Source organism: Mustela putorius, unplaced genomic scaffold (genome assembly GCF_011764305.1).
Source record: "Mustela putorius furo isolate JIRA1106 unplaced genomic scaffold, ASM1176430v1.1 tig00000242_pilon_pilon_pilon, whole genome shotgun sequence".
Lineage (NCBI taxonomy): Eukaryota > Metazoa > Chordata > Mammalia > Carnivora > Mustelidae > Mustela > Mustela putorius.
This window is the reverse complement of record NW_025421325.1, coordinates 5,205,681-5,494,038: the sequence shown is the minus strand read 5'-3', so window position 1 is coordinate 5,494,038 and position 288,358 is coordinate 5,205,681. Positions and strand designations below refer to the sequence as shown.

At 37.5% G+C, this 288,358-nt stretch overlaps 2 protein-coding genes, 1 long non-coding RNA gene and 2 pseudogenes across 6 annotated transcripts; 1 reads left to right on the top strand and 4 right to left on the bottom strand.

The window, feature by feature from the left end:
* Window positions 1–36,301: 36,301 nt before the first annotated feature.
* On the bottom strand, window positions 36,302–38,452 carry LOC101688385 (annotated as a pseudogene).
* Window positions 38,453–81,022: 42,570 nt separating this feature from the next.
* On the bottom strand, window positions 81,023–83,827 carry LOC101688670 (annotated as a pseudogene).
* Window positions 83,828–138,302: 54,475 nt separating this feature from the next.
* On the bottom strand, window positions 138,303–150,299 carry LOC101680179. The gene is made up of 3 exons (XR_199862.3): window positions 150,072–150,299; window positions 148,150–148,223; window positions 138,303–138,619 (listed from the first exon to the last, which is right to left on the bottom strand). It is a non-coding gene; the product is annotated as an uncharacterized LOC101680179 (long non-coding RNA).
* Window positions 150,300–150,309: 10 nt separating this feature from the next.
* On the top strand, window positions 150,310–177,680 carry LOC101679878 (histone PARylation factor 1). The gene is made up of 8 exons (XM_004758100.3): window positions 150,310–150,458; window positions 153,879–154,038; window positions 156,071–156,260; window positions 157,812–157,910; window positions 166,435–166,585; window positions 170,628–170,715; window positions 174,797–174,969; window positions 177,438–177,680. The coding sequence occupies exons 1-8, from the start codon at window positions 150,411–150,413 to the stop codon at window positions 177,567–177,569; spliced, it is 1,041 nt and encodes a 346-aa protein (XP_004758157.1). The 5' UTR covers window positions 150,310–150,410; the 3' UTR covers window positions 177,570–177,680.
* Window positions 177,681–183,585: 5,905 nt separating this feature from the next.
* On the bottom strand, window positions 183,586–284,650 carry CLCN3 (chloride voltage-gated channel 3). 4 transcript variants are annotated; one of them, XM_004758101.3, is made up of 14 exons: window positions 284,109–284,650; window positions 271,841–272,016; window positions 228,009–228,166; window positions 220,553–220,652; window positions 218,996–219,183; window positions 217,922–218,044; window positions 216,515–216,721; window positions 213,006–213,086; window positions 211,556–212,101; window positions 208,883–209,069; window positions 204,949–205,347; window positions 199,603–199,819; window positions 188,275–188,350; window positions 183,586–186,562 (listed from the first exon to the last, which is right to left on the bottom strand). In XM_004758101.3, the coding sequence occupies exons 2-14, from the start codon at window positions 271,998–272,000 to the stop codon at window positions 186,404–186,406; spliced, it is 2,601 nt and encodes an 866-aa protein (XP_004758158.1). In that variant the 5' UTR covers window positions 272,001–272,016; window positions 284,109–284,650; the 3' UTR covers window positions 183,586–186,403. The 4 variants fall into 4 exon arrangements, with proteins under 4 accessions (XP_004758158.1, XP_004758161.1, XP_004758160.1 ...); XM_004758104.3 differs by lacking the exon at window positions 188,275–188,350 and having other exon boundaries at window positions 284,109–284,649; XM_004758103.3 differs by lacking the exons at window positions 271,841–272,016; window positions 284,109–284,650 and adding an exon at window positions 244,672–244,923.
* Window positions 284,651–288,358: the final 3,708 nt, after the last annotated feature.

Sequence of the window (288,358 nt, the reverse complement as noted above, 5' to 3'; positions counted from 1 at the left end):
TCTGCTTAGCTCAAGAAAATTTTAAAAGGTAGGTAGTTTTGGGGAAGATATTGGAATAGCCCATGGAGTTGAAGGATGAGTTAAAGTCCATGGCCTCCTCTTTAGAAAGCCGTCATCAATGTGACTCAGCTCTGTATCTATCCCAGATCCAAATTTTAAATTTCCAGGTAAAAAAATTAAAACAATTTTTTGGTATCACACACGCACCTTGTACCGACCAGCTTGTGGCAGGGGAGAGTGTCACATGGAATGTTCCAGGACACATGGAAGGTCCTCAGCATGAGCTAGACAATGACCCCAAGGAATCTATTACTCTCAGTCTCAGGGAAAGAGCTCCATCACATCTTAAGCAATACATTTTATTTTGGGTTCTTCTTACTAGACCTTTCTTGCAGGCTAATTATGAATATGATGGGGGCAGGAGGTCCTGCTTTAAAGAATAGGAAGCCAATACTGGGTGCAAATTCTTCTTAGAAAAAGATTAGTATAAGCACACCAGAGTTCCAGAGGGAGAAACTTCTCTAGTCACTCAAATTCTAATGCCAGCTAAAGTCACATTTGGCCAGTAGAACAGTCATCTTTTTCCCAAGCGCCACTATAAAGAAGTGACAGCTTCTATGTCCTGCTCAGCAATCTGACAATATGACATCTTCAGCTACATTCTCATGGCAAAAAGTTTAGAAACACTAAGAAGTGGCAGCACAATGTTCAAAAGCAGCCTCACCAATGAAACCTTCCCTAGGCACCCAACTAATGCACTCTCTACCTCAAAACCTTGCAGTGTTCACCCCTGGAGCCTGACATTACTGTAAAGTGGTCTGTGGATCTGCATGCTCCCCAATCTGTCATTAAGCCAAGTCAATAATATGTCTCACCCATATATTCTCTACTACTTTCTTTTTTTTCTACTACTTTCAAATGTATGTTATTATTGTGATCAAGGAAAGCATTCTGATTTCACAATGGCTTTATATAAATATAAATATATATTTCTTCTGTCAACAAATAATTCAATCAAGTATTACATGATTCCCCCAAATGTTTAATGTTAAAAAGGAGCCACTCAAGATATCATGTGACAGGGAATAATACAGATCAGCAAATGTCATGGTACCAGCTGGACACAAAGAATAGAGGACCCAAAGAGGGCCATGACAGATGTGATTTTCTTAGCAGCGCCTGGCTATGGCTTTAGTAAGGGGATTAATTTGAAGCTAAATCCAGAACCATTTTTCATAATAACTGCACTTTGTGATATATTAAATGATATCGCATAAAGGCTAGTTCAAATTAATGGCTTGTTTAAAAATACATATATATATAATTTAACTGTTAATTAAAACCAATTAACTTAATAAAGTTACATTCAATAGAAATAAAAAAGAGTGGCTTTAGCCCCATTTCTTTCACAAACATGGCCTTCTAAGTGGTCACTCTCATTTTGTACATATTTTCTTCTTATTTTTATTGCCTCTGTCTCTCTATTTTACACACTGGAAGTGCTCAATAAATATTTGTTTCTGAAAGTTTGTATCTTCCTGAGGCAAAACGGAATTATTAGGTGGAACCATTGGGGAAATTCAAAGTCTGGCTGGGTTCTTCCTACCCACGCCTCTGTTTTGGGGTTTAGGCAATCTGGTTGCTCCTATCTGAGCCACATCCTCCTCACCGCTCATCCCTCCTGCTCTCCCCACCCCACCCACTGTGAGGCTGGTTTCCTCCTCCTCCTCACAAGAACTTACTTTTTCCAGTCGAGGACTAATAAAACAGTGGTTTTCTGAATCTAGCTGTGGAAAACATTTAAACCAGTAACTCACCTCTATTTACAAGAATTTAATCTGCAAGGAAAGAAAAATCTAACAAGACAAGATCTTTTGCTTCAGATTTAATGAGACATAAAGGAGATTATTAAACTTCTAATGAATTAGAGGTTACAATTGGCCTAAGGTACAATATTTAGCTTTGATAGTGAATTTCAGTTTTGCTTTTCCTTTTGCTGAATTTGTGGTCTTCTTTATCGTGAATGATGCTGACTTGAAATTTGATTTTGTTAAGTAATTTTTTTTCCTTAGTATATCCCTTGATGGCTAGACAATTGCTGAACCATAAAGCAGGTACAGTTCTAAAGCTGGTTTTTTTTCCAGACAAATGACCAGGCAGAGCAATATTTAGTCATCACTGTCTAGAGTCTGGGTGGCAAGAGAAAGAGTCTAAGGCAGAGGCGGGAGCTTTACCAACTGAAATACCAGCACCTGCATTATTCTGTAGCACACCATGTCCTCAGGAGATGTCACAATTACATTTTAGGAACAACTTGAGGCCCCAACAGCAGCAGGAGCATCTTATTTCTCGTTTCCTATCTCACAGCCTCACAGTGCTATTAAAGCCTTCATTTCTTTTTGTGCTTTAAAACAGAAATTACAGCATATGTAATTGTTCACAAGAAGAAGAAGGAGCTCACAAGAAGAAGGGCATGGTGACCACCTGGCCAAAGTGGAATCATGCTATATACTGGGAAAACTGTACATTCTGATTCCAGACAATGATTTCAATTCCTTCTCTACTTTCCTTCCATCACCCTACACTCTCCAATCCCTCCCTCCCTCCCTTCTATCCCCTTCTTCATCTCTCTCCACTCTCTGTCTCCATCTCTAGCTCTTCTCTCTTCCTAATACAATTCACAACATGACTGCAGGCCTGCTGCACCTCAAAAAATCCAAGGAAATGGTTAAAGAGTCTCAAAGCACCCCACTAAGAGTCAACCAGAGTTATTTGTATGCAGCACCATTTCCCACCAAAGACAAAGAATGAATTCAGGAACATTCAGAAGGGAAATTAAAGGATTTTGGTTTTGTTTTTATCCTAGGATTCTGAATAGTACCTAAGTCATAATCTTCTTAAGTGTTTGAATTTTAGGTTGAAGATGTCCTGCCTGTCCCATTGAAATATTAAGTCACCAGATTAATGACAATATAGTTAGGACACATTATAATCAATGTTTTTTGAGCTTGGGAAGAGGGCAGAGTAGGAGGACCCTGAGCTCATCCTGTCCCACATTTTCAACTGGATATTATCCACATGCAAGTCAATAAACCAGAGGACAACCCAAAGACTGGCAGAACAAATTCCACAACTGAATATAGAGAAGAAGCTGCAGCTAGAGGGTTAGGAAAGTCAGAAATGCTGAGGGAGGCTGCCCACAGGAGGGAGGAAGATCGTGGGAAGAGAGGGCAGAGAAATGGGTCCTCCTACCAGGGAGCTCACAAGAAGACAAATCCCCATAACATTTGGCTTTAAAACCCAGAAGGGCTAAATTCCCTGAGTTTGTAAAACCAGTGGGACTTGGGCCTAGAGCTTTAAAGGTCAGCTGACTCAGCACTGGTTGAGCCTGGAGGGTGAGTTAGAGCTGGGTTTCTGCCATTAAAGAGACAGCAGCCTGCAGAGAGGCAATGTAAAAATGGCAGTTTGCATGTGTGGGGACAGCAGATGGGAGACAAATCTGTTCAGACTGGGGGAGACCTCTTTGAAAATGAGGGAGTAGGCAGTCTCTGTTTTCTTCTCCTACCCCCCTGCATAAACACAGAGCCACCTGTGGGAAGTGGGGCTGCACAGACATTTACAGTCTCAGCCCAGGTTTCAGGGCAAATTTTGTTAAAGCTGCATGCAAGCCCTTCCCAGCCGCAGTGCAGAGCCCAGCCACATGCTCCCAGCCACCATAATGCATGGCATCTAAACACCAGGTGCATAGCTTCCAGCCTCTGCAATATGCCCAGCCACAGCTGTGCTTCAGGGGATCTGGCATAAGCTAGTGGCTCAATGCAAATTTTGCTAACACTGCTGTTCTACTCCTGAGTTTCTGGAGGGCATGCCCCCTCAGAGCTGCCCTGCCTGGGTCGATTAACCAGACAGAGAGCAAGCACAGCCCACAACAGGCTGAGAGTCAGTGCAGAAGACTGTACTGAAAGGAAAAGTGCCTCAGACACAACAGCAGGACACAAGCAACACACCTAGTTTACTCTCCTGAAGTGCAAGGTTCTGGTGAACAAGGGACACCACACTATAGGGCACTACAGGACCTCGTCTTCATAAAGTCACTACATTCAAGAGCAGAAGACATAGCCAACTTTCTCAGCATAGAGAAACAAACACAGAGAGGCAGTCAATTTGTCCCAAATGAAAAACAGGACGAGGCCATAACCAGAGGTCTAAGTGAAATAGATAAAAGTAACATGAATGATAGAGAATTTAAAGGAATGATCATAAGGATACTCCCTGGACTTGAGAAAAGAGTGGAAGACATGAGTGAGACCCTTAACATAGAAATAAGGAATAACATAGCATAGATAAAAGGCTAAATAAATGAAATAAGAAACACATTTGATGGAATAAATGAGGGTGGAAGAAGTAGAGGAGTGAATTAATGACCAAGAAGATACAATAGTGGAAAGTGATCAAGCTGAACAAAAAAGAGAAAAGGGGATTGCACAAAATGAGAATAGACTTAGGGAACTCAATGACTCCATAAAACACAATAACATTCATAATATAGAAGTCCAGAAGAAGAAAGAGGATATAGGTGGCAGAGAAAATATTTGAAGAAATAATAGCAGAAAACATCCCTAATCTGGGGAATGAAACAGATATCCAGATCTAGGAGACACAGAGAACTCCCACCAAAATACAAAAGCAGACCTGAACCAAAACATATTATAATTGAATTTGCAAAATATGGTGACAAAGAAAAATCTTAAAAGCAGCAAGACAAATGAAGTCAGTAACTTAAAAGGAAAAACTCATAAGGCTAGCAGATTTTTCAACAGAAACTTTGCAAACCTAAAGAGAGTGGTATGATATATTCAAAGTACTGAATGGGAAAAATCTGTAACTAAGAAGACTCTATCCAGCAAAGCTAACATTCAAAATAGGAGAGATAAAGAGTTTCCCTGACAAACAAAACTAAAGGAGTCTGTGACCACCAAACCAGCCCTGGAAGAAATATTAAAGGGGATTCTTTGAGGGGAATGGAAAGACCAAAAATCACAGTATAAAAGTAGGAAACACAAAATCAGTCAAGAATCTAACCCAAAAAAAGGATATGAAATATTTAAAAATGCCTAAAACATGGGGATTTGAGGAGAAAAGAAATGGGTTCAAATTTAAACAACAATCAGTATAGACTGCTATATGCAGAAGAGATTATATACAAACCTAATGGCAATCACAAAGCAAAAACCACTAATAAACGTGCAAAAATAAAGAGAAAGAAATGCAAATCTATCACTAAAGGATTTCAACAAACCATGAAAGAGAGAAAGACAAGAAAGGATCAGAGAAAATCTTCAGAAACAACCACAAAACAAGCAATAAAGTGGCAATAAATACATATCTATCAGTAATTATTTTGAAGGTCAATGGACTAAATGTTCCAATCAAAAGCTACAGTGTAACAGAATGGATAAAAAAAAAGATCCATCTATATGCTGTCTACAAGAGACTCATTCTAGACTTAAAGACACCTGCTGATTGAAAGTGAGGGGATGAAGAAATATCTATCATGCAAATGGCTGTCAAAAGACAGCCAGAGTAGCAATCAGACAAATTAACTTTAAAGTAAGTGTAGCAATAAAGTAGCAATCAGGCAAATTAACTTTAAAGCAAAAGAAGCAATAAAGTAGCAATCAGACAAATTAACTTTAAAGCAAAGACTGCAACAAGAGCAAAGAAGTCTATTTAATAATAAAGGGGGACAACACAGCAAGAAGATCAAACAATTCTAAATATTTATGCACCCAACGTGGGACCACCCAAATATATAAAATGGTTGATAACAAACAATAAAGGAAGCCATCAATAATAATACAATAATAGTAGGAGACATTAATACCCTACTTATATCAATGGATCACATAAACAGAAAAATGACAAGGAAACAATGGTTTTGAATGACACACTGGACCAGATGGACTTAACAGACATATTCAGAACATTCCAACCTAAAATAGCAGAATATACATCCTCTTCAAGTACACATGGAACATTCTCCAGAATAAATCACATTTTAGGTCACAAAACCAGACTCAACAAATTCAAGATCGAAGTCTTATCATTCATCTTTTCTGACCATAACACTATGAAAGTAGAAATAAACCACAAGAAAGAATCTGGAGTGACCACAAATACATGGCAATTAAATAATATGCTACTAAACAATGATTAGGTCAATTAGGAAATAAAAGATTAAATTTAAAAAGTACATAGAAGCAAATAAAAATGACAACACAATAGTCCAAAATCTTTAGGATGCAACAAAAGTAGTTTTAAGAGGGAAGATTATAGCAATACAGACTTACCTCAAGAAGCAAAAAAAAAAAAAAAAAATCTGAAACAACCTAACCTTACACCTAAAGGAGCTAGAAAAAGTACAGCAAACAAAACCTAAAAGCAAAAAAAGGAAGGAAACAATAAAGATTAGAGTAAAAATACATGACATAGAAACTAAAAAAACAACAGATCTATGAAACCAGGAGCTGTTTTTTTTTAATAAATAAAATTGATAAACCTCTATCCAGACTTGCTAAAAAAAAAAAAAAAAGACTCAAATAAATAAAATCATAAATGAGAAAGGAAAATAACAAGAACCACAGAAACACGAACAATCATAAAAGAATATTACAAAAAACCATGTGCCAAAATTGGACAACCTATAAGAAAGAAATTCCTAGAAATATATAAACTACCAAATTTAAAAGAAGAAGAGGTAGAAAATTTCATACCTAGGATAAACTAATAACCTGCAAAGAAATAGAATCAGTAATTTTAAAACTCCCAACAAATAAAAGTTTAGGACCAGATGGCTTCACACTCAATTCTACCAAACATTTAAAGATGAGTTATACCTACTTTTCTCAAAATATTCCAAAAAACAGAACAGGAAGGAAAACTTCCAAATTCATTCTATGAGGCCAGCATTATCCTGATACCAAAATCAGATAAAGACACAACTACAAAAGAAGAGAGCACAGGCCAATATTCCTGAAAGACACAGATGTGAAAATTCTCAATAAAATATTAGGAAATTGAATCCAATGATACATTAAAAAAAATCATTCACTATGATCAAGTGGGATTTATTGATGGGTTCCAACTCTGCTTCAGTATTCACAAATTGATCAGTGTGATATATCATATCAGTAAGAGAAAGGATAAGAACCATATGATCATTTCAATAGACAAAGAGCATTTGACAAAGAACAGCATCCATTCGCAATAAAAATCCTTAACAAAGTACGTTTAGAGGGAACGTACCTCAACATAATAAAAGCCGTATATGAAAACCCACAACTAACATCATCCTTAATGGGGGGAAAACTGCAGTTTTTCCCTTAAGATCAGGAAAAAGACAAGAATGTCTACTCTCAGCATTTTTATTGAACACAGTATTAGAAGTCCAGGCTAGAAAAATTAGAAATAAAATGAAACTGAAGGCATTCAAATGGTAAGGAAAAAGCAAAACTTCCAGTACTTGCAGATAACACAATACTACATATAGAAAACCTGAAAGACTCCACCAAAAATAAGTAAATCTTTAAAAAACAAAAAGAAGTTTTAAAAAAAGAGTAAACCTTTAAAAAAAACTTCTAAAAATAGAAGTAAAAAAGAAAGAAAGAAAAAAAAACAACAGGTGCTGTGGGGGTGCAGAGAAGGGGAACAACCTTGCACTGTTAGTGGGAATGCAAACTGGTGCAGCACTCTGAAGAACAGTATGGAAGTTCCTCAAGAAGTTAAAAATAGACTTACTCCATAACCCAGCAATTGTCCTACTAGGTGTTTACCCAAAGAATATACAAATACAGATCTGACGTTGATAGCAGCATTATCAACAATTGCCAAACTATGGAGAGAGCCCAAATGTCCATTGACTGTTGAATGGATAAAGATGTGGTACATATATACAATGGAATATTACTCAACTATCAAAAATAATGAACTCTTGCCATTTGCAATGACATGGATAGAGCTAGAGCCTATTGTCCTAAGCGAAATCACTCAGTCAGAGAACAGATAAATACCATATGATTTCACTCATATGTAGACTTTAAGAAATAAAACAGATGAACATAGAGGAAGGGGGGGGGAAGGAGAGAGGGAAAAAAACCATAAGAGACTCTTTAAAAAAAAAAAAAGATTTTATTTATTTGAGAGAGAGTGAGCAAGAGAGAGGGCATGAGCAGGGTGGAGGAGCAGGAGGAGAGAGCAAAGCAGACTCCCCGTGGGGCAGGGAGACTGATGCACGACTCGATTTCAGGACCAGGACCTGAGCTGAGGTAAACATTTAACCAACTTAGCCACCCAGGTGCCCCAAAAGACTCTTTTTCTTTTTCTTTTTTTTTTTTAAGATTTTTAAAATTTATTTATTTGAGAGAAAGAGAGAAAGTGAGAGAGAGAGCATGAGAGGGGAGAAGGTCAGATGGAGAATTCAACTCCCCACAGAGCTGGGAGCCTGATGTGGGACTTGATCCCAGGACTCTGGGATCATGACCTGAGCTGAAGGCAGTCAATTAACCAACTGAGCTACCCAAACATCTCCCCAAGAGACTCTTAACAGTAGAGACTAACTGAGGGTTGCTTGAGGGCAGTGGAGGGGGAAGGGCTAGATGGGTGATGGGTATTAAAGAGGGTCCTTGGGGTGTCTGGGTGGTTCAGTGGGTTAAAACCTCTGCCTTTCGCTCAGGTCATGATCCCAGGTTCCTGGGATCGAGTCCCACCTCAGGCTCTCTGCTCAGCTTCCTCCTCTCTCTGCCTGTCTCTCTGCTTACTTGTGATCTCTGCCTGTCAAATAAATAAAATCTTTGGGAAAAAAAGTCTTTAAAAAAGAAAATAAAGAGGGTCCTTGTTGTGATGAGTACTGAGTATTGTATGTAAGTAATGAATCACTGAATTCTACTACAGAAACCAATATTGCACTGTATGTTAACCAAAATTTTAATTAAAAAAAAAAAAGAAATATAAACTCTGAAACCCAGGTTTCTGTCAGAGAAAGAATAAACCCTGTAGTATTGGATTGAGTTGGGATGGAGCTATGAACTCCTAATTTTAGTGTGTGTGTGCATACACTATATAGTATTATATATATATATATACATAGTTTTTAGATTATATATACACTATACATAGTTATTACTGTGTGTGTGTGTATATATATATATATATATATATATATATATATATATATACATACTACATATGTACCAATAAAGATGTAGAAATAAATACAAAAAAGAAGTGAAACTTTTTTAAAAAAGTAGATCTTTAGGGCACCTGGGTGGCTCAGTGGGTTAAGCCTCTGCCTTTAGCTCAGGTCATGATCCCAGGGTCCTGGGATCGAGTCCCACATCGGGTTCTCTGCTAATCAGGGAGCCTGCTTCCCCTCTCTCTCTGCCTGCCTCTCTGCCTACTTGTGATCTCTGTCTGTCAAATAAATAAATAATTTTTTTTAAAAGGTAGATCTTTAAAAAAAACTTAAAAAATGTAACTTTAAAAAAATCTTTAAAATAAATAAATCTTTATAAAAAAGAAATATTTAAAAGAATCTTTAAAAAAAATCTTTAAAACAAAAAAGGAAGTAAATCTTTTTTTTAAAAAAAAGAATATTATTCAGCCATAAAAATGAATGAAATCTTGTCATTTGCCATAACATGAATGGAGCTATATACTAAGCAAAAATAAGTCAGTCAAAAAAAGACAAATACCACATGATTTCGCTCATGTGTGGAATTTAAGAAACAAAACAAATGAGCAGAGGGAAAGAGAAAAAGAGAGAAAGACAAACCAAGATACAGACTCTTAACTAGGAAACAAACTGATGGTTACCTGAGGGGAGTGGGGTTAGGGGATGGGTTAAGCAGGTGATAGGGATTAAGGAGGGCACTTGTTATGATGAGCATAGGATGATGTACAGAATTGCTGAATCACTATATTGTACACCTGAAACTAATGTAACACTGTGTGTTAAATAACTGGAATTAAAATAAAAATTTAGGGGCGCCTGGGTGGCTCAGTGGGTTAGAGCCTCTGCCTTCGGCTCAGGTCATGATCTCAGGGTCCTGGGATCGAGTTCTGCATTGAGCTCTCTGCTCGGCGGGGAACCTGCTTCTTCCTCTCGCTCCCTCTGCTTGCCTTTCTGCCTACTTGTGATCTCCCTCTGTCAAATAAATAAATAAAATCTTTAATAATAAAAAATAAAATAAAAACTTAATAATGATAGTTAAATTTCCCTGTTTATTCTTAGTACAGTGCAGTGTGCACTATAGCTCTCTCTTCCCTGATCCTGAAGCACATCTGCTGTTGCCCATACTGCCTTGAAGAGCAAACACAAATTCTCTCCATCCTGCAACATGGTTATTGGGTATTGGAGAAGGAGACAAAAGAGAGGGAGAAATATATACAGAAAGATAGAAAGGAGCAGAGAAGCAGAGAAATGTGCGTTTACTGATAGGACCTGGACTTCAGGAAGAAGACATCTGCCTAACCAGGCTCTCGCTAGCAGTCTCTAAAGTGCCCAGGCACACAAGCATCTTCATCTTATGTCACTTCAAGTGGCTCCCAAATTTGTTCCTATTCAAAGATAATCCCACCAAAGAATGAGAGACATCAAGGAGTGTACTTCCAAAGAACATGTCAGAATACACTTTCACCCAGGCCCTCTTCACACTGTCTTTCTGAGCCCTGGAACAGAATGTATTCCAGGACTTTAATAGCCAACACAAGTTCCATTCAAAGCCATGGCGGGAGGAGAGCGGGCAGCACAGGACACAGAGGGTCCCACCAGACAGATAGCCTGTTAACTAGGGCACCCTGCAAATGCATTTACATTACAATAAATGTGAGCTTCAGGATCCTAACTCATTATTTTGATTAGTAAGGCCACTGTTTAGGAACCTGAGGCATATGTGATGGACCAGTAACATAATAAAGGCAATGGGGAAGCGTTTCTGTCCCAGTTGGTTAATTTCTATTCTACTCAGGTAACAGACTGACCAAATGGGTCATCATGACTGTCTACTTCATTATCATACCATTTACCTTCAATATGCCCCAGCAGGAATAAGTGTGCCTTTGTATTCGCTGCTAAATATAATGAGAGACTATCTTTATGACTGTTCTGGATCATTATCATCAGTATAATGATTACTTTAGAGAACTATAATCGTATATACTTGTAGTACAGATATGCAGGGAGTCAAATGCAGAAATGTAGAAGATCAAGAAGAGACCATAAGGATTTTACAGAAGCTGTAATAAATGTTGAAAATTAACTAATTTACATAAAGGAACAATTCTATATAGAATATCATTAGCTCAGTAGACTCTGCAAAGGAGAAAAATTGATAACAAAAATTTAAAACTACCTAGTACATTAATGCTTGAAATTCCATACTTATAAGCAATCTATACTATGGAGGTTTAAGAATTATCTTCAGTTAAAATACAAATATCTTTAGATGAAGTTGCACATTGAATCCTTGAGTCAAAAACTATCTAAGTAACTATGTGTATACATTTATAGTATGAAAGAGACATGACACATTGTTTTTATTCCTTTTTCTTCCTCACTTTCTTGCATAGGACATTTCATCTCTTCAACCAGAAGATTCCATCTGCCTTGGGGAGATGGAATTTTTTCTATACAAATACAAAGAGAAAGAAAGTTTGAGTCTGAGAACAGGATTTTGAAACCCACAGAAACATAATAGTCTTGAAAGACTAGAAATAGGAGAGAGAAAAAATTTTTCCAAAGCCTGAAGTACCTCCTTTATAGCTCACAAATGTAAAACCTGCAGGACTGATCATAAATTTACACTAAGCCATCAGCGGGAAGAACTTAAGATGTGCCATAAAGAAGGTTCCAGCCAGAGAGAAACGTTTGCACTTAAAGTGATGTTTTATGATTATAAGTTTATGCACCAGTTGTGAGAATGAATGAGTTGAACTGCCTGCAGCATTTAGCACAATTCCTGACATGTGATATACCCACATGTTTATAATAAATATGACTGCACTTGCCACACCACCTAGTAAATATTACTTCTCTCCTTGTCTGTCCTCCTCCCAGCAGGCTGCGCAAGGTTTAAGGGCAGTGATCCCATTTTTCTCACTGTTGCATCCTTGGCTCCTGGCAGAGCTTCATCCTTAATAAATATCTGTTGAAGGAATAAAATTCAATGCTTTTTCTAGACAAAGAACATGCATAATAAGAGAAGAAAAGTTGAGCCTGCTTTTTGTCATCCACCTACATGACACCATTATGAAAAGAATCAGTCTGTGGTTGCTTGTGGAAAAGAAAATACAAATACAAATTAAGCCATCTGAATTTTAAGTTGGGTATGGATGAGATTTTTTTTTTTTTTTTTTTTTTTTTTTTTACTCTCAGGGTGAGGAATTAATCATATGGGTTACCAAAAAAAAATGGAGGCCTCTCTATCCTTTGTGAGCAATTTGAGGTGTGAATGAGCTCTGTCCTGGATAATTTAGATATTCTTTGCTTGAAGATAGAGCCTGGGCCAGATCATCTCCGGGAGTGCCTTTAGCTCTATTATCCTATGATTCTATTAACCAGTTAATATTTTCCTGTAATTTTCTCTTAGCAACTGCTTAATAGCATTATAGTTTCTTTCATACATTGCACTGATGACATTAATCTAATTCCATGTAACCCCTCTGCCTGCTCCACCAAAGTCACTTACTCTACATTTCTGAAGAATTATTCAAAGACACTTTCTTTCCTTTTCTTCAGCTAAACAAAGACCATCTTTAGGACTTTAAAACAATTTCTAGAATCTCCTTAGTACTTATTAAAAATCCACCTGTAGGGACACCAGGGTGGCTCAGTAGTTAAGCCTCTGCCTTCAGCTCAGGTCATGATCTCAGGGTCCTGGGATAGAGCCCCACATTGGGCTCTCTGCTCAGCGGGGAGCCTGCTTCCCTCCCCACCCCCTGCCTCTCTGACCTCTTGTGATCTCTGTAAAATAAATAAATAAATAAATAAATGAGATTAAGTGACTCTTAATCTCACAAAACAAACTGAGGGTTGCTGGGGGGAGGGGGTTTGGGAGAAGGGAGTGGGATTATGGACATTGGGGAGGGTATGTGCTTTGGTGAGTGCTGTGAAGTGTGTAAACCTGGTGATTCACAGACCTGTACCCCTGGGGATAAAAATATATGTTTATAAAAAATAAAAAAATTAAAAAAAAGAAACTAATAACAAAAAGCTATAATAAAAATTCTATGTATTTGAAAAAAAATTGTCAATTAATCTATGGCAAAGGATGCAGTAATAAACAGTGGGGGAAAGATAGTCTCTTCAATAAATGGACTTGGGGATATTGGACAGCCACATACAAAAGAATGACACTGAATCACTCTTATACCATACACAAAAAGAAACTCAAAATGGATGAAACACTTGTATGTAAGAAAAAAAAAATTTTAAAAATAAAAACCCACCTGTAGTAAATTTCCGATATTTCATTCACTAGGTCTTAAATCCCATCCAAACTATATTCTCTTTGCTGTGATGAACTAAACCAACTGCTAACCATATAAACTGATCAAGAATCGGAATGTCATCACATTCCAAATGTCTGAAAATGCCCAGACCTCACTGTAAGCCTTTGCCTATCTTTTCTCAGTGGCACAGGCGGATATCACCAAACCTATAAGGACAGACTAGAGAAGAGATCATGGTCAGAGGGTCAGGGTCTCAATAGTTCCTTTCTCCTCCATCTCTCAACCTCATATAATAGGAAAGAGAGATAGAATTGATTATTTACAGGGAACTTACTGAGACAATAAGTAGTGCAGCTTCACAAAGCAGCTGATTCATCCCTAAGCAGAATTAAAACCTATATGGAGATTTGAAGCCTGAGCCAAAGGTAGCTCTTTCACTGCCAACTTACACACTGTTCAACTTTGCCTCTGCTGGGCGTGTCTTCTCTATAGTTTAAAAATCAAGTGAATGGTGGGACACTGGGTGGCTCAGTGGGTTAAGTCTGCCTTTGGCTCAGGTCCTAACCTCAGGGGGGAGTCTGTTTCCTTTCTCCCTCTGCCCCTCCTCCCAGCACATGTGCACTCTCTCTCTCTCTCTCTCTCAAATAAGTAAGTAAAATCTAAAACAAAAACAAAAACAAACCCACAGAAAAAAACAGGTGAAAGGGATTTAGTGATAGCAGTAATAACTGGAATGTATTGGGTGTCTAATATGTATTAGGCAGTGCCATGCACATCACAGTCTACATGGACGGCAGCCCTGGAGCATACAATTCAGTCCAATTAATAACGACACAAGGTGGTATTATCGTTGCTGTTTACAGATGACAAAACTGGCTCATCAAGGTAATAGGATTAACCAGAGTCACACAAGTAATAAAAGAAGAGCTGTGTTTAAAGCTCAGTTGAGGTCAGATACCAAATGGTATGCTACTGTTAGGTTTTCTGCTCCACACTGTGGGGTTCAAAAATAAGCAAGTGGATCTGGTCTTTAAGGACTCTGAAATGCAATTAGAGAAAATAAGACAAAGTCATGTAAAATTAAGTAGCAATAAAATAATAGTTTAAGTTAAAAGGGAAAATTTGTCACAAGCAGTACATGATTCATTGGTAAATGGACCATCAGGCAATAATTGGTAAAACCATTTAGAGGAAAGAGGGATCTATAAATATTTACAAGCTTTGGTAAACATAATACATGCACTGAGAGTTCCTAAAGAAGTCTTGAAAACTAGAGGTAGAAAAACAGTTTTTTAAGAGAAAATTATGTCCTTTTATCTAACGCAAAAAGATGTTGAGGAAGAAAAGCCAGAAGACACTTAGCTGGAGAAACAAAAAGATAAAAAGTCCACGGCAAAATTTCAGAACTCTGTGAGAATGATTGGATGTGGGTTTTTATTTCAGATTTAGTTTATGGCCATGGGAGTTCAGTATTTTTTTTTTAAGATTTTTTTTAAAATTTATTTATTTGTCAGAGAGAGCGAGCAAGCGAGAGCGAGCACAGGCAGACAGAGTCAGAGGGAGAAGCAGGCCCCCTGCAGAGAAAGGAGCCTGATATGGGACTCGATCCCAGGACACTGGGATCATGACCGGAGCCGAAGGCAGCTGCTTAACCAACTGAGCCACCCAGGCGTCCCAGGAGTTCAGTATTTAAAAAGCGTGAAAGACTTTATTTGAAGTGAAAATGTGGTATATTCTTTGGGTTTTATTTTATAATTTATTATAAAAATTACCTGAAAGAGCTGTGGTTTTTACAAAGGAGTCTTAAAGAATTTTAAGTTTAAAACTGAAAAAAAGTTTCACACTGGAAAAAATCTAAATTAAACGATAACTTCCAATGTAATTCTAATGTTAATCAATGAGACAATTAAAACATAATGTTCTTCCAAGTTCCAATATGTGGGCAAAGGAGATGCTGATAAATAATACTACAGTTTTCTCTCTTAAATCTGCACCACAGATAGTAGCCATGTGCATTTTCAACTAAGATCAAATAAATTTGGGTTTATAAAAAGCCTAGAAATACAGTGCCAAATTTAGACCTGTGCTCTTATTCTTTCTTGTGCCAGAATGGTGCTTCTCCTTCAAATAGTTACCTTGGTGGTTTGTTAAGCAAACCATTTTACAGCCAAAACTATGACATCAAAAAAGTGTGCTACTACAGTTATAGAAGGCTAAAGAAGAAGGACTAATTATTTTATGGACCTTAGTATGCAATCACTTTCACATGCATTTAATTCTCAAAACTACCTCTGGTAAATGTTATTATTAGCTCCAATTTATAGATGAGAAATTAGCTCATAAAAGTTAAATGATTTATCTAGTAAACTGTAGAATCATAATTAAATTCGTGTATGTGAATTCTAACTTAAAGAGCTTATAACAAACCATTGCGGGTGACCTCTTCTATTAGAAATATGCATGTCTCTTCTTACCTACTGACTGCTGTGGAAAACTTGGTTAATTCTTCTAAGCCAATATTCAAGGCATAAAGGGTTCAAAAATATGACTGCATTCTGATGCAAAGAATCCAAAGGAATGAAATTAGAGAAAACCACTGGCTTTAGTTTCGGACAGGCAGCTAAACTTGACTTCCACCTTTTATTAGCAACTAAGACCTTCAGGAAGTTGTTTGATCTCTCTGGGCTTCAATTTCCTCTTTTGTAAAATATGGGTAACAAGATCTAGGTCATAGCATAGTTGTGATCATTAAAGAAGATATTGTATACGGATAGCTTAGTTAATGTCTAAATTTAGTATATGCTCAATAAATAATAAGTCTGCTGCTATCATTCTTTCAAAAAATAAATTGTAGTGGTGCATGGGTGGCTCAGTGGATTAAGCCTCTGCCTTCAGCTTAGATCATGATCTCAGGATCCTGGGATCAAGCCCCACATCTGGCTCTCTGTTCAGCAGGGAGCCCGCTTCCCCCTCTCTTTCTGCCTGCCTCTCTGCCTACTTAGGATCTCTGTCTGTCAAATAAATAAAATCTTTTAAAAAAAATGTATATTAGGTGATGAGAATACAGAAGGAGAGAATGTGATTTTGTCCTCATAAACAACACATTTTAGTATTAGCTGCCTTTATAATTTTTATCAAAAGCTCATTATGAAAAAATTTCTGAGCAATTACCCCAATACATAAAGATATATATTAATTTATAAATTATATGCATGTACTACAATATATAAATTATGTACTTTATAAAATATACAAAATAAAAACTTCAAAAGAACAAAAGAATAAATAGTTAAGGTCCTACTAGATTGGGATGCCTGGGTGGCTCAGACAGTTAAGCATCCAACTATTGGTTTTGACTCAGGTCAGGATTTCAGGGTCCTTAGATTGAGCCCCATTTTGGGCTCTGTGCTCCTTGAGGATTCTCTCTTTCCCTCTTCCTCTACGTACCTCCTCCGCCCCCTGCCCCAAGCTCATGTGCTCTCCCTCTTTTTCTCTCTCTCTCCCTCTCTCAAATAAATAAATCTTTAAAAAAAAAAAAAGAGAGAAAAGATCCCACTAGTATATCTTGTACATCCTTCGGACTGTACACAGTGCCTTTTGGAAACCATTGTTTTAGACCAAGAATCCACAAAATTTTCTGCAGAAGGCCAGATAGTAAATAAGATTTAAGTTTTTCACATGATGCAACATCTCCATTGCATTAAAAAAAAATAGACAATGCTTTAAAAATGTAAAGCACTTCTTAGCTCCAGGGCCATATAAAAATAGGACTTGGACTGTAGTTTGCCCAATCTGTTTCAGACCATAGACTATTCTAGAATACATGATTCCAGACAATTAACTAGTAAAAAAACCCAAAGTACATGGTAATTATTAGGAATGAAGTCAACTGTCAAATGCAAAGGAGAGTAAAGGAGAAGAGGTGAATTTGGGCTAAGATGGCCAGAGAAAGCCATGTTTAAGCTGAGATCTGAAGAACAGGAAGGTGTCAGTCCCAGAGGGGCGGAAGAAAACCTTTCCTGCCAAAGGAAGAGCCTGTAAGCACAGGGTACTGAGGTGGTAAGAGCTGCTTGTTCAAGGACTGAAAGGAAGTCTGTGCCTCAAACTTGTGAGTGAGAAAACAGCAAGGTATGAGATGTGCTTTGGGAGTCTGGCAGGAGCCAGCTTTTGAAAATGATTTTGAGAGCAAAGCATCTGAAGCAGAAATGTTGTTAGAAAGGATAAAATCAGCAGATTATATGTCTCAGGAATAGGACAAAGTGAAATAATAACCAGAAGGTCATGGGTCAAGGATTGGCTCCTGGGGCAAAGCTAAAAGTTAAAGAGAAGTAGACTGCTTTGATTATGTCCTCAAACTATTTAAGACAATTATTAAACTTGTAAATTCTTTATTCCTATTCAACCTTGAAATAAAGTCATCACTGAGGCATATGTTGTTCTTTCATTAACTAAACCAAGTTTAGGACAAAATCCTTATATTCCCATGTACTCATTTTTAAGTTTATTCTTTTCAAATTAAAATGCCTTCCTTGGAAGGCTACATAAGAAATACATAACACTGTTGCCTCCAGGGAGGGAAATTAGTAGTCTATAGCACAGAGGTAGGAGGGAGACAATATACTACCTATCTTAGTGTACCTCCAGACTTTTGAACCATGGGGCTCTAGTACTGATTCAAAAAGCAAGTAAATAAAATTAAATTCAAATTGAAAATTTTTAAACTGAATTAATTATGGGCAGAGAAATGAAACAGTTCTCTAAAAACTTGTTTGGCTGGAAAAAACATGGCAATTTGCCATTCCAGTATTTTCAAAACATGATTGAGGTGACAACTTTGCAAAGTATGTTTATACATGTAACAACAATATGATACCTAGAAAATATATAAATTAATGAGAAAACTGTAAGCCTGCTTCTTCTGATCTCTCTCTTTCTCTGCCTACTTGTGATCTCTCTCTCTCTGTCAAATAAATAAATAAAATCTTTTTTAAAAATTAATGAATAAACTTAGTGTAACAGAGAATGGAAGTATGGGCAGCATTTTTTTTTAATTAATTTATTTTTTTGGCATACAGAGAGCACTAGTAGGCAGAGAGGCAGGCAAAGAGAGAGAGGGGGAAGCAGGCTCCCCGCTGAAGCAGAGAGCCAGATGAGGGACTCAATCCCAGGACCCCAGGATCATGACCTGAGCCGAAGGCAGCGGATTAACCCACTGAACCACCCAGGCGCTATGGGCAGCATTTTTAACGTCAAGTTATACTTTGGAAAATGATTTGGCATTATCTCAAAAATTCTAAGTGGCCATATGACCCAGTAATTCTACTGATAGGTATACAAACAAGAGAAATGAAGCTACACATCCACATGAAGCTTGTACACAAATGTTAAAGTAACATTACTCATAGTAGCCAAAAACTGAGAACAACCCAATTATCCCTCAACTGATGAAGAGATTAATAAAATGTGGTATATTCATGTAATGGACTATATTTTTAGGCCATACAAAGAAATAAAGTACTGAGAAATGCTACAGCATGGATGAAACTTGAAAACACTATGGTAAGTGGAAAAAGCTAGTGACAACAGATCACATATTGTAGGGTTTCATTTTTATAAACCATCCATATAGACAAATTCATAGAAACAGAGAAAGGAGACTAGTAGTGGCCTAGGGGCTGATTGGAGAAGGCAGATGGGTACTGACTACTAGTGGGTATTGAGTTTCCTTTAGGAGGGATAAAAATATTCTAAAATTAAATTGTGGTGATAGTTGCATAACCCTAGGAATATGGAATTTTATACCTTAACCATTGAATTTTTTAAACTGTGGACTTTTAGGGCTACCTAAACATAGTATTATAATTTAAGGTAGATTAACTACCACTTAAAATCAAAGACTAAAATGTCAATTTATAAAAATGGAAACTAACAAGACATCTTTTGTTACAAAAAATTTAGTTTGGATTTTTACTTCTTAAGTTGAGAAAGTATGACCTCCATGGAGTTTGTTATTTTGGAACACAACAAGTTGCCTGCGGTGATCTTCTCCCCTTAACTGCCCTTGATCGTGCAAGTTGGTGGACTAGAGGTGAAAACATTACAAAACTATAAATCAGTAAGAATGGCCTCTAGGAAGCACTGATACACACAGATATTAGACATTTATGTGCCATGACTATAATTCCCTTTTACCCGTATGGAACTGATGAAAATCTGCAAATAGATAATCTACTTGGGGGTAGTGGAGAGTTTGGGCAGCATACGTATTTTTCTTTTTGTTTTTTTTAAAGATTTTATTTATTTGACAGAGAGATCATAATTAGGCAGAGATGCAGACAGAGAGAGGGGGAAGCAGGCTCCCCGCTAAGCAGAGAGCCTGATGCGGGGCTCGACCCTAGGACCCTGAGATCATTACCTGAGCCGAAGGCAGAAGCTTAATCCACTGAGCCACCCAGGTGCCCCTGGCAGCATACATATTTATACCTGATTCCTATAAACTGCCCTCCACTCTTCACAATTGTTTTACTGACACAGATGAGCAATTTCTTTTGTGTTGTAAAATATTCCTACTTTTTTACCTAATATAATCTTGTTTTGCAAATTTTATAAGCTCCTAAAATCAGGATAACTGCTAATAATAGCATATACTGACCACAATGACTTTTACTCTTGCCACATAAAATAATTTCCAAATGAGTTGTCATATTAGGTCAAATTCAAATTTTCTGTAAGAAAATTCAGTGGCTAGATATTCTCTAAAGCTAAATTTTTAAAAACCTGACTCAGTCTTAATTTCATATAAAAGCAGATACTTCTAATAATAATTTGCTCAAAGTATTTTGTAAGCTTTTCAGAGACAGAATTGCAAACTAAAACAAACGTATTTATTCAGTTCATATTAAAAGGTAGAGAAGTGTGAAATGGGGGGCAGCCTGTTACAAATGTTAGGTAGAAGTTATATACTTACTAACATCATAAACCATTAAAAGGCAAATGATTGCAGACATTTGGGTAAGACTTAATCACCATCAATGAATGAATTAGCAAGGTGACAGTAGATGTGGTGAAAATTGTGTAGTCAAATTCTGTAAATACTTTGAAAGAGCAAAGGATTCATTGCAGATTGAATGTAGGGTGTGAAGGAAGAAGTAGAGTTAAGATTGCTACCAGGGTTTATGACCTAAGCCACTGGAAGAATTAAGTTGTCCTTAACTGAGGTGGGGAAGACTTCAGGAGGAGCTGGTTTGTGTGCAAAGACCAGCAGCTGTGCTTTGGACATATGAAGGTTGGGATATCTGTTAGACATCATGTGGAATGTCACATAGACATTTGAATACTTGGGTACAAGATGGGGCTGGAGTAAAAAAAAGAGGCCCAAACAGAAGATACAAATTATAAATTGTGTTTTTATGAGTTACTGTGAATCATTAGTTTATGAGAGTTTTATGAGAGTTACTGTGAATCATTACTGTGATTAAGTCTTACCCAAATGTCTGCAATAGCCTCCTAACGTACTCACTCTTACTGATAGGGCTACCACTAGCCCATATGGTATCTTTGTGTAAATTAGAAAAAAATGTCCTTCGCCAAGACACATTTTCCATTTGCCAGAACACTGTAGAAAGAAATATATAAACCAGGATGGGTACAATGTCATGGCCCTCCATGCACTCAATCTATATAATTGTACAAGATTCCTTTGTTCTTGGCATATCATACTTTCACTCATTTATCTCGTTCATTGTGTGTTCCCCCACTAAAATTCAATATTTATAAGGAGAGGGATTTTTGTGTCTTATTCATTATTGAATCCCCATCATTTAAACAATACCTGTTTAAATGAGGTACATAATAAGTAATCAATGAATGTTGATAAAAAATGTCCAAAGAACAAAACAACCACATCCCCACAACCTTTGGGAATGAATTACTGGCAAGATAGCCTAAAATTCCTCTGAAATCACTTGTTTAGATGCATATCTTCAAGTACTCTTTATGTGGAAAGGCTATTTGAAAATAGAATTTGAGTCATTAGTTCCATTATAATGAGCACAGCATCTTTCTTTACACTTTTAGTAATCTGTAAGCCCCAACTACTGGAAGAAAGGTATAATGGAAGGAGAACTGGATTGGGAGGTAGATGCAAGGGCCTCTGTACTAGTCAGTGTTCTCCAAAGGGACTGAACCAGGAGAATGCATGTATATAAAGAGATTTATTTTAAGATACTGCCTCATGTTATTGTAGGAGTTGACAGGTCAGAAATTTGCAGAGAAGCCTGGCAGGTTGGAAACCCAAGGAAGAGTTGGTATTGCAGCCCCAGTTTGAAGGCAGTCTGAAGGCAGAATTCCCATTTCAAAAAAAAAAAAAAAAATCCCATTTCCTCATGGAACCTTAGTTTTTTCTCTTATGGGCTTCAACTGATTAGATGAGGCCCACCTGCTTTACTCAAGTTATGAATGTAATTGGCTTTATTCAAAGTATACTTATTTAAATGTTAAAATAATTTTTTTAAAAGATTTTATTTATTTATTGGACAGAGAGAGATCACAAGTAAGCAGAGAGGCAGGCAGAGAGAGAAGAGGAAGCAGGCTCCCTGCTGAGCAGAGAGCCTGATGTGGGGCTCGATCCCAGCACCCTGGGATCATGACCTGAGCTGAAGGCAGAGGCTTAACCCACTGGGCCACCCAGGTGCCCCATAAATGTTAACATAATTTTTAAAAATACCATCACAGCAACATATAAACTGGTGTTTGACCAAATATCTGGGTACTGTGACTTAGCCAGGTTGACACACAGAATTTACCATTACAGCCTCCAAGTCAAGCATGAAGGCCTGAAAGAATGTGTGGTGTTGGGTGAAACTTCAATTGTTCTATATGGAGAACAGGAAAAGAGTAAAATGGACAGATGGGGCCTTTGCCACCTCTTCCCCTGCCCTTGAAAAGAGTTACCATACTTAAATATGACCCTTACCAAAACTTCAATGAAAATTTGGAAGTTAAGGGGAAAAAAATGATAACAAATAGGTTTATTTGCAAATGCTAATCTCAGAGCCCAGAGGTCCAACCCAATCCTTAAATCCCTACCAAGTTCTCAGGCTAGTTCAATCTCCACCTGAGGAATACCCATACAAACTCCCACATATTGGGGGTGCCTGGGTGGTGCAGTGAGTTGTATCAAATTCATGCATATCAGTCTAGGCCCAATTCTGTGATAACTTCTAAAAATAAAAATATTCTCAACTGCCTACCTTTGGTTTATCTTCTCCAGAACAACTGACAGTAGGAACATTCCACCTTTCCAAATGAAATACCATCTTTTACTCTCAAAAGTGTAAAATAAGAAGGATCAAGTAAGATAAAAACAAGTATTCACAGGATAATTCTCAATATCTGAATGATTCATTCTTAAGTAACACCAACAGTGGATATTGACAACTTGGTTTGGCTGTACTGTACCTTTCTAGTCCTTCCTCCAAAGTGGCTTGAAGAGATTAAAGCAGCATATTTCTCTAGCCATGATCTTACTTAGATCTTACATGAGCTGTAGATCGTACTTCCCTTATACAAATGTTTGGAAAAATAATTCACCAGATCCAGATTGTTGGATAGGAAGAATATCTTGAACTGTACAGGAGCCTAGCCCTGCTGACATAATGGAAGCTATAGAGCACAGCGCTTTAGACTGTGGGCTTTGGAATTAGACTACTTGAATTGAAATCCCAATTTTACCATTTACTTATCTAGGTGTCCTTGGGCATGTTATTGGACCTTTCTGTGTCTCTATTTTGTGCATAGTGAGGGACCATAAAAGAGTTATTATGAGTATTAAATCAATTAATATAGAGAAAAAGCATAGAAGAGTATCTGGCACATAGGATCTGGTTCAATAAACTTTCATTATATGTATTATATTATTACATAGGGTATATAATATATCATATATATATATATGACTATATACCCTATTACATAGGATATATAATATTATTACATAGGGTATATATCATATATACATGATTATATGCCCTATTACATAGGATATATAGTATTATATTATTACATAGAGTATATAATATCTTACTCTGTAATACTTTCACTTGGAATATCTCACCAATTTCAGCCATTGAACAATAATATCTAAGTCCTTATTACTTCTATTATTCTACACAATTAAAAGTGATTATTAAAAAAAAAAGTGATTATTGGAATGGTCTCTCTGAAAAAAGGGGATCTCCCTAAGATAAATTCTAATCTCTATCCCCAGAAGACAAAAATACACACACACACACACACACATGCTCAAACTGCTGGCAACCCTTCCAATAACATTTTCCAAATTGAAACAAATTTTTAAAAACCAGATATCACTGAACACCTTGTTAAAGAATTTCAGACATCAGTCTAATAGCGATGAGGAGCCAGTGCAGAATTTTAAATGAAGTGTGATTTGATGGAGCTTGTGTTTTGAGAAGCTCACCCTGGCAGCAGTGCAGAGGACAGATGAGAGTGGCTGTTGAGAAAGAGGCCCAAGTGCAAGGCTAATTCAATTAGCCAGACAAGAAATAAAAACGACAAAACCAAAGGCAACAACTGCAGAAATTGTGTCAAATCATCTTCAATGGTCATCACACCTCCAAAATACTACAGTCAGCAATTATATGCTTTTTAGTTTATTCTATTAACATGTGACTTATATAGTATCAAAAAGTGATGTTTGTTGCATGGGCACAAACAAATGGTTTCCTTTTTTTTTTTTTTTAAACAATTGGTTTCTACATCAGAAACATATGAGCAAATGTCATCTATTAATTTATCTTGTTTTATGATCATGAATTGCTTTGACTTTCCACAATAATGATTATCCTAGAATGAAGTTCAGCATTGAAAACTGAAAATTATTACATCATGGCACCTTCCTCTATTCCAAAACTCCCTGGACCCGGACCCAGGTTCTGAAAATCAGGTATACCTCCATAGGGCCAGCAGGGTGAGGGACTAAAGGGGCCAAAGACATTGTTGATTCATTTTTATCTTCTGAGGTCACCAGGGATTAGCCTGATAGCTGCCATTATATTACAGAACACAGTTCAATTGCCAAGTCTTTTTTTTTGTCTTCCTTTCCCTAAAGCAAGTACAGAACCAAGGAGTCACCTCTTCAGAAATATGCTACATAAACACTATTTCTTTCTTGGACTATTTAAATGCTTTTTAATGAATAATTTTGTTAGCTAAAATCTTATTTCTATTGAATAAATAAGGGACGCATGGAGCAGAACAGAAGCCTACCCAAAGTCACTCAGTTAATCAGCATCGCAGTTGACCTTATACCCAACATTATAGCTAGTACAATTAATTAGTATATGTTCAGTGAGACCTTAAATTTCAGTCCAGGATGCCACCAGATATTGTTTTTATAAACAAAAGATAAGTCGATGCTATTTTTGGGAGTTAGGAAAGTAGAATAAAAAAGAAAATCAATCTTAAAATTAAATAATCTGAGAAGTGAAAAATAAGTAAAATAAAATTTTTAACCATCAAAGCCAGAAACATTACAGTTTTATGCTCATTTTTAGCAAATAATATTCTCACTGATGTTTCATAAAACATGAAATTACATACACAATACTTTTCTAGTTTCAAGAAAATTTGTATATCAGTTATTTATAGAGCAATGTCTTCTACAGTAAGACCACACCTTTTTACCTTATTTTTCCTAGGACCATGTCTCCAAGATTTTCTTTTTATTTTTTATGCTAAAAGAAAGTAGTAACTCTTGTGATTAATGTCCCAAGATATAAACTCTCAAATAAACACAAACTGTGTAACACTACATGATATAAAACATTTTTCTGGGAACAAATATTAATCTTATCTGGCACATCCTAATATATTTGGGGCCATAAATTCTGCTTTACTCATCCATTAGATTTTCTTCATGAGCCTCTTTTTTTAAAATAGACATGTAGTAGTTAAATAAATAAACCAGGTCTCCACAACAACAATTTCAAATATCATCTGTCTCTTTAGAAACAGTGTGCTGACAGAGACTGATCTAGTCCTATTGTTAGATTTCTTTTTTTTTTAAATATTTCCCAGCTGTCACCATCCTTCAACACAACCAAGAATCAAACAAAACAAATAAATACATATTCCAAGGGCATTTGGGAAGGGTTTTATTCTCAGAAGGACGAAGTGTTTCATAGATCCAGCATTTCCCAGGGGCTGATTGGAAATAGATCCAGCATTTCCCAGGGGCTGATTGGAAATGAGCTTACAAGACATGCACAAGCAGACTCACTCACATGTTCTTCCCATAAACTAAAACAATAAGGAAGAAGGTCAAAACAAATCTCCTGCCCTGGGAAAAGATGGTATGTTATTTTTAAGAAAAACTAAGATTTGTGATTTTTTTCCTTTGAGCATCTCACTAAAACTGGCATTTCCAGACAAAAACATTTCCATTACACTTATAAATAGGAGATTTACACTTGCACTCCTAGTTCAAGAACAGTCACAGAACAGGATTTAGGCTAGAAGACACTTCTGAGCTGTAGAAAGGAAAGTGCAGATTATTTAAAATCATAAACCAAGCTGACAATCATATTCATCATTTATTGGGCATTTGCTATATGCCAGGCACTGTACTAGGGGATTGTCTGTAAGGGCTTATCACAATCTAGTAAAATAGGTGTAATCCACATGGCTTACAGATAAGGAAATTCAGATTAAAGGAGCAATTTTCCCAAGATAACACAACCACTGAATAGCCAGACCTGGACTCAAAGTCATATCCTCTTCAGTCATTTATTCCAGAAACATTTGATAAGCACCTGCAATGAGCCAGGCACTGCTCTCGGACCTGGTAAATTAGCAGGGATTTTACATTCAGGTAGGGGAAAAGACAATAGACAAATAAGTATGTATGTATATATAAGTAGATATAGATACTCCGTGTAGTCAGGGAATAAGGATTATCACAAAGGAAAATGAAGCAGACTGAGAGGACAGTGACAGAACAAGGGGTGCCATTTTTGGATGAGGTGTGAAGAGAAGACTTCTCAGGAAAGGTAATGACTGAGTAGGCCAGAATGCCCTAAGTTTAAAAAAAGGCCTTCCAGGGAAGGAACTTTCTAAGCAAATGGAAAAGTGAGAGCAAAAGCTGTGGGGTGGGGGTGATGAGTGCAAGGTGTTGGAGCAACAATAGTAGAGATGTGGGGTGAAACAGCGAGAAAGAGAGAGCAGGAGAAGAGATGAAGCTGGAGGTGCAGCCAATGGAAAGAACTCTGGATCCTACTGTAAAGAAACAAGAAGCTTGGGAGTTTTAAGCAGTGGATGAGATCCTCTGTTTCACTCCAAAGCCAGTGTCCCTTCTGCTTCACTTCCATCCCCCAAGGAGACAATTTCCCCTCTCACTTACCCAGAACCTGCTTCTGTCCTCAGACCCAAAGTGCCCTAGCCTGTTTCCCTGACAACAATCTTATAGTTACATGGCCACTAATGGCTTGTTACTGTTATTCTTCCTTCTATGGAAATGTATGAACCTTTTATCTCCTCTGCTAAGAGCAGCTTTCTGACTTCCTCCCTGGAAGTCACCACCCTGAGTTGACTAAAGAAGACTAAACAGACATTCCAAGATACTTCTTTGTGAATACATCCCCATCGATATTGTACCTTGATCTTTGTCATTATGGAGCATGATTAATTCAGTTTCATAGTCCCAGCCACATCTTCCAGGACAGAGGACGAATAGAACCCCTGTTGTGTTCTGGATACTTCTAGGAGCTGAAGAAAGAACAGCAAATATAAAGTCCATCTCCACAGAGTTTACAGTCTATATGCATCTATATAGTGATTATCAACCAGGAAAGGGTGAGAGGACATTTATAGTTTGAAGAAGTAATTAAATTAAATATTTGGTTTGTTTTAATCACAATATTTTGCTAATTTTAAAATATGAAATAAGTTTAAAGGAGGTCATGCTTTGTGTATACAGAGAGAAAATAGGCTTTAAAGAGCTAAAAATAGTAGAACAGAGGACTTCAGTAGTAAGACCCTTATTTTTGTTATGTAAACTGAAATAGTAACTCTAAAGCAGGAATTTCTAATGATTAAACAGGGGAACTGCCATAAAACCCCCTAGGGGAGATGACTTGAGGGAAGCAGAATCTCCTCAGATCACTAACTACTTCCCATATGCAAGGGCCGGCACCATTCAAACATAGGATTCTGTGCACTCCCAACTCAGTGGTTTACATTTCCATTCTTACTGGTGTTGCTTTGAGGTACTTCCCTACCCAAGACTGTTAGACATTCTTATGAAGCTATATTTTGCCTCTTCTCTTTATTAAAAACGAATTCTAAGGGTAGGGCAATCTAGACACCCAGATCTTCTTCAAAGCGCACAGCACAGTGCAGGTCACACATCAGAGCCTCAAATTTATTGACCAATTCATTTTCTCATCTCCTATTCGTCAACTGCCTATAGGCCTATGTGTGATACATCATATAACGTACATATATAACATATAAATTATACATGTATATATAATGTGTATATATTATATATGTATGTCCACATCTATATAAATATATCTTATATTTCATAACTGCTTATTTTTATCACAAGACTTTTTTTTCATCAGAACTAAAATTCCCCTTTAGCTTCTCATGGTTATAGCTTTTGCTCATGGTCATTATCCCAAGATTTTGTGCCTTGATATTTTTTTTTCATCATGAAGCAAGATCAGTTCTGAATCACAGTCATAGCTACACCTTCCAGGGCAAAGGACAATGCTCAGACCATCGTTTCTCTAGAGTGACAGGATGTTTTCTGGACATTGACCCGCAATGTTTCTTTCTTTCATCCTTTCAGAAATAAAACATTGTCAAGGAAAACCTCACAGTCACTAAAATCCCTGGAAGGAGTTGAGGTGGAGGTGGTGAAGTAGGGACCTTCTGACCCACCTTCAGATGGGTAGTTGTGGAGAATCACTTTTTCCATGCTGACATTAACACTGTCTTCTCAGTGCTTCTCCCACTGGGGTTCCCTGGGCTCAAGAGCACAAGTGTCTCCCAGCCTACTCCCTGGAGAACTAAGCCCAAGAGGAAAGCAATCCAAAAATACTGATTTGACTGGATTGATGCCTGAGAAAGAGATTTAAACTGGGAATTTTTATCTTTCAGCTGTTGGATATGGAAAACAAATATACATTCCACTCTCTCCAAGAACAGGTGAAGGCATTTCATAAGCAAATGGTCAGCTGGGCGACTTTAGGTTGAGTTTTCCACTCCTTCTATCCCTTCTTATTTCTCCCCATTTTTCTGGCAGTAAACTCCTAGCCCTAATTGTTCTCTACAACTCACGCTTTCTATCAGTATTTATTAAGGAATCCAAAATGTCCTCTGTCTTTACTGCTGTGTGACTATAAAAGACATTTACCAATGACTGCTTACATTCTAGATGGAAGACAAAAACATGAAATACATACGGAATCTGTATAATAATGATTCAAAAGAGCCCAGGAGTGTTGGTTGGAGGCATTGTGGATGATAGAGACCTAAGCTGAACTTGGAAGGGTCAACAGCATTTGCGTACGGGAATGGCTCAAAGGCCATTCCCAGTGAGGTAAGAGGTGGGCACAAGCAAGATGAGTGGGGAGGGTCAAGAAAAGATTTGTCTGATTCCATCAGAAGTCACAGCATCAAGGTTCATGTGTGTGTGTACCCAATTTTTATTGCCTACATATTATTCTTCTTTACTCCTCTCTTTCAAGGGTAGGTGAATGGAAGCACACAAGACAGAATGATTCATAACTTGTCAAGGACTTGGCATAATTCAATATAGGGAGATATCCCAAACCAGTACTATCACTGCCCCAGTGAAAAATCACAGATACTCCTCAAAGTGAGAGATAAATGGAACCAGAAGTGGATGTCACTCTACCCACAAAGGAGTAAGAGGAAAATCTCAAGATAATATTATTTCTTCTTCTCTCCTCTCCCCAACCTTAACTGGAGATGTTTGCTCCTTCAGATCTTGGTTTCTGCTTTTGTATACCATCTATTCCTATAGCTTTTAAATGAATATGCATAAACTCTGAATCATAAGACTAAAATGAGCACCATTCCAAGAACCCTGAATGTGGCATGGAGATTCACAGCCAGGATATGTAGGCTGGCTGAAAGTGAGGACAGGGGTTCTTTGTGATCCTGTTTAACACCTACACCTTCTCACCCTAATAATGGACTATTGTGCTCCTCTGGGCTCCATGACTCACCAGTACTTGGATTCAGATAGGTGGAGTTTTTTTCATTTGTAAAGGATTTTTTAACGAGGGGGGTGGTGATGGATCTGGAAACTAGACAATAAGGAACCTCTAAAGCAATATAGTTTTCTGAAGGAGAAAAGAGTTGCCCCTTAAATATATTATTCTAAAATTTGGCTGATGGCAGCAACACATTGATTTTAACCACTTTGTTTTGCTAGTAAATGATGGCAGGATCAGCTGTGGCTTATGCCTCTCTCACTATAATCAGTTCTAGGCTGAGAGAGGAGGAATTATGCTTGACAGGTAATTAAGAAAACTGACAAGAAATAGCATTTGGTCTCTTTGAAGGTGAACTACAGTTTGTAAAAGATAATCTAAATCTAATTTACCAAAACCCCAGATGGCAAAGCTATGAGCAGTATCGCCTCTGTTTGGTTTATATTAAATTAATCTTTCCTTACTTTCCATTTACTGTTTTTTAAAATTTTAACTTCAACATGGAAAGGAAGGACTAAAACTTTGCACAGGCTGAGTTTGGAATACAGCAGTTTCTGGGTCACTGCTGAATATAAGATGTAGAAACACTGGGAATACAGACTGCCTGGGGTTGGAACTGAGGCTGGACTGACCAATGTCAAAAGAATGAGTGTTCAGTCATGATGCTGAAGAATGAAGGATAAAAGCAACATATACTAAGATTTCAGCAGTAAGAAATAAAATTGTTGTAGAAACTTACCTTCTTATCAAGTAATGGGAAAAGAAAAAAACTATTGATCCTATCTACAAACCCCTATGGGAAGTTGTTTATGCCTTAACCACTGTTGGGTGAAAGAAAAAAAACCTCATTCTCCTAGGTGTGAAAAGAGATACTTCTCAAAAGTTTGGTCTTCATATAAGTGCTGAGACAATATGGCTCAGATCTTCTGGAAGGTATCGATTTCAAATCTTGTGATTGGGTCCAGGCTAGGAGTAGAAGGAGTTGTCCAGTAAGTGTGCTCATTGATAATCAGTCTTCCCCACTCTTCTCAGACACAACCTAGATCACCCTTTTGTTATGACCTGCTTTCCTTCCATAGAAATGGCTATTTCCCTCATGCAATGTCCAGGAGCAACTCACAGTTTAAGGTTCTTAGATGGTAGGGACACAGATAATCTCCTCACTGCCTTTGTTTGCGTGGGTCTGCAAAGACAGGAGAGAATTTCCATCATTATTCCTAAGACCTGTGGCTGCTATTCCTAACAAATAAGGAAGAACAGAAAACCTAATATCTCGTATTCTTTTCTCTGTCCATTCCGTGAATAAATCAATGACTAAACCTAATGACTTAACATTATGCTACTAACCTAGGAGAAATTACCTGTTGTAACCAAGAGGACAACTACATATTATAAAACACATGCTTTACAAAACCCAAATCTATCTTCCTTATGACAGTTTTGTGGGAGAGCCAGATCCCAGCAGTATTTTGGAGGTGGCTTTCCAGGTTTTCACTTATATATCACTCTTTAGAAACAGTAAGTAGAGTAATGGTTCTCTTCTTTTATGTTCTAATGATGGGAGCCATCCATTTGTCAACTTTCCCGTTGTTCTGTTAAGAAGATAAAGCCATGGAGCACCTGGGTGGCTCAGTGGGTTGGGCCTCTGCCTTCAGCTTGGGTCATGATCCCAGAGTCCTGGGATGGAGCCCCACACTGGGGCTCTCTGCTCAGCAGGGGGGGGGGGCTGCTACCCCCCCACCCCCGCCTGCCTCTCTGCCTACTTGTGATCTCTGTCTGTCAAATAAATAAATAAATTCTTAAAAAAAAAATCTCTCTTCCTTTTAAAAAAAAAAAAGAAGATAAAGGTGTATAGGATGCTAAGACCAAGACTATCACACAACTGCCTCAAGAGACCACCTCTCCAAATCCCTTACATCCTCACAAAAAGCAAACAGGCCTGCAGGAAAAAAGAAAGAAGCAAACCCAAAGCATTTCCTCTTCATCTTCTTTACCTCATGAAAGGTCTATGCCATATTCTCTGTATTTCTGATGGCCATGCCCAGGCTTTCCTTATAAATAGGTGGCATATAAGATTTTCTTAGTCCAGAATGTGAGACCAAATTATCAAATGTGATTGCACCATTTAAGCTGCCTTTCTTTGAATAGAAAACTCTGAACGTAGAGCTCCCCCACCCAGGACAGGTGACTTCTTAAATTACTATCAGCTATTACCTTAAATTATCAGTTAACACATCAGAAAGGAAAAAGACCCAAATTAAAAGACTATAACAAAGTGAAAGGTGTTAGAAAGAGAAGAAAGTACCCTGGAGGACAGTGAAGGAGCCTAGAGAAACAAAAGGACCTAACAAAGAGCATGGGAGACAGATTCTGATCTCTTGATGTGGAGGAATAACTCAGAGCTGGACAACTGTAAATTAGTGACAATGTTTGGTATTTTTATTTTATTTTATTTATTTGTCAGAGAGAGAGAGAGAGTGCAAGCACAAGCAGGGGGAGCAGCAGAGGGAGAGGGAGAAACAGATTCCCCGCCAAACGAGGAGCTGGATGTTGGACTCTATCCCCAGGACCCTGACATCATGAATGAGCTGAAGGCAGATGCTCAACTAACTAAACCACTCAGGCATCCCTAAATGGTAACAAGGTTAACAGCACTCATCTTACAGTGAAGAAGGAATGGGATAATGCATATTTTAAGCACCTTGAATTGCAAAATGCAATATCTATATTGATTTATTTATGTTTAATTCTAAGACTGGCACTTGCTCTGCCACTTAGAATTATTTTACCTGTTTTTGATTACTAGCTCTGCCACTTAGAATTATTTTATCTGTCTTTGATTACTAGCTTCTAACTCTTTGGAAGAAAGATGCCATGTAAATCTAAATACTTAAGGTTTATACAGTCAAATGAATAATTATAGGACATAATACTTTGGACTAAATTTTAATTTAATTGTTATCAACTTGGGATATATGAAGCTAAAACATTTAACTATTTCTCATCTAAACATTTCCTTTTTCTAATTAAATGTTTGGGAAAATGGTAGATTGTTCTATTAGGAATATTTGCATCAACCAGCAGAAAACAGAATTCAACTCAAATCTTAAAAAATGAAGAATCTTCTTCTACCTCTAAAAGGACTACTTTTAGAGGTACAGGAAGTTAAGAGAATCAACAAGGCATGTTGAAGCACCTACAGATTAGTACCAGCAGGAAGCCACTACCACTACTGGGCTGAGAGGGCAAGAGGAGCTGGAGGAGAGCAGGAGTTGTGGTCATGGACGGGTGTAAGCTACTGCCAAAGATATGCAGCTATAGCAAAGCAGTGAAGGTTCTAGGGTAATAAATTCCTTGACCCCATACTTTGATCTCCTGTTGACATTCCCCATTAGTTGAATCTGTTCAGAACCAGAAGCAGAGGAGCCCAGGAGATGCAGTCCCCAGGAATTAGTTTCCAGGGTATGGGGCAGAGCAATAAAGGAGAAAGAATGGATGTAGGATAGAGACAACTAGACAATAACTAGTACAGGACCATCTTCAACTTGTGAGTCCAAGGGTCTCAGAAGTTATTTTGCCTCACATCACAGAATAAAAGATAGGATTTCAAAAGACTAGTCAATATTAGAACAACCCAACATCATGTGCCTCCTGACGTGCTGCACAAAGGAAGCACAGCATTACATCACATCTCTGATATCCCCACCAAAAATCATAACCTAAATATGATCACAAAAATCCAACTTGACGAGCATTCTGTAAAATGTTCTTCAAAAAATTTAGAATCGTGAAAGATGAAGAATGACAAAAAAAGAGTTCTGCATTGAAGGAGATAAATGAGACATGAAAACTACATGTAATATGCCTTCCAAATTGGATCCTAGGTCAGAAAACTCTAAAGGACATTAGTCAGAAAACTGACAAAATTTAAGTAAGATTCGTAGATTAGGTAAGTATAATTCATTGTTAATTTTTCTGATTTTGATAATTGTACTGATTACAGAAAAGAACATCCTTTTCTTACTTAAAGGAAACACAACACTAAAGTATTTCACGTTAAAGGGAATGATTTCTCAAACTTACTCTCATATCATTTCCCAAAAGGTGTATGTGTGTGTGTCTGTGTGTGTGAGAGAGACAGAGACAGGGAGACAGAGGGAGAGAGAATGATCTAGCAAGGAAGTAGGGGAGCATATAAACAATTTGATAGATTTGGGTAAAAGGTACATAGGAGTTCTTATTCTACTCTGTGAAATTTTCTGTAAGTGCAAAGTTAAATTTTAAAAGAAAGAGAGAGGGATAGCCAGTGATTGAGGATGATGTTGACAAAACTGCTCGTTTACACTGAGGGAATGGCTACTTCCCCACAGTTTCACCAGAGCCTCATTAAATGCGTAATACTCGGACTCTTTCTGGGCACCAGTGACTTCTTTCATTATAGAACTCCAACAGGGAATTTCTATACCTTTCATTAGGATTTGTACTGTTTTTATTTCTAATGGTCTGGCCTCAATGCTTTAATATTGGGAAGCTGCTGGTAATTCTTTTTGGGAGAATACATTTTCACATTAAAATAGGAAGAACCTAAGCAAAGCAAAAAGCCATGCTGTGTCTTTGTTGAAGGGCTTGGCATGAAATTGCAGAATTTTCTGCCACCCATGTAAGGAACTGAGTGACTGATGAGCCTAATACCTATGCCAGCCTTGAAATTGGATTATTTTCCTCCTCCAAAATAGAACTGCTAATATAACGTTGGCTTTCTGGAAGAATGGTAGCAATTTGCTTATTTCCCCACTGCCTCATCCTATCCCCTGAGTAGTTGTTTGAAAGGACTATGATTACATATACAGTACACACATGCATCTTTCTGGATGTCTTAGAGAAAATCAATAACTGCACCAGTTTTTAGGGTGGGAAAGGCACAACTAAACCTACACAACTTCAAGGAAAGTTAGAATATGATTCCAGCTTTTACAAAACTCTAAATTAATTAGGGTATTTCGTTTGTTTTGGTGGTGATTGTTTTTTATTTGGGAAGTCTGAAGATGGGGAAATGTCCATATTTTTCAGCATGTTATCTATTTGAGCCCAAATAATGTTACCATAAGACTAAAAAAAGGGAAGAAATTCTATGATGTCACAACATAGGATTGGAAAAAAGGGAAACAGTGGCACCAAGTATCAGTATGATTGCTTTTAAGATTTAGACTGCCAGGTAAGTATCATTAGCTTAAGTGTCATTTTCTATGGTACCAGAATTTCAATGTGTCATTAAGTCAACGGCATGTATTAAAGACCTACTATGTGCCAGATACCATATGTAAACAGTCAAGTAAGACTTGATTCTGCTCTAAAGTTGCTTTAATAATCCATGATTTCCTTTTGCCAACAAAACTGATGGCTAACATAAATACAATATTATACTTTGGCAGATGTAAATTCATATAAATATAAATACTATAAATATAGCACTTATTCTAAGAACTACACTTAAGGAAAAAAAATGTTCAGGGTACTTACTGGGCAAATGGCTGTACAGGAAGGTTAAGGTCAGGGGGTAGGGCACATACAGAGCCCACATAGCTGAAATCTTTGAATCAACAATATTTTTCCCATATATAATTCATTCATACAGTGACTTATTTTGCAAAGAAGTATCATCTTGTTAAACTGCAGTTAAGTGTCAAAAACACATTTTTTAACTAATACATCTGGTTCAGTATTGCAACTGAACAGCAGAAGAACAAGAATAAATTCAACATATGTTCTACTTGTTAACATAACCGCCTCATATCACCATTAAGCTTATTAAAAGTAATATGCTGCAAGATTCCAATTGTAATTTCAAAAGAATCCCAAGCATGTTTGTGACAACGGCTCAACACCACTGAAATAAATTCAAAGGTACCCAAGTGAGCATTTCAAAGGACAGCACTGATGTGGATAGATGAATAAATTCTGGTGTAATTTTTTTTAAAAAAATAAGCTCTTAACTTTATAATGTTCCTTTATACATGAGTTTGAAGGTCCACAGCAACATGACACAACTATTATTATTATTATTATTATTATTTTTAATATTTTATTTATTTATTTGCAAAGAGAGACACAGTGAAAGAGGGAAATAAGCAGGGGGAGTGGGAGAGGGAGAAGCAGGCTTCCCATGGAGCAAGAAGCCCAATGCGGGGCTTGATCCCAGGACCTTGGGACCTGAGCCAAAGGCAAATACCTAATGACCGAGCCACTCAGGCGCCCATTAAGTGTTATTATTATTATTCTTTTTGAATGCAGAACATATCTTTATTATAGCAATACATAAAGCAAATAACTTCAAATGTTCATAACCACAACTGTACATTATTAATGAATGCTGGTGTTATTCAGCTTGCTCAGATTTGGGGGAAGAGCTGATGTGTAAATTCCTGAAATTCATGGACCTTCATAAAAATGGGGGGTTGAAATGCATGTACATGTTTTAAGAGTATTCCAGTTTTTATTCTCCTCTTAGTCCCCATCTCGGCATTTTCACATGTCCTCAGTGAGTTAACCAAATTCAAGGCATTTTGTTGCTAAGAGATCTGGCAAGGTTATGTTTGTCAGTGGCAATATTCTTACAAGTTAATAACTGCTGGTCACCAAGAGATTTTTGACCTAGTTCCCTCTTCCTCCAGGGCAAATGAGCTTTCACCTGGGTACTCAGTTCAAACCCTACAGACTGAATAGCCTTCAAATACCTCCTTTAAAAGCACTTTAAACAGCCATTTCCATTTCAATAGTCAGTTGAGGACTGTACCCCTCAATCTGAAAGTCTTCAGCCTTGAAGTCATCCATTGTCTCAACTTTTCGAAGGATTTTGAGCTTCGGGAAAGGCCTTGGTTCTTGCTGAAGCTGCATTTTCAGCAGCTCAATGTGATTCAGGTAAATATGTGCATCTCCCAAAGTATGTACGAAGTCACCTGGCTTTAGTCCTGTGATGTGTGCAATCATGTAGGTGAGCAGGGCATAGCTGGCGATGTTGAAGGGCACGCCCAGGCCCATGTCCCCTGACCTCTGGTACAGCTGGCAGGACAGTTCACCATTCACCACGCAAAACTGGCAGAGGGCATGGCACGGAGGGAGGGCTGTCAGAGGAATATCTTTTGGATTCCAGCCACTCAGGATGATTCTTCTGTCGTTGGGGTTGGTTTGATTGTGTCAATGACCTTTTGCAGTTGGTCTACTCCTTGACCTGAATAATCTGAATCCTTATCTATGTATTCTGCCCCAAAATGCTTCCACTGAAAGACATAAACTGGGCCTAAATCCCCTTCTTTTCTGTTGGAGAACCCCAAGCTGTCCTAGAAGTCTCGAGACCCATTGGCATCCCAGATTTTCTAAATATTATTTTCCATTAGAAGATTTACTAAATATTATTTTCCATTAGAAGAATACCATAGGAAATATTCTATAATGTGGAAACATGCCTGTGATAGAATGTTGTATGGTACAAGTCTCCAAGATAGCCCATCACTGTTTCCTACCTTCTGGTATTCACACCCTTGCACAGTTGTATCCCACAGTGTACTAGGTTTAGTCTGTATGACCAGAGAATACAACAGAAATGATGTCAGTCTCCAGATTAGGTTATAGAAGACTACAGCTTCTGTCTTGCTCTCTATCTATCTCTTTCTCAGAACTCACTGTGGGAGGCCAGCTTCCATGCCTGTCAGCAGCTCTATGGAGAGGCCTACCTGGCGAGAAACTAAAGCCTCTTTGCCAATAACCACATGAATGTGGTTGGGAGCCAGTGGGTTCTCCAGCCTGTAAATGACTACAACCCCAGCTGACACAGACTATACAATCTCATAAGAGACTTTGACCCAAAACCATTCAGCTAAGATGCTTGTGAGATAGTGTTTATTGTTTTAAGCAGCTAAGTTTCAGGGTAATTTGCTACACACAACAAATAGTTAATACAGCAACATGTAACCAAAAATATACAATAGGAAATTTGCCAAAATTTAATACTAATTATCAGTGACCAATTAGTCACTCTAATTGGTCTGGTATATTTTCTGGTTTTCTGTATTTAGTATATATATATCACTTTTTTTTTAAAGGAAAGATTTTGTTTTAAGAGAAAGTACAATTTAGAATGGATTTTCTTTTATTTTATTGCCATGTGTTTGCTACAGGGTTTTTCAGGGACAATGATTAGCACAGATACAGAAAGAGGGACTGTAATTCTAAATAGTATAATTTGGTCAAGCATTTGAATCAAATACTAATCTGAGATTACCAACCCAGATGACTGTGGCCACAAAAGTACATCCTACCACTCCAGTTAGTGCCCTGAAAAAGCCTTTTTAATTTTAACAGAATTTCATATTTATAGAAAAGTTGTAGAAATAGTACAAAATTTTCTGTATACCATCATCCCTATATAATGACATGATCTGGGGCGCCTGGGTGGCTCAGTCATTAAGTGTCTGCCTTCAGCTCAGGTCATGATCCCAGGGTCCGGGATCAAGCCCCGCATCAGGCTGCCTACTCACCGAGGCGCCTGCTTCTCCCTTTCCCACTCTCCCTGCTTGTGTTTCCTCTCTCTCTCTGTCAAATAAATAAATAAATTCTTTTAAAAAAATAATAATAATGACATGATCTATTTATGAACATTTTACCTCATTTGCTTTCACCATTATCAATAGACAGATGATCGATAATGAGTATATCTTTTCTTCACAGCACTTATCATTGTTGTAACTTTACATTTATTTGTATAGTTATTTGATTAATTTTTATCATTCCAAATAGAATATAATTACTACAACTTTTTTGTTCGCCATTTATCCTGGTGGTTAAAACTGGCTCATAGCAAATGCTCAATATTTTGTTTTATGAGTGAAGAAATGATAGGAATGGAAGATGAAGAGAGTACATGCCTCAATTACTAAAGTTGTAAGGAAGTTATATGTGTTTTATTTATGCCCATCAGCTATTTGTTGGAGGGCCAACAGAGCAGAGAACTGGGAGCAAAAGAGTCGGGCTCAGAAATAGAATTTAAAGGAAGAGATTAAGTAAAGTTTCCCATTAGAGAGGTTATTTGAGTTCTGTGTATTGGTCAGATGGGCCAGAATATGCTGCACTAACAAACTACCCCAGTGCACAGGGTTTTAAAAAAGAAAGATTTATTTCTATTTCACAATACATGGTTAATACATAATCAATGATTCGTGCTACTCAGCTGAGAACTCTATCACTCCAGGACCCAGGCTAATAGAATAGCAACTATCAGGACCCCTGCTAGTAATGATGCCAGAAGAAAAGGAAATTCCCGAAGGTCTCACTTCACTAATGAAATGCTCTGACTTAACCATGACATTTGTCATTGTCATTTCTGCTTTGAACTCAGTGTCCACAAGTAGTCTCAAAGTTCACACAATCACAAGGGCACCAGGAAATTTGATTCTACCACATGCCTGGCAGACAGAGAACTGGTAACACTGGTGAAGAGCACTCACAATTACTAGCTTTGATGTAGCTATTACATTTCCTCCTCAGCAATCTCTACCACAAACTGGTTTTACAGAGTAACAACAAATCATGAGCATTTTACAGAAATTCAACATCGAGTCATTGTTCATATTTATCCAAGCACAAGCATTTTCCCCCCTTCCCATCCTTCTCACCTTTCTTCCTTCTACTTCTTCAGTGGGATCCCTAAACATCCCAGAAAGATTTAATGACAAAACGGAAGAATAACTAATCATTTGTTTGAAACCTTTTTAGTATTTATTTATACTTATACATTCAACATATTTAGAGCACACATACTATTTACCAATAGAAATTTTTCATTGTAAAACATTACTTAAAACAACTTATAATTTCAACTCAATTTCTTTTTATTTATTTATTTATTATTTGATGGAGAGATCCCCAGTAGGCAGAGAGGCAGGCAGAGAGAGAGGGATGCAGGCTCCCTGCTAAGCAGAGAGCCCGATGCAGGGCTCGATCCCAGAACCCCAAGATCATGACCCAAGATGAAGGCAGAGGTCCCCCTCAACTCAATTTCAATTTAAACAAGATAATGATGTGGTAAACCAAAAACACTAGTGAGAGGAATCCAAATTTCTAATCATAACCACTTGTTCCAGAAATAATAGTTGAAAAAAATGGCTTTAATATTAATATTAGATTTTTTTAAAGATTTTATTTATTTTTTTGACAGAGAGAAATCACAAGTCGGCAGAGAGGCAAGCAGAGAGAGAGAGAGAGGAGGAAGCAGGCTCCCTGCCGAGCAGAGAGCCCGACGCGGGCCTCGATCCCAGGACCCTGAGATCATGACCTGAGCTGAAGGCAGAGGCTTAACCCACTGAGCCAACTAGGCACCCCTAATATTAGATTTCTGAGAGTAACTTCCATTGCCAAAGTCTAATTATGTTGGTCAAACCAAATCATATTAAACTAAATCCCTAACAAACAGATTAGCTCACAATATAGTCTAGTATCTGTTGAATCATAATTGTAAGACACAACAAAAGTATCATTCAATACTCTTTGGCTGTTATTAGGCAGTAAACAGAAATAAGAACTGGGTCATATCTCAGATAATTTAAATAATGTGAAACAGAGGACAGGAATTCTACTATATACTCCAGAGATTTTGTGAACTTTATGAACAACTGAATAATTCAGTTCTCCCCTATACTAAAATTTCTTTAACTTCATTCTGTGTGCACATATTTGCCCTCTTGCAAATAAGTGAGTGAGTGTGCGTGCGTGCGTGTGTGTGTGTATATGGATGCACATTCACACTTTACTTCTCACCAAAAGCCTTGAAGTAGACAAGAACAATGATGGCAGCTTTAGGAGGTTGGAAAATTAAACCAAAGAAAGAGGATTGATTTCATGGAAAATCTTTTGGAAAATCCTAGAAAAAGGAAAATCAGTTTCTGCTATTTCAAATTTTTCTGTCATTCATCCAGTACCTCCTGTGTGAAGTACTATTATGGAAACAACCAAAGATACACAGTAAATAAAATAAGAAAGGTCTCTGCTTTCATGGAGTTTATATTCTGGTTGGTGGAGGCAGGGGCAATTAGCCCATATAAATAAATACAGGAATATCAGACCATGACAAACACTATGAAGAAAATAAAACAGAACAATAAACATGACCAAGAATGACTATGATTAGGAGATATTTTCGATATGGTCAGCAGTGAAGGATTTGAGGGGTTTGAACTGAAGCCTAATTGATGGGAGGGAGGCAGCTTTGCTGAAGATTACTCCAACAGGAAGGAAAAGCTAGTGTAAAGCCTCTAAAGCAGGGATGAGCTTGGCATATTAAAGGAAATTCTGATGGAAGAAAATACATACCTACTTATAATCTGGTGAAAAATGTGAATTCAAAGGATAAACAGAAAATCTTATAAGTTTCAGAACAGACAGGTATCTCATAGGAAAGATACTGGGGCTGACACAAAAGTTCTCCTTTCCTACATAAATGTTAAGAGATAGTGGGGTGACACTGACAGCCTTCTGAGGTAAAAGGATCACTCCTCTGTGACAAAGGAAAGTCAGTTTCAGCACAGGAAGACCCAGAAAGCTTCTCTTTAATACCGCCTTTACTAAAAAAAAGTTACTCAAAGAAGTAGTCTGGTGAAATAATAGTGACTCAGAATAAAAACCTCAATATATAGAAAAATGTGGTATAAAAGAAAAAGCAGTGAGCCATGAACCCAGTAAAACTTATTGTTGAAATAAGTGATAAAGTACTTGTAATATTTAAAGCAAATGTTAAGGAAAGATTCTTAACTACAAAAGACCATGTTTAAACATTTTAATTTCAAACTGGAATGAAAAATACAGATTATTTCAACTAAACCTAGGCATTAGAAAAAAAAAAGAAAAAGAAGAAATAAATAAGGAATGTTTGCCTTTTCATCTTTACAGTTATGGGGGAGGTTTCAGAGATAGTTTAAATTTTTATTTTGCTTGAGAAACATAGTTACAAGATGATTACTAAAATGTTGAGATATCCACTAGTAGAACAGATTCAGGATATATAATTTCCAGACATCTAGAGAGGGGGAAGAGGAATAAACAAAGTATAATAAAAAGGGAAGGCTATACATGTGTGGGAGCAGGGTATATATGGAAAATCTCTGTACTCCCCTTCAATTTCACTGTAAACCTGAAATTATTCTAAAGATACATAGCCTTAACTTTTTAGTGGAGGAAAAAATAAATCTTTAAAAATGAAAGCATAATATATGATTCTAATTATATGAAAATGTGGAAAAGGCAAATATAGAGACAATAAAAAGATGAGTGGTTGTGGGGGCTTGAGGTTGTGGGGTGAGGGCGTGAAGGGGAAGGAAGGAACAGATGGAGCATAGCAGATTTTTAGGTCAACAAAACCATTCTGTAGGGTACTATAATGAAAAATATATGACATCATGCATCGGCCAAAACCTATAGAACTATACAGCAGAGTGAACTCTAATGTAAACTATGGGCTTTAATTAATAATAATGTATTAATATTCACTCATGAATTATAACAAATGTACTAGACTTGTATAAGATATTAAAATTGGGGAAACTTTGGGGAGTGGAGAGGTAGAGGAAAAAGGGTAGATAGGAGCTCTCTGTGCTTTCTGCTTAATTTTCCTTTCAACCTAAGAATGCTCTAAAAACATAAAGTCTACTAATACAGAAAGAAAGTATGATAAATCCAGGAAGAGTCGAGGGAAAAAATCAAGAAAGCATTAAAAACACAAAACAAAAAGCCTAAAATATGATGGCAGAAACAAGACCAATCATATCAGCAGTCAAAACAAATGAGTTAAAGGCCTATATAATAGAAGCTACAAAGTCTAGCTAAATGTCTATAAGAGACACCTACGTCAAATGAGATAAATCCATTAACATAAGGGAATGTTAGAATCTAACCAAACTAATGCAAGGAGAAAGAAAACAGAAGTGATTTCAAGAAAAAAAATTAACTGGATTGAAAGAACAGTTATTAATAAGAATTACAATCCACCAAAGTAGCATAACAATCACAAACGTTTTTGTACCAAGTGACATTGCTTTAAATTGAAAAGCTAGAAGAATGATGAAATGTGATATATCTGCTACAATATTTGGAGATTTTAACATACCTCTCTCAAGAATTTGAATGAGTTTTCAGGAAAAAAAAAAAAGATACAAATAAGAATACAGAAGAGAGGAATAATCCAATTATCATTTTTTTTAAAGATTTTATTTATTTATTTGACACAGGGAGAGAGAGATCACAAGTAGCCAGAGAGGCAGGCAGAGAGAAGGGGGCGCGGGGGAAGCAGGCTCCCTGCTGAGCAGAGACCTGGACACTGAAATCATGACCTGAGCCGAAGGCAGAGGCTTAACCCACTGAGCCACCCAGGCGCCCCTCCAATTATCATTTTTGACCTCAAAGTTATATATGAAAATTGTCATCAGCAAACGTGCTTTTTTCCAACTACTTATAGAATATTTATAAAAATGTACTATGTTTTAAGCCACAAAGATAATCACAGTAATTATGGAAGAAAAATAGTTTATAAAATCATAATGAAATGAAGTAGAAATAAACACAATAATAAAGTCAGGATCATAAGTGAGTAGAAAATATATTCAAATATATTATAAATCTAGAGAAATTAAAAGTGTTTGATACTGGCAATGACGAGATGGATCAATAGAACAGAGCAGAAAGTCAATATATAGATCAAAATAAAAATGGGAGTAAAAAGCAGTATTTCAAATCAGTTGAGATAAAAGATCCATTAAATCCTGTTTTACAATTTATTATAGCCATCTCAGGGAAATAATTGGATTATTTCCTCACCCTTTACTTCAAAATAAGTTATAATCAGACCTTCAGTTTAAACATTAAAAAATGAAATGACAAAAGAGAAAAATACAGCAATTAAAAAAATAATCTTAGGGTAGGGAGGGAGTTAAGATGGTGGAGTAGTACGGACCCTATACTTTCCTACCCTTGAACACAGCTAGATAAATATCAAATCAATCTGAACACCCAAGAAATTAATCTGAGGACTGAGAGAACAAACTGCACAACTAGAGGTAAAAAAAAATGGCCACACTGTGGAAGGTAGACGGTACCTTCCTTCCTCCAAAGGTAGAAATCAGAGACATGATTTGAGGGAGAAAAGAATCCTTGGGTGCTCACAGGGGAAGGAGCCCTGATCATGGAGAGAGGAGAGAGAAAGAGAAAGTAGTGCATAAGGGATTGCATGAGAAAAACACTACCCCAAAACCACTGATTAGGAAAATGAGCGGGCTGATTATCTTTTTTTTTTTTTTTTTTTTTATTTATCTGACAGAGAGATCACAAGCAGGCAGAGAGGCAGGCAGAGAGAGAGGGGGGAAAGCAGGCTCCCTGCTGAGCAGAAAGCCCAATGCGGGGCTCGATTCCAGGACCCCAGCATCATGACCTGAGCCAAAGGCAGAGGCTTTAACTCACTGAGCCACCCAGGCGCCCCTGGGGTTGATTATCTTGAGCTTTTTCAAGCAACAGAGCTCAAAGACCAAAGTTTTAGAATTCCATCCTATAGCCAATGTGGAGCCCCACAGGTGTGAAGATGCTCCTGTGGAGGAGGAAGGGGTCTGGGAGTGGAAAGTGTGCTCTGAGAATGCCCTGGGCCATGTTGGGAGAGACAGTTCCCCCTCTTGGAGTGCACTTGGGAGAGCTAGTGGGCACCGTTGCACTGCCCAGTTTCTTAGCATAGATACATATGCTGAGGGTCGTTAACCTAGACACTGGCTTTTTGCTATGCTTTACTATAAATTCCAACAGCACACGTTTGTATGAAGACCCTCTGTGACAAAACAGAACCGCCCCCAGCATAGGGAGACCCTCCTCCAGAGGATCAACCAGGATCAACCAGGATCAACCTGTGCCAGGTCCCCAAAATCTGGAGTCTCAAAAACCAGCTACATGCCTGAAATAAAACACAGGTGTGTTGCACTGCTGGTTGGGCAGATGGTCCAGACACAGGCAGGGTGAAGGCAGGGATCTGAAGGATACCTGGTACACATGAAGGGAGGTTGTTCACTCTTCTGTGAGAGCTTCCTGGACAGTGGCAGGCATGAACTCCCCTATCTGGGGGAAAGAGCTGGCTGATGCTATTCTTACTGCCACCCATCAGCATGGTCAGACTTCAGTGAACAACAAGGCATCCCACACAGGAGGCTTGAGCACCAAGTCATACCCCTCTGTGCCCTGCAAGTGCTTCTGTACTAGGGTGAGTATGCCTGAGAGTCAGAGCAGGAGTGGGCCTCTCCCCCAGGAGACCAGCACAAACTCCCTTGCTCATACCAAGTCTAATGAAGATGGAGTGCTGCAATGCTTCAGCTCTAGTGGAAATAGGATTAGGCCTATTTTAACAAGCAAACCAGAGTGCAACTATTTAAAATTCCCCCACACACTGGACAAGGTCCAAACACTCCCCATGGTAGGCAAGAAGAAACTCTGCAAAGAAAGGACTGACCTGAGGGAAAAAAGCAACCAAAACACAGTAGCAGAGTGCACACAGCATATACCAGAAATACTTCCTGAAGCACCAGGCTCTGGGCAGTATATGATATCTTCTTAATAAAACCATTACTCTCAGGAGCAGGAAACATAACAGGCTTTTCTAACACAAAGAAGACAGAGACCTACCAAAATGTCAAGACAGAGGAATTCATCCCAAAAGAAAGAACAAGAAAAGATCATGGCCAGGGATCTACCTGAAACAGATATCTAAGTAAATGCCTGATCCAGAATTTAAAAAAATAATCATTAGGTACTAGCAGTGCTTTAGAAAAGCATAGAAAGCACCAGGGAGCCCCTTAGCACAGAGATAAAAGACCTAAAAACTAGTCAGATCAAAATAAAAAATGCTGGGCGCCTGGGTGGCTCAGTGGGTTAAGCTGCTGCCTTCGGCTCGGGTCATGATCTCAGGGTCCTGGGATCGAGTCCCGCATCGGGCTCTCTGCTCAGCAGGGAGCCTGCTTCCTTCTCTCTCTCTCTCTCTCTGCCTGCCTCTCAGTGTACTTGTAATTTCTCTCCATCAAATAAATAAATAAAATCTTTTAAAAAAATTAAAAAATTTTAAAAAAATGCTATAATGAAGGTGTGAAACCAACTGGATGTAATGGCCACAAGGATAGAAGAATCAGGGGAATGAATAAGTGATATAGAAGATAAAATCATGGAAAATAATAATGCTGAAGAGAAGAAAGAAAGAAAATTATTAGATAGCAGATGTGGACTTAGGGAAATCAACAACTCCATAAAGCACAATAGCATTCATATCGTAGGAGTCCCAGAAGAAAAAGAGAGGGATATGGGGCAGAAGGTTTATTTAAGAAAAGTATACCCAAAGACTTCCCTAATCTGGGGAAGGAAACAGACATCCAAGTCCAGGAGGCACAGAGAACTTCCATCAAAAGCACCAAAAGCAGGCCAACACCAAGATATATCTATAGTCAAATCTGCAAAATATAGAGATAAGGGGGAAATCCTGAAATCAGGAAAATAAATACCTAATTTACAAAGAAAAGAAAATACCTAACTTATAAAGAAGACCAATGAAGTTAACAACAGACTTCTCCAAAGAAGCTTGACAGATCAGAAGGGAGTGTCCTGATATATTCAACATGCTGAATGGGGAAAATATGCATCCAAGAATATTGTATCCAGCAAGGCTGTTGTTCAGAATAGGAGAGATAGTGTTTCCCAGACAAACAAAATATTATGGAGTTCATGAACACTAAACCAACCCTGCAAGAAATACCAAAGTGAACTGTTTAAATGGAAAAGAAAGACCAAAAGTGACAAAGACTAGAAAGGAACAGAGAAAATCTTCAGAAACAATGACTTAACAGGTAATAAGATGGCATTATATTCATATCTATCAATAATTATTCTGAAAGTAAATAGACTCAATTCTCCAATCAAAAGACATAGGTTACAGAAAGGATTAAAAAAAAAAAGAGCAATCTACATGTTGCTTACAAGAGACTCATTTTAGACCTAAAGACACTTCCAGATTGAAAGTGAGGGCATGTAGAACCATTCATCATGCTAACAGACATCAAAAGATAGCTGCAGTAGCCATACTTACATGACATATTAGATTTTAAACCAAAGACTGTAACAGGAGATGAAGAAGGGCAGTATATCATAATAAAGGCATCTATCCAATAAGATCTAACAATTATAAATATTTATGTCCTCAACTTGGGAGCACATAAATATATAAACCAATTTATAACAAATATAAAGAAACTCATTGATAATAGCACAATAATAGTAGGGGACTTCGACATCCCATTTATAGCAATGGATAGATCATGTAAGCAGAAGATCAACATGGATGGACCAGATGGACTTAACAGATATATTCAGAACATTTCATCCTAAAACAGCAAAATACACATCCTTTCCAAGTGCACATGGAACATTCACCAGAATAAATCACATACTGGTCACAAATCAGGCATCAACAAGTACAAAAAGACAGATCACACTGTATTTTCAGGCCACAACACTAGGAAACTTGAAGTCAACCACAAGAAAAAATTTGGGAAGACTACAAATACATGGAGGTTAAAGAATGTCCTACTCAAGAATGAATGGGTTAACCAGGAACTTAAAGAAGAAATTAAAAATATATATATATGGAAGGCAATGAAAGTGAGAACACAATGATCCAAAACCTTTGGGATGTAGCAAAAGTAGTCATAAGAGGGAAGCATATAACAATACAGGCTTATCCCAAGAAGCAAGAAAAATCTAAAATACACGACCTAACTTTACACCTAAAGGAACTAGTGAAGGATCAGCAACTAAAGCCTAAAGCCAGCAGAAGAAGGGAAATAATAAAAATTAGAGGAGAAATAAATGATATAGAAACAAACAAACAAAAAAATCCCAGTAGAATAGATCAATGAAACTAGGAACTAGTTTTTTTTTAATTAATAAAACTGATAAACTCCTAGCCAGATTTATTGAAAAGAAAAGCAATAGGATCCAAATAAATAAAATCATGAATGAGAAAGAAGAGATCACAGCCAACACCCCAGAATAAAAAAAAATTATAAGAGAATATTATAAAAAATTACATGCCAACAAATTGGGCGATCTGGAAGAAATGGATAAATTCCTAGAAACATATAAAATACCAAAATTGAAACAGGAAAAATTGAAAATTTGAACAGACCCATAACCAGCAAAGAAATTGAATCAGTAATAAAAAAATCTCCCAACAAAAGTCCAGGCCCAGGGGCGCCTGGGTGGCTCAGTGGGTTAAAGCCTCTGCTTTCGGCTCAGGTCATGATCCCAGGGTCCTGGGATCAAGCCCCACATCGGGCTTTCCTGCTCGGCAGGGAGCCTGCTTCCTCCTCTCTCTTCTCTCTCTGCCTGCTTCTCTGCCTACTTGTGATCTCTGTCTGTCAAATAAATAAATAAATAAATCTTTAAAAAAAAAAAAAAAAAGTCCAGGCCCAGATGGCTTCATAGGCGAATTCTACCAAACATTTAAAGGAAAGTTAATACCTATTCTTCTCAAACTATTCCAAAGCTTAGAAGAGGAAGGAAAACTTCCAAACTCATTCTATGAGACCAGCATTACCTTGATTCCAAAACCAGACAAAGAGCCCACTAAAAAGAAAAATTATAGGCCAATATCCCTGATTAATATAGATGCAAAAATTCTCAACAAAATACTAGCAAATCAAATCCAACACTATATTAAAAGAAGGAGGGCATGTATTGCGTGGAGCACAGGGTATAGTGCATAAACAGTCAATCTTGGAACACTGAAAAAAAAAAAAAGAAATGAAATAAAGAATTATTCACCACAATCAAATGGAATTTATTCCTGGGCAGCAGGAGTGGTTCAATATCAATCAACATGATATACCACATTAACAAAAGAAAGGATAAGAACTATATGATCCTCTTAATAGATGCAGAAAAAGTATTTGAAAAAGTACAGCATCCATTCTTGATAAAAACCCTCAACAAAGTAGGGATAGCGGGAACATACCTCAGCATCATAAAGGCCATAGAGGAAGACCCACAGAGAAAATCATCCTAAATGAAAAACTGAGAGTTCTTCCCTGAGGTTAGGAGCAAGACAGGGGAACCAATGTTGTTTAATGTACTACTAGAAGTCCTGGCCTCAGCAATCAGACAATAAAAAGAAATAAAAGACATCCAAATCAGCAAGAGAGAAGTGAAACTTTCACGATTTGCAGAATACATGATACTCTTTGTAGAAAACCTGAAAGACTCCACCAATTACTAGAACTGATACATGAATTTAGTAAAAAAAAAATCAAGGTACAGAAATCTGTTGCATTTCTATACACCAATAACGAAGCAGCAAAAAAGAGAAATCAAGGACTCAATCCCATTTAAAATTGCACCAAAAACCATAAGATACCTAGGAATAAACTTAACCAAAGAGGGAAAGATCTGTACTCTGAAAACTATAAGAACACTTATGAAAGAAATTGAGGAAGACACAAAGAAATGGAAAAACATTCCATGCTCATAGATTGGAAGAACAAATATTAAAATGGATATGCTGGGATGCCTGGGTGGCTTAGTTGGTAAAGCAGCTGCCTTTGGCTCAGGTCATGATCCCAGTGTCCTGGGATCGAGTCCCACATCGGGCTCCTTGCTCAGCGGGGAGCCTGCTTCTCCCTCTGCCTCTGCCTGCCTGTGCTGGCTTTCTCGCTCTCCCTCTCTCTGACAAATAAATAAATGAAATCTTAAAAATAAATAAAATAAAATAAAATGGCTATGCTACCCAAGGCAAACTACATATTCAATGTACCATCGCATTTTTAATAGAACTGGAACAAACAATCTTAAAATTTGTATGGAACCAGAAAAGACCCCAAATAGCCAAAGTAGTGTTGAAAAAGAAAACCAAAGATGGAAAAATCACAATTCCAGACTTCAAGCTGTATTACAAAGCTGTAATCATCAAGATAGTATGGTACTGGCACAAAAACAGACACATAGATCAGTGGAATAGAATAGAGAACTTAGAAATGGACCCTCAACTCTACAGTCAACCAATCTTTAACAACGCAGGAAAGAATATCCAATAGAAATAAAAACAGTCTCTGGGGTGCTCGGGTGGCTCAGTGGGTTGAGTCTCTGCCTTTGGCTTAGGTCATGGTCTCAGGGTCCTGGGATTGGGCTCTCTGCTTGGCAGGCCGTCTGCTTCCCCTCCACCCTCTACCTGCCTCTCTGCCTACTTTTGATCTCTGTCAAATAAATAAATAAAATCTTAAAAAAAGAAAAAAGAAAAAAGACGGTCTCTTCAACAAATGGTGTTGGGAAAACTGGACAGCAACATGCAGAAGAATGAAACTGGACCACTTTCTTGCACCATACACAAAGATAAATTCAAATGGATGAAGGACCTAAATGTGAGACAGGAAACCATCAAAATCCTCTAGGACAACCTAGAAGATGTCCTAGGACAAACCAAGGACTTTGTCCTTGGCCAGAGCAACTTCTTACTGGACATGTCTCCAAAGGCAAGGGAAACAAAAGCAAAAATGAATTATTGAGATTTCATCAAGACAAAAAGTTACTGCACAGTGAAGGAAACAGTCAACAAAACTAAAAGGCAACCTATGGAATGGGAGAAGATATTTGCAAACGACATATCTGATAAAGGGTTAGCATCCAAAATCTATAAAGAACTTATCAAACTCATCACCCCCCCCCAAAAAAGAACTTATCAAACTCATCCAATTAAGAAATGGGCAGAAGACATGAATAGACACTTTTCCAAAGGAGACATCCCCTAGGTGGCAAATAGGTACATGAAAAGATGCTCAACATCACTCAACAACAGGGAAATACAAATCAAAACTACAGTGAGATACCACCTCAGAGTTGTCAGAATGGCTAAAATTAATAACACAGTAAACAACAGATGTTGGTGAGGATGCAGAGAAAGGGTAACCCTCTTACGCTGTTGGTGGGAATGTAAACTGGTGCAGCCACTCTGGAAAACAGGCTCCTCAAAAATCAAAAATAGAATAACCTATAACCCAGCAATTTCAGTACTAGGTATTGACCAAAAGGGTACAAAATATGATTCAAAGGAGCAATGTATATAGCAACATTATCAACAATAGCCAAAATATGGAAAAATCTCAAAAGTCCGTCAATTTATGAATGGATAAAGTAGTTGTGGGGTGTATATATAAACATTGTATAATGTATAATGTAATGTGGTCTGTATATATATATACACTTATACAATTTAATATAATACATGTAATATACATAATATAATGTAATATTACTCAGCCATTAAAAAAGAATAAAATCGGGGCGCCTGGGTGGCTCAGTGGGTTAAAGCCTCTGCCTTCGGCTCGGGTCATGATCCCAGGGTCCTGGGATCGAGCCCCATGTGGGGCTCTCTGCTCAGCGGGGAGCCTGCTTCCCTTCCTCTCTGTCTGCCTCTCTGTCTACTTGTGGTCTCTGTCTGTCAAATAAATAAATAAATTCTTTAAAAAAAAAAAAAGAATAAAATCTTGCCATTTGGAACAACCTGGATGGAGCTAGAGTATATTAGGCTAAGCAAAGTAAGTCAGTCAGAGAAAGACAAATACTATATGATTTCACTCATTTGGAACTTAAGAAATGAAACAGATAAACATGCCGGGAAAAGAGAGAGGCAAAACATAAAAGAGAGTCTTAACTATTAGAGAACAAATTGAGGGCTTCTGGAGAGGAGGTTGGTGGGAGGAATGGTAATGGGTGATGGATATTGAGGAGGGATCTTGTGATGAGCACTGAGTTTGAATCACTAAATTCCACTCCTAAAACCAATATGATACTATATGTTAACTAGAATTTAAGTAAAAACTTGAAATATGAAAAAGAAATAATCTTAGAATGAGAGCTTCCTAAGCAAAACATAAAATACAGAAGAGATAGAATTCATTGAAAAAATTGATTTAAAACTATAAATTTCTATAGAAAAAAATGCAATAAATCAAACTAAAATTTTAAAATTGTAGGAAATATTTGTAATACTTATAATGGGAAGGTGTTAGTATCCTTAGTATATAGAATACTCCAAAAATTTATGAGTATTATCAATAGACTAACCAAAAATATTAAGAATGTAATCAATTTATAACAAAATAAATACTATTGCAAAGATGTTCAAAATTACCTACAGTTATAAACCAAAAAGAACAGAATCTAAAATTAAAAAGATAATAAAATAGATAATCCTTAATAATTATGACCATCCAAACCACAAATGCACACCATAAAAATATTTTGGAAAGTTTTTCAATTTCTTTTATGATCTCTACCAAAATGTGACAGATAGCTAAAAAAAATTTTTTTAAAGGCACATACCAGGGATGCCTGGGTGGCTCAGTTGGTCAAGGATCTGCCTTTGGCTCAGGTCATGATCCCAGGTTCCTGGGAGTAAGCTCTGCATCTGGCTCCCTGCTCCATGGGGAGTATGCTTCTCCTTCTCCCTCTGCCTTCTGCTCCCCCTGCTTGTGTTCTCTCTGTCAAATAAATAAATAAAATCATGAATGAATGAATGAATGAATGGCAGGTACAAGTCTCACTTACAAATATAAATATAAGAATATTAACAAATAAAATCAGAAGAATGTATTTTAAAGCACATTAACATCAATTAGGATTTATTTTAGAAATGTAATAATGGTTTAATGATAGAAAATCCACAAATTTTTTGACAAAAGTCAAACCATGTATACTGGAAAAAGATTTTATGATTTAATATATATTACTGATTTTCTAGAATCTCAATAAATTAAGGAGAGGAATTAGTCTATCTTTGTGAGTGGCATTTATAGGAAACCAGGAAGAAATGCTATAATTAATAGAGAGACACAAAATTAATATTCTTTCAAAGCATGAAAAAAACAAGGAGTTTATCACCCCATGCTGGATAATTGCATTATCTGGCATCTTTGTAAATTTGTTTCTGTGTTGGTTATTACCTCTTGCTCATAGACTCTTATCACTTGTGGGTCTCCTCCTAGTTGTTTTACTTTAAAAAGTATTGATATGAATAATTTGAGACTAAAATAACGTACACTTCCTCCAAAGAGAATTTTTAAAGCATTGCTTGTTCCAAGTACCTGGATTACAACCTTATCCCCTGAAAACACAGCTGTCTCTTTCTGATCAGGAAACACCCTCTGGGCAAAAGTAGACCCAAACACTTGGCTCAAATTCTGGGTTCTCTTCCTCTTAATACCTTACCATCTTCTTAGCTGTTTGAAGGTTTTTAGATGTTCTTTATATTTTACACAAATTTTATTATTTGGCTTCCAAAAAAGGATTGATCTAAATGACATAGTCTGAGACTCCTAGAAGCAGAAGTCTTTTTTTTTTTCCTTCATTATTCTATGGTCAGAGCTTTTGGTTGACCTTAAGGATTCAAATACAATTAATAATACTGTCTTTTGGTTCATTCTATTAGGAACAGCAGTCACTAGTCATTTTTCTTCTTTTCCCCCAGTATTACTGATGTATACAGACCTTTCTCAGCTTATGATGGGGTTACATCCCAACAAACCCTTTGTAAATTGAAAACAACCGTAAATCAAAATGCATGTAATATACCTCTAACCTACTGAACATCATAGCTTAACCTAGCCTATCTTTGTAGCTCAGAACACATACATCAGCCTACAGTTAGACAAAATCATCTGACATGAAGCCTATTTTATAATAAAGTGTTGAACATCTCATGTAATATATTAGATTCTGCACTTAAAGTGAAAACAGAATGGTTGTGAGTATAGTAGGTATTTACCCTTGTGACCCCAGCTGACTGGGAGCTGTGGCTCGCTGCCACTGTCCAGCATCATTATATCATACTACACATTGCTAGCCCAGGGAAAAGATCAAAGTTCTAAACTTGAAGTACAGTTTCTACTAAACATATATTGCTTTTGCACCATGGCAAAGCAGAAAAATCATAGATCAGAGCCTTGTAAGTCAAGAACATGTGCTTAAGTTTAGGTGAACATCATAATGGCTTGACTTACACATATTATGAAATTATTCCAAGAAGTTTAGTTAACATCCATCATCTCATATATATACAAAAAACAAACAAAAGAAAGAAAGAAGTATTCTTTTCCTTGTGCTGAGAACTCTCAGATCTGCTTTCAATTATACCATATGGCAATGTTAAGTATAGTCATCATGTTGTACATTGCATCACCAAAACTTATAACTGGAAGTTTGTACCTTTGACTACCTTCATCCAGTTCCCCCAGCCCACAGCCCCCACCTCTGATAATCACAAATCTGATCTCTTGATACAGAGTTTGGCTCTGTTTGTCTTTTAGACTCTACATATAAGTGAGATCATACAGTTATTTGTCTTTCTCTGCCTGATTATTCCACTTAGTATAATACCTTCAAGGTCCATAGAAGCAGAAGTCTTTTTATTTTTTTTTTATTTTTTTTTTTAAAGATTTATTTATTTGACAGAGAGAAATCACAAGTAGACAGAGAGGCAGCCAGAGAGAGAGAGAGAGGGAAGCAGGCTCCCTGCTGAGCAGAGAGCCCGATGCGGGACTCGATCCCAGGATCCTGAGATCATGACCTGAGCCGAAGGCAGCGGCTTAATCCACTGAGCCACCCAGGCGCCCCAGAAGTCTTTTTATTTTATTCTTCAAGCTTTTTCTCAAAATTCTGACCAATAAAATAAAGCAAGAAAAGATTGTAAAAACAAAAATATTGCAAGTGAAAATATTATTTTTGTTCAAAAGCAAAAAATAAATTTAAAACAAAATAATATAGGTACAAGGTACAAGAAAAATATTTTTAAATCACTTATTTTCTGTTGAAAATGAACAGAAAATATAAGGAAAAACCCAAAATAAGAAAACACAAAATATAAACATCATGGTGTTTTTTTATGTGTCAACTAGACTACATTAATATTCCTAGTATTGAATCAAACACTAACCTAGGTATTACTTTGGAGTCATTTGTAAGCATGACTAAAAGTCCATATTCAGTTGATTTTTAAGTAAAGGAGATTATTTTATATAACCTGAGTGGGCCTCTTTCTATCCATTTAAGGCCTTAAAAGCAGAACTGAGTCTTCCCAGAAGAAGACACTCCAACTGTGGATAGCCATTTCAGCCTAGACTCCAGAGTTCCAGCCTGCCCTTCTTGATGGCCTGACAGATTTGGACTGGACTAGCTAGGCTTCACAGTTGTATAAACCCAATTTTTGCGACACATCTTTCAATATATATCCCCTACTGGTTCTACTACTCTGGTTGAACCCTGATTGATAAAATAGGTAATAAATGTTAACAAGAATTTGTGTGGGGCTTTTATAAAGAGAAATGTTAAATATTGCTAAAGAACATAAAAGTAGATAATGTAGATAAGAGACTTAACAAACTTCACTGAAATTCAAAATATTCCCCCAAAATGCAATTAAAAATAAAATTCTAACAAGACATTTTTTGGAGAATTTGACATGTTTCCTCTAAATAAAAAAGAATAATCACAGTGGTGGGAGAGAAATGAGTCTACCAAATAACAAAACATGCGATATAACTACAATAATTTTTAAAGTATGAAGTTACCAGAGAAAGAGAGATCAAGGAAACAGAATAGGAGCCCAGAAATAAACATATATGCAAATAGGAATTTAGTGAACAAAAAGTGTGATACTCAAATCAGCATGGAAAAGATGGTTGTACCAATTATCGTTTACCTTTTACTGAGAAACAAGCCACCCAAAAATGGAATAGATTAAAATAAGAACCATTTACTTAATTCACAATTTGGTGGTTTGGCAGTTTGTGCTGGAGTAAACTGGGTGGTTCTTTAGGTCTAGCCAGGCTTGGCTGATGTTGACTGAGTGGGCTCTTGGGTCTATGGTTAGCTGATGGGCCAGCTGGAGATGAATGGTTTTGGATGGTCTCATTTATATATCTTCTGTTTTACTGAGAGTAACAGTGGAGACCAGGCCACATGTCTCTTACCATCCAGTAAGCTAAACTCGGCTGTTTTATATAAGATCAGAGTTCTGAGAACAACAAACATTTAAACCTCAATACACAAGCATTTTTCAAGTCTCTGCCTGCATTATGTTTACCATTGTCTCATTGGCCAAAACAAGTCATATGTCTAAGCACAAAGTCAGCAGAGGAGGGCACTACCAAAGGGCTTAGATACAGGGAGGAGTGAGCCAATTGCAATTAATCTGCTATAATAAAATATTCAATAAATGGTGCTGGGAAATTCAATCACTTGGGGAGAAAATAAGATTAGATTTTGGTATTGCAAACAAATAAGTTACAAATACATTAAAATTTAAATGTAAAAATTGCCATATTTTAATAACAATGGTTGGAAAATGACAATATAGAGAAAATACTTGCAATAAAAATGGCAATAATTTAAAAAGTTGTATTAGAAATAAATAAGAAAAAGATCAACACCTCTGTTAAACCAGTGGGGGGAAATGCAGATATATAATTCATAAAAGAAATATAAATGGGGGCGCCTGGGTGGCTCAGTGGGTTAAGCCGCTGCCTTCGGCTCAGGTCATGATCTCAGGGTCCTGGGATCGAGTCCCGCATCGGGCTCTCTGCTCAGTGGGGAGCCTGCTTCCTCCTCTCTCTCTCTCTCTGCCTGCCTCTCTGCCTACTTGTGATCTCTCTCTGTCAAATAAATAAATAAAATCTTTAAAAAATATATATATATAAATGGACTTCAGTTGAAAGAAATATGCCTGACATCAGTAGTAGTCAAATATAAATGAAAATAAAAACCCGAGATATCAATTTTTGCCAATGATTTTGACAAAATTTGATGTCAAAATTTAATGTCAAGTGCTAAAGATTGTTTGGAAATAGATACACTCACAAAATGTTTGTTAGAATATAAATTGGCAGGAAATTCCTAGAGAGCAAGTTAGCACTACCAAAATGTTAATTTGCATACATTTTAATCCATAACTTCAATTTCTGGGAATTTATCCAAAGGATAAGGATAAAGAGATAGATGAAATATATGAATACAAAATAATATTTATGACATCTTTTTTTAAAAAAATGAAAACTTAGAAACAACCAACTTTTCTGTCAATAGGATTAAATCACAACACATACAATGAAATATTATGCTGCATTCAAATGCATAAAATAAATCATTATGTATTGCTACAGAAACATGTCCATGATGGCTTACTGAGAGGTGCATGCAAATTAAAGAAAATGTGTACATTTTTGTTATTTGTATGTGGAGATTCTTTAGAAATTAAAAACAGAGTTACCTTTGACCCTGCAATTGCACTACTGGGTATTTACCCCAAAGATACAGATGTAGTGAAAAGAAGGGCCATTGTACCCCATGTTCATAGCAGCAATGGCCACAGTCACCAAACTGTGGGAAAAGCCAAGATGCCCTTCAACAGATGAATGGATAAAGAAGATATGGCCCAAATATACAATGGAATATTATGCCTCCACCAGAAAGGATGAATACCCAACTTTTATATCAACATGGAAGGGACTGGAGGAGATTACACTGAGTGAAATAAGTCAAGCAGAGAGAGTCAATTATCTTGTGATTTCATTTACTTGTGGAGCATAAGGAATAACATGGAGGACACTGGGAGAAGAAGAGGAGAAGTGAGTTGCAGGAAATCGGAGGGGGAGAGGAACCATGAGAGACTATGGACTCTGAGAAACAAACTAAAGGTTTGCGGGGAGGGGCGCTGGAGGGTTGGGTAAGCCTGGTGGTGGGTATTAAGGAGGGCACATATTACATGTAGCACTGGGTGTGGTGCATAAACAATGAATCTTGGAACACTGAAAAAGTAAATTTAAATTTAAAAAAATTATGAAAGAATATTCACCTGATTGCAGGGTCATTTTTTGCTTTTTCTATTCAATCCACAATTTTTTTAAGTAATAAACTGTCAACAACAACAAAATTTGCAATAAAATCAATTATTTTTATTGTTCTTTAAAAATGTCCTTTCAAATAATTCTTTGAAAACAAAGATTTTTATGCCACAGCATTATAGTGATTTTTAAAAATGTAGCTAGAAGTTTATGAACTCTGAAGGCAAACAAATAATCATGGACTAATGCAGAATGCTGCTCCTAGTAACAATGAAGATGAAATTTTGAAGGTCTCAAAGAGAGGTCATTAAGGGAAAAGAAATTTAGAGCAGAGTATAACCTGAAGTCCCATTAGAGGCCTTTGGTTCCCACAAAAGGAGTCACTAAGTAAGCTTGAAACAAAACAAAAAGGGTTAAGATTAAGACAGTAAAGAAGGGACATGAGGAAATCTAGTCTCTCAGTGAAGTCTGCCTATATTCTGTAAATTTCTGTGGCATCCATCTCTATATACTAGAGCTAATTAAGAGTTACATATGTGAGGTAAATAAAAATTTATGGTCCTAACTAATTACTTAAAGCTATTCTGTACTTTCATTAATGCCATAGCTGATTTGAGCAATGGTGAAATCCCTCTTTTCAGGAAGAGGGAATATGCCAAGTCATAGGAAGGTAAGGGTTTCCAGCAGAGGTCAAAAACCACAGTTTTGTAATTACTTAGGCACACGTCCACATTGACCAGATTGTTCATTCATAAATTTGGAAATAATTGCCATGAGGAAACCAAGACTTCATAAGTCAAGTTAACAAAGGGCCAAACTCAATGACATTTATTAAATATGAAAACAATTTATATAGATGAAAATAGCAAATTAGCAAATAGGATGAACTGACAATGACCCAAATGGCTATTTCATTTTGAAGATATATTTGAATTCCTTGTACTTTATCTTATCATTTTTCAAGTAAGGACATGGTTAATGTGAGAGTGCTGTCTCACCTTCAAGGGTTTTACAGAGGCAATGTGCTGTGGAAAAGCACAGACATTAGAATTGGAATCTGCACCCCAGTATCCTCTTTTAAAAAAAATGGGCAAAACATTATCCACTTCGTAGACTGCTATGAGGATTAAATGAGACAATAAACAGAGTCCAGAATATTGCAAATATTTAATGACTCTTTCTTTCTTTTCCTTTCTTCTGGACATTCTCACTTCCTTGTTAGGACTTCCAGAATCTTCTCTAGCTGTTGCTACCCTCTCCATTCTTCAAAGCTGTGCTCAAAACTTATCTCCTACACAAACCTTCTTTTCCTTCTCATTTAATGTCTACACCACACTGAAGGAAAGGGAAAAATTCTCTGGTTTGATTAACAATTATGTAATGAGTTCCAACTTTGTTGCCAGGCATGATCTTATCTCTTCAACTAGATTGAAGTTGCCCATACTCTAGGTCATTACTTTAAGCTTCTTGCTTCCCCCACAGTTACCCAGCATAATTACATTTAACAATGAATTATGGGCTTACATTATTTGACTGAGAGATTTTATGTAAGATAACCAAGATGATTGGGTAGATATGGTGCAATCAGTAATGTCAATGCTGGTCACAAGTCCTGGAGCTATATGGATAGTTTGTGAAAGAAGGAAGAAGCCAGTTTTCAATCTGTTCTCATGACATGATATCCATATCATGATCTTCCAACTTTTTTTTCAATATAATTGAATATTTCTCAAAAATATCTATATGTTTCTGAGGTTTAAATTTGGTTCCATGAAGTTTACACACAAAAGTTCAACATATTAACAATTTTTCTAGGTGATATGTTAGATAATGTGCTTTGTACAATTGGAGAACCAGTATGTCAGTTTAGAATATATATTGTGAACTTTGACTTAAAAAACATAAGTGGTTGATCCAGGAGAACAAAAGAAAGATTTTTTTAATATGCTTTCAGAAGTTATATTTTGTTTGAGAATTTTATGAACCATAAATTTGTATATTTCCCATTAACCTGATTTAAAAAAGCAATCTTGGGATTGTACCAACATTTTAATAATCATTTTATAACAGCAATTTCTTGTAGAGAAACGGGTTTTTTCTACTAGCAATAGAATGTTTTTAAATTTACTGTTAATAACTTAGGTATTTAATTTTTAGTGTCATATTTTCTATGTACACTGTGAATGATTAAGCCGATACCATCAAAGACCACTTCAGAAATTTAATGCTGACTACTCCTAGGTAGCAGAACACAGAAAAATAGGCCTTTAGCCACCTCAAATAAGTAATTGAGTGATTTTTTTTTTTTTTTTTTTTTTTTTTTTTTTTTTGGTAAATAATGGGGATGATTTCTGAAAGCAAGTTCTGGGACAATGGACAGCAGCAAATCCTGGTCAGAAAGCCAAAGAGCTGAGACCAGCTTGGAGTGGAAAAATAAATTAGAAAAGTAGATTTGAATCCAGTTGTCAGTAATCAGCTCATCATTACATAAAAGAAAGGAAGAAGAAGAGTATGTGGAGGAAGTGAGTAATCAGAAATCAGATTAGCTCTACTGGAATGGACATAATTGTTACCTGGAGTATTCTGGGGAGTGCAAAGACTCAGACACAGAATTGGGACACATTTGGTAATCAGAAAGGAGTGTTTAAAAATACACATATACAAACATGATGGTAGTATAGTTGTAAAAACCTAGACTTGCTATCAAAGAAAGTAAGGTCAAAACCTAGCTCTGGCCAAAGTTCATTTCTTCAAATGAAGAAATAATTTGTAAGAGAAAACCCTTTTAAACTAAAATGTCTATATCCAGTATTGCTTTGGGTTTCTAAGTTATCTGCAGGTTCCTATCTGTTCTTTCTACCCCACTCTTTCCCTCTCCAAGGATGAGTCAGAGTTAAGGGCAAGAGTGTCTTATTGGCTCTTGGTGCTAAGAGGTAGAGCTTTCCCTATGAGAAGCTGAAGGACCAAAGCTGGATCAACAGAAGTATAGTAAAATAATTACCTTGGCTGATCTGAACACCATAATTCTAGTTATGTACCTGAAATTTTCATTAGCTTCCTAAGCAACCAAATCAACTTGATAGCTTATACTGAACATTCACAAACAATTGTAAAGACTTTTCCTTTTTCTAAAAATCATTAATCCTTATTTTATACTTATACAGCTGATATTTGAAACCAGTGTACAACATTTTTATTCCTGTTAAACTGTATCCTATTGACTGCACCCTTAGGGTCCAGTCAGCTAAGATCTGGCATCTTAAGTATTAGCATAACCTCCTAGATTTGCATCATCCATGACAGGCAAATCTACCCTGAAGAAGTTTGAAATCAAATAAAGTAGCAAACTAAGTTTGGTAAATACTCCATCCTAAATAAGTCCTCTTGGAGATTAACAAAACACATTCCATACTGAAGGTTCTGTTAGCTTATGGTAAAGAACTCTAGTTAGCTGCATTTAATCTTGTATTCCCTCCCCCCCCCTTTTTTTTTCCTTTCTTTTGACCATGAAACACACCTTGGGAAATTCTGGTGTTAATAAGGAGTGGGACACTATGTTGTTATTAAGAAGAATGAGGTAGATTCATCTGAATTGACATGTTAATACCTTCAAGATATATTATTAAGTGAAAAAATTCAAATCCAAAACAATAAGCATAACCTAACCTCACCTTAAACAATGAATAAATAAATTCAATATATATGTGGGTATTTGTACATAAACACCTAAGCAAGAATATAGAAAGGACTGGAACAGTAAATACTTTACTGCTTTCAGTGGTTACATGTAGAAATAGGTATAAAACCTAATTCATTGATGATAAATGGAGACTTTTGTATTTTACTCCAAATGTCTCCTCTTGTCTTAATTCTTTACATTAAGAATGTATAGTAAATCATTTAATAGACACATTTTTTAAATTAATACAGGACTGTAGGATGAAATGAACCAATATTTTAGTCAGTGGTTATATATAAAACTACATTTTTATGTTGTAACTGCCCAAGTAGGATTATACAAAACAAATAAATATCAATCTGTCCTTTTGGCAAAATAGAAACCAAAACTTGTCCCTCCTCTCCAGATTCTGAAAGTCAGTAAACAAGGCTTTGTGAGATGAGTTGAACAGACTTGAAATTAGTTGGAAAATATCTCCTACATAGTTTATTCAGATAAAAGTATGGGTATTATGTAGTATAACTCTTACAACCTATCTTGACTGACATGATGTTAAGATAAACAGAGACACAACCTCGAAAAATTCTAAAAGATTAAAATAAGAGGGCATCACTACTGGGTATTTACCCCAAAGATACAGATATAGTGAAAAGAAGGGCCATCTGTACCCTAATGTTCATAGCAGCAGTGGCCACATTCACCAAACTGTGGAAAGAGCCAAGACGCCCTTCAACAGATAAATGGATAAAGAAGATATGGTCCATATATACAATGGAATATTATGCCTCCATCAGAAAGGATGAATACCCCACTTTTGTATCAACATGGACGGGACTGGAAGAAATTATGCTAAGTGAAGTAAGTCAAGCAGAGAGAGTCAATTATCATATGGTTTTACTTACTTGTGGAGCATAAGGAATAACACAGAGGATATTAGGAGAAGGAAAGGGAAGTGAATTGGGGGAAATCAGAAGGGGAGACGAACCATGAGAGACTGTGGACTCTGAGAAACAAACTGAGGGTTTTGGAGGGGAGGGGAGTGGAGGGTTGGGTGAGCCTGGTGGTGGGTACTAAGGAGGACATGTATTGCACGGAGCACTGGGTATGGTGCATAAACAATGAATCTTGGAACACTGAAAAAATAAAATTAAATAAAAAAAAAATAAGAGGGCATCATAGAGCGGTGCAAAAAACTGGCTTTGGTGTTGGATATTTCGAGGTTCAAGTCCAGCCTCCTCTACTTTTTTTAAGTCTCAAGTTACCTCATTTGTAAAATAAGGTTGAGACTTAACTGAAAACTATTGAGTAATAATATCTCAAAATATACACCTAACATTTCCCCCCTACAACTTCCTATGTTGCTTTAAGGAGAAGGCTAGAAGTCTGAGAAAAATTAGAGCTCCATCAGAAATGAAATCATAATCTCACAAAACAAACTGAGGGTTGCTGGGGGGAGGGGGGTTGGTAGAAGGGGGATGGGGTTATGGACATTGGGGAGGGTATGTGCTTTGGTGAGTGCTGTGAAGTGTGTAAACCTGGTGATTCACAGACCTGTACCCCTGGGGATAAAAATATATGTTTATAGGGTGCCTGGGTGGCTCAGTGGGTTAAGCCGCTGCCTTCGGCTCAGGTCATGATCTCAGGGTCCTGGGATCGAGTCCCGCATCGGGCTCTCTGCTCAGCAGCGAGCCTGCTTCCCTGTCTCTCTCTCTCTGCCTGCCTCTCCGTCTACTTGTGATTTCTCTCTGTCAAATAAATAAATAAAATCTTTAAAATATATATATATATGTTTATAAAAAAAATTAAAAATTTAGAATATTATAAAAAATGCAATTAAGGAGTTTTCATAAAAGTTTACAATAAAAATGTTCACTTATTAAAAAAAAAAGAAATGAAATCAAAAGGGGTTTGGAATTCAAGAAAAGCCATTTAAGTTTCCCTGTGAACAGGTATTAAAATACTAACAACACAGTGTTTACTACTAAGCATGAGAGGAAGGGATATTGATGGAGTGACTCAACGGTTGTGCTCTGTGATCCTCATTTGTAACCACTGACTCCTTACAGAGGCAGCTGAGCTGTTTTGGCCCCAAAAATACTAATCCCAGTTCAAGTAAAATTAGAGCCAAAGACTTCAGAACCACAGCAGCTACACTCTATGTTAAAGGATTCATAATAGGTACATAACATCTTTTACAGGCCTTTAGGAACATAATGAGGTTATGTCACTAAATGAGAAAGATGAGAGAAAATCTAAGAGAGGAAAGGGACTGAAGTTTATGAAAGACTTAAGGCAAGGGGGCCATAAGAAGTAGTTCAAAGTGGTCACAGATTTGTGACTTACAAGGGGTATAAGCCAAAAGTTATGAGGAAAAAAAATAAGACTTCAGGAAAGTGCATAAGACTAAACTTTTAAATTAATAAATTTTAGAAAGCAATGGATTCACCTTATTTAGCATCCAACTAAAAGGGTAATATATTAAGAGAGACAGTTTGACCTTTCTGTTATTTTTATTAGTCCCTGGAATACTACTGTACACTACTTAAAAATGTAACCTTGGGAATAAAGAAAAGTATCACTTCAAGGTATTTCAGTAAATTGCACGTAATTTCTTCTCATAAGGACAAGGGACCTGGGAAATCTGTGTTCTGAGCTGTGGAAGTAGACTGTGTTGCCAGGGAAACAAAGTGGTACCAGGGATAAGTCCTTCATAATCAGCCTCCATACATTCTTCTTGGGATGAGGAGCTGCATTGCCAGCACCATTAATTTTAGGGAGGCAACCGGGGGGTATAAATCACTCCCATTGAAGATTTTCCATAGCAAATCTATTTAGTCCCTTTTATATACAAGTTAGCACCTATCATCCATAGCACCACTGCTGAGGGGAAATATTTTGTTATCTCGTGGTCTCCACCTGGAGCGATTTTTCCCAAGCCTTTCTCTCACATTTATTTTCTCTGTCATTGGTAAATTTGGAAAAATATATCTGCTCTATAGCTGAGTTCCACTCCATTCCTTCTCTCAGACAGAGACTAGTCTTCTGATCTTTCCTGCCTTACTATTTATTAGTACTTTCCTGCCTTAGTATATTCCCTAAATACTTGGTACTTAGTACTTCTCCAGACAGAGACATCAGCCCTGTCCAGACTTCCAGGGTCTAGGTGGGTAAATCAGGCTAATCTTCATGTTCAGTTAGGAAAGACACTTGGTTCCCTATTATCCATATCCTCTAACCTGACCTTTATTTGAAATAAAGAGGACTTTTTAAGACTTCACACATTTTAAAAAAATTTATGAAGCTGTTGGGAAACTGGGTGGAGAAGATGGATGCCCTGAATGGAAGCCCTTCAGAAATTCTAAGAAGGGTGCTTGAATATGATTAATTTATTTTAACTGTAGCCCAAATACCATATGCTTCAAAGAGTCTTAATCTTACGTCTTTCTGTAGGCCCCAAGAGGTCCATAAACTCCCTGAATATTTATAGAAATCTTTGCATGTAAGTGCACTTTTCTGTCCCTAAGAAAGGTTAAGAAACATCCACCAAATTATTGACAGTAATAAAAAAAAATTCTAAATAAATCCCAATGCCAGTTATTTTCAGCAAACCTATAATTTTAGATTATTCTTACTACCTCAAAGCTCCAAATACATATAAAATAAAATTTTGACTCTTATTTTCACTGTTAGTGAATGTAAGGTTTAGCTAAATATCTCCTACAAGAAAGTCTCTATTATATATATCAGCCTTAAAGCAGTCAGTTTGTGTTTTGTTTTGTTTTGTTTTCTCTGATAGCTCCTTGGCGAATTCATTGCCATCCTCAAGATAAATAAAATAAGGAATTTTTTCCTTACATTTTTAAAATTTTTGAGTTTTGTTTGTTTGTATTCTAAGGAAAGGCCAAATATTGAACAGCTGACAGCAAACTAAAAATTTACCATGCAGACATAGAGAGTAAAGGACTCCAAAGCCCATAAAATCTTTAATTTAGTTAAACAACACATACACACACAAAAATGCAAAAAAAAAATACAAAAAGTATTCTGCAAAAAACTACAAGTTTGTACCATGGGCACATTTAGATTCAACAGTTAAGAAATTAATGTAAAAATTTACCTCATAACAGTGGTAACCTGAGCAAAACCAACAGAAATGGATGCAAAAAAGCATGAATTTCCCATTTTAAAAACAAACAGCTACAAATAAGTCAAATATTAAAGAATTAGAAACTTCGCAAAGAAGCAATATACCCTATGAGGGAGTCAGCAGATGAGGCCACAAGAATATTGAACACCTTCAAGAACCCAAGATATTAGAACAATCTGACAGACTATAAAATCATTATGTTAGAAGCTATTAAAGGAAGGATAATAATAGCTAACATTTATTTAGTGCTTGATTTGTAAAAATATAATCATTTAAGCAGCTTGGATAGATTTGAAAAAACACTATAATCAGTCAGAAATTATAAAAAGTATGAAAATAATAATTGTAGACTGTAAAATTGAAAGCTATAGATATAGATTAGATATAGTTATAAATATAGATATATAAAGACAGACAGGGAGAGAGATCTTTTTACCTTTGAGTTTCAGAAGAAAAGGACTCAGGATTAAGGAAAGATATATCCTCCAATTTAAAGGGCTTTCTGAGCACAGAACAGGATAAATAAAAGTAAACCACACTTAGAAAAAATAGTGAAACTGCAGTACATTATAGAGAAAACCTTCAAAGTAACAAAAACAATGAATAAAAGATTATCTGCAAAGCTATGATATTTAGTTTCCAATAACAACATTCATTATATCTTCAAAGTGCTAAAATTCTAGATCCAGCTAAGCTCTCATTGAAGAATTACAGTGCAATAATAAACATTTTCAGAAAAACAAAGTTGGAAAAAATTATCATTTGTAGATCTTTATGGAAAGAAAGGAAAGATGACAAAAATTGGACCACAAAGGAAGGAATAAGCTGGAGGAAAAGTGAGCCACATCACTGCCAAACATAAGTAAATGTACTAAGTATATTCTTAAAAATAAATAAATAAACAAACAAAAAACAACATTTAGGGGAGGGTTACAAATGAGGTAGAACTAAAATATTGAGGAAAAAACTATTAAAAACGGAGTGGGGAAAGTAGAATGAAAACATAAGTTTTCAAGGAAGGTAGAAATATCACTTTGGTCTTTGTTAAGTCAATCATGCATGTTAAAATTGTAAAGGTTACCACAAAAATAGCAATAAAATGTATAATATCAAAACTGTAATAGGGAGAAGAAGCAATAAGGAAAAATAAAAAAGAGCCAAAAAAAGGGAATGGTGAAATGAAGACACACAGGAGGTAGAACAAATAAAATCATATGCATTAATAATCATGATAAATATGAATGTATAAGTTTGATAGCTCAGAGTAGGATGCTTCTTTTATCAGTTTTTTTCTAATCAGCTATGAGCTAAAAGAAACACATTGAAAACATATGATACAGAAAGGTGAAAATAAATTAATGGAAAATGTACACGTACACTATGGCTTCTCCAAGTTATCACCAAGGGTTAAAGACTGCAGATGATACTGGTGCTTAGGACAGGCAGAGAGGACAAGGATAGAAACAGGAAGTGGTCTTGGACACCAAACTGGACCATCTGGTCAAAGACATGATGAAGTTCCTGGAGATCTCTTTCTTTTTCTTTGTTGACTTCCTTTTGGGGCCATTTCTTGAGAATGAGATATTAAAGATGGCCATCTTTCAGAGACAATAAAAGGGGTCATTGAGAACCATAATGACTCATTGATCTACATGTCAAATTCTCCAAGGAAGTAGTAAGTGCCATTCATGGTGTCATCATCTAGGCAATGCATCCATTATCTGAGGGAAGACTACTGGAGAAACAAATCAGCAAACCCTATTCTCTCCTTGCAAGGTAGCTGGGCACTCTGACTCCATGCTTGTGCATCTGATCCCATCTTTCCATAGTGGCAATGTTTCTGTTCCTCCATCCAGCTGGCTGCTGCTGATCAATGGTATTTTGCTGTCACCCTGGGTAACTTGGGAAAGCTATCTTTAATGCCATCTCTAACTCTGACCTCTGCAAGATTATCTTCTGATCAGGAGTTTCCTGATCATCTTAAAGATCCACACTTAGTGTCATTGTGGAGAACTCAGAATTCTTCTGTGACCAAGCCCATGTTTTTACACCAGCAAAATAAAGTGAATTAAAGCTAAGGGGAAAAAAATAGATATACCAGGCAAGTGTTAAACACCATAGGCTTTTGGACCCCCCCCAAAAAATTTGTAGGAAAGGAAAGATTAATAAGAAGGAAAATTGCACCAGGAGATATAACAATCTAAACCTGTGTGCCTCTAAGTTGTAGCTTCAACTTTTTTCAAAGCAAAAATTCACGGAATTACAAAGAGAAGTTGATAAATCCATGACTCATAGAAATTTTATATACCTTCCTCAGCAACAGAGGATATAAGAGGCCAATAAAGTCTATGATACAAAAATCTGAAAAACATTAAACTAGTAACTCCCAAATAATCCTTTATAGAAATACACTAAGTTCTCCCTGCCAAGTGAAGAACTGTCCTGAGAGAGAACTGAAAACCCACCAGACCATAGGACTAGACAAATGAGGCCAGTTTACCCTTGTTCCTAAGGAAAAATCAAAACTAGAAACACTGTTGGGGGTTAAGGAAACAACCCCAAAAGGAAAGCTGAGAATCCAACTCAACACTAGAGAGAAAGAACAGTGATGATAGCACTTAAGAAGGGGGTTCTCAAGCTAGGTATCCATAGACTCCAGGGAATTAAGCTTCTAAACTCACTGGAGCAGGCATCTTACAGGTAAAGGCCAGTGGTCTCAGGTTGACCACTTATCTGTGGTAGAAGTTGGACTAGGCCATAGTGGGTGATTTGGAGACACTCAAGCCAAGCTGATTGGTCATTTGAATGGAGCAGACACTTCTGGGAATGGAGAATTTGGAAGTTCTATAGATCAGAGTGAAGGTGACCTTCCCATTTCTTTTCTCTAATCAGGCTTACAGGGAACAACAGTCTTTCACAAGGTCAAAAGTTTAGTTCTTAACATACCATGGCCTCCCTCTTTCCTGGTTCAGCCCAACCAATCTCCTAAAATACCTCATCTTTAGCCAGGAAGAAGCCAACAGGCTTTTAGAAAAATCTCTGAAGGGACACTGAAATTAACAACTCAACTGGGTTCATTTGACTGTCAAAGATCCCAAGAATATGGAAAGGTACAAAAGGTTTTCAGACAGAAGGTAGGTAGGAATAAAGTTTGGAGGCCCTACTCCCACACACACAAGCTGTGTGTCTTCAAATGCAGGTTATAGGAAATGAGGGCAGAGAAAGATTAAATGTCTGGTTTAGTCAGTGAGCTGCATAGCCAAGATTAGAACTCCAGGCTCCCTGAGCCACTTCCTATGTGTCACACTGTTGCCTTATTTCCTGTTTTCCACTCTGGCTAGTCATTACACGAAATTTGAAAACCAGTCATCAGGCTAAAGAATGTAAAGTCTTTGGGTAATTAAGGATGTAGTTGATAAAGAGCCAAGAGAATGCAATCTATATGTAAAATATTTTCCCATATGTAAAGTAAACAGATGTGAACTCCAGCTATTAGGGTTAATATCCTGCTTCATTTTGCATTTGGTTATTGGTTTCATCAAAATTAGACTTGTTAAGAATGAGGCATGATGAAGTTTCTCCTGTTCATTTTGGTTTTAGTTTTTCAACAAAACTTACTACTTGAATTACCAAGAAATGAACTGATCCAATTAATAAATCAATCTAAAACTTATGTAATTTTGCCAGAGTCTTAAAGTACATATTTATCGATCATTTTGATAATAGGTAATAGAAATAATATAGCTTTTGTAAGAACTAAGTAACTCATTTAATTCTTCCTATAAAGGAGTAAACTAAAGACATTTGTGAAAGCAGATGGCTTGTTCTGCTATCTTCATTCATTATGTGTTCATTACTGTTGTTTGTTCATTTTTATACTTTACACCAGAGATTGGTAAACTTTCCCTATAAAGCGCCAGATAGTAAATATTTTCAGCTTTATGAGCCATACAACCTTGGTTGCAATTACTCACCTCTGCCACTGTAACAGGAAAGCAACCATGGATGGTATGTAAACAAATGAGCATGACTAGATTTGGCCCCAGGCTGTAGTCTGCTAGTTCTCTGCTCTGGAATATAAACCATATTGTGTGGCAGGACAGGGTAGTTTGCCAAGTGCAGTAGATAAGTCTAAACCAGTTGACTGACATTTTTATATGCAATTAAACTTACTTAATCTCTTCTCTTTATAACTTATTTATACATCTTATTTCACCAACAAGAGTATAAGCTTCTTTGATGATGGAGACAATACTTTATTAATTCACTCTTTTCCCTGAACTTCACACAGATGACATTTTCCAGAGAAAAGAGCATGGGCTTCCCTGTCGAACCGATCTAAATTCAAATCCTGGTCCAGCCACTGATCAGTCATGTGAAACTGGATGGGTTATAGACTCTCAGTTTCCATTTCTTCATCTGTAAAACTGGGGATAATACCTATTTCACAGTGACGGATGCAATGACATGTAATGGAAATAATATACCTTCTGTAAGAACAAAGGCATTGAATTTTTTCTGTACAGGGCCGAAGACATATGCATGATAGTAAATGGCTTATTCTTTGTAAAGCACATAGTAACTGACTCAGTCTGAGTCCAGGTCAAAATCCTAAGTGTGATCTTTCAGTCCTGACTATAGGCCATAAATAAGGCTCTACCTGGCAGGCTTCATGGGGCAAAGCTGTCCTTCCTACACCAGAACAACAAGGTAGTCTACAAATAGGGCATCTGTATTTAAAACAGGATATACTCATTTTCTACACTTACTTTAAAAAACAGACTTTCCTTTATAAGTAACTACTATAAAATAGGAGGCAATGGACTCAGCACAGGGAAAATTCAAAGACTCAATCGATGCATGGCCTTACTTTTTTCTTCTCAAGGCTCTTTTGAGGATGATGCTTGAGAATAAATCTACTAGTATCTGGTCACAGGGTGGGTGGCAGAACCAGCTCCCCTGCCTCCCTTCAGTTTAAGGTATGTTACCACATATGGTGATGGTAATTGTTCCCACTCACATCCACACAAGCCACTTGTGTGCATCCTAAAATGATGTAATGGCTAAGGCTTGTCATTCTTTGTGTGGATTACTTATTCAACATGACCTTGAAGGGCTAATACAGACTTAAAACCAATCTATTTGGGGTGTAGCTCTTTACCACTCCAGTGGTAGAGGAAGGGCTCATTCTATGGTAATTACTGTGGTTTACAGGATGTCTCAACTGTATTGTACAGAATTTATAACCCCAGTATTATAAGGTAGGAAGTAAGCAATGGGTGATGACGGCAACATTCCAGGCTCTGTTTGTTTGCTGCTTATTAAGATGAAAGGGCACTATGTGGCTAGTATTTCTTCCAACTAGAATGGAAACAAATGAGGTGCCTTTCAATATCCAAAGCACTGTGATACTTTGGTTAGGACAATGATGATCTAAACCATAAAGGTCACAGAGTCAAGATAAGAGGTCACACTGCCAAGAAGCACAAGAGAAGACATTAAAAGGATTGATCAATGAGAACACTCTGCTGTGGTTTCATTTTTCTCCTGGATGTTATAGAAGAGATAAAGTGAAATCTGAGAAAACAGAATCTCCTGGTACCTATGGGAGAGGATACAACATACTCTATAACATCAAAGAGACACAAATTGTATTGCAATTTGTGAGCAGTCAGGGGAAAGAAACTTGTTTTGGTTCTGCCAAGATTGCAGAGCACATGAGAAGTGAGAAAAAGACTAAGAATTAGCAGTGAACACCTAAGGGAAAAAAAACTTCCTAAGGATTTCTTCTTTGTAGATAATTAACTTGGGGATCATTCTCATTTTGGCTCCTTCCACAGTTTGGCTATTGTGGACATTGCTGCCATGAACACTAGGGTGAAGGTGCCCTTCTTTTCACTATATCTGCATCTTTGGTGTAAATACCCAGTAGTACAATTGCTGGGTCATAAGGTAGCCCTATTTTTAACATCTTGAGAAACCTCCATACTGTTTTATAGAATGGCTGTACCAGCTTGCATTCCCAGCAACAGTGTAAGAGGGTTTCCCTTTCTCCACAACCTTGCCAACATCTGTTGTTTCATGTGTCAGGAACCGAAATTTTAACTGAAAGAGACAACTGAACTTCCAGTATTATAGCACTTTATATAAAACAGAAAAGGCCTAATTGTCTGTACTCATAAGGAGGGTCAAGAGCCCACAGACTCCTTCCTGGGAGGACCTCATCTCTCACCTCTGCTCCACTTCCTTCACTTGCTCCTTCCTATCCCACTTGGACCTGGATCCTGCTTTTCTTGTTCAACTATTTACATTCTCAAAATTGTTAAGTTGTGGAAAGAAAACAATGTCAGAGTTTAGGTGACTTCGGGCCCCAACCTAGCCCCAGCTTTCTGTTTTGTCTAGAAAACATGTAACTCAGCCTACAGTGATCAACAAAACCTAAAGAAAGATCATCCATTCCCTTTGTTGCTCTCTTCACTCTGCAGGGTTACTTAAAATTTTTGCTTTCACTGATCTGTGCATTTTTGTTAAAGAGTTGTTTACCCAGACAAAGAACATAGAGGCTGTTCTCCCAGCTCAATGTGTCAAAAGACCAAAGTCCTCTTCTCTTTCAGGCACCCCCTGCCCTCTTCAACTAGCACAATCAGGTGAAAGGCTGTGATTCAGAGCTCTCCTTCACCACACACACTATAGGGTGGAGCCTAGGCCTCTGTGGACAGCCCTGCTGTCCCCCACTGGGCAGCCATGTGACCTTGTAAGAGCTACGGAACTCCTCTAGACCTCAGTGGCACCATAAGTCCAATGAGTGATAATAATAGTCCCCCTCTCACAGAAGCATTGTGAGCAAGAGATTAAAGAATCCATGTGAGCTGCTTAGCTCAATACTTGGCATTGTACAGGCTCAATAAATGACTGCTGCTCTCATTAGTCCCGAAGGGCCTTTCTCTAAAGTCTCTGCTTATAAGAGGCCTGGGAGTTGTGGTGCTCAGATTTTAATATGTGCTCAATAATAACTGACACCTTCTAGAAAGAGAGTATGAGCTTTTTTCCAGTGCAGTGACACTTTCTACTATGGGCTCTTGCTGGGACCCCACAGAGATTGGTTCCCAAGGGCCAGCCTCACAGATAGATGAATGTCTTTAGTTCTATCAAAATCACCCAACCCTGTGAAAATCGGTCATCCACCTATTTTGACCCCTGAAATCCATATATGAGGGCAAAGTCCTTCATCCCTTAATTGGAGATCATGCTTAACTTCAAAAGTTCCCTAATATACATGCCTTAGCACTCTGAACACAGATGATCCTTTCTTTCCTCCTAAAAGTAGTCTCAGGACCATCATAGCAAATTAAGAGGTTGAAGCCCAAGCCCAAGGGCAGGAGTGGGGATGGGGGGTTATAAATTATAAGTTGCCATTCCAATCTGTCTGAATACTCAGACAAAGATGGAGATCTCTCTTTCCTGTTGCCCCTTCTAAGTGTAAGTATGGTGGCAAAAGGTCCTTCTCTTCCCCTTGTCATGGTTAACTCCATATGAACATAAACATGAACATAGAGAATCAGCTGTGTCTGGTCTTATGAGAACACTCTCAGAAGAGAGACTGACACCTCCATGCAGATGGTGCAAGGAGGAAAATATTGTTCTGGTAAAAGACTAAAGATATTCTCCAGGCCAACCCTGAAGGTCTCAGTTAATGAACCATTATTGATCTAAGCGGAGACTAAATGCAGAAAGAGCATGAGGTTGATGCGATGGAGCGAGCAGGTCGAGGCAGGCAAGGCAGGGTGGGGTCACCAGGGACAGAGAAAACAAGGACAAAAGGAAATGGGAGGGAGAGACTGCTGAGACCCAGGGAACTCTGACCTTTAGACTGTCACATAATCCCAACCCATGTAAGGATGTAAGATTTACATGTATCTTAAGCTCTCTTCTGTGAAACTTTTAACAGGATGCCTTGGTAAAGTCTGAAAAAGCTCCTCAAAAAAGTAGCTCAACTACAGAATCTTCATTTCCCCACAAAAGCCAAAAGAGTTGGAGACTAGGGATGAACAGTTTAAAGAGTTTTAGGAATCAGGGGGACCTCAGTGTCTCAGCTGGTTAAAGTGTCTGACTCTTGGTTTGGCTCAGGCATTGGGCTCCCTGCTGGGCATGGAGCCTGCTTAAGATTCTTTCTTTCCCTCTCCCTCTCCCCATCCCTTCCCGCTCTTTCCCTCACTCTCTCAAAAAAAAAGTTTTAGGAACCAGGACAATTGAAGGAGATGTTAGGTATTTTTCATAATAGCTTTTTTTTTTTAAGATTTTATTTATTTTATTTGACAAACAGAGATTACAAGTAGGCAGAGAGGCAGGCAGAGAGAGAGAGAGAGAGAGGAGGAAGCAGGCCCCCTGCTGAGCAGAGAGCCCGATGCGGGGCTCTATCCCATCATGACCTGAGCGGAAGGCAGAGGCCCTAACCCACTGAGCCACCCAAGCGCCCCTCATAATAGCTTTTAATGAGGGTTTCACCTAGTAGTATGACACAACACCACCAGGACAGGGACAGTGAGGCTTACATTTTTTGAGAAGATATTATTTCTGTCATATACACAGTGTAGTTCCTTGTATCAACTTTGTGTGTGTGTGTATGTGTGTGTGTGTGTTTTATGTGTGTGTGTGGTTTTTTTCTTTTGTTTTTCTGTGAAGGAATGGACCCAGCATAGATAAAGGAATGTCCAGTGTTAAATGACAGAAAAAGGCAATAATTGTGGAGCATTCATAGGTACAGTGCAAATTTAATTACCAGACCACAGAAGAGTATAGTCTCTAATTGGAGCTACTTCCTTTTTTCCCTTTACTGCTGTCCCCTTGCCCTGTCCTTCACCGATTTTTTTTCCCATAGTAAAGATCACAAGAAACAGCTGCTCTGTTAGAAACCCTCTATCCTACTAATTAGATCTACTTTGCTCCTGGTTAAGAATAACACATGGGATATCAAGGCTTAGCTTTTAATAAAAAGTACATTTAAATTCATTGTTTCTTTGGATTTTAATAATATTCCTTGAGATAACTTTTATTTGATAAACCATATTGGGAATCACTGATAGAGTATACATTTGTAGGATACTTCTTTAAATTTCTTCTAAAGGAATTTTTTTTTCAGAGGAACATTGTCACATTTCTACAACCCCTCATCCACAATTCTAAAACCCAAAAAGCTCTGAAAATGGAAAGTGTTTCATAACACAGTTGGCAACAAAAGCTGATCTGGCCTGAACTCATTTGAAGTCAAACCCTGACCTGAACTGACATAAGCCTGGTTACAGTTTCCATTTATCCCACAATGTAAATGTAAATGTAAATGTAAATGTAAACACACTTTTCTGCAGAACTATTAATGGGTTTTATTACACAGTGCTGCCCTAGACCCCATTTTACATGCTATATTGTACATTACTATTCTAAAATCTGAAAAGGGGGCACCTAGGTGGCTCAGTGGGTTAAGCCTCTGTCTTTGGCTAGGTCATGGTCTCAGAGTCCTGGGACTGAGCCCCGCATCAGGCTCTCTGCTTGGTGGGGAGCCTGCTTCCCCCTCTCTCTCTGCCTGCTGCTCTGCCTACTTGTGATCTCTCTCTCTCTCTCTCTGTCAATTAAATAAATAAAATCTTTTTTTTTTAATCTGAAAAAATCTGAATTCTGATACACATCTGGCCTAATAAGCTTTAGATTAGAATTCATGGTTCCATAAACACTTGTTAAATAAATAAACAAATGAACTAAGGACTTCATGAGTACATGTTTTACTATCTAACCCCAGGCTAGCTTCTGAGCAATAGCTCTGATTCCCTTTGTCATCTCAGACATTCATCTCAAAGAGAGAGGAGCTCTGAGTCTTTGGCACTGCCAACAGCTTCCAGGTTTCCTCTTGTCATATACACTGATAAATGGAGGTTGAGCATTGGGCATCCACTGGATCATTATACCACATCATCCATTTAACTACTCACTCCTCCATTCACCCACCAAATATGTATTAAGTGTTACCACCAGGCTCTATGTTAGTATAAGAAATACAAAAATGAATGAGACATACTCTCTACACTCTAAAAACTCCTATTTATATACAGAGAACAGACTGGTGGTTGCCAGATGTGGACATGGGAGGCCAAAATTGGTGAAGGGAACCAAAGGTACAAACTTCCAGCTATAAAATAAGTAAGTCATGGGATGTAATGTGCAGCATGGTGACAGTTAATAATACTGTTTCCATATTTGAAAGTTGCTAAGAAAGTGGATATTAAAAAAGTTCTCTTAACAAGAAAAAAAATTTTGTAACATGTATGATGATAAATATTAAGTAGACTTACTGTAAACATTTCACAATATATACAAATACTGACTAATCTAAAGAATTATATGTTACATGTCAATTGTGCTTCAATAAAAATAAGCTTTTAGAGTGAAACTAAAAATCAGGGAAAAAATGAAAATAAAAACCTTGTTTGTAATATCAATATTATGAAGCAGTATATTAGAATTATCTTCTCCTGTATAAAATAGTCACTCATGCATTCTAACACACATTTATTAAATTCTACATTATGTCAATCATTAAGGATACAAAAGTGAACAGACCTTGCTAAGGGGGCACTAACTCTAGTGGGATAGGAAAATGTATCCTTTTTCAAACACGCTATCACAGTGAAGAGAAAATTCCTATCTCTGGCGAAGAAAGTCAAAAAGCTTTCCCAAAGGTGGTGATGTCTGAGCTAGAGTGGTTGCTTATTTAGGGAGACGCATAGAGAAATGGTATACTAGGAGAAGTCACAGCATGGGCAAAGGCAAGGAAGCTGGAACTAGTTTGGTATGTAGAGCTAGAAACTACTTGGAATGGCTGTAGTTCAAGATGCACGTGGGAATAGAACATAACGAAAGTTGAAAAGAGCCAGATCATCAAAGGACTATGTGCCAAGCTAAGGAGTGTATACCTTTTCCACTAGACAATGAGAAACACTTGAAGTATTTTTCTTTTCTTTCCTTCTTTTTTTTTTTAAAGTAGGTTCCATGCCCAGCTTGAACTCAGGACCCTGAAATCAAGACCTGAGCTGAGATCAAGAGTCCGATGTTTAACCGACTGAGCCACCCATGTGCCCCTTGAAAGATTTTAAAGTAGCCGAGGGACATGATCAGACTCATACATGAGGAGGAGTCCTCAGATGGGGAATAGTTTGGAGGAGAACAAAGGTAGTGTTTCCAGCAAGATGCCCTTAGAATATGCAAATGAGGAATATTGGTGTCTTGCACAGCTGGCCCTAAGTGAAAGTTATGAGACCCTAAATGAACTCATGAAGAAAGAAGAAGATTTTCACCATTCCTTTGCCACCCTACTTTCCTTTCCTATGTCTCACTTCCCCATGGAGGTTCCCAGTGACTCTGTGATATTCAAACTGGCCAAGCTTCTTCTTCTCCTTCAAAAAAAAAGAAAGATGGTGCTGCATTTCTCTTAAAACGAAGGACAGCGTAATAACAAATACTTTTCCCTTAATATATTTTTTGCAGCAAGGGAAGGAGCAGTAATTTACACAACAAAACATCATTTTCTCCTTCCTTTTTCCTGAGTACTTCTTATACCTTTTACATCCTCTGAAATTTCAGAGGCATCCCAAGAAGGAAGTAGTAACAACGAACTATTCACATGCAGCCCCTGGGGTCAGCATGGTGTGTCACAGATTTTTTGTGAATTCTGGAGTAGTTAATAAAATCTAAATAAGGGCAATAAAGAAACGATTCAAACAACTGCCGGTCAGTTCTTTTATATATGTATAGAAAAAAATGAGTGCCTAGTAATTCTTGGGTAGAGCTCAGAACCACCAAGGGGAAGGAAATATGTATTTGCATCCTTTGATAGGAGAGTATATAACAAGGACTAATCTTATCTCTTGATCTGAAAACACTCTTCAGCCTGTTATTGGCTTCAGAAAGATGGGATGTGAGTGAAAGGGACTTTCACATCACTTAGTGTGGTTATAGTCACATGGACATCTTAATTAACAAGGTAAAGATAGTGATATGGTTTGATCTGAAATGTTTTTCTAAATTGTCTCCTTCATCTGTGCACCATTTGGTTCTATTAAAATTACGTTAGGATTGTTGCCTTCTTTGGAGGCCTCTTTTTAGATACCTAGGAATGAGTCCTACATGAAGCTTCATCCCAAGAAGTTAAGTGGCTTAGAATTACACAGCTAGCTTAGAAAAGATCAGAATCTAAGCTTTGATTTCTGATTTTCTCTTTATCCACAAATTTCCTATTGTCTGACTATAACCTCATGAAGAAGCCTGACTAGGAAGATGCTTCAAGATCGAAGTTACACAAAATTGCTCAAATAAGAAAATATTTATTGAATATAAATAAGTGAACGCTAAGCACTACCTGACACCCTCACTCTATGGGCCTTAAAACACAACTACAAAATGTCAGTGGCCTGAATATAATTCTTCATCTGAGCTGTAGTTGGAAATCACTCCATGAATAACCTAGGAAGTTCATGCAATTCACCAAGCCTCGGTCTCCTTATTTGCAAAAACAAAACAAAAAAAAGATGGAATGATCTCTTCCCTGTCAATTTTTCAATACTATTGCAATTTTTCAGGAGGACCAGGTGCTGGTCCACCAATTCTGGCCCATGGGTCAAATCTAGCCCACCACCTGATTTTGTAAATAAAGTTTTATTGGAACACAGCCACATCCCTTTATTTATGTATTGTCTTTGACTGCTTTCATGGAGAGTTAAGATCATATGGTCTACAAAGCATAAAACATTGACTGTCTGATGCTATAAAGAAAAAGTTTGCCAACCTCTGGTTTAGATTTTTATCTGTGAGCAAAAATTTTTAATATAGCATATATATTTTATATTTGGTACAGAAATAAACCCAGGGGCAGAGGATTCATCCTACTAGTAGATGGGATACCTAAAGCACCAAGCTTGGATTGACCTAGCTGTGTGGTAAGCACTCAGGAATACAGTAGGGTGAGCACCCTATAGTTGATGAGTCTCTTAAACCACTTACACCGGTTGAGTCTCCAGAGCAGCTAGAAGGTACCAAGAATGCATCAAATATAAATAAGTTAAAATTTAAAAATAAACTCGGAAATGGTAAGACATTATAGAAAATGACAAGATCTTTCTCCCAATAGGCTGTATATCCTATAGGAATTAAGGGATCAAAAAAAGGCAAATATTTTACACTATGAACACGCTGCTAAGTTTTCACTGAAAAGTCCTCCATATGCATCTATACAATGGATAGATCAAATATGTCTATGCAATTTTAAAAACTGAGATATAATAAAGTACACAACTTTTAAGTACATGCTTTAATCAATTCTTATCTACGTATGTAACTGAGTAACAAATACTTAGATCAAAGTATTGAACATTTTCAACACCCCAGAAGTCTCCTTCGAGTTCTTATTCAGTTAATAACACCCTAAAGAAATCAGGTATTCTGGTGTCTGTCATCGTAAATCAGTTATGCCCAGCTTTTGAACATCCTATCAATAGAATCAGACAGTATATACTCATTTGTGCCTGGCTTCCTTTGCTGTGAACAAACTTCATGAATTCAGGATCAGTCATTTCCTCTCTTCATTGTGAAGTCCATCAAAACAACACAAAAGGGGCACCTGGGTGGCTCAGATGGTTAAGTGTCTGTCTTCGGCTTAGGACATTATCCCAGGATCCTGGGATCAAGCCCCGCATTGGGCTCACAGCTCAGTGGGAAGCCCGCTTCTCCCTTTCCCACTCCGCCTGTTTGTGTTCTTTCTCTCACTGTGTCTCTCTTTGCCAAATAAATAAATAAAATCTTTTAAAAAAGAAAAACACAAGAAAAGAACAGAAATTAGGGCAGCTGATCCACACTGCCTACCTAGATCTACCTTTAGCTAACATGTTAGCTAAAGGTAGAATCTTAGGGCCCCCCCGGGTGGCTCAGTGGGTTAAAGCCTCTGCCTTGGCTCAGGTCATGATCCCAGGGTCCTGAAATCGAGCCCTGCATCAGGCTCTCTGCTCGGTGGGGAGCCTGCTTCCCCCTCTCTTTCTGCCTACTTGTGATCTCTGTCAAAAAAAAAAGAAAAGAAGAGAAGAGGAAAAAAAAGGAAAGAAAAGAAAAAATCTTAAAAAAAAAAAAAAGTAGAATCTCACTATTGAAAGTTGCACTGCAGTTTTCAAATGGTGAATATCGCCCTAGCAGCTAAAAGCCAGAGGGGGAAGACTCTTCAGTAATCAAATGCTTGCCTGTGCCTTGCCTGCTAAGAATAAAACCTGTACCCTCAGCAGTCTGTCTGCCTCTAAGATCCCCACATATCTGCCAAAGGCCCATGCCTCAGCTTAAACCCTGGTACAGCACCTCTGCATCTAGAGAAACATGATCAGCTGTATAAGTGGCCTCTTGACGGTGGACAAAACTGCCACAAGTTTTAGAGACCTGTTTGGTAGTTGCTACAGACTCACCAATGCTAAAGGCACCTTTGAAGCAAGAAACCTCCATCCTCACACAATAGTTTGTTCTCACTAACTGCACTTCTTGTTAATGTCCTAAGACTTAGCCCACTGATACAGAGATGTTTGGGTTTGGGTCTGTGAGGTGGTCTGATAACTGAGACTTCTCTTCTACCCTGAGTTCTGAACCAGTTGAGAAATAATACAAAAAAGTCAGAGATGGAGAGCCAAAATATTCTATGTTTTACTGATAAAGCTTAGGTCGATGGACATAGATTACATCTGCAAGCAGACAGACTTCCTAAATACCATACCCTACAATGAGACACTCACAAGTCCAATTACAGACAATACATCACCTCAAGCCTGTCCTGACATGGAAAAGCTGAGGAGAATTTTGGCTCCCTGTGGGCAGTTCTCCCCTAAGGAGGGGGGAAAGGAAGGAGCTGAGTTATATGTTCTCACTTTCTCCTTCCAAACTCACCAAGCAGATTAAATCATCTTCCCTGGAAAGACACAAATGAGTGAAGCTTCCTCCGCATAGAAGGAAGTATCAGGAAAGTAAGAATCCTTCAACAGAAATATAAACGACCAATAAACTATTGGCTGATATACTATTAGTATTGTTAATAGTTAGAAATATTAAATCATACTTAAAACATGGAGTAAATAGTAATCAAAATATGTTGTGGACTGATTGAAAACCCTTTTCACTGTCTGTAAGAGATGTTCATACTTTTTCAAATGGCTTTAGATGTCAGAAAACAATATAGCTTGTAAGTAGGGGATCTATTTTTTTCTTATTATGACAGGGAGTACTTTGTTCAAACTCATCAGAGAAATGGACAGCTTAGGTCTATAACAAAGCATTGTATTTAAAGCATAGGTCAGTAAATGTATGTGAGAGTATATATTGCTACATACAAATTAGCCAGTCAGAACACAACTTTTCAATGTTTAACACAGAATAAGCTTCCCTGTAAAAGCAGCATCTTTGTGACATGTTAACTTTCGTACTGCTCTCCTTCTTCCTCCTCTCTCCTCTAACAGAATCCACACCGACCTCCTCATAAGCCTTCTCAAAGGCAGCCATGTCCTCAGAGGCCTCAAAAAAAAACTCTCCTCCATACCCTCATGCATGTATCAGTGAACAGAGGCATGCATGACATGCATCAGGTCAAACTTGTGGTCCAGGTGAGTCCAGGCCCCCAAAATCGCTCAGGTGGTGGTCAGCATGCACACAGCTCACTGTACTTTGGCAGGTCTCCACCACATACCACACTGGGAGGCTGGCATTTATTTTTTTTTTAAAGATTTTATTTATTTATTTGACAGAGAGAAATCACAAGTAGATGGAGAGGCAGGCAGAGAGAGAGAGGGAAGCAGGCTCCCTGCTGAGCAGAGAGCCCGATGCGGCACTCGATCCCAGGACCCTGAGATCATGACCCGAGCCGAAGGCAGCGGCTTAACCCACTGAGCCACCCAGGCGCCCCTGGGAGGCTGGCATTTAATGCCAACCTTGAAGCCAGTGGAGCACCAGTCCATAAACTGGATGGTATGCTTGGTCTTGATGGTGGCAGTGGCAGCACTGACATATTTAGGAACCATGTAACCATGGTACAACAGGCAGTAAGCCATGTATTTACCATGGCCAGGGTCACATTTCACCATCTGGTTGACTGGCTCAAAGCATGCATTGGTGATCTCTGCTACAGAACGTTGTTCATGGTAGGCTTTCTCAGCAGAGATGACAGTGGCATATGTGGCTAGAGGGAAGTGGATACAGGGATAAGGTATGACATTGGTCAGGAGTTCTGTCAGATCAACATTCAGGGCTCTTCCAAATCTTAGGGAAGCAGTGATGGAAGACATAATTTGACCTATCATCCTATTCAGGTTAGTGTAGATTGGGTGGTCGATATCAAGGTTTCTATAATAGATGTCATAGATGGTCACATTGTCTACCATGAAAGCACAGCCAGAGAGCTACAGTGTGGTGTGGGTGTGGGTAGGAAGGATGGAGTTGTAGGGCTCAGCTACAGTTGTGGAGACCTGGAAGGCTGGGTAAATGCAAAGTTCCAGTTTGGATATTACTTCACAACTGTGATGCTAATTATTCAGACGATACTTTTAAGTCATGAATTACCTTTGTGCAAGACCAATCTCAAAAAGCTTAAGGTTTAAGAACAGAAGAGAGAAAAAAAATGCCAGACTATCTAAAATGATGGATGAAATATGTTTTTCAAAACTAAAAATTAGAAGAATACCTTCCATATGTGAGATACAACATAAATGATAGGGTGATCATGTTGAAAGCTTCACAGCTAAGTTAGCAAAGTCAACTAAATCTTGCATGTTATAAAATACATTTTCTAAACTAAGAACAGAAGTATAAGTAGCTGTTTTAGTGAAGTCTTATTCTCCTACCATGCTCAAGTAATATTAAAACATATTATATCTCACTACCAATAAAAACACTAAAATTGGTTCCACGCTTCTATTTAAATAAACTCCTTAAGCTTCCTCATGCCTGATGTCTTCTTCATGTGCCATTAATTCTATGAATGCTCAAAGTCAGTGAAGCAACCCTCTAGCTAGCTTCAGGAGTTATTGTTGGATCTTAAGACACTTAACCAAATTATCATAACACCTTTCTGGTGCTCTTCACACCATTGCTTCACAAATTATCTTTGATTTAATTCATCAAAGAGTTCCTGAGAGATTGAAAATAACCGTGTTTCAGAATCTTAAAACTCTAATAATGCCAGCCCATCCTGGTCCAACCCTGGCTTGACTTTTAACAAATAGTGTGTCTCAGGAAAGTGATTTAACTTCTCTTTCCCTCAGTTCCCGCCCCCCTTAATCTGCAATAGGCAGGTGATACCAACTTCATTCGGGTTCTTGTATGCACTGAATGGGAAACTACACATTCATTGCACAGAATGGTATCAAGCCCATAGTGATAGCCAACTATTCTGCCTATAAAAGATATTCATGCATCTTCACCCAGATGGGTAGTTTTAATTTTATTCACTTCAGAGATTTCCAAGTCTTGTGATGATTCAGCCTTTGTTAATGGTAACTCTGTGATATAATGCTATTAATCATAATATAGTCAGCTCTCAATTATCCATGTTCCTGGACAGGAGCATTGGTCTGAGTTAAACACACACACACACACACATTCCAAACACACATACACTCACACAGGCAGATTCACACATGTCCTTCTTCCTTACAGGAATGCCACAGACTGAATGTTTGAATCCCCTCAAAATTCATATGCTGAAACTTAACTCCCATTGTAACAGTATTTTGCAGTGGAACTTTTGGGAGGTGACTAGGTCATGAAGCAGAGCCCCCTCATGAATGAGATTAGTGCTCTTATAAAAGAGGCCCCAGAAAACTCCCTGCCCCTGTTAGAACACAGGGAGCTCTCACCAGACACCAAATCTACTGGTGCTGTGATCTTGAACTTCCCAGCCTCCAAAACTGTGAGAAATAAGTTTCTGTTGTTTATAAGCCACCCAGCGTATGACACTGTTATAGCAGCTCAAATGGACTAAGACAGAGGGTACCATGTTAAGCCTGAGGCTACCCTATACTTTAGCCATGCAATCTCTAACTGGCTCCTATAATCCCTTCAGTTTTATTTAAACTGAAAACATTGCAGAAACAGGGCAAACTTTTCCCTTTTAAGTCTTTAAACATAGCGTTGGAACCCTTCACTCCGAGATGGTACAGATGCAGTCAGTCTACATAATGTTAGGGACATAAGGTAGATCTCCTAATCCTATACTTACTTCCATTCTTCTGATTCATTATAGTGTTTATATTACTTTGACTGCTCTCTTTCTGTAATGTTTCAAAAAATAAAATACACCTTTTCTTGCCTTGAATCAAAGAGATAAAATAAATTTTCTATAATAGCTGAAATTTCTAAAATACTTTTGAGCATATAATAAAGAACAATTAGTGGCGCCTGGGTGGCTCAGTTGGTTGGACGACTGCCTTCGGATCAGGTCATGATCCTGGAGTCCCGGGATCGAGTCCCACATCGGGCTCCCAGCTCCATGGGGAGTCTGCTTCTCCCTCTGACCTTCTCCTCGCTCATGTTCTCTCTCACTGTCTCTCTCTCAAATAAATAAATAAAATCTTTAATAAAATAAAGAAAGAAAGAAAGAAAGAAAGAAAGAAAGAACAATTAAATTATAATAAATGTGCAAATGACAACAATGTTTTCCCAAAATCAATTTAGGTATCTAATGCATTAGAAAATAAGACGCTTGCTAGTAGTCCAAATTATCAGCTAGTTTCTCAGTTCAAATGCCATCTTTTTATTATTATTATTCAAGAAAAAAACCTTTTATTTGTAACACTCTCTCTTTGATCAATATTTCTTGCTCTTTCCCTTATTTTCATCTGGTAAATTATTCTTGCCAGCATCATTTGATCTGTTTTCAGAGGACAGATTTCATACTAGCAAAAAATATACTCCAGATAAGAACCTATTAATATTGTATCTGAGAATAAGGATGATTTATTCCTCTATACTTCTTTTAGATTGCCCAGAATTGCTGAAAGCTTTCTATGAAACCTAAAGATTTTAACTCTCTGTTCCTTATTATTCTAAAAATAAGGTTTAAGTCTGCAGGCTGCAAAAACATTTCTTTACATCTTTCATGACCAATGGAATTATATGACACCTCATTCTTTTTTTTTTTTTTTAGATTTTATTTATTTATTTGACAGAGAGAGATCACAAGTAGGCAGAGAGGCAGGCAGAGAGAGGGAGGGAAGCAGGCTCCCTGCTGAGCAGAGAGTCCGATGCTGGGCTTGATCCTATGACCCAAGCCAAAGGCAGAGGCTTAACCCACTGAGCCACCCAGGTGCCCATAACACCCCATTCTTAACCGGGAGGTTGGCAATAGTCTTTGTGTAGTAAGTGGCATTATCTTGATTATCTGACAAATATAGCAGTTTGCTACTCTCAAGAATCTAACAATCCAAGAAAATTAAAGTAAGCCAACAACTGAATATATAAGAATCATCAAGAAAAGACAACTTACAGTCACTGTACTGTTTATGACACTGAATTTGAATAACATATGTTTAGGTACTATCAAATTGAAGGATAAAGCTTTGACATTAAACAGTTAAATATCCATTAAGATACTACCTCATTCCTGAAACATCTCAAAAGACTGAAATGACTATTTCAGTCTTAATTCACTGAATAGTCTTTAAATACTTACTGTGTGTTGAGCATTGTGTTAAACACAAAAGCTATAATTGTGAGCAAGACGGATGGAGCTTCCAGCCCATCTGAGAAGACAAAATTAAAGAACACACAGCAGTAATGTGTAAAAAGTGCCACTGAAAATGCCGCTACTCAGAGGCTAGGAAAATACAATTTTTGTAAAAAAAAAAAAAAATATATATATATATATAATATTGTATTACATTAATATAATTAATTAATATATTATATTATTATATATTTTATATATATATATATATTTGACAAGAGAGAGTGAGAGAGGGAACACAAGCAGGGGGAGTGGGAGAGGAAGAAGCAGGCTTCTCCCTGAGCAGGGAGCCTGAGGCAGGGCTCAATCCCAGGACCCAGGGATCATCACCTGAGCAGAAGGCAGATGGTTAACAACTGAGCCACAAAGGCACCCCGGAAAATCCGATTTTTAATCCCAAATCTGCCCTAGGTCACCAATTCTACTCTCCACTCATTGAAAGAATATATTAAAATATCTCATTAGTCCATCCCTTTTACCCTTGCCCCCATATTACCATCTTAGGACATGTCCTATCATTTCTCACTTGTTTGTTCCTTTCAATCCATCCTTTATGCTATGCCAGAGAGATATTTCTAAAATGCAAATCTAAAAAATAAAATAAAATGCAAATCTGACAGCAACTCCTTTGTTGCTCATACTGCTAATAAATAAAGTATGGGCTATCTTCTCACATCGTTTCCCACATTATTTCTGGGCCTTGCATTCCCATTTCCTTAGTTCTGGTTCCATCCAATTTCATGAGTCATTAAGGCTTCATGGTTAGGAGACTGCCAACTCTGGCTCCAATTCTACCACTAACCAGCCATGTGTGACTGAGAGCTGTGTCACTCTCTCTAGCCTCAGGATCCTCATCAGTATCATGAAGTCATACGACTAAGTCATCTTCAAATCCCTTTCAGCTCTCTGACTTGGCAGAACCACTGGAGTTTAGTGAAGAGAGTCAGAATTAGTTTTTGAGTTTAGGCTTTGTCAAGTAGCTAGCTGTGTGACTTTGTGTGAGTTCTTAAACCTCTCTGTACCATTAGTTTCATCACAAATAATATGCTGGTATATAACCATATCATAGATTATATAGATTATATATAATGGAGGTCTGCAGGTATAGAATAAGGAGATACAAAAATACCTTCCAAACTGAATTCTTCAGAAGATGAAATGAATTATATGATAACAATTATCTTACAGTCTGATTTCTATTTTCAGTCAAACATTTGTTATAAAATTGATTTTTGCTTTGTAGATTATCTGAGGAAATTTAGGAATATTCTTACTGCACAATTAAGCAGGAGTCACCAACAGAAATACAAAGTTAGTAACATAGTATAAAAACATGAAGTTCTTTGAAAAAGTGTATACTTATATTAGCCTCTCCCTTATTCCCCAAACCTGATAAAACCATATGCAACTGCCTGTTATTTTAGTTATCTAGGACTTTATCCATTTATTTTATTGTAAATAATTAAGGATTGACAAGCTTGTCTAATTACCAAAGTTACTATATTAGGAATGATTCTTTCTTTTATTGTGAAAACCATGCCAGATACTGAGCATATAAAATAAATGAGATAGTCCCCGCCCTCAAGGAGCTCACACTCTACAATGTTGGTGGGCATGGCATATAATTATGCAAAGTATAATTCTTTGTTTTTAAGACTTGAAAATTGTATTAAAAATTGACAGTATAGGGGTACCTAGGTGGCTCAGTGGGTTAAAGCCTCTGCCTTCAGCTCAGGTCATGAGCCCAGGGTCCTGGGATCGAACCCTGCATTGGGCTCTCTGTTCAGCAGGGAGCCTGCTTGCTCTCTGCCTTCCTCTCTACCTAGTTGTGATCTCTGTCAAATAAATAAATAAAATCTTTTTAAAAAATTGACAGTATAATTTCGTATCCATGAGAAAGAGGCACAAGAGAGTTCAAACTAAATGACATCAAGATCCCTTACCGCTTATTTTGTGATTCTAATTTTGTGATTCAACCTATCAAATGCAAACAAACAAACAAACAACAAAAACCCTGAAAGCTACTGCTAGAGAAATACATCTCATTAGCTCCTCTGGGAGAAAAGGGAGAAAAAGATATTGCAAATGTGTAAAAGGCTTCTAAGTGAAAATGACCTTCATTTGGAGGATTCCATTTATTGACTGACATTTGAGGGACTGAAGAATACTTTGAAAGGGTCCCCCATGCCTTTCTCCTTGACTATTTGTTCATCACAAACTTCAGGAACTTCTTGAATAACAAGCTTGTTGGTTCTTATTCCCCAGGGTTAAAACTCCTTAAGAGGAGCTAAAATTTTTTTTAATGTGGGTTCTGTAAATATGCCTTGTTAATACCAATTAATATTAATTAAATAGAGCTGTTAAGGACTCCGTTTCATGCTAAAAGTTCTCCCTTAAAGAATTAAGGAATTATATGATCTCCCTGATATGAGGAAGTGGTGATGCAACATGGGGGCTTAAGTGGGTACGAGAAGAATAAATGAAAGAAGATGGGATTGGGAGGGAGACAAACCATAAGTGACTCTTAATCTCACAAAACAAACTGAGGGTTGCTGGGGGGAGGGGGTTTGGGAGAAGGGGGTGGTATTATGGACATTGGGGAGGGTATGTGTTTTGGTGAGTGCTGTGAAGTGTGTAAACCTGGTGATTCACAGACCTGTACCCCTGCGGATAAAAATATATGTTTATAAAAAATAAAAAATTATATTAAAAAAAAGAATTAAGGAATTAATCATTATTTTGAGCAATAGTATAAATAGATAGATAGATAGATAGATAGATATAGATATATTGAACCAAGTTTCAGAACTCCAGTCTGTCATCTAGAGAGCCTGTCTTCCCCATCCTACCTAAATTGCTTCTCCCATAGAGGTACCCATGGCATATATTATCCTATACATTTGTATAAAAAGTCAGGCCCTGCTGCAAAGATCATGCATAGGATAGTCACATCATTCATTTATTCATTCACTCATTCATTCAGTCATTCATTGAACAAAGTAATTTTAATGAGAGTCTACCATGAGCAGGTGCTACTGCGGGCACTGGGTATAAAAAGGTAAATAACGGGCAAAGATTTTATCCTTTGGAGATTAAATTTAGTGGTGATTGTTAGATACTGAACTAGGAAACAAATAAACATAATAATTTCAATTAGTGGTAAGTACTTGAAGAAAACAAAAAGAGATAATATGATTGAAATTCCATAGGTAGGTCAGGAAAGACCTTTCTGAGAGGGTGGCAATCATTTCATTCTCATGAGTTATTAAAGAATAAGACGTAGTAAAAAATTTGAAGATGTGGAGGAAAGAAAACCACATTTAAATACAAAAGCCCTGGAGATGGATGGTTTGGTGTGATTCATGTGGCAGCAATTGTGGTGGAAAAGGGCAGGGGAGAAAGGAAGGAGATGTAGTCAGAGAGGTGGATAAGGGCCGGTTAATGTAAGGTCTCACAGGCCATGGTAAGGAGTTTGTAATCAGAAGCCATTGGAGAGTTCTAAGTACAAGAGGGAGGGACATGATCCGATTTATATTTTTAAAAGATTATTCTGTGGTCAACTATTCTTCAACAAATATATATATTTGTTTATATATATATATAGTTTCAATAATATGTATATATATATATATATATATATATAATATAATGGAATATTACTAAGTCATCAAAAAGAATGAAATCTTGCCATTTGCAATGACATGGGTAGAGCTAGAGTGTATAATGCCAAGCAAAATAAGTCAACCAGAGAAAGATAAATACCATATTATTTCACTCACCTGTGGAATTTAGGAAATAAAACAGATGAACATAGGGGCAAAAAAGAGAAACCAGCAAACCATAAAAAATACTCTTCACCACAGAGCACAAACTGAGGGTTTCTAGAGGGGAGATGGGTGGGGAAAAGGGTTAAATGGGTGATGGTATTAGGGAGGGCACTTGTTGTGATGAGCACTGGGTGTTATATGGAAGTAATGAATCATTAAATTCCACTCCTGAAACTAATATTATGCTGTATGTTAACTAATTGGAATTAATTTTAATTAATTAATTTTTAAAAGATTTTTAAATTTATTTACTTGACAGACAGAGATCACAAGTAGGCAGAGAGGCAGGTGGGGGTGGGGGTGAGCAGGCTCCCCGCTGTGCAGAGAGCCTGATGTGGGGCTCGATCCCAGGACCCTGGGACCACGACCTGACCCGAAGGCAGAGGCTTTAGCCCACTGAGCCACCCAGGCACCCCAACTAACTGGAATTTAAATTTAAAAAATTAGAACATTAAATAAAGCTAAATACTAAGGTTAAAAAAAAAAAGATTACTCTGAATAAATTTATGGTTTCCAGAGGGAAAGGTGATAGGGAGATGAACAAAATCAGTGAAGGGGAGTGGGAGGTATAGGCTTCCAGTTATGGAATGAATAAGTCACAGGGATTAAAGGTACTATAGGGAATATAGTCAATAGTATTATAACAGTGTTGTATGGTGAAACATGGTAGCTACACTTGTGGCTAATATAGCATAACATAAAACATACTGAATAACTATGTTGTATACCTGAAACTAATAAAACATTTTGTGCCAACTATATTTCGGTTAAAAAAAAGATTACTCTGTTATATAGAGAATGAATTATAGGGGCAAGAGTGAAAAAACATGAGAGTAGGTATTAGATTGTTGCAAAATTCTAAGCAGGAGTTGCTGGTATGCAGATATGAAATATCTTTTGAAGACAAAACTAACAGAACCTGATGATGGGTTGGTTGTTGAGAATGAGAGAAGAGAGGATCCCCTCCTTGATTTGGAGCCAGAGTAACTGGATCAAAATGGTGCCATCTTCCGAAAGGGGGTAGAGTGGGGAAAAATCAGAGGTTTTGTATAGGATCTATTAAGTTTCAAATGCCTCTTATTTACACAAGTGGACATGTTAAGTAGGCAGTTGGGTATCCATGTCTAGAGTTCAGTGAAGAATTTAGGCCAAGAAGTATTAGTATACAAATTGTTAGTGTATTAATGAGTTTTAAAACCATGAGCTTTCTTGAGAGAATGTATATAGAGATGAGAGAATTAGCTCAAGATCCCCAGGTTTTATTAGATTTACTAACCTCCTCAAAGAATTTCTAATAATTCCTGATTTATAAAATGCACTTCATATCTGAAAGCTACAGTGCTTGCCATTTGTCATTTGACATTAAAGACATTTCTTGATCCAATAATAATACAGTATATAATTTAATTATAATTGCAATGCCTCAGTGTTTTTGACATTCACATTTAAATAATTTTATAATGTCATATGAGTTGAGAAAAAGTAAGACATAGCTGAAAGTTTATTTCTCTTAGCTTTCTCTTTTCAAGTCAGTCAGTTTATTATCTGTTAAATATATTGTATTTGTCTTTTAATATAGCTATATTTAGATTTTGCTATCAGGTCTCCTGGCCAGTTGCTAGGACTTCTCACCTCTTTCTCCATATTCAGATGCATTCATGAAAAAGCATAATGTTATTTTGAGGTATAATAAAATAAATTAGACTTACAACAACTATAGCATTTTCTTGAAGGTCTATTAAAATCAAAAGGAAACTTAGAATGTATGTTCAATACACTTTGAGAATTAATAGGTAAAGGATTTTATAATAGGCAAAGAATATTTTTATCAAACTCCGAACAACTATGTATACTAGAATTCATCTTTTTGATATTGCCCTTCACTTCACTACTGCATTATAAAAAACTTGAAATCAAGGCAGGATTCTACCTATCTTTGTATAACTTGCATGCATCATTGACATTTTCACTTACTGTACTAACAATTATTAAAGAACTGTTATGTGCTGGGTACACCATACTCATTCTTTTTTTTTTTTTTTTAAGATTCTATCTCATCTATTTGACAGAGAGATATAGATCACAAGTAGGTAGAGCAGCAGGCAGAGAGAGAGGGGGAAGCAGGCTCCCCCCATGAGCAGAGAACCTGATATGGGACTCGATCCCTGGACCCTGGGATCATGACCTGAGCCGAAGGCGAGGCTTAACCCACTGAGCCACCCACGCACCTCCACCATACTCATTCTTGAGGAATTTCAGTCTAACATGGAGCACAGAAAAATGAACAGACCATGTATTTAGTGCTGTCTATTAGGAGTTGTAATGGTGACATATCCACGGGTCTTGATGAGAACATATAGGTAAAACCCCTAGCAGGAGAGGAAATGGAAATATTCCAAAAGATAACACAAGGCTGGATCTTGATGAGAATGGGAATGGGAGTGGGTAGAGGCAAATTAGAGAGGGGTAACAGTGTATGGAGGAAGGTATTCCTGGAACAGAGGGCAGCATGTGCAAAGGCCTACATGTGACAGCACAAGGTATAGTTGAGAGATCTGAGATCTGCCCACATTTCACTATAGCTGTAGTCTGGGCTGCAAGATGACAACTTGAAGTGAGACTACAAAAGTAAGCAGGGGCTGGATGGTGAAGGGCCTTGAATGCCATGCTAAGGAATTTGAAGTTTACTCTGAGGCTTTATTGAAAATTAATAATATAGAAGAAACTCAATCATATTACATGCTAGAAAGAGAACTCTGACAACAGATTGAAGAATAGGTTTCAAGGAGCAAGAATGAATAGCTGTGCTGGGGGGAGGGGTGTTGGGAGAAGAGGGTGGGGTTATGGACATTGGGGAGGGCATGTGCTTTGGTGAGTGCTGTGAAATGTGTAAACCTGGCGATTCACAGACATGTACCCCTAGGGATAAAAATATATTATATGTTTTTAAAAAGTAAAAATTAAAAAATTAAATAAATAAAATATAAATCTTAAAAAAAAAAGAATGAATAGCTGTGTTAAGTTCAAAGAGGATGTTGTTGAATTAGATTGAGAAGAAATGATGGATAATTCACAGGTCTCTATTTAGACTAGCTGGTGAGAGAGTGATTCATTGTGATTCTGAATTCAGGAAAAAAATACATACATTGTTTCATTGAAGAGTATGAGACAGGTACATGTTCCAAACTGAAAATAAGAGTTTCCAGATTCAAGTATCTAGTAAGATGTAGCTCATAGTATTCTGAGGCTTAGGAAATAAATTTGTGCTAACAAAATATAATACAGGAGCCATTATCACATGGATGGTATTTAAAGTCATGGGAATAGATATCATACCAAGAGGACAGTGTAAATTTGGGGTCATCAAACTTAGGTTCTTGGATCAAATCTGGCCCACTCCCTGTTTTGTGAATAAAGTTTTATAAGAATATAGCCAGGCCCATTTGTTTACATAGTGTTGATGGCTGCTTTCACACTGTAACAGCAAAGTTGAGTTATTGCAACAGAGACCATATGGCCTACAAAGTCTAAAATATTTACCATCTGGCCTTTTACAAAGGAAAAAAAATGCCAATCCCCTGTGGGATGGAATAATAAAAAATGGACTGAAGTCCAAATCTGGGGAAACACCCACAGTTAAATGAGAGTTAGAGAAAGAAGAATCTTTGAAGGATGCTGAGCAGAGGCATATTAAAAAACAAAACAGAAAGGAAGGGTATCAAAAGAGAATTAAGATAGAGACAGCATGTAAATTTTGTCCAAAGACTTTAAATAGTGTCCAATAGCTTAAGTAGATTTAACCAAAAAGAGAACTTGGTTAGCTCAGCGGAAGCAGTCTGAGCATACTATACGCTAAAAACATCTATTTTACTGCATGTATCCCACTAAAACTGCTGCTACCAACACCCTTTCAAATTCCAACCTAGAACTATGGTGTCATCTTTGACTTACTTATATAAGATGCCACTCATTCTTCCATTCTTTCTTATGAATAACCATGAACTCACTCCATTTCTTTCTTTTCCATTCTTACCACCACAAATCCATCTGCCCCAAATACCTAACCCTCTGGATACTACATTTAATCCATCTTATTTTCCTACTTTGTTTTTTCTCTACTCTTTCTTATTTATTTTAAAATGATTTTATAGGGATGCCTGGGTGGCTTAGTCGGTTAAGCATCTGCCTTCGGCTCAGGTCATGATCCCAGCGTCCTGGGATCGAGTCCCACATCGGGCTCCTTGCTCCATGGGAAGCCTGCTTCTCCCTCTGCCTCTGCCTGCCACTCTGCCTGCCTGTACTCTCTCTATCTCTGTGACAAATAAATAAACAAAATCTTTTAAAAAAATAAATAAAATAAAATGATTTTATCTTACCATCTCCTTTCAGTTTTTGTGTTTCTTCAAAGAAAGAGGAATAATTATCTTGCCTGTCATTTCCTATACTATTTGTGAATTTTGTTAGTAAAAAAATTATCATAGGTTTAACTCAACAGAAGTTTATTTTTCAGCCAACATCACCTGATACCAAAACCAGACAAGGACACCACAGGAAAAGAAAATTACAAGCCAATATCCTTAACGAACATAGGTGCAAAAATGTTCAACAAAATATTAGCGAACCAAATCCAACACTACATTAAAAGGATAACACACCATGAAAAGTGGGATTTATACCAGATATGCAAGAATGTTTTAACACCCACAAATCAATCAATGTGATATACCACATTAACAAAATAAAAGATAAAAATCAGATAATCATCTCAATAGAGGCAGAAAATGCATTTGACAAAACAACATCCATTTGTCATAAGAATTATCAATAAAGAGATACAGAGGGAATGTGCTTTAACATCATAAAGGCCATCTATGACAAGCCCACAGCTAACATCATACTTAATGGTGAAAAACTGAAAGCTTTTTCTCTAAGATCAAGAACAAGACAAGGATGCTCACTCTGGCCACTTTTATTCAACATAGTATCAGAAATCTTAGCCAGAGCAATTAGGCAAGAAACAGAAATAAAGGGCATCCAGATTGGAAAGGAAGAAATAAAGCTGTCACTATTTGCAGATGACATGATATTATATCCAGAAAGTCCTAAACACTCCACCAAAAAACTGTTAGAACTAATAAATCTAGTAAAACTGCAGGATACAAAACCAATACACAAAAATCTGTTGCATCTCTTTACAGTAATAACAAACTAACAGAAAGAGAAATTAAGAAAAGTTACAATTACATTAAAAAGAATAAAATGCTTAGGAACAAATTTAACCAAGGAAGTGAAAAACCTATATACTAGAAACTATAAAACATTAATAAAAGAAATCAAAGAAGACACAGTAATGTAAAAACAAAAAAAAAAAAGCTAGCTCCTGCTCATGGACTGGAAGAATTAGTATTGTTAAAATATCCATGGGGCACCTGGGTGGCTCAGTCAATTAAGTGTCTGTCTTCAGCTCAGGTCATGATTTCAGAGTCCTGGGATTGAGCTCCACATCAGGATCCCCACTTAGCAAGGAGCCTGCTTCTCCCTCTCTCTTTCCCTCTGCACCTCCCCACTGTTTGTTTTCTCTCTCTGTCTCTCATAAATAAATAAAATCTTTTAAAAAATAAAAATAAATAAAAATGTAAAAATAAAAAATAAATAAAATATCCATACTGCAAAATAATCTACAGATTCAATGCAATCCCTATCAAAATTTCAATGGCATTTTTCATAGAAGTAGAACAAATAATCCTAGCAATTGTAGGAAACCACAAAAGATCCCAAAAAGCAAAAATGGAGGCATCATGTTCCCTGATTTCAAACTATATTACAAAGCTATAGTGTTCAAAAGAGTGTGGTACTGGCATTAAAAACAGTTACATAGATCAATGCAACAGAAATGAGAGTGAAGAAATAAACCTGCATCTTATGGTCAATTAATTTACAACTAAGAAGCCAATAATATTCAATGGGGAAAGAATAGACTCTGCAATAAATGGTGTTGTAAAAATCAAACATACACAAGCAAAAGAAAGAAACCATGCACTACCTTACACTATCCACAACAATTAACTCAAAAGACCTGACCATAAACTCCTGCAAGAAGTAAGGGGTAAATTTTGACATTGATCTTGTTAATGATTTCTTGGATTTGGGGGGAAAAAAAAGCACAGTCTACAAAAGCAAAAACAAACAAGCAGCACTACATCAAGCTAAAAAGCTTTTTCACAGGAAAGGAAACCATCATCAGAATGAAAAGGCAACCTACCTAGCAATAAAATATTTGCAAATCATGAATCTGATAAGGAGCTAATATCCAAAATATATAAAGAACTCATAAATGCAACAGTAAAAAAAAATCCAATTAAAAAAATGGGCAGAGTATCTTCTTTTTCCTAAGACAAACAAATGACCAACAGGTACATGAAAAGGTGCTCAACATCATTAGTCATCAGGGAAATGTAAATCAAAATGACAATGTGATATAAGCTCACAGCTGTCAGAACAGCTATTACCAAATAAAACAAGAAGAAATAAGTGTTGACAAAGATATGGAGAATCTTTGTGCACTACTGATGAGAATGTACACTAGTGTAGCCATTATGGAAAATTGTATGGAGGTTCCTCAAAAAATTAAAAATAGAAATACCATATGATCCAGCAATTCTAATTCTGGGAATTTATCTGAAGGAAATGAAAACAATAATTCAAAAAGATATATGTACCCCAAGTTCATTGCAGCTCCAAGACATGGAAGTAGACTAAGTGTTCATTAGTGGATGAATGAATAAAGAAAATACAGTGTATACATATACAATGAAATATTATTCAGTCATTTAAAAAAGGATATCTTGCCATTTGAGATGATTTGGATGGAACTTGAGAGCATTATGCTAAATGAAATAAATCCGATAAAGATAAGTACCATATGATCTTAAAACAAACAAACAAAAAGTAAAAAAACAAACAAACAAAAAAAAAAACCCTCATAGCTACAGAGAACAGACTAGTGGTTGCCTGAAGTGGAGAGTATGGAGTGGAAAAAATGGGTGAAGGGGGTCAAAAGGTATAAACTTTCAGTCCATAAAATATATAAGTCCAGGAATATAATGTACAGCATGATGACCATTAATAAAAAGAAAAAAAAGTTTCTTTTTCTATCACACACCAACTGTCTCAGGAAAGTGTTCTAAAGGTGGCCTTCCATGTGGAGTACCAGGGACTCACAATTCCTTAATCTTGTAGCTCTGCTTATCATCAATGTACCATCTCCACAGTTGCTGCAGAAAGGAAGAGAGAGAGAAAGAGAGGAGTGCACATGATTGTCTCTGCAGACCAGGCCTGGAAATAACTCATACCATTTGTACTTGCATTCTATTGGCCTGAACTTAGCCACATGGCTGCACCAAACTTCAAAGGAGTCAGGGAAATGAAATTTATCTGTGTGCCCCAGAATACAAAGAGAACGGATATTGGTGCCCACTGGAAATTTCTCTTTTCCCTCTTCTTTAATCTGTCCTGCACCCTACACCTAGACAAATCTTCCCAAAACATGGCTTTCTAGTGTAAGTGCTGTCTGACTTACTGTTGCTTGAGCACACTAGAACATTTTTGCCTCAAGGCCTTTGCGCTTGGTGTTCCCTCAGCCTAGAAGATTCTCTGCCCAGACCACTACACAATTTGCTCCCTCAAAACATAAAGGAAGACTGAAGTTTTTACTGAAGCATTATCTTCTCAGGAAAGACTTCCTTGATTGCTGTGTGTAACAATGGGAGCCCTCTATGCTAACTTTCCTATCATCCCCTCACAGCTTTCTTTTTCTCATAGCATCTGTCACCATCTAAAGTCCTATATGTTAATTTTTTATTGCCTTCCCCCTCTCTCCACTAAAATGTGAGCCCCATAAAGAAGAGATTTTTTTTTTTTTGCTTTGTTTGCTGTTTTCCCCCAGCCTAGAACAGCATATGGCACATAATAAGTATGCAGTAAAAATCTATTGGTTGAAGGGAAGATTTTTAATATACTAAAGGGTGTAATCTTGCAAAGACTGATGTCAATGAAAAGCAAAAGTAGAGCTATGGGAAAAGAGTGGAAGAGAACCTTCCAAGAGGGGCCGGCTGTGTGGAAATCCAGGTGAACTACTCTATTGATAAGGGGAGAGTTCTGCAGGACCCTGGACAGAGGGAAAGCCAAGAAAGAACCAAGTCAGATGCACAAAGGCAAAGAGCCTAGCTTTACCTAAAGGCTTGGATCAAAACAACCAAAACTCTCTAATAATCAAAGATGACTGAATCAAAGCAAAATATGATTTTTCACTTTAAAATTACTAGAGGGGTGTCTGGGTGGCTCAGGCAGTTATGCATCTGACTCTTAGTTTCAGTTCAGGTCACGATCTCAGGGTTGTGGGATTGAGCCCCACATAGGGTTACAGGCTTAGCCTGGAGTCTGCTTGAGATTCTCTCCTTCTCCTTCTGCCTCTCCCTCTGTGCCACTTCTTCTCATGCTCTCCCTCTCTCTCTCTCTCTCTCAAATAAATAAATGATTTTTTTAATGTTGAAAAAAGAGAACAAATTGTTAGAAATAATAACAATCTTCAGTTTAGTCAAGTTTACAGTGAACTCTTCGTATAAATTGATATAATTTTTGAAAGAAAGTAGGTACTATTTACAGCTATAGTAACATCAATATTCTTTGTTCCAATTAGCACATGTCTAGGAATTTATTCTAAGCAAATAATAAAAGAGGATGGAGATAAAAATGTACAACCATTGTTATTTATTATGCCAATGTGTGTAACATAAACAAAAAGAGAAACAAATGGAATAGGGAACAAATAAATTCAAAAGAGCAATACAGATTAAGCAAATTGTGGCATGTCCACATGTAGAATAACATGCAGCCATTAGAGAGTTACACTTTAAAAGAAATATTTTAAGGGATGCCTGGGTGGCTCAGTTGGTTAAGCCGCTGCCTTCAGCTCAGGTCATGATCCCAGGGTCCTGGGATCGAGTCCCACATCAGGCTTCTTGCTGGGCAGGGAACCTGCTTCTCTCGTTGCCTCTGCCTGCCTCTCTGCCTGCTTGTGTGTACTCGCTTGCTCTCTCTCTCTCTCTCTCTGGCAAATAAATAAAATCTTTTAAAAGTAATATTTTAAGACATGGGGAAATGCTCACATGTAATACTAAATGAAAAAGTAGGCTTATGGTAAAAATCTGGATTTAGGAGCCAAACCAATGTAGGTTTAAAATCTTTATTCTGCCACTTCTCCACCTTAGGCAAATCACTTTGTTTCTAAATTTCAGTTTCCTTATCTGTAAACCTGGGATAATAACATTAATTCTTAGTATTATTATAAATATAAAAAAGATTATGATTGTAAAGTATTTAAACAATGTTGTAATAATGTAAAGTATTTAATATTGACATATAGAAATACATGTTATAAATAGCACCTATTATTATAAGAAAATATGACTTATTTTTCTTTACTTCTTTGCACTTAATACTTTTAAGTATTTCCCAAATTTTCTGCATGTAAGAGCATGAATGTTTTTATAATGAGAGAATATTTCAGAAGACAATATTTTAAAAACTACTCTCAAGTCTTTGTAAGTAATAGAGACTTTACTAAGATTCTGGGAACCTCTTGAAAAAAGGATGGTAGACTACATTATTTTTGCATGTGGTCTACCACCCTGTTTGCAAGCCTTTCAGTTGTTCATTCATCTTATTAAATCCAGATCTAGAAGGGAAACACCCCTATGTTTGCCCCAATATGGAGCAAATTTTAGATAATCAACAATCAACAGAAAAGAGAACTAAAATGCCCAAGAAAGATTTACCAGAAATACTTGGTAAACAAAAAAGACACAAGTGTTCAAAGTCCCTCATCTCATCTCATTCTTTTATAGTCTATTAGTCTCATTCTAGGTCACAAATTGAAAGGTTTTGATGTGAATAGAAAATAATAACTTCTCATCCCTTATATATACATCCTAAGAGGGCGGAGGATGGGGGTCATAGCTGGCTAATGATAAAATACTTGGTGATGCTGACATCTAAGTTTGAGATAAAAATAAATTTTTCCCAGAGCTATCCTGGATTTTATCATGCAGTTTTTCCAAGTTATGTCTATAAGTACATTTAATGGGAACATTTTAACTCAAGTTAGAACAACTTTCCCTAGGAGAATGGTAATAGTTAAGCAGTCCTCTCTTTCCCTGACAGAAACAGATGTCCAGATATCCATAGATACATGCCAAGCAGTTGGAAGACACTGCCAAGCTTGGAAATGAGGAAAGAAATGTAGAAATCAAAAGTCTTGGAATCAGACATGCAGGGTTTGAATGGGCCTAAAATAAGGAGCAGTAAGAGTTGTCTCGCTTTATCAAGGATGTACATAGCTCTGTATGGGCAATAGGTTATGTTAATAAGAAATTGGATGCACCTTCTCTTGATTTGACAGCCAATGGTCAACAGTCCTGTTCCACTTGAGTCTAGAATGTTTATATTCCCACAAGCTAGTTCCTCTACCACAAGCATTCTCTGATTATACTTCAACAGCAGCCTGACACTGTCCCAAGTTCTTTGAATAAATGTTCAAAGAACTTTGTTTTCTCTTCATCTTAGAGATGATATCACTCAGGTTATATCCCCAGTGCTATTTATCCAACAACTCTGAGCAATTGCAAAATCAAACTAAACATTCATATGAATTTGTAAGGTAGGCTTAGTGGGGAGGGGGTCAAATCTAGTCAAGAATATGTGAACTTCCCCAGACACCACAAAGGGAAATTTAGATCCGTATTTAGAGCAATTATTGCAAAATAGTTTTTCCCATCAAATTCACCTACATGTTAAGTGCTAGTGGTCAATAGTGACCCAATGAACTTTACTTTCTGCTACTAAAAGCTCTTTCAACTCTATAAGTTTCCAGGAGTTAGCTGGGAATTAAATATATTTCAATGGAATCAAATAGTATCAACAACATTTAAATGAATTTAATTCAAAATGTGACCCAGAAGAGTGCCTGGGTGGCTCTCATGGTTAGGTGTCTGTCTTCAGCTCAGGTCACAATCTCCAGGTCTTGGAATCAAGGCCCATGTTGGGTTCCCTGCTTGGTAGGGATTCTGCTTCTTCCTCTCCCTCTGCCTCTCTCCCTGTTTGTGATCTCTCTCTCAAATGAATAAATAAGATCTTTTTAAAAAATGTGACCCAGAGAAAGCATTCTCTAGTATTCCCTAAGGTCTGTCACAAGTTATAGATAACCATTTCTAGAATACCCTTTCCTATAAAGCAGCCACACTCAGAGATACTACTAGTATATGTGTTAACTTATATTCTGCTGGCAAGAATGGGAAATAAAATGTAGCAGTCTTGTGAAATCTAAGATAACTAGAACCTAGTAAATATATGGATCTACTTACTAATCATTTTATTCATTTCTATCTTGAGTTAAATTATCCCAGAATATAATATTTCTCAGAGTATGGTGGGTTCTTTTAATTTTTAAAATTTTTTAAATATAGCAAAAAATATACAATTTACCATCTTAACGTTTAAGTGTCCAGTTGTCTTAACTATATTCACATTTTTGTGTAATAGTTCTCTAAAACATTTTCATCTTGCAAAACTGAAATTCAATAGCTATTAAACAATTCCCCATTTCTCCTTGCCACTATGCCCTGACAATCACTCATTCTGATTCCTATTTCTTTAAGTTTGACTACATTAGATAGCTCATATAAGTGGAACTGTAAAGTATTTGTCTTTTTGTAACTGGCTTATTTCATATAGCATAATGTCCTCGAGTTTCACTCATGGTACAGCACATATCAGAATTTCCCTTTTTTAAAGGCCAAATAATATTGAATTGTATGTATATATACCAAATTTTCTTTATTCACTCATCCTTTGATGGATTTTTAGGTTGTTTCCATATCTATTTTTTAAAAGATTTTATTTATTTATTTGACAGAGAGAGACTGAGAGACAGTGAGAGAGGGTACACAAGCAGGGAGAGCAGGAGAGGAAGAAGCAGGCTTCCCACAGGGAGCCCAATGCAGGGCTCAATCCCAGGACCTCAGGATCATGACCTGAGCTGAAGGCAGATGCTTAATGACTGAGCCACCCAGTTGCCCTCCATATCTTGGCTATTGACAAATAGTACTGCAGTGAACAGGGAAGTGCTAATTTCTTTTTAAGATCCTGACTTCAATTATTTTGGAAAAATACCCAGAAGTGGTATTTGGTAGTTCTATCGTTAACCTCTTGAGGGTCTTCCATACTATCTTCTATAGGATATGAGTTTTTTATTATACTTCTCTCCAATCCCTCCGAAAAAACTTAGATACTACAACATATTTGCCATTCAGTGAAAGAAAAAAATAAGAGGAATTAGACCCATGTTTGAAAAGAAAAATGGTAAGAGAACCAAGAAATTAATCTAGCATAGTGATCCTCAAATTCTCCAAACGCATTCCCAGAGATTCTGATTCATGTTACTCATGATGCTGATGTACAGACAAGTTTGGGAACCACTGACTTAGGGCATGACAAGGGCATTTGTCACAGCAAACAGTGACACAGCTATAACATAACAAGTAGAGGGCAGGTAAGGCAGAGGTTAGACAAGGTCAGGTCAGGCATAGGTCAGACCAGGTCAGGCAGGACAGAACTTGGTTTGGCAGTAGGTGTTGGCTCCTCTCTGATGAAAAGGCAAGTTCAGGGCAAACAGAGCAGCAAAACAGCTACAGAGGGTCAGATCTAAATGGTCAGCAAGGGCAGATGGAAGAGTCTAGCACCCTGGATAGCTCCTCATTAGCAAAACTAATACAAGCAAGCCTGAGATCTTTTTTTCTCAGAAACCCAAGTTTATGAAATAGGTTCTAATTCCCACCCTCCCCACCCCCTGCAAGAGGCCTGTTTGCTGGTAAAAGAATCCACATATGTGTGAGATTAGTTCTTGTTTGCTTATTCCCACCACCACTACCACGGCCCCAGCTTTTGAACTCTGTCAAATGGAAAGGATTCAGGATTCCTGTAGGGTGGCCACGCCCCCCAGAGATTAAAGAGGTTAGTTTGGATGGAAAAGTACAGGCAAAATTTATCTTCCTAGGGTTGTGTCTTTCCTAGTTGAACACCAGATCCTGCCAGATTGTGCCTCCAATTACTTTTTTTTTTTAATTTTTAATTTTTAATTTTTTATAAACATATATTTTTATCCCCAGGGGTACAGGTCTGTGAATCACCAGGTTTACACACTTCACAGCACTCACCAAAGCACATACCCTCCCCAATGTCCATAATCCCACCCTCTTCTCCCAAACCCCCTCCCCCCAGCAACCCTCAGTTTGTTTTGTGAGATTAAGAGTCAATTATGGTTTGTCTCCCTCCCAATCCCATCTTGTTTCATTGATTCTTCTCCTACCTACTTAAGCCCCCATGTTGCATCACCACTTCCTCATATCAGGGAGATCATATGATAGTTGTCTTTCTCTGCTTGACTTATTTCGCTAAGCATGATACACTCTAGTTCCATCCATGTTGTTGCAAATGGCAAGATTTCATTTCTTTTGATGGCTGCATAGTATTCCATTGTGTATATATACCACATCTTCTTGATCCATTCATCTGTTGATGGACATCTAGGTTCTTTCCATAGTTTGGCTATTGTGGACATTGCTGCTATAAACAAGTGGTAGATCAGAAAGGAACAGAGACCATATACAGTAACAGTCACCTTACAGGCAATGGCTCCAATTACTTTTTTAAATGACTTTATTTACTTATTTATTTATTTATTTGAGAGAGAGAGTGCATGTGTTTGCACACGTGTGCAAGTGCAGGGAGGGGCAGAGGGAGAAAATCTCAAGCAGATTCCTGACTGAGCAGAGAGTCTGTTGGGGCTCCATCACAGGACCCTGAGATCATGACCTGAGCCAAAGACAGACACTTAACTGACTGAGCCACCCAGGTGCCCCCCCTCCAATGACTTTAAACAGTCAGTGATATTGAAAATAGCTGCTAACTGAAAGATTATTATGGATAAATTTAACTAATTATGATGACTGATCATGTTCAATGACACCTTGATTTCAGAGGCAGGCCTCCAACTAAATGAAAGAGATCATGGTATTGAAAACACTTAATGAAATATAAAAGCTATTTTCACTACCTTTTCTCACACACAAACTGCACCCCCCCCACACACACACACATACTACTCTTTTAGAGAGGCATTGACATAGAAATCCAAAAAGAAACAATGGTTTTCTAAGCAAAGGTGTTATCTCAGGACCCAAAGCCTTGAATACAAATGCATTGTAGAACAGAGATATTCACAGTAACCTTTCAAACACAACATTTAATGTCTTCTTTGTTCTTCTAACACAACCTGCAACCAGCAGGCTATGCAATATCAATTGGATGCCAAGTCCTGAGATCAGATCATTAGTACTAAGCACTGACAAACCTGGGAGCTCTCATGAAATCTCTTAGGCAATGATAGCTACATGGAATTTGGTTTGGAGACAGTGAATTGATCTCTTTAAGGATGCTTAATTTAACTAGGATAGTAATTTGCCAAGATAGTTACAACATTACAAGTCCTTGAAAACACATGACAGAATATGTATTTATGGGACTTCTAACAAAACATGCAATGAAAAAACAGACCCATAAGAAGCAGCATGTTCCCTTTTTTTGTGCTGTTCATATTCCTCCCCTTCCGTTATTCCCTTAAAGCAAAAGCCCACAAGAGGCAATCAGCACTGTGCTTGGCCCTAAGCGGAACAGCCTTAAATAAAAAGTGAAAATCACAATCTTTTGCCTCTGCATCTTTTTCTCTTTCCATTGACACTTAAATCATCATCACCCGGTATGGAAATGGGTGCTGATACTAGAACACATATAAAACAATCCCCACCCTGCCCAAAACACACTGGTATATGTGCCAGAGATGAGAGTGGAGACTCTGGACTGATAGTTGCCAAGGAGAACTGGGTATCTGCTGCCCATGCTGTTTCAGGGAAAGGGAAGAAAAGACTTGGGTTTTCAGTAAGGGATTAATTTGGAAAGATTAGTATTTTATAATCATAACTGATTCATATATTCTATTATAGATATTGACACTCATTGGTTTACTAATTTGAATAGCACCAGGCCCTTTGGTTTATTACTTAGATACAGCATTCTAACCCAATTTTCTAATGAATAACTTTCAATTACCTCCACTACTCCTCGATTACTCCTCAATTACAAGAGGTTTATTTTTAAATTTTCTGTAAGGTTGAAAACCTGTTTCCAAGGAGGCTACACTGAATTTGATCACCATATCCAAAAAACCCTTGCACTGGTTTTGGGTGAAAATCATTACCTCACAGCCTTGCTTCTCAAAGAGCAGTTCTCAAATACCTGTATCAAAATCACCCATGATGCTCATTACACACGAAGATTTCGGCCATGGCACCAAATATAGAAATCAGTGTTTCTGAAGGTGAAGTCTAAGAAACTACATGTTTATCAAGTTCCCCAGGTTATGTGTATACAGTTATGTTTGAAACCCAGAGGACGCACAGGCTGGAGTCAACTTGTGCCACTTCTCATTTCACCATTTGACTCATTCAACAGCACAAACTAAAAAAAAAATTAATTATACTTACAGATACAGTTTTCTTGTTTTTCATTTATTTGATCAACAAATATTCATTGCACAAACATTATGGACGAGGCACTTGACTGGGCTCTGGAGAAATACCAGTACACAGAAGACAAAAATGTTCCCTAGAAGTGTGGGGCTAATTCTATCATGGAACACGATCAACAAATAATTTCATAAGTAATTGCTCAATTACAATTTTGGCAGATGCTAATAAGGAGAAAGAAAAGATACTAATAACAAGGCAAAGTGACTCAGCCTGGGTGTTCAGGGAAGTTGCCTCTAGAAAGGGACACTCAATAAAGGATATGAAGATATCCTTGATATCTTCAAGAGAAGTCTAGAAAAAGCATTCCAGGTGGAGGTAAGCTGTGCCAAGGCTCTAAAGAAGAAAGAACTATGGGGAAGAATTAAAGCAGTAAGAAGGTAGCTGCTAGAGTAGCTAGAGTAGCCAAGGGCTAGATCATTCCAGCCTTCTGAGTACTGTTGAAGATTTTGGATTTTATCTGGAAAAAATTAAGAATCCATTGGAGAGTTTTAAATACACATGCTTTTTCAGTGAGTTCTGCTGCTGTGTAATTGAAGCAATGAACAGGGAGCACTCAGAATACAATGAAGGCACAGGCAGGGTGTTGCCAGTGACAATGGGGGAGAAATAGAACCTACGATGTAGAAATCAAGCTTACAAGTCAAGATGCTTAAATTATGTCTGATGAAGGCAGTGCCCTGGAATACTGTAAGGAGCTTAAAATCTCGACAACCTAATTTTACTAATTTTAAAATAGATCTAACAATATATATTTGCCCTTTATAATCAGTGGCAGTCATTCATGAGAACAAAACTAAAAACGTCTATGGACATCCAAACTGCTCATTCCATCCCATGCCATGGGACTTCTGTGGTTTGTGGCTACAACCTTTTGCCTCTCAAAAAAGTTAGATTTGGTTGGGGGCACCTCTCTGGTTGGGAGCGCCATCCCTATTAACATGCAAACTGTAATCATGGTGGAGTTGAAGAGCACAGCAATTGGATTCTGAAACCTATTATTCTACAAAGTAAATACAGGTTTAAGTCAAAAGGCAGTGTGTTATTTTAAAGAAGTCATCAACCACTATTTTAGTCAAAAACACATAGTGAGTTAGAGTAACTAGAAAGAATCTTCAAAGGAAACAGAGTGAAATCATTTTGGAACTTCTAATCTATAATAGGACAGTTCTTCTTTTTATCTTGGTCTATAATAAACAACAAAGCCCTTTACTTTCCACCCTGCCACATTGATAATGAGGCTTGAACCTTTGATTTGGATTATATGCTATAGTCATTATACCTTGAAAACATGGTCAACTATCATTGAGATTCCCTACTGATAGAAAAGTACTTACAACAACCAGACTTCAAAAACAAACTTCACTTCTTTAAATACCATTAAGTCAAGCTCTTTAAGGCTTATATTTAATATGATTATAATCAAAAAGTTTATTAAACAAATTTCTAACATAAACAAGGTTGGAAGAAGAATGTGTTAAAAATATTAAAAAGCAAGAGTTCAAGAATAATCACCATAAAAACAATTAATATGCTATTCATGAGAGTTATCTATTTAATACAACAGGCCCAATGTGATCTCTAATAAAGATCCTGAGTATCTGAGAACAAGTAGCAAGTTTTTTTCTTTTAGCCATAGTTAGATAATTAACATTCTCATTCATTAAATATGTATTAATATAGAATCAATTACATATTACTATGTAATTATTTATATACTAATTAAATTCATATATATAGAACTTGCCCTGTGTACTACAAATGACCAGTTCTTGAAAAACTGGACAACAAAAATATTATTTCTAGAAAACTGTCTAAACATAACTGAACCTTCTTTTTCTTGTTTATTTATGTTTTACATTTAAATACAGTAAAATTTTTGGTGTTCAGTTCTATGAGCTATAACAGATGCAGAGATTCCTCTAACCAGATTCATGCAGTATATAATCTTTTGTATCTGAATTCTTTCATTTAGCACAATCCCTTTGAGATTCACCTACCTTGAACATTTTCTTTCAATGATTCCCTAAGTACTACTTTATAGCCTTCACGCCACTGATATGAACAATATTTATATATAAAGTTACAAACATGTAGAAAGTATAGGAGATATGGTATAGTTAGTTCTGTAAAACAAATTAGTCATTCTTTAAGTGAGTAAACAAAGTTTGTTTGTCATTTGTTCACCTCTAATAAAAGTAACACGTGAAAAAGGAATGGTAGATATTTCCCTGCATATCACTCCTCTTTGCTCAGGGATTTTTCAAGGCTTTGCTATTGCCTATCAACTTAAGTCCAAACTCCTCCTCAACCAAAGTACTCTCAGAGCGTGTTTTCAATCTTATCTCCACCAACTCCTTCAAAATACCCCGCTTCCCAGCCAGACCAGGCTATTCATTTGTCCCGGATCCACTTCTCACTTTGCAACACAGTGCATACTCTTTCTCCAAGGACCAATTCAAATGCCACTTTCAACATGCATGTTGTCTTTCCCAATTCCTCTCTTTCCTCAAGGTTGCCCCAAAGTGAATTTAATTTCCAGCTCATGTAGCATGTTTGGATACTTTTCTTATGGCATTATTTACACCCTCCCATGAGGCAGAGGAATCTATGTACCTGTCTTACCCCTGCTTCTTCCTTCCTCTCTGTTCTCCCCTTCCCCCTGCTACATTGTGTGCCATCAGGGAAAGGTTTGACTTTCTCATCTTTGTAAAACATACAAACACAGTATCTTCAACTATCATTAAAGTGACACTAAAGGATCCTATTAGAAACAAATACTCAGCCTTAGAAGACACAAGAGAGAAAAGAGTAGATAACTTAAAAAAAAAAAAAAAGACCAAAAAAAAAAAAAATGGTACTCGTGACTCTAATGCCACTGGGAAGCTATTTTACAGCATGTTCCTGATATAATCAAATGAAAGCATTTTACAAACAAAACTTTTAAACTTGTGGGCGCCTGGGTGGCTCAGCGGGTTAAGCCGCTACCTTCGGCTCAGGTCATGATCTCAGGGTCCTGGGATCGAGTCCCGCATCGGGTTCTCTGCTCAGCAGGGAGCCTGCTTCCCTCTCTCTCTCTGCCTGCCTCTCCATCTACTTGTAATTTCTCTCTGTCAAATAAATAAATAAAATATTTAAAAAAAAAAAACAACTTTTAAACTTGTAAAAATCTGTAGTCTATTGCTGTTTTATTTTCTGTTAAATAGGAGTCCTATATATTTAAGACTCCCAGCCCCCTTATAAGTCACACATGCCATCTTACTGAGACAAAACAGCTCTCTTCACTGGAATGGCTCACAGAAGCTAGTTTACCTAAGGATCAGATAAATGCGCTACACTTTTGCTTCTAAAACATCACTTAGGAGTTGGTTGCCTATAACACAGCGAGTCATCACCCTCATGGTTCCATGTGTGATGTTCTGCCTCCCTCAAGCAGTTCATAAAGACTGTATAGGCAGGAATAACAACTTAAGCTCCTTTTTTTGAAGTTTTTATTTAAATTCTAGTGGGTTAACATATAGTATAATAGTAGTTTCAGGGACGCCTGGGTGGCTCAGTTGGTTAAGCAGCTGCCTTCGGCTCAGGTCATGATCCCAACGTCCTGGGATCGAGTCCCACATCGGGTTCCTTGCTCGGCAGGGAGCCTGCTTCTCCCTCTGCCTTTGCCTGCCATTCTCTCTGCCTGTGCTCGCTCGCTCTCCGTGTCTCTCTCTGACAAATAAATAAATAAAATCTTTAAAAAAAAAAAAAAGATTTAAAAAAAATAGTAGTTTCAGGGTACAATGTAGTGATTCAGCACTACCCATAAAATACCTGATGCCCATTACAAGTGTCCTCTTTAATTCTGTCCCCCCTTTCCTTCTGGTAACAGTATATTCTCTTGCATGGTGTCCACTGACACTCCCCCTGTCCCAACCGCCCCCTACTATGCCCATCACCCACACATGTATATTTCATAGAAGAGATAAACTGGATGCAAAAATGAACCTGACTCTTAAAATATTTTGCATTTGAAGTACAATCTCGGCCATTTCCCTATTTCCTAAAGGTACATTCAGTCCTGCAAGGGTGCTGTATCCTTCCTCCATCTCCTCTTCTCTAGCAGGGTTTAAAATGCTCAGCAAATATCAGCTTGGCATTTGTGGAGGAAGGCAACAGTCACAATATCAACAACTGCCTGAGAGAGAACAGAACAAGGCTCTAACTCCAGTTCTACCATTAACTGGATATATGACCTTGTGGATGGCTCCAGACTGCCCTGGGCTTGGGTTTCCACACCTTGAAGCCTTTAAGCCACTCTAAGGCGGTATTAGATTAGTAGAGCTCTGCCTCACTCAAGTTCTGATATCTTTGGGTTCTAACCCTGGGGCACTCTTACATGTCTAAGGGCAGACAGACTTTCACATCTGGCTTTGGTCTTCATCCCATCTTCCTCTCTAGAGAAAGCTAAGCTCAAAGAGTAGGCTCTGAGCTTTCTTTTCTCTTCTCTAGCCTTTGCTTGAACGAGAATAGTAGCACTCTATTCTGATGGCCCCACAGAGCAATCTTTAGTGTAAATAATAGGATGGAAAGAAAAGTACTCTTTCTTTTTGTCCTATTTTTAATGATTTCCAAGTAAGAAAACTGATGACAGCATGAAAGCCTCATCAATATTGCAGACACATAGTTCTCAGTAGCTCCAGATTTCAGTGTTCACAAACCTTCAATATTTCAGCTGTTAATAGACAATAAAAATTATTCGACCTTGAATTTATATTCAACAGTCCCTCTGACATATCCGGGGCTCTACATGAATAACTATTCTCTCTAGTACTTAAATCTTTCCCCAGGGATGAATGAGCCTCTTGGGAAGATTCATTAACTCCTGCAGGTACCTCTGGGGGGCTGCTGCCACGCTCCTGCTCCAGTGAGGGAGCTTCTCATTCCTTCCCTGCCATCACCTGTGAGAGAGAGCTTCTAGCCTTCTAAAGAGCAGTGGGAGGGCACTCAAATGGTCACAGATTACAAAAGGCTCCTTACCTCCATACTTCACAAGCTCCCAGGCCCCACCTATCCAAGGAGTAGGCTCTATATTTTGATATACACTGAGGCTTCACCTTGGCCAACTCACTTACTCTCCCCAGGCTGAGAATCTTTGAATAAATTTATAAGCTCAACCAAAAGTGTACATGATTAAGGCGTTAAGAAGAAAGCTATCTGCTAAATATCCCTGTCCCCTCCTTTTGGGGACCTTTCAAAGACCCATCCTTTGTAGTTACAGGACAAAATGCTATATCTTCAGTCATCTACAGGACTGAAAGAAAGAGTTCTGATGACATAGAAACCTTCATAAGAGAACTTTAACTAAGGGAGGAGCAAGATGGCAGAGGAGTATGAGACCTGAATATTATCAGGTCCCATGAGGTCAGCTAGATAGTTATCAACCCATTCTGAACACTTACAAACTCAGCAGGAGATAGAAGAGAAGAACAGCAGCAATTCTAGGAACAGAAAAGCGACCACTTTCTGGATGGTAGAACGTGCAGAGAAGTGAATCCGCGGCGATACACGAGAAGATAGACCAAGGGGGGAGGGGCCAACTTCTAGCAACCAGTAGAGCAGCGGAGTACAAAATCAGAAATTTTGAAGTCTGCTCCACTGAGGGACGTCACTCCAGAGGCTAAGTAGGGGGTTGAGCCTTTGCAGGACAGTGTGGTCTCAGGACCTGCAGGGTCACAAAAGGACCAGGAGTGTCTGAGTGTGGCAGAGCTCCCAGGTATCAGAGAGGGGAAGTTGGCTGCAGAGACAGAGCTGAGGAGTGGGCTCTCAGTTCGGGGTTACCTTAAACCGTGATCCAAGGCACGGTCTGACCATTGCTCTTCAAGCAGGGACCCCACCCCAAGTGGCAGATCCAGGGAGACTCACCTTCCTCCACTAGGAGGAGCAGTGCAGGAGTATACTGCAGGAATCTGCTGGTTTTGGAGACTCCAAAGGGGCCAGGCAATAGAGATAGAAATGCTCAATCCCAGGTGGGGTGAACACGGAGTGCAGCTGCAGGATGGGAGTGATTGACTGCTTTTCTCTGAGGATGAACTAAGAGTGGGACCCTGAGCTCTTGGCTCTTGCGGCTGGAGATTGGGAGGCTACCATCTTCATTCTCCTCCTCCAAACCTATACAGAAACCATTCAAGGAACAAAACCTCCTGAGAGCATGTATGAAAAACCCACAGCAAATATCATTCTCAATGGGGAAAAACTGAGCGCTTTTCCCCTAAGGTCAGGAACATGGTAGTGATGTCCACTATCACCACTGCTATTCAACATAGTACTAGAAGTCCTAGCCTCAGCAATCAGATAACAAAAAGAAATAAAATGCATCTGAATCGGCAAAGAAGTCAAACTCTTACTCTTTGCAGATGATATCATACTTTATATGGAAAACCCAAAAGACTACACTCCAAAACTGCTAGAACCCATACACCAATTCAGTAAAGTGTCAGCATATAAAATCAATGCACAGAAATCAGTTGCATTTGTATACACCAACAAGACAGAGAGAAATTAAGGAGTTGATTCCATTTACAATTGCACACAAAACCATAAGATACCTAGGAATAAACCTAACCAAGGAGGTAAAGGATTTGTACTCAGAAAACTATAAAGTACTCATGAAAGAAATTAAGGAAGACACAAAGAAATGGAAAAACATCCCATGCTCATGGATTAAAAGAATAAATATTGTGAAAATGTCTATGCTATCCAAAGCACACTACACATTTAATGCAATCCCTATCAAAATACCATCAATTTTTTTCAAAGAAATGTAACAATAATCCTAAAATTTATATGGAACCAGAAAAGACCCCGAATAGCCAGCAGAATATTAAAAAAGAAAGCCAAAGTTGGTGGCATCACAATTCCAGATTTCAAGCTCTATTACAAAGCTGTCATCATCAAGACAGTATGGTACTGGCAAAAAAACAGATACATAGATCAATGAAACAGAATAGAGAGCCCAGAAATGGACCCTCAACTCTAATGGTCAACTCATCTTCGACAAAGCAGGAAAGAATGTCCAGTGTAAAAAAGACAGTCTCTTCAACAAATGATGTTGGGAAAATTGGAGAGCCACATGCAGAAGAATGAAACTGGATCATTTCCTTACGTCACAAACAAAAAGAGACTCAAAATGGATGAAAGACCTCAATGTGAGACAGGAATCCATCCAAATCCTTAAGGAGAACACAGGCAGCAATCTCTTTGACCTCAGCCACAGCAACTTCTTCCTAGAAACACTGCCAAAGGCAAGGGAAGCAAGGGCAAAAAAATGAACTATTGGGGGACTGCATCATGATCAAAAGCTTTTGCACAGCAAAGGAAACAGTCAACAAAACCAAAAGACAACTGACAGAATGGGAGATGACATTTGCAAACAACACATCAGATAAAGGGCTAGTATCCAAAATCTTTAAAGAATTTATGAAACTCAACACCCAAAGAACAAATAATCCAACCAAGAAATGGGCAGAAGACAAGAACAGACATTTCTGCAAAGAAGACATCCAAATGGCCATCAGAAACATGAAAAAGTGCTCAACATCACTCAGCATCAGGGAAATACAAATCAAAACAACAGTAAAATACCACCTCACAGCAGTTAGAATGGCTAAAATTAACAAGTCAGGAAACAACAGATGTTGGTGAGGATGCGGAGAAAGGGGAACCCTTCTACACTGTTGGTGGGAATGCAAGCTGGTGCAGCCACTCTAGAAAATAGTATGGAGGTTCCTCAAAAAGTTGAAAATAGAGCTACCATATGACCCAGCAATCGCACTATTGGGTATTTATCCTAAAGATACAAATGTAGTGATCCAAAGGGGCACGTGCACCCAAATGTTTATAGCAGCAATGGAAATCATGGAAAACAGCCAAACTATGGAAAGAACCTAGACATCCAACAACAGATGAATGGATAAAGAAGATATGGTACATATATACAATGGAATACTATGCAGTCAACAAAAAACCTGAAATCTTGCCATTTGCAACAATGTGGATAGAACTAGGGGGTGTTATGCTAAGTAAAATAAGTTGATCAGAGAAAGACAATTATCATATGATCTTTCTGATATGAGGAATTAGAGAGGCAGGGCAGGGAGTCATGGGGGAAGGGAGGGAAAAAAATGAAACAAGACTAAAAGACTAAAAGACTCTTAATCTCAGGAAACAAACTGAAGGTTGCTGGAGGGGAGAAGGTTGAGAGAGATGGGGTGGCTGGGTTATGGACTTTGGGGAGGGTATGTGCTCTGGTGAGTGCTGTGAATTGTGTAAGACCAGTGATTCACAGACCTATACCCCAGAAAAAAATAATACATTATATGTTAATTTTTAAAAAGAGAGAAGTTTAACTATTTTGGTAAAGGAAGTTGTGGTCTATATTATCTAGTTCAGTTCTCATAGTAACTACCACAATACTATGAGAAATTACTATTATCCCTGATTTTAGAGATAAGAAACATCTCTAAAAGTAATAATTATAATGATAATAATAATAATAGCTTGCTTATTAAGTATTTTTAATGCAGTAATTCATTTAGTTTTGAAGACAGAACTGAAGTGAGGGGGGTTCTATTCTTATATGCAATTTACAGGTGAGAAAAGCTAAGCACAGAGAAGCTAAGAAATTTGTTGATGATCACACAGCTAGCAAGTCATCCCAGCAGTCTGGTTCCAGGATCTGTACACTGAACCACTACACTTCACTGACCAGTAAGGCAGGGAGAGGAAAAGTAGAACTGCCAGATTTAGCAAATAAAATTGTAAAACACCCAGTTAAATATGGATTCCAGGTAAATAATGAATAATTTTAGATAAAGCTATCTTCTATGTAGTATTTGGGATATACACTAAAAAAAATAGTGATTGTTTATCAAAATTTCAAATTTAATTGAATAGCCTGTATTAAACTGGCAACCCTGTGGGAAGGGATGCCTAAGATGTGAACCTCAGCTTATTACCAGAGAACTCTCTCACATCTGCTACCATACTGAACACATGTTTCTAAGGTTTAAATTATGTCCCAGTCTCAGTCCTGGTGCCAGCTTTGGTCAACCATTGAAATTAAAAAGGAAGCAGGCTTGAGCCTACACTGACAACAAAAAATATAGAGTAAGACACTGCAGTGTTCAGTCCTTCTTAAAAACTCATTCAAATTCTGTGCCTGGTTCATAAGAAAATTTTAAATAGAATTGTAAGAATACATTACAAAAAATTAAAGGACAAGAATGAGTCATTTATTTTTATATTCAATAATTCCATTTTTTCATAAATACTCTTACAAGAAAAATCAGCATGCTTTCTAAGTGTTTAAAGAGCCGTTAGGTTTACAAGCAGGGTTACAAATAGGGTTGAGGGTAGAGGTAAAGAGAATATGCAGAGAGACAATAGACAATCATTAGCAAGAGGATTCAGACCTTCCTATTCTTCCTGTAATTGATGGGTCATAGCCCCACCTTGAGCCGAGAAGATGATATTTAGATTTCTACTGATAGTACATGTTTTATTATTTACTTAAGACACACTAAGACTCTAGATCCCTACAGTAAAACATAGGACTTTTTTTTTTTTTTTTACAGTCATCTGCTTAGAACACTTTGGATATCTTCTCTTTTGGCATTATATGGTGTGTGTTCTTCATGATTCAGCTTTAAGTCTGTTGGTGTTTCTGCACGGCTTGACATCACATGGGTGAATCAGCAGAAAACCAGCATCTTTTTTTTTTTCTGAATTCAAATCTTTTTTTTTAATTAAATTTTTTATATATTTTTTATAAACATATAATGTATTTTTATCCCCAGGGGTATAGGTCTGTGAATTGCCAGGTTTATACACTTCACAGCACTCACCATAGCACATACCCTCCCCAGTGTCCATAACACCACGCACCTTCTCCCAACCCCCCTCCCCCCCAGCAACCCTCAGTTTGTTTTGTGAGATTAAGAGTCACTTATGGTTTGTCTCCCTCCCAATCCCATCTTGTTTCATTTATTCTTTCCTACCCCCCAAACCCCCCACGTTGCATCTCCACTTCCTCATATCAGGGAGGTCATATGATAGTTGTCTTTCTCCGATTGACTTATTTTGCTAAGCATAATACCCTCTAGTTTCATCCACGTCATCGCAAATGGCAAGATTTCATTTTTTTGATGGATGCATAGTATTCCATTGTGTATATATACCACATCTTCTTGATCCATTCATCTGTTGATGGACATCTTGGTTCTTTCCATAGTTTGGCTATTGTGGACATTGCTGCTATAAACATTCAGGTGCACGTGCCCCTTCGGATCACTACGTTTGTATCTTTAGGGTAAATACCCAGTAATGCAATTGCTGGGTCATAGGGTAGCTCTATTTTCAACTTTTTGAGGAAACTTCATGCTGGAAAACCAGCATCTTTATCACATTTCCTATTTGCTGACAATCATCCCAAGTATAGCTGCCCTATATACAACTATAAAAGTTTCCCTCTCCCCTCTTAGGACAAAACATTTCAGAGGAGGAAGAGAATCTTAGCAGAATCCTAGTGTTCAAGGTAAGGATAATAATGTACAGGTTTAACTCATTATAGGGAGAGAAACATTTTACCCAGAAGACCAATGACTTGACCCACAGTCAGATTTGCCAACTGAGTAGCATTCACTTAGGGAAACTAACCCTGGAAAGGGATTCAGATGATGCCCTGCCCCCCGCAATAGCTTTTCGATCTATGTCACTTTCTCTCAGCCTCAAGTCTTCTCATCTCTAAAATAAAAACAGTAATAATGGCTGCCACACAGGGTTGTGAGGAATTAATGAGCTAGCCTATATAAGGGCTTATCACGGTGCCTGCTAACCTACATTAAACACCCAGTGAATATTACTAGTACTGTTAATACTACAGTCATTTGGGGGCACCTGGGTGGCTCAGTGGGTTAAAGCCTCTGCCTTTTGCTCAGGATATGATCTCAAGGTCCTGGGATCGAGCCCCGCATTGGGCTCTCTGAGGGAGCCTGCTTCCTCCTCTCTCTCTCTCTCTCTCTCTCTGCCTCTCTGCCTACTTGTAATCTCTACCTGTCAAATAAATAAATAATATTTTTAACAAAATTGTTTTAAAAAAATACTACAGTCATTTGACACTAAATGATACACCTCTCACTAGCTTCTCACTAGAAGCTACTTCTGCTCACGGGTCATGCCCCTTTGACAGTTCATTGCATTCTCAGGGTGACCAGGAGTATTAGCAGGTGTAGTTACTGTATAACTAAATCCGTTATATATAAACATGTCTATAATTGGACTTTCATTGTTAAGAAATAAGTTCTCAAGCCACAATTTGTACATTTCTTTTAAAAACCTAATTTGCATAGATATTTACACATTTAAATTCTCTAGACTAATTACCAAAAGAAACTGTGATTTTCTTTTTTTTCAAAGAAGAAGGTATTTCCTTCCTAAGGCTGTTTATTAAGTATTTAAAAATAAGATTGATTTTGAAAGGTACGTTCATTTCTTTTTCGCTTAGCTGAATACTGCTACTTTTTCACACTAGTTAAATTAGACTTAAAATTAGATTTTAAAAGCAAAAACAATTCTCTGCCTTTAACAACACTACTTAAAATGCAAATTACATTGCAGATGAAAAGAATTGAAATTTTTGTAGCTTAAAACTGACTGGAATTCCAGAGTCAATATCATATAAATAGGTGTCCATCTGGCCAACCTCATGATTGCCAAATTTCTTCTTCCAATTGTTTGTTTAACAAGAGTTTAAAGAGCTCCCTCTTGTGGCCTAAAAAGCCATTGGCAATCCAGAGTTTGGTCAACTTACCTGTCATTTTATTCTCTACACATTCACTTAATAAATTATGTATTGTCTATCTGCTACAGTAGAGGAGGAGGAGCACATAAACGGGGCTGGGATGGATGTTGTTGCCTTCGGATGTGATTTATGAGAATGTAGCCAGCTTTAAAATTTCAAACTGGAACTCTGGCTCAGTGCACATGCTGCCTCTAACCTAAGGGTTGTATTTCTCCAAAATGAAAGGTTGGCCTTTGGCCAGTGCAGCTCATTAAGTGAATGGTTACCTACACTGACTGGTTGAGTTGCAAGGTGCTCAGAAATCCTGATACCAAATTTACCTATTTTCAGCTGAAAAGCTTCAGATCAAAAAGTGTAAATGAGAAGTCCCCCTGAATTAGTTTTCTGGTAAACTTTGTCATAGTCCCTAAAACTTCGTATTAACCAGCTGTTCATTCCCAAAATAGCTGGGAGCTGTCATTATGTACCAGGCACTGTGCACTAACAGACACCACAGGAAACAGAACAGACATGCCCCCGTAATGCCCACAGCCTAATAGGAAGAGAAGCATTAAGCAATCACACTGTGATATGTCAGAGGCAGCAGTTACTGTCTGAAAATAACAGGGAGACTTAATGGAAGCAGGTACATCAGGGAAGGCGGCTCTCTGAGAGATGACTGAGTAGGAATTTGCCACATTAAGGGAGGGTGGGAAACTATCTCAAGTAGAAAAAATAACATACATTTAAAAAAAAAAAAAAAAGAAGCATATGCCAAACTCAAGAACAGGAAGGTGCCTGACTCTCTAGGAACTGGAAAGCACATAACGAACGGGGCTGGAAAAAGTGGCAGGAGAGAGTAGAGGGGCAGTGTTAGGCAGAAGCCAGTCACGCAGGAGGGACTGCAGACTATGTGTGGGTTTTAAGCAGTATCCTCACTGGGCTATGCACTGGGAATCCATGAAATATTTCAAGTTCGTGACTAACACACTACAATCTGCTTTATTTATTTGGGGTTTTGGGGTTCCGCTGGCTGCATGTATATACAGGATTAGAGGAAAGCAAGGGTGAGAGTGAGGATATTCCTCAAAATACAAGAGCAGCTGTCAAGCAAGTACTGCTGGCTGGAGCCTGGGTGGCATCTAAGGAGATAGCAGGAGGGAGCAAGATTTTAGGAATATATTGGAAGATTACATAAACAGGATTTAGTGATGAAATAAGATTTGGGGTAAGGAAGGTTTAAAGATGACCCCTGACATGGAAAAGACAGTGAATGATCTATACCTCTATGCAAAATCTAGATGCATCTCACAAATTATGCTGACTTGAAGAACCAGACAAACAGCCAAACAGAAGAAAACCTGCCTGCAGCTTCCACTGCTTCCTCTCTATGGGGACCTATCTTGTGTTGTCTTACAACCCAAAGGTTGTCTGTCTTCCAAAGTCCCACTAAGAGAAACCAACATGGAAAAATCAAAGCCTAAGGTTTGACTAGTAAGAGACAACCAACCAATGAAGACATTTCTGTTTAACACCCTGGATATTCGTGAAACTGCTTAAGCCCTCAGCAGGACACAAATGGGACATACCTTTTTTTAGCATTACTTTTAATGTAATATAATCTGTACATTCTGGTCTACAGATTAAGGGAAGTGAAAAAAAGAGAATTTGTAAGTTTTTCTGTAAAGATGGAAACGCTTAGTGTCAGCATATGATAAAAGACCCTCTATGCCAAATGAAACCATGAGAAATATTACTTCAAATTTCCTGCTTATTTTAGCCCCATTGTATCACAAATTTTTCAGTTGCTGGTATTGAAATCAAAATAGATTTTTCTGGCCCCAAAGCAGAAAGCTTCTAGTCAGGAAAACAAATGCCAGCCTTTTAAATTATCTGAGAGCTAGAATTAGTTAGACTAAGTAGCCTAAATCTTTCAGCTGAAGAAAACGTATTTGAATGTGGGAGATCATCTCAGGACATTATCTGAGAATTTCCCATAGAAGTAGCTGACAAGAAGTAGGGGGAAAAAAATTTCCAGTTGAAACAGGAAAGAAAATATGAAGAGAACAAAGAGTTGAGCATGAGTTTTGGTGGCTTAGTTTGGTAATTCATCTCAAAGGCAGATGGGAGGACAAGTGTTTAAGCAAAATTGTTTTACTGTTCTGACAGGTCCCACACTGAAGCAGAAATCTTTACCACCTCAATTATATAAAAGAGAAAAATTATGTTTATTGGGACAGGAAAGAAATATTCTTCCAATTGCTTTAGATGAGGTATTAAGTTGACCTTTTTTGGATTGGGGTACATTTGTCTCATTCTTCACACTGGTCTTCAAGAAAAGGAAAAAAAAAAGAAGAAGAAGAAAGAAAGAAAGAAAACAAACCAAGACTATAAATCCTCAAAGTTAGAAGATAGAAAGATTTCAGAAACCAGAGAACTATCCATATCAAAACCCTCTTTTACTTATAACATTGAACATTGTAAGCGTGAATCTCTTGTGCACTTGCTGGTTTTAAGCAGAATCCCAGGAAAGCAGATCTGAGGTGAAATGGACACAGTGAGGAGCCTGCCTAATGTCCCTCTGCACTGCAACTCCCCTGCCCTCAGCTGCTGGGAATGCCGGGCTGCTCAGGGCTCTCCTTTGAGTCCCTCTCTGCAGATTATTCTCAGCTGAGAAAAGCCAGCTCACTCAAGGTCATGCTCTCTTCCTGCAGCGGCCTGTACCCAGGAATTGGTCAAGGTGGCATATAAAAGTCCAATTCCTACCTGAAATTTAGAAAAATTCAAGAAGGCTTTGGTTTCAGTGCTCCCCATGGGGTCAACTGAGACCTTCACCAAGATTCCATTACAGTTCAACTTCTTCCTTGGCACAGTCCTGCTACCTTTCCTTCTCATCTACAGCTTGAGATCAATTTTCTACCTGCTGAATTCAGAGGCTTCCCATGGAACTGGGATTACCGCAACATTGGAATTACTAAACTGGTATTTTTATTTATTTGTTTGTTGAGGGAGGGATGGGAGATTCTTAAGCCTAACTCCTAATCATCTTTCATCTTTCTTTACTTCAGAGAATTTGAAGGATTGGAATTATAGGAAGTTCCATTTAGGGATGCATTCAGAATCAAGTTCATTTAATTACAAACCAAGGCAATTCTCAGTCTATAAATTAATTTCTACAAAAACAAGGGATTTAGTCTTGAGATACTGCCCTCCCTCCTGAAATTCTCTCTTCCTCTGGCCACCAAGACATGAAATTTTCTGTCTCACCTCCTACATCTCTATGACCAGTCAATTTCATGTGATTTTTATTCTCATTTATTAATGAATAGTAAATTAACGAAAGGATACAGAAATCAGTGAAAACATATGAATTGTGATACACAACTATTAAAATGTCTCCTTTGTCAATATTTCCATAGTGGTAAAAATATAATAATATCTGAGTAAAGCATTCACTTAGTTATTAACAACTATATATTGAATACCTCCTATATACCATAGATGGTTTAGAGTTTGGGAAAGAAAAATGAGTAAGAGATATCCCTGCCCTTAAGAAACTTAACAACTAGTTCAGAGTCTCAACCCCAACCAGCTCAACACCTCTTTTTTAAAACAAATATTTTGTTATGCCACCATTATGATTCTGATATAAAATTCATAGGTCATTTACCTACAAACTAAAAAAAATACATATAATGTCTTAATTGTAACATAAATTATAAAATATCATTCTAATTTATTTTACAATTGTAAAATATAAACAAAAGAAAGCAAGTTGTAATTTTAGTTTGGTATGTAGCTGCTACAAAAATAATTGGATGCTCTGCCTTACTTAGTGGCACCCTCCAATCATCGTGACAGCCAAAACTTCCCCAAAATTTCTAAAGTGCTACCAGGAATGGTCCTGTCTTCATCAAAAACTACTAGTTTAATCATTTAAGAGAAAAGAAAGAAATCATTTCTATGTATTTGAAAGATGGCATCTAATTTTAATATTTAAAAATAATGCATGGAGCTTATGCATCTTTATTCTAAATAGAATAAGATTAGGCAGGATCTACATTTTCAAATAACACCTTGTTATGGGCTGACTGTGTCCCCGAAAAATTTAAATGTTGAAGCCCCTGTACCTCAGAATGTGACTGTATTTGGAGTTTGTGCCTTATTTAAAGCAGTGATTCAATTAAAGTGAGGTCATTATGGTTGGCCCTAATCCAAAATAACTAGTGTCCTTGTGAAAAGAGAAGATCAGGACACAGAAAACACAGGCAGAAGGACAACCATGTAAGGAATTAGTGCAAAGGCAGCCACGTGCAAGCCAAGGAGGGAGGCTTCAGGAGAAACTAACCATGTGGACACCTGATCGTGGCCTTCCAGCCTCCAGAACTGTGAGAAAATACATTTCTGTTGTTTAAGCCACTCAGTCTGTGGCATTTTGTTGTGGCAGCCCAAACAAACTAATACACACCACTAGAGGGGAGTTGAGATAAGAGATATTCCTGCCCTTTAAGCCTAGATCTCCTATGCAGAAGTGGCAAAATTCCAAAGAAAAAAGAAGGAAAAGGATTGAGAAGGAGCTCTTGCAGGGGAGCCAAGGAGGAGGAGGGATGAATAGCTTTTGTGTTTAAGGAACTGCATCGCCTGCTCATTTAATTTATCACTGTATTCAACATTTGGAAAGAAAGACCTAATCCTCATAGAGAAGTCTATTAACAATAATTTCTGTGTCAAAGCAGTAAAAAGAGAGCTATTGTGAGCAAAAATCCAATTCTCAATTGCATTTTCAAAATGTAATGTATGTAAAAATACACAAGGGAAATTACAGAAGTAAATGTCTAATGTTTGCATGGTTAGCAAAAGTTTGCTCCAATAAAATGAGGACAAAATGAGATACACTTATCGTATAAATTAATAAGGATCCATCTGTAAAGGCTTGTTTCTCATTTCTGCATTCTGTTCTACCACATGTTCATTTTATGCGTTAGTGTGATGCTATTCAGACCAGTGGACTGCCATTGCATTCTGTGTATTTCCACCATCACTGCGGATTCACAACAGAGCCGAGTTTAACAATGAAAAGATTTCTTTCTTACAATGAATTTTCCTATAAGTCCTCACTCCTTGTTTCAGTGTTATTAACATGAAGGCATTGTATTCCCTAGTGTGTAAAAAGTCCGTTATCAACCACACACCAAAGGAAGGTGTGGAGAATTCTGTAAGAGAAGTAGAGAGAACTAATCCCTTCTTACAGTGGACATAACATAGGAGCAAGAATACTATAAATGCTGTGTGAACTGAAAGAAGAAAATGTTTGCTTCACTGTACTTTTTCTTCACTGCACTATTTTTTTTACAGAAGCAATTAAATATTTATTAAGCCTTTATTATGTTCTAGACTCTGCTAAATACCGCAAAAATAATTATGATATGTAAAAGGACCATTGCCTCCAACAAATTATCATCTATCTGTAAAAGACAACACTAGAGTATAAGAAGCAATTGTTTAGAGAGCAATTAAGTGCTAAATTCTAAGATACGGATCACAGATCTTCCCTGACTGGGATAGCAAAGGTGGAGATCAATCCTCAACCACCAACAGCCAGATCATTCATTCAACAAGGAACACATGACAGAAGCCCACAAATGTTCATGCTTAGCCCATCTTCATGTTTACCCAGCATTGAGATGAAACCTGGTGAAACTACATCACCAGCAAGCACAGAGGCATCAATCATTGCTCCTATGTTATCTCGGCTTTGCTAACAATATTTGTATCAGCATTTTCAATGACTTTATTAATTGAGTAATATTAAATATGGAGGGCAAGGATGGTTGAGGCAGCATCCACAAGAAAGAATCCTAAACCTGAGTGAAGGCAGTTTTAAAATATCCTCTTAGCTTGGCTTCTGGTTCCCACAGATGGAACCAATAATATATTAAAAACCCAGACAGTTAGAGAACAACCCTGTGGTCTGGGAAACAAGTAAAGGTAAGATAGCAAGAGATCACATTTGATAGAAAAAAAACAATGCTATTTTCATATGACATTTCCCATGAACCATTAAAAAGTGGGGGGAGGGGGTGCCTGGGTGGCTCAGTTGGTTGAGCATTTGATTCTTGATTTTGGCTCAAGTCATGATCACATATATCATGAGACTGAGCCCCATACTGGGCTCCCCACTCAGTGGAGAGTCTCCTTGAGATTCTCTCTCTCCCTCTTCCCCTCCCTTTGCTTGCACTCTCTCTTTAAAATAAATAAATAAATCTAAAACAGAAAGGAGACAAGTTTTAATCACTTAAAAAAAAAATGAGTACGATAGCAAGAAAGGAAGAAGTCTCCAAGAGACGCTTGCTGAGTGTAAGTGAATTTCATTTCTTTTATAGTGTAATCTGAGTTTTCCAAGACCTTGCCAGCTTTTGCATACTGATGGGTCACATCTAGCTATAGTTCAGGTTAAACTGCTTTGTATCCTTACCTTAATAACCCAGGACTTCAGCTGCCTGGAAAGTTCCCTTAAGTATCTCTGAGAGCCCTACAGCATGGCTTCTGTGTGCACAAATAGCAGCCCTCACTAGCCCAAGCTGCCTTCCCAGCAGCAGCATTGATGCTGGTCCCTCTGTGAAAGCTCTACTGGCTCCCGACGATGACATTCCCAGAGAGAGGAAATCCTGGGGGTTCTAAAGCCTAGGGCTATCACTGCACCAAAAATCATGTTATGTTCCTCAAGGCAGAGAGTTCTTCTTCCCTCGCTGAGGTTCACTTTTTGAAGTGGGAATAAGCACAGCGCTGACAGTGTCCCTGGGTCTCACAGAGTCCCTCCTGCAGCCCGTCTCCTCACCTGGCTCAGAGAGGTGTCTACTGAAGAGGGCGGAAGAAACAGAATATTAGCTGGCGCTTCCAAAGCACGTAAGTGTCATGCACTGCTTGAAGTTGTTTACACAGCTTACCTCAAAACACTCCTGTGAGGCACTTTCAACTAACATCCCCATTCTACAAATAAAGTATAGGAGATCAAGCTCCTTGTTTAAGATTGTCACCAGCCACTAAGTGCTAGAACTGGTACCTGACCCCAGGCCTTCTGTCTGTAGAATCTGTGCTCTGAAATGCTACTGCCTGACGAACAACAAGCTGTCCTTGGCATTCCTATCTTTCCCTCACTACAGATAGCACTCTTCTCCAGCCAAATCCCCAGTGAGAATAAAATCCTTAGGTGCTGGCTCAAGCTGAGACCCATGCCGCACTATTATTTTCCAAAGTTTATTTTTCCCATTGCAATTCAAAAACAGTTCTCTCAAGCCCCACGTATCATGCATTTGGCCACTGACATTAATAGCCTGAGCTGCTATTTCCTAGCTGCTCTTCTGGCATTGCTAAGTTACCAGAGAAGGACAGAAAAATCTGGAATAGGGGCCACTACCCAGAAATTACAAACTCTATCAAGGCTCTAAAGTGGGAAATAATAGGAGGCAGTGGGGTAACAGAGAGGCAACAATAAGGCACAAATAAAAAGGAAGTTAGAGGGATAACAAAATACATAACCTCAACTTAGTTTCTACCTTTGGCCACTAAACCACTGGTTACTGTGATGCTACAATCAAACCTTGTTTCTGTAATCAGAACTCAAATCCCTAGGCATTAAAGGAAACAACTTTACCTAGTTCCTATCTTTGCCTACCTAGTTCCCCAAAACATATCTTTTCCTCCCCAAGCCCATCCCAATAAACAGTTAAGTCAGAGTTTACAATTTCACATGTGATAATTTGTGAGTCTCAAATGGATCTCAGGTGCAGCTAATATAAATGATAAAATCTCAAGGGCTTGCCATCTAGAGGTGTAACCTGTAAATAAACTGGTTTTAATAGCAATTCATTCTGTGACAGACAGGGTGTGAGGACTTTTCTGAAAGCATCCCACAGAATAAAAGAGCCTGTGTTTGCACAGAATACCATGGCAACTGAAAATTACATTGCAATGGTACCATCTTTTTAAAAACAATCTAATCGGGGCGCCTGGGTGGCTCAGTGGGTTAAGCCTCTGCTTTCGGCTCAGGTCATGATCCCAGAGTCCTGGGATGAAGCCCCACATCGGGCTCTCTGCTCAGCAGGGAACCTGCTTCCCTTCCTCTTTCTGCCTGCCTCTCTGCCTACTTGTGATCTCTGTCAAATAAATAAATAAAATCTTTAAAAACACACACACACACACACACACAATCTAATCAAGATTTGGGAGAATCAAAACTTTCCTGAGATTCTAGTAAATTGAAGTGCTTGCTCCTGGCTTGTGCTGTAGGGCCCAAGAAGAAAGGGCTGGGCAACGTCTCAGGGTAGTGGCTGCAGGAGGAGATGAGAAAGACCTATCCCTTACTGTTGAGTAGAGAGAGAAAAGTAAAAGATAAAGATCTGTGTAACTATCCCATATCCTCTGCAGCAATCAAGGCCATTGGGCGGAATTCAGTCGATGGTCACGCAGCAGCATTTCTCTCTTCCTGCAAGGAGCAGGTCATCCTTTCATTACCTCTGCTTCCCTCTGATGGCTTTTATTCCCTTCCTTGCAAACACTTCTACCTCTAGCTGCTGTTCTACAAAGCACGCTTGACACGAAGGCCACCCCTTGAAACCACTACATTAGTAGTGGGACTCCTGGTATGAAATTAGAAAACAACTTTGTTTTCCCACTTGATCATTCGAATCTACTCTTTGGGGAGAGCTCTTCCCCTTACATTTGGATAAAAACTCTTATAGTCACTTTCAAATTACAAAAGGTGTTCCAGCAATGTCGAGTCATTAAAAATTATTCTTAATTTAGTGATGAATATATCCATGCTGGTGTAATAAGTTAAAATTTCAATCTTCATTAAAAGATAAGATCTTGCATCTTGGCTAAGGCCTGCCATGGAAAGTAGGGCTTGTGCTTCTCTCTCCTTTCTGGCCTCCCACTACCACACCTGAGCACCCACTTACTTGGGTGTCTCTGGGTCCCCAGGAGCTGAATTCTCTAAAGATCCTTTCAACTCCTCCAACACTTTTATGCTTCCATGCAAGTGATGGATGAAGGGCTGCAAAACTGGTTTTTGACCACCTAAATCATGATTCACTCAAACAATTCATTAAGATATCTGTTTGGCTTTTTGGTTTAATTATAATTCATGGGATGTCTGCTATTTGCAGAGCATGGTGCTAAAGATATTACATAAGACATACTTCCTGCCATTCAGAAATTTTCTGTCTAGTTCAGATGAGAAAACATGTACACAAATAAATAGACCACAAGGTTGTGTATACCATGACCCTATGGTCATGAGAACAGTAAATGCTACTGGAAATTAGCAAAGGAAACTATCTTTTCCAACATGGACTATCAGAGAAGACGTTAGGAGGAAGTGGAATGTGAATTTGAAACTTGAAGTTCATATAATGATAATAGCTCAATATGGTGTTTTATACACATATTACTAATTAAACCCTACAACAACCTTACAAAATAGGTACTATTATTTTCTGCAGTTACATATGAGAAAACTAAAGCCTAGTAATTTCAAGTAATTTGTCCAAGTTCACACAGCTGGGAAATGAAGATCAGGGATTCAAATCAACATTGTCTACTTCAGAACCTTGAGGAGAACTTTCCAAAACGGGAGGTGGAGGTGGAGAATAACATAGATAAGGGAACAAAGTTACAAAGGGTAAATGATGGTCAAAGTATGGGTTAATATGACATCCCATTCTGACAGGAGGGTATACTCTCAGTAGGAGATCCTAGAAGACAACAGAAGTATTAGATGGAGTAGTGGACTCAGTTACCTCCAAATCTGAGTACTCTATAAGAAGCAGCTCTAACAGAAGAGCATGTCTGGCAGCTACTTGTCCCCTTTGTGTTCTCCCACCTCCCTAGTGCTAACCACATGACAAGTTTGTCTTGAGTTCAAGCCTATGTTTATTTTACTAATTCCTTTATTATGGCAGCAGGATTTGATCTGACGACTCCTATATAAGGAGGTTTCTTTTTATTTTCTTTTTGAGAGAGACACAGAGAGCAGGGGGTAGAGCAAAGGTAGAGGGAGGGAGAGAAACCCAAGCAGACTCCCCACCAAGCACAGAGCCCATCAGAGGGCTTGATCCCACAACGCTGAGATCATGATCTGAGCTAAAACTGAGTCCAACACTCAACTGACTAAGTCATCCACGTGCCCCATAGAAGGAGGGTTTCTATTTGCACAGTCCTCTATTCAGACATCTGAGTAGCTCCTCCTCATTGCTCTTCTCTTCCACAACGTGGATAATTTTAAAAAGTCAATCAAAAGGCTTCAGTATGGCCAGCCACTTTGGTTTAATTTTGTGTGTTCAGAGGGTGAGAGTGTGACCAGGGAGACATGCAAGAGAAGGGAAAGAATGGTTTATAAAACCATACTAGGAACCAAATTGTGGGGTACCTAGAGGATAGATCCGTCAAAACTAAGAAAAATTGGCTTACGTGCTCAGGGAAAGACAATGGATTATGATTTTCCATGAATTCTTAGGAAGTGTGATATAAAGCACCATTTAGCCACAAAAACATCCTTTTATTTTTTTCTAAGAGTATATTATCTATTGTTATGTTTAGTGATTTACAGAATGATATCCTTGCAAGATCTAGTGATTTTCTTCAAAATACAACAATTCATTGTGCTGCTCCTTCATCTCTCCTACATGACCATGACCATTTCTCCCCTTAGACCTAATATCTCTGCTCATGTACTTTCAATCCTCAAACATAGTCTGATACATCACTGAGATTTTGCTTTTACTAGACCCCCTAGGTACTACTTCCCCCCCCCCCAAATAAAAAGAAGCAAGTGAAATGGTAAAGTGCAGCCATTAACAGCTGCAGGAGAATGAGTTAGAACTTCAAAACTTGGGGGACACCTAGGTGGCTTAGTTGGTTAACTATCTGCCTTTGGCTCGGGTCATGATCTCGGGGTCCTGGGATCAAGCCCCACTTTGGATTCTCTGCTCAGCGGGGAGTCTGCTTCTCCCTCTCCCTATGCTGCTCCCTCTGCTGCTCTCCCTGCTTGAGCTGTCTCACTTGCTCTCTCTGTCAAATAAATAAATAAAATCTTAAAAAAAATATATAACTTCAAATCTTGGAATGTCCAGATTGTTGTTGGGTCTGGCCCTATATTGAAACTCCTAGAGGGGTTGCTGTGTCTTTTCCTGTGAATGAGGTACAGGAGGAAATCTCAGAAACATCAGGCATAGAACACTTTATATTTCCCATGTGGTTTTCACCATTTCTCTAGGTATGGCCTCAGATTTGGGGTTCTCTTTTCATGACTTTTTTCTTTTTTCTTTTCTCTTTCTTTCTTTCTTTTTTTTTTTTTTTTTTTTTTTTTTTTTGGATATAATAACTTTGAATCCTTGGTTTTAGTCCCTAAAGAAAAGCAGGAAATACACATGAAATGCCTCTCTCTCGGTGATTCAGAGGTTCTGGGAAGTTCTGTAGTAAGGAATTACATTCAATTTTGTTTCACCTGGAAGTTCTCATACTCTTCTTCTTGAAATAGCTATTATCATCCTGTAGACACATGTTAGGAAGCACTGTTATAGATGAAAATAGAGACATGCAGCATCTGGCCTGTCAGACTGGATTATAATAAAAGTCTGTTGGGTTGACAGGAAGAAAAATGGTGGATAATGCATAACTGCACGTATTTTTCATGCATTAGATATCTATAAATTGCATATGCTTAATATGAATTGTTGCTGTGAATTTTAAATGCCCAAGATGAAAATAAAATAAATAAATCAGAGCTTATCATTTCAAGTCTCATTTTTATGCTATTTTCCATGGAAATATACCCTCATTTTCCAGAAATTCCCCTGGAATTTTTTAGTGAACATTCTAAATGTACCTGGGCTACGTACCCTGGTTCTTCACCTTTATAAATAGGTCTGACCCATCCAAAACTGCAGAAATACAATTATGTGCCAGGAAGATAAAGCTGCAGATTGTTTCCCCCCAGAAACTGCAATAGAGCCCTCCTGTGGCTAATTTAATCCAACAAATTTTCCCTGATCTAAGCAGAAAAGCATATAAAGAAGCAGTTTCCTTGTAGCTATAGCCATGACAATGTGCTTTGAGTCTAAGAGCCCTAGGAATAAACAGCTCAATAACAAATATATATTTCCTTAGAAAGAGAAAATAAAACCTAAGGATAGAAGGAACAGAGTTTACCTCTTTATTTTTGCAGACAACATCTTAAGTCATTTTCATCAATTTTGTGGCTTAGTTTACCAAAGCAAGGTCTGGAATTTAGGAATTATTGAGGCATTGAGAAAATATAGATGTGTTAAAAAAGGAAAACCACCTATTTCCATGACTCAAATTTCTCAAAAGTTGATTAAGAACAGAATTTTCTGTTTATCCAGAAATAATTTATCTGGCAGATGCTATAGATTGAATGTTGGTGTCCCCATAAAATTCACATGTTGAAAACCTACCATGTAGCGTGACGGTGGTATTAGCGGTGGGATCTTTGGAAGGTGATTAGGAATGAGCACCCTTATAAAAGAGGCCTAAGAAAACTCCCTTGCCTCTTCTCCCATGTGAGATTATTATGAGAGATGGTTATCAGTGAAGAAGCGGATTCTCACCAGGCATCAAATCAATCAATGATTTTGGACTTCCCAGCCTCCAGAAATTAATTTATGTTGTTTATAAGCCATCCGCTCTGTGGTATTTTATTATAGCAGCTGAAATGGATTAAGACGGAAATTGGCAACAAGAGTGGAAGACTGCTTGACAAACACACACACACACACACACACACACACACTGAGGAAGCAGCTTTGGAACTGAGAAATGGGTAGAAGCTGGAGGAATTTTGAGGAGTGTCCTAGAAAAAGCCTGTACTGCCACGAACAGACCATTAAGAGTGATTCTGGTTAAGAGCCCAGAAAGAAAAGAAAAGAACTATAAAGAAAGCCACAGTCTTCTAAGAGAGTATCTACATACATAACCGTGCAAAAAATATTGGTAAAAATATGGACAAGAAAAGCCATTCTGATGAGATCACAGATGGAAATGAGGAACATATTAGATAGTGCAGCAAAGGCCATCCTTGTTTTAAAGTGGCAAAGGACTTGGCTATATTGTGCTCATGTATTTTGTAAAAAGTAGAACTTGCAAGTGATAAAACTGGGTATTTGGCTAAGGAAGTATCTAAACAAAGTATAAAAGGAATGGCCTGATTCCTCATGACAGCTTCATTGTAAAATGTGAGCAAGAAATAACTTAAAGATGAAATTATGAATTAAAAGCAAAGCAGGACTTAAAGATTTAGAAAATTATCAGCCCATCTATATTGGAAAAACACATAAGGTCTGGCCAAATTTGATAAGGAGATTAATATGGATCAGCTATCTCAACCGAAGCCAGGAGCTATTCTTCAAGACAACGGGGAGAAGAGTCAGCCATCTAAACACAAGCCCTATCGGAAAACACCTATAGGGTTCCCTCCTTTGTGTCTCCCTTACTCCTAACACTACTACCACACTCACAACACTGACACCAGGTATATGGGGGATTTCCTCTACCACGCAGTTCTCCAGACACCAGCTGGGTGTCCTACAATTTAACTCAATTCTGAAACTACCTGGAAATAGCACCCAATTCCACAGATGAAAGACTCATGGCCACAAGACTGTTCCCACCCCACCTTAGATGCCAATCGCAAGTCCCCATTGTCACCCTTGCTTCTGACCAACCAGCTATAAATCTGATATTCCCATAATCCCCTCCTTAGGTTCAATAAATCTGACAGAACATCTCACAGAACTCAGGGAAACACTTATTTACCATCTACCAGTTTATTAAAGGGTATGATAAAAGATACAGATGAACAGTCAGATAAAAAGATGCATCGGTTGAGTCTGGGAGGGTCCTGAGTGCAGAAGCTTCTGTCCCTGTGGAGCTGGGATGTGTCACCCTCCCAGTGTGTAAGTGCGTGCTCACCAACCTGGAAGCTCTCAGAATCCCCTACTATTAGAATTTTGTGGAGTTCTCCTTACATAATGTCAAAAAGAAAAAAATCACAGATCCAAAATGGCATCACTTAGGCCAAGTCACCAAACCAGAGCTCAGTACCTAATCTACCTGCAGTTTCAACCTCCCCCAGAAACCTAAATCTTAACTGGTTAGTCAGGATTTTTCTGATAAGCACCAACAAAGTAATCTGCCACCCGGGTCCTGTCTATCCCCTTCCCACCCCCAGCAAAGGAAGATAAAGTAATCTGCATAAGACACCCTGCCCTTACCCCTAAGGGAAAATGGCCCTGCCTGGAACAACCCTTTCTTTTCTTTTAATAACTTTCTTGCCCCACCCGCCTTCCTATAAAAACCTTCCTGTTCTGCTCAACTCCTCAGAGTTTCTCTCTACTTGCTAGAAAGGATTCTACCCTGGTTCATGAGTCACTTAATAAAGCCAATTAGCACTTCAATTCGGGCTTCAAATTTACTCCGTTGAATTTCTGTTCTTTTAACACTAGGCATGATCAGTTATTAAGTCCATTTCCAGCTCTCTCCTCCTCTTTGGAAGATGAGGGTAGGGCTGAAAGTTCTAAGCTTCTCGTCACAGCTTAGTTGTTCTAGTGACCAGCTCGTATCCAGGGGCCCACCTAGAATTATCTCATTAGAACAAAAGATGCTTCTGGTGATCTTATCACTTAGGAATTTACAAGTGTTTTAGAAACCCATTTAGGACCCAGGGTCAAAGACCTAACATTTATTTTTCTGTTCCTCTGTTATCTGTTTTGTTCTGTTATCTTTTGTTATTCTGAGAGTATAAGCCCAATTTCGAAAACAATGGAAAGTGGATTCAAAGGTATAGAGATCATCAGAGCTGCCCTTCCTGGACAGGCCCAGAGTGCAAGGGGGCAGAACAATTTCAAAGGAGAGGCCATCTTAAATCATAGGTTCTGCTTCCCCCCACTGCAACATTCCATTCCTTTGCCACCCCAGGCTGGGCTCTAGCAGGCCTTGGTGAAGCATATGCTGTACCCAGCAAAGCTGTGGGGTCATGGCTGTCTGCTCCTAGATTTCTAAGGATGCTTCGAAGAGCCTCAGAATCCAGGCAGAGTACCCCAATGGGAGTGGGGCCACCACAGAGAGCCCCAACTAGGGCAATGCCCTGCAGAACCACGAAGATGATACTACCTTCATTACCCCAGACCGATAGTAGAGTGACTACTGTCCAATTCCCATTAGGAGAGTCAACTGATGGGAGCCACAACATAAGCTGTATCCAGCAAACCCATGGGTGCAGGGTCACCCAGAACTTTGGGGACCCAAACTCCACGCAGCAAAGGTGAAATCCCCACTCCAATGTTTCTGAAAGGCAGGACCTCTACCCCAAAGAGCCTAATGGACAGAATATCGAGTCAAAACTTATTCTCAAACCTTAAAGTATAACAATTTCCTTGTTGCAGTTCAGACTTAACTCAAGCCCTTTCTTTCCTATTTCTTTTCTTTTTTTTTGAATGTGAATGTTTATCCTGTTCCTGGCCTGTAATTGTATTTTGGAAGCACATAATATGTCTGATTTCACAGGTTCAAAGCTAGAGAGGAAGTTGCCTCAGGATGAATCATATCTTGAGTGTCACCAATATCTGATTTAGATGATATTTAGATGAGACTTTGGATTTAGATTTTTGGAGTTGATGACATGTGAGAAGGACATAAATTGGTGGGGTTGGTTAGGGAGAAGGGAGCAAGGGCAAAATTTTGTTATAACAACCTAAAAAGACTAAGACAGCAGGCCTCAGTTTATTAAGATACAAACTCAAAACCAGAAAGTAATCACAGAAAAAAAAAATGTTCTAAACTTGACATATTTACTGGTGCTCCCTTGTTGAGGACCAAAGAAGGCTTCTTATACCTTGCCTGTTGAGGAGTATTTGAAGATCTACTCTTACATCAGTAGCACACCTGCAATGACCTACTTCTCACCTCATTTTTCACACAGCTCAGTCTTGGCTAACTTTCTATGATGTTTTCTTAGCTCTCTTGTCTCAAAGCTTCCAAGTACCACTCTGATAACCAGTGTATTACTGGTATTACAGGTTCATTCCTGTCTATAGAACTCTCTTCTCATAAACTGCCCTCATGGACAACAGCTACCCTCTCCAACTCCAATGTAACCTGTATAAAAGTGCATAAACTGAATATTTATGAAAGCTCACTTCCCTCCTGAAGAAAGAGCTCCTGGTAAGTCTACTTGGGGTGAACTGCCACTGATTCCAGGTAGGGTGGTATACAGTGTCTAAATCATTCTTGGGATCATGTGGATACGTTGAGAAACTTACAAAGACCAATTCACAGTGTCTCACACAGAAGTGACCCCACAATGAATATTTGCTAAATGATTGGCCAGCTGGATAGATGGGTAGACAAAAATGTGATAGGTATTAGACATCGATTCTATTCTTAATTTTTAAGTAAAACATTATGAATGTTCATTATGACATATATATGGCTTCTGCAGTTAAAAAATCAAAAAGGAGAGCTTGGTGATTTATATATCTGATAATCTCTTATGTAGATACCTATTTGGAGAGGACAATGCTAGCTACCATAACAAATTAATGCCAACATTTCAGTGGGTCAATATAATAAAAGTTTATTTCTTGCTTATGGAGCAGTCCAATCAATTCAGTTGTCCCTATCAGGTGGTTTTCCTCCATGTGGTGAATGGGAGAAACAGGTTTCTTCTACAATGTGACTTTGTTTCTCCCCTGGGGCTTTAGAGCCCTCTTTATCCCGCTAGCAAAGGAGGAAGAAAAAATGGAGAAGGCACACATGCTTCTTGAGAAAACCTGACCTGGACGTGACAGACATCTCTTCTATTCACATTCCATCAGCAATAGTGAACATCTGGCCACATCCAGGTGCTGGGTGGGCTGAGAAAGCAAGTCCCTGGCTGGACTTGTGCCTCCTACCTCTGACAGATTAATGGAAGGGAAAGGCGGGCACCCAGTATTGGTGACTATCTAGCTAACTTTGGTCAACATCAAAAGAAATACAGAACTATCAGCAAAAATTATTTTTAATGAGAATACCCAATGCTATTTTCAAAAGAGCACTCTCAAATACTGCTTCTAACTGATAAAACATGTTTTGTTCCAATTTCAAACCGCTTTCTTGGGAAAGCAATTTGGCAATGTGCAACAGCACTAAGTTTTTCCTGTCTTCATATACAGAGATAATTCAAAGAATCTATATTAAGATAATATTCCAAGATATTTTTAAAGTTTTATGTGTATTAAGATGTTGACATAGACTTATTTATTGTAATGAAAAATGAGGAAAAATAGTGAAAACATACACCTAAGGGAATAGTAACATTATCAAACTTTGTCCAATGGCACATATGTGTAGCCGTTGAAATTTTTATGAATCATTTTAACAGTGTTTGTTAGAAAGCTTAATTTTTAAAAAAAAAAATTTTTATTTTTGTGAGAGAGCAGAGGAAGAGGCAGAGGGAGAAGCAGACTTCCCGTTGGGCAGGGAACCTGATGCAGGACTAGATCCCAGGACCCTGAGATTATGACCTGAGCCGAAAGCAGATGCTTAACCAACTGTGTCACCCAGGCATCCAAAAAGCTTAATTTTTTAAAGCAAGTTAAAGAATTGTATGTACAGTATATCTTATGTTATGTAAAAATATAAGAAACGTCAAAATGTAAAAAATGTAAGTTATGTAAAAAATATAAGAAACATAGAAAACACTGACTATACTAAACATTTGTTGAGTTTGCTCCTAGGTGGTAGGATATCATAATTAGTTATCTTTTTATTTTTTCATACTACTCAGAGTCTCTAAAATTAATGTATAACTTTATATTCAGAAGAAAATTAACAGGAGAGTAAGGAGAAGAGCCTTATACAAGACAAATATTGTTGGCAGAATGTGATTGGATCCTTCTAGTAACTGCTCCATTCCTGTTTCTTTCTTCTTTTTAAAAATATTTTATTTATTTATTTGACACAGAGAGAGACAGAGACAGACAGAGAGAGAGAACAAGTAGGGGGAGCAGCAGAGGAAAAGGGAGAAGTAGGCTCTCCACTGTGCAGGATGCCCAATGCAGGGCTCGATCCCAGAACTCTGAGGTCATGACCAGAGCCAAAGGCAGACGCTTAACTGACTGAGTCACTCAGGCGCCCCTCCATTCCTGTTTCTTAGCTGTTTTCCCCATTCCTGATCTTGGCCACTGTAACATCAACTAGTAAACTTGTATCAACTGATCTTTCTCTTCCCAACAATGCCCTTTGTTATTGTATCATTGACTATGTTAGATCTGATCAACTCTGTGATATTCAAAGAATAAAATGATTAGAGCACTTCTTTTAAGGAGATTGGTCTGGAGCAGTGTGACCGGAAGACTGAAGTATGATAGTGCCTTACATAATGTTTATACCTCTTATATGAATAACAGGAATGCTTGACTGCATGATGTCTACAGCACTCTTCAATAGACTATGAGCTTCTGGAGCAAGGCATCATCTCCATTGGTCCAGTGCCCAACATAGTTCTGATACATAATTGATACTTAATAAATGTTTCAAATGAATAAATGACTAAAAGATGGAAAGAAGGAGGAGTAGCTATTTAATGATGGTGATTGCTATTCACTAATGCAGATCAGCCACTCAATTAATATTTATTGAGCAAATATCAAATGCCAGTTTGTGCTACGAACTAGATTCCAAGAAATTGTGGTAGAAAAAATTTGACTGAGGGGCGCCTGTGTGGCTCAGTCGGTTAAAGCCTCTGCCTTCTTCTCAGGTCATGATCCCAGGGTCCTGGGATGGAGCCTGCATCGGGCTTTCTGCTCAGCAGGGAGCCTGCTTCCCCACCCCTCTCTGCCTACTTGTGATCCTGTCTGTCAAATACATAAATAAAATCTTTAAAAAAAAGAAAAAATTGGACTGGTGAATCAGCTGGACTTTATACCCAGAGTAAATGTGAAGATTTGGGATGCTTTGAAGTTTTAAGATGTATCTGGATCATCCACCTAGGGCTGACTAAGGGCTACATATTCCCAGGGCTACTGATCTGGATTAAGCATGGGTGAGCAGACCAGAGTTTCGTTACTGATTAGTGGGGTAGTTTGCCATGGTCAAGTGGTTACAGAGAGGATAAGCATGTGGTGTCAAAGGTTAATGAGACAGCTCATCTGCAACCCATCAGTGTAGCAACTACCGGATGCTTGATGTATGTAGCAACTACTGAATGCCTGATGCTTCTACTGCCTTTTAATCTGGCAATTTGGAAGTCACCTGGATCTCCCTAATTGGTTCCCAATGATCAACAGTTCCCAAAAGGAGTCCTTTTGATAGGATAGGCTGGGTATCTAAATGTCCTATGGGGTCTGAGCCTTCTCAAAGCTAATGTTATTCTCTGGGGGTGGGTAATGACCTTAGTCACAAGGATTCATCTCATTCTTGATTGCCAGGATGAATGGTTTCCACCATTCAAAGCCTTACGAATTGACTTGCCTAAGGATGAAATTCTACATATGGGCCACTTTATGTGGCTATCATGCCTTAAATTCTGCTTTAGTGCCAAGTATGGCTGTATCCCAAGACCTGGAATGCCTAAGTAGCATCCTGTCTTGTCTTTAATTTGAAGCAACTCTACAAGCCTACAACCTAAATAGTAGTATATCCAGCAACTTTAAGCTCTAAAAGAGTTATGTATTCATCACTACTATCGCTACAGTGTGTGTGTGTTTTCTCAATCTGTATTATAGTTAGAATCCTTTTTTAGCATTTTATTTGGCTTTAGAACCTTACACTATGCCATCTTAACATTTATTTTACTTGTCACGCTATAGTTCTCATAGCTCGTACCTGAATTCTCATTCTTTAGAATTCTACAGAGCCATGTCCATGTACCTTTGAAGTGCCAATTGAATATTACCCCCACCTTAAAAGACCACCAGAGACGTGAGTCAAAGCCAATCAGCAAGGGTCGTAACGCCGAGAGGTCCAGAGCTGGGTTGGTGCAGGGTTTTTTATAGACAGGTACAAACAAGTTTCGGGTAGGGCTGAGCTTATTGATTGATAGTTTGAACAGGCATACTTGTTATCAGTGGATTGAGTCAGGGGACCCCGTGTGAAAGCAGACAAAGCAATCTTACAGAAGCAGAACTGGCCGGTTAGCCCACGCATGCGGAAAAAAAAGCACTACCAGGATATTGAAGGCCTGGTTACTTATCAAGTAAAGACAATTGGGAGTCTCCTGGTGGAATGTTACATTCCTGCTATCAAGCATCCTTGTTAGTGAGGATTAGGTTTAGAAGAAATTTAACTTTATTTACTTTTCCTTCTACCTCCGCCTCCTTCGGTTTTTTATGGAGGGGAGGGTGACATTAGGGCTATCGATAAGGTAACTTCTTTGTTGTAATCTCAAGGACATTTGCAAACCAAGGGAGACTCCTACCTTGCAGGACTGTGATCTCTGCAAGTTAACTATTTATCGTTTTATGGCAGTCAGGGGTGCCTGAGGAATGTTACACATACGGAGGGGAGCGGGTGAAGGGGGGGGTACAAGGCGCCAGCCTTTGCTTTGTCCTCAGCCAGCCTCCTGCTCCTTCACCTTCTTTTACATTTCTAATTAAAAAGATGTATCTTAAAATATCATATTATAATTCTTTGCCGGAAAATCAAAGGTTCTAGCAATCACCAAACACTTCCATTTTCATATAGAGGATTTTTCTATAGAAGCCCACCAGTACCAACACCAACAAAAACATCTATTTTAAAGTCTGTTGGTGATAACCACATCATCACCAATTTGGCACAAAAAGAACAACAACCCAAATAAATATAATTTTCTCTCCTGGCAAGGTCAGCAGTCTTATTCAAACCTATAGACATATTGTAGCTTAATTTTTTTTTTAAAGATTTTATTTATTTATCAGAGAGAGAGAAGGAGAGAGAGCGAGCGCAGGCAGAATGGCAGGCAGAGGCAGAGGGAGAAGCAGGCTCCCTGCTGAGCAAGGAACCCAACATGGGACTCGATCCCAGGACGCTGGGACCATGACCTGAGCCAAAGGCAGCTGCCCAACCAACTGAGCCACCCAGGCGTCCCTATTGTAGCTTAATTTGAGGGAAACTGTTTTGTCTCACAAATACATTTTTATTTAAAATAATAATAAGAGGCAGACCACCATAGAGGCAACAGGCTTGAGCAATAAGAACTTGACCACGGCAAAAGCGTCTACAGTGACCACCAAGCTGAACTCAAACAGGCTCATTAAGCGATCTATTTGGAAAATAGCCATAGGCCCTAATTAACCAATCAGCTACTTATAAGATTACCAAAAAAGGAAAATTCCACAGGTTCCAATACTTCCTCCCTCCACCCTATAACTATAGCCCCTCACCACCACCTTGTGGCAATCTCTCTTTTGCTGTCCCGCCCACAGCTCCCTTACGGCTATTCAATAAACTTCCGCTTTATTCTGCCTTGGGTGAATTCTTCCACCACCCATGTGAATTCTCTTTATTCTGCCTTGGGTGAATTCTTCCACCACCCATGCCCCCGGTCCCCATCCAGTTGGAAAGCACCACAACCACTCCAAATTTGTAGGCTGCAGGTTTAATAAACAAGGGAACTTGCACATGAGGCTTGTCTTGGGTGGCTACAAGACAAGTAGACCTTTTCAACTGCCTTCCAGAATCCTGAAATTTATACAGAGGCCTTAAATGGGCTTAGTCACATATATGTCCATATGGTCTCAATAACACATTACTATCTTAAGGCTCTGTCTTTGGTTCAGCTTCTAGTGTGGGAAGGCAAGGATAATGCACATGCCAGGGACAGAAGAAGGGATGAGGAGCCTCAGATTGCCCAGGTCCAGTTCAAGAATCAAATAGAGGTCACATCCTTTCAGTGACCTTCTCCAACACCCTAGGAGGCAAGAAAATAAGTTATTTTCTCCAAAGGAGTGACAAACATGCCAACCAATTTGAAGAAGGCAGCTGGAAATAATTGTTGCATCTCCTTATTTCCTCTTTTACTAACCATTTGGAAAACAAGGGACCCAACACTCTGCCCTCCTGATTAAGGGGATGTTCAGAGTATATAGCCAAAAAGATACATCCTTCAGATATAAATTTCCTACATTAATTCAAACAGGATTTAAAAATGCACGTGCTTCTCTGGACTATAGACTTTATTCAGTGCAACTACATAGCTGGGTAAATCACATTGATTGCAAAGAGGCAATATTACACAGTGTTGACAGCATTCTGGACTGTCAAACTATTTGGGTTCGAATGCTATCTCCCAACCTGCCATATGACCTTGAACAACCCATTTGACCTGAGTCTTAGCTGCCTTATCTGTAAAATGGGGATAAAAATAGTAATTTCCCTAAGGATTGATAAGAAGATTAAATAAGTCAATATATGTAAAGCACAGAGAACAGTACTACTGCATGGTAAATACTATATCATTATATAACAATACTGATGTGCTAAAGTTCACCAAATTCTGTCAAAAATTGCTATATCTGTGCCTATATAAATAAAGCAATAATAAATGAAAACACTTATCAATAATTTCTTTGTTTCAGGGTGGTGGACACTGATACTCTGAAGAAGTACACCAAATTTCGTAAAATCTATCAGTTCCATAACATTATTATGGAATAAATGTGCAAACCGAATGAAAGACATTAAACATTAAATGTGGAGGTAAAATAGAAATTTCATTTACATTCTATCAAAAATCATTACAAAATTATCTGAACTATTATTCAAAGCAAAGTTTTAGTTGTGAACTTGAAAGTATGCATACTAAGTGGAGTTTTATAGGTCTTACTTGCCAATCTGGTACAATTTAACTAAAAATAGCAATAATAAACCCTCCGTTAACACAGCATATCGAAAATATCCACTTTCCTCCTCTTTCTATAAAAGCCTCACTAAAACAAAAACAGGAGAAAATAAATGAATAGGGAATATAGACCCATAAGAACAAAGAAAGCTGGAAAGGAAACAACAGAAAAATGCATAGAATTTTAGAAACTGACTGACATGTGTTGAGATACAGTGAAGGTGACCTTATTTGGAAATAGGGTCTGTGCAGATATGATCAAGATAAAATGAGGTCATATTGGATCAGAGTGGACTCTAACGTAACAACAAGCGTCCTCATAAAAAGAGGGAAATTTGGGTATAGGGAGAACACCATGTGCTCATGGAGGCAGAGACAGGGGTGATGCATACACAAACCAAGGAATGCCAGGTACTGTAAGCAGCCACCAGAAGCTGAGAGAGAGTCATGGAGCCCTCAGAGCCCCTAGAAGGAACCAACCTTCTGCCTTCAGAATTTCTAGCATCCCAAACTGTGAGAGAATAAATATCCATTGTTTTAAACGACTCAGTTTGTGGTAATTTATTATGACAGTTCTAGCAGATTAATACAGAGCTAAACATATAGACTAGTGAACACTCACACAGCCCAGAGGAAACTGATACCCAAGTGTTTTCAGAGGCAACGCCTGGAAGCAACCTAATTGACATTGCAAAAGCTCACAAATGCTTAGGAACTGAAAGCACTAAATATCCCAGATGGTGTGAGCTGAAAGAAAAGGTTAAAAGTCCTGGAGGCAGTTGGATTGAAGGATTCCCCACCACACCAGACAAGGTCAGGGGAACATTCTCTAATCACTTACTCCCGACCTGGAACCTGCGGAATCATTTCTTTTTTTGGAAATATCACACCTGGAGGACCATGGATTCAGGGACACCAGCCACAGCTTAAGGTAAAGATACCATAATGGAATAGTGGGTTTGGTGAAGGTGTATATACTGAAATTATTACAATTTCCAGGCTCCTTTCCCCATTGTGCTCCAAGAAAACCAGTAGATTCCCAAAGCAAGTAACTAGGTTATTCCCTGGAAGAAAACAGGTGGGCCCTTGCCCCATCATCTTAGAATGTGCTCAGCAGTTGTTAAACCCTGCTCTTGTCCTGAAAGCACCTTTTTAGAGTATGGCTTTTATATATGAATTGACAGCAAGGATCACCCCACAATCGAGAAACACCACTAGTATGAAGGACAGAGGCTAAATATAAACACACAACCAGGGGTACCTGGGTGTCTCAGTCAGTTACATCTCTGCCTTCAGCCCGGGTCATGGTCTCAGGGTCCTGGGATCGAGTCCCTCAGCAGGGAGCCTGCTTCCCGCTCTGATCCCCTACCCACTCAATGCTGTCTCTGTCTCTCTAACAGATAAATAAAATCTTCTAAAAATATAAAATAAACAAACAGCCAAAAAAGACAGAAAAGAATCAACACCAATGCAGGAGTATGTAGAAAACATTTTTTAAAAACTTATAATTTATGTCTCAGACATTAGAGGCGCTATATCCATTTTTTAAAAAAAGAACATGATGCTATAAAAAGAACAGAAAATAAAAAGAGCACTTAGAAATTACAGTCATAGGGGCGCCTGGGTGGCTCAGTGGGTTAAGCCTCTGCCTTCGGCTCGGGTCATGATCCCGAGGGCCTGGGGTCGAGTCCCGCATGGGGCTCTCTGCTCAGCGGGGAGCCTGCTTCTCCTCATCTCTCTGTCTGTCTCTCTGCCTATTTGTGATCTCTCTCTCTGTCAAATAAATAAATAAAATCTTTAAAAAAAAAAAAAAAGAAATTACAGTCATACCTCATTTTATTGCCCTCTGCTTTATTGCACTTTGCAGATATTGCAGGTTTTTTGTTTTTTGTTTAACAAATCAAAGTTTGTGGCAACCCTGCATCAGGCAAGCCCATCAGCGCCATTTTCCCAACAGCACTGTCTGATATTCCCAAGCTGTGTCTATCTCTGCAAAATCTGTTTCTTAGGTGTGGGACACTCGGATCTAATGCCCCCTTACCCCACTCTAGCCTAGCTTTAGCCACTTTTTCTCATTCCCATTTCAACAATTTCCTTTGTTGGAAAAGGGGCACCAGGACCTGAGATGTCTCGCCATCTATTGCAAAGGTCCTGAAAGATTACCAACTCAGACTTTTGTATGTGTGCAAGCTACCATAAAACAGACTATAACCATTTTACTCCCTGGCAAAAGACTCCAGCTATTGAGATTCTCCCTATGGGTCTGCCTTATTCATCACTTAATTAAATAGGACTCAACCCAAACAATTCAAGGATACAAAGAGAATTGGAAAAAAAGAGGTTGGTTTCACGGGAAGTGATAGCAAAGTGGGAGAGACCAACAGATACCCATGGGTCAGACAAGAAATATTTAAACAATCAAAGGGACCTCGCCCTGGTGGCCATTGTTTGTCACCAACTGCTGAGAGGCCTATCAGAACAAAGATAATGGGATATTCAGAGATCCTGGAGTCATGATGATGCCCATTCCTGAAGGATTCACGCCAAGGCATCAGACCTAATTATCAGGCATCATCTATAATTGGGGTCTTCAGGAAGGCTTCCGCTTCCAAGACTGCAGACACCAGGATGAAGCATCGTGTTCTAGGACACCAAGGCCAGCAGGGTCATCACACAATATGGTGGCCACAGCTGTGATGACAGAGACAAAGGTACTGCAGGTTGGGGATGCCCAAGTTTCACTCACCATCAGAACTCTCCGGGAGAGTACCTACCTGAGATCCTTATCAGGTTCCCTAGAAGGAGGGAGCTAACTCTCTGCAGGAAAATAGGACTCTGGGTTTCTAACAATGTAAACCCTTATTTAGTTGCTCCTTTTTTGGTTACAGGAGTCAATTCTCTCCCTGAAGACAATGAGAAATTCTACCTCCACCCCAAAGACTTCCCCCTGGGATGCACTTTCAGACACTGGGATCAACTCTCATTAAAAAGCCTAAAAAGGGATGCCTGGGTGGCTCAGTGGGTGAAAGCCTCTGCCTTCAGCTCAGGTCATGATCCTAGGGTCCTGGGATCAAGTCCTGCATCTGGCTTTCTGCTCAGCAGAGAACCTGATTTCCCCTCTCTCTGTTTTTGCCTGCCTCCCTGCCCACTTGGGATCTCTGTCAAATAAATAAAATCTTTAAAAAAAAAAATCCTAAAAAGCCTAAAAACATTTACCTTCTTTTGTACTACTGTTTGGCCTCAATATAAGCTAGAGGATGGGCAAGTAGGGCCAGAAAATAGTAGTCTTAACTGTAACCCTATATTGCAACTTGATCTCTTCTTTAAGAGACTAGAAAAGTGAGCAGAGATCCTTTAGATCTAGGTCTTTACAGCCCTCAGGGATGACCCTAAAAAATATAAACATGCACAGTAGGGAAGGTCCATTTGGGCCTTCAGGGAACAAGGCAAAACCTAGAGCAACACCCTAAAGCTGTGGACTCCAGCCAAAGGAATTCTACCCCCCACGCCCCACCTCCCACCAACTGTCTTCCTTTAACAGAGTCAGGCCAAGAGAAAGCGCTCCCCTGCCCCCTACAGGAAGTGGAGGGTAGGCCTCAGGAGACATAAGAGTAACTGTTCCTTTTCAATGTCAGATCTCAGGCGGCACCCTGAGCACTTAGGCAGTTTTCTGAGGATCTCAGCAAATTTACTAAGGACCTCAGGAGCCTGACTCAGTCATTTGATCTAACCTGGAAGGGGCTTCTTCCCTGCTAGCTTGCACCCTCCCCTACTACCACTCAAGTAAGATCCTCCTGATAATATGTTCCCCCAAATCTGGGACCAAGTTAATCTCCAGGTGTGGGACAAAGGAATTCCAAGAAAACAATATTTGCAATACCTGCAAAAATTACCTTATGGGACTAAAATACTTATCTCTACAAACACCAGTATCCCATTAAACCCGAAATCCAGTGAGTCCTTCAGCCCCTACTAGACAAGTTCCCCAAATGTGGCCTGCTAGCCTCATGCCAGTCTCCCTGCAATTCTCCCATCCTACCAGTTTTAAAACCAAATGGGGAATATTGGACAGTCCAGGACCTCTGGGCTATAAACAAGGCTGCCATTCCTCTCTACCCCACTGGGCCTAATCTCTACACTCTACATTGTCTTAACCCAGGTACTTTTTTTTTTTTAAAGATTTTATTTATTTTATGTGACAGATAGAGATCACAAGTAGGCAGAGAGGCAGGCAGAGAGAGAGGGAGGAGGAAGCAGGCTCCCTGCTGAGCAGAGAGCCTGATGTGGACTCGATCCCAGGACCCTGAGACCATGACCTGAGCTGAAGGCAGAGGCTTTAACCCACTGAGCCACCCAGGCGCCCCTTAACCCAGGTACTTAAAGGCACTACTTGGTTCCCAGTCCAGGATTTTAAGGATGTTTTCTTTTGCATACCCTTACATCCAAAATCTCAGTATTTGTCTGCCTTTAAATAGACTGATCTATCTATCAATGTAACTCGGCAGTACACCTGGACAGTCCCCCAACAGAGCTTTAGGGAGTTTCCACCTACCAGGCAAAGCTCTTCTCAGAGCACTCAGAGCTCACTTTAACCACCAAGACTCTCACAATATGCAGAGGATATACTCATCTGTAGCCCCTGTAAGGACGAATCAGACAAAAACACTATCTGAGTTCTCATCTTCTGGGAGAACGAGGGCATAAAGATGCCGTAACAAAGACCCAGTTTCCAAACAGGAAGTAACTTACTTGGGACATGATCTGACCCTGGGAAAGCGGATGCTTTCCTTGAAGTGCCAAGAAGTTTTACTGCGCGTGGGTCCACCACAAACAAAACAAGCTGCTTAGAATGTCTCTAGGGTTGCCAGGCTTTTGCCAAATCTGGATGGCAGGGTTTGAACTGATAGCTAAGGCCCTGTATGATGTTTTAAAGGGGCCAGATTCTGACCCGCTTAAATGAACAAGAAAACACAAGTGGCTTTTCAAAAAAACTAGAGTCTGGGGGTGGGGGAGAAAGGAGCCTCCTCTCAAGAGCCCCTGTGCTGAGAATTCCTAAACTTAAAGCCCTTCACACTGGGTACTTACTCAAAACTTAGAGCCAGCCCTACAGCGAGTGGCTTATTTTTCTTAACAACTGAACATAGTGGCAACCAGATGGCTGGGATGTCTGAGGGCAGCTGCTGCTGATGTGCTGCTGGTGGACGAAGTCACAAAATTAACCTTTGGTCACTCCCTGGAAGTACAGACTCCACACCAGGTACAGGGAGACCTAGAGATTAAAGAACACACTGGCTAACGGGAGGGCACCTTACTAAATACCAGACACTACTCCAGAGGTGATCCTTAAACTATGTCAAATTCCTAACCTGGCTACTTACCAACTGAAGGAGATGAAAACTTACTCATGCTTGTATGGAAACCATAGAACAGGTCTATTCTAATAAGCCAGATTTAAAAGACCAACCTTTGATAACTCGGACCATATATGGTTTATTGATGTCAGCAGTTTTATAAAGAAGGATTAAAGGGGCCAGCCATACCATGGTAGACCTTCACCAGGTCACAGAAGCAGAAGGTCTTCCCCCATACAGAGGCACAAAGGCTGAGCTCATGGCCTTAACTAAGAGCCTTAAAACTAGGGAAGGACAAAAGAGCTACACTGACTCTAAGTATGTCTTTCTTGTTCTTCATGCTCATACTGCCATTTGGAAAAGGGGTTTTCACCGTCAAAACTTTCCCCATACAACATCATCAAGAGATCCTCGATCTCTTACAAGCAGTACCAGAACCCACAGAAGTGGTTGTAATCCAATGCAGAGGCCATCAGAAGGGAAAGACTGATATTATTACAGGAAATAACTGAGCAGGCAATGTGGCTAAAAATGCAGCCTTGTAAGCCCTCCCAGTATGGGCAGCCTTACTCCCTCATGGGCCAATCTTCCAACAAAGGCCCCAATATACAGAAAGGAAAATAAACTGGGCTCAGTACAATGTCTACCAACTAAATTCTGAGAGATGATGAACACAGGACCAAAAGGTGACACTTCCCCATGGATCCCAGTGGAAAATCATCAAGGGAACACACAACTCCTCTCATTTGGGAAGAGACCCATTAACCTCCTTAGCTGATACAGTCTTTTAGGAATTGACCTGTCACGGGTTATGAAGGAAGTCACCAGGATCCATGTTACCAGAACATCTCTGGGGGAAGGGTTAGACCACCTCCACTCCTCCAGTCCATCCAAAGGTGAGGCATACACCCTGAAGAGGACTGAAACATAGACTTCACACAAATGCCCCCATCTGAGGCACATAAAAACCTCCTATCCTCTATGGACACCTTTACTTGTTCTTATCACTGCTCTAACTTGCACAAGTCCATAGGGGTAAAGGGAAAACTATCTCATAAATATTTCCAATATAATCTCTCAGGGGGAAAACCTTTCTCTGTTTGAATCTGTCATTTACATCCTCAAAAAGACCCTTCTTACCCTTGTTTTACCCCACTCATTCTCTCCGTATAACTGTCCTCCAAAAAATTATACTGGACCTAGTTCCTCTCCCCTAGATGGTATGCTTGTTGGCCCAAATCGGACATGTGTGAACTTAATCCACTCCCACCGCCTGAGACATCTCAGGAATTAATTTATACTTAATTTCTGAGTAAGTGCTGCCAAATAACACCAAAGACAAATCCAAAAGATGGGTCAGCTTCCAAGTAATGCGCTTCCTCATTTTACTATGGGAGTAACTCAAAATTCTTGGACTGTCAAACAATTTTCCAATGTCTCAGTTCAATGAGCTAAGTGCAAAACGTGGTATGCTTGTTTAGAAAATAAAAATAGTGATCCCAAGGTCCTGAGATCGAGTCCCATGTAGGGCTCCTTGCTCAGCAGGGAGCCTGCTTCTTCCTCTGCCTGCCACTCCCCCACTCGTGTGCGCGCTCTCTCTCTCTGACACAAATAAATAAAACCTTTATTTTAAAAAGGGAGAGAAAGAATGCAGATTGTGATGTCACCCACTGGGCTTATGCCAGATCCATCTGTCCACAAAAAACCCCAATATTATATCCATGTTTTGGATATAATATATAATAATATAACATACATAATATAATATAATTGCACTGTACACCTATGATCACTCTAATTTTACCCTCAACTATGCTCATAAATTCCCCCAGAATAAAAGGAGGACGTCTACATGCCAACTGCACACACAATAACTCTTCCAGGTGGGCCCAGCAGTTCCAGAAACTGAAAACAGTGAGTTATCCCATAACTTTATGTGCCCTTTTCAATTATCTCCTTCTCATAACCTATAGGAGCCAATCTTCTTCTTCTTCTTTTTCTTTTTTTTTTAAAGGTTTTATTTATTTATGTGAGAGAGAGACAGAGAGAGCACAAGCGGGGCTTGGGTCAAAGGGAGAGGCAAAGCAAGCTCCCTGCAAAGCACGGAGTCGGACCCCAGGATCCTGATATCACGACCCAAGAGCCATAATCAGACTCTACACTGACTGAGCCACCCAGGCGTCCCCTACAGCAACCAATCTGCACCCAACCCATATGGCTCGAAGATTTTTTTGCACTGATAACCTCAAACATCAGAGTAGCTACACCCTGGGGTATGTGGTTTCCCCAGGAGTCTCAATATATAATTCTACCCAACCCCACACTGGAATCTGAAGGGCAATAGGCCTTATATAGGCTGGAATAATAGGAGCCCTTGGTGCTAGCCCCTTGGGGGAGATGTGCTCATCACAAAACCACCCTGTGAAATCTGGCAGCAGTATTGAATAAACTAGCTTTTACCATTGCATCCACTTTCTCAGATCCAAAAGAGAAAAACCTAAAAATCCCTGAAACAAAACAAAAACTCTGGCCTCGAAAATTGTAAGATAATAAATCTGGGTTGCTTCAAAAAGGGAGGGAAGGGAGGGAAATAAGGGAATAGAGGGGGAAAAATGTCAGTCATACTGACCAAGTAAGGGAGAAAAGGTATAAAACTCTACTCCCTCCCAAAAATCCCCTCCTCAAATAATAAATATTCCACCCCCTAGTTAACAACTGTCAATGAAGTATAGAGACCAAAACCCAGGAGGTGGGGGAACAGCCCTGAGCTTGCCCCCCTCACATCTTGAGAGTGTACTCTCTTTAATAATATGTAAACTCTTCACATGCACCACTCAACCAGCGTGCCGGGTCCATCCTTGAATTCTTTTCTTGCGACGAGACCAGGAGCCTCCAGCAACATCCTGGGCATGGGTTGGTTGGAGACCTGAGGACTCACGGGCCTCCCCAGTTCACCCAGTTATGAACTGATGTGGCAAACTTCATTGTTTTCTTATTTTAAGAAATTGCCACAGCTGTCTGAACCTTGAGTAACTACCACCTTGATCAGCAGCCATCAACTTAAAGGAAACACCCTCCACCAACAAAAAGATTCTGCTCAAATTTCAGATGAAAATTAGCATTTTTTAGTAATAAATTATCTTTAAATTAAGGGATGTATATTTTTTTACATAATGCTATTGCATATTTGTTACACTACAGTATACTATAACCATAACTTTATATAAACTGGAAAATAAAAAAACTCACTTGACTCATTTTATGGCCATATTTGCTTTACTGCCATGGTCTGGAACCAAGCCCACAGTATCTCCAAGGCATGCCTATATAATTAAAAAATTTTTTGATATAATATCTGTCTAATTAAATTGAGAAAATCATCCAGTAAAGTGGAACAAGACAAAAGAGATACAAAACAGAACAGACAAATGAGAAAAGCATCATTCAAGATCAAACATCTGAACAACAAATTTCCGAAAAAGAAGAGGTACAGTGAGGGAAGGGAAAAAAAGAGGAAATTAGCAACTAAATAGTATCAGCCAAAGCTCCAGAACTGAAGAACATAAAATAGAAAAGAGAAAATTATTAAATAAACAACACCAGAAAAACTTCCAGAACTAAACAACACGGTTTCAAGATGAAAAACAGCCAACCAAATACCACCAGCTCAGTAAAAAATGAGAAAAGACCCACAACCAAGATACATGATTGTGTCTGAGAATGCTGGGAATAAAGAGGAAAAACCTAAAACTTCTTGAGACAAAACAAAACAGAAACAGGTTACACACAGAGAAATTAGTCACCCAAGGATGAAGTAGGTAAATGTCTCCCTATTTTTTGGCTTTAGCCTGGTTGATACTGATTTTGTATTCTGGCCTCCAGCATGGTAAGATAGTAAATCTGTGTTGTTTAAAAACAGAAGGAAGGGAGGAAGTGAGGGAGAAAGAGAGAGAGAGAGAAATAGAGAAAGGAAGGAAAGAAGGAAGGGAAGGAGGAAGGAAGGAAGGAAATGTCAGTCACCCATAAAGAACTGGAATCATGAGGTAGGATTTCTTAGTGGCAATACTGAAAGCTAAAATACTGTAAAGCAAAACCTCTAACATTCTGATTAAAAATTTTAAAATACTAAATATCTATATTAAATATTTATAATTTATAATTTATATCTTTATAATTATAATTTATAAATTATAATTTTTTATAAATATAATTTTATAAATTATAATTTATAATTATAAAGATATAAATCATAATTATAATTTAAAATATTAAATATTTATATTTAATATTTATAAAATATTAAATATTTTATAAAATATTAAATTTTAAAATATTAAAAATATTTTCAGGGTGGCTCAGTGGGTTAATCCTCTGCCTTCGGCTCAGGTCGTGATCTCAGGGTCCTGGGATCAAGCCCCGCATCGGGCTCTCTGCTCAGCGGGGAGCCTGCTGCCCCCTCTCTCTCTTTGCCTGCCTCTCTGCCTACTTGTGATCTCTCTCTCCCTGTGAAATAAAGAAAATCTTTTAAAAAAATTATTTTCAAAGGAGAATTCTATATTAAGTCAGAATAAAGACAGTTACAGACATGCAAGTTCTAATGAAAAGGGGAAAAAAGAAGACACCGGCCTGTAATATTGCTCAAGAAGCTCTTGGAAGGTATCTTCTACAAAATGACCGCATAAAATCAAGAAAAGGGAAGATACAGATTCGGGAAATAGAGGATCTCAGGAATGAAGCAGAGGACCTTCCAGGATGTTAGCGAAGGAGACCCCAGGAGCTCATTTGAATGCACTGCCTCTGGAACTCTGATGTGCATATAGATCTTGCTTAAAATGCGGATTCTGATTCAGTAAGTCTGAATAGGGCCCCAAGATTCCGAATTTTTAACAAGCTCTCCTCAGAATGCTGATGTTGATGGTTCTGGTGTGGAAAACTGTAACATGACTCCCACACTGTAACATGACTCCCCAAAAAACAATGAGAGAATCTGATTTCCTTCTGAGAGATAATTAAGGATGAATTAGTGTCCGTTAATAACAATATAGTGGAGGAGGGAGAGAGATAGAAAAGAGGAACACAACGATTAATCTTTTAAATATATACAAATAAGGGAAAAGGAGAGTTTTGGGTGAGGGCACTACCGGACGTCCAGCCTTGCCACTATTAAACACCTGAGAAGGAAGGCCGGACCATCTTAACGGATCCAAATTCGGGACTCTGGGGTCTCCGGAGCATCCCTGGCGTTGGCCGGCGAGACCGTAGCCTGCGCCTGGGGACAGCCAGAATGCGCGCCTGCAGCAGTGCCCTCACGCCCCCCCGCGCGAGTGGGCGGAGCTTCGGCCGGCCCCTCCTCCACCCTGGGGGGCCGGGCTCGGGCGGAGCCTTTCCGTTCTACTTGCACGGCCGCCGCTGCGCAGGATTCCAGACGGGAGTCTCTTGAACCGGAAGCAGTCGGCGGCTATCGGAAGCAACGGCGGGACCCGGGATTCTGCTGGCGCTGCAGCTACAGAATGGCCGGCGGTGGCGGGAAACGCAGGCCCGGCGGGGAGGGGCAGCAGGTACCGCTAACAGAGGATGTGTGGGATCCTCAAGGCCGTTTGGGTGATAAGGCAGCAAGGGACAGCACGTTGCACTTATCCAGTAGTCACTGGGTCGCTGCTGTGTGTGCAGGAACGGCGGTCTGCGCAGGGCGCTGTTTTCTGCTATGCTAGGGTTTGGAGCAAAGAACTTTGAAATTTTCATTTTCTGCCCTTCTTCTGGTGGGGTTCCTGGGGAAGCCGATTATGACAACCAATGGTTTATTGGTTCAACCAGCAACAAATTGATTAGAAACCGGTTGTACGCCAGGCACTGTGCCGGGCGCCGCGGTTTCTAGATGCTTGGTGCCGCCACTGCCCCATGTACAGCCCCCAGCCTGCGGAAGCTGGGCACAGTAAATATATATTTTACTGCGAATGTTTTGTTTGGCATTGTAACGCTGTTGTTGCAAAAGTGCTGTGGAAACACTGAAGTAGGATCTAAGTCCCAGGGGGTTGCTAAGGAAATCTTTTAAGGGCAATTCAAGTTGCACATGACCCTTGAAGGAAGAAAAGAGAAGGGATAAGAAATGGAAATAAATGTAGAGGATGTTTGGGTACAGCGGAGTTGGGCCTGCACTCAGAGATGGGAAAGAGGGCCCTGATCGTAAAGGCAATGATGGGGGGCATAAAGTATTTGCACATTCTCATACTTTTATACGATTTCAGAAGTTCTGCAAATACTGCTGTACTCTTAAGAGAGGCAGGCAGGAGAAAAGTCCTTGTGATAAGGACAGTTTTCAGAATTACTCTGTATTCTAAACTGGTAGAGCAGAACAGTGTTAGCTTAATTATCTGCTAGAGGACCTTAGTTCTGGGCATTGCTTATATTAGGTCATGCTTTCTAGATAAAGACTGAAGGATGAGTGTAGCCTCTGAAGGGGACAGGTGCCCTAAATTCTAGTTACTGGGGATTTGAGGATGCTGAAATCATGTGTGAGTTAAGACAAAGCTGAAAAAAATCTTTATTTCCAATTGAAGGTGGTATAAACTGCTTTGACTGAGTGATAGTATTAGAAATAAAATATCAGAGATGAAAATGAGTCTATAGAGACCACAGCTAACAGTAATAGCTAGTGCTTAAATATTATGTGCTACGACTGTTCTGTGTATTTTTACAAACTACTTATTCTTCCTAACAATCCTGTGATACAGGTACTACATGCCCTTTTTGTAGATGAGAAAATAAGGCACAGGTTAAGTAACTTCCCTAAGGTGACAGCTGGAAAGCAGGAAGGTCAAGAGTCAACCCAGGCAGCCTAACCATTAGGAAAAACTGCCTTTCAGCAAGGTAGTATAAGGCTTTTCTTTCTAACATCTTAGGTTTGAACGAGTCTTTGAAAGCCTAACCAAAGACTGCTGTAAAAACAAAGGAGAATAGGTCAGCATTTGATACGTTCCTGCTGTTCTGTATGTAACTGGAGAAGCAGCATAAAGTGGATAAATCTGTGCTTTGGAGCCAGCCCACCTGGGTTTTACTGCTCCACTTATGGGTTAGGGACTTAGGAAAGTTACTTAAGTTTTCTCATTGTAAAATGTGGATAATAGTATCTAACTCTTAAGAGGGTTATGAGTTAATTCACAGAAAGTGCTTAGAACAGTGACCTGGCACATGGTAAGTGCATAATAAGTATTATTTAGTATTGTTTATTACTTACCATTTTTACTATTAATTATTATCAGCATGCATTTTTGGATCCATATTTCAACAGCCTTTTTGTTTAATTTTTTTATGACCTCAGACACATTAAAATCCTTGGCACAATAAACTGTTATTTGTCAATGCATGGTCCTCTTTCACCTTATTTAATAATATAAGAAACACCTGTGAACCCATTGCCCTACCCCAGAACTGAAACCCTGACACTAGCTCTACAAGTGTTGCTCACTATCTTTTTTGCCTAACTTTCTGTCACCTCCATTTATGTAGCTACCATCCTCATGTTTTCCCTTGCCTTCTTTTTATAGCCTTATCACAAACAGTATTTATTTTTTGTTTTTGAATTTAAGAAGGCTATTGTGCTGCATATAAACTTCAAGGACTTTTTTCCTTCATTCAACATTATATTAAGACTGATCTGTATTGTTGTGTGTGGCTGTTTTCCTTTTCACTAAGAGGAATATCCCATTGTTTGAAATCCTGTAACTTTTTATCCTCTTGTCAGTAGGCATTTTCATTTGTTCTCTTTTCTGCTCTTAGAAAGAGAGCTATCAAGAACATTCTTGTATGTCATCTAAATCATAAATATATTGTGTAGACTTTGATACATAAAGTAGCATCAGTAAACTTGAGCTTACTGGGAGAATGGAAGAATATAAATATGAATGAGAAATATCTAAAAATTTTTCAGCGTCACACTGGACATTTTGGGCCCATTTAAGTGTTTGTTCAGGGAGCTAACCCTGTGCATTGCAGAATGCTTAGCAGTGTCCCTGGCCTCTACTAAATGTCAGCCCCCTTTCCTACTAAATCTGTAAGAGCTAAAAAGTTCTGACATTACCACATGTGCCCCTGGAAGGCAAAATCACTCCTGTTGAGAAGCACTAATAGAGGTGGAAAGGAAGAATAAAAAGAAAGGAATTTAGTCCAAAAAGAAAGGATCTAGGTTCCTAGAAAGAGGAACTTTGCTACTTACAAAACTAAAGATATGTAACCTCTAACTCAGAATTTTATCCTTTTTTTTTTTTAAGGTTTTATTTATTTATTTCTTTTAGAGCAAGAGGGATAGGGAGAAGGAACAGGGGAAAGGAAGAAGCAGACCCCCCCTGCTGAGCAGGGAGCCCCATTTAGGACTCCATTCTAGGATGGGATCATGACCCAAGCCAAAGGCAGTTGTTTAACTGACTGAGCCACCCACACGCCCATCAGCATTTTATCTTTACAGACATTTATCAAATAGGCATTATAAAACCTAGTGTACTTATGCAATGAACATATTGCAGAGATATTAGAGATTGAGTTTTATAACATAGTTCTGACATTAAAAGGCTTTTTCTGAAATAATAGTTTTAGCTGGTAAATCCACTATTATCCAGTTATTTCTGACAATTGGCTTCTGGTGTGATCATTGAATCTATTTAAACAAAAAGCATAATGACCAATTTACCCAAAGAAGGCAAAACCTTCCTATTTCTTATTCTTCCTGCCCTTTACTTTTTCTTTAATATTTTTTCTTTTCTGTTTCCATTATCTTAGAAAAATATATTTAAAGACTTGCTGTGTGCATCCTTCTTGATCGCTATATATTATACTGTTTTCCTTTGCCCAAAAGAATCCCTAAATTCTGTTCAGAAATACCATTTGTAGAGTTGAAAGGAAAACATGTTTTTCAGAGCTGGGTGAACAAAAATGAGCAATATTGTTACTTTTGGAGAAACAAAGTTTTGTATGCTGATTTTCAGTGTGAAAAAACAGTTGATGTGAAGAAAAGTAAATCCTGTGAAGCTGAGGTCTCCAGTGACCTTCGGAAAGAAATAGAAAATCATTATAAGCTTTCCCTACCTGAAGACTTCTATCACTTCTGGAAGTTCTGTGAAGAACTTGATCCTGAAAACCCAGCTGGTGAGTTGCTCCAGAATCATTCTCCTGCTTCTACCAGTGGAAAAGACAGTAGGAAACTGCACCAAGGATCTAAGTTCACAGAAAAGGAACTTTCTCAAACATGTTTCTAAGAGAGATATAAAATAATGCTGTGATAATATGTGACTATCTCCTGTTACACTGGCAAAGGTAAATAATTCCACAGTGCACTTTGATGAGGGTTTGAAAGAAAACAAGTGCTTTGATACGTTGCAGGAATTTTAGTATGACTTAGCAGTTCTAGTTCTAGGAACTTCAGGATTAGGTGAACTAAAAATCATGTTTAGTGATATTTATTGAAACTAAAATGGGAAATGGTCTAAAGCCCATCATTAACACATCTATCAGTGGATATTCATAGTTTTAAAAGAGCAAGGTGGATTTTAGGTAATGATAAGGTATGGTGCCTAAAATATTTCAAGTGAGAAAAAAAATGTGTATAGAGTGCTACCATTTGTATTTTTTAAAAAGTCAAGGACACACATATTCTTATGTACCTTATGTGTCCCTATGCTATCTCTGAAAGGATGCACAAAGAATTGATAATGGTTGTGACAAAATTACTTTTTACATGTTTTCACAGATGGGAGAGAAGTACTTCCATATGCTACTGATGGAAATGTGGATTAGTAGATAACGGTGAATTTTGGCATATAGCAGAACACTTAAACCATGCAGCAACTTGTCTAAAAATATTCATAACTGCACAAACATGTATTAGCAAAGGGGTGCTGGGGTGGCTCAGTTGGTTAAGCATCCAGCTTTTGATTTTGGCTCAGGTCTTGGTCTCAGGGTCATCAGTTCCCAGGCCCCCTGTTGGCCCCACACTGGGTGTGGAGCCTACTTAAAACAAAAAACAAACCAAAAAGTCATATATTAGTAAAGATATTCACTGAAGCACTGTTTAGAAGAGTAAAAAAATAACAAGCAGTAAATGTCTGTCAGTGGACTATTGTGCAGCCATTAAAAATTATGAAAAAATATTTAATAGCATGGAAAAATAATCAGAAAATTTGAGTGCAGAAAGAATGGAAAACAATAAAAACACCACAAAACAGCATGGTTTCCTTTGAAATAACTCTATATATAGTCATACAGGCAGGAAAACATTGTTATTGTATACCAGACTAATAACCTCGTTATCTCTATAGGCTAACGAGATGGGTGATTTTAGTGTTTTTGTTGCTTTGAAAATTAGTGTATGCTATCTTAAGCTCCAGCTAAGCTGAACTATTTTTCCCCCTTTTAAATAAGCTGTTTTTAGGCTTTTATTCATGTTGCCTCGTCAGAATTTTCTTCCTCTCTCCATCCCTATCTTCTTACATATCCAGGTCCTGCCTGGAGTGCTTATTCTCTCTTGAAGAAGCAACAAGGACCCACCTGATGCTGTAAAAGCATATTTTGAACACATATGTTTGAAGTTTACATTCCATAATTCTAGTTTTATTTAGCAATCTCCCTTTGTGATCTGTGGAGGGAGAAAGAAGATGGAATCATCTAGGGTTAGGGTTAGCCAGAGACAAAGGAATTGAGAGTGACAGTTAGCTGAGGTAGAGGGAAGGGAATGGAAATGTTTTCATTAAATACATTAACTGTTTACCCTCCTTAGTGCACATTCACTTACTGTCTATCTTGTCTCTCCCCTAATATGGGTGTGCTACAAATATTTGAGGCTAACAACAACATAGTAATGAGATAAGGTAAGTGTTCTAAGCTCTAAAATGCCCATGAGAATACAAAACCGTTTTTGCTTTGGCCAAAATAAGAAACAGCAGTATGTTTGAAATGTAATCAGTGGTAAATTTAAGAGAAAATCTTAAGTGTAAGTGCCACATTTTCATTCCTCTGATTTTTCATTGAGTATTTATAACTAATGTCTTCAAATGTAACTGAAGCTTGGAAGTTTTGTGTTTTTTGTTTTTAAGAAAATTGCTTAGATGTAGTTTACAAATAAAAGACATGATTTCCTATCTGCCTTCAGAAAGTTATTGTCTACATAAACTTAAATTTATAGATTCACTTTCCACAAGCCTTGGACTTCGATTAGTGGGTCCTTATGATATCCTTGCCGGAAAACATAAAATGAAGAAAAAATCATCAAGCCTGAATTTTAACCTTCACTGGAGATTTTACTATGATCCTCCTGAGTTCCAGACCATCGTTATTGGAGATAATAAAACTCAATTCCACATGGGGTATTTCAGGTAAAGAATCTTTTCTTCTCTAAAATGCAGCTACAGGGCCTTCTAATGAGTATAAATAGGCATTCGCTGGACTCACCCAAGATGGAGAACATATTTCCCTCTGATTGGTGGATACATAGGCTTCTGGTGTTCTTGATACTGCCATTCTAACCTACCCTAGGATGAGTGAACTCTTTAGGTTTAACCTCACTGCTGATACCTTTGTGGTTATAAATTTTCTTTACTTTTTGGGTTTAGGAGCACTCTTTTAGCCCAAGGAAGATAATTTAGAGAATTGCCATGACTTAAATTAGCCATATGCTTCTAGGGGCCATAAGAATTAAGAATGTGCTTTGGAGTCAGACTGGTTCTATTATCTGAAAGACTATGTGCCAGTCACCTTTAGTCATTGTGACTTTCTGTGACTCAGTTTCCTCTTGTAAAAATGAGGATAATAATTATATCTACCTAGTAGGAATATGAAGATTAAATGGGGGTTGCCTGCGTGGCTCAGTTGGTTAAACATCAGCCTTCGGGTCAGATCATGATCCCAGGATGGATCAAGTCCCGCATCGGACTCCCTGCTCAGCAGAGAGTCTGCTTCTCCTTCTCCCTGCCGCTCCCCTTGCTTCTGCTCGCTCTCTCTCACCAAAAAGAAAAAAAAAAAAGGATTAGATGGATATACATGCAAGTGCTTGGAATGTTAAGAAGTAGAAGTAGCTTGAGAGATAAAATACCTTGTCCACTTATACCAGTAGAGATGCTGTTATTTAAAGATTAACTGTAGGGTAACAGATGAAGTAGAAGAAACATGCCTATTGAAAAGGATTGTGGGGTGCCTGGGTGACTCAGTTGGTTAAGCAACTGTCTTTGGTGTAGGTCATGATTCCAGAGTCCCGGAATCAAGCCCCACATTGGGCTCCCTGCTCAGCTGGGAGTCTACTACTCTCTGACCTTCTCCCCTCTCATGTTCTCTCCCTCTCTCAAATAAATGAAATCTTAAAAAAAATCTTAAAAAAAAAAAAAGAAAAGGATTGTGGTACTACAGAATGCACACAGGGCTGAGGATTGAGTTATATGAATTCTGCTTTTTGCTTTGCCATTAACTTACTAGGACCTTGGCTGAGTCCTTTTGTCTCTCCAGTGTTTCCTTGATTGTAAAATAAAAGGATTCGGTGTCGTGCGTGTGTGTGAAATTTTATCCTTTCACCTCTCACATTTTACAATCCTGTTTCTTTTTGTTTTTCCCACCTTTTTTTTCATAGACTATAAAACGGGTAGAGAGGATTGCATATAATTTTCCCTCCTTTTGACAGGCCTTATTACCCCTTTCTTTGTATTTAGGTATATAGGTAACTAGGACTAAGAATTTTAATTTTAGGATCTCTTCTATAAGTAAGATTTGTTGTAGATATTCCTAAGAAACTTAAACTCTAAGTCTCCTAGGAACCTGCCAAATTTGTTCCAGTTTCTTAAAAACCTGCATACATAAATTGTTGTCTATAGGCCTGAAATTCTACTTGCCTGATAAATCATGGGCAGCTAAATTTTTAATCTCTTTTGCTCAAACAGGGATTCTCCTGATGAACTTCCTGTATATGTTGGTACAAATGAAGCAAAGAAAAACTGTACTATTGTTCAAAATGGAGATAATGTGTTTGCCGCAGTCAAGTAAGAAAATATTTCAATCTCCCTCCTATTTATAATATTTGTTTGCAGTTTTTGTACTACTATATCAGTCCACCACTGAGGGACATTGAGGTAACTAAAATTTTACATTTCTAAAGATCATTTCCATGACTTTCAGTATTCTTATCCACACTTCTGCTACTTTTCACCAAAAAAAAACCTCTTTTATAACTAATTATTTTATTTAGGGAAAATATTACTTAATCTTGACTTCATTAGTCCCATAGCAAAACCAAAAGATATTTTAGACATTTTAAATACCATCATTAAGAGTCTATTATAAGAACCCATTGTGTACAGTTCTGACCAAGATTTAATACGGTGAAAGCAGATGCTTATAAATTGTTGAATCACTCAATATATTGTGCACCTGAAACTAACATAACACTATATGTTGACCATCTGAGAATTTAAAAAAAAAAAGTCAGGTGCTCCTGAAATTCTTGGAAGGGCCAATGGAGATGAGTCTCAGGGAGTGCCAGTTGTGTGGCAGCACTGGCTCACTCTGCCATCATCAAAAAGCTGGGGCAATCAGGATCCGCTCATCAGTGGCCCTAGGACCACATCGTCTTTGACTTAACCTGTGGTAGTAAAAGGGATGCCCTGCCTCTGTGTCTCAGCCATGATGGAAGCTAAGGATCAGGCACTGACATCGCAGCTGCACCTGTTAAATAGAGCATCAGAGGCCTCTAACTGGACTCACTGGTAGAAACAGACACCCTCTCCACCTAGTACTTCTTCCTGCCTTTCAGTTTCCAGGGAGTTGTTTCTGTTTGAGAAAAGCTAAGTCCCACGTGGAGCTTGAGCTAAAGAGTAGTCTGAGAGATGGAGCAGCTCTAATGTGAAAGGGATTCAGAATGGAGCCTTGTGAGCTGGTTCACACTCTACTAGCCATAGACGTGATTTGAAACCATCTCCCTGCAGCTGGGCAATTCACATTGAAATAAAATGAAGAAAGCCATCTTTGTCAATGTAAACATTAGTAGATCATGTTTTCTGTGACCTCTTTTAATTCCCTATTTATTTATTTTAAAAATTTTTATTTATTTGACAGAGACACAGTGAGAGAGGGAACACAAGCAGGGGGAAGTGGGAGAGGGAGAAGTAGGCTTCCCATGGAGCAGGCAGCCTGGTGTGGGGCTTGATCCCAGGACCCTGGCATCGTGACCTGAGCTGAAGGCAGAGGCTTAGCGACTGAGTCACCAGGCACCCCTAATCCCCTATTTTTAAAAGTCTTGTATTCTCTATGACTTAATGGTGCAAATTTGCAGTGAATAGAATTTAAACTAAGCCAGTGCTCCGTCTAGACTGCTACATACCTACTGATGTATCTAAAAGAGGAGTTGTTTGGTAGATGTCCAAAAAAAGTTGTTTTTTATCTCCTGATGCCTCTGAGTTTTTTATAAAATGTTTCTTCTTATTTATATATTCTTTTAGGCTATTTAGATTTATTCAGTTTAAATTGGTGGTCTCTTTATTAGAAACTATAGTTGTTTACTTGCGTAATTTCTGTCTCTTGCATTAACTAACATACAAGTTCTTGAGAGGGCAGAGAGACTTTTCCCCATGCACCTGCCCTTTCATAGATGCTCCATAAATAATTTATTCACTCTCTACAAATACTTAGATATGGAAAAATGCCTAATTTTTCATTAGTCTGTTAGTCTTACTAAAAATCTTTTTAAAAAAGAAAGATAGAGTGGTTGTCTAACATAATCTAAGACTGTTCTGGGTTTTTGTTCTGTTTTGTTTCACTTTTTTAGCAGAAAGAAAAAAAAATTGGTGATTAACTTATAATTTAGGTGAAGACCAGGAAGTATTTGAGTACCTAATGTTATTTCCTTGTTTACTTAAGTGAACTAATCAGAGCACTTAGCATATTTTTGTATCAACCTGAATAAGGAAGATCTTTTTAAGGAAGGACCCTTTGTAAGGAAGACCATTTGTCTTTTTAAGGAAAACCACTTGTAATAAACAATTTACTTTTATGCCCAGAGAAACTAGTTCTCTTTGTGCAAAATTTAATAATGGTCAAAGAAAGGAGTGCCTGGACTCAGTTAACCATCTGCCTTAGCCTCAGGTCATGATCTCGGGGTCCTGGGATAGAGCCCCGAGTCAGGCCCCCTGCTCCATGGGGAGCCTACTTCTTCCTCTCCCTCTGCTGCTGCTTCCCCTGCTTGTGCTCTCTCTGTGTCAGATAAATAAACAAAATCTTAAAAAAAAAAAAAAAAGATTTTTTGACAAATAATTAACATTGCCAGGTACTGAGCTCAGTAAACATTTATACCCTTAAGTTAGCAATTCCATTTCTAGCTAGCTGTTTCTCTCTCTCTTTTTTAAGATTTTGTTTGTTTGTTTACTTATTTGAGAGAGAGAGGGAGAGAGAGCACAAGTCAGGGAGGAGCAGAGGGAGAGGACAAGCAGACTCCATGCTGAGCACGGATCCTGATTCGGGGCCTGATCCCACAACCCTGAGATCATGACCTGAGCCAAAATCAAGAGTTAATGGCTTAATCAACTGAGCCACCCAGGCGCCCCTAGCTATTTATGTAAAAAATTTTGGACAGGTATACAGATATGTGTATATAATATATATGTATATAAAAAAAAAAAACTGGAGAAAACACCTCTATCCAGCAATAGGGAAAATTAGGTAAATAAATATGGAATATCAGGACACTATAATACCAGGTTATTGATTTGTTGATTTGGAAAGATGTTTAATACATTATGTGAAGAGGTCAAAAAAAGAGTAACATGGGGTGATTCCATTTTCATACAATCTATAAAATACTTACCTTTGGATCACAAAATTAAGAATAATTTTTTCTCTTCACATTATTTTCCCTCTAAAATAATTGTAGCAATAGTTTTGACCTCACAGATCTCCTGCAAGGTTTCAGGGTCCCCAGACCATTCTTTGATAACTGCTATTTAGTTAATGGTTTCAGACCTATATATCAGAACCTCATGAGTTACTGGTTAAAAGTACTTTACCTTGAGCTCTGCAGGTCTTACTTCTAGAGATGCCACTTCAGTACATCTAGAGTAGGACTCAGGAATATCTTTTTAAAATACATCTTATGAGTATATCTAAATGTAGCCCAGGGCACCTAGGTGGCTCGGTGGGTTGAGCCTCTGCCTTTGGCTCAGGTCATGATCCCAGGTTCCTGGGATCGAGCCCTGAGTCAGGCTCTCTGCTCAGCAGGGATCCTGCTTCCCTTCCTCTCTCTCTGCCTGCCTCTCTGCCTACTTGTGATCTCTGTCTGTCAAATAAATAACTAAAATCTTAATAAATAAATAAATAAATGTAGCCCAAAATTATACTTCTATAGTTTTAATTAAGTTTAAGTGAACATTTGAAATGAGTAAACATTCATTTATTGAATGCTTACCTTGTGCAAACCCAAATACAATGTAAAACATTTGGTACATAGTAAAAGAATAAATGGGGCCAGTACATGCGTCAACTTGTTAAATAATCTTTTTTCCTTTTGCCTGCTGGCCCCCACATTTTCTGCTACCCTACCTTGCTGTCTTGGGTAATATGAATTTATTACTGTAGAAAATGATTTTTCAAACATAAGTTCTGAGTACTTTTTTTTAAAGATTTTATTTATTTATTTGACAGAGAGAGAAATCATGAGTAGGGTGGGGGAAGCAGGCTCCCTGCTGAGCAGAGAGCCTGATGTGGGGCTCGATCCCAGGACCCCGGGATTGTGACCGGAGCCAAAGACAGAGGCTTAATGCACTGAGCCACCCAGGTGCCCCTAAATACTTTTTGTAAAACTTCATTTTCTTGATTATTTTTGTTTTATAAAATTCCATTGATTATAATAAAGTTATTAATAATATGCACTCATAATTTTTTAAATTAACATATAATATATTATTGGTTTCAGAGGTAGAGGTCAGTGATTCATCAGTCTTACAGAACATCCAGTTCTCGTTACATCACAGGCCCTCCTTAATGTCCATCACCCAGTTTCCCCATCCCTCCGTCCCCCTCCCCTCCAGCAGCTCTCAGTTTGTTTGCCATAATTAAGAGTCTCTTGTGGTTCATCTCCCACTCTGGTTTCATCTTATTTCATTTTTTCCTCTCTTTCCCTATGATCCTCTCTTTTGTTTCTTAAATTACACATTAGTGAGATTATGTGATAATTGTCTTTCTCTGATTGACTTATTTTCTTAGCATAATACCCTCTGGTTCCAGGGGCGCCTGGGTGGCCCAGTCAGTTAAGTGTCTGCCTTTGGATGGGACACCTGGGTGGCTCGGTTGGACGACTGCCTTCGGCTCAGATCATGATCCCGGAGTCCCGGGATGGAGTCCCGCATCAGGCGCCCAGCTCCATGGGGAGTCTGCTTCTCCCTCAGACCTTCTCCTCGCTCATGCTCTTTCTCACTGTCTCTCTTAAAAAAAAAAAAAAAAAAAGTGTCTGCTTTTGGCTTAGGTCATGATCCCAGAGTCCTGGGATCAAGCCCCATGTTGGGCTTCCTGCTCAGCAGGGAGTCTGCTTCTCCCTCCCCCTGCTTGTGTGCACTTTCTCTCCCCCCTCTCTCTCACTATCTCTTTCTCCCTCTCAAATAAATTAATAAAATCTTTTTTTTTTTTTTTGAGCCTCTAGTTCCATCTGTCTCATTGGAAATGGCAAGATTTCATTTTTTGATGGCCACATACTATTCCATTGTTTGTATGTACATGTGTATATGTGTGTGTACACCACATCTTCTTTATCCATTCATCTATCGATAGACATCTGGGTTCTTTCTGTAGTTTGGCTATTGCGGACATTGTTGCTATAAACATTGGGGTGCAGGTGCCCCTTTGTTTTCACTACATTTGCATCTTTGAGGTAAATACCCAGTAGTGCAATTGCTGAGTCATAGGTTAGTTCTATTTTCAACTTTTTGAGGAACCTCCATACTGTTCCAGAGTGGCTGCACCAGCTTGCATTCCCACCAGCAGTATAGGAGGGTTCCTTTTCTCCCCTCATTCTCATCGTTTCCTGACTTGTTAATTTTAACCATTCTGACTGCTGTGAGATGGTATCTCATTGTGGTTTTGATTTGTATTTCCCTGATGCTGAGTGATATGGAGCATATTTTCATGTGTCTATTGGTCATTTTTTTTTAAAGATTTTTATTTATTTGACAGAGAGATCACAAGTAAGCAGAGAAGCAGGCAGAGAGAGAGAGAGAGGAGGAAGCAGGCTCCCCACTGAGCAGAGAACCCAATGTGGGGCTTGATCCCAAGACCCTGAGATCATGACCTGAGCCGAAGGCAGAGGCTTTAACCCACTAAGCCACCCAGGCGCCCCTGATCATTTATTTTAAAGATTTTATTTATTTATTTGACAGATCACAAGTAGGCAGAGAGGCAGGCAGAGGGTGGTGGGGACACAGGCTCCCTGCTGAGCAGAGAGTCTGATGTGGGGCTCGATCCCAGGACCCTGAGATCATGACCTGAGCCAAAGGCAGAGGCTTAACCCATTGAGCCACCGAGGCGCCCCTGTTTTTAGTTTTTTGAGGATGCTTCACGCTGCTTTCCATAGTGGCTGCACCAGTGTGCATTCTCCCAAATAGTGCATGAGGGTTCCTGTTTATCCACATCCCCACCAACACTTGTTGTTTCTTGTGTTGTTGATTTTAGCCATTCTGATTGGTATGAGGTGGTATCTCATTGTAGGTATGTATGTATGTATGTAATCTCTCTACCCAGGATGGGGCTCAAACTCACAACTCCAGATCAAGAGTCACATGCCCTTCTGACTGAGCCAGGCAGGTACCCCTCGTAGATTTTGATTTGCATTTCCTTGATGAATGATGCTGAGCATCTTTTCATTTGTCTGTTGACCATCTGTGTGTCGTCTTTTGAGAAAGGTCTGTTCATGTCTTCTGCTTATTTTTTAATTGGATTATTTGTGATTTGGATGTTGAGTTGTAGAAGTTCTATTTTAGGTACCAACCCTTTATTAGATAGATCATTTGCAAATATCTTGTCTCATTCAATAAGTTGTCTTTTAGTTTTGTTGGTTGTTTCCTGTGCTGAAGCTTTTCATTTTGATGTAGTCCCAGTAGTTCATTTTTGCTTTTCTCCCCCTTGCCTCAGGAGACCTTTTTGGAAAGCTCTTGTTATAGCCGATGTCAGGAAAGTTATTACCTGTGCTCTTTTCTAGGAATTTTATGGTTTGAGGTCTCACATATAGGTCCATAAGCCATTCTGAGTTTATTTTTCTGTTTGATATAAGGAAGTGGTCCCATTAGCTTCATTCTTTGCATATAGCTATTCAGTTTTCCCAGCACCATTTGTTGAAGGACTTTTTCCCACTGCATATTCTTGCCTTTTTTGTTGAAGATCTAATTGACCATACATTTTTGGGTCTATTTCTGGACTTTCTATTCTGTTCCACTGATCTGTGTCTATTCTTATGGCAGTACCATACTATTTTGATTACTAGTTTAGTATAAATTAAAATCTGGAAGTGTCATAACCTCCAGCTTTCTTTTTCTTTTTCAAGTCTCCTTTGGCTATCTGTGGTCATTTGTGCTTCTGTATTTTAGGATTGTTCTAGTTCTGTGAAAAATGCTCTTGGTATTTAGATAGGGATTGCATTAAATCTGTAGATTGCTTTGGGTAGTATGGACATTTTAACAGTATTCTTCCAATCCATGAGCATGGGCTGTCTTTCCATTTGTTTGCATCATCTTCAATATCTATGGAAAAAATTTGATAAAATGAAAAATTTCAGTATTTCTAAGATCTGCATAACTTACTGAGCCAGTAATTTCCAAATGACCACTGAAGGATTCATTCAAGTTTCAAAGTATATCCCAGCAGATTTAATGTAACAGAGTATAAAATGGTCATGGTGGTTGTTTCAGCTTGCATATTTCAACTTTAAGCATCACAAAGCAGAGGAGTATTGGAGATTAGGCTTGAAGCCAAGAGAGCAAAGCTTAATAAACTGATACAGAAATAGTCATAATAATGCAATAATTACAGGAAGACAGTCACTAAGTGCTTTAAATAGTGGGAAGTCTTCATAGAGAGAATATTTTACCTAGACCTTGACAAATGTATAAGAACTTACTACAAAGAATGGAAAGAAGGGTGTTCTACGTAAGGGAATAGTATGTGCATGGAAATATGAAAACAAGTGGCACAGAGTACTTGAAGGTCTGCCTAGATGCACCCAGACAGGGTGAGGAAGACTATAAAGATTGATTCACCTAGGCCTGACATGATTAGTTTGCTTTTTATGGTTAATGTAAATACATTCTCTTTATATGTAGCTGGTCAAGATTGAAGGTAACGTTAGGTGTAATATATGTACTGTAGACAATGATTTTGTAATGATTTATGTAATGAAGACAATGATTTTGGTGGTCTTGGCTTCTGTGTATTTTAATCTACTCATACTAAGTCTATGAATTGCATAAGATGATTATCCTGTGTGCCTCAGTTCCCTTATTTGTAAAATGAGGATTCGAGTAGCACCCACTCTAAATGTTTAATCTCATTACAGTGCCCACCCTATAGCAAACTATCAAATGCTAGTAGTGAATAGAGGCAAGTTTCCTCCTGGGAGTATAGAAGTGGATATAGAGGAAGGGGATTAGGTCTGTGTCCAATGGAGTGCTGCTTCTAACTCTCCATTTTACACTTGACCTTCTGCTCTGCTGGAAAAGTCTTATTAACCTGCTTGTAATAAAACAAGAAGTTATTTCTGTAACTGACATTAATGTATTGTACTATTCACGTACTTGAAAATTATTTCAGGGGTGCCTCAGTTGGTTAAGCATCCAAGTCTTGATTACGGTTGGGTCATGATCTCAGTGTCATAAGATGAGCCCCGTGACAACCTCTGCATTGGGCATGAAACCTGCTCACGATTCTCTTTCTCCCTCTGCCCCTCCTCATCCTCTCCCTCTGCCCCTGCTCGCTCTGTCTAAAAAATTAAATAAATAAAATTATTTTGGATTGTGCTTATGTATAAGCTTTTAAAATAGCTTCGATTTCCCTTTACAGTTTCTAAATTTATCTTAACACAAATTTGTAGATAACATTTGAAAAAAATCTGCTGATCTTAAGTATTTTAAGTATCCTCTGGCTCTTTTAAACCCCTTTTTGTTATCTGCATACTATTTTTCTCTGTTATGCCACACTTCTCCAAAGCAGTATGCCATATGTTAATGTCCAGTGATATGATTTAAAATTGGTTTGAATCTCAGCTTTTAAAATACCTTTTATGTCTTAATTGAAGACATTACAGAATGCAGACTTGAATCATGTTTGCTGTTTCTGTGACTGGTAGTTTTTTTTTTTATTGATAATTGCTTTTCTCTTGTTTGAAGAAGTTTGTTAAGGGTTCTGAGACAACTGCTGGTAATTATTCTGCAGTCTTTCTCTTGCATGGAATTTGATGTCTATAATATACTCCCTTAGTGTCCTGTGTCCTTAGTACAGGAGCCTACATAATAATGAGGGCTTTTACTTCTTTTTCAGATTATTTCTGATGAAAAAGCTTAAGGAAGTAACAGATAAAAAGAAAACTAGTCTCTTGAAAAACATAGATGAAAAACTCACAGAAGCAGCCAGAGAACTTGGGTACTCACTGGAACAGAGAACCATGAAGATGAAACAGAGAGATAAGAAAGTACGGTTTAAATCTGTTAGTCTCAGACTGTTTTGCTACTCAGTAGGATGTTTTTCTCTCTTGATTCCTTCCCACGTACACCTTATCCTTCCTTCTGCCCCATCCCGAGGAGAACTAGATGTCACCCCTCGGGGGCTCGCTCCAGGGCTGTCCGTCCCCTGGATTGCTAGAAGGGTGGCACCAGGGTACGGCTTGGGTGACTCTCATCAGTTGTTAGACAGACCGAGGCACGAGCAGATGGTTCTGCTCTGGTTGCTAGCTCATGCCAGGACTTCCCTTTCTCTTCATCTTGTTTGACCAGTTACACATCTCATAGAACTGAGTGAAAGCAGCTTTGTGCATAGTATTTACCTGCATTTCTTCTTTAATAGCTAAGGATCATTGATTTCGCTCAAGGTGTTTTGGGAGAGTAGTTTTGTGAAGGTATGCCTTAGAGTGCTTCAGTTAAGGGCTTCAAAGGTAGTTTCCTTTCGGAGGACAATATGTGTTGAGATTTGCTCATTTTCTGCAGCAGATGTGTGTCTAAGCAGTCCTGTCTCCTTTTCCCATATTGATTCTATTACCATTTCCTTTTGCATCTCTCCTAACACTTGCATTGTGAGTGGAGAGTTTTGTAAACAGGAAAGACTTCTGGGTCTTGGATCCTTTTGGTTTTTCACTTAAATTTTTGAGAAGAAGTTAACAGAAAACATAGAAGAATTCTGCTTTGGGGTAAATGAGAATTCTATAGGATTTTGTTCTTATAACCTCTGGTGAGGAAGGAGATTTCTCACGGGGGAATGAGGGCACTCCAGTTTCACACCATTATCTGCTGTGACAGGTTCATCTGAAAGTTCTAGGCCAAATTAAGTACTCGTTATTCCTGGATAAACTAACACTGGTAACTAAGTAGTTTAGTGAATTTGGTTATTGAAAATCCTACTTCAGCACCAGGCATGATAGTCACATAAGTCATAGTCACTAAACTGCAGTCTCGGCAAGTGTTCCTTTAATCTTAGAGGCCAGAAATAATTTCTAAAACTGCATTTGAACGAAAGCCACTGCAGTGGGACATTTTTAAATTACTTAAAGATGTTACGTGGCCATTTACCTTCCTAGTTTCCATAGGGAGCCTCTCCCACCTAATGAGCATTTCTTGCCTTATACTTATGTATTCCTAACTTATCTTGACTAAAACCTGTACTTATGTAGACAAAATAACTGATAGAAAATTCTTTCATCAGAACCTTATTTTTTACCATCAATTATAATTTATTTCAGATGAGATTTCCTTAATCCTTCCCCATAATTATAAGATGACATTGGAGTTTAAATTTCATAGGTATATTTGTCCTGGCTCCCTTCCCCGTGTGTTTGTTGTTGTTGTTTTTTTAAGTATATATTTTTTCTGTCCACGAAAATTAACTGGTAGGAACATAAAGGGAGAAAAAAAGAACTTAAAAGACAACCATGATCTTATCCTCCCAAAGACAATTAGTTGCTGATTTTGCTTTTTCTTCCTTTTCCATTAAAAAGGATGTTTGTTCTTATATTGTCAGATATTCATTTAATTCATATTTTTCTAGTTCTGAAAAATTCAGTTCCATTCATATATGTGAATTAGTGACTTTGTTCTTATGTAGGATAGTAGTATATCCATTCTAGTGTAATAGTGCACTATATAATACATGAGAAACAATTGTTTTTATACTGATGATTCCTTGTGGTTCTTTGGAATGCCAAACCCTTATGAGTTACCTCATTCAATCTCTACAACAAGTCCGCAAACAAAGGAGGAATTATCCTGTGTCATAATCAGTAAATCAAGGTTTACAGAGACTTTGTTCCTTGCTTAAAATCATAAGTGACCTGACACCTAAATTTACATCTTTGATATTTAGCTTTTTTTCCACTCCATCTTACTGATTGGCCAAAAGCTACTTTACCTTTTCTTATACCTAGATTTCATTTTTAAAAATAAAAACTGGTTTAATATTGCTGTAAAATGAAGGTACATCCTTCCATTGTTCCATCCTTTGGTGCTTTAGAATATTGCCCACCCTTGCACAGGGTGAATTTGTAACCCTTTTCATAATAAAATTAGGATTTTGGTACTTTGCTAATAATTGCTACCTCTTTATGGAAAATTAGTGCAGTTAGTCATCTGTAAAAAATATGAAAATATATACCTCCCATGGTTTTGTTGTGTGTCAGCCTGAGTGGAAGAGAAGATAGGCCAGTAACTATATAGATGTTTGCTTTTTCTGTCATTATCAATACTGTTTTATGACCTGCTTTTTTATGCTTGTGATTATGATTATCATTTTGTATTGCTAAACTAAAGACCCACCTCATAAATTTCAGAATGGCTGCAGAGCAGTGTGCTGATGTGCATAGCTTAGGTTGCTTTAAACTTTTCACAAATAAAGACAAATCCTGCCATGTATAACCTTCTATACCTTTCTTTGCACACTTACTTGATTATCTCCTTGGAAGAAATTACCAGATGTAGTATTGCCAGGTCCAGAGTGATTTCAAGATTTAGATTTAAAGAAAAACAACAGTTTTTCTTTGCTGGTTTTTCATTTTGTGGAGTTTATTTTCTTCGTTTGCAGAACTCCCCTGTATGAGTGAAGCTAGTGTATGTTCCCAGTGTAGAAGCAATGTACCAGTGCCTGTTCTCCCCATACCCTTGCCATTGTTAGGTATTAGCAGTCCCTTTTGCTCTTTTCCATTTGCATAGATATAAAATGATATGTCATTGTTTTACTTAGTATTTCTTTGATTATAAAGGACATTAAATATTTTTCACTTATCTACTGGCCGTTTGTATTTTTTTGGTGAACTGCCTGAGGTTTGGCCATTTTTCTGTCAGGGTTAGAATTCACCTTTTCTTACTTATGTTTTAAGTTGGATGTTTTTTCCTTGTAAGACTCTTCTATAGTTTAAAGACATTAATCTTAATTTTTATTATTGTATATATTACAGATATTTTTATCAGTATCTTTTGCTCTTGATTTTTGATCAAATTTTATGTAGTCAGGTCTGTCTTTTCCTTCTCCACTTTAAAATTATTAAAAGTGTTTGCCTTCTAGAAGTTTCATTGGTTTTATTTTTATATTTAATCCTGACATCCAACTGCAAATTATTTTGGTATAAAGAGTAAGATACAACAGTGACCTTTTTTTTTTTTTTTTTTTTGCAAATGGCAAGTTGTTGTCTGAGAACTTATTTTGAATAATCTGTCCCTTCTTTTACTTAAGAAAGAATGAAAGAAGCAAAAGATTGGGGCATCTGAGTGAAATAGATTTTAAGATCTAGAGACTTAGGTGAGAAGACTTTGGGGCTTGGGTCCTTCTGTCTTGGCAGTTTTCACTGGCTGCACAAGTAAGTGTAATATTCAAAGTAGTTGTTTTGTTAAGGAAGGACCAAATAATAATACCACTTGTGCATGAAAAGAATGTAGACTGGAGGGTTATGGTGGTCGTTGTGGTTGGGCCTGTTCTTGTCTTTGAAGATTACCACTTTCTAAAAGATCACTGGTTATGTTATTTTGCTTCTGTAAAGGGCAGCACAAAACTGAAAACTGCCCTATTTTGGGGAAGTTTGCAAAAACAAGCCTGAATTTTTTAGGTAAAAATGGGGGCCCTAAAGTTGGCGAGATGCACAAGAGGAATTCTGTTTCACTACATTTTCCTGCTAACAGAAACTATTCCTTGATCTTTAGGTTTAGTTCCTTATGCTTCCTACCCAGAAAATACAGAAAGTATAGTGACCTAACAGAAACTTACATACTGGCTTGCCTCTTATAATAGGATGCATTGGCATTCTTTCCTCCCAAATCAGGGTGCAGTCTTCTGAGTGCAGTTAGTAAAACCCATTTCTTCATGTGCTTAACTTTTGCTGATTTTGAAGGAATAATAATAAACTTCAGCAGTGGACTCCAAAATGAATGTCATTAAAGGTTACATTTTGACAGACGTGTTGAGAGTTTGTCATTGTTTATATCGATGTGCCATGTCTATTTTGTCTGTTTACCAATGGTTTTATGTTTTTTATTTAGGTCGTGACAAAGACCTTTCATGGTGCAGGCTTGGTTGTCCCAGTAGATAAAAATGATGTTGGGTACAGAGAGCTCCCTGAAACAGATGGTAATGTATTTCTTAATGCATATGTGTGTGGTAAGGTTTTCCTTGTACTGAGAAGAACGTAAGTATGCTTTTTGTGGGACAATCAGTATTATGGATAAAGAGCAAACTCAAGTTTTAGGGTCAGTCGGGCCTGAATTAAAACTAGGTTTATAGCTGTGTAACCATAAGCAAATTACTTAACCCCACTAAACTTTGTCTTTTTCATCTCTAAAATGGTTAATAATGGTGAATACTATTCATATATAGGGATGTTTGGAGTGTAAAGAGTATGTAAGGTTTTAGCACAGTGTTTACCTAATAGGGCTCAAAATACGGTGGTTAATTTTAAGAGTTTAAAGAATTTTAGCCTATTGCCTGGGTTACTTTTTTTGAACTGTTTCAGACATTTGACATTATAGTCAATTTACTAAATAATTACTGAAATAGTGTGTGGTTTTATAGTCCTTTGTGAAAAGTTTTTCATCTGTGTGTAAGATTCTTTAGCTTTCAGAAGCCCAAGATCCTGAACTGCTTCGTTTATAAGTAACAAAAACTCTGAAAATGGACTGTATATATAAATCTAATTACTGATATTTTGAAAAAAGGGAGGAAAATCAATTCTCAACTCTTTCCCCTCTCCTCCATTTCCTTCTTTCTTTGAACATCCCTTTTGGCATTCCCTTATATATTATCCTTTTCCAAGGAGGATAAAATTTAGGAGGAAATAAAAGCACTTGCTCAAGAACCAAGTAGTCCTGCCCAAACATGTAATATTGGCTATCCATTTTTTCAGAACAGAACTAGTCAGCTTTGATTGATAGTCTCTGGGGTTGGGACCTAGAGATCTGTATTTTTAACCAGTTTTCTAAAGCAGCTGTTCTCAAACTTTGTTGTGCAGTCTCCAGCCGAGATTGGTGTCTTAAATCACAGCTATTCATGTGTAATTATTTTTGCTGTACCCCTACCTCTTTAGAGGAATTCCATGGGGAAAATATGACTGAGCTATACAATATGGTAGCCAGTAGCCACACATGGCTACAGAGTGCTTCATATGTGGCTAGTGCAATTGAGCTGAATTTGCCATTTTAATTCATTGAACTTTAAAAACTGACACTTAAAATTTTTAATATTGATCATATGTTGAAGTGCTACTATTCGGATATGATGGGTTGAATTAAATATCTTAAAATTAGTTTCATATATTTAATATAGCTACAGAAGAAAAAAACCTTAATTATATAGGAAGCCTACATTTTCTTTGGACAGGCAAATCTGTCCTATATCTCCTTTCTGAAGTCAGAGATAAATCAGTCTCTAATGGGGAAGGAGTGAGTATAGGCTCTTGCTATTTTCTGTTCAGTCTTTCTGCTTATACTCCAACCTTCTGCCTACCTGTGTGCTGGTGCACTCAGAGCTTTATAAAGCAGAATTACTGTCTTATTTGGGAAAGTCTGAGAACCTTTGTAGTGGATCTAAGAGTCACTAAAACTTCAGGGGTAGTAGGTATTAAATTGCAATACCCTGGAGTAAACCTTATTACCCTACCCTGGTTGTGGTTCTGTATTTTTATATCCAAAATCACAATTTATCTCTACTTTTTGCTAACATTCTAGACATTAGATCCTTCTGTGGTTTAATTATTTTTGTTTGAGAAGGCAGCAAGCCATAAAGTTAAGGACCTGGTATCATCTTGCTTTTGCCTAGTGTTGTTTGCCAGGAACTACAGTTGATTGGCAGTTTATTAATGTGCAGCAGTGTTCAGCAAATCACAATGTAGTTTGTTCGTAACCAGTTTTCCCTTTGAAACTGCTTAAACGTAACATTCTAACCTTGCAAATAAGATGCCTTTTACTGAGAAATTTATGTCATAATAGATTTTTATCAAATTATACACACACACACACACACACACACACACACACACACACAATAATCCTCACCCCACTCTTTAAAGTAGGTCTTATTCCCATTTTCAGGTGGAAACTAGATCTTAAATTTAGGTCTTTCTGACTAGTGTGCTTACCACTAACCAAAGAATAATAGCTTAGCTAGTTGCCCAACTTTAACTTTGGCACAATCACTATGGCTTAGCTTAAGTCTTCCAGTTGTTGGTAGTAGAAGGATAAAATAAGAACCAAGTGTTGAAACTTCTAAATCATTGTTTTGAATAGTAACATTTAAGGTAGCATTTTTGAGTGGTTAATTTAAGGTCTCATTTAGATATTAAGTTTGGGCTTCTGTTACATGAATTTTTGTGGAATTTTTTATTGGTGGAAGAACAGATTTTTTCCCTCATACTGTTGGTGAGCTGAATATTTTCTTCTCTGTTTAGTATAGCTTAGCAATTGTAACTTGCTTATTCTTTTGTAGTCCATATATGATTTGCCTGGAGTGAAAGTAGAAGACATCAGAAAGTGATAAACTTTAAAATACTTGCTAACAGAAGACAAGTAGGTCTTTAATTCCATGCTAGCTCTAAGTGAGTTGTAGGGGCTGCCTGGAGCACTGTGGTGAGAAAGATTCTAAGGGTCTCAATAGATTAGTTACATCTTCTTTGGGGTCAGGAAGGAACCCATTTTCTATCCTTAAGGTTTTGATGGAGGCCAGATATGTTTCCTTGAAATGATTGGCACTGATTTTTTTCTAAAGAAAAGGAAAGGAAGCTTATGAAGTTTGTATAGAGTCTTTTAAAAAGTTTCAAACCAATAAATGTGTCACAACTATTTAGAGTCAGGAACATAGGTGATACGTGTTAATTTGTTCAATGTTATACTTATCTACCAAAGGTGAGAAAACGAACAAAGTAATGTTTTGTGACTTCACATAGAGTTTGTATTATTTGTGGTTGTCACAGCCGAATCAAATATATTCAAATTCGGAGCTTAAAAGCCCTGGTATTTCTTTACCACTCTTGATCATCTTACGTAACTGTAGTTAGTATCAATAGAGTATTGTGCCTTATACATAAAACTTAAAATTATGTATCATTCTTAGGTGTAACTTGTTAATATTTTAATGAATCTTCACCTCCCCCCAAGATAGCAGCCACTTGGTTTAGAAGTGCATTTTTCGGGGCGCCTGGGTGGCTCAGTGGGTTAAAGCCTTTGCCTTTGGCTCAGGTCATAATCCCAAGGTCCTGGGATCGGGCCCCTCATCAGACTTTCTGCTAGGAGGTGAGCCTGCTTCCCCCTCTCTGTGCCTGCCTCTCTGCCTACTTGTGATCTGTCAAATAAATAAAAAGCTTTAAAAAAAAATACATTTTTGTTGGTTGGTTTGAATAATATCCATTTTTTAAAAATTATTGGTTTATCCTGAGGAAAGTATTGGTCAAAAAGGAGGTATGATGAAGTCTGATTAATGTTAAGTACCTTCATACACATCCTGAGATCTGATGCACACCAATATCCAGAAAGTAGTGGAGAAAAAAGTGTTGAAAGCCAAAACAAAAATGTTAAACCACTGACTTTTTAAATTTAGAGTTTAGAAGTTTTTTCTGTGTTCTTACCTCAAATTACTCTTTTGCTGTGCCCACACTTCGGTAAAGGTTTAATTCAGCAATGACTTCTTATTTCTTATATTGTCTTTTTCTGTATACGTATGTTTTTAGTAGGACAGGTAGGACAGGACAATAAATAATAAACCTTATGGCCTGTTTTGGTTTTGTTCTCTTTTTTAAATCCAGCGTTTAATATGGTCTAGCCCAGAGGTGGCCTACATATATATGGTCTCTGTTACCATAGTTTCTTTTTTCCAACTGGTTAAAATGGAAAGACATTTTTAGCGTGAGGGCAGTTAAAAACAGAGGGTGGGTCAGGTTTGGCCACAGTTTGCTGATCTGCAGACTAGCCTACTAAAAATCTTCAAAAGTTTATGTATAATCATGATTGCAACTAGATCCATAGTAAAATAGTCACACTTCGCTAATATATAAATCTTTTTTGTTAAGCCATTTTTCTTAAATTATAAAGTTGTCATTTAGTAGTGCCACCCAAGGTGGCATTTGTTGTACTAGTAGAAATTGTTGAAGAAAAATCCAGCTTAGTATCTTTTTATCTTTGTTGATGGGTGTGGATCATCTTTTTGTATCCTTGGTTTCTTACAGCCGACCTCAAGAGAATTTGCAAGACAATTGTTGAGGCACCAAGTGATGAGGACAGACTAAAAGCTTTTGCTCCCATTCAGGAAATGATGACTTTTGTGCAGTTTGCTAATGATGAATGTGATTATGGTATGGGGCTTGAGCTGGGAATGGATCTCTTTTGTTATGGCTCACACGTGAGTAAAAAAAAAAAAAAAAACTCTTACTTCCCAACCGTCACTGAATCTCTCTTCTCTACCACACTCCACGTACAGGCATACTACAGCATGCACATTTATGTCCCCACTAGCATGGGCAGGATATAAAGTCATCTTGTGTGTTCAAATGAATTTTTTTTTCCCAAAAGGAACTTTTTGGTAAGCATCTGTCTGAAGATGTTTATTTGAAATTAATCTTATATTCTGCCAGAGGTGAATAACCAAGATTATTTGCCTTCAGGTTTCCATTAAAGTGAATTTACTTATTAGACATATTATACAGCTATATGTCCTTTAGTTAGTTATGTGTGTGGCTGTGTACACATACCTGTCATAGGGCTCTGTTTGGTCTTCTATTGTGGTGGAGGTATTTGTTCTATGCTTGAATTCCTAGATGAAAAATAAATACTACAATAGTCCCTAGCCTCCGACCTGCCTTAACCATGACTTCCCTTCCTATGGTTTTAGTTACCTGTTATCAGCCATGGGCCAGAAGCAGATCCTCCTTCTGAGATACTGTCAGGAGGGCAGTAGTAGCCTAACACTGTAGGACAGTGCCTACGTCATTCACCTCACTTCATCCTACTATGTACGCATTTTGTCAGGTCATATCATCCTCAGAAAGGTTGGACAGTATTTGGAAAACCACCACATTCATGTAGAACACTAAGACTGTACTGAAGCTATCTTATTACTTGTTAATCTCTTATTGTGCCTAATTTAGAAGTTAAACTTTATCATATAGGAAAACATAGCATACAGAGGATACTGTTTGTGGTTTTAGGCATCTACTGGGGGTCCTGAAACTTATCCCTTGTGAATAAGGTGGGGGGCCACTGTATCTTAAAATAGGCTTTCAATGAAATTACTTAAAACATAGGATTTGGGGTTTTTTGTTTTGTTTTGTTTTTTGGTCATGACCTTTGCTTATTAAATAGGAAAGATCTACCTAACAGTTAAATCAGTGCTTATTCGCTGTAGTTGCCTCGAGATGTAGTGTCTGTAGCATGTTTCTGGAGCTAAACTGTTTGGTTTTAAGTCCCATCTTCCCCACTTAGTAGCTGTGTGGTTTGGCATTTTATAGCTCAGGAACACCATTGTACCTGTCTCTCTTAGCTATAAAATGTCTGCACACGTGCACACACACACAGACACACACTCCTTTCTCATTTAACCTATGATGTCACCTACCAGCCATAAAGAGGTAAACCGTCTTGCTCAAGTTTGCAGGCAGTCTGGTTCCGGAGTTAGTGTCTAAATCAGTAATTCCCAAACTGTAAAGTGCATACAGATCTCCTGGAGATAATGTTAAAATGCAGACTGTTTCAGTGCATCTGGGGTGAGGCCTGAGACTATATTTGACATGCTCCTGGGTGTTGGTAAAACTGCTCCTCTTGAGACTAGTGTGGGCACCAAGACGAAACCAGTGGCTAACTCCAGCATGTAGCACAGCCGTGTGGAGGGCTGATCAAACACAGATTGGTGTACTTACCCCGACACTGCCCACCCTCCCAGTTTTGATCGAGTTCTGGGGTGAGTTTTATGAATTTGGATTTCTGACCCGTTAACCAGGTCAGGCTGATGCCACTGGGCAGGAGAGTCTGTTTTGAGAACTCTGCTCCAAACCGAATCAGTGTGTTTCTCTGCCTACCTTAGATATGGCTATCAGTAAATATAATCAAAATGTTTAACAGCCAGAATAACAGTCCTTGACCAATCAGAATAATGCTGGGCTTGCCAAAATATGTGAACATCAACTTACTTAAAAATGATTGGTTTGAGTACTAAACAACATATGAAAAGGTTTAGCACTGTACTGAGCATCTAATAAGTGCTAAATGCCATCAACAGAAGCATTGCGAGGTTTATAGTGTTTATATATGTTGTGTGTGTGTGTGTGTATAAATATATAAATAAAATAGCAGTAGTCTGAGTCACTTGATAAACCCAAGGCAGTGACTTAAGCAATGGAGCAGGGTTACAGGGTGGGGTCGAGGAGAGAGAATTTGAAGATAAAGGGGAATATTATTTGAAAACTCAGATTCAGCATAGTGCTTCGTAGAGTAAACACCAAGGAAAATAATGATTAAAGTCTTACCCGGTAGGGATAGCACTAGAGAAGGAAAAGCATTTGAGCACATAGTTCGGGGAAAGTAAAAAGGATGATGATCCTTATCTAAGGGATTAAGAAAGCTTAAAATTTTAACTTAGTTTTCTTCTGAATTTTCTTCAAGATGTACCATTAGTCTTTTAGAACTATAGGACTGCCTTTTGAACAGAGTGCTAGGTGTCTGTGTGAATTCACTGTTCCTAACCAATTTAGAAAGTAGTTAAAATGATTTGGAGAGTATGCTTTGTTAAACAAGAGCTTTTTCAGTGTATTTTTTGCTACTTACTGGGGGCATCTGCTATATCTCTACTTAATGTTATATTCTTTTATTTTTCAGTATTTTCATAAAGTTGCTGGCCAGCTTTTACCTCTTGCATATAATCTGTTGAAGAGGAATCTCTTTGCAGAAATTATTGAAGATCATTTGGCAAACAGAAGTAAAGAAAACATAGACCAACTTTCAGCATGAATGAGTTGGCTTTCTTTCGGTATATATTTTAAAGCGTTAGTATTAAACTTGTGATTTTTGTTTGTTTTTAAGGAATACAGAAAATAAATTGATGGAAATATTTACTAAAAACTTCTATAAAGCTCTTTTAGCCCTTTTCTTTCATGTGCAGATCAATGGCAGTCAGTGATCTAAATGGTGATGCCCTAATCACATCTGAAAAACAACCGAAGTCCTCCTCTTACGTGTCACAGGAAGTCACAGTCTACTGCCTGTGGATACCAGACCTCTCATCAGGGAGTCCTGTTTTCAATACTGAACATATAGACAACTAAAAATTTACTCCTCAGACTTGAATTAATAATGGCTATAGCTTTAGGCCTGGATTTATGGGCGGTGGGGAGGGGATAAGGGGAAGTAAACTTGGTAAGTGCCTGACCCCAGAGGTACCAAAGCTGCATTTTAACAGTATCTATCTCCAAGGGGATACTGTTATACAGTATCCGGGGATACTGATACCCGGATATGTGGTCCGGGTACCTATTAGGTGTATTCTTTAAAACAGTTCTTTGACTCAGAGTATTTACTAATCTATGTAGTACAGAATATTGATACACAGTATAGTATACTAACCAGTATACTATTAATTTAAAGTTTACTACTGCAAATTATATCATTGGATTTATAGTAGAGATTTGTGATTACAGCTGTGTTTTACCAGATTCATACCCTCCTCAAGCCTGACAAAATGTCCTTTGCCTTAAGAATAAGAGCACAAACCATGAAATATAAAATAGCCAACTCTGCGGATTGGGCTGAAGCTTTTCCCCCTTTGTAAGAAGTTCAAGGTAAAAAAAAAAAGCCCTTGGGTCATCTTGTAAGGGTTTTTTGGCAGAAGATTGACTTGACTTAACCAAAGAACTTTTATTTAATTGTCAGTCTCCAGAGTCACTTACCCTGTTAGCTGTCTCCTTAAGATAGTTTGAGATAACTTCCTATTTTGACATTAAAGTATGAGCAGTCTATGAGCAAACACTTCCAGCCAGGATTTTTAATATGAACAGCTTGTCTCATCTCCCCAGTTAAGCTGCAAATTTTTAAAGAACACGTATTTTATCAGTATATGTCCCTCTCAGTAACATAAATCTTTGAGTATGTATTTTTTTTTTTTTTTTCAACAAAATGACCCTATTCCACGCTGCTCAGTAAGTGCCAGATAAAATCGCACTTGCAAGATTTGGGAAACCACTGAGATGCTCTTGAAGTAAGAATTCTTGACTTCTCAGACAACAGAATGTCTTCTGAAGTTAAAAATCCCCTCTGCTACTACAGCCTCTACCTAGTATCTGTTCTCCTTCCCATGGTCCAGGCTGCCTTTGTAGGACATTAAGATGCTTTCTTCGAGAGAGATGTTTTATATAATAGTGTAGCCAAACTACACTGAAAACACCCTTGTACCTTCCCTTTCATTACCAGAACTTTCATAGTTCTGATGTGAGGTCTCGAGTGGTTTTAAGGAACTGCCACATTTGAGTGCATAAGCAGCTGCCGGTCCTAGCCCCATCTGAATGAAGCTGTAAGATGACAGGAACATTAGCTCACACATACTTTGATTAGAAAAGCTGACCAAATCATATTGGGTCTTAACTAATTGAACATTTTAGAAGCTCCTGAGCTTTTTTCCTCAGACTTCCTTAGTTTCTGAGGTACTTAATACTGGGGGCAGTATTCAGAAATAGTTAATATAGATCTTTTAAATACTGACTATTCAAATAAGTTCAGAAATCTTATACGAAACCAATCTGCTTGGCTAGAAATGTTAGCCATTTAATTCTGCCATTCCTTGATCCAATAATTTCAAATATAGTTTGTAGCTTTTTTAAAAATATGCCTTCTTGTGATCAGTAATATGGATTGTAATAGGATTTCTTACCAAGGAACAAAGTGAAGTGAAGGGGGACAAAAAAAATAGACCAGTTTTTCATCCACCCTTATACAAACCTAAGATGAATGTGTATTTTCAGAAAGCTAGGCATCATGTAACAGCCAAGACTGAATTGGATACCAGTGCCAATATGGCTCTTATAATCTTGATACTGTAGTTGTGGATTTCCAATCTCAAACTCCCAATTTGTGTCAGAGGGCTGCAAACAGGTTTCAAACAGGTTCCAACTACTGAAATTTTTCATTAAAGAGGAAGATCCTTAGGTAATACCAAACTTCTCTTTTTTCCCTCACTGAAGCACAGTCTGCTAAAAACCAGTTTGCTGAATATTTTTATCTACCTAGAATGTGGCCATCCAATGGCTCTAGTCATTTCCACACGCCGCCTATCTACTTCTGTTCACAGAACACCTTCTAGGGGCCTACACTCACAAGTGAAGTACCTTAACCCAGTAAGAATTTAACAGAATCACTATTCAAATTTAGCTGAGCTCATTCCTGGAGCTTGATAACAGTTTCTGAATGACCTCTCAAACACTCACCTAGAAAGATACACCCAAGAAAAAAATGAAAGCTATAAAAATCCTAAGAGAGTGCTACAAACTACTTCGCCACAATGACAGATACTATCTACACAGATGATCCTTCTGATAACTTAAACCTCACAGTTTTTTTCAATATCTAGACCAGGGTGAACAAACTAGGGCTGAGGGCCAAATCTGGCCCACTCCTCCTTGTTTTTGTAGATTAAAACTTTATGGAGGCGCAGCCACACCCATTCGTTTGCGTATTATGTGTGCCTATAGCTTGGCAGAGCAGTTGGCAGTATTATGGCCCCCAAGCCTAAAAGATTTACTATCTGGCACGCCACAGAAGAAAATTTGCTGACCCCTGATCTAGACGGTCCCCCTCATTAGCCATCAACTCCAAAGTCACACCCTAGACCCCTGTCAGCACAATAATGCAAACCTAATCTGCTTTAAGCATCCTACTGTCCGAAATATCATCACCCATCTTTTCCTCTCCTCTAGTCCCCACCATAGCCTACAACCAGTTCACTGATCTAACAGCCCTTTTCACTATTCTTCACTCACTCGGCATTCTAGCTTCCCTCTTCACCCACCCTTATATTCCACTCTCCATCCTTATAATCACTCCCTGGCATCTACTCCACTGCCCCTCTCTCCATTAGTTGTACTTACGTTAGAACCTTAAGCCTGATAAAAAGCTGCCTACTCCTGCTTCTGCTTGGTATCAGGTGGCTGGGGAGAAAAATAATAACCATGACATCTGGTCTTGTTTTAACCTCAGGTTGTCATACTACTGCCCATTCATCCTACTACTTCCACATCTTTCCTCAAACATGCAACAATACCTCCCAGCCCTCAGTTTATTTCACTAGGAAAAAACAAGCAAAGTAACTTCACAAGATCTCACCCCACACTACCAACTACCCAATATTCTCTGCCTCTTCCACATTGGTATGACTTGCTTAATGTCCCACTGTGCCCCCAAGATGCCATCCCCTTTCCTACTCAAAGACCTCTCCCCTCTCTTCAAATCAATTTTCCCTCTCAAATATTCCTACCAATAACAAAAGCTGTAATATCCTACATCCTAAAACAAAACACTGTCTTTCACACATTGAGTTTTCAGAAAACTCAGCAAGAGCTGAAATAGCTGCCTTTTGGGGATGCCTGGGTGACTCAGTTGCTTAAGCATCTGTCTTTGGCTTAGGTCATGATCCTAGGGTTCATGACAGGTCTCCCCGCTCAGCAGGAAGTCTGCCTCTCCCTCTCTCTTCCGCCCCTTGCCCACACCTGCTCATGCTCTCAAATAAATAAAATCCTAAAAAAAAAAAATAAAAAATTGCTGCCTTCAGTTCCTTTAATCAATCCCTGTCAAACACACTCCAATCAGACTTTTGCCCAATCTCTCTGAACCAGCCTTGGTTAAAATTATCCATTATCTCCCACTAGGCAATTTTCAGCCCCCATTTACTTCACTGGATCAGCAACACCCGAAAAGTTGATCCTCCTTGAAACTTATTCATTTACCTTAGGGGACCACCTTTCTCTTAAAGCACCAGTATTCCCCCTACCTCACTGGTGGCTCCCTCTTTGCCGGCCCCTCATCACCTCAAATCTAAGTATACATGTATGTCAACGTTCCTGGCTTCTCTTACCACTTAATCCCATGGTGATCCCCTCCTGGCTCAGGATGATACCTCCCAGATGGTCTCTTGGGCTGGACCTTCCTCCTGAACCTGAGTCTCTGTATATTCGATTGCCTAATTGACCGCCCCACTTTGAAGCCAAAAAGTCATTTCAAATTTAATGTCTAAAACCAAAATTCCTCTGTAAACAACCTCAAATCTAGTCCTCCTGAAGTCATTCCCAATTCAGTCAGTGGCCATTGGAAACCTCCTTTACTCCTCTTGTACCACTCCACATTTGATCCATTAGCAAATCCCGTCTATGCAACCTCCAAAACGTCTATAGAGTCCAACCACTTGAACGACCTCCACCAGCCCCAGGCAGGTTCGAGCCTCTATCATATTTTACCTTGGTTATTCCGAGAGCCTTCTAATTGCGTCTCCCTCCTTCCACCCCTTCCTCATTATAGTGTATCCCCAACAAAGCAGCCAGACACCACGTTAAGTCAGATCATGTCACTTTTCTGCCCCACTGGCTTCCCATTTTATTCAGAATAAAAGTCAAACGACTATATTCCTAACTTCTTTCTTCCTCTTACACCCTACTCCCCACTCCAGCCACAGTGACCTATTTGGTATTCCTTCTGTCAGGTATATCCTACCTCAGGATGTTTGCACATACTACTTCCTCTTCTCAGAACATTCTCCTCACAGATAACTATCATTCCCTTACTTTTTTTAAGATTCTGCTCAAATGTCACCTTAATGCTGAGGCCCTTTTTCATCACCCTCTATAAAAATCCCCATTACTGATTTCTCTCCATTAGAATGGGAATTATTTCCTGACTTATGTATGCCTAGAACTGTGTGGCACACAGGAATAAGAAAAAAAAATCTGCTGAACTAACTAATTTGTGATATGTATCATCATCTGACATACCATGTATGTCTGTCCCTGCTAGAATGTAAGCTTCAGGAACACAGCACAGTACCTATCACACAGTAAGTATTCAATAAAAGCTCAGTGAATGATCAAATGAAATGAATGATTAAAAAAAAAAAACTATTCCAGACTTTTTAGTCCAATAGCTTTAACTTTTCAGTCCAAATAGCTTTACTTTAATGAATTTAGTATTAGACTACTGAAATCTTTTAAGAATTCAAATGTTACCACCTTCTTTTAGGCAGTTCTATTAGCAAATGTACAATGGAATTTTTTTTTTAAATATTTTATTTATTTATTTGAGAGACAGAGATCACAAATAGGCAGAGAGACAGGCAGAAAGAAAAGGGGAAGCAGGCTCCCTGCTGCGCAGAGAGCCCTATGCAGGGCTCAATCCCAGGACCCTGGGATCATGACCTGAGCCAAAGGCAGAGAGACACTGAGACATCCAGGTGCCCCTACAAAGTGATCTTTTAAGAAACATGTAGGAGTGCCTGGGTGGCACAATTGGTTAAGCGTCTGTGTTTCGCCGTAGGTTGTAATCTCAGGGTCATGAGACTGAGCCCCAGGTTAGACTCCACACTCAATGCAGAGTCTGCTTGAGATTCTCTTTCCCTCTCCCTCTGCCCCTCCCACTCTCTAAAATAAATAAATCTTTTTAAAAAAATCATGTAAATCATTTACATGTTTTAAATTCATGCCAACAACATAATATTTCTTTTTTGAAAGTAAACTGGTGTGAAATCTTTCTGTAAACCTGGAGATTGCACTGACAAGCAGAGACTCTCTACTATTGATGGTAGTGTTTATATCCTGCTGTTTGATTCAGCATCTATTCCTTTTGTCACCCCCTTGCCTGTCTTTGTAACCTGAGAGAAGCATTCTATTTGTCACCTCTTTGAGGCTGCATGTGCCAGGCATATTGGCCTACACTGCATAGAGCAGCAGCAGAAGTGGGAGGATATTACAGATATAATTAAAGGCCAAACCACACATTGTCATACAGATTTTAATAGATTTTCTGATTAACTCATCACAGTAATCATTTTTACTGTAATGATATGCAGCTTTACTACACTAGTATAAATAAAAACAGATAAATACAGCTCTAGGCAACATCACAGATTAACAAACTAAGCATTCTTCATGAACCAAAACTGAAAACAATTATTAATAAGAGATGCTGACACCCTTGCCCATTCTCATCATACCTTCTCAAAAAGGGTACTCCAATAAGGCGCTCCACTTATTATTTTGGTCAATTAGTTTGCCAATTAGCCAGGCACATATATTTCATGGTCTCCACTATTTCATCATTTGGTTGAAAAGTAGACACACCTCAAAATATCAAAAAGAAAAGTGGAACAGGTAGTATTACTGAAGAAAACCACCGAATGCATTAGAAATACAACACTCTTCCTGTATTTTAGCAGTAAGACACATCAAGGGATAGAAACATACCAGGAAGAAAATTAATATCTACCTTGAATATCCACCCTGAAATGTCAGTCTGTGAAGCAGGATGAGCAATGGGACAAGGACATGAAATCAAAAGGAAACATGGAAAATTAAATCCATGTGACGTTTAATGTTACAAAGCTATCTGCAAAGAAGCTGGTTTCTTCTTTGAAGACTCAAGACAAACAAGCCATTCAGTAGCCAAGGCTGAGGAGTTCACACTGCAGAGACACTCAGGACAAGATGAATAAGATATATAGAAGTATCATTTAGAAAAGATTTCACTCCAGATGGCCAAATGAACTTTGAAGGGGTAATTAAGAAAGCTTGAAGTCTGCCAAAAGGGTGGGGGAAGTAAACTCAGACAAAATACTGATTTTAGGCAGATAGCAAAATGAGAAATGTTTCACAAAATTCCTAAAATGTTGTTCAACTTTCAACTGTCATTCTAATATGGCTTCATGATCTAATAAAGCTTCAAGATCTTACAGATATATTATTTTTAAGAACTAGGAAGTGAAGAGTCACTTCCAAAATGTAAAAACGGCTCATTGCTGGTTACGTTTCAGAAAATGTCTGTCTGCAAAACTCATTTATTACCAAATTGGTAATTCATTCATTACCAAGAATGCATAAGCCCAGATTATTTAGGCCAGTCCTTCAAGTAAACTGCTTTTGCTGATAGTGAATTCAGACCATGATTCAGACAGACATTTCCAAAAACAAAAATTCCAAACACACCCCAGTACATTTTCAACTCATCCTGCAAAAATGTACACTGTGGATACTCAAAACATTAACACTTACGGATGTGATATACCCCAAGATTCAAAGGTTATGTTCAGATTAATATTTTAACTGCTACCTTTGCAACTGATGTTTTCAGTTGTTTGATTTTTTCTTTAAGTTAACATTATTTAACTTTTGGTTTTAATCTGCAAAGTGATTTCTCGTGTTTTAAGTTTCTAGTTAATGAATCAAAATGTACAGGTCTGAAGACATAATCCAGAGGATGGCAGTGAAAGATCAGAAAAAGGTTTATGTACACATTGGATCATAGACAAATAACCACAACCTCTTTTTAAACCCTTGTTCCCAGTGTAAACTTTGTTCATATCTCCATATTTGTAAGTCTGAATTAGTCTATAAAAATCACATTAAAAAGGTAAAATTATTTAAGCGCGATATTAACTGATCTGTATTTTATAAATTTTAATCCATAAAAATATAAATAAGAATGGTAAATTTTTAAGAAAAGAAATATACATTTAGTGCAAGTTATGAATTACATTTCTTCTTCAGTGTCAGCAATAAAATATCTTGAAGAAAGAAAAAAAAAATGACTGATCTAATTTCAAGAAAAAAAATTCCAGTGTTTAAACATGCAATTAATACCAGATACAGCTAAACAGAATACTTCCTTCTCTTTACTGTCAAAGCAGCAGCATTTTGTTTCCTTATGCTGAACAGTACTTGTGTATTATAGTAGTTTTAGAATAGAAAATTTGCATAAGACCAAGTCACATTATCCATAAAGTCTGAGAGAAAAAAAACAAAAAGAAAACTCTTTATCCTTACAAGTCACGTTCAGTGTTGTTGATTCTGAACCACAATGCACACAAGCTGAGAGATTTTGTTCACGGTTCATTCAAGATTTTACCTGTTTGATTTGCCTTTGTTGTGGTGCATGTGACTGCTCCAAGCATTTGGTGATGGTACAAACTACATGGTTAATGGCACAAGAAACACTCCCTTCTTGTGATGAAACTTCAGTAAAATCACAGTACATCTCAATATGAGAAAGGACTGTTTCAAAAGGGCACACCAATTTAAAGAGGCTTTGTCACAGCTCAAGAGAGAAAGAAAAAAGAGAGAGGGAGAGAGAGAAAGGAAAGCTCTTCTGGAATGTAGAAAGATAATGCTTAACTATATAATTCATGAATTAAACAGAACAGTTTTGATACAAAAGGGCAAGACCTTGCAGTCTTATCGATGGCTCAATTCAAAGTAATCCCTCCAGAAACAGGGATGCGAATGCGTCTGTGCGACATCGGAGTAACAGGCCAGGTGCTCCGGGTGCTCCAAGAATGCAGTGCCCCCTCTGCCAACGCTCCAGCCCGCGGTCCCGGGCACATCCTCAGCTGAATGCATCCAGTGCAGAATAGGAGATGATTTGCTGCTGCTCTTGGTTAGACGAGGAAAATATCTCACTCACTTCCTTGTCGCTCCTTTCCCTCCCCAAACAATTCCTCCATTCCACCAGCAGTGTTTGCAAACTGTGTGGCAAAAGCCCGGCTTTTAGATTTCTTTCTTTCTTTTTTTAAAGGACAAAAAAAAGTAGATGACTCCCTCAGGTTAAAGAGTTGTGCTATTCAACAAATGAACTTCCTCTTCTGTTTCCTCTCTCTCTTCATCTATAGGATTCAGTTGAACATTATTGAAGCGGGGTCTTGGTTTGCCGTCTGGGCCATATGACGGAGGATATCTTTTTTTGTTATAATGCCAAGGAGGCGCCTGAAAGCAATAAACAGAAGATTGCTATTAAAATAAAAGGGAAAAGAAAAGAAAAGCTAACTCTATAGCTAAACCCGTTTTGTTGACAGGAAGAGAGCAAAGCAAGCACTGTGATTTTATATTTTCAAAGAGTATTTTACTGGTAAAGATATTAAATTATCCAGCAACCATCCTTTGATATGAAAGTATCATGGTTACTAACAGTACAATGTCCTTTCCACCAAGACTCTTGAGGACTGCATGCCTCATTGAAATAGAGGTACTTTGATTCATGTATGCCAACAAAAAAAGTAAAAAAAGAAAAAATGGGAGGATGTGTGAACAAGAAATGATACTGATCCCATTTGAGAAGGAAAATTCATTGCCATGATACCAAGAAAGCAATAATATGTCTGACCAAATCTCCTCAATATTCCATTTTTTTTTTAAAACCAAACGTAACCAACTTCAAAAAAATAACTTAAGAATTGCCCAGTTGTATGCAGAATCTTCATGAAAGCACATACAATTGAGATAGTCAACAAAGAACTCCAATCCGAAACTTCAGAGCCCCAAGAATAAATCTAGAAAACAACCCAAGTTTCTAGTACACTCATCAATGTTTTCCTCTTTTGATTTTGGCCAAAAAAGGTAAATACAGTGCTTTTATGAAAGTCTTGGTTGTTAATGCTTACAGTAAAAGGTGAAAAATCAAGAAGCAATCCTAAAAGATTATTATAGGTGAAGCAGAAAGCAGAATGAATGAGAAGCTACTTATTATTCTGGTTAGTAGTTTTTTAAAAAAGGATGCATGAAACACTTGTGAAATATTAGCATACAACAGGAATACATAATCAGTTGTGTACTTAAGCAAACTGGGACGGGTTTTATATAGGTATGACAATTGCAGGGCAAAATAATTTCAGGCATTAATTGCTAAAGCCAGACAATTTTTAGGTTATAAGGTAAGGTAATTCAAAATTTATCTTTAGTCATGAAACCACTAGGACATAAAGCCAGTTAAAACAAATGCATCTGACCCCAAAAGCTGCTCACAGCATTCTGGAAACATCATACAAAAGGGGCACACATATAATCTAGGTACAGTTCACTAATGAAACAGCAGGACACACATTCTTGACTGTGAAGGTATGCAAGGTGTAGCAGAAAAGGAACTAATGTTATGATCACAAATATATACAACATTACACACTAGTTAGTGTGCCCATAAAAAATCTGTTAAACATTCGGCAATTCTAACACTGCTAAGCTCAGTTAAAATCATTTGTGAGCTTAGATTTACCACAAGACTACCACAAGATTAGGAAACATAAAAAAGGAGGAGGGTTTTTTGGGGGGCGGGCGCAGACATTTTTAACCAGTCAAGCACCTTCTGAGATCAGTGTATCTGCTAAGGTAGACAAACTTGTATTTACTTTAAGAACGTCCAATAATATTTACTCATTTAACTAACAAATTGTTTACAGTTCTTAAATTGCAACCAATGACTTTGATGAGAGACATTAACTTCTGCTAACTTCCTGTGAACAGAATCTTACAAATATCTAAATTAATCTTGCAGACATAGTTTATGAGATATAAATGTAATTGGCAGCATGTAGGATCTTTTTATTCAGCAGATAATCTGGGACAGACAGAACTGAACAGTTCACAAGTTTCATGCTTCCTGACTTCTAAGGTGTCTAATGAGGAGATCTGATATATCTAATCACCAAGGGTTCGACGTGCTGCTTTAGTTGCTCGAGATGCTCTAATATGTTCTTCTTTGTGATGATCCCCAAGACAATCCTGAAACAGATCATGTTATGCTAATAACTGTGTGAGAAATTAAATTAAAAGAGGTTCCAATCATAATGATAAAGAATGAGAAAAAAATAAAAACATGAACCATAAGAATGCTTTTAATGAACTTTAAAAAACTAAAAACAAAAATGATTTGAAATCCTAGGTCCTATTTGCATAACTTTTACAGAGTTTCATAAGAGACATGATACTATTTCTAAATATTGGTGAGTTGTTTTCTTTTTAAATTAAAAATCAAAATCATAAAAGTTCACAATGAATATGACTATAAAGAAAAGTACAAAAGAAACAATATCAATACACAGCTATAAATTTCTAAAACTTAGCTTCATTTTCAGTGTTCCTTCATTAGGGGAAAGTATTTTTCTAATTTCTAAAATGTCCCAATGCTGCCACTATTATTTGGATCTACCTCAGCAGTGTAAAGGTAGAAAAAAGCTTAGCCTCAATTGCCTATGAGGAGACTTAAGAAATCCCATGGGTTGGGGTGCCTGGGTGGCTCAGTTAAGCCTCTGCCTTCGGCTCAGGTCATGATCCCAGGGTCCTGGGATCGAGCCCCACATCAGGCTCTCTGCTCAGTGGGGAGCCTGCTTCCTCCTCTCTCTCTGCCTGCCTCTCTGCCTACTTGTGATCTGTCAAGTGAATAATAAAATCTTTAAAAAAAAAATCCCATGGGTTTTACAACTACTTGGGATTAAAATGAAAGGCAATGTGCACTTAAATAAATAATGCCAACCAATACACACATCCCCTAGTTTTTAGGACCTACTGAAAGCTACTCCTTAAAGTAAGCTAATAAGATATATTTATGAGTAGAGGTCAAAATGACTTTTACATTATGCATTTTTTTCTAAATGATTACTTCTCACTTAATCTATCACTATTATAATATGAAGCAAAATGAGGGACATAAATTCTCACAAGGATACTTGAAAATAATCAGATTTATTAGAACAAAATCCTGGTTACTGGTTTTATAATGGAAGAATTCAACTACAATATATAGCAACAAAAATAATGAAAGTCAAAGGCTTTAAAAAGCCTTAATCTTCAATTCTGGAAGGCCATCAAGAATGCCCATCAGGGTATTGGACATTTCCTTGGTGATCTAGTTAAGTCAACTTTACTATTCAACTGCCTTTGAATATTATGACTTCTTAAAGAATGTCACCAGAGGATGTCACTTAAAGAGTAGTCAAGGCCTACAGATACGTCAGTTATAAAACAGTTATTAAGGATGATGCCTGGGTGTGGGGGTAGGAAAGCAGGGAGGGCACGCATTGGGAAAGGTAGAAACGGGTTCTCTGCTAATGTTTTCTCATTATTTAAAATAATGTACTGATCCTTAAGAACAAAATAAATTGAAAAGTTGTCAGAGGATACGAACAAGTTCTCCCTCCAAAAAGGCTCAGAAAATGCACTTATGAAAGAAAAAATGCATACATAAACTAAGTACTTAATCACTCAATGAATGATCTTTTCAGTGGGACAGAAACAATAAAAAACCATCAACTCACTTTAGTTTATAGTTGGGAATCAGGAAATGTAAAAAACCTTAACAAATAATTCCAGTTTAATTCTTACTCATTCTTTTCTTTTCAATTATATATACAATGATTACTTCAGTTAGTATATTAGTAAGCTCTGCCAAATCACAAGGTACACAATGAGGAGAGTTACAGATTGATTAAGAACCAAGTGGCAAATTTGGATATTTATATAGTAATCTCTATATTACAAAGTAATGATCCTATAAAAAGGAGGAAATAATGTACTTCCTATGGAGAAAAGTGATTTGAGAAAAAGAAGGCCAAGTTCAGTGCTTTATTAATTGCAGGAAATACAAAGAAAATCAATGCAAAATGTAACTTATATAAAGAATAATTTGCTGTTTCCTTGGGCAGCTAACAAGCAATGATTTAAGAGTTAACAGAGCCATGTTTCCAAAATATGTTCCGAAAACACCAGTCCCAAGAATTCTTCTGTGCTCTTTCCTCCATCAAAAAAAATTAAAAAGGGGGAGGAGGAGTCAAGATGGCGGAGAAGTAGCAAGCTGAGACTACTTCAGCTAGCCAGAGATCAGCTAGATAGCTTATCTAAAGATTGCAAACACCTGAAAATCCATCGGCAGATTGAAGAGAAGAAGAACAGCAATTCTGGAAACAGAAAAACAACCACTTTCTGAAAGGTAGGACCGGCGAAGTGAATCCAAAGCGACAGGAAGATAGACCCCGGGGGGAGGGGCCGGCTCCCGGCAAGTGGCGGAGCAACAGAGCACAAAATCAGGACTTTTAAAAGTCTGTTCCGCTGAGGGACATCGCTCCAGAGGCTAAACCGGGACGAAGCCCACGCAGGGTCAGCGTGGCCTCAGGTCCCGCAGGGTCACAGAAGGATCGGGGGTGTCTGAGTGTTGCAGAGCTTGCGGGTATTGGAACGGGAAAGCCAGCTACAGAGACAGAGCCAACAGTAAGCTCACAGCTCGGTGTTACCTTGAACCGGTCGCAGGCTCGGTGAGCCCGGAGCGCGGCCAGAGGTCAGGCAGAGGGGAGTGACTGGGCGCTGTTCTCTGAGGGCGCACTGAGGAGTGGGGCCCTGGGCTCTCGGCTCCTCCAGGCCGGAGACCAGGAGGCCGCCATTTGTATTCCCGTCCTCTGGAACTCTACGGAAAGCGCTCAGGGAACAAAAGCTCCTGAAAGCAAACCCGAGCGGATTACTCACCCCGCCCCGGGTAAGGGCGATGTAATTCCGCCTGGGGCAAAGACACTTGAGAATCACTACAACAGGCCCCTCCCCCAGAAGATCAACAAGAAATCCAGCCGAGACCAAGTTCACCTACCAAGGAGTGCGGTTTCAATACCAAGGAGAGCAGCAGAATTCCAGAGGAGGAGAAAGCAAAGCACGGAACTCATGGCTTTTTCCCTGTGATATTTTTTAGTCTTGCAGTTAATTTAATTTTGTTCTTTTTCATTTTTCGTTTTTTTTTCTTGCCTTCGGGTAAATTTTTTTTTAACTGTTAACTTTTTTCTTTTTTAACGATTTTTTACTAGTTTATCTAATATATATATTTTTTCTTTTTTACATTTTTCTTAGGTGGTTTCTTTTTTTTTAATTCTTTTCTTTTTTTTTCTTTTTTCTTTCTTCCTTTTTGAACCTCTTTTTATCCCCTTTCTCCCCCCTCACGATTTGGGATCTCTTCTAATTTGGTTAAAGCATATTTTCCTGGGGTTGTTGCCACCCTTTTAGTATTTTACTTGCCCTTTCATATACTCTTATCTGGACAAAATGACAAGACGGAAAAATTCAACACAAAAAAAAGAACAAGAGGTAGTACCGAAGGCTAGGGACCTAATCAATACAGACATTGGTAATATGTCAGATCTACAGTTCAGAATGACAATTCTCAAGGTTCTAGCCAGGCTCAAAAAAGGCATGGAAGATATTAGAGAAACCCTCTCGAGAGATATAAAAGCCCTTTCTGGAGAAATAAAAGAACTAAAATCTAACCAAGTTGAAATCAAAAAAGCTATTAATGAGGTGCAATCAAAAATGGAGGCTCTCACTGCTAGGATAAATGAGGCAGAAGAAAGAATTAGGGATATAGAAGACCAAATGACAGAGAATAAAGAAGCTGAGCAAAAGAGGGACAAACAGCTACTGGACCACGAGGGGAGAATTCGAGAGATAAGTGACACCATAAGACGAAACAACATTAGAATAATTGGGATTCCAGAAGAAGAAGAAAGAGAGAGGGGAGCAGAAGGTATACTGGAGAAAATTATTGGGGAGAATTTCCCCAATATGGCAAAGGGAACGAGCATCAAAATTCAGGAGGTTCAGAGAACGCCTCTCACAATCAATAAGAATAGGCCCACACCCCGTCAACTAATAGTAAAATTTACAAGTCTCAGTGACAAAGAGAAAATCCTGAAAGCAGCCCGGGAAAAGAAGTCTGTAACATACAATGGTAAAAATATTAGATTGGCAGCTGACTTATCCACAGAGACCTGGCAGGCCAGAAAGAGCTGGCATGATATTTTCAGAGCACTAAACGAGAAAAACATGCAGCCAAGAATACTATATCCAGCTAGGCTATCATTGAAAATAGAAGGAGAGATTAAAAGCTTCCAGGACAAACAAAAACTGAAAGAATTTACAAACACCAAACCAGCTCTACAGGAAATATTGAAAGGGGTCCTCTAAGCAAAGAGAGAGCCTACAAGTAGTAGATCAGAAAGGAACAGAGACCATATACAGTAACAGTCACCTTACAGGCAATACAATGGCACTAAATTCATATCTCTCAATAGTTACCCTGAATGTGAATGGGCTAAATGCCCCTGTCAAAAGACACAGGGTATCAGAATGGATAAAAAAACAAAACCCATCTATATGTTGCCTCCAAGAAACTCATTTTAAGCCCGAAGACACCTCCAGATTTAAAGTGAGGGGGTGTAAAAGTATTTACCATGCTAATGGACATCAGAAGAAAGCAGGAGTGGCAATCCTTATATCAGATCAATTAGATTTTAAGCCAAAGACTATAATAAGAGATGAGGAAGGACACTATATCATACTCAAAGGGTCTGTCCAACAAGAAGATCTAACAATTTTAAATATCTATGCCCCCAACGTGGGAGCAGCCAACTATATAAACCAATTAATAACAAAATCAAAGAAACACATCAACAATAATACAGTAACAGTAGGGGACTTTAACACTCCCCTCACTGAAATGGACAGATCATCCAAGGAAAAGATCAGCAATGAAATAAAGGCCTTAAACGACACACTGGACCAGATGGACATCCCAGATATATTCAGAACATTTCATCCCAAAGCAACAGAATACACATTCTTCTCTAGTGCACATGGAACATTCTCCAGAATAGATCACATCCTCAGTCCTAAATCAGGACTCAACCAGTATCAAAAGATTGGGATCATTCCCTGCATATTTTCAGACCACAATGCTCTAAAGCAAGAACTCAACCACAAAAGGAAGTTTGGAAAGAACCCAAATACATGGAGACTAAACAGCATCCTTCTAAAGAATGAATGGGTCAACCGGGAAATTAAAGAAGAATTGAAAAAAATCATGGAAACAAATGATAATGAAAATACAACGGTTCAAAATCTGTTGGACACAACAAAGGCAGTCCTGAGAGGAAAATATATAGTGGTACAAGCCTTTCTCAAGAAACAAGAAAGGTCTCAGGTACACAACCTAACCCTACACCTAAAGGAGCTGGAGAAAGAACAAGAAAGAAACCCTAAGCCCAGCAGGAGAAGAGAAATCATAAAGATCAGAGCGGAAATCAATGAAATAGAAACCAAAAAAACAATAGAACAAATCAACGAAACTAGGAGCTGGTTCTTTGAAAGAATTAATAAAATTGATAACCCCCTGGCCCGACTTATCAAAAAGAAAAGAGAAAGGACCCAAATAAATAAAATCATGAATGAAAGAGGAGAGATCACAACTAATACCAAAGAAATACAAACTATTATAAGAACATACTATGAGCAACTCTACGCCAATAAATTTGACAATCTGGAAGAAATGGATGCATTCCTAGAAACATATAAACTACCACAACTGAACCAGGAAGAAATAGAAAGCCTGAACAGACCCATAACCAGTAAGGAGATTGAAACAGTCATTAAAAATCTCCAAACAAACAAAAGCCCAGGGCCAGACGGCTTCCCGGGGGAATTCTACCAAACATTTAAAGAAGAACTAATTCCTATTCTCCTGAAACTGTTCCAAAAAATAGAAATGGAAGGAAAACTTCCAAACTCATTTTATGAGGCCAGCATCACCTTGATCCTAAAACCAGACAAGGATCCCACCAAAAAAGAGAGCTATAGACCAATATCCTTGATGAACACAGATGCGAAAATACTCAACAAAATACTAGCCAATAGGATTCAACAGTACATTAAAAAGATTATTCACCACGACCAAGTGGGATTTATTCCAGGGCTGCAAGGTTGGTTCAACATCCGCAAATCAGTCAATGTGATACAACACATCAATAAAAGAAAGAACAAGAACCATATGATACTCTCAATATATGCTGAAAAAGCATTTGACAAAGTACAGCATCCCTTCCTGATCAAAACTCTTCAAAGTGTAGGGATAGAGGGCACATACCTCAATATCATCAAAGCCATCTATGAAAAACCCACCGCAAATATCATTCTCAATGGAGAAAAACTGAAAGCTTTTCTGCTAAGGTCAGGAACACGGCAGGGATGTCCATTATCACCACTGCTATTCAACATAGTACTAGAGGTCCTAGCCTCAGCAATCAGACAACAAAAGGAAATGAAAGGCATCCAAATCGGCAAAGAAGAAGTCAAATTATCACTCTTCGCAGATGATATGATACTATATGTGGAAAACCCAAAAGACTCCACTACAAAACTGCTAGAACTTATACAGGAATTCAGTAAAGTGTCAGGATATAAAATTAATGCACAGAAATCAGTTGCATTTCTCTACACCAACAGCAAGACAGAAGAAAGAGAAATTAAGGAGTCAATCCCATTTACAATTGCACCCAAAACCATAAGATACCTAGGAATAAACCTAACCAAAGAGACACAGAATCTATACTCAGAAAACTATAAAGTACTCATGAAAGAAATTGAGGAAGACACAAAGAAATAGAAAAATGTTCCATGCTCCTGGATTGGAAGAATAAATATTGTGAAAATGTCTATGCTACCTAAAGCAATCTACACATTTAATGCAATTCCTATCAAAGTACCATCCATCTTTTTCAAAGAAATGGAACAAATAATGCTAAAATTTATATGGAACCAGAAAAGACCTCGAATAGCCAAAGGGATATTGAAAAAGAAAGCCAACGTTGGTGGCATCACAATCCTGGACTTCAAGCTCTATTACAAAGCTGTCATCATCAAGACAGCATGGTACTGGCACAAAAACAGACACATAGATCAATGGAACAGAATAGAGAGCCCAGAAATAGACTCTCAACTCTATGGTCAACTAATCTTCGACAAAGCAGGAAAGAATGTCCAATGGAAAAAAGACAGCCTCTTCAATAAATGGTGCTGGGAAAATTGGACAGCCACATGCAGAAAAATGAAATTGGACCATTTCCTTACACCACACACAAAAATAGACTCAAAATGGATGAAGGACCTCAATGTGTGAAAGGAATCCATCAAAATCCTTGAGGAGAACACAGGCAGCAACCTCTTCGACCTATGCCGCAGCAACATCTTCCTAGGAACAACGCAAAAGGCAAGGGAAGCAAGGGAAAAAATGAACTATTGGGATTTCATCAAGATCAAAAGCTTTTGCACAGCAAAGGAAACAGTTAACAAAATCAAAAGACAACTGACAGAATGGGAGAAGATATTTGCAAACGACATATCAGATAAAGGACTAGTGTCCAGAATCTATAAAGAACTTAGCAAACTCAACACCCAAAGAACAAATAATCCAATCAAGAAATGGGCAGAGGACATGAACAGACATTTCTGCAAAGAAGACATCCAGATGGCCAACAGACACATGAAAAAGTGCTCCATATCACTCGGCATCAGGAAAATACAAATCAAAACCACAATGAGATATCACCTCACACCAGTCAGCATGGCTAAAATCAACAAGTCAGGAAATGACAGATGCTGGCGAGGATGCGGAGAAAGGGGAACCCTTCTACACTGTTGGTGGGAATGCAAGCTGGTGCAGGCACTCTGGAAAACAGCTTGGAGGTTCCTCAAAATGTTGAAAATAGAACTGCCCTATGACCCAGCAATTGCACTATTGGGTATTTACCCTAAAGATACAAACGTAGTGATCCAAAGGGGCACGTGCACCCGAAAGTTTATAGCAGCAATGTCCACAATAGCCAAACTATGGAAAGAACCTAGATGTCCCATCAACAGATGAATGGATCAAGAAGATGTGGTATATATACACAATGGAATACTATGCAGCCATCAAAAGAAATGAAATCTTGCCATTTGCGACAACATGGATGGAACTAGAGCGTATCATGCTTAGCGAAATAAGCAGAGAAAGACAACTATCATATGATCTCCCTGATATGAGGAAGTGGTGATGCAACATGGGGTCTTAAGTGGGTAGGAGAAGAATCAATGAAACAAGATGGGATTGGGAGGGAGACAAACCATAAGTGACTCTTAATCTCACAAAACAAACTGAGGGTTGCTGGGGGGAGGGGGTTTGGGAGAAGGGGGTGGGATTACGGACATTGGGGAGGGTATGTGCTTTGGTGAGTGCTGTGAAGTGTGTAAACCTGGTGATTCACAGACCTGTACCCCTGGGGATAAAAATATATGTTTATAAAAAAATAAAAAATTAATAATAAAAAAAATTAAAAATAAAAATAAAATTAAAGGCTTCACGTTCAAACAAGTTTGGAAAGCTATGTTTCCTATCGGCCCTGTGACTCAAATAGTATCAACATTTTATAAGTTTTGACACATTCCACAACAGAAAAACCTCAACTGTATTTAATCCAATACTTTCCAAACTTACATGATCACCAAACTCTTTTTGAGTAATGCCTATAAAACTCCTGATAAAAAGATTTTGGGACACCTGGGTGGCTAAGGTTAAACATCTGACTTCTGCTCAGGTCATCATCTCAGGTTCCTGGGATCCAGCCCCGCAACAGGCTCCCTGCTCAGTGGGCAATTTGCTTCTCCCTCTCCCTCTGCTGCTCCCCCTGCTTCTGTGCTCTCTGACAAATTAATATATAAAATCTTTTTTTTAAAAAAGGACTAAAAAGATTTTGAGAAATTCTGCTAATTAAAATATAAAACATGGGAAATCTACAACTGACATCTTTAAAATTTACAGACACACTTTCTCCCTCATCTCCTCATTCTCATTTTCTCCTTGCACCTTACAGTCTGGACTTGTGTCTCTTCTCCTAAATAGTTATTTTCCACCTCTAAGGACCCACTATGAACTAGAAGATGCTGACAGCTATCCAGAATTTCACACTCTCCACTAAAACCTATTAGAAATGGCTTCTTTTCTAATTTCCAAGTCATTTAACTTCAAGAAAGAATAAAAACACTTTACTTCCTTACATACTTCCAAGAAAATAAAGACCCAAGAGCTACCATCACAAATGATCTCTTTTCTTACTATATATACCAATGCATTTTCCTTGAAGGATAGAAATAAGAAAAATTTAATAATCAAGGCAATTAAACATATTCCTTTAGAAAAAGCTACCCCCCACCACAAGCTTTCTTATAAACAGGCAGTATGAGGTAAGATTTTAATCAGCTATCCTCCTCTTCTCCCACATTTTGTTATTTTTACACTTTCTAAAAAATATTTTCCTTTCTAATGTCTGTTCTGTTGAAAATCTGGAAATTTGTCAGCAAAGTGTAATACAGTAATTGACCCATACAGGTTTGTGATCAGAGGTAATCATAACTAGAGTGACATTTATATTTGTTAGCACACAAAAGGGCAAACCATGCCAGGCACAGAGAGTAATTCAAAGCAAGTAAAAATTATAAGTACTCAGTTTAGCTTCTAACTGAGCCATTTATAATTAAAAGGGCCCTAAAACCCACATAAGTTCATAAAAAGTTACTCCATTTAACATGTACTAAGTTTTCAAACAATGAAGTTTGGAAACTATTATTTTTCTACTTAAACAACATTAAAAGAAAATAGGTTTTTTTTTTTATTACATGTATCTCTTTACCAATTAGTATCTGTGATATTTAATAATTCCAAACTTCCTGGCTTTCATCAAGGATTTTATACCTTTAATAATTTATTTCACATTTAGAGTTATTCTAATTGGTTAGCACAGTGAAAACACTAAACATGGATCTAATTCTCTATATTTCTATTCTTAACCCAATATGGCACAACATACTGTTCAAGAAAATGGTAGAAGTTTAAGGAATCAAAAAAAAGCAGATATATTCTATAAGTCAGTAACAGTGTAAAAACAGTAGCAAGAGATTGGGCTCTAAAACTGGAAAGACACTTGATTCGCAGATCGATGGCTTAGTAACCACATGACTAGGCATGTTATTAACCCCCTCCGAGTTTCAATTATTACACCTGTCAAGTAGGGATGCTAACACCTACTCTGCAAAGGTACTACAAAGTTAACTGAGAAACCTGAAGAAGGTACTCAATAAACAAATTTCCTTCCCTTTTTTTTTTCTTTTTTCCTCCTTTCTTTAGACAGGGGTCATGTGTTTCATCACTCAAATGTCTTGAACGAAATGCTTTTATTAAAAAAAACCTGCTGTGATTCTCCAAGTGCTTAGTATTTCAACCAGCTTCAGGCAGGGCAGGGCTAAACCATTTAATTTATGCACCATCAAGAATACCCTTTGATTCTCATTTTCAGCCTTTCTGTCTTAGCCTTCAGATAAAACAATGTTCTTAAGTATTTCAATGAGAAACAGCAGTATAAAGGACATGAAGGGGAACAGAGAGAGAATGGGTGGGGAATTGGATCCCAGGGGCAGGGACAGAGACAGAAGGGAGCAGAAGCAATGAAGCAGGAGTACAGCTGTTGAGGCATACTGTGTACCACATCTCCACTTTGTCCCTGGGACATCTGCCAAACAAAACATTTCTACAGTCCTATCCTAGAGAAACACTGGTATCCATGTGTGAAGGACAGAAAAATAAATAAACAAATGTATAAATTTTAAATATATGAGTTTTGTCATAAGGAGTTTACATGAAAGATTTGTGGATGGAAAAGGTAGAAAAGGGGAAACAAAAAGCATTTGCTAAAGGAGGATTTTAGCTAACTTACAAATTTCATTTAATTATACATGGTAAAAAAAAATAATGGCTGAAATAGTAAATGGCAAAAATATCTAGGAAGTTATTATTGAACTAGAATGTTAAATTCAAAGAATGAAATACATACAAAATGGAAACATGGGGTTTTTTCTCTGCTCCACAGAGATTAGGTCCACTCTTCCTCTTTGCCACCTCTGAAGTGTTCCTGACAAACGCTACTTTACATTTTGGCAAAGATCTGCCAGTTGACGATTTTTTATTCTTGGTAAGTGCCAGTCTGATCAATACTGATCCTGTATGTATAACCACACTAAAAAGACAGATTTTCCCACTTGGAAAATGACTTAAACTCTCCCCTAAGAACTGAATATGAATTCCACTAAAAAGTGTCAAAAATTCTGTGAGGCAAACTGATTTCTTTCACCAGACTTACCCATTGTGAGTTACAAGGCACTGCCTCAGGCCCAGCTTCCGGAAAATATCCACCACAATCTCCATCGGGGTGTGATCGGTCACGGTGAAAGGGCTCATGTCAAGGATGCTCCGAAGCTTCAGGGGCCGAGGGCTTTCCGCTGGAAGAGACGGGGTGTGCTGTGCAAAACACACGCGGGAACTGCCCACAATGCCTTCTTGTTTCTTCCTGGCACTTTCTGAAGAGACAGAGAGAAGACCCAACGTTAATTTGTGTTAAGGGGAATCTGCTTAGAGACTTGAAAAAATAAACAAATGTATTCCATGACTTCTGGTCCCTTCATTTTTTTCCTACCTTCTTAACCAAGAAAAGAATCAAGTGAAAACTGATACAGTAATTTCTTATATTGGACAGGACTAGAATACACCAAGAACAGAAGCGCCTGGGTGGCTCAGCGGTTAAGCCTCTGTCTTCAGCTCGGGCCTTGATCTCAGGGTCCTGGGATCAAGCCCCACATTGGGCTCCCTGCTTGGTAGGGAGCCTGCTTCCCCACCTCTCTCTCTGCCTGCCTCTCTACCTACTTGTGATCTCTGACTGTCAAATAAATAAAATCATAAAAAAAAAAAAAAGATGTTCCTTAAGTTTTCTTAACTCACAGAAGCATCTGGCTAATGACCTATGAATGGTGGAGTATAAATACTGTTAGCAGGACAGATGCTGAGTTAAAACCAGCCCTACTCATCAAACTTACTTTAAAATAAATATTATACCATCAATGAAAATATGCTGAGATTATTTAAATAAACATTTAATGATAGAAGTTTCAGAAAATTTTAGAAAAAGTTATTAACCTTATTTATTTGCGTATTGTAATCTTCCTTTGATATACAAGGGACAAGGCTAGTGAACACACATCCTGACTTAAATTTGTCCTCTATATGAATACAGTAACTATTTTAACAGGCATCATTTATTGAGTACTTACAAAGTGCCCAGGACATCTGCTAGGATTGCTTTGCTTTGTTTGATAAAAAATAATGCCATTTATTCAAAGGCTTTTAAAGCAGAAAATATAATAGTTTTCATTTTCTGATACGATTCAGGCATTTTTTTTTTTTAAAGTATGCATGCAAAATAGAGTTACACTTCCAGGGGAATGGAAATGGTTCTTTTCTAACATAATGTTAAACATAAAATGTCTGAACGTGATCACCTTTCTCCCCCTAAAGTTCTATGTTTTATTATTCTTGTTCATGTTAATACACTCTCAAGGGCTTAACTTCTCACAACTTATCAACAAAGACACACAGGCTGTCCCCTTCATTTTTGACTATGTAAAACCTGGTAGTGACAGACTACAAAAGCATTCCGCATGGATCTAGAAGTCTTTCAACACTTGTAGTAATCTTAGAAAGCAAAAAAATCTCTAAATCTGTAAAATGGTGTTTCAACTAACCAAGCAGTATAAAGTTTACTTTAGCTACTACAAAGAGATAAACAAAAGACAAGTCCACTTACTGGCAATGCATATTATTTTACAAACTCATTTTAAGGTTTCTAAATGTTGCTATGGAAAGGGGAACCTTTAACAAATTAGCTCTCCTCAGTACGCAAACTAAAGCTGTATTCGGAAAAAAGAATCTTGAGGGGATAGGAGAAAAGTATAAATAGGGGAGCAGCCCGTCACTGTGCCATGTACCTTCCTATTGTGTTCAATATGTAAATGATATTTGAATTTTCATATACTAAGAGTCCCCTGTAAAACTTATGGGTATTACATAAATAGAACGAACAAGTGTACTTTTTATACCTTAAGTCGGAAAATAGGAAAGACAATTCAATTCACATTTTGTTAAATATGCTTCATTTTAAACAAATCTATAAAACATTCAGCCTCACTCTTAATCTTGACATAAAAATGCAGGAAAAACGTCTCTCCATTTGAACTGAACTTTAACATAGTAAACTATCACTCACTGCTGGTGGGAGTACAGGGTATAATCTACTGGTGTGATGTGAAAATATCTTACAACATTACAAATGCACCTACTCTCTGATCCAACAATTCCACTTACAGTAATTTTTGTACATTTGCACATAGGCAGAATATTGAATATGTGAGATAATCAAATATAAAAGGGAGCTATCTTTATAACAGCAGAAAATTGGAAACATCTTGAATGTCCATCAGTGAGGAACTGATTTTAGAAATCATTAGGTATCCCAATGGTATGCCTACTTAATGGAATATTGTGTAGCTTTAAAAGAAGAGAATGAAGAAATTCACTGGGAAGATGTCCAAGAAAACACTGTCTAGTGAAAAAAACAAAAAACAGGGGCGCCTGGGTGGCTTAGTGGGTTAAAGCCTCTGCCTTCGGCTCAGGTCGTGATCTCGGGGTCCTGGGATTGAGCCCCACATCGGGCTCTCTGCTCAGCAGGGAGTCTGCTTCCTCCTCTCTCTCTGCCGGTCTCTCTGCCTACTTGTGATCTCTGTCTGTCAAATAAATAAACAAAATCTTGAAAAAAAAAAACAACAACAAAGTACACAACACCACATATTAGATAGCATGACAATTTGTTTAAAAAGAAAAAAACCATATATACTTAATTATAGAAGTATAGAACAGTATCTACAGAATACATAAGAAACCAGAGATGGCTGCCTACAGAGAGTTAAACTGGTAACTATGAGGTCATAGGTGAGAGACATTTGTCACTGTATAATTTTTTTTAAAGATTTTATTTATTTATTTGACAGAGATCTCAAGTAGGCAGAGAGGCAGGCAGAGAGAGAGAGAGGAGGAAGCAGGCTCCCCGCTGAGCAGAGCGCCTGATGAGGGGCTCGATCCCAGGACCCTGGGACCATGACCTGAGCTGAAGGCAGAGGCTTTAACCCACTGAGCCACCCAGGCACCCCATGTCACTGTATAATTTTAATCTTCTTGATTTGAACTATGTGAATGCACCATCTGTAAGTAATCTAAAATTTTTAAATAATGAAAGGACATACAAATGCAGAGTTTATAAATTATGGGAAAACTGTACTTTTAAAATCTGGAGTTTTCCCATCCCTGGATATGGTATACAGTTTACCTGTTACTCAAGCATTTTTTTGTCTTTCATAAAATATTTTATATAAACACATATAATTACATAATTTATATATTACACATATATACAAAACCTCATGTACAGGCCTATTCTCTCATGGAAAAATGTAAACCTTATAAAAATATATGTAGGTAAATATTTAAGGTGTGTTCTAAAAGTCATCATATGTAAAACATTTCTGATGACATGACTGGTTATTTCACATGTCTAAAGTATACCTACTCCCCTTAAACTGACATTATCTGCTATCACAATATTCTGTTTCAAGATAGTAATAAAACTGAAAAATATATCCATACAATCACAACAGGATTATGAGTAATTCTTAACTTTTAACATTTTTTTCTTCTTTAAAAACCCTTGTTTTCCTTTAAATTTCTAAGTAAATTCAAAAATTCTGACCTTTTTCTTTTCCTTGGCTGGCTACCATTAAAACCTAAAGAATATGAATCTACACAATGAAATTCTTCTCTGTGAGTTTGGCCACAGTAACAGCTTAGAAGCTAAAACACTAAAACACAAGAGCCAAGTCTAGCCATACATATTGCCCACTCTCGGCAACTATTCTACTACCTACAGCAAAACTTCAAAGGACAGGATTGCTAGTCTTTAAAAAACTCTTCCAAAGCTATAGCCTTTTCCTTAAATAGGACATTCTCTGTAGGCCCTTTTGTTTTATTTGATACTCTTTTTTTTTTTTAAGATTTTTTATTTATTTGACAGAGAACACAAGTAGGCAGAGAGGCAGGCAGAGAGAGAGAGAGAGAGAGAAAGGGAAGCAGGCTCCCTGCTGAGCAGAGAGCCCGATGCAGGGCTCAATCCCAGGACCCTGGGATCATAACCAGAGCCGAAGGCAGAGGTTTTAACCCACTGAGCCACCCAGGCGCCCCTTGATAGCTCTTATAAAAAGAGCATTTCCATTCTGATTTAAGAAATACTCCCCTAAGTCTTCCCTCTTCCAATGGCACAAGAATTAAATTATTTTACAATCCTTTTGCAAATGGCTATAGAGATAAGTTGTAGAGGATGTGATCACAGGACCAAATGCTTAACATTTTTGGCTCAAGGTCCTCCACTGAAAACTCGGGAGTATGAAAACCACAGCTTGATGAAAATGTCCTTTATCACCTTTGGGATTTGGGGGAAGAGTGGGAAAGGAATCAGGTTGTATAGAAAAGGCCTTATTAGCCTCCTCATCAATACTTCAGGACTGTAAGATGAGGAGAAAAATAAATCTTGGAGGAACACAACTTGTTTCCTCCTCATAAAAGTTTAATTTATCTCCAAGAAATAATATAATATGGCTAATGCCTTTCATCTATATTTGCAGGAATATCAGCTCAAAATACAATACAACTTATATATTAATTTTCAACAGCACTTGACCAAAATAAAATTTCAATTTTTTTTCACTTTCAAGCAGATATTTTATGTTAATATTATAAACCTAAATCCAAAAGCTGGAAAAGGAAAACCTGTGAATCTAATATGAAACAAACTATGAAGATGAGATTTTTCAATAACTTGCATTTAAATAAGCTAATACTAAATATAAGAATGTATTTAGCGGGAGGTCCTGGCACTTGCTAAGGCCTTATCTTATACGCGATTATGAACAATATTAACTTCACAAGGTTTCTATCAGCGGAAAAAGAAAGAATCTGACTTCAATCTGAAGTCAGCAATGCCATATCAAAAGATAAAACTACATTTAGTGGGGAGCCTGGGTTGCTCAGTCAGTTAAGTGTCTGCCTTCAGCTCAGTTCACGATCCCAGGGTCCTGGAATCGAGCCCCACACCGGGCTCCCTGCTAAGCAGGGAGCCTTCTTCTCTCTCTCCCTCTGAATGCCCCTCATGCTCTTTCTAGCACACTCTATCTCAAATAAATAAAATCTTTAATAAATGAAAAGATTTCTTTAAAAAGAACTGTACTGACATATCATACTATTTTAAATTTTATTTTCACCTCATTCATCGAGAATGTCTATCTATTCCAATAAATATAAACTGACCCAAAAAAACTGTACTTAGTGGGGAAACAATTTAGATGCATAATTCCTTTCCTAATGAATGTTAAGACTTTCAGGGACATAAATAAAATACACCTCTCACCTCCACAAACCCAACCTATTAAATATTACTGCTTTCCTTTTCTTGAGAAATCTATTATATGTCTATATATATCTAAATATATGTAGATTCCAACAGATACAGATATAGATAGATTTATGTGTGTGTATTTTTTAAAAAGGGTACCTATTGCAATTGTCAGGTCTCGTCTGAGGGCAAATCCCACTAATCTTTGAGATTCTTTTGACATTATGACAGGAAAGCCATTGTAGCTGGTTTCATTAATCATGTTTTCTATATCATCCACTGTCATATTGTCCTGTGTCAAGACGGCTAAGGGAGGATCATTCCTTCGAGGTCTCATGACATCAGCAGCCAGGGTGGTATGAGTGAATTCTTCTTTTGCATCCAAGAAAGGGTATCCATTTAACCGGATATGCGCTTCATAAATGCCTTCCCTACCAAAAGCATCGCCAACCCATTTACTGGTCATAACAGCAGCCATAAGGGGAACAATGTATTCCAAGCCTCCGGTAAGCTCAAAAACAATAACCACCAGGGATACAGTCATCCTTGTCACACCACCTGGAAAAAAAATAAATAAATATATAAGCACCACTGGTCAAGGAGGACAGGGACAGGTTAATGGAATTTTTGTACTAGGCATTTGAACATGAATTGTAAATAAAACTTAGTGAAAAGGATTATCATCAAAAACTGCTACTCCTCGGGGCACCTGGGTGGCTCAGTGGGTTAAAGCCTCTTTCTTTGGTTCAGATCAGGTCTCAGGGTCCTGGGATCGAGCCCTGCATCAAGCCCTGCATCAAGCCCCACATCAAGCCCCGCATCGAGCCCCACATCGAGCCCTGCATCGTGCTCTCTGCTCAGCGGGGAGCCTGCTTGCCCCCCTCTCTCTCTACCTGCCTCTCTGCCTACTTGGGATCTCTGTCAAATAAATAAATAAAATCTTAAAAAAAAAAACCAAAACTGCTACTCCTCTCTTAGGACAATTATCACTATTTTAATAATATCTAGAGAAACAATGATTTTCTTTAGTTAACATAAAAGACTATTAAAATAACATTTCAAAACCTGTTTACTTCACAGTACACAGCCGACCAACTAAAGCAAGCTTGTCATTCTGGTTTATTGCTATAGCAAGGACATAGTTTCACTCTTATGAAAGCTGATTATTAGAATTTGGTGAAGCATGTAAGAGCTACCTTTTATGTCACAGCTGCCAATTTACAAATTAAGTTCATATGTGGGTAGAATATTAACTTAATACACATCTCTATTCTGTATCTTTTCAAAATGAGTAAAATATTTCAATGCCTTGTGATTTCTGTTAATAGGGTAATATCCCCTCCCTTAGAAAACTCATCTATCTGTTTACCCAAATCATCTACCCAAGTAGATAGATGAACTACCATCTGTATGCTGATGCCTCATAATCCACGTCTCCACTTACTGTTGCATTTGTCCCATGTCTCCAACTCTGCAGACCATATTTTATTGTTTGCTTGTTTTCCAACCGTAAAAAGACTGTGGATGACCCACTGTCACAAAAAACACCACACACTTAAAACCAAAATCCTCTTCTTCCCCCAAAGAGCTACCCATTCCAACTTACCTGACTCTAGCACCAGCACTACATTCTTGGCAACCTAGACAGTCATTCCAGATCCATCTCTTTACTTTAACCCAACAGCTAGACCCTCATCCACTCCTATTTGATTTGCTTTGCAAAATATCTATGGGTCCCTTTCTTAATACTGTCACTATTACCAAACTAGTCCAGACTCTCAAGACTTTGTTCCTTAATTCTGGGGCACCTGGGTGGCTCAGTGGGTTAAGCCTCTGCTTTCGGCTCAGGTCATGATCCCAGGGTTCTGGGATTGAGCCCTGCATCGGGCTCTCTGCTCAGCAGGGAACCTGCTTCCCTTCCTCTCTCTGCCTGCCTCTCTGCCTACTTGTGATCTCTGTCTGTCAAATAAATAAATAAAATCTTTAAAAAAAAAAAAAACAAGAACTTTGTTCCTTAATTTTAATATTAATTTATCTTACCTTCTTGACTGCAGGCCCCATTACCTTCAATACACTTTATAAATCATGTTCCCAGGTTAATCTTTCCTAAGTACTACTTTCGCCATGTTGCTCCTTTGCTCAAAAACCTACCAGGAATCACCAGTTCATACTGTATTAAGCTTAAACTCTTCCTTTTGGTTTTCTAACCTAAAAATAGAAGGGAGAAAGAACCTATATATATTACTTATCTACACTATGCCAGGCATGTCCCTAGTCAGTTCATAAAGTTTTGTTTTTTTTTTTTAAACTAAGCGACTTATTTTAACCTGGCACTGTGCTAACAGCTTTACATGCATTTGATCTCATTTAATCCTCAAAACAGTAGGAGATAAAAAGTTATTATTTCTGTTTTAAAGATAAGAAAATAACAAATCAAAGCAAAGGAACACTCCCAAAGTCGTCAAGCTACAAATCCCAAAGCCACAATTCTTCCACGATCTGACCAATTCCAAATATAAAATGATCTCGACACAAATCACTGCCTCTTCATAATCTGGTTCCTTCTCACTAACCCAACTTCATTTCCCAAAAGTATCCAAAACACACTCTACTTCAATATTGTCAGTATCTTCAAAGCTCCATGAATACTAAATTTATCCCTATCCCAATTCCTTTGCCTTCAGATGATGATATTCCTCAAAAAAAGTCCTCTTCTTTATGTTTTTTTGAAACTCCCCCTCCCCATTTTTATTAACATTTATAAATTGCCACCTTCCATAGGTACTATCATTTTAACCCACAGGACCATCAGAAGAGGAAGTCCTCTTCTTTAAATGCTATTCATCTTTTTTTTCTTTTTTTTTTTTTTTTTTAATTTTTTTTTTATTTATTTAACAGAGAGAAACACAGAAAGAGAGGGAACACAAGCAGGGGGAGAGGGAGAGGGAGAAGCAGGCTTCTTGCTGAGCAAGGACCCTGATGCAGGGCTCCATCCCAGGACTCCACGATCATGACCTGAGCTAAAGGCAGGTACTTAAAGATTGAGCCACCCAGTCTTCCTAAATGCTACCAATTTTAAGTACAGCTCATGTTCTACTCTACCTGAACTACATCAGCTCTCTTTTTCTCTAGACTCCTATAATTTTCATAGACTCATTATGTAATACTCATTATATAATCATTAAATTGCTCAGTATTGTTTTCTCAGTTTTGATCTTGTCTCCCCAACTTGACTGTACTTGAGGGGCCCATGTTTTATACTTCTTTTTGTATCACTCCCTGCACCTAGCACTGTTGAAGAGAAAGTGCTGAAGAGAAAGAAAGTGGATAACTACTAAATAATTGCTACTTTGATTAAAATGATTCTTTCCCTCACTTGGACTTGATATTATACTTTTGAAGATCAGTAATTATATAATTTTGATTCACTGAACAAAAATAAGTCAAAATACCAACTATTATTAAATATCAAAACCAAAATTCAGCTGACATTTTAAATATAAAAAAATAACTATTTTTTACATCCAAGAGAATACACAGACTCTTAAGTATTTAATGCAGATATATATTTTTTTCATTAAAACAACAGTTACCTTTCTTCATTTTGCTATAAATGCACCTTAAATGGAGGAGGGCTGAAATCTTCTCTACAGCCAACTCTAAGTCACTGCAGAGCCAGAGCTACTCTAACACTTTGCTAGAATGCTAATCTCAGGAATCATGCTACGGTCATCATAGGCAAGCCAAGATCCTCGACAGTAAAAGAAAAAACTCTCCTTGGACAAGATTCAAATTAAGCTTATGTTGTACTGAGACGTTTTCTGTCACAATATTAAATATCACACAATATTTAAAAGATGCTAACCACCATTAAATGTTTGCATTAACAAATGTTTAGAGACAGGCAAAATGAAAACTAGTACTATATAAACACCATATAATAGTAGTACTGTTTCATTTTAGTTTCAACATTCTCTTCCTCTGTCCTGTACCACCCTCATCAACCTCACCAGCTAAGCATAAACGTGTTCTCACTCTTGCTCTTTTCTCTCTCAGATTCACACACATCCATCCACAGACACAGTTAAATTACCTAAGCATGCAGCAGCACCAACCATGGCATAAAGGCCAGGTGTAATGCAATCAGCTCCAACCTCACACCACTCCTTAAAGATAAACCAGTCATGGTGATAATAAGCAAGCTGTTCCACTGCAATCCCCACGATCCTTCCGGCAATCGCTCCGATGGCCATGCTGGGAATGAACAAGCCTGATGGCACCTGTAACAGAAACACAGTGCTTAACTGGGCACACAGTCTCTACTTGGATGCTCAGAACCTACATTCTATGGGCCTGTTTCTAACAATTTTGATTCTTTTCACAATTTATTTATATAGCAAAATCCGAGTACAAATAAAACTAAAGCAAAATACTGTTCTACTGGTACCTTAACAATTTCATTAATTCAGTTATAAAGTACCACATGACATTCTCCAACCCAAAGAGAAAATAACCAAAGGTTATTTATCCTTTAGCTCAAAGGTTCCTTAATGCCAGTCCCTAACAAAATTTTTAGTAGTCTATGCTGAAACGGGGAAGGGAAAAAAAGGACAATATGAAGCAGTTTTCAAAAAATAAAATCAATTCAATGAGAAGTACTGTCCTTTACTCCACAATTACATCCTTCCTACATATCTGTTGTCTATCAAATGATAAAAATATTAGATAAAATATTAGATGCGATTCCTCTTAAGTGGTACAGTGTGCAGCAGACAATCTTACCAGGTCCTTCAAATATTTTTTAGTGATACATATAAGGAGAAAAATGTTTATTGATCAATTAAATTTAATGAAGAAAATAGGAATAGTAAACATCTTAAGCAAGATCATTTAAAGATTAAAATACTAATAGCTCTAAAATGTGCTGGATAGGAAATAAGGTGAGCACAAAATGATGGCACATTGAACATGGACCAGGATCATTAAAAGGTCATCCAAATAAATAGAAGAGATCAAAATGTGTTTTATTCTACTGCCAGTCAGGATTCATCAGCCAGAGAACCGTGCAATGCGAGACTTAACAAAGACTTGCCAATTGTCTCCAGCATCCTGTAGCTCAACTGAAGATGAGAAAGTTGGGATTTACAGAAAATCAGCTTACACAGAAACAGGAGGTTCAATAGTTGCTTTAAGTTGATCCACTATGAAAAAAACTTTTAACTTCAAGATTTTTCTATTAAACACTCATACCCAATGGACTAAATAGAGAACAACAGAAAAGAAAGAGACCATATTTCAAAAACTGTCATGATTTTGTTGGAATTAAGGTGTTATTCCACACAAGTTACATCTGTGAAATAATATTATCACTAGTGAATATTATTTAAAAAATGATTAGCTGACATTTGCTCTTCATATGCAGCACTTAAATTTCATATAAGAAAATTACATTTATTGGCAAATCACCAATTAATCAATGTTATTCTCACTTTTGCACATTCAAATGAAGTAATGTGCCAGGGCACTGGACCTAGTTCCTTTAAATCTTTGATGGAAAAAGACATGGTATTCACATGCTAGTAATTTAACAGAGTCTGCAGTGTCCTTTCAAGTGAATACCCTATAGCATGACAGGTGGAGTAACAGCTCCTCGAAGTTTCTATATCCCGATTACTATGAATTCCTTATGTTATACAGTAAGGAGGAATTAAGGTTGCAGGTAAAAATTAAGGTTGTTAATCAGCTGACTTTAAAACAGGAGATTATCCTAGATTACCTGGGTGGGCTCAAAGTAATCACAAAGGTTATTTTAAATGTGGAAGAATGATTTAGAAGAGTTAGTGTGAGGATAATGAGGTAAAAAAAAGACTTAACTACCCATTGCTGGCTTTGAAGATAGGAGAAGGGGGCCATGAGCCAAGGAATATGGGCAGTCTCTAGAAGGCTGGAAAAGGCAAGAAACGGACTCTCCCCTACAATCTCCATATATCCCTATGAACACCCTGATTTTAGCCCAATGAAACCAATTTTGGACTTCTGATCTCCAAAACTGTAATGAGTATGTGTGATTTTTAAGCCACTAAGTTTGTGGCAGTTTATTATAGTAGCAAAAGGAAATTAATTTAAGTGCTTTTAAAACATGATCATGAATTCCCTGGCACTGCTCCCATTAAGAGGCAGGCCTCTGTGACTTCCCAGACAAACAGAAAGTAACATGAGGCACGGTGCATGACTTCCCTGGCCAGGTTAAAAAAACAATTCTCTTGGGACACTGAGCTACCATGTAAGAAATCTAAATGCCTGAAAGGCACCACACTAGAAAAACCAGAGAGAAAGACAGAGAGAGAGTCAGAGAGAAAGAGATGTTCAGGAGCCCGTATGTTCCAGACCCAGTTATCTGACTCTTCTCAGCTCAGGTGGTAGATGACCAGCCTTAGCCATGCCTGATGACATATATGACAGACCAAAAACAAAGCATGCCCAGTTGAGTCCTTCTCAAATTATTGACTCAATAGCAAGAGCAAATTAAAGAGTTATCTTAAATTGCTGGGCTTGAGGGTAATTTGTTACACAGTAACAGATAACCATGTTCAACAATATATCCAAAAGAATTCTTTTATTCATTACTTAAAATGAAACACAAAAGAACTTTTTCAGCCTACACTTATGAAATAACCACTTTTATATAAGCATTGCACTGCTCATTTCCCATACAATTCTTAAACATGTCAAAATTACTTAAATAGCACCTCACATTAGCACTTACCTTGATACCAAAAGTGAATACTGTCATGATAATTTTAAATATGAGTGCTAAGCATAACTGCCAGATAGCTGAATATACTCCCAGGCCTGCTGGACGATCAGGAATATCATCGACAATTTTACTGGCATTCATGTCATTTCGGTAGTCACAAAGAGAAGAGGATTCCAGAGGACCGCAGTCTGTAAAAAGCTCTTTGATCAGCTCACTTGTGTTGAGCCTGGTATATGGATTAGGGAAGGCTATCACCGCAGTAATGGCAGCAACAACAATAACTTCAAGAACAGGATACTTTCCGAATCTGGTGGATTTGCGTCGACGACACCAGGCAATATTTGCCCTAATGAAAAAGGCTCCCCAAAGCCCTCCAAATACCCCGAGGAGAATAAAAGGGAACAGTTCAAAAAGGTACCACGGTGTGTGGTACTCCACATAAAAAAGGACCAGACGGCTGTTACCAAATGGATTGATGGATCTCAAAACAAATGCAGCCACTAAAGCAGCAAAAAATGATCTCCATAAAGTTTTAAGAGGAAAGTAATAGCTAACCTAAAAAAAAGGAGGGGGGAGAAAAATAGTATAATTTTATAAGATGCTTCTGATATAACTTTAATATCATAGTCTAAATTTTTACTATTTAACTAGAATTTACAGATAATACATTTTACTGTGGTAAGAAAAAAAAATCGATGTTTTATTAACTTTGGCTATCACATCATTACAAGTTCCCAATATCAACTGATCAAAAATGTCTGTAATAATTATTTCAAATACCTAGCATTGTTTTATTTTCAAAATGAGTTTCACCTCCAATTCAATCATGTAGTTAAGAATAAATGTACCACCACCAACTCCTATTAGCTCATAAAGAAGTATTTGTTTCTTCTATATTAAAGAAAAAAGAAGAAAAGAACACAAACTGGAAAAGTAAATTTTAAACCATTCCTAATCATTTTTGTGTAAACATGTAAAAAAGTCTTAAGCACCAGAGAAAACAAAAAATATGCCACTGATGCGACTAAAATCATCTTCTTAAACATGAATAACTACCCCAGAAATAAGCATATAAGACAATCTCACAATTTAGGAATTAATTAAAACTTTTAAAATAAAAACATGGGTGATAATTTAACAAACAGTGGTTAAATCCATTTAATTAAGCCAAATCCATTTCTGCTTACTTTTAAGTATGTCAACAAAGTTAAATTTTAAATAATCACTTAATATTTATACATGAATAACATTTTTAAGGCTTTTCTCAAGGTAAAGGACACATGTAATGTATTACTCTGTAGGTAAGAATAAGCGAAAAATAACTTTATGAGGTTAAACCTGAAAATTTCAAAAAACAGTCTATATCTATTACACTAGCTATAAAACTGAAAAGTGTACCAAAATATGTATTTTAATGGTAATTATACACAATGTTATAGTTGTTGTTTTCTTTACCTACCTCTTCCAGGCTAAAAAGAACTCCTCCAATTGGTGCACCAAAAGCTACAGAAACCCCTGCAGCTGAGGCAGCTGATAGCACCTAAAAAGAGGATTTGGCTTATTTCATATATTCTTAGAAATTCAAATATACCAAATGAAAGTTCCTCATGCTGCTTGAATTTTTGAAACGCCTCTTCTGAAGTTAACTCACATGTCTACCCCTTTTCTCCCCAAGCAGAGGCAAATATTTATATCCTCTAAAAAGATATTTTTTCCTCTTTTGCTTTAATTGAAAGGACCCTCACATATTCAATATTCAGTTAAAAAAAATTTGTGTGAGATACACTAATGTAAACAGGATGCAAAGAAGAAAAGGCAATGAATACAGATAATTCTCAAGATGTTTGGGAAGACCAGTGGAGAGAACAGTAACTGGGGTTTAGGGGGAGAGAAGTTTATTTTTATTTAATTTATTTTAAAGATTTTCTTTATTTATTTGACAGACAGAGATCACAAGTAGGCAGAGAGGCAGGCAGAGAGAGAGACAGAAGAGGAAGCAGGCTCCCCGCTGAGCAGAGAGCCTGATGTGGGGCTCGATCTCAGGACCCTGGGATCATGACCCGAGCCAAAGACAGAGGCCTTATCCCACTGAGCCACCCGGGTGCCCCAAGAAGTTTATTTTTAAACAGGATATATAATTTTTTCATATTTTAGAGCTAACTTCTTCATCATTAATAATTACTGCTTTACATCATTAATAATTACTCCCCAATGTGGAGCCTGAACTCAAGATCTCTGAGATCAAGAGTCACATGCTCTACTGACTGAGCCAGCCAGGCACCCCTAATAATTACTGTTTTCTAAATCGTAGTAAAATATGGAGAGAACTTAAAACCTACTGAGTTACCTTATTTTTACTACTCTAAATCCTCTGAAAACACCACTGCTGCCAATAGGGAAAGCCTCATTCTAAAGCGCAAACAATGGCTTCCTCCTAGTTAAAGAAGACAAAAATATCCACAAAAGCTTTTAGAGATCTTCTCCCCAATTCCCCAGTCCATCACTAGGACATTGTCCACTTCTCAGCAGTGTGAACTACTGAGTGCTACTAGAGAACTACTAGTGCCAACTACACATAAAAATTCACTGGACACTTACATTGTAATTACTTTTCTAAGAATCTTTGTTCCTTTCACTATTTCATTCCAGTAAATATACAAGGGTACCAAACCATTTTACCAAATGGTCAATTTTACATTTATGAAAAAGAAACTAAAAATAATCGAAATTAAATTATATGTAACTAAGATCATGATCTCCATTTTTAGGCTGCTTCTGGCAAATTAAAAATAAGCAAATACTCATTTTAATTAAATTGTACCTGGATAGGGTGCCTGGGTGGTGCAGTTGGTTAAGCATCCAACTCTCAGTTTTGGCTCAGGTCTGATCTCAGGGTTGTGAGAGGGTCCCCAAGTTGGGCTCTGCTCTCAGCAAGGGTCCTGCTTGGGTTTCTCTCTCCCTCTCCCTCCATCCCTGCTCTCTTGCTCTCTCTCTCTTTCTTAAATAAATAAATATTTTTAAAAAAATAAGTAAATTGTACCTGACTTAAAGAATACAGACTCTGCTTATTTGGGGGAGGACAGTAAATTAAGTGTTTTGTTTTTTCCCACTAAAGGATTGTAGACAACACACTTAACTGAATTCTCTGACTGTGCATTTAATGTAACAGAATTTTACAATCAAGCTAACCAGTACCTGTAACGCACACAAGTTTTAATGTTCTATAAGTATTAAGAAATTATTTAATTAAAAATGTCAGGAAGTGAACATAGGAAGAAAGCCAAAATATGAGGCCTTCATGTTTCCTACTAATAAGTGAACTCTAGCCATTTATATACTAAGGTGAACAAAGTTAATGTCATAAACATTACTAATCATCACAGTGTACATCTTAAAATTTAAGTGAATGTAATTTCCATGGAATTTTCTAATAAAATTACATTCTGCACTTAAGATGAGTAAATAAAAAGAAAAATCTTACCCCCAAAATGTCAAGGTACAATAGCAAGTAAAGGAAATGCACTGGAGAGACAAATGCTGTATCTCCATTTTAGCCCTAATCTGCTATGTTACAATGTAGTTTGAGGTTATGTTTTGTGTGGCTTTTAACATACACACATATCCACAGTCACAGAAGAAACAGTAGTAGTTGTAAGGAATACAGACTTTGGAGTCAGAAAAAAATAAATTTTTATCCGTACTCTTGACACTCTGTTACATAATCTTTGACAAGTTAGCATTTTATGCCCTAATTTCCCATCTATAAATGGGGATAATAGTGCCAAGTTAATAGGATTATTGTGTATTTAAATTTTAAAATGCAAGGGATTGTCACAGAGCCAGATACATAATAAGTAATCAATAATGTTAGCGATTTCTGTTAGAGCATAGTAGTAGAATCACATTATCATTCAGAGATGGAACTATGATGGTCTGAAGTGTTCCCCTTTCAGACTACTGCCAATGCATGAACAGTGTTTTAGTACTAACACTAAAATGAAGGAGTACTCATTTCAACTGAAGAATCAAATACTTTGATAAAAATATTCTACTTTTTTGTTAAATTATTAAAACAACAGGATGAAAGGTCCTGCGCGAGGGTCAGAGACCTCTGAGTTCTCGGTATTTAATGATATAAAAATATATCTTAAAAACCTAAAGTGCTCTGTATCACCTTGGCCTACAGATTAGATTGGGAAAAAAAGAAGAGATTGGGCTCCCGAAGTGTAGAGCTAATACAAAAGGTCTCAGGAGCCCATTTTTCTTCTAGAAAATATCCACAGAAATGTACAAACATTAGGGAACTCTATAATACTTAAAGCTTAAAGCCTTCCTAAAAATACTTGGGCTGGCCTTAAAAAAAAAAAAAAAAAGGTAAAGGAAATAAATGCTCGTAAGCAGCTGAATAAAGAGGAATTCCTATATTCCCTTTAGTGTGAATCTCCGATTTAAACCTCAAGAGGTCTTAAAGGCCCTCAGAACATCTTCATGGTGGCAGATAGCTCTCTGCAGATGACACACCTCTCTCGGGGGCATTAGATACTTCCTCCAGAGGAAAACACAACTGTTAAGACTTCCCAACCCTGGAAAAATACTGACGGTGAGAAATCAGGGGAAAAATAATGTTACATTTGGGAAAAACTTTAGAGGAAGAAAGGTGGAAAGCAAAGCAAAAACAAATGAAAAAAGCTTTGAAATTCAACGGAAACCAATGGACCTCAAGTAGTCTATCAAAACTTCTCTAAAATATCAGAGTAACTGAGCAGCACTGGGAATGGGTTCTAGAAAGACATTAGAGATACTCAAAAAGGGGGAAAGAAGCAAGCAATTTTCACATTTGAATGTGAATACAGAATTTATTAAAAAAGTAAAAAGTTAAAAACATGATCTTTACCCTAGAAAATTTTCACTGATATAAGTCTATGTAATAGATATTTATCTATCAAATAAGCCACAAAAGACACTTACCTCCCTTTTTTTAGCTTCATTTGTGCTATACTTTGGAAAGAGGTAGGAAAAAATATTTCCACAGCAACAGGCAACATGTACCAGAGGACCTTCTTTTCCTAAACTCAAACCTGATGCCACAGCCAGTACTAATGTGATGGTTTTAATCATTAAAGTCCATTTTCCCAAGTAACCTCTGATAATGAATCCACTTAAAATAGTTTTGATCTACAAAGAAAAGATTAAAACTGCTTAATTTCCTTTAAGAAACAGGAAAATTAAAGTAATTTAAGTTACTCTCTTGTTTTACTTACAAAACTACCTTGCAAATTTTTCTAGTGGACCATGGAACAATTCAAAATTTTTCAAAAGCTTTAACTATTATGCTACAAATAATAAATCTAGATCTAATAAATCTAGATCTAATCTAGATAAATCTAGATTCTAATTCTCTCCTCAAGCAAGGATTGAAGGCAACCCTAGCTTATGAACAAAACTAGGATATAAGGCCATGTTAAAGGGAATACAGACCTTAATACAAGGATTGTAATTACATAACAAGGAAAAGGTAAATTTGAATACTTCTCTTGTAGAAATAGTTAGATACATTCAAACATGCTGTGTCAGAACTTAGGATATTTTGTCTTCTCAAAGTGCCGTTATTATGTGTAATATGTTCCTATATATTAAGAAGGGCAAGTGACAACAGCTAAATGCTGCATGATGATACTGCCTTTAAAGACATTCTTAATTAACAAAAATTTTTAAATCACTAAAATTAAGTTTCAAAAAGGAATTCATTAGAAAAAGCTAATAACTTACTTAAGACAGAAAAATTAAAAGGGGAAAGATGTGAATTTCCATCACACCATTCAATCCTAAGTGTACTCTTTAAATTACACCATTCAAGCCTGAATATTTCTTTAAATTACTGTTGATAAAAAATAAAACCCAAAAGTTTGTACTATTGCCTCACTGTTGTCAAATGTTTATTTAAAGTATTAAATGATTATAAAGATTATCTGCCAAATTCAAGAATTATTAACTTATTTAATTAAAATATAGTCATAAAAAGAGTGAATATATTCAAATCAGGTTCATAGCAGCAAAACATCAATTAATCCATCAAAGAATTTTAGGTCACATAATACTTTTCCAGCTTTATAACTTAGTGTTCTGATATTTGTTTAGTCATATGTTAAATTAGTGGTAGAGGAAAAAAAAAATCAACCTCCACAGTTAATGAAATGATGATGGAGAAGAAGTTCTTGTGATAATCAATTTTAAAATTTTTTTTTTAATTTTAAAATTTTCTTTCTCATATTACAATTTCCTCAGAAAAACAACTACTTCCCCCCCCAAAGGCAAAAGATTAACATCATAACAATTATTAAATGTTTAATGATACTAAAATATTGCTTGGCTTACCTCTGGGATTCCAGAGCCACAGGCATATGGAGCAAATACTTTTACCAGGGAAACGGCAAGAAAGGCAAAACTCAAGGCCCAAAAGATGTACATTATGTAATTCATGATGTAAGAGCCAGGACCCTAAGAGGCAAATCATTTAATAGTATGAATTTAATGTACAGTGCACCCCGACTGCAAGTGCTTTCCACATAAGAAACTTGTGTGAAACTCATAAAAGTTTCCTGGTTTACTTCCACAATAGTTAAAGCTTTATATGAACAAAATATTTAAGAAGAATCAAAAAACATTTATATATACAAAGAGGCTTAATCTGTTTAATGTTTTCCTAGATTTTTTTTGATACCTAAAATCTTATTGCCGAAAATCAGCTCTACTTTAACTTCTGCCTACCCACAAACCACATCTTGGAAATAGCCAAAGATAAAATTGCATTTGCACTGTGATTGCATTCTCCTGCAGTTCTGAAGATCAAATGAGAAACAGCATACTGGCCATGTTATCAGCAAATCTATTCTTTTTGGCTCAAAAATTCAGCTAGAACAAAATTTTTAAAACATCCTTATGACCAGGTAACTATATGTATTATACAATATTCTAACTTTTACAATGTACTTCATTACAGAACATCAAGAACAGTAATCATTTAAATATGCTACAAAAAAAAAATCTATGTATTTCTTTAAGATGTCTCCAGTTACAAGGCTTATTTTACTAAACTTTTTGATAATTTATACTTCTCAACAATCATGGTATGTCTAGCAGTTTTAATAATTTCATACTGGCTTTCTGTTATTATACAGATCCTACTGCACTTCTTTTCTACAATAAGATATATTTAATGTTATAATTGAAAGACTTGAATGTGACTATGTAGTTAACTAATAAGAGCTTCTTGAAACTTTACAATTTACTCGCTGCAATGAGTTCTCCTATTTTCCAATCTATCCTATTACATTTTACTTTTAATGCAGTTGCAATCATCTAATATGTGATTAATTCTATAATTAAGTGAACTGAAGACTCATTTAGCTATCTCAATTCTTAATTCATTTCAAACCCAGCAAGACTTACTTCTGCTTGACCTATGATTAATTCTGCCCATGTTTTCCACTGTGGGCATTTATCCCTCTCTTCAAATGTTGTTTCATTAGATCCCCAACAACACTGTTCATGGTTGTACCACAGTGCGCTAAGGCAAATGCCCTCCTTGAGATCAGTCATCCAATCAGCAGCAATGTCTATTAATCCAGCCAATGCCCCTGTAAAAACATGTTGAAGGTAGTTTAAAAAAAAAAGTTAAATCCATTTTTATAGTGTTAAGAACTACCAAGTTAAGAGGTTCAAAGAAAGCTGGGGATTCCCTATACATAAAGGGAATATTATATTAATTTAAATATTATATAAATTTAAGATTTTTAAGTCTTAAGTATAAATAATTTTATATTACTTCTAAAAAAGTATAGACAGCCACTTTTTAATATAAAATGGCTATTCTTTGTTTGAAATTAAAACTAGTTACATTATTTAAATTAATTGTGATTTATAATAAAGGTTTTTAAAAGATACTAAAACATCTTTAAAAGACAGCTAGCAGGAGGTTCACAAATCAGGTTATTAAAGTCTGAGATTTTACTATTATGTTTCAATATGAAATTTAATAAATTTACAAACTATCTCAATATCATTAAAATTTAATGTTCATTAGAAATAATTAGTGAAACTTATAGCACTAATGAATCACTGTGACAGACTGTTTTTTCCCTTAAATAACAAAAAATTAAAAGTACGAAGATCATTTTAATGACAAAATACAAAAAATATACAACTTTGTGGACAAATCTAAGACCTTCTCATCATATAAAAAGATCAAAAGGTCACATACACAGTGGTCACAAAATTCTTGTGCATGTCAATTAGAGGTATCAGTACTTCCCTCTAGACTCCACATAAATTTTAATTTTCCTCACGTTCTTGTAGACGTAATCTTCGACGGTGGAAACTGAAAGTCATTAAAAGAGTCCTTAATGTTTGCTTTCAGATCTTCAACTCCTACTTCTCAAAATCTCACACACAGGCACTTTGTGGGCTCCTGACAGCATGGTAGTTAAAATGCAGACTCTTGAGCTGAACTGCCTAAACGTAAATCTCGCTGGGCCACTTATTAGCCATACAACCTCAGTCACGTTACCAAACTCTGTGCTCCAGGCACCTCATCTGTAAAATGGTGGTGACAGTGGTACTTATACCACAGGACTGCCATGCAGTTTACATACTTGTAAAGACTTCAAGGCAGTACATGGCACATAGGAAGCACTCAAAAAATAAATAGCTACTTATTATGATGTTAATATTAAGATACCTTATTATCTGGACCAAACTACCTATTTTACAGGCACAGAAACTGAAACCCAGAAAGATCAACCAAACTGCATAAACAAAGTGACAGAGCCAAGACTAGACTCTAAAGCATCCTGCCTTCTAGCAGTCTTATATTTAAGAAGATTTCTTGAAACAAAATAAATACCTTTAAAAATGCAACAGGACCTGAAAAAAACATTGTGGGAAGGAGGGGAGAACGATTCATTTTTCTGTTAACCAAAAAAGGATTACATGAAAATTTTTCTTTACCTGATGCCAATCCTGTTAGTGTTACTACTAGCCATCCTGACCATGCATCATATAAACTTTTTGTCATTTCCCATGCTGATTCTTTCTTTTTGCTGTTGATCTGAAATTAGAAATGTTTATGCTTCATTTTTCAAACTATGAACAGAAGCCACAATTCTAGAATCTAACAATTTTTTTTTTCAGTTACTATACACGAGATAGTAATCTATAAACTAAATCATGGAAAAGGGGAGTTTGGGGCAGAATCACTACGTCAGACAGTTGTTACACCTGTAAACCAGATGATAAACATCTATCCAGAGATCTGCATTTTTAACAAAAACCTCAGGATCTAAGAGCAAGGCGTCCATAAACCACACAGAGTCTGGCCCACACTGTTTTAAACTGAATCAAATTTAGCTGATACATAACTTTTATATCAACAGAAATTAAGACATTATGGCTTGAAATGTTTGTCATTTCCTAACCACTTTCTGGTTCTAGCAATTAAGTGGATTATAATGTTCTCTAAAACAAAAGTTAATAACAGTATTATGCCCATAAGTACAGTATAGAATCATCATGTGACTAAAGGGCCTGCCAAAATTTATAGGCCTGTAAATACGCAGGTATGCAGAACTCTAATCCCATTCGTAGGGTCCAGAGGCTCTCTTCTATCACTGTGTAAGGCAAAGGTGTCCTCTACTGAATACAGTGAAGGAAGTGTGATTAGCAGGATAGGAATAGATTTGATTTCTAGATCTCACTAGACTAAAGCACAAGAAGGCAACTTTTCTTCTCTAAGTAAGAAAGTACTTTTAAACCTATCCCTAACTAGCCCAAACCTCTTCCATTCTATTAAGGTTGTTTAAAAAGCCATATCCTTGGGCTGCCTGGTTGGCTCAGTCAGATAAGCATCTGCTTCAGGCTTGGGTCATGATCCCAGGGTCGTAGAATAGAGCTCCACATTGGCTCCCTGCTCCTTGGGTGGTCTGTTTCTCCTTCTCCCCTTGCCTGTGCACTTTCTCTCCATCAAATAAATAAATAAAATCTTGAAAAAATATAAATAAATAAATAAACAAAAGCCCATATTCTCAGTCTAGGACTTCAGTGCTCAAATCATCTCACAGTACAGCTACAGCTGGAATTCAAAAATCTGGTCTATTTCCTCACTTAAAAGGCTCACTTAAGTTCTGGGATGAATAAGGCAATTTTATACCTTCTATACTATAAGCAACTAATCACAGATACTAAGCATCCTTTAGACTCTGAAGGTAGGTTCATTTCTTTCAAAAATAATCATTAAATCCCATGTTGCTTTATCTCAGTAACTGTAATGTTTCATATAACATGAGTTAAAAATTTGGTGATTATCTAAACGTTCATCAATACTGCACTGGTTAAGTAAACTGCAGTATATGCAAAAAAAAATTCTGCACTCACTAAAAAAGAAAGAGACAGATCCAGTGTTATGAGGGGAGAAAAGCAAAGGTGGATAGAACTGTGTACAGTACACTACCATCCTTCTAAGAAAAAATAAGCATATAAATATACGGACTTTTTTTTAAAATAAAGGGATAAACCATATAGTTTTAAAAGTAAATCATCATTTTAAGAGGCTGGCAACAGGTTAGAACAGAAACGAGAGTTTAAAACGAAGCAGTTTGTATGTGTGACTTAATGGGATAAATGCTGAGAACAAAAACTATTGGGAAAAGAAAAGAAAGAAAACACTAAAACTTTTCAGTAAGCACATCAATGGGGATAGCATTGGTAATAATCTGAAACTGTTGTGCGTGTATTGTGAAGTAAATCATATGATTATACATGTGATGTTGAGATTTTTGGCATGACTGAAAGATGGTACAGATTTAAGAACTAGAGCCTAAATAAAAGCCCTTTAGTACTGAATTTAAATTAGAAAGTTCCCATAAACTTATGAGGCCAGAAAACAATGGCCAACCCAGAGGCAAGAAGTACGTCTAGTGCCCACACTGCCTATAAATCATCTTACTTCCAAGGAACCAGGGCTCCTTGGAGAAGTGGCTGACTCCAGATATGGTGCAGGAAATGTATAAGATGAGCAAGGATCATCTTGTTTTCCTAGAATACGCCAGAGTCTACTAAGGATGAGTCAAAGGACACAGGCACCAATCCAGGTCTCTTCTAGTCAAAAATGGAATAACACAGGCATCAGAAAAGATAATAATGGGGATGATTAAAATATATCAAATATGTTCCAATCTATGAGTGCATGAAGATACAGAAACAGAAGTCAAACAAGCAAACCGAACTCTCACTGGTCAACTTTGAGGATACTAGGGAACCATCTAACTTCAAACTTCCCCTTTTCTGTATAATCTGAACTTTACAGAACCCAAATAATTGAAGGTTCTCTTTACAGAAATTTTCATGCTAATAAATAAAGAAGGAATGACAATTAGATTACCGACATTTTGCAAAATACCGAAATAGTAGTATCTGAAATGATAGAATGTTGATTTACCTCAAAACTGGAGGTAGGAGGGGTATTAAGTCTAATAAGAAGTTTGGGGGAAAAAAGAATTATGTACTCATACACACTGACATATAAAGTTTTCTTTTAATGTAATGTTTTAAAAAACAGTAAAGGGGTGCCTGGGTGGCTCAGTCAGTTAAGCGTCTGTCTTTGGCTCAGGTCATGATCTCAGGATCCTGCAATGGAGTCCTGTTGTCAGTCTTCCTGCTCAGCAGGGAACCTGTTTTTCCCTCTGCCTGCCACTCCCCCTGCTTGTGCTCTGTCAAATAAATAAATTAAATCTTTAAAATAAATAAATTAGGGACGCCTGGGTGGCTCAGTTGGTTAAGGAGCTGCCTTCGGCTCAGGTCATGATCCCAGCGTCCTGGGATCGAGTCCCACATCGGGCTCCTTGCTCCGCAGGGAGCCTGCTTCTCCTTCTGACTCTGCCTTCCACTCTGTCTGCCTGTGCTCTCTCTCGCTTGCTCTCTCTCTGACAAATAAATAAATAAAATCTTAAAAAAAATAAATAAATAAAATAAAATAAAATAAATAAATTAAATAAAAAACAGCAATAAGAACACCAATATATAGAATTTCCCAGGTTTTGGGACGCCTCGGTGGCTCAGTTGGTTAAGCAGCTGCCTTCGGCTCAGGTCATGATCCCAGCATCCTCGGATAGAGTCTCCCACATCAGGCTCCTTGCTCGGCGGAGAGCCTGCTTCTCCCTCTGCCTCTGCCTGCCATTCTGTCTGCCTGTGCTCACTCTCTCTCCCTCTCTCTGACAAATAAATAAAATCTTAAAAAAAAAAAAAAAAAGAATTCCCCAGGTTTAAAAAAAAAATTTTTTATGCATAGATCAAAGTACAGAAAATGGTATTTGACCTATCTAGAAAAAGACCTTTAATAAGACCAGCTAAAACACTGACTACTTCATATTATTTTAAATGTTTCAAGACCTATGGACTACCTTCAAAATCAAAGAGAAAAAGTATATCATGGTATCTTTTAGTTTTAATTTGCTTTAGAATTTTATGAACATGATGTCTTACAGACACTTTCATACTACCTCACTTTGAAACACATTTAAACTCCAACCAGAGTATGTTAATGAGTTGTAAATGTATACAGTTCTCACTGCAACTGATTTATCTAACACTCATACAAGATGCAGGAGTTACAGTGCGCCTGCAATAGGCATATGGGATTAAAACACTGGTTCTTACAATGTGGTCACATACACTCTGAGGGTCCCTAAGACCTTCTCAAACAGGTCTTCAAGATAAAAACTATTTGCATTGTAATATTAAAACACGATGTGCCTATTTCACTGTGTTTACATTTTCACTGATAATGCAAAAGCAAACGCAAAACGGCTTCTCCCAAGCACAAATCAAGGCAGCAGCATCCAAACATACTGGTATAGTCATCCTACTCTTCACTGCCACGTATCTCAGTAAAAAAACAAAGTAAGTAAACGCCAGTTTCACTTACGAATGACTTTGATGTAGTAGTAAAAGTTATTATGCCTTAGTCATTGAGTCTTGTTTATATTAGGTGCGATGACTTAGGTATATATAAAGCCTTTTGATGCATACTTTAGTGTGAGGTTATGCCTTGAGGAAAAGTATTTATGTGATTTACAAAATAAAGCTGATACCTGCACACGATATGCCATTTTTACTCGAAAGAAAGAGACACCAAACTATGGTTTTTCAGACTTGGGAATCTTACAGGCATCCTCCAAAAAACAAACCAAAGAAGTCTATCATTTCAAGTGAAATAAATATGTATTTATTTCTAGTGACAGAATTTGAGCTTTGAAGTAAAAACAATTTTGGAAAACTTGTATCTATCACTGTAAGGATGACAGATTCCCAATACTTAAAGACTTTTATAAAGAGATCAGTGTTGATATTAACAAATGCTGTTTTTTAAATATCATCTAATGAAAAGTGTCAATAGCTGAAAGAACTGCATAAAACTGAATATTTTCCAAATGATTACTGCATGATGTTACAAAATTATTCATTAGAGTTGAAGGTGAAATGATTTTACTGTAACAAAAGATAAAAAGTTCATTGGTAGAGTTTCAGATTACCCACTAGCAACTAATCTTTAAGAAACTACCACCTGTCAGTTTGGTATAGAATCAAAGAATATCTACAATGATATAAAAAGGTTATTAAAATATTCCTAGATTTGGGACGCCTGGGTGGCTCAGTGGGTTAAGCCTCTGCCTTCGGCTCAGGTCATGATCCCAGGGTCCTGGGATCCAGTCCCACATAGGGCTCCTTGCTCGGCAGGGAGCCTGCTTCTCCCTCTGCCTCTGCCTGCCTCTGTCTGCCTGTGCTCGCTCGCTCTCTCTCCCTCTGTCTGACAATTAAAAAAAATCTAAAAAAAAAAAAAAAAATTCCTAGATTTTCCAACTACCCATCTATATGAGGTTGGATTTTCTTCATATATTTCAACCCAAATAACATACCACAACACACTGAAGGCAGAAGCAGATATTAAAATCTAGCAGTCTTTCATTAAACCAACAATAATGAGATTTTTAAAAATGTAACATATATCACTGCAATGATGACAGATTCCTTATTTATAAGGATCCTTATAAGAATGACACTTTTCATTATACAATATTAAAAAAAATCATACTTGTTAGTATCAATCCTGATCGCTTTAGAAAAGTCTTTAAGTACTGGGAATCAGTCACTAAATATTTTTTTTATTTTGGGAAACACAGTTATTTTTCATAAAAATACGTTTTCTTTTGCTTTTATAAAACTATGTTTTGATATTAATGTGTAATGGGGTTTTGTTACTTTTAAATAAATCAATGTTTTTTAATTTCTCAGCTTCTGTATCTAATATGGTAAATATCAATTAATATAACCACATAAACTAAATTCCCTAGGCATCCTCAATAACTGTTTAGAGTTTTGAGTTTAATAGTGTTCCTGATGAATGGATAAAAAGAATACAGTATATATATGCAATGGAATACTACTCAACCATCAAAAAAAAATGAAATTTTGTCATTTGCAACAACATGGATGGAAATAGAGGGTATTATGCTAAGCAAAATAAATCACAGAAAAACAGTTATAATATGATTTCACTCATATATGGAATTTAAGAAACAAAACAGAGTAGCAAAGAGGATGGGAGGGAAAAATAAAACAAGATGTAATCAGAGAGGGAGACAAACCATAAGAGACTCTTAACCATAGGAAACTAACAGGGTTGCTGAAGGGGAGGAGGGTCGGGGTATCAGGTAACAGGGTGATGGGCATTAAAAAGGGCACGTGATGTAATGAGCACTGTGTACATACAACTGATGAATCACTGAACTCTACCTCTGAAACTTATAATCACTATGTCAATTAACTGAATTTAAATTAAAAAAATAAATCTAAAACATAAGTATTCTCAGATGATAAAATAAAACAAAAATGTGTTCTAAGATAAAAAACTTGGAAAACTTTGAAAATCACCACTGGATTGTATCTTCAAAAAGGTAAATACTGACTGATGAATCTCAGAGGTTATAAACAAAATAATCTAATTCTAATTTATGTATCTAATGTATACATGTATACATTAACATGAAAGGTTTTAACTAATTTTACAAGCAGTTATTTTCATTTATAAGTAAATTTCAGACCTCAAAGTTATAACAAGTCTTTTGGAATTTGGAATTTTATTTTTCAAAGAGAGTTTTTTTCTTTTAATTTATTTTTGGATTACATCAGTAAGTCACAACTCACAAGTGGCACTTTTAAGCCATTCTTCTTTTAACGTTTTTTATTTAATGGATAAAATACAGATAAACCTTTAAATTTTTTATTTTTTTTAATTTAGCAGAAATTTATCTATTTCTTTTTTTGATGTTACAAATGGAATAGCTGATTTCTGAAGAAATTTTAGCTCTTTAACTCTTTTTATCCCAAGATATATCTGAAATATACATTTGCTATAAAAACCACTGGAAATATATTACAATGTAAGTAATTCTTATTTTTAAATTAGTGATTCATTACAAAACTTGAATATGCCCTTTACAGGACTCAATCTGAGAAATCCCAGCATTTAAAACTGAGAAAGGAGGGTGCCTGGGTGGTTGAGTCAATTAAGCATCTGCCTTCAGTTCAGCTCATGATCCTAGGGTCCTGGGACTGAGTTCGCATCAGGTTCCCTGCTCATTGGTGAGCCTGCTTCTCCCTCTCCCTTCCCACCCCTGCTCATGTTCTCTCTCTCTCTCAAAACTAAATTTAAAAAAACAAACAAACAAAAAAAAACACTTTAAAAACAGATAAATAGGGCGCCTGGGTGGCTCAGTGGGTTAAGCCGCTGCCTTCGGCTCGGGTCATGATCTCAGGGTCCTGGGATCGAGTCCCGCATCGGGCTCTCTGCTCAGCAGGGAGCCTGCTTCCTCCTCTCTCTCTCTGCCTGCCTCTCTGCCTACTTGTAATCTCTCTCTGTCAAATAAATAAATAAAATCTTTAAAAAAAAAAACAGATAAATAAAACTGAGAAAGGATATAAAAGAAAACAGTAAAATCCCACGAAGCTATCTCTCCAATATGCTTCTTCTTTTGTAATAATGGGAATTACATAACAACTTTCCTCCTTTACTGTAGCTGCTGTGCTGCTCAAAGACAAAAATCGTGCTGACTCTATACCTCAATCTTCCTCCCCAACTCACATGCTGTGTTTTCCTGGACCTTCCTTTTTTGAACTAGTTTACTTTTTTTATTTTAAGCTACCTCAAGTCCTTTCCAGAGGTATAAACAAACTTTTTTAAAAAATTACATAGAGAGAGGAAAAAAAACATGTATTACTCATAAAATGTAGAAATTTACTTAAATGTACTTTAATGCATGATATATATTTTGGTAGCCTGAGATCACTGGCAAAAATCTATTATTAAATTATCTGGTTATACACTACACTATAAATTACTGAAAACACTTACCCGTCTATGCCTTTCTCTGTCTTTACATTTCTCTCGCACCCAGTCAATAGTATGGAAATCATCATATGTACCAACACCTGGAATTGGTTCATCCAAAAGATCCAGCAAGTGTGTAGAACTGTTAATGCTGCCTCCATTTGTCATTGTATAATGAGTTCCTACAAAGCAAAAAAAGAACAGTATGTTTTATGAGAGACAATGGTGAACTATGTAACCTTCTTAATAGTTTACTAGTAATTCATAAAGAAATAGTATCACTTGAAATGTAGTAAAACAGAGGAAGGAAAACATCAAGAAAAGTCATCCAAAACTTTGAAATAAGGCTAAAGACCACAGCATGTCCTTACAAATGTATACTACAGTATCAAAAATAAGCCTGCCTAGTAGTCATCTTTTGCTCTGAGGCAGAAGACTTTGATTTATTATTTTCTATGGATTAGGACATTGACTCTGTAAAGTTAGATAATAACTTAGAGAAGACTGATAAATTGAAAATTATTGTTTTCATCCAGCAAAAATGTAATTCAATTTCATTTAGTAGAAAAGATAATACTTAAGAGTTCTAGTATTAGGGTTTTTGTTTTTGCCCTGTAAGAAAATTTCTCACCGATACTTCATCAACTCACACATTCTCTTCTAAGTCATCTTTGTCATCAAGCTAGTTTCCTTACTAGTAGTAAATAAATCTTTGACACATGTTCACTATATACTTTTAAGAGACTTAATACCAGGAAGGACACAAAAAAGACTTAAATTTTAAAAGCTCAACCCAACAAAAATGGCTCTTAAATTTAAAAAGTTCAATCCAACACAAAAAAAGAGAAATACAAATCAAACCTACAATATCATTTTCCTCTATCAGACTGGTAAAGATTAAACAGGTGACTACGCACTGAGTTAGCAAAGTTATGGGGAAAGAACGCTTGCCACAAAATTATTAGTTTAAGTATAAACTGGTATAACCCCTCTGGAAAGTCAAAGCTACCAAAATTTAAATACACAGATGCTCTCAAACCCAGCAAAGTCCACTTCCAAAAAAAATTTTTTTGCAGTTACACTTGCATTATTCCCTAAGTTATACACAGTGTGGTAAAACATCTCACTGTGTGCTCTAGAAGGAAAACAAAAACAAATTAATGCCAAAGTGCTCATAATCCAAAAGAAGGGTCAAAAAAGAGCCAGAAGTAAATACTTTGGAGGCCACATAGTCACAACAACACAACTCTGCCACAGTAGCACAAAAGAAATCACAGATAATATATAATAAGTGGGTATGGCTGTGTTTCAGTAATACTTTACAAAACAGGTGAAGAGCAGCATTTGGCCCAACCACTGATCTAAAGTCTCTACAGCACAAACTAAACTCAACTGAAGACATTTATTAGGAATTTTGTACTTAATGGCACTCTTCTAGATAGTATAAGAGATACAAAGGTAATAAAAACATTGTCCCTGACTCAATATAATACTGAATATTATAAACAAACTTAATGTCTATTTACTTCTACCAGGTAGAACAGGGTTCTCCCTTCCCTTCCTATCTGATATATTTGCCTTGGAAATATTTGCCTTGGAAAGTATAAAACTACTGAAAGAAGAATAGTATATTGATCTCAGTGTTCTGGCAGATGTACTCCAGGAATGAATAATGTATCATTCTTGGCTGAGGGTTTAAAAGCTCAATCCCTGCAACAGCCCATGTTGATTTACATAAAACAACCTTATGCGTTTTTACACTAGCTCTTTCTTCCTCTCTCTATCCTGATTTTATTCAGCAATTTCCACTCGGTAAAAGCTGGCTGAAAGGCCACAAATTTTCTTAAGGAAAAAACTACTGGAGAATGAACATAATGAGTATTTATAATGTCTGGACAAATTTGAGAATCTCGGACTCTGCTTTCTATACAATAATAAAATTGGTAATTTAAAACATGTTTTTGAAGGACGTATCAAAAGCTTCAATGGTCTTCTGATACGATGACATCACTTCTGGCCAAAAATGCATAAACTGAATCTTAAAAGGAAAAACAAACACTAGTTGAGGAAAATTCTATAAAATAAATGGCTTACATTCTTCAAAAAATGTCAGTCATGAAAGACAAAGAATGACTGAGGAACTGTTCTAGATTAAAGGAGAAATGACATGACAACTAAACGTAACTTGCTTCTAGATTATTAGAATGTGGACAAGGAAAAAAAGGGGGTTTTTTTTGTTTACATTAAAGCACAGAGTAAAGTAACTGGAAAATTTGTGAACAGTCTCTAAATCAGATAATGGCACATATCAATATCAATCTTCTGATTTTGAAAACTGTACTGTGGCTATTTATTAGGGAATATTCATTCATAAGGAAATACACACTTAAGTATTTACACACACAAACACATTATGTGATGTATTATACATACACACATACACACACAAAACAGTATGTGTTACATAGCAAATAGCGCATAGAACAGTGAGAAAAAGAGTAAGAGAAAATAAACAAATGTGGTAAAATGTTAACATTTCAGAAATCTGGGTGAAAGGTATAAAGGATTCTTTTCACTATTTTTCAACATCTCTAAGACTGAAATTTTAAAAAAATGTTTTTTAAAAGTCTACTATGATATATTTTGAAAACTTCCAACTCCCCCCACCCCATGTTGCCTTTATTTGGGTAGAGTTAAAGAAACATGGACTGCTGATCTTAATTGCTCTTCTATTCAAAATATAAAAAGCAAAATTTCTATACCACTTAACATATATCCACACAATACATCAGCAGCCCCACAATAAGAATTGTCAAGTTGTTGCACCACAAAGATGATAAACAAATGAAGCATATATTACTCCAAGACATAAAGCAGAAGTAAAAAAGTAGATACTCATTTTCATGAGGTAACAAAAGATAGAGCAATACAATTAACAATATTTACATTAACTATGGGTCTTGTCTTTAATGATTTTCTAAAAGTTACTCAGCAGAAACTACTCTGACATCTAACTTACAAAACAATGAAGCAATTCAAAATATCTGAAAACCAGAAATTAAGGATTCAAACTTTTTAAACCAGAGGACCCTATGAACCAATATTTTGTGCTTTGGGGCTTTTAGGTTTTGTCCCTTACAACTTCTGGGACTGCTACAGGACATGTTAGCATGGGATTTAGCCAGAACAGCTTTTGTCCCCAACAGACTGTTTGTAGGTCGGTCTGTCCCTTTATCCCTATTTGCTTCTACATACAGAGCAATGGTGTTTAAAAAAAGCATATTCTAGGGCCCCTGGGTGGCTCAGTGGGTTAAAGCCTCCACCTTCGGCTCAGGTCATGATCCCAGGGTCCTGGGATCAAGCCCCACATCAGGCTCTCTGCTCAGCAGGGAGCCTGCTTCCTCTTCTCTCTCTCTGCCTGCTTCTCCACCTACTTGTGATCTCTGTCAAATAAATAAATAAAATCTTTAAAAAAAAATCCACAAATCAATGTTTTGTACATTAACAAAATGGATAAAAATCACACGAGCATCTCAATAGACGCAACAGATGCAGAAAAAGCATTTGACAAAATCCAACATTTGTTAATGATAAAAGCTCTCAACAGAGTGGGTACAGAGGGAACATACTACAATATAATGAAGACTAAATAGGACAAAACTACAGCTAACATTATACTTAATGGTAAAAAGCCAAAAGCTTTTCCACTAAGATCAGAGACAAGAGCACTCTCACTATTTTTATTCAACAAGTACTGGAAGACCAAAGGCATTCAGATCAGTAAGGAAGATGTAAAACTGTTGTTATTTGTAGGTGATATAATACCATATACAGAAACCCCTAAAGACACCATCAAGAAACTATTAGAATAAATGAATTCAGTAAAGTTGCAGGATAAATAATCAATACAGAGAAATCTGTTGCATTTCTATACACTAATAAAAAACTAGCAGAAAAAAATTAAGAAAGCAATCCTATTCACAATGGCATCTAAAAAACAAACAAACAAACACACACCTAAGAATAAATTTAACCAAGGAAGTGAAACACCGGTATTCTGAAAACCGAAAGATGCTGAAGAAAGAAACTGAAGATAACACAAATATATGGAAAGATATACCATGCTCATGGATTGGAAGACTTAATACTGTCAAATTGTCCATACTATCCAAAGCAATCTACACTTTCAAAAGCAATCCCTACTAAAAATAACAATAATATTTTTCACAGAAGTAGAACAAATAATCCTAAAGTTTGCATGGAACCACAAAAGACCACAGACAGTCAAAGCCATCTTAAGAAAAAAACAAAGCTGGAGGTATCATAATCCCAGATTTTAAATGTTCTACAAAGGTATAGTAATTAAAATAGTAACATACTGGCACAAAAAAATGACACAGAGATCGATGGAATAGAATAGAGAGCCCAAAAACAAACCCACACTTATATGATCAAATAATCTACAACAAAGGAGGCAAGAAAACCTGATGGGGAAAGAACAGTCTCCCAACAAACGATGTTGGGGAAACTGGAAAGCTACATGCAAAACAATGAAACTGGACCTCTTTCATACATCATACACAAAAATAAACTCAAAATGGATTAAGGATCTAAATGTGAGACCAGGAACCATAACGCTCTTAAAACAAGAAAAAAGAAACAAACACAAAAACCCATAGGCAGTGAACTCTTGGACATCAGCCTTAGCAATATTTTCTGAGATCTGCCTCCACAAACAAGAGAAATGAAACAAAAAGTGAACAACAAGAACTACAGCAAACTGAAAAGCTTTTGCACTATGAAGGAAACCACCAACAAAATGAAAAGGCAACTTACTGAATGGGAGAAGATATTTGCAAATGGTATATCTCATAAGGCATTAATATCCAAATTATATAAAGAACACCCCCCAAAAAATCCAATTAAAACACAGGCAGAGATTTTAAAAAAAATGAAATCTTGCCATTTGCAACGACATGGATGGAACTAGAGGGTATTATGCTGAGCAAAATAAATCAATCAGAGAAAGACAATTATCAAATGATGTCCCTGATATGAGAAGTTGAGAAGCAATGTGGGGGGTTTGGGGAGTAGGAAAGGAATAAATGAAACAAGATGGGATCAGGAGGGAGACAAACCATAAGAGACCCTTAATCTCACAAAACAAACTGAGGGTTGCCGAGGGGAGGGGGAGTAGGGAGAGGGTGGTTGGGTTATGGACACTGGGGAAGGTATGTGCTATGATGAGTGCTGTGAAGTGTGTAAACTTGGTGAATCACAGACCTGGACCCCTGGGGCTAATAATATACTATATGTTAATAAAAAATAAAATTAAAAAACCACAGGCAGAGGACCTAAATCAACATTTTTCCAAAGAAGACATCCAGATGGCCAACAGACACATGAAAGGAAACTCAATATCACTCATCATCAGGGAAACACAAATCAAAACCATAGTGAGGTATAACCTCATACCTGTCAGATGACTAGTATCAAGGAGATAAAATTTAGTAACAAATGTGGTGAAGATGTGGAAAAAAGGGAACCTTCATGCACTGTTGGAATGCAACTGGTAGAGCCACTATGGAAAACATTATGAAGGATCCTCAAAAACAGAAAAACTATATGACCCAATAATTTCAATTCTGGGTATTTACCTAAAGAAAATGAAAATACTAATCAGAAAAAATAAATGCACCTTTATGTTTACTGCAGCATTACATATAACAGCTAAGATATGGAAGTAACCTAAGTGTCCATAGATAGGTGAATGGATAAAGGAATTTTAGTATCTATACATAATGGAATATTATTCATCTATTATGAAAAAGAATGAGATATTATCATCTCCAACAACATGGATGGACCTAGAAGGTATTACACTATCCGAAATAAGGAAAGGAAAGAAAAGGAGAAAGGAAAAAGGAAAGAAATGGAAAGGAAGAAAGAAGGAGGGAAAGAAAAGAAAAGAGAAAAGAAAAAGAAATAACATATGATTTCACTTATATGTAGAATCTAAATCCCAAAGCAAACAAAAAACTGAAACAGACTCAAAATATACAAAACTGGTCACTGCCAAAGGAGAAGGGGGTGGGGGGTGGATAAAATAGTGAAGGGATTAAGAGAAACAAACCACCATTTATAAAATAAGTCATGGAGAACGAAAATACAGCATAGGGAATAGAGTCAATACTATTATAATAATAACAAATAAGATATTGTACAGGATGAGTATAACTTTTCATATATGCGCTTTTCTGTATGATCTTTTATTCCATATTGTCTTTTGACTGTGTATTTGAAAACTTAAAAAGAAATTCTACCAAAGAATTAATATCATACTCGATGTCATACTCAGTGACATTTATAGAAAACTTAATTTAGCAATATTAGAAAAATTAATTAATAAAATCTATTATTATAAAAGGAGTGCTATATAAAATTCAAGATCAGCTGGCTATTTTAAAAAATTCAAACTTTTATTTCAGTATGTTTGACATTTCATATATTTCTTTTATAGTTTGTTCTGCCAAACATGGAAATCTGAGTAATATGAAGAAGGAGAAAAGGAAAAACTTTCTATCCTAAACTGGGTAGGGAACATTCATTTTTGAGAGAATCATAGAAGTGCCTACATACCCCACATCTGGAGTAATTTTAAAGGTATAATGTGTCCTAACAATTACAATATTTTAAAAATATTCCTAATGTATCATTTCTTTGTATATAGCTCACTGCAACCTAGATTCATCTGAAGTTTAACTTACATATATTAAAATGAGATAAATACAAATTATTTATGTGTGTTAATAAAATGCAGTACAAGTTATCCAGCTTCACCTCGCAACTTCATCTTATGCATGAATGAAGCATGTATCTTGTAGGTAATGCCACAAGCACAAATTTAAATACATACATACAGGAGTATGTGCATAAACTAGATCTCTCTCTTTCCTAAAATAATACTTCAGGGGTTGGTTAATTAAAAAATTATTATACGAATTTCCTAAAGCTGATATCTGAAAGGGAAATCTATAAGACAAAGAGGTTTATGGGATGAAATAAAGGTGGTCAGGCCATACTTCCCTGAGTATGCGTTTCTTTGTCCTCAGTAAATGCTGTCCTTATAGTTGTACTCTATTAACACAAAATGACATGAGTTAGCTTGGCTTTCCCATTTCTCAAGGCGCATACAGCTTGCATTTACTTATCTGTAAAGAGAGCGGTAGAGGTGTACCAGAATACCTTTTGAAAATACTGATCAAGGTTCCTTACCCAACACTACTTCCTTGTCCTCTCCACACATTTTTCTTCTACCAGTTATTGAGGCAATTATTGCCGAAGGAAAAGAAATACACAACAGAGCACAGAAAACAAGAGTCATTACTTTGGCTTCTGAGTTTCAAATTTAGGCTTTTAAAATCAATAGAAAGGCAAAATTTTAAAAGCCATATCTTTGAGTTTAAGAGATAGGTTTCCAGGTTTCAAAGGCTTTAAGTAAGAAAAGGTTTGAGTTTCTGCAGTAAGACATGGATTGAAAAAAGAACAGATGAAGAACCAATCCTTACATGACTACATGAGGTTTGCTGGGGAGGCAAGGAGAGGAACTGAGTAAACAGAAGTTATAATAGTTAAACTGGCAACTGGCTTCAGTCTTTAACATTTTCCTATAACAAAAAAATATAGATGATATACTAGCCACACTTATTTACAAGCTCTTCATTACCGTGCATACTTTCTAAAAACTATCTCATATCATTAAGTGCATATGCACATCATTTTCAATGTACTTCAGATTAACTGCTGTGACATACTGTAAGTTAAACCTCCAGGTTAGTTTGCTTTACAAACAGTATATGCAATGAACATATGTGAGCCTAATTAGTCACTCTCTTTCCCAATTTTTAAATTTTTAACTTTTTTCTTGTTCTTAACATTTTTTCTCAAACGTGCCCAGATATTGAGTATCAATAACCAGATATATCTCCAAGCTTAAAATAACCACATTAACCAGGAGCTGTCCTCAGATTAGGATTTTTCTTTGTATAATGGTCCCTTATTGTTTCTACCCACCTAGAAACCCCTTCCTTTTCTTTCTGTAACAGAACCCAATTTTTTTAGGAACTCTCTATCCCTTATTTCATACAGTCTTGGTGAGAGCATCAATCAAGGTGTCCTCCCCTCCCCAGCTAAGAAAAAGGCACATGATCCAAGGCAGACTGATAAAACTATCTCTTGGAAATGTAAGTCTTGAGCACTGTGATACAAAGACACTGGGGGTCTATTAATTTCAATGACTTCACTTCCAAAGGATAGGACAGCTGCTGCTACTTGGATTATAAGAAAGTACAATCAATCTAAGGTACTAGTCCCCCTCCACCCCCAAATTAATTAATTAATTAATTAAAGTAACAGTTTCTGAATTTAAGAAAAAAATTGAAAAACGTTTCTGGAGGTCTGACTACCAGATGCCAATGAATACCCTTCTACTACGTAATGGCTGGAGGAATGATAGGGAGACTAGAAAAAAGACTGCCTTCTTTGCAGAGTGACCTAGTAGAGAAATTCCATTACCTTAATGCCCTTGGAGCAAAGTCATATTCCAGCTCTGCCACCTATTAGCTATGTAACTATACCCTGCACAAGTTACTTACTAACCTCTTGGTGGTGACTGGGTTTTTTCACCCACTTTTAGAGTACGATGTGTAAACTGGAAATAAATCATGTAAAATATCTAATACTAAGTCTGATAAACAGGAAATCAACAAACACGAGTTACTGTTTCTACTCAAATATTCTGGTATTCAAAACTTTACCAGGCTGCATTATATTATTCATATGGCATTATTTTTAACCCAGAAGACTGACAAAATGACAAAGAAGGGGGAGGGGGGCGCCTGGGTGGCTCAGTGGGTTAAGCCGCTGCCTTCGGCTCAGGTCATGATCTCAGGGTCCTGGGATCGAGTCCCGCATCGGGCTCTCTGCTCAGCAGGGGGCCTGCTTCCTCCTCTCTCTCTCTGCCTGCCTCTCTGCCTACTTGTGATCTCTCTCTGTCGAATAAATAAATAAAATCTTTAAAAAAAAAAAAAAAAAAAAAAAAGAAGGGGGAGGAAAATGTCTTACAAATTTGAACAATGAGCTATTCTACAATTGTATACTAATCTAAAATCCTATAGATTTTTCAGTAAATAATTTAACTAATTACGGCCAGCTTGTATGGACATAGAAACACGTTTCTAAAATCTATGGTCAATAACCAATCTTTCTATGAAATGGATATTTTGCAATTCAAATATTATCAACAATATTTCCATAGTTCAAGTATCACCAACACTAAAACAGCTCAGTAGGCAGGAAAAATTATCCAATCAATGAGCTGTTAACTGAGTTGCAGTTTTCTTGCAAAAATAAAACTATTTTTTAAAATTTTTTTGAAGATTTTATTTCTCCTGTATATTTCTTCTTTTTTATTTTTATTTTTTGAAGATTTCATTTCTTCTGCACAAGCAGGGAAAGAAGCAGGAAGAGGGAGAGGGAGAAATAAACTCCCAGCTGAGCAGGAAGCCCAATGCAGGACTTGATCCCAGGACTCTGGGATCATGACCTAAACCTAAAACAGCTGAGCCACCAAGGTGTCCCGCAAAAATAAATTTATTGATAAGAGAACTTTGTCTTGTTTATTTTTTCCCCAGATGCAAAACTTTTTATCTCTTCTACCACCCACATTCCCTAACAACTACTAACCTACTTTCTGCCTATATGGATTTGCCTATTTGCCATTTTATATAAATGGAATCATAGTTTTATGTATTGGGGTTCTTTTATTTACCATAATGTTTTCAAGGTTCATGCATGTTGCAGCATGTATCAGTACTTTATTACTTGTTATGAGTGAATATTATACTTATGAATATTCTGCATTTTATTTATCCATTCATCCACTGATGGACATTTAGATTGTTTCCTCCTTTTTGGCTATTACGAAAAATGCTTCTATAAAGTTATGTACAAAAAATTCATACATACCTATGTAAACAAAAATTCACTTACTGGTATGAGTAATCTAAACAAACAAAAAAACAAGTTGGTCTTTTCAATAAATAATGCTGGTACAACTGGCTATCCACATGCAAAAGAAAAAAGCTAGACCTGTACCTCATACTACCATAAAATTAACTCAAAATGGATCATAGATATAAACTTAAGGGCTAACTAAAACTATAAAACTCTTAAAACAGAGTAAATGCTTATGACCTTGGGTTAGGCAGTGGTTTTGCAAAAATAACACCAAAGCACAAGTGACAAAAGAGGTAACAGATAACACTAGACTACATCAGAATTTTTAAAAAATCTTTCATACCTAGAAGCCAGACACAGTTATCTGGTATCTAACAACAATAAAACAATATCTACACTGTTCTTGGCACTTGGCCCACCGGATATTGTTCTTGGCACTTTACATATATTAGCTTATTTAATTTTCACAACAAACCCATGAAATAAGAATTACTCCATTTCATAAATCAGAAAAACAAAACACAGAGAGTTAAGTATAACAGAGATTCACATTCAAGCAATTTCATTCCAAAGGCATTTCTTAGCACTACGGAATACTGACTAAAAAGTAATTTCATAGTTAGTTTGTCTGCCTGTATATACTTATATGATATGTGGACACTCTTCTCCCCTAGTAAGTTAAGAACTCTTACGAAGAGTCTTCTCCCAAACACTTGTGCACGTGCACTTAGCTTTTAGACGATTAATGCAATCCTACCCTTCACCGTTATCATCCTTCTTTGCCTTTGGTTCCAGAGCACTTGTCCTATATTATTTAAAATGCTACACTGAAAAACTGTTTCAACAATAGTCATGGGCACTGCTTTGTTACCAGCACTCATGTCCCTGTGTTTTAACAGGGGTCTAATGAAAATAACACACCCCACTCTCGTTGTCAGGTCATTCCGTGGGCCATAAGAAGCCTACCTTATCCCAGGGAGAGCTAACTGCCCCTCCAGGTGTATACTTAGAAACTGTTTTTCAAACTTTTGTGATTGTGGCCCATAGCAAGAAACATTTCTCAATGACATGAGAAAAGTATACAGATATGTACCTAAGTAAAACCAATGCTTAGGATACTTATTTTGGCAAATAAGTCATATTTTACTATGTCCTTTCTCTTTTTTTGATACTAGTCACAACCCAGTTGATTTCATGACCAACATGTTAAAATCTGCAACTTAACAAACACTGAACTAAAAAATAGACATTAATAAAATGATCTGCTTTTCCACAGAAAACTCTATATTTATTAAATATTTGTTAAACTGAACTGAAAAAAAAAGTACCTGCTATACCTTAAACTAAGTTTTTTAGTGAATTTCATAGTCACATGTGTTCAGTAGCCTAAGTCTTTTCTCCAAGGGGAACAGCCAAATAATAGGCTGGGATGAAAAAGTACATATACATTTATTCACTAAGACTAGAACTTATTATGTCTAGTGTCCATCTCAAAAGATGGGGGAGATGTGATCCCTGGCATTTAAAGTCATAATGCAGGGGTGCCTGGGTGGCTCAGTCATTAAGTGTCTGCCTTCGGCTCAGGTCATGATCCCAGGGTCCTGGGATTGAGCCCCCCATCAAGCCCGGCATCGAGCCCCACATCAGGCTCCCTGCTCAGCGGGAAGCCTGTTTCTCCCTCTCCCACTCCTTCTGCTTTTATTCCCTCTCTCGTGTGTCTCTCTCTGTCAAATAAATAAATAAAAATCTTTAAATAAAGTCATAATGCAGACTACTGTCCTATCATTCACACAATACATACACTTTTTTTTAATTATGAAGAAAGACAGGCAGAAATCCAAAATTTTACATATTCTGAGTACCCAGTTTCTTCCGTATATTAAGAACAGGAAGTCTAGTCCCCGTTGTGTTTTTTTTTTCTTGCCTCTGTGACCTTAGTGATAAGAAATGGTCATCCTCTTGAGGGAGGAGAAAGTAAATGTAAGTTGATAGTGGAAGTTCCAGAATGTTAGCAGACTCCCAAATGAAAGATTAAAAAGGTTAATGGCAAGTACAGTGCTAAGTGCATAGTAGGTTGTCAATCAAATGTCCACTGGATAAATGAATAAAGTATATGCTCTTGAAACTTGTTCTGCCACCCACACTCATATTTAACTAGGACTTAAGTTGTAAAGTCTTGGTCATTAAAACCAAATTCCGAAGAAGTTCACCAAAGATACACACCAGTCAGTAGCAATGCTGAGTCCATTACTCAATTCACTGTTTTCTTCTCTGTTCCATTGCCACCCCAAACTAAAAAGCCTACATCCTAAGGCAGAGATGATAAAGTGGGTAGTAAGACACCTGTATAATTGGAAACAAATTCCATGTTCATTTATTATCGCTGAATGTAAGATAATCTGTGTATTACATGAATAAAAGACATAAAATTGGCTTTCTTAAGTGGCAAGGGAAATAAAGGATAGAAACAAAATCTTTTTTATTTAATTAAGGTTGTAATGGACTCCAAAAAATTACAAATTAAACATATGTTTATTTAAAAACAAAACCAAACTTTAAAATATAACTTAAGCCACCAGTCTCCTGTGGCTTTGTGTAGACACAAAGCAGAGACCTTAATGCCAGAAAAATAGCCAAAATTACAAAATTACTCTGCATGGCAGGAGATCTGCTCACATTTTGAAATCTTGATACACAAAGCATTTCTGACTTAACAAGCAGTGAGATATAAAATTAATCATAGTAAAATGTCAGTTATTTTTAGAAAATAGAGCTAGAGATAGTAATGTAATATGAACCAGATTTTATTGAAAGTTTTAAATCCAGATACCATGAGCAAAATAAATTTAAATACAGGCTTTGTTTTTACACTATTGTTTTAGACTACAAAGAGTTTCTGACATCAAATAAAGAATATTTGTTCTTTTAATTTTACAGATACTTAGATGAATAAATTTATAAGAAGAGAATTAATTTTCTAGTTGGCTAAAAGAAGTAATGGAAGTACAGTAAGGACCTGGATCCTAAAATCATTTTACAAAGAGCCTAGAGAATGACCCTTTGGCAGTAAAAATATCACCTAACACCTGGATTTCCAAAATAATGTGCCAGAAAATGCTAAGTAATGATATTTTGGAGGAAATAAAAATGAAAAACTCACCTATTATAATAGTAACAAAAAAGCTTTACTCAAATACATTTCTGAGCTAATGAATATCACGAAATGACTTCAGGGAGAAAATTAAGACTCCAAACATTTATTTCAATAGGAAGTCCCCACGTTTTGTGCTTTAAGACCATCATCTGTCTGGCATTCAATCTCCTCTAGAATCCAGCACTTTTCTGCCTACCTATACTGCCTCCCTTAACTGACCTGCTGATAAAAACTAATCAGGAAACAACATAACTACGAATTTACTCCCATCAGAGCATTTATTCATTCTATCCTTTCTACCAGGAATGTCCTATCAAATTCCCTTGTGTACTTAAGCACTTGGGACTACTATGATAGATCGCACTTGTCAAAAGAAGACTGATATCTTCCTCCCCTAAAATCCCACAGACCATGCACTCTATACCATTCCCCAGAAATTGATTAATTTCCATGGGCTTTGGCTTTTTTTGTTTTTAAACTTGGGAAGCTTTCTTATGCCCCTGCCAAGCTTCAAATGTCAAGAATTACAGGGATATACCTAGTAAGAAGAAGTATTTCCCCACAATTGGAGGATAAACCATATCATTTGGATTGAACCCTGACTACTCTTTATGATTTCTTTACCTCAGTTTTATCAACAGGAAAATGGGGATTCTAACAGTATCTAAGTCACAAGACTATGAGAGGAATTAAATGATTTGTACACATGAATGAATATACCTAAAGCTCTTACAAAAATATCTGGCAAACAGTAAATTCCAAACTAAGTATTAGCTATTATTAATATTACAGTTACTACCACCAGCATTCTCCATAGCACCTAACAGAACTCAATAAATACTTGAACGAAACATTTAATATTCAAATAATTTTTAAAGATGGAGTAAAAGGAGGCTCAAAGTCCAAAAGAAATCCCAAAAAAAGGCCTGGTAGAAGAAAAGAATTCAACTCTCCAAATTACTTAGACTTCATGAACAAATTAAGAAAAAGTCCAAGTATTAAAATTAATAATCCAAATCAACAAATTTTTAAATTTTTTTCCTTATTAAAATGGAAAAGACATTGTATGAGAAAACGTCATAGTTTCTGTATAGGAAATTTATCTCAAAAATGGCTATTTTTAAGATGCCATATGAATTTCTAATCTACCAATAACATTTAATTAATTCTATGTTTAATTTACTTAATTTCCAGTCTATATATTATCAGACAGAAACTTAAGTAGGAAGCTTCATCATCTACCACCTCACCTTGAAAATTAGAACTGAATTTTATTTACTCCACAAAGGTAGTCCCTAACTCTAGCACTGAGAGATTCAGTAACAGATTCATGTTTACTTTATTGATATCCTTTATAATTTTACATTTTGATTAGCTGCCTCTTCATTCTCCATCAGCCTATTTCTAGTCATTATAATTTTGTCCTCCTAAGCAAGGTGATTCAGTTTTCTTGATTTATGCCAGCTGCTTGTTTCTACATCTCCAGTTCCTTTGTGTTGACCCATGGCTACAGTAGGTCACAAATTATGGAAAACAAATAACCTCTTATCTGTAGATATCAGGATACCACAGTACAGTCAAGTGAGCCTAATAACTGACTGATCTGCACTACAAAGACACAATGTTAACTTCAAAAAAATTGGCTTATATTATAGTAAGTCTCATCAAGGAATAAGAAACCTATTTGGGCTGCTAAGAACATGCCTAATTTAGACCTTAAGCAAGATTCCTAAAAGACTATTTATGAAAATACAAGAGAAACAAAAAGCTTATGTTTTAGTAATAATCACATCAATAACCACGCCTCATGCTCACATAAATTTTGGCTTATTTCTTATTATTTGCATATCTCATATAGAGGTGAGTCCATAGTAAGTTCAAAGAATGTCAAGCTTAACACTGAGAATTAAAATTTCCCAAGCCCAGGCTTTCTGGTTTATCACCATCAACAAACAGTTGTAATAGCTGAGGAGAAAACACAGTTTGTCTTGTTTTACAGTTTAATTACTGATTAGCAAATACTGTGACATTTGAACTATTACCATTCATTCACATTGCTTCCTGTTTAAAGAAATCCTTACCAGAAAAGGAATGATGAAAACCTAGAAAAAAGAGGAGTTTATGAACATATAAAGAAGTGAAAAATTAAAAAACAAAACAAAAAAACCTCTACGTGGTAAGATTATGAGAAATATATTTTCTTCTCTAAGCTTTTAGATATTTCCCAAATGTTTAAAAGTGTAATACATACTTAGAGAAATTTTATCGACAGCAACTCTGTAGGAGACGTACACTATATGTTAACATGATCTTCATATAATTTTTCCTCAAAATCTGAAAAGTAAGCTTTCACTAACAACAGAATACTACAGGATATTCAATGTTACAACTGTTCAGAGCCTAAAATAGTACCTAGCAGACACAATGTAATCAATAAATACTTGCTGAATACATTAACATTTTCTAATGCTAATGGAACTTAATACTAAAAAGGAAAAAAAAGGTATTACCAGAGTACAAACTATATTTTAAATAGCAGGCTAAATATGTTCAGGAAAATCATGACTTCCTTTTTTGCTTCATAAATAATGAGTTAAATAAATATGGGTTAAACCATAAAATGAGTTTATACTATCATGCAGTAATTCAAATTAACGTGGCTCATAAATGAAATCAACAAGATAAGAGATTTTCCTTAAGGTTCAATTTTTTTTCTAGAACAACTACCAACCAGTCTATTTTTAGATTAGTTTAAGAAAAATTTTAAAAGGGCAATTTTATTAACACAAATCAGTTATACGAACACCCAGGCAGCACCTTCCGAAAGATTTACATGAATGCTGGGTGCTTTTCCGGCTTTTACAAACTACTATTATTTATTCTGGTGTGTAAAAATCACCCTTATTGTTTTTAATCATCAATTTTTATGAAATACCTGTAGGAAACAATGTAATTAATGTTAATCAGCTGAAATACATATTAAATGAAAAATATTAATATAAAATTGTCCATCTATTTTGCCACTGTAAAGTGTTTTAAAATGAGGGCAGAGCTTTTACTATAAATTTACTTGGTGGTGGCTACATGGTAACTGGCTGAAACACACAGGTGCACAGACACATGATTTCTCTGTGTAAATTAAAGGAAATATGTAAGTTTTCCAAGGAAGAAAAACATTACTTTTTAGGTGCTAACATGACTCTAGTTACCTATAAAAGCGGATTAATTCATTTTCGCAGTTAAACAGAAAGAGGATTTTCACATAGAAGATGGAGTCAGAGTCCGAGTCTGAGTCCGATGTGATCTGAAGCAGTACTAATCTGCACAGAGAAAACAATCAGGGACGACTACAGAGCCATTCAGAAAACTCCATTTGCCCCTTACTAACATTCCAGGGCAACTAAACAACGTACTGCAATATTTAAAGGACAATCCAGGACCTGTTTAAACTAGAGAACCGCCCAGCCACATGCAAAACATACCAACAGAGGATTCACAGCAAGGGGATGGTATTACCTCTTTTATGTAATTCCCTCAAGGGAATACAGTCTCCTCCCCCGTCATAAGGCAAATAGGGATCGGAAGAAGCATCCATGATTAGAATTTTTAAAAAGAAGAAGAAAAAGAAAAGAAAAGCTCGCTAGCTCAAAAAAACACTGGCATTTCTTCCACCCCTGCTGCAGCCGGCAAGGGAGATGCCATATTTGATGAGGGTTAGAACTGTATGTAGTTCGATTCGCTGAAGCAACTGGGTTCTTCCACAGTGGATGATGTCATCAAAGGGAAATTATTGCAGCCTGGTTGCTAGTGGCTACAATCTAGCAAGGCTTAGAGGCGGAACAGCCTTCTTAATCAGGTCCTGCTACGTATGATGATGACTAAGCTCCAAGTAAAACAGACAAAACTGGTTTGAGAATTTTAATACAGCTTCTATAACATCAATGGCAACTACAGCAAAACAATAAAAACATTCTTTATTTTCCATTTTAAGATAAATATAAGGGACACAAAGTATTTAATACAGAGATGTGAAAAGGAAATACTGGATATAGACAATGCCCCTTTTCATTTCTGATGTAAAAAAAAAAAAATGGGAGGGACATACTGTTAAGGTTGTATGTTTTTATAATAAAAATGTGCTAAATTTTACATACATACCAAAAGCTTCGAGACTTGGTTTTAAAAGTCTATTCTTTTTTTTTTTTTTTTAAGTTTAATCTTAATTCTGAAATGTACTACAGACTTCTGTGGATTAAAAAACTTTAGTAATTTAACAGTTGAATAGTGTTTTATCTCCCTAATCCTCTCTAGCAGCCCCTTGTTTCCTTCCTTTAAGGAAAGACATGCTTGTTTTTTAGAAGAAAACTTAACAATATACCCATAACTTAGCTATTATTTGTGAAACTATGCAAAATGATTTACTGGGTAAGAGTTTTTTCTCTTCTATTTTCCTACTTTTCCTACCTCACAAAGATTTTGTGCTTCAAGAAAAGACTTTGAGTAAAATATGTCTCAAAGTATACTCCAACTGACTCTTAAATTTTTATGAAATTCAGAAATGAAAGTAACTTTTTGCTTCAATCCATCATTCTGGGGAGGAGAAAAAAAAGCTGATGTTCATTTGAATTCACATTTTTACAGTTCCTCTGAGGTGATTCCTCTAGGCTAGATTCTCCCGAAATAGCTATGTTGCTGCAGTGCCACTAAATTAAGATGTGTTACTGGTTAGAAGCAATTCCATAGGACTACGAGTCTCTGTAAAATTTGTTTCCCTAAGTACTGAATGAGCCAAACTTTAAGGTCCACTCCATGCCAAAGCATTTGTGTGAGAACTGGGGAGGGGAAGGAAATAAAGCACTCACGTGGCAGTAAAAAGAGAGTAATTCTATTTGTTATTTGGGATTCTTTTAAAAATTAGGTTAAATAAAGTTTTAGACTTCAAAAAGTTTGAACCTCAGAGAAAGCTAGCCCTTCATATAAAGAGTCACCTGAGATTTACGAAAAAGGATTCTAGGAAAGAAATATAGGCTAGATAAAATATTATAATAGGAATATTCTATCTAATTCTGATTTTGGCTATTGACATTTACTATAAGACTATGGATGGGTTTTTTTTTCCTGTTTTCTGTATTTTCCAAATTTTGATTTTTTTTTATACATAAAATTTTGACAATGAGCTAACTTCACTAAATTAAATATAAATGTCTTCCTTTCTGGTCCTTTGGTATATACTGTTATAAGACTTCTAAAAAATATATGCCATATAGCATTCATTGCTCCACATCTTTATGTAAAATGAAAATCTCTCTGTAAATTTTCCTGGTATTTCCCCTCTTAACTTGTTTTTCCTGATTTACAACTCAGTCGTAAAGGAAAAATGAAAATTAAAGCTAGCTAGCATTAACTATAGGAGGAAGAATACCTTCCCTATAAAATATACTAACCATGTTACATAAGTAACTTTGAACATAAGCACAAAATTTTGAATTATTTTTAAAGAACAAAACTTTTGTACATGTGTATGAGAATATATAATATATAAATTATATTTGTATAAAATCTAGAATGAGGCACACCAAACTCTTAATAATCCTTATCACTGAGGAAGGAAAGAGGTAGAAGTGAGGAGGATCATGGTACATTTGGTTTTTACTTTATGTGGTTCCACACTGTTTTAATTTTTAAGCAAATATATTACTATTGAAATTTTTAATAATTATGCTACTTTTGTAATAATAAATCTAAAAGTTAAAAAAAATTTTCAAAAGTAAACAAATCTTGGGACACATGTGTGGCTCAGTTGGTTAATCCGCTGCCTTCTGTTCAGCTCAAGATCCTAGGATTGAGTCCCACATGGGGCTCCTTGCTCAGCGGGGAGCCTGCTTCTCCCTCTGCCTGCTCTGCCTGCCACTCCCCCTGCTTGTGCTCTCTCTCCAAAAAAAATTAAATAAAATCTTTAAAAAAAAAAAAAAAGTAGGGTGTTGGGGTGGCTCAGCTTTAAGCCACTGCCTCCGGCTCAGGTCACGATCTCAGAGTCTCAGAATCGAGTCCCATGACAGGCTTACCCTGCTCGGAAAGGAGCCTACTTCTCCCTCTCCCTCTCCCTCTGCCTGCCACTCCCCCTGATTGTGCTCTCTCTCTCTAATAAATAAATAAAATCTTTATTTCTTTTTTAAAGATTTTATTTATTTGGCAGAGAGAAACACAATGAGAGAGGGAACATAAGCAGGGAGAGTGGGAGAGTGAGAAGCAGGCCTCCCACTGAGCAGGGAGCCTGATGCGGGGCTTGATCCCAGGATCACAACCGGAGCCTAAGGCAGATGCCCAAAATGACTGAGCCACCCAGGCACCCCAAATAAATAAAATCTTAAAAAAAAAAAAAAAAGTAAACAAATCTCTCATGCCTATGGTCCATGGCTGTATTTTTTCTTAAAGCAAAGGATTATTACTCAGGGCTAAAGGGCTTTAGAAAAAGACAGGGTAGATTTGAAGGTGTGGCAAAAGAGGACTTTGACACAGATTAGGTATTATCAGATTAACAAACTGAACTATAGTCAGCGTGGAGATCAAGTGGAAAGAGAACAAAAGACAAATTTAAGAATTCATAGGCACAGCTAGGGGATTTGTAGCGGGATAATATTCTGAATGGAATATCTGAAGAACAAAAACATTAAAGCAGCAACATAAAAAAGGACTTAAAAATTCAGAAGGGCAGCTCAGGTCATGATCCCAGGGTCCTGGGATCGAGCCCCGCATTGGGCTCTCTGCTTGGTGGGGAGCCGGCTTCCTCCTCTCTCTCTGCTTGCCTGCCTCTCTGCCTACTTGTGATCTGTCAAATAAATAAATAAAAATCTTAAAAAAAAAAATTCAGAAGGGGAAGATATTTCTACTTCCAAATGCACCCTCCATTCTAACCTCAACTTGTTGTGGGATTCCAGATAAACCACAACCTCTCTGAGATGTGTAAATCAGGGAGGTAAAATAGAGGACTATGGTATTCTAACCATACAAATATAACTACAATATTACAATGTTCAATCTTTAAGTCCCTTCTATACACATGATCCAAGAATCTACAACATTAAAAGTACAAAAGAAAAAAAAATGGGGGCACCTGGATGGCTCAGTCAGTTAAGTGTCTGCCTTTGACTCAAGTCATGGTCTCAGGGTCCTGGGATCTGAGCCTGCCTTGAGCCCCATGTGGGCCTCTGTGCTCAGCGGTGAGAGTCTGCTTCTCCCTCTCCCTCTGTGCTGTCTCCCTCTCTCATGTTCTCTCAAATAAAAATAAAATCTTTAGAGAAAAAATGTTTTTTACCCTTAGATCTAACTACCAGTTTACAGGAAGTACAGGAAACAGAGAAACATATTAAATGACTGCTCAGGTACATAATCAGGAAAACCCAAACTTGGAAACAAATGATAATTTCTTCAACAAATACACAGTAAGAAAAAAAAAGGGAAGAAACCTAGAGAAATTAAAACTAAGCAAAACAAAAGATCCTAAAGTTATATCAATCTCAAAGAACAATTTTTTATGAAACAATTGGAGAAAAAAATAAACAAGATACGTGATTTTAAGCAATCATATATTTTAGATGTGATAACTGCCTTTACACTTGATCTTAGCCAAAAGACCAAGAAGCGATTTGATAATAGCCTTTAAAAGAATTCTTATGTTTTAGAGATACATAATGAAATATGTAACTGTACAAGAGCTAAAAAGAGTAAAAACAGATTTTATTTATGACTACTGCAAAAGGGGAAAAGAGATTTCAATAACAGAATATGGCTCAATTTCCAATACAACAAGAAACAGTGGGAATTTATAGCCAAGGAGAAGGGGCTTGGGGTGTTCAGTGGATGAAAAATTACTAAGAGGAAACACTTGGGAGTAACGGGGATTCTGGATAAACAGATGGAACAGAATTCTTGCTGAAGAGAGCCCAGGGTGATAGGACATCACTGGGAGGATGGTGGGGGCTAACCCAAGGGTATTAAGAGTACAGAATTCTGGTTAAACCAACTTGGCCAAGATAATTGCCAAAATGAAGCAACATAAAAACAGACCAAAGTTGAGACCCAGTTCGGAAAAGAATCCAGATGAGCCTGACTAAAGTTTGAATAATGTGAGACTCTATCAGTATAACATCTATATATCTAAAATGATATGATGCTTCAGAGGCGCCTGGGTGGATCAGCTGGTTAAGCCTCTGCCTTCGGCTCGGGGTCAAGATCTAAGGTTCCTGGGATCGGGCCACTAGTCGGGCCCTCTGCTCGACCGGGAGCCTCTTCTCCCTCTCCCTCTGCTTGCCTCTCTGCCTGCTTGTGATTTCTCTCTCTCTATCAAATAAATAATATATAAAATATTAAAATAAAATAAAATAAAACGATATGATGCCTCAGATGTATTTCAAAATAATAGAAAGTAGAGATAAAACAAAATTAGCCATAAACTGATAATTATTTTAGTGTTGAGAGCGAAAAGATACATAATCTCTTCCCTGTGCCTTTGTATAGAAGATACTTTTTAAAAGAAATGTTTATAAATAAAATCACTTTTATGAGATAAACATTAACAAAAAATTACATCCTTTACTCCTCAAACTGAATATATTACTACTAGAAGTATCAGATTAACTGTAGTTTACATTCCATTAAGTATAGCTGCTTTACATTTGTATTTGACACACTATATGACATTAAACTTTAACTTGTGTTGTCAATTCTCCTCCCTGAGCAAAAGCACCAGAGAAAAAAGAGGTAGCAAAGCTTTCAAGAAAATCAATTCAAGCTACACAGTTAGCTGCAAAGTTACTGCAGAAAAGAAAGAACATGGAAATTCTTCAGAAATGACAAGCCAGAAAATAAATTGAAAAGAACACAGAATGCTTTTGCAATATTCATATCTCACAAACATAAAATGTTTTAGTTCTCAACATGGCTGTCTGGTTGCCCAAATAATCTATCTTAAGATTAAAAACATGAATAAAAGTTTCTTTCATAAATACCAAATAATCATTTTTAAAAATCAGAAACAGGGATGCCTGGGTGGCTCAGTTGGTTGGACGACTGCCTTCGGCTCAGGTCATGATCCCGGAATCCCGGGATTGAGTCCTGTATCAGGCTCCCAGCTCCATGGAGAGTCTGCTTCTCCCTCTGACCTTCTCCTCGCTCATGTTCTCTCTCCCTGTCTCTCTCTCAAGTAAATAAATAAATAAATCTTTAAAAAAAGAAATCAGAAACAAAAAATACGAAAAAAAAAAAAAGAGAGAGGACTAAAATGGCCAATATTTTTAATGTCTAAGCAATTCCTTTGCAAGAAATTTGTCAAGGGCTACCTGGGGAACAGAGTCGATTAAGAATCCAACTCTTGGGGCGCCTGGGTGGCTCAGTGGGTTAAGCCGCTGCCTTCGGCTCAGGTCATGATCTCAGGGTCCTGGGATCGAGTCCCGCATCGGGCTTTCTGCTCAGCGGGGAGCCTGCTTCCTCCTCTCTCTCTCTGCCTACCTCTCTGCCTACTTGTGATCTCTCTCTGTCAAATAAATAAATAAAATCTTTAAAAAAAAAAAAAAAAAAAAAAGAATCCAACTCTTGGGGGCGCCTGGGTGGCTCAGTGGGTTAAGCCGCTGCCTTCGGCTCAGGTCATGATCTCAGAGTCCTGGGATCGAGTCCCGCTTCAGGCTCTCTGCTCGGCAGGGAGCCTGCTTCCCTTCCTCTCTCCTGCCTCTCTGCCTACTTGTGATCTCTCTCTGTCAAATAAATAAAATCTTTAAAAAAAAAAAAAAAAAAAGAATCCAACTCTTGGTTTCAGCTTAGATCCTGACCTCAGTGTCCTGGGGATCAAGTCCCATGTCGGGCTCCAAAGTCAGCACAGAGTCTGCTTGATATTCTCTTTCCATCTCCCCCTCCCCCACTCACATTTTCTCTCTCTCCCTCTAAAATAAGTAAATCTGGGACGCCTGGGTGGCTCAGTTGGTTAAGCAGCTGCCTTCGGCTCAGGTCATGATCCTGGCGTCCTGGGATCGAGTCCCACATCGGGCTCCTTGCTCCACGGGGAGCCTGCCTCTCCCTCTGACTCTGCCTGCCACTCTGTCTGCCTGTGCTCGCTCTCGCTCTCTCTCTCTGACTAAATAAATTAAAAAAAAAAAAAAATTAAAAAAAATAAATAAATAAAATAAAATAAGTAAATCTTATAAAAAAGAAATTTGTCAAATATCCTCATGCATATACATAAACTGATACAAAGACTGAGTAAAATACAACTTTAAGAGTTCTAAGTTTTAGAAGTACTGAAATGCAAATTTAACAATATTTATATTAATGTAAATACACTAAAATATTCCATTTAAAGCATTTTTTTAAATTTTTTCAAGATTTTTATTTATTTATTTGACAGAGAGAGAGATCACAAATAGGCAGAGAGGCAGGCAGAGAGAGAAGGGGAAGCAGGCTCCCTGCTGAGCAGAGAGCCGGACACGGACACCGAGCTCCATCCCAGGACCTTGACTGAGATCATGACCTGAGCTGAAGGCAGAGGCTTAACCCACTGGGCTACCCAGGCACCCCAAAATATTCCATTTAAAAGATAAACACTATCTCACTGGATTTTTAAAAGCCAGGGTAATTATGTAATTATGAGAATATCAGCTAAAACATATCAATGCAGAAATGTTGAGAGGAAAAAGGATTTTAAAAAGATCATGCAATCCTTAATTCGAAGGAAACTGGGGACCCATATTGATATCAAAGGGCATTTTAAAGAAAACAGTATAATTGGAAATAAAAAGAATCACTTCAAAGTAAAAGGTGGTTCAATTCACCAGAAAGAGATGACCTAATAACATGAAATCAAAGTATAAGCAAAAATTTACAGAATGACAAGAAGTGGCAGTAGATGTCTATAAACACAGTGAAAATTTTTAATATATTGCTATCACCTGACAGAAACAAACAGAGAGAAAAACCAGTAGGAAAACTAGAGATTTCAACAGGAGAGTAACAAACTTAACATGATGGACATAGAGAAAAACATTAACCAAAAGCTTCACATCACACATCACATACTCTTCTATAGCACAGGTGGAACACTGACCAAAAAAAAAAACAAAGGCTTTTCTCCCGGCCACGGTGCAAGTCTCAAAAAATTTCAACATATTACTATTACACAATGTATATTCTTTGGCAACAATACAATAATGTTCTAAGTCAACCTGAAACAACCAGAAATTCCTCATATTTTGGAAATTATTTTTAAACTATTTTTAATTATTTTAAATCTACTTGACACAAATTCCTCACGTTTGGATATCTGTACATCAAAACGGGTATCATTATGGAAGTTAGAAATTATTTTTCAATAATAATGATGAAGACACATGACACTGAATATAAAAAAACAGAATTGGGAGGGACAGTCGCAGCTTTAAATGTATTCACCTGAAAAGCTTAAAATTAAGAAGCTAACCTTTCACTTCAATCAGGGGAAAAAAATACAGCAAAATAAACCCCCCAAAATGTAGAAAATATGATCAGATATTAATGAAGCAGAAAACAAATTTTTTTAAAAAGAGGGACGCTAGTCCACTGGAAAGACCGATTGATAAATGTACAGTGACACTGATTAAAAGGTGAATGGGAGGGGCACCTGGGTGGCTCAGTGAGTTAAAGCCTCTGCCTTCAGCTCAGGTCATGATCCTGGGGTCCTGGGATTGAGCCCCGCATCGGGCTCTCTGCTATGAGGTGAGCCTGCTTCCCTTCCTCTCTCGCTCGCTCTCTTTCTCTTTCTCTCTGTCTCTCTCTCTCTCTGGCTGCCTCCTGGCCTACTTGAGATCTCTGCCTGTCAAATAAATAAATGAATAAATCATTTTTTTAAAAAGGTGAATGGGAAAGAAGATAAGAGGAAAAAGAGGGAAGGAGAAGACAATGAGAGCACAAATAACCACTATCAGAAAGAAAAAGAAGACAAGACTAAGGAAACTGCAGGCATTCAAAAGACTATATTAATAAAATTTTTAAGTAAAAAGGTAAATTTAAAAAAAAAATACAATTTATCAAACCAATCTAGAAAGAAACAGAAAATCAGAACAATGCTATAACTATTAAAGAAGTTGAACTATAATTTAAAACCTTCCTACAGGGGTGCCTGGGTGGCTCAGCGGGTTAAGCCTCTGCCTTCAGCCCAGGTCATGATCTCAGGGTCATTAGATCAGCCCAGAATGGAGCTCTCTGCTCAGCAGGGAGCCTGCTTCACTCCCACTCTTTCTGCCTGCCTCTCTGCCTACTTGTGATCTCTGTCGGTCAAATCAATCAACCAATCAAATCAATATTTAAAAAAAAAAAAAAAAAGAAACCCTTCCTACAAAGAAAATTCTAAGCCTGGAGTTTCTTTGGCAAATTCTACCAAAATGTAGGAATAATAATAATGCCAACATTTCATAAACCACTCCAGAGTCTAGAAAAAGAAGGCATCATCTACAACTCACTTCATGAGGGAAATATAACCTTGATACTAAAATGAGAACAAAATGACAAAGGAAAGCTACCAGCAATCTGTTATAAACAGATGTAAAAGTCCTAAACAAAAGTAAACCAAACCCAGCAGTTTATATACAAGAGAAAAACCTAAAACAATACACTACTACATCAATGATCAAACTGAGTTTTTACATGGAATGCAAGTTGGTTTAAGCATCTGAAAAATCAACAGTTTATTAACAGAAACAAAAATATACATCAAATAATCACCTCAAAAATGGAAGGAAATGATAAATGCAAAAACCATTCATTCTTAAATCAACTAGGAATGGATGTAAACCTATTTAATAAACGATAACACAAAAATTCATTAACATCACACTTAAATTTCAAGGTGAATACTTAATGGTGAAACCTCAGGATCAGAACAGGACAAAAGACTCCAGCAATCACCATTTACATTCAACTGTTTACTAGAGGATCTACCCAGTGCAGTTAAACAAGGGGGAAAGGGTAGGGAAAACTATAAAGACCAGGAAGAAACAAAGTGGTCACTATTTGCCAATGACACGACTATATATATATTTTTTATTATTTTATTTATTTATTTGACAGAGATCACAAGTAGGCAGAGAGGCAGGCAGAGAGAGGGAGAGAGAGGGAAGCAGGCTCTCTGCTCAGAGAGCCCGATGAGGGGCTCGATCCCAGAACCCTGAGATCATGACCTGAGCGGAAGACAGCGGCTTAACCCACTGAGCCACCCAGGCGCCCCAACACGACTATATTCTTAAGAGACATCACAAATAGGTCATTTTAATTACAGTTATGCAAGGTTGATGAATTTTTTGTTGTTGTTGTTAAATATTTTATTTATTTATTTGACAGAGATCACAAGTAGGCAGAGAGGCAGGCAGAGAGAGTGAGGTGGGAAGCCGACTCCCTGCTGAGCAGAGAGCCGGATGCGGGGCTGGATCCCAGGACTTGGGATCATGACCTGAGCCAAAGGCAGAGGCTTTAACCCACTGAACCACCCAGGCACCCCAAGGTTGATGAATTTTTAAAAAATCAATATTCAGAAGCTGTATTTCAAAAATATGCCAGCAGATAGGATTTTAAATTTAAAACTAAAAATAGCATTAAATGCCAACAGCATTACAAAAATTACCTAGGAATGAGTGCAACAAATAATGAAGACAAAGGTCACTAGGAAGGACTAAAACTTTATTGGAAGATATTCAAAAAGACTCAAGTAAGGGCGCTTGGGAGGCTCAGTGGGTTAAAGCCTCTGCCTTCGGCTCAGGTCATGATCCCAGGGTCCTGGGATCGAGCCCCATGTCGGGCTCTCTGCTCGGCAGGGAGCCTGCTTCCTTCTCTCTCTGCCTGCCTCTCTGTCTGCTTGAGATCTTTGTCTGCCAAATAAATAAATAAAATCTTAAAAAAAAAAAAAAAGGACTCAATATGTAGAGGAGAATACCATTTTCAAAAATTAGATTCAAAGTGAACTCGAGACTCAATTAAATGCCAATCAAAAACCTGAAAGAAGACTTTACCTCTGTTCTGACCTTAGTGTGCACTTTCTAACTGATGAAGTTCTTCTTTCCAGCTGAGGCAGAAGACCCAATGCGCAAAAGCATCCTGTAATGGGAACGAAAACTACCCTGACACCAGTAAGACCCCACATTTTTTACACGAAGACAATGATCAACCTGACTGACCTTTACAGCCAACGTTGCATGTACCCATCAACCTTTGTCCCACATTCCCCTTACATAAACCTTGAAATACTTTCTGCACTTTGGAGACAGTCTTTGAAACGTTAGTTCACTATCTTCCTGGCACTGGCCTCACAGAAATAAACTCCTTTGTTGTTCCACCATCACCTGTCTCACTGCCTTCCAATTTTGTCAGCAGTGAGTGGCCAAACGTGGTCTATTTGGGAACCCTGGAGCCAGGTGCTCTTCCATCCTTGGACCCTAGTTAAAAACCCAGCAGGCTTTTTTATGACAAATTACACTCAAATTTACATAGAAATAAAAAGGCCCAAGAATAATCAAGACAGTCTTAAAGGGAGAGGACTTGCTTTACCAGATACTGAGAGTGTTTTAATCACAGAAACATTATAAACAGAATGCTTCTGGCATACAGCTAAAATAAATAAATAAACCAATCACACACAATAAAGAGTCAAGAAATAGATCCTCCTATATATGAGTCTTGGTGTATAGCAGAGGTTGCACTATAGAAGAATGAAGAAAAAAATGATTTTCTTAGTATTTAGCATTAGGACAACAGGCTATCCATACGGGAAAAAGCTAAATACACCTAATCCATTCACCTACACATACATACATACACATACACACACATACACACACTTATAAACACACCACTCAGGTAATTATAGACCTAAAGGTAAATATAGTTCTACAGTAAAAGGCAAATACAGCTCTTACAAAATAATATAGCAAAATATATTCATATATTCATGATCTCAGCAATAGCCATAAAGCAAAAGATTAATACAGAGGACCACGTTACAAGTAAGAATATTTGTTCATAATTCGTCCATTAGGAGAATGCTACAGACAGTTTATATCCCACCAAATTTTTATGTTGAAAGTTAATCCCCCATGTGATGATATTTAGAGGTGGGAACTTTGGGAAGTGGTCATGAGGGTGGTCAGGAATGGGATTAGTGCCCTTACAAAGAGACTCCAGAGAGTTACCTCAAGGACACAGCAAAAAGACTGCAGACTATGAACCAGAAGCAACACCTCCTCACCAGACAACCAGTCTGCCAGTGTCTTGGACATCCCAGCCTCCAAAACTGTAGAAATAAACTGTGAGCAACTCATAAAAATAAAACCGAAAGCCATGCTTGTTGTTTAGGCCAACCAGTCTATAGTATTTTTGTTAAAGCAGTCCAAATGGACAACAGAAAATGAAACAAGACCCATAGAACAGAAAATATTTATAACAATATGACCAACAAAAAACTTGTATATAGAAAATAAAGAATTTTCACAAATATCTCAGATACATCAACAGAAAAATGGGCAAATGACTTAAATAGGTACTTCAAAAAAAATTTTTTTTAAATAGCCAACGAGCATGAAAAAATGCTCACCCTCCTTGGTGACCAAGGAAATGTAAATGAAAACCACAATCTGAATCTATTATTTAGCCAACAGATGGACAAAATTAAAAGTGTGACAAAATTAAGAGGTTGGTGAATGTGGAGCAAAGGAAGCTTTCATACATAGCTCACCCAAGTGTAAATGCGAATACCACTATGGAAAACATAACCTCTGCTACAATAAATTCACTCCAAATGAATTTACACACATATACACCAGAGCAAATGCAAAATAATCAAAGTAGCAATGTTTGTAACCACCAAAAACTGCTGATAATTCAAAGATTCGTCAATATTAAAAAAGAAACAGGTATGGTATTCATAAAAAAGAATAATGTAGTCTAGAGCAACATGGCAACAAGCACCTACTGCCTGCAATATAAAAGATTCTTGAGGGGTGCCTGGGTGGCTCAGTGGGTTAAAGCCTCTGCCTTCGGCTCGGGTCATGATCCCAGGGTTCTGGGATTGAGCCCCACATCTGGCTCTCTGCTCAGTGGGGAGCCTGCTTCCTCCAATCTCTCTCTCTCTGCCTGCCTCTCTGCCCACTTGTGATCTCTATCAAATAAATAAATAAAATCTTTAAAAAATTTTAAAAAATAAAGCTACTAATAAAAAAATAAAAAATAAAATTAAAAAGATTCTTGAAAATCACACTGCATAAACACAAGCAAGAAATACATACCATATAATTCCTTTTATTTAATAATCTGTAATTTTCCAAAACAGGCAATGCTAAATTATAGTTTTAAGGATGTATACTTACATCACCACGCCATAAAGTAAAGCAAAAAAAGGTGACTAGACAAAGAGAAAATGGTATTTACCTCTAGGGAAAGGAAAAGGGTTGAGATTGTTAAGGTACATGCAGGAGGCTTCTGAAGTATGGTAACGCTTTCTTTTCTTTTCTTTTTAAGATTTTGTTTACTTACTTGACAGAAAGAGACAGCGAGAGTGGGAATACAAGCAGGGGGAGTGGGAGAGGGACCCTGGGATCATGAACCTAGCCGAAGGCAGATGCTTAACAACTGAGCCACCCAAGCACCCCTCTTCTTTTCTTTTTAAAAGATTCATTCATTCATTCATTTTAGAGCGAGAGAGAGAGAGAAGGCATGTGTGCGCACACATGCCCATGAGGGGGAGGAGGGACAGCAGGAGAGAATCAGACTTCCCACTGAGCCAGAGGTAGAATGGATCTCATGGTCCATGAGATCATGACCTGACCTGAAACTGAGTCGGATGCTCAGTCAACTGAGCCACCCAGGAGCCCCAGTGCTTTATTTCCTTAACCTGGTTATAATGCAAAAGTCCCTGCTTTGTTATAACTCATTAAGCTGGATAATTGTGCTTTATGCATTTTTCTGGTATATGTTACATTTCACAATTCAAAAAGTTTTTTTTCTAACTTTTTTTTTTAGACTCTACTCTATTTTTTCAGTGTTCCAAGATGCATAGTTTACATATCACACCCAGTGCTCCATGCAATATGTGCCCTCCTTAATACTCACCACCGGGTTCATCCAACCCTCACCCACCTCCCCTCCAAAATCCTCAGTTTGTGAGATAGAAACTTATCCTATCTTTAATTCTATTAACATCTAATATGGATTTATTTTTATTTCTTGCTTCTCTACCCCAACACTCTAGTCTAATCTTATTTACAGTTTCAATCAGTTACAGAAAACAAGTTTGTAAGTATCTACATTGACTTTTATTTGTTATAAGCCCAGCTTCTTCCAAGGAACGTCCCCTAAATGACTATTTAAACAGATCCAAAAACTCCACATGATTTTATATATTTACTTCAGTATATGATGTTACAGGCTTAGCTCAAAACTCCTGAAAGCTTTCTCAAATAGAATTCTTAACTGGAATCACAACACGAAACATGATTTAACCAGCTATTTTCTTAATTCTTCCAAGAACAGTTCAGAGGTAATGTTCTACATGCATAGGAGAAACATTAATTTATTACTTCATGACATTATGGTAAGAGAGGTAGAGTACACACACAAAATTATTCCTTGACTCAATTTCAGTTAACTTTCTGTGGGCTTTTAAAAAAATAATTTAGGGGCACCTGGGTGGCTCAGTGGGTAAAGCCTCTGCCTTCAGCTCAGGTCGTGGTCCCAGGGTCCTGGGATCGAGCCCCGCATCGGGCTCTCCGCTCAGCAGGGAGCCTGCTTCCCTCTCTCTCTCTGCCTGCCTCTCTGCCTACTTGTGATCTCTGTCAAATAAATAAATAAAATATTTTTAAAAAAGAAACGTTAATTTATTACTTCATGACATTATGGTAAGAGAGGTAGAGTACACACACAAAAATTATTCCTTGACTCAATTTCAGTTAACTTTCTATGGGCTTTTAAAAAAATAATTTAGGGGCACCTGGGTGGCTCAGTTGTTAAGCGTCTGCCTTCGGCTCAGATAATGATCCCACAGTCCTGGTATCGAGCCCTGCATCAGGCTGCCTGATTGGCGGGAAGCCTGCTTCTCCCTCTCCCACTCCCCCTGCTTGTGTTTCCTCTCTCACTGTCTCTCTATCAAATAAATAAATAAAATCTTTAAAAATAATAATAATAAATAAATAAATAATTTGATTTTTTGTAGAGCAATGGTAATAATTGCAGTTAATATTTTAGGTATAAATCATCAGGTTCTATATATTTCAATAAAAACTAGGCTCACTTCTTTCCAGTGACTTTTTAAAAAGATTTATTTACAGAGAAAGAATGCAGATATGTGCATGTATGGGGGGAATGGGCAGAGGGACAGAATCTCAAGCAGACTCCCACTTAGCGCAGAGCCCAATGCTGGGCTTGATCCTGCAACCCTAGCATCATGACATGAGCTGAAACCAAGAGTCAGACACTTAACTGACTGAGCCACCCAGATGTCCCTCCAGTGACCTTTATGATGATAGTATTTGACTGGCTTTGACTGCCTTTCCACTGGTATTTTAGGCTATTTTTATCAAGGTGTCACTTTATAATACCAAGTTCTTTTCCTTTGTTCATTAGTAACATCTTCAATGACAGCACTTCATAAACTTAGTATGGGTTATTTTTCCCTAAATGCATTACCATGCTCTTACACAAACACACAAATTAGGGAAGTCCCTCACTCCACACGTATTAGGTAGGTGAAATAGGTTGCTCTGACTGAAGTGACCTGGAGATGCAGGTGCAGAAAATGTTTACAAGACAATTGGCAACAGAATATAAAGAGTGTCAAATTTATCAAGAACATGACACTGCTTAGAATAAGAATCACATGAACCTTAGAATTATTTATTTCTAAAAATAATTCTGAGTAGACCATTTGAAAGAGTTAAGACCTTTTCCCAACAGAGAGCCATTAAATGGTAGTGGTAGTATTTTATTATCTTACAAGAATTTCTAAAAACCCCTTTACCAAGAAGATTCATGATATAACCATCTCATGCTTTTTAAAGGCTTAATAGTTTAATGTTGCCAAATTCAAAATTTTTTAAAGATTTTATTTATCTATTTATCCTGGGGGACTGGGGAGCAGAGAGAGAACAGGCTCTACACTGAGCCTGACATGGGGCTCAATCTCAGAACCCTAAGAACATGAGCTGAGCTGAAAATAAGAGTTGGATGCCTACTAAATCACCCAGGTGCCCCAACAAATTTAGATTTGGAGCCAAGTGCCTCATTATTAGAACAATGCCATCAATGTTATCTGTACATGTCAGATAAAACAGTAAGACTAAAATGAACCTGTCATCTACTAAAGACAACATACACAAATGTAACCTTTAAAACTCTGAGCAAAGTCAGATCATCAAAATACATTTCTGGGATTTCTGGAGTTCTACCACAACTTTATACTAAGTAATTTTTTTTGCCTATAAAGCCACATGCAAGGACACTATATTTACTAAAAAAATTACTCCTGGATTACTTTATTAATGTTTTCTACCTGCAATTGCTAACAAAGAGCTTCATTATTCTTATTCACAGAAAGCAACCAACTCTATCTTAGCAGCATTCAGGCTTTTTACCTTAGCAACAATTCAATCACCAACCACCTAGCATGGTGTCTGGCCCAAAAGGAGCCTAATAATTATTTACAGAACGGAATATGCATAGAACTGAGTCTTGAGTAAAATACCAGAATTATCAGTTATCAATGTATAGCAGGATTATGAAAAACTTTCATTTACTAACTTGTATTTTTATCATTCATGTTTCCTACAATAAACATATTTTTGCTTTTATTATTTAAGAAGTTAGGGGCACCTGGGTGGCTCAGTTAGTTAAATGACTGCCTTTGGCTCAGGTCATGATCCTAGAGTCCCAGGATCAAGGCCCACATCTGGCTCCTTGCTCGGTGGGGAGTCTGCTTCTTCCTCTGACCCTCTCCCCTCTCATGCTCTCTCTCTCTCTCTCTAAAATAAATAAATAATATCTTTTTAAAAAATAAAGTAAAATAAAAAGCTAACTCTTCCCAACTCATTTTTTTTTAAAAGATTTTATTTATTTATTTGACAGAGAGAGATCACAAGTAGGCAGAGAGACAGGCAGAGAGAGAGAGGAGGAAGCAGGCTCCCTGCTTAGCAGAGAGCCCTATGCGGGACTCGATCCCAGGACCCTGAGATCATGACCTGAGCCAAAGGCAGCGGCTTAACCCACTGAGCCACCCAGGCGCCCCCCAACTCATTTTTTAAAATAAACTTTATTATGAACTAATTTTAGATCTGCAGAAAGTTGCAAAGACAGTACAAAGAGGTCCCAAATACTTCTCACTCAGTTTCTTTAATTGTTAATATCTTTTATTCTCATAGTACATTTGTCTAAACTAAGAAACTGGCAATGGTACATAACTATTAAGTAAACTCCAGACCTTATCTTTTTTACCAGTTTTTATACTCATGTCCTCTTCCTATTCCAGGTTTCAACCCAAGATACCACAATGTATTTTAACATGTCTCCCTAAACTCCTCTGGCCTACAACAACTTCTCAGTCTTTCCTGATTTTTCATGACCTTGACTGGTGAAGTATCCTGCAAAATGTCCCCCCCAGTGGAGATTTGTCTATTGTTTCTCTTGGGGGTTAGAGTGGAATTATGGGTCTTTGAAAAGAATTATCACAAAGGTAAACTGCCCATCCTGTCACATCATAGGAGTATGTAATATCCACAGGATATCACAGGTGATATTAACCTCCCTTACTTGGTTACAGTAGTGTTTGCCATGCTTCTCCACTGCAAAGTTACTATTTTCTCCTTCTTTTCCTACTTTATTCTTTGGAAGTAAGTCACTAAGTCTACCACACCCTTAAGGGAAAGGAGATAGGAAGTAAGCTCCTCCTCCATGAGGAAGGAATATTTACATAAATTATTTGGAATTCTTCTACAAGGGAGACCTGTCTCTTTTCCTCCATTTATTTATTCATTCAATCATTTATATCAATGTCTATCACTTACATCATATATACATGCTCATTTACATTTAATTTATACTTTGGTTATAATCTAATTGTGCACTATTTATTTGGTTGCTCCAATTTTTCCAGTTTTGGCTATTTGGAGCTCTTTCAGGTTAATTCCTGTGTTCCTTGGACAATCCCTCACCCTTTTGTGTTTGTTTTTTTGTTCTGTTTTGTTTTGACACTTCCTTACTTCTGGTACTACACACAATCTGGGCTCATCTTGTATATTCCTTGCTCAGTTCTAGAATCAGCATCTCTCCAGGGCAATCCATTATTAAGTCCTGGAGTTAACCATTTAAGATTTTTGTGAACCCAGGATAATCTATCTGAAGGTCAACATGTAACCTCAAAGCTGCACAAGTGTGGGCGTCTGGGTGGCTCAGTGGGTTAAGCCGCTGCCTTCGGCTCAGGTCATGATCTCAGGGGCCTGGGATCGAGTCCCGCATAGGGCTCTCTGCTCAGCGGGGAGCCTGCTTCCTCCTCTCTCTCTCTCTCTGCCTGCCTCTCTGCCTACTTGTGATCTCTCTCTGTCAAATAAATAATAAAATCTTTTTTAAAAAGTTTAAAAAAAAAAAAAGCTGCACAAGAGTAAATAAGTTTAAACTTTTGAGTACCCAAGCCAAAATTGCCACAAATGACCCTCAAACATAATAACAACACTTCCACCCTTTATTATATTCTTTTGTTTCCAAAAACTGAGTGGAATTGGGTGGGTAGAATAGATATTTTGCATTTATTTTTCAGATAAGAAAACTGAGAAATAGAAGTGATGACAATGAGTAATGTCAGGGAGCCAGATATTGATATTGATAGAGCCAATATCTTCCATCCTTCGCATTCTTCCTCTCAGACAGCACCATCACCATGGTGGGACCCTTAGCAATACAGCTGTAACAATATGGGTATACTCATAGTTCCTGCTACTCCACTGAATATCCTAGGCTTCTTAGGTGCCCAGTTAAATCAAAACTTTTCTCTATATAGCCATATTAGTTCAACAAATAAAAAGGAAAAATTACTCCTAAAAATCCTAAAAGATGATTGGCAAATATGGTAAAATATATTTTTTTATAAAACAGCAACCTTTCAATGTGCTTCTGCTGTGTGCACACCAATATATCATGCATTTTAAGAAGGGAGGATAATGGCGGTTCACAGACCTGTACCCCTGGGGATAAAAATACATTATATGTTTATAAAAAATTTAAATAAATAAATAAATAAATAAGAAGGGAGGATAAAATAAACAGCATATGTGGCTGCCTGTGATATACTAATATCCTGTCCTCACAAAGTCTAGAAATAAGGAAAATAAGATTGCTCATCAGGAGTTAAAATATGTAATCAATACATAATGGATCAGCTCTAAAACCACGTAGGCAGAAAAATAAACAACATACAAGCCAACAAGATTTACTGGGATAATTATACTGAAAGAGAGTACAGCTTAATCTAGGAGGAGGGCAGGCTATAAAGAAAAAGGCAAGTAAGGAAAGTCAAGAAAGCAAACACAGTAAAAGCAATACAATTAACTAGATAGGAAGGGCCCCTAGCACAAACCTGGAAAGTTTGGTAAGGCTTTCCAGAGGAAGTGAGGTCTAACATGAGAAGCAAAGTACAAGCAATAATTGGTATATGGGCAAAGGAAACATGTTCAAAGACCTGGAGATACAACAGCCTGGCATATGCCCAAACCCTAACACTGACAAGGCCCACACCAAGAGTACAAAGGAAGACTCATTTGCCATGTGATTAAATATTTAAAAGTTATCAAGCAAGTCAACAAACTATTAAAGAAATATATTCTAGGGGCGCCTGGGTGGCTCAGTGGGTTAAGCCGCTGCCTTCAGCTCAGGTCATGATCTCAGGGTCCTGGGATCAAGTCCCGCAACAGGCTCTCTGCTCAGCAGGGAGCCTGCTTCTCTCTCTCTCTCTCTCTGCCTGCCTCTTCATCTACTTGTGATTTCTCTCTGTCAAATAAATAAATAAAATTTAAAAAAAAAAAGAAATATATTCTATCCTCCTATGTTGAAAATACACCTTAAAATGACTTAGAAGTTTCAGCTCAGTTTTATAGATGTGTAGCCAAGCTAGTGACAATTTGGAAAACACTGCAAGGCATGAAGAAGATTAAAAGCAGCCAAATTCCAACACCAAGAGAAAAATCATTATTTTGGTGTATTTCTCTCCAAAGTTGTGTGTACACACATATATATATATAATATTTTAAGAGAAATGATAACACATTATAAAGATTTTGCCCTTTAAATATAATAAGCCTTTCCACTCTTACGGCCTACAATACAAGTCACTCTATTCGGTTACCCAATGTGTATTCTGTGGCTGGCTTATCTTGAAAGAGAACCTTCAACGTGGGGCCAAGTGTGTTCTACAGACCCCTGAAGACCCCCAACATCCTTTTCAGGGGACTGATAAAGCTGAAACTTTTCATAATAATACATGTATTATTATTTAAATGATATATATGATCAGTTTCCTACTGCTAATGTAACAAATTAACACAAACTTTGTGGTTTAAAACAATACAAATTTATTCTCTTGCAGTTCTGGAAGTCAGAAGTCTAAAATCAAGATGACTGCTGGGCTACACTGCTTCTGGAGGCATTAGTATACAGTACATTTATGATATTCTGGCAAGATTCACAGATATATTTTAGAGTATTTTGTATAAATGGATTCTATAGAAGGTTTCAGAAGTCACCAGTGTGTGCATGTATTTGTTTTTAATTTATTTTTATCTATCTATCTATTTATTTATTTATTTATTTTTTGCTGAAGGTTTGCTACACATTATATAGCAGTGATTTTAGAATTATCTTTTGGAGTTATAATAGTTATTTGTTTATTTCAGCCAGTTTTCTTTAAGAAACTGAAGAGCCTAACAAAACCTAAGACTGAATAGAAGCCACTGGAAGGCCTCGTAACAAAAAGTGGAGGATAGGTATCCTTTGTGAAAATATTTTACATCTGCCAGAAGATAGAGTCCAATATATCCAACAGGAAAGGAACATAGAAGAAAATAGAAACAGCTAGAGTCCCTACCATTAATTAGTTACTGTGCTAAAGATTCTACATATATTATTCACATAATAAAGTCTCAACACACACTTAATTCTCAGAGCAATCATTTAAAGAGTACGGAAAAAAAAAAACAAGGCATAGAGAGGCTAAGTGACTTGCAGAGGTAGTAACTGGCAGAGCCAGGATGTAAATACAGGTCTACAACTTAAAAGCCACTAAACATAACAGATCTTCATTCAACACATATGCCAAAACACTATCAGTACTTTCCAGTGATCAACTCCTTATTTTTCTGGTATACTAAAAAAATACAGAGTCATGAAAGAATATTTAATACCCGACTGCTTGTCCAACTATCCACTTAAATGCTGCCCAGACATTAAGCAGACACAGAAACAAACTCTTCCCTCTGACATCTGCATCTGCCCTAGTCCATAAGGGTAGATCTGAGACCGTTTCTTCTAGGATGTTCCCCTTCCAATTGCTGTTAACAGAACCCTATCAGCTATGCTGAAAGAAAGGATATCACTACCTTACAAAAGAATATTCACCGTCTCACAACATAATACATTTTCCTACTGCTGGGACTTCATGTATTAGCTCCCCTTCTAGAACAGTCTTTGCAATTCTAAAGGGTTATCAAAATAATATCCTTTTTCTTTGAAGTATAACATTTAAAATCTGTACCACCCAATTTAACACTTACATAGTTAACTGTCAACTGCTGTTCCACATCTTGTACTTCAACTAAACTAACTAACCTTCAAGAACCGAATCTGTATGGAAAACACAAATGGCTACTTACTCTACAGTACTCCAATTTCTTCCTTGCTAACAGAATTTTAACTTTGTTTGGCTGGTGCTGTGCCTAATTCCAAGGAACAAATTATGATTGTTCTAACCAGTCAGTAACCCCACTCCTCTTTGTCAGTCATCAGTCTAGGTATGGGCATGTGATCCAATTCTAGTCAGTGATATAAGAAATCTACTGATACAGTTCTAGGAAAAGTATCTTCTCTGGTAAGAAAAAGAGCAACAAAAAATCCTTTTTTATACCCTTGCCCACTCCTTCCTAATTGGTACTCTCTCCTATTGAAAACCACAAATAAAGACATCATCAATAGTTGATGGCAGCGTGGAAAGACGGAAACACTTATGTCCTCCTAGGGGCTTTTACTTCCTTGAGTTAATTCTGTATCTGTATATAAAGAGTTAATTCTGTATCTGTATATAAAGAGCCAAGAAGCTACTCAAACACAGAAAAATGGGTACACTATTAAATATCACCTGATTTTCCAAATTATGGATATAAGTGTTTATCTGGTTTATAACTTTATAACTAAAATTAGGAAAAAACACATTAGTAATGAAGACAGCAAATGACTAATAAGAGCAAAATACTGCATTTTCTTTCTGTATTTTTTTTTTTAACAAAAAATATCCAGAACTGCCAGGGAACATACAAGACACTAAGAACTTAAAGTGGCAAGATTCTGAAGAAAAAAATGGAGCAGGTAAACAACAGTCTCAGCAACTTTTTGCCCTTGAGCCTTTTCCTGATTTGTAAGTATAGAGACTGAGAACCCTAGCAGAAAGTGAAAGTGGGGAGCTTTTGGCAGTCTTACGGGGTCAAGGAGACAGGATCTGAAGTTCAGAATCACCAATGTGGACTTGAATGGTCCAATATCCTGGAGAAATGAGATAGAACAACTCATTCTATGATACTTTTCCCCCTAAAAATATTTATGGTTCCTAAATTTCATGAGCAAGAGGCCAAGAAACTAAGCAAAAAGTGGTTAAGAGACTAAACTGATAAGGAAAGCTGTCAGTAGTCTCAAAATGTAAGGAGATAAAAACTAAATTTCAGCACCCAACAAAGAGAAGGAGTCTTAGTAAACACATAGCTTTCTACTAAAATCCTCAAGGGCTATGCCCTAAAAATAAAGTAAGTCAAAATATAGACCATCTAGAAAGTCTGAAACCATAAGGCAAATTCTCTTGATCTTTAATGGGATCATTGTAATTTGCTTCTACACAACCTGTCTACCAAGAAAAAAATTAAACACACTAAAGGTGAAGGTATCATCATCCGGAGCATCTTTAATTTTTTGTATACAATATCCAGCATTCAATGAAAAATTTAAAAGCATACCTGAAGTCTAGGTCAAAAGACTGGAAAAAGCAAGAGATAAAAATAGGCAACACATAAAGACCCAGAGGTCCATGTAGAATATTCAGGTATGGACTTTAAACAATCAATATGTTTAAAAACAAAACAAAACAACAACAACAAAAAAAAAGCAGAGAATTTCTACCAGAGTATAGCAATTTATAGGAAATTAATCAAATCAAAATGTGATGGCTGAAAAATAACTGAAATTCAAAACTTGATAGAAAACAATGAGATACCACTACATACCTATTGTAACAACTAAAATCCAAACTACTGACAATACCAAATGTGACAGGTACATGGAGCAATAGGAACTTTCTCATTCACTGTTGGTGGGAATGCAAATGGTACAACCACTTTAAAAGACTATTTTGCAGTTTCTTATAAAACTAAACATACTCTTACCATATGATCCAGCTATTACATTCCTTGGTATTTACCCAAATGAGTTAAAATATCCAAATGAAAAGGAAAAAAAAGATTAAAAAAACAAAAACAAAGTGCCTAAGAGGGGTGCCTAAGAAACACAAGGATCTCAGAGAAAAGATCTAACACATGTAACTGGAGTCCTAAAAGGAGATGGCAGAAAGAATGGCAGAAACAAGACTTGAGGATTCACTGGTCAAAATTATCCAAAGATTAAAAAAAAAAAAAAAAAAGGAAAAATAAAAATCAAGTCACAATTCAAGAGGCTCTAATAACCCCAGACCGGATAAATACAAAGAAAACCACACTTAGGCAGCCCTGGTTAAGTTTCTCAAAACCAAACCCAAAACAAAGAAAAAATTCTTAAACGCAGCAAAAAGGGAAAAAATTAGACCGATACCTGACTTCTTAACAGAAATAATGGAAGGCAAATGACACAAGAATTTATCTTTACAGTGTTCAAAGAAAATGACTATAAGGGAATCCTCAGTGGCTCAGCCCGTTGAACATCTGCCTTTGGCTTAGGTCATGATCCCAGAGTCCTTACTTAGCAGGAAGTCTGTTTCTTCCTCTCCCTCTGTCCCTCCCCCTTCTCATGCTCCTGCTCTCTCTCTCTTGCATGCACGCAAGCTCTCTCACTCTCTCAAATAAATTATTTAAAAATTTAAAAAAAAGAAAGAAAATGACTACGGGGATGCCTAGATGGTCAGTTGGTTAACCATCTGCCTTCAGCTCAGGTCATGATCCCGGGTACTGGGATCAAGCCCCACAGTGGGCTTCCTACTCACCAGGAGCCTACTTTTACCTCTGCCTGCTGCTGCCACTTCCTATTTCATATGCTTTCTCTGTGTGTCAAATAAATAAAATCAGAAAAGAACTATAAATCTGGAAATATATAACTGCAAATATATCCTACAAAAATAAAGGGGAAACAAAAACTTTTACAAACACTGACTGAACTTACTGTTAATAGTAATGAAAGGAAATCCTAATGAGAGTTGTTCAGGCAGAAAGATAACTAATCCAGACCGAAACATGAAAATGCAATACAGAATCAAGAGCAACAGAAAAAGTAAGGACTAAATCTAAATAGACACTAACAGGGTGCCTGGGTGCCTCAGTCCATACAGCATCTGCCTTTGGCTCAGGTTACCATCCCAAGGTCCTGGGATGAGGCCCTACAGTACTCCCTGCTCAGTGGGGAGTCTGTTTCTCCCTCTCCCTCTGTCCCTCACACTGCTTGTGTGCACGTGGTCTCTCTCTCTCTCAAATAAAATCTTAAATAAATAAACAGTCACTGACACGAAACAATAATGTCTTGTGAAATATAAAATATATGCAAAATTAAAATAGACAACAACAATAGCACAAAAAGTGGGAGGGGGGATAAAATGAAGTAAAATATCCTAAGGTCCTTGCATTCTACATAGAGTGGTAAAAGTACTAATTTTATAGAACTAAAAAGTCAAGAGTGCATGTTATTTCTAGAGTAATGCACCAAACAAAATACAAGACAGTGTGTAACTAACAAAGTACTGAGAAGAACAGAAATAGAGAAAAAGAAGGGCCATGACAAACAGGAAACAAAAACAACAGATTTGAACTCAACTATATGGGTGATTACATTAAATGTAAATGGACTACATTACATGGTCTGCAGGACAATAAAAGACCAAAGTGAAAAACAAAACTTAATATATATGCTGGCATAAAGAAATAAAAATATTTCAATATAACAGAGTAGAAAGTCCAGAAACAAATCTACAGAAATATATCCACTTGATAGATGATAAAGATGTCACCGCAGTACACAGGAGAATGGAAGGTCTTTTCAATAAATAGTGCTGGATAAACTAGTTATCCATATAGGAAAAAAATGAATCTAAACCTTTAACTTATATCACATAAAAAATTAGTGGCAAGGTAGATGATAAATCTAAATGTGAAAGGCACAAAAAATAAAACTTCCTGAAGAAAATCAGCTAATTCCTTCATGACCTTGAGCTATGGAAAGAGATCTTAAACAGAACACAAAAAGACAAAAATAAAGGAAAAGATGAACTGGATTTTATTAGAATTGATGGCATCTTCATCAAAAGATTACATTAAGAAAGTGAAAAGGCATGCCAGAGCAAGAAAAGACATCTGCAATACATGTATCTGATAAAGGACTCTTAATCAGAATACATAAAGAACTCATAAAATAGGCAATAAGACTAAAGAGGCAATCTAAAAATCCAGTAAACATGCAAAAGAGGTATTTAAACTCCTAAATCTTCAGACAAATGTAAAATAAACCCGAAATGTGAGAATACTGCACCCACACTAGAATAGCCAAAATTTTTAAAACTGAAAATACCAAGTATTAGTGAAGATGGGGAGGAACTAGAACTCACACACACACCTGGTATAATGAACATGCTGTAACTACTTTGAAACTATCTTTGACAGGAGCTAGTACTACTGAGATCCACATTCCCTATCACCTAAGAATTCCATTCCACGGTATAAACCCCCCAGACTTGAATAATATTATGTGTGCTAAAATACAGGTACGTGAAAATTCATAATAACAGCATTATTAGTGACCAAAATCTGAAAGAAAAAAAAAAACTAAATATCTGCCAACAATATATGATGAATAGAATAGAAAAACAGCAGCATATTTACACAATGAGATACTACATGGCAATGAAAATAATTACTGCTATACTCAGCAGCATAGATGAATCTCAAAACATAAATGAACCAGACACAATAGAGTATAAATAGTATAATTCCATTTATATAACGTTTAAATACCAATAGAAGTCAAAATAATAGTCACTTTTGAAATTGGAAGGGAAACAAGGGAGAATTCTGAAGGAACAGGTAATGTTTTATTTTTCGATTGAGGGATAATAATGACCATATGTTCACTTTGTATAATTTCTACACATAAGATCTGCTGATTGTTATGATGGCTAATTTTATATGTCAACTTCACTGAGCAAAGGGATGCCCAGATAACTGGTAAAACATTATTTATAGGTATGTTTGTGAGGGTCTTTCCATTAGTATTTGACTCAGTAGACTTAAAAAAGGTGACCTAACCAATGGCAAGTAAGCATCATCCAATCAGTTGAGGATCTCAATAGAACAAAAGGGAAAGAAAAGGTTAAACAGCTCTTTGCTGGATGAAACATCTATCTTCTGCCTTCAGACATCAGTACTTCTAGATCTGCAGCTTTGAAACTTACACCACTGGCTACGTTGGTTCTCAGGTCCCTGGGTTTAGACTAAAACTATATCACCAGCTTTCCTGGGCTTTCAATTCACAGATGACAGATTGTAGGCTTCAGCCTCTACAATCAGGTGAGGCAATCTTTCATCAGAAATCTCTTTCTGGGGGCGCCTGGGTGGCTCAGTGGGTTAAGCCGCTGCCTTCGGCTCAGGTCATGATCTCAGGGTCCTGGGATCGAGTCCCACATCAGGCTCTTTGCTCAGCAGGCAGCCTGCTTCCTCCTCTCTCTCTCTGCCTGCCTCTCAGTCTACTTGTGATCTCTCTGTCAAATAAATAAATAAAATCTTTAAAAAAAAAAAAAGAAATCTCTTTCTGGATATCTCTATGTATATGCTATTAGGTTCTATTTCTCTGAGGATCCCAATTACAGTTGTATACATCTCCATACTATGTTACACTTAAATTTTTTAAGCTTACCCATATACAAGGTTTTCTTTCTCTCTCTCTCTCTCTCTCTTTTATTTTTTTATAAGGTTTTCTTTTGAGTTAATGAAAATGTTTTGGAACTAGATAAAAGTGGTAGTTGCACAACATGAATGTGCTAAATGCCACTGAACTGAACACCTTAAAATGGTTGTTTATGTTATATGAATCAACTCAATTAAAAAATAAAAAGGTACGCAAAAAATCAACTGCAACAATGTATAATTTATTAGACATTAATTGCCACAAATATTAAAAGCTGTTATGCCAAACTTACCAACTGCTGTGTCACCATCTAACAAATTGTCATCTTCAGAAGTCTGAAAGTCCATAATAACACCTGCTCCATCTAAAAGCTCCTCATCACTACTTGCACTTGTTATACTGTTGTAGCTGTTTCTATAGTATCCTCTATGGAACAGCTGCTCAGACTCCATTTAGCTGTATGATTATCTGAAAAAAGAGGAAAAAAATGGTTTTAACATTTTCCCAATATCTAATGAAAACCACCTAGCTTAACAGGACAAAAAGAAACTTCTGATTTCTATATTTAAAAAAATATTAAGGTCATTCACTGTAACAACAACTAACAGCTAACTCTATGTCTTTTGGGATGATTTAATAATTCCATTCTCACTATGCAGCTACAAAAAGGAATGGATTTCTCTGGAAAGTGGCATAAAACAATCTGCAAGATCAAATGTTTAGTTAAAAAAGTACAGAGAAGGGGCACCTGGGTGGCTCAGTTCGTTAAGCATCTGCCTTCAGCTCAGGTCATGATCTCAGGGTCTGGGGATCAAGCCCTGCATCAGGCTCCCAACTCAGCTAGTAGTCTCCCTCTGCCCATCCACCTTTTCCTCTGCCTCTCTCCCTGCTCTCTGTCTCAAATAAATAAAATCTTTAAATAAATATTTTTAAAAATGTAAAAGTACAAAGAAGTGGGATACCTGGGAGGTTCAGTCAATTAAGTGTTCAACTCATGATTTTGGCTAAGGTCATGATCTCATGGATCATGAGACTGAGCAGGTATTGGGCTCCACACACAGCAGACAAGTCTTCTTGGGATTCTTTCTCCCTCTCCCTATGCCCGCCCCCCCGCATGACCTCGAGCATGCACATGCATGCTCTCTCTTTCTAATAATAAATCTTTTTTTTTTTTTTAAGTATAAAGAAGTGTTTAAGATATACTACAGTATATGTGAGGGTTTCTTATCCAAAAAAGGCAGGGGAGTCGGGGAGAGGAGAGGAAGAAATATAGTGTATAACTGTTTGTGTACATACAGACTATCTCTGGAGTGATTTCCAAGGAAGTTGCCTACAGGAGAAAGGAACAAAATGACTGAAGTACCAGGTCCAAAAGGGAGACTCTCTTGTCCCTTTTGAGTATTTTGCCAGATGGAAGTACTAATTTTAAAATGCTGTAAATTTTTTTAGTATTAATTTCATTCTCCTTTCATTATTATAAAATTTAAATCTTCAGAGTCCATTGTCAAGTATCAGCCATAGAAAATATGATAATAAGCAGGGGCGCCTGGGTGGCTCAGTGGGTTAAGCCGCTGCCTTCGGCTCAGGTCATGATCTCAGGGTCCTGGGATCGAGTCCCACATCGGGCTCTCTGCTCAGCAGGGAGCCTGCTTCCCTTCCTCTCTCTCTGCCTGCCTCTCTGCCTACTTGTGATCTCTCTCTCTGTCAAATAAATAAATAAATCTTTAAAAAAAAAAAAAAGAAAATATGATAATAAGCAATAATTTTCATTTTTTCAAAGCAATAATACCAAAAATGTTTGTTTTCATTGTTCTTACTCTCTAAAAACAATATGACTCCTGAATAGTTTGATTTTTTTAAATACACCTTATCTGCTCAACATCTAAAGAGTTCAAGATATTAGCAATAGCCTTGAAAGGTTCATGTGTGGGACTTGAAAGATACAGTCAGAAAAGCAGTCAAACCAGTAAGCCTTGTAAAACAAGAATATGTCATAATAACTATCTATGAAAATAAAAGGTAATGGCACTAAACATACTCCAATTCTAGTGCTGAATTCTACACTGAGGTTTTGAAGTGTTTTAAGACAATCTCTTGTCCTTAGTAAACCATCCTTCTGCACAGGGAAAAATAACCTCAAAGAGCTACAACAATTAAAAATTATTTGTAAAGATTTTATACTTCTTTTTAGAAAAATAAAATATTGCCCAAAACTATTTTTAACAGATTTATTATTATAAATTTCTTAACTTAAAGACTACGTTAGAGAAGGTGAAGTTTTGAATACTCCTCAAGAGCATGTTTCTATTCACAGCATCTGGCACATAATATACAAATAGCAAATGTCAAAACGTCCAATTGTTACTCAGTCAATAACGTAAAAAAGAGAAATGTATTCAATTTTCAATAAACAAATGCTCTCTACAACAATATTAATCTGGTCATGGGAGAATAACCAAAAACCAGCACATAGATTACAAAGAAAAACTTCGCTGCTTTGCATTACTGCATCATTAATGTTTTAGGGTTACCTCTACCAAAGGCAGCCTATTATAACTTACCGATATTTGTCAGAACATAATTAAAGCAAGAGTTTTATGTTTAAGGTAAATGTTAAAACAGAATAGTATAAAAACAACTGCTCATGCTAAGAACTTTGCAGTGTCCATAGAGGCAATCAAATTAAAGATTGTGGCTCTTGAGTAAATACCCAAAAGCCTTTTAAAAAATAAGCATGAATAGGGGCACCTGGATGGCTCAGTCAGCAAGCATCTACCTTTGGCTCAAGTCCTGATCCCAGGGTCCTGGAATCAAACCCCGCATCGAGGCTGCTTCTCCCTCTCCCTCTGACTGCCACTCCCATTGTTTGTGTTCTCTCTCTCTGTGTCATATAAATAAAATCTTTAAAAAAAAAAATAAGCATGAATAATTCCAAGAATCCTTTTAATTTTGATGTATCAAAGCAACATATGCTAAGATTTTGGAAAAAATACAAGGATTCCATTCTTCACTTCTTTACCTCATGATCAGACTAGAAGGGCTTTAAGACATGTGATAACACACATCAATAAACATTAGTTGGAGGCTACAATTTTTTCATCACTAAAAAATCTCTCTAAAATAATTACAAATGTCTGTGTACTGGGACCTCAAACAGCAAGTTCCAAGATATCTCTTCCATTTATTCTTAAAAGTGCCTCAAAAACCATTAGTGATAACTGGCAACTTAATTCTTTGAAAATGTTTTTAAAACTTAATTTCGGGGTGCTTGGGTAGCTCAGTGGGTGAAGCATGGGGCGCCTATTCCGGTTCAAGTCATGACTGCAGGGTTGTGAGACTGAGTTGGGCAAGGAGCCTACTTAAAATTCTCTGCCTGCCCCTCGACACCCCCGAAACCCCCTCTCACTCTCTCCCCTCTGGGGAAAAAAAAAAAAAAACTTAATTTCACGAATATCTCTGAGATATCTATCCCCCACACCTTTATAATAAGAGCAACCAACTCTGTTCCAAAAGTCTATTAAACTCGGGGCTTGATGGGTTATTTCTACAAATTTGATAATTAAAAAAAAAAAAAAAAACTATTCTCACAAACCAAGGAACCCACAGAGCTGTACACCAATCACTGTCAGTAGCCTTGGAACATGGCTAGTCCAAACTGAGATGTGCTCAAATGTAAAATGCCTACCAGATTTCTAAGGCTTAATGCAAAAAAAGAATGTCAAATATTCTGCTAATAATTTTTATGTTGATTCCATGTTGAAATAATACTTCAGATATTTTGAGTTACATGACTTAAAATTAGTTTTCTCTTTACCTTTTTAATACGGCTTAAAAAATGAAATTACATGTGGCTCACATGTGCAGCACAAATACTTGTACTGAACAGCACTGCTACATGATATCCAAAATTCTATGGGAGCATAAAGGAAATGCACAGAAGAACTCTAGATACCAGTAATAATTCTTTTAAAGTTCTAAACTCAATTCCCAGGCTTGCTCACAGAAATTGATTTAAACCATAATACTGCAGCTGAAATTATGCATATTAAAAATACTGAAGAGCGCCTGGGTGGCTCAGTGGGTTAAGCAACTGCTCACGTCTTGATTTCAGGGTCCTGGGATCGAGTTCTGCATTGGGGGGGGTCCCTGCTCAACGGGGAGTCTGCTTCGCCCTCTGACCCTCCCCTCTCATGCTCTCTCTCTCTCAAATATATAAATAAAATCTTAAAAAAAAAAATATTGAAGGGGCACCTGGGTGGCCCAGTGGGGTAAGCCTCTACCTTCAGCTCAGGTCATGATCCCAGGGTCCTGGGACTGAGCCCCACATCAGGCTCTCTGCTCAGCAGGGAGCCTGCTTCTTCCTCTCTCTCTCTCTGCCTGCCTCCCTGCCTACTTGTGATCTCTCTCTCTGTCAAATAAATAAAATCTTAAAAAAAATACTGAAAATACTACAAAATCATCTTTTCCTCTTTAATTGCCAAAAAATGTATTTGAAATCATTTCAAAGCATAATAGACACAGAGTAGCCTACAAATGTATTCTTGCAGTTATAAAGATTAGAAATAACCTATGAAAATCTCCAGGGATAAAGCCTGGTCTACTGCAGTAAATTCCTAAATGATCACAACATACAATGATCCTGACCCCCTCTAATCTGATCTCCATATTGCAGCCAGCATTGTCTTTTCTAAAAGCAAGTCTGATCAGTAATCTCTCCCCACTCCACGGATTAAAGTCCTAATCACTTCTCACCAACCTTATCAAACTCTTAAACACAGCAGGCAAGACCCTATGCAGCCTGGCCTCTGCCTAGTTCTATAGCTTCATTTTGAAGTGAGTACTTCTTGCAGTACTCTGGACTCACCGATCTTCGTCTCAGTCCTACCAGGCTGTTTCCTGTTTTACAGCTCTCTTAACTTGGAACAAACCCTCTCCTTGCCATCCAACCAACCTTCCTATGCATTCTTTAGATCTCATATAAACTGTATCTTTATTTAACAAACTCTTAAACAGAGTTCACTATATGTATGACACCATCCTAAACATGACACAAATTTACTCAGTTTATATGAGTAAATTTAATATGGATTAAATACAATCACAATCCTAAAGCTTAGGTACTATTATTATACTCATTTAAAAGATGAGGAAACTGATGCACAGAGTTTAAATAATTTACCCAAAGTCACGGAACTAGTAAGGAAAGCCTCCCTGACCTACTTACTACTTGGGCAAATTTTCCCTGAGTAGGTCAAATTTTCATTGTTAGTTCTTTTTTTTTTTTTTTAAGATTTTATTTGTTTATTTGACAGACAGAGATCACAAGTAGACAGAGAGGCAGGCAGAGAGAGAGAGAGGGAAGCAGGGCCCCCGCTGAGCAGAGAGCCCCATGTGGGACTTGATCCCAGGACCCCGGGATGATCATGACCTGAGCCAAAGGCAGCGGCTTAACCCACTGAGCCACCCAGGTGCCCCTCATTGTTAGTTCTTAGATCTCTCCTTTGTATCACTTACTACAGTTGTAATGTTATACTTATTTATGTGACTATTTAATTAGCATCTTCCCAATTACAATATATATCATAAGGTCTGGCAAGGTGTCAATTTTTGTTCAGCATTGTATATTTGATGGTCATTAGCACAGCACCTGGCATATATTAGGTGTTCCATGTTATTTTATCAAACTTTTTGAAGTAATTGTGATTTCACATGCAGTTGTAATAAATCATACAAGGATATCCTGTATACCCTTTACTCAATTTCCACCACTGGAAAAACTACAGAACAGTATAACAATCTAAATACTGACACTGATAGTACACTCAAGATATGTCCATCACCACAGCATCCCTCATGTCACCCTTTCATAGCCACACCTACTTTCTTCCAACCCTACCACCACCTCTCCTTAACCCCTGGCAACCCATAATCTATTTTCTGTTCCTAGAATTTTGCCATTTCAAGTATGTCATATAAATGTAGCCATACAGTATATTACTTTTGGGTTAGCTATTTGCACTCACCATAATTCTCTGGAGATTCACCTATGTTGTTATATATGTAGCAACCGTTCTTCCCTTTTTATTGCTGAGTAATATTCCACAGTATGGCTATACCATAGTTTAACCATTCACCCACTGAAGATTATCTGGCTCTTTTCTGGGTTTTGGGTATTACAAGTCAAGCTGCTATAAATATCCATGCACAGGTTTTTGTGTGAACTTAACTCTTCATTTCTCTGAGACAAAAGTCAGAGTGTGCAAAAACTGGGTCATATGGTAATTGCATGTTTAGCTTTTTAAGGAACTGTTTAGTTTTTTAAGGAACTACCAGTTTTACATTCCCACCAACAATAAATATATGGGTGATCTGGATTCTTCACATCCTTACCAGCACTTCCCACTGTCACCATTTCCTTTAAAAATTTTATTAAGAGACAGAGAACACATGTGTGACAGGGAGCATGAGGTGGGAGTGGGGGAGACAAATGGTGAGGGAGAAGCAGACTCCCCACTCAGCAAGGACTCCGACTCCCAGGCACAATTCATGACATAAGCCAAAGGCAAATGCTTAACAACTCAGCCACCCAGGCATCCCATCACCACTTTTTATTTTAGCCATTCTGATAGGTGTGTAGTGATAGTTCACTGTAGTTTTAGTTTGCATTTCCCTAATGGCTAATCACGTTGAACATCTTTTTATGTGCTTATTTGCTATCTGTCTAACCTCTTCAGTGAATTGATTATTCATATATTTTGCCCATTTTCTAATTGGATAGCTTTTTTTACTGTTAAGTTTTATACTTTAAAATATATATCCAGCCAAGTGCCCTTGACTTTCTTCTTTTTGATAGGGTCTATCACAGAGCAAAAAGATTTAACTTTGATGAAGTTCAATTTGTCAATTTTTCCTTTATGGATTATACTTTTGGTGTTATCTAGAAAACCTAGGGGCGCCTGGGTGGCTCCGTGGGTTAAGCCTCTGCCTTCAACTCAGGTCATGATCTCAGGGTCCTGGGATCAAGCCCTGCAATCAGGCTCTCTACTCAGCAGGGAGCCTGCTTCCCCCTCCCCCTCTGCCTGCCTCTCTGCCTACTTGTGATCTGTCTGTCAAATAAAAAATAATAATAAAAAAATCTTTAAAAATCTACCTCCCAAAGATTTTCTTCTCAATTTTTTACAGTTTTATATTTTATTTGTAAGCCCATGATCCATTTGGCATGAGTTTTTATATATGGTGTTAAGGCATAGGTTGAAGTCCTTTTTTTTTTTTTTTTTTTTTTAAATTTGGATATCCAATTGTTCCAACAGCATTTGCTGAAAAAAGTTCTTTCTCAGGGCACCTGGGTGGCTCAGTGGGTGAAGCCTCTGCCTTCTGCTCAGGTCATGATCCCAGGGTCCTGGGATCGAGCCCCGCATCCGGCTCTCTGCTCAGCAGGGAACCTGCTTCCCCCTTTCTCTGCCTGCCTCTCTGCCTACCTGTGATCTCTGTCAAATAAATAAATAAAATCTTTTTTTAAAAAAAAAAGTTCTCTCACTGATTATTTTTTGCCTTTGTCAAAAATTAGTTGGGCATATTTGTGTATGTCTATTTCACAGTTTTATGTTCTGTTCCACTGATCTATGTGTCTATACCTACAACAATACCACAGACTCAATTACTCTAGCTCTGAAATAAGCCTAGAAACTGGACAGATTAATTTGTCACACTTTATTCTTATTTTTCAGAATTGCTTTAGCTGTTCTAGTTTGCCTTTCCATATAAATTTTATAATCTTATCTATATCTACAAAATCTTGCTGGAGCAGTTAAAATTTATACGATTAATAAATAAAAACTGGTAACAAACAAATAGCGCATCTCTACTTGGATGCTATATGTAAACTCTAACTCAACAAAACTGAAGCTGAATAAATATTTGCCCCAAACTTGCTTGTCCTCCTACACTCCCTCTCTCAGCTTGTAGGATCATCATCTCCCTCACAGCCAAAATTAGCTGTCAGATTATTAATTTATCCGAAAACCATTTACTCAGTACCTATCACGTACCAGGCACAAAGCCAGGTACTGGGGTAATGAGTAAAATTTGGTCCCTATTCCCAAAGTAGTGAAGGTAAAAGATATATAAATAACTACAGTATGGTATGACAAATATCAAAGGAGAGGAATATACAAGGTATGTGGACAACACTAAAAAGGCATAAGTATGCTACCTGGAAAAGTCTATGAACATTTAATAAAGGAATGTTTAAGCTTAGTATTGAAGGATTAGGATGAGTGAACTGGGCTAACTATAAGGTGAAAAGTTAGTACAAACAGGGAAAAAAAGTACATGTGAAAACACAGCAGCATAGTAACAAAACCTGCTTGGGTGGCTTAAATAAGAGGTAAGGAACAAGAGAGTAGCTGGAGAGGTGGACACAGGCCAGATCAGAAAGGGAAGAGCTCATACATTGTGCAAAGGAACTTATTTACTCATTTATACACATGAGAAACCATTAAGAGTTTTTAAGACAAACCACATGACCAACTGAATTTTAGCAAGCCATCAGTAGCCCCAGTATAGAAGACAGAAGAGCAAGACACTGGAAGTCAGGTGACTCTAATTCCAGTAGAACCTTGAACAATCCTAAACATGAGATACTGAAGGCATAAATAACGTAAGACATCACAATATGGAGTCAAAAAAATTCTGAGAAATAGTTAAGAGGGCAAGGTTAACTAATAAATTGTGAGGAACAGTGAAGAAAAAACCCAAGATATCTGCGAGGTTTCTGACCTGACTGATTTAAAACAGCTGGAAGAAACAAATTTTAGTCTCCTACATCTTATGGGACTCAAGACAGGAGTGTTCTTTCCAACTATAGGATTACACATTTTGACTTCAGTTCTGCTGGGCCAGACTACAATGAAGGGAATAGTTACCTTCATTCAGTTCAAAAATCTAGAACCCAAATTCCAGACACTAAGTAGAACCCCACCAGAACCGGAGGGTGGGAGCAGAAATAGGAAGACTCTGTAAATCTGTGGCTAAGGGACTCACACAGTACATAGGTAAATAGGTACACCAATTTTCCATAGCTCCCAATAAAGTTTTGCCTCTCTTGTAAGGGAGACTAGGTAGGGCTAAGGACCATGGCTAAGTTTCTAAGCCGTTATCAGTCAGCTCTCTGGCTGACTGGTAAGCTAAACAGGAAAAAAGGCACAATCTCAGTGAAAAAAGGAAAGAAAATCCCAAATATTAGTAACTAGAGAGACAGACAAGTTTCACAAGCAATGATGGCAGAGAAATAAAATGCTGACTGATCTAACCACTTGTGTGTAAGGAGCATTTTCATGTTAATACTTTAAGCATCTCATATACATATTCTAACTATTGCTAAGTAATGGTCAACAATCAAAATGAAGCAATGCTCTCCAGACAGAGCCAGCAGGTGCCCCTAAACACAATTTTTATTGATTAGTGGCATCATGATTGCATAGGTCCTACAGCTTTCAGGTCAAGTTCAACATAAACTGCATTACATACAGTCCTCAAAAGGGATGCTGTAATACTTTCCCAGAAGGTAATGTATAGCCATACAATAAAAAGCAATACAAGAGAGATGTAACAGAAGACAGCAGTAGTGTTTTAAGAGCTCGAAAAGAAATAGCTCTCATCCCAGTGTGACTGGTGGTGAGAAGCATTCTTTGGAGTCACTTGACTCAAGGTCACACTTGAGTTTGACCTTAAAAGATAAGTGGTATTTTATGGGGCAGACATGGGAGAAGTTAACTGAAGCAAAACTACTGGCATGAATCAAGCTATGGAGCCAAGAAGCCAACAAAATTATCTGAAGATGAGATGTGCACAGAATACAAGTCCAGTAAAAGATTTCACAGTCAAGTAAGTTTGGTTAACAGAGCAGACCCCATTCTAGAACTGTAATGGCTAACAGCAAGGAAAGGCTCTTGAGAAAATCTGTGGTAAACACTAACTGCGTGACCAAAATTTATGAAAAGTTTCTCAAATTTACTTTACCAAAGAATGACCCCTCTACTCCATACAACATCACAAAACTTAGGTCAGAACATTGCAATAGTAATAAAGTATTTATTCTGATACAAATTGTCACCACATACAAGATATAACAATAATGAAACTGATTTCTCCCAAAAGCAGTAATAAATTGATATTTTGTCTCTACTATTAAGTTAGTTCCATGTCCAAGTTGTTGTGCTTATGTTTTTCTTCAAAAAAAGTATTAAATGAATAACCCTCTAAAAGAAGCAGATGTTTTCTCTAAAGAAAGTTTCCTAGATTCATAAGAAATTTTGGAGCCATTCAAAAGTTAAAAATACTAGATAACTTTAGAAGTAAAAACAAAAAGAAAAACAAAAAAATTTTAAAAATATAAGCTTAGACTATAAAAAAATGAAAGGCAAACAATAATCCAACAAAAAGATGATGTGGAAGACTTACTCTTTGAAAACTAAGTAATTTTCATGATTGTACAAGACAAACTGTTCAACCACTTCTCAAAAGGGCAAAGAATATATTTATTTAACTGGTTCCAGTCAAAGACGCAGATCAAATCTCTGTATTTAGCAATGCAAATGGGCAGTTTCCCCACATGGGTTGATCCTACAATTTATACTTAAGTGAAGAAAATTTCATCCTTAAAAATCAACACAAATCATAGCCACAATGTCTACATACACATATGAGTGTGAGTATGAGAAAACACACAAAAAAACTTTATTAGAGTAGAATAAAGGTTTCAAATATTTTCCAGTTTCTGTAATTTTAAATTATTTTTATAATTGAAAAATAAATGAACCGACGGTACCGTATCTCTCATCCTAACTTTTCCTCTAAAATTTTGACTAGTGTTACATGAAATATACTGCAGCTATTGAGAGCAAGAGCTCTGAAATCATACTACCGGTTGTGACACTTACTAAGAACTTGGGCAAGTTAATTAAATCCTCTGTGCCTCAGTTTCCACATCTGTACAACAGGAAAACAAAATACCAGTTTCCTGGGGTTGGCGTGATAATTGAGATAATCCACAAAAAAACCACAAATGATCCAAAACCACAGAAATCACTTAATAAATATTAACATTTATATGTGTTACATCACTGCTGATAAGTTTCACTAAAAACTCCGATGAAAGTTCTACAAAGCAGTGAGAGTGCCCAAATGCCACAGAATACTGCTTTGATATCTGACCCACCACAGAGATCAAATCTGGCTCCCTGAGTGGTCTGAAAATTATTACCAACATGTTACAGAACAGGAAATGGAAAGCCTACCACCAATACAACCTGGAAAATAGCCAATTTATTATCATAAAACCATAATCTCAGCAAATCTTTTCCACTGAACTGTATATACCCATTACCAAGTTGGATTTTTACATTCTTAATGAACTATATGATTGGAAACACATGCTTAAGACACAATTTCCAAAATATAAGTACTATATAGTTCTATTGACCTCTTAAAATTATTTGACACATTTTCCAAGCAAAAAATCAGTCTTTGAAGAGTGTGGGAGGTAGGGTGTGGGAGGGTGTTGGCATGGATTCTGCAAATAGTGGCTGTTCCTATCAACCAGAGGTCATAAAAGCATACTCAATTTGAGAAAGTATCTGTAAGTCACACACCTGGTTTTTAAGCCACACTATGCAGCAACAATCACCAGCACCTTTTAAGATGAAAATCAACAATATATACATTAGCACTCTTACAGGTACTCTTGGGCTACACAGATAGCATTTTCTAGTGACTCACAAAGGCACATAAAATTGACATAAGTTAAACTATTTCCATACCGACCTCGTCAAAAAAAGAATCTTGTAAATTAAATTAAACTGTTCAGAGATGAAAAGCAAAGCATTTCTGGAAAAATCCAACAATCAATGACACAAGCCACAATGATGCTGCATTAACTTAATTGCATGGATCAAAAAAGTTTATATAGTGAACTTCTGAATTATCAAAAAGAAAAAAAAAGGAAAGAAAATGGTTGATCCAATTCTTATAAATAAGGGGTTTTTTTCCCTCCAAAAGAAAAAGAAATTTCAGAAATCTTATACATATGTATAAGTAATTAACTTCCTGTGTTCCACTTTTAAATACTATACAAATAAAGCCTATTATATGGGGAAATTATTTGAGATTCTAAGATAGTTTCTAATCAAAGTTCAAGATCAAAACACAAATGTTACACATATACACAAATTATGTCTTGATAGAACACATAAATTTAGACTAAAGATAGAAAAACAGTATTATATTTGGGCAATTTAGCAAAGGTAAAACCCACTCTCTGAGTTCAATATTTATCTTCTCCTGGGACCTACTTGCACTCTATTAAAAGGTCCTTCGACAGTTCCTAAAGGAAGTAGGCGGAATCTTAAAAGAACGTCCGAGGGTATATACCTAATCCGTGTAGGTTTGACATCATGTAGGTATCTGTTATAAGACAACCAAGACGAGAGCCCTGGCATCAGCTGACCCAAAATCTGTGAACATAACAGCTAACGAATCTTCACTCATACAATGCAACTCACCTTGCAGCTCAGAGGCATAGCAAAATCGGTGGCTGTTTTTTGCGCTGCCTTTGGATTCTGCATCTGTTTCAAAGCTAAAAACCTAACTACCCTGGGAGCTCCACCTGAAGAAAGCTCGACACAACAAAAACTACTGCAATATAAAAGATACCTTGGGTTTTCTACTGAAGAGGTTACAGAAATTTTGCCAGGTGGGACCTTTTTTGTCCTCCTTCAAACACTGGAGAATCATTAAGTTAAATCCGCTTGCTTTGGAGGGCCCTAAAGTCAACTGCTTCCACCCAAAATTAAAAATAAAAATCTCCAACCTCACTTCCCTCTTAAAAGACTAAACCTGAATCGACGCTCCAACTCGGAAATGAAGTAGAATGCCTTTCAACCCACCACACCCTCTTCCCTCCTAACGCAGGCCAAATCCCGGCCGCGGGCGGACTGGGACTGTGAAAAAGGGGCTGTGGGTTCCGGACCAGACCGGCCCCGAGCCACGGAAGGGGAAGAGAAACAGCAGCACCAGGGAGCCCGACAGGTGCGTCTACGCGTGACGTCACCACGTTGACGTGAACGGCCGCTCAGCGTCTGGCCGCCGAACACCTCCCCCACCGGCCGCGGTTGGAGCCGCATCCGCGCCTATTGGGCAATGTGGAAACGGTGGGCGGGCCAGTGCCCCCGCCAGGAGGAGGGGCCAAGCGAGCTGGCCAGCCCTGAGCGACCGCGCTGGGGGTGAAACCTTTCCCTGGCGATTAGCTCACGTCACTCACGCTGGGCTCTTTGCCCCTCTGGTGACTTCGCGAAAGGACACGAGGCGGCCGCCTTGGGGGGAACATTGTCGGAAGGCCGCAGGCACGCGCTGTCCCCGGCGTCCTCGGGGGGTCCGATTCCACGCCGGCAGGAGCCTCGGAGCAGCGTGTGAAGTCCCGGCAAGCGTCGGCCCCGAAAGCGGAAGGCTGAAGCGGCGGTCCGCGAGCTCTGCTTCGAAACAGATCGAGAGAAATGGCCTTCAGCACCGGATGATGTCTGTGCTTCCAAACGCGAGCAGGGAATGCAGCGGGGCGCCCCGCGCCTCATATGTCGTTGAGGGTTCTGTGCCAAAGTTACATACAGAGAAAACGGATAACCCAGTTTTAGCTATTACGCAGTTTCAAGCATCATGCTTGGAAATTAAGGGTTTGGGGGGAAACACGGAATTTGAGGATTCCACACGGCCGAACTGAATTTATTTACTTTCAGCAAACGTTTATTAAATTAACGTGTGCCAGCCCCAATTCGGTAAACCCGGCCCCCGGGCTCAAGGGGTTTATATTCCGGTGCAATAATGAATAACTGTTCAAGAAAAGGAGCACTCTTCTTGAAAGAGTAATGTGGGAAGAAATCTTTACGGAGGAGTTGACATCTGAACTGGAATTTGAAAAAAGTTGACGCGCGGGTAGGGGGGCGGCGGGGAGGGGCAAACAGTATAGAAACCTCTGGCAAGGGAGGAAGAAATCTAAAGTTAGTTATGTGTTATCCTTGCTTCAATATAATATGCAAAATGTACTCTGGGGATAATGAACTGAGGTGATGATGCGGAAATCAGCAGTTACGCTAAAGAGTTCGTGTTTTATACATGGTAACTGGGGATGGCTGGAAAGTTTTCGTTTGTAATAGTTTTTCCCCGCAAAGTTGTTATGAAAATATCCACGGGGCACCTCTGTGGCTCAGTCCATTTTCTGGCTTCTGCTCAGGTCATGATCTCAGGGTCCTGGGATCCAGACTCCCTTGAGCCCCATGTAGGGCTCTCTCTGCTCAGTGGGGAGTTGGCTTCTTCCTCTCTATGCTCTCTTGCCTTCTTTCAAGTCAATAAATAAAATCATTTTTTTAAAGATTTTATTTATTTGACAGAGAGAGACAACGGGAGAGAGAACACAAACAGTGGAAGAGGGAGAAGCAGGCTTCCCGTGGAGCAGGGAGTCTGATGCAGGATTGGATCCCAGGACCCTGGGACCATGACCTGAGCTGAAGGCAGAAGCTTAATTACTGAGGCACCCAGATGCCCCAATAAAATAATTTTTTAAAAATAAAAAATATCCAAACGACCAGAAAACTTCAAAGAATAGTACATTGCATACCCATACGCGATGTTTTTTTTTCGTTTCTCTAAGGTATATGATAAATGCTGAAAATTTATGTGATGCTTAAATTCAAGTTAAAATAGCTGAATATGACATGGGCATGACAGGATCAGTCATATTTTAAAAATTCTGCTATATTTGTTTCCTCTATATTGTGATTTTTTCCCTCTGAAGCGTGAGGAAAGTAGGATGCAGTCATTATACTTTACCCTTAGGTACTTCAACATGCATCTCCTAAGAATAACAACTTCCCCAGCACAAGAACAATAACATTATCACAACTAGAAAAATTAGCAATAATTCCCTGATACCTAGTACCAGTCCATACTTAAATTTTGACAGTTGTTAAAACAAATCCTTACAGCTTTTTTTTTCCCCCCAGACCAGGATTCAATCAGATTTCAAGCAAGGCATTTTGTGTATTTTTTTTTTTAAGATTTTTATTTCTTTATTTGACAGAGATCACAAGTAGGCAGAGAGCAGGCAGAGAGAGAGGAAGGGAAGCAGGCTCCTTGCTGAGCAGAGAGCCTGATGCGGGGCTTGATCCTAGGACCCTGGGATCAGGACCTGAGCCTAAGGCAGAGGCTTTAACCCACTGAGCCACCCAGGCGCCCCTTGTGTATGTTTCTTAACTCTCTTTTAATCTTCAAAGTTCCTCCCCCAATTTTTCATGATACTGATGTTTTAAAGAGACCAAGGACATTGTTTGATAGAATATTGCCATTAAATTTTTTTTAAATAAATATTGTAGGCTGACTGTGTCCCCTCAAATATCCTCCCCCACCATAAATATGACTTCATTTGGAAATATGTTCTTTACAGATGTGATCAAAGTAAGGTCATTAGGGTGAGCTAATTCAGTATAATTAGTGGCCCTATAAGAAGAAGAGACAAAAACAGAAAGATGGCTATGTGAAGATGGGAGCAGAGTGGAGTTAGGCTGTCAAAAGTTAAAGAAAAATCGGGGCTACCAGAAGCTGGAAGAAACAAGCATTCTTCCCTGGAGACCTTAAAGAGAGTGTAACCTTATTGACACCTTAATTTTCAGACTTCTAGACTCCTGCACTGAGAAAATAAATTTCTGTTGTTTTAAGCTCCTCAGTTTGTGTTACTTCGTTACAGCAGCTAATTGTATTATAATTGTATTTGTATTAGGAAGCTAACACAATAACTTTAAACATTTTGAAACAATACAGAAAATTCAAATTGAAAGTTGATGCCCTGCAAAACTTGACCAACCAGGGGGCGCCTGGGTGGCTCAGTGGGTTAAGCCTCTGCCTTTGGCTCAGGTCATGATCTCAGGGTCCTGGAATCGAGCCCCGAATCGGGCTCTGTGCTCAGCAGGGAGCCTGCTTCCCCTTCACTCTTTCCCTGCCTCTCTGCCTACTTGTGATCTCTCTCTGTGTCAAATAAATAAATAAATAATCTTAAAAAAAAAAAAAAAAAAAACCCTGACCAACCTTAGTTTCACTATCCACAAAATAATATTATGAAGTATGTTTGGGGTAGTTTCCTAGCAACTTTCTAGGCATTTACAAAGATACATATAAAAATGTGGAGGAAACTTGGGACGCCTGGGTGGCTCAGTTGGTTAAGCAGCTGCCTTCAGCTCAGGTCATGATCCCAGCATCCTGGGATCGAGTCCCACATCGGGCTCCTTGCTCAGCAGGGAGCCTGCTTCTCCCTCTGCCTCTGCCTGCCATTCTGTCTGCCTGTGCTTGATCTCTCCCCCTCTCTCTCTGATAAATAAATAAAATCTTTAAAAAAAAAAAAATGTGAAGGAAACTTGATTCACCAGAAGCCCTGTTGAGAGATTCCTGCCTTAGCTTGGCCAGATATTTTGATAATTGTTTGGGGTAGAAGACCCTAGATGTGTATCAGCTGGTTCCCAGAATTCAGGGAAGCTCATGAAGCTACTTGGCATGAAATAAGAGAACTTTGTTCAACTTTTGAGAGGGGGAAAGGGAAAAAAAAGAGCCAGGTTGCCCCAGAGAAGGACTGGAGTAAATTGTTAGAGAAGAGGGATACCTGGGTGGCTCAGTTAAGTATCTGCCTTTAGCTCAGGTCATCATCCTAGGGTCCTGGGATTAAGTCCCACATCAAGCTCCCTCTGCCTGCTCTGCTTGCTGCTCCCTCTGCTTG

What these genes read in the sequence shown, in the direction of transcription:
- LOC101679878 (XM_004758100.3), top strand. Translation starts at nt 150,411, where the DNA reads ATGGCCGGCGGTGGCGGGAAACGCAGGCCCGGCGGGGAGGGGCAGCAG. An exon ending in CCGGCGGGGAGGGGCAGCAG is followed by an intron (nt 150,459 to 153,878) that starts GTACCGCTAACA and finishes GCTGATTTTCAG; the next exon opens with TGTGAAAAAACAGTTGATGT. An exon ending in TGATCCTGAAAACCCAGCTG is followed by an intron (nt 154,039 to 156,070) that starts GTGAGTTGCTCC and finishes TTAAATTTATAG; the next exon opens with ATTCACTTTCCACAAGCCTT.
- CLCN3 (XM_004758101.3), bottom strand. Translation starts at nt 272,000, where the DNA reads ATGGAGTCTGAGCAGCTGTTCCATAGAGGATACTATAGAAACAGCTAC. An exon ending in AGATGGTGACACAGCAGTTG is followed by an intron (nt 228,167 to 271,840) that starts GTAAGTTTGGCA and finishes TTTGCTTTGTAG; the next exon opens with GAACTCATTATACAATGACA. An exon ending in TTCTTTTTAGCCTGGAAGAG is followed by an intron (nt 212,102 to 213,005) that starts GTAGGTAAAGAA and finishes CCTTTTTTTTAG; the next exon opens with GTTAGCTATTACTTTCCTCT.